Raw genomic sequence first — 288,358 nt, forward strand, 5'->3', positions numbered from 1 at the left:
CTTTTTCCTGTGTCCCACATCAATGCCACCCTCAATCTTTTGTGCTTAGTCTTTGCTTCACTTTCTGCTTGCTCCATCACTTAATGGAGGGAAATAAACCAGCACTTTTCCATTGTTTCAGACAAGTGCTCAGGAAATGGAACAAGCTTTGGATATTCTTAAGTTACTGTTTCTCATCTTTGGGAAATAAGCCTAAACTTATTCCCTTGTTCAAAGAATTCTTGGCTATATTTTTATGTACAAGTGTACTCATTAATCATTATAATGGGAATCCTAGCTAGAAATTGGTTGGACTTACCATTGAAATCATGAACTGTTGGGAATCACTGAGGGAGGAGGGATACACCCACAAGACATCCCTTATTATGGAACAAGAGTACCCTTTCAGGACAAGCCCATCCTAGTGAGAGACAGTTCACCTGCAGGGTACATCCAGGACAGGGTTTCAGGTGCTTAAGGGAAAAGAGAATCCTGATTAAGAATACAGTCTTGACTCAAATTCTGTCCAGTACACTTCACTTGACTATGATGACAAATGTCTATGACTTCAAGAAAGACAGCATTTTTCCCTGTATCTTCATTCCCTCAGTAATGTTCTCAGATTTTCTCAGTGGTTATTACTTCACCATTAGACACAATCAAAAGAGCAAAAATGGAGATGTTGACTACAGGATGGTGGATGCAAATTCTATGCAGAAGTGATTCTAGGCAGGTCTGCACAGTGTAGCAGTAAGAGGTATTGAGAGTGAGGATTTCCCTGAGAACTACTGGGACAGGACCAAATTTAAGGATTTGAAAAGAGTTGCACATTCAGGTACAACATCACACAGCAAAGAACAAGCTATTATTGTCCTTAGATAATAAATAAGAAATGTTGTTTCCTTTTGTATTTCCTGGTAAGACAAAAGTGTAAATGAGAGAGAATTGAATTCTCAGGACCCTGTGGCATGAAGTCCTCTCTGTGCAGGGCTAAGGAAGCATATTCAATGTGAGGAAGAGCATATGAGCTCAGAATAGGTTTTGTATACACCTCCCCTTGAACTTGGAACACTATATAAAGTTCTGCTGCTTGTATATGAGCAGCAATAATAATCAGCCTTCTCCTCAGGCTGAAGGCTAAAAATTATCAGAGAATCTAAGTTGCCAGACTCCAAGCCAGAGAAGCAATCAGGTATCCCAGAGGGACAATTAATGACTCTATAAATCAGGAGTTTGAGGATACTCCTGGGAGATTTTAATACTAGGAGAAACAGCTATACTTCACAATATCATTGCTGGTTCCAGCACAGGAGATCGTGACTGCCTATCCTGCAGACCCAGATACTGATAGAGACTGAGTCAGAGCAAACTGGGATCAGAAACTTGAAAAGAGGAAAAAAAAACACACTCTGGTACATCAGTGCTGGTCCTAGGTGAGCCTGAGCTGGAGAAGATACAACATTAGCCCAGATGTCCCTGTGTCCCTTCCCTGCAGGTATCACCTGTTCCCTGAGTAAGGAAAGCGAGGACAAGCAGAACCCTGGCCATAGTGGTTATTCCCCAAGAGTGCTGCCTCCTGAGCTCCCAGCACTGAGCCTGCTCCCCAGACCTCTCTTCTGTCTTGTCAAGACTCAGAGGAGGGAGGGTCCTCCATGCAAACCTCTTCCATTTCCTGCCTTTCCTCCCCTACCCTTAGATGCCTTGGACTCTGGATACCTCCACCTCCCGGGTCAGACAGTTTAGCTGAGGGGATTAAAATTGTTTGATGTGTATTTTCTGAATCAGGGCAGATGGAACCTGTGAGAGTGCCCAGGAATTAAAGCCCCTTTGGGATGTCCCTAATCTTCCAATAGGGGAGATTATGTGAATGTCACATGAAGATTCCCAGCACTTCTGTGTCCTGTGTGGGATGTCCTTGAGGACATGGTACCAGGATGGCTGGATAGATCAGGAAGATCTATCTCAGGAAGAAATAAGGCTGGGAGCACCACACATCCTCCTCAACCTGCTCAACTTCTCCTGGCCCTCTCATTAGGATGTGTGTTCAGACATTGCTAAGTCCTCTGCCTCTGAAAAAAAATTGGGGGATGTATTTTGATGCTGAGACGTGATGTTATTGATAGGAATTCTGGAAAATAATTTGTTGTAGTACAACATATTTAGGACTGGCACACTAGTACTTTAGAGACAATCACAGGAAAGCATCTCATTACTGTTCATGGTAAGCCACAGCAACTGCTCTGGAGATTCCAGACCCTCACTGCCCCCTGGTGGAATCATATGGAAAATCCCCAGCCTTGGGAAGAGGAGGGGAATGGATGGAGCTGGGTAATCCACTGTGTTTCCCCTCCTCAGTCCTACCCCCATCTCCTCATCTCTAGCTCAGGACAGGCCTCTGGTCCTTTCTATCCCCTCCAGGTGCCTCTTCCACTTCATTTTGTGTTGTTTTATTGGCATATTATAGTTGTACATATGATAGGATTTTTTTTGCTACATATTTGTATATGCACACAATATAACCATAAAATTTGGCCACTATCACTCCCCAACACTTTCTTCCTCCCTCTCATCCTCCCACCTCTGACCCATTTCTTCTACTGATCTCCCTTTGCTTTTCATTAGATCCGCGTGCCCCCTCACCCCACTTTTCTTATTTCCTCTCTAGTTTCCAGATATCAGAGAAAAAAATAAACCTTGACCTTTTAAGTCTGGCTTATATCACTTTACATGATGTTTTTTACTTCCATCCATTTTCCTGCAAATATCATTAAAAATGTTTAAGAATAAATTCTATCGTGTGTATGTATATATATATATATACATATACATACACACATACACACACCATATTTTCTTTATTCATTCATCTGTTTATGGACACATAGGCTGGTTCCCTACTTGAGCTATTATGAATTGTGCTGCTTTAAACATGGGTATACAAGTATCACTATAGTGTAATGATTTTCATTCTTTAAGATAAACACTGAGGGCTGAGATTGTGGCTGTGGTAGAGCACTGTGGTGAGGCACTGGGTTTGATCCTCACACCACATAAAAATAAATAAATAAAATAAAAAATATTGTGTCCATTTCCAAGGCAAAATATATTTTAAAAAATAAATACTGAGGAGTGGCATACCTGGGTCATATGGTGTTTCCATGCCTAATATTTTGAGAAACTTCCAAACTGTTTTCTATACTGGTTGTACTACTTTATAATCCCACCAACAGTGTAAAAATGTTCTTTTTATCCACATCCTATCCAGCATTTATTATTATTTGTATTCTTGATGACTGCCATTTTGATTGATGTGAAGTAAAATTTCAGTGTAGCTCTGATTTGTGTTTCCCTAATTGCTAATGGTGTGAACATTTTTTCCAGGTATTTGTTGGCCATTTGTATTTCTTCTTTTGAGAAGTATCTGTTTAATTATTTTGCCCATTTATTAATTGGGTTACTTGTTTTTTGGTGTGAAGTTTTTTGAGGTCTTTATATATTATAGATCGAAATCCTCTGTCAGAAGACTAGCTATCAAAGGTTTTATCCAGGGGCTGGGGATGTGGCTCAAGTGGTAGCGTGCTCACCTGGCATGCATGTGGCCTGGGTTCAATCCTCAGCACCACGTACAAAGATATTGTGTTTGCCGATAACTGAAAAATAAATATTAAAATATTCTCTCTCTCTCTCTCTCTCTCTCTCTCTCTCTCTCTCTCTCTCTCTCTCTCTCTCTCTCTCCTTTTAAAAAAAAAAAGATTTTATCCATTTTGTAGGCTCTCTCTTCACATTCATAATTGTTTCCTTTGCTGTGCAGAAGCTTTTTAATTTGATGCCATCCTGTTTATTAACTTTTGGCATTATTTCCTGAGCTTTAGGGGTGCTATTGAGAATGTCATTGTCTGTGCCTAAAAGCTAGAGTGTTGACCCTACATTTTCCTCTAGGAGTTTGGTCTTTGATCCATTTTAACTTTAGTGCAGGGTGAGAGATAAGTTTCATTCTCTTACATATGGATTACCAGCATCATTTATTTAAAAGTCTATTTTTTCTTCAGTGTATTTTTTTGTGTGTTTGTTTTTTTTTTATTGGTTGTTCACAACATTACAAAGCTCTTGACATATCATATTTCATACATTAGATTGAAGTGGGTTATGAACCCCCAATTTTACCCCAAATGCAGAATGCAGAATCACGTCGGTTACACATCCACAATTTTACATAATGCCCTATTAGTAATTGTTGTATTCTGCTACCTTTCTAACCCCTACTATCCCCCCTCCCCTCCCCTCCCATCTTCTCTCTCTACCCCATCTACTGTAATTCATTTCTCTCCTTGTTTATTTTCCCATTCCCCTCACAACCTCTTATAAGTAATTTTGTATAGCAATGAGGGTCTCCCTTCATTTCCATGCAATTTCCCTTTTCTCTCCCTTTCCCTCCCATCTCATGTCTCTGTTTAATGTTACTCTTTTCTTCCTACTCTTCCTCCCTGCTCTGTTCATAGTTGCTCTCATTATATCAAAGAAGACATTTGGTATTTGTTTTTTAGGGATTGGCTAGCTTCACTAAGCATAATCTGCTCTAGTGCCATCCATTTCCCTGCAAATTCTATGATTTTGTCATTTTTTATTGCTGCATAGTACTCCATTGTGTATAGATGCCACATTTTTTTATCCATTCATCTATTGAAGGACATCTGGGTTGGTTCCACAGTCTAGCTATTGTGAATTGTGCTGCTATGAACATCGATGTGGCAGTATCCCTGTAGCATGCTCTTTTAAGGTCTTCAGGGAATAGTCCGAGAAGGGCAATAGCAGGGTCAAATGGTGGTTCCATTCCCAGCTTTCCCAGGAATCTCCAAACTGCTTTCCAAATTGGCCGCACCAATTTGCAGTCCCACCAAAAGGGTACAAGTGTACCCTTTTCTCCACATCCTCGCCAGCACTTGTTGTTGTTTGACTTCATAGTGGCTGCCAATCTTACTGGAGTGAGATGGTATCTTAGGGTGGTTTTGATTTGCATTTCTCTGATTGCTAGAGATGGTGAGCATTTTTCCATGAACTTGTTGATTGATTGTATGTCCTCCTCTGAGAAGTGTCTGTTCAGGTCCTTGGCCCATTTGTTGATGGGGTTATTTGTTATCTTATTGTCTAATTTTTTGAGTTCTTTGTATACTCTGGATATTAGGGCTCTATCTGAAGTGTGAGGAGTAAAAATTTGTTCCCAGGATGTAGGCTCCCTATTTACCTCTCTTATTGTTTCTCTAGCTGAGAAAAAACTTTTTAGTTTGAGTAAGTCCCATTTGTTGATTCTTGTTATTAACTCTTGTGCTATGGGTGTCCTATTAAGGAATTTGGAGCCCGACCCCACAATATGTAGATCAGAGCCAACTTTTTCTTCTATCAGACGCAGAGTCTCTGATTTGATATCAAGCTCCTTGATCCATTTTGAGTTAACTTTTGTGCATGGCGAGAGAAAGGGATTCAGTTTCATTTTGTTGCATATGGATTTCCGGTTTTCCCAACACCATTTGTTGAAGATGCTATCCTTCCTCCATTGCATGCTTTTAGCCCCTTTATCAAATATAAGATAGTTGTAACTTTGTGGATTAGTCTCTGTGTCCTCTATTCTATACCATTGGTCCACCCGCCTGTTTTGGTACCAGTACCATGCTGTTTTTGTCACTATTGCTCTGTAATATAGTTTGAAATCTGGTATCGCTATACCACCTGATTCACACTTCCTGCTTAGAATTCCTTTTGCTATTCTGGGTCTTTTATTTTTCCATATGAATTTCATGATAGCTTTATCTATTTCTACAAGAAATGCCGTTGGGATTTTGATTGGCATTGCATTAAACCTATAGAGAACTTTTGGTAATATCGCCATTTTGATGATGTTAGTTCTGCCTATCCATGAACAGGGTATATTTTTCCATCTTCTAAGATCTTCTTCTACTTCTCTCTTTAGGGTTCTGTAGTTTTCATTGTATAAATCTTTCACCTCTTTTGTTAGGTTGATTCCCAAGTATTTTATTTTTTGAGGGGATATTGTGAATGGAGTGTTTTTCCTCATTTCCGTTTCAGAAGTTTTGTCGCTGATATACAGAAATGCCTTTGATTTATGTGTGTTGATTTTATATCCTGCCACTTTGCTGAATTCATTTATTAGTTCTAGTAGTTTCTTTGTAGACCCTTTTGGGTCTGTTAGGTATAGAATCATGTCATCTGCAAATAGTGATAATTTAAGTTCTTCTTTTCGTATTTTTATGCCTTTAATTTCTTTCGTCTGTCTAATTGCTCTGGCCAGTGTTTCGAGAACTATATTGAATAGAAGTGGTGATAGACGGCGTCCCTGTCTTGTTCCGGATTTTAGAGGGAATGCCTTCAACTTTTGTCCATTTAGAATGATGCTAGCCTGAGGCTTAGCATAGATAGCTTTTACAATGTCAAGGTAAGTTCCTGTTATCCCTAGTTTTTCTAATGTTTTGAACATAAAGGGATGCTGTACTTTGTCGAATGCTTTCTCTGCATCTATCGAGATGATCATATGGTTCTTATCTTTAAGTCTATTGATGTGGTGAATAACATTTATTGATTTCCATATGTTGAACCATCCTTGCATCCCAGCAATGAATCCTACTTGATCATGGTGCACAATTTTTTGATGTGTTTTTGTATTCGATTCGCCAGAATTTTATTGAGGATTTTTGCATCTAGGTTCATTAGAGATATTGGTCTGTAGTTTTCTTTCTTTGAGGTGTCTTTGTCTGGTTTCGGAATAAGGGTGATGTTGGCCTCATAGAATGAATTTGGAAGAGCTCCCTCTTTTTCTATTTCCTGAAATAACTTGAAAAGTATTGGTATTAATTCTTCCTTAAAGGTTTTGTAAAACTCTGCTGTATACCCATCAGGTCCTGGGCTTTTCTTGGTTGGTAGTCTTTTGATTGCTTCTTCAATTTCATCCATTGATATTGGTCTGTTCAAATTGTGTGTATCCTCCTGACTCAGTCTGGGCAAATCATATGACTTAAGAAATTTGTCGATGTCTTCACTATCTTCTATTTTATTAGAATATAGGTTTTCAAAATAATTTCTAATTGTCTTCTGTATTTCTGTAGCATCTGTTGTGATATTGCCTTTTTCATCCCATATGTTAGTAATTTGAGTTCTCTCTCTTCTTCTCTTCGTTAGCATGGCTAAAGGTCTGTCCATCTTATTTATTTTTTTGAAGAACCAACTTTTAGTTTTGTTAATTTTTTCAATAGTTTCCTTTGTTTCAATTTCATTGATTTCCCCTCTGATTTTAATTATTTCTTGCCTTCTGCTACATTTGCTGTTGTTTTGCTCTTGTTTTCTAGGGCTTTGAGATGAAGTGTGAGCTCATTTATTTGTTGTTTTTTTCTTTTTTTGAGGAATGACCACCAGGCGATGAATTTTCCTCTTAAAACTGCTTTCATTGTGTCCCATAGATTCCGATATGTTGTGTCTGTATTTTCATTTATCTCTAAGAATTTTTTGATTTCCTCCTTTATGTCTTCTGTAATCCATTGATCATTCAGTAACATATTGTTAAGTTTGCATGTGATGCAGGATTTTTCCTTCCTTCTTTTATCATTGATTTCCAGTTTCATTCCATTATGATCAGATAAAATGCATGGTATTATCTCCACCCCTTTATATTTACTGAGGGTTGCCCTATGGCATAATATATGGTCTATTTTTGAGAAGGATCCATGTGCTGCTGAGAAAAAAGTATATCCATTTGATGATGGTTGATATATTCTATATATGTCAGTTAAGTCTAGGTTATTGATTGTGATATTGAGTTCTATAGTTTCTTTATTCAACTTTTGTTTGGAGGATCTGTCCAACGGTGAGAGAGGTGTGTTGAAGTCACCCATAATTATTGTGTTGTGGTCTATTTGATTCTTGAACTTGAGGAGAATTTGGTTTATGAATGTCGCAGCACCATTATTCGGTGCATAAATATTGATAATTTTTATGTCTTGTTGGTGAATGGTTCCTTTTAACAGTATATAATGTCCTTCTTTATCCCTTTTGATTAACTTAGTCTTGAAGTCGATTTTATTCGATATGAGGATGGCCACCCCTGCTTGTTTACGAGGACCGTGTGCGTGGTATATTTTTTCCCATCCTTTCACCTTCAGCCTGTGTATGTCTTTTCCAATCAGATGTGTCTCCTGGAGGCAGCATATTGTTGGATTTGTTTTTTTAATCCATGATACCAGACTATGTCGCTTTATTGGAGAGTTTAAGCCATTAACATTCAGAGTTACTATTGATATATGGTTTGTACTTCCATCCATGTTTGATTGTTTATCCTTTTTTAAAAAAATTTAGTTTGTTTCTCCATGATTATCTTTCCCCTCGCCCTCTGTCTTTACTGAGGCACTTCCCACTGATGGTTTTGGTTATTGTTTTTCATTTCTTCCTCGTGTAGTGTTTTGCTCAAAATGCTTTGCAATGCTGGTTTTCTGGCTGCAAATTCTTTTAACTTTTGTTTATCAAGAAAGATTTTTATTTTGTTGTCATACCTGAAGCTTAATTTTGCTGGATACAGAATTCTTGGTTGGCATCCATTGTCTTTCAGTGTTTGAAATCCATTTTTCCATGACCTTCTTGCTTTCAGTGTGTGTGATGAAAAATCCGTTGTCAACCTTATTGGTTTACCCCTGAATGTAATCTGTCTCCTTTCTCTTGTAGCTTTTAATATTTTCTCTTTGTTCTGTATATTGGATATCTTCATAACAATGTGTCTTGGCATTGGTCTACTGTGATTTTGTGTGCTCGGTGTCCTGTATGCATCTTCAATTTGTATATCTGTTTCCTTTTTTATTTCTGGAAAGTTTTCTGTAATTATTTCATTCAGCAGGTTACTCATTCCCTTCTTTTGAATCTCTGTACCTTCTTCTATCCCGATGACTCGTAAGTTTGGTTTTTTTATGTTATCCCATAACTCTTGGATGTTTTTCTCGTGATTTTTTACCAGCCTTTCAGAGTTGGCTAGACTCTTTTCAAGATGATATATTTTGTCTTCATTATCTGACGTTCTGGCTTCTACTTGCTCCACTCTGTTAGTGATACTCTCAATTGAGTTTTTAATTTGTTTTATCGTTTCCTTCATTTCTAGAATTATTGTTTGATTATTTTTTATAATCTCTATCACCTGATAAAGATGCTTAACTTCTTCTTTTATCTGTTTATGTAATTCATTCTCAATGTGTTCTATCACTGCTTGAATTTGCTGTCTTGTATCCTCTTTAAGGTTCCATTCCATCTGTCTAAGGTGTTCCTTGGTTCTTATATGACCATTTTTCTGTTGACTCTAGGTCCTCCTGAATATTTAGGCTGTCCTGCATTGTTTGTACTCCTTTTCTTCCTTGCTTTTTGAAGCTGCTCATGTTACTTTTTGTTCTGTTTGACTGCTGAGTTACTGTTTACTCCTATAAATTTATTAGATGCTTGGGGGGAAAGGTATTAGAAGGGAAGGGAAGAAGTCACTAAAGAGAATGAGAGTAAGCAGGTAGAATTCAAGGAAGGGGGGATAAGAAAAATGAAAAGACAAAAGAAGAAAAAAATAGGAAATAAAAAAAGAAAAAAAATTAAAAATAATAATAATAATAAAAATTAAAATTAGAAGAAAACAAATTTAAAAAATTGTAAAAAAAATTAAAAAAACAACAAGAAAGAAAAATGAAAATGAAAGAAAAACCAAAATCAAAAAAAAAAAAAAGAGAAAAGAAAAAAAGGAAAAAAAAAACTAATAAATGCAGTCTTAGAGTTTGATTAGCTTCTCTTCCAGTAGGTGGCACTGTGCCCACCAGGTCAAGTTTCTCCTGTCAATACGCGGGAACCAATCACTGTGCAGTAGCTCCTCCCAGACTGGGCGAGTCTCCAATCCTGAGTGTCTAGGGCCTCCTCTTGGGTCTAGTCACTTCCCACTTTTCCTCTAGCCAGGCCCCTCTCACGGGTGCCGCTCACCACAATACTGGCTACACGCCAGGTCTGCTGCTCCCGGGAGCCCTGTTTTCATGAATGACTGGGCACACTCTCCCTGTTTGCCATTCCCTCAGACCCTAAGTTTGTAGAGCTTGGGGCTGAGAATCCTCAGCAAATTTTACTTGCCCTCCGGTAGTAGCCACTCCCCCGGTAGCTGGTGCAAGAGACCTCAGCAGTCAGCCCTGATGGGAACGGTAGTTCCGCACCGCGGGTCCCGAGCCACCTCTGATTTCCTGGGTCTGGCTATCGTGCTCACGGGAGAGCTGGGAGGGGCCCTTACGGGAGAGCTGGGAGGGGCCCTTAAGGTTTCCCCGATGTGTGGAGAGGGAAGGCTAGGGAATTACACACCTGTAGCCGCAGGTTTCAATGAAGTTATCTCCTCCGCCGCAGTCTGGTGACGTCAGCTCTCTGCCATGGTGGTATCTCTTGCAAATGGCGACAGTTCGTTTCCCTTTGCCGGGCGACCAATACAACGGGTGGGTCCTTTCTGTCTCTCCCAAGCCCCGTTTCAAACCTGTGGCCACTACCTATGAAGGCTCGGTAGGCATTTACCTCCGTAGGATGAGAAGGGCTGACCAGTTGTTTCAGCCGGATGGATTAGTGCTGTGTCACAGGTGTTTGTCTGTGGGAAGCAGGCGAACGGGAGCTTGAATTCAGCCGATCCGGGCTCAGTGTGTGTTCTGAGAGGCCCAGACTGTTCGCCCCAGATCCACGTCAGCTCAGCATTGCCTAGTGATCCTGCTGTCTCCAGCTCAGCGTTTCGGCCCTTCAGTGTATTTTTTTGCCACCTTTGTCAAGGATCAGATGACTAAAGATATGTCGGTTTGTCTCTGAGTCTTATATTCTGTACCATTCATCTATGTGTATGTTTTTATGGCAGTACCATGCAGTTTTTGTTACTATAGCTCTGTAGTATAATTTCAAGTCAGGTATTGTGATGCCCCCAGCATTGCTTTTTTTTTTTTTTTTGATTATTTAAAGCATTACATAGCTCATGATATATCATCTTTCATACATTTGACTCAAATTGTGTTTTGAACTCCCATTTTCACCCCAAATACAGATTGCAGAATCACGTCTGTTACATATTCACATTTTTACATAATGCCATATTAGTGATTGTTGTATTCTGCTACCTTTCCTATCCCCTACTATCCCCCCTCCCCTCCCCTCCCCTCCCATCTTCCCTCTCTACCTCCCCTGCTGTTGTTCAATTCTCTCCCTTTTTTCCCTCCCCCTTGCCCCTCATAACCTCTTATAATTTTATGTATCATTGAAGGTCTCCTACTATTTCCATATGCTTTCCCTTCTCTCTCCGTTTCTCTCCCCCCATTCGTCTTTGTTTACTGTAGTCTTTTCCTCATGCTCTTCCTTCCTGTTCTGTTCTTAGTTGTTCTCTTTATATCAAAGCAGACATTTGGCATTTGTTTTTTAGGGCTTGGCTAGCTTCGCTTAGCATAATCTGCTCTAATGCCATCCATTTCCCTGCAAATTCTATGATTTTGTCATTTCTTAGTGCTGCATAATACTCCATTGTGTATAGATGCCACATTTTTTTATCCATTCATCTATTGAGGGGCATCTAGATTGGTTCTACAGTCTAGCTATTGTGAATTGTGTCGCTATAATCATTGATGCAGCCGTATCCCTATAGAGCGCTTTTTTTTTTAAATAAACTTTATTATGTATATATGAAGTTTACAACATCATGTTTTGGGGTACATATAAATAATAAAATGGTAAGTAGAGTGAAGCAGATTAACGTGTAGCTTCTTACTATTTTTTTTTTTTCTGTGTGTATATAAAAAGAGCAGGTAAAACCTACATACTCAGAGATTGCTAATACAACACAATTTTATTAACTTTAGTTCTTTTTTTTTTAATTATTTTATTGTTGGTTGTTCAAAACATTACATAGTTCTTAATATACCATATTTCACAGATTGATTCAAGTGGGTTATGAACTCCCATTTTTACCCCGTATACAGATTGCTGTGTCACATCAGTTACATTTCCATTGATTTACAAATTGCCTTTCTGGTGACTGATGTATTCTGCTGTCTATCCCATTCTCCACTGTCCCCCCTCCCCTCCCCTGCCCTCCCCTCCCATCCCCTTCTCTCTCTCCATCCCCTCTACTATAAATCGTTTCTTCCACTTATATAATTTTTCTCCTATTCCTCCTTTCCTCTTATATGTAGTTGTGTATAACCCTGAGGCTCACCTTCCAATTCCATGCAATTTCCCTTACCTCTCACTTTCCCTCCTGCCTATCATCCCTGTTTAATGTTAATCTTCTTCTCCAGCTCTTCGTCTCTACCCTGTCCTTGGTTACTCCCCTTATATCAAAGAAGACATTTGACATTTGTTTTTTAAGGATTGGCTAGCTTCACTTAGCATAATCTGTAGAGGGCTTTTTTAAGGTCCTCAGGGAATAGTCCGAGAAGTGCGATAGCTGGGTCAAATGGTGGATCCATTCCCAGCTTTCCCAGGAATCTCCATACTGCTTTCCAAATTGGCCTCACCATTTTGCAGCCCCACCAGCAGTGTACAAGTGTACCCTTTTCCCCATATCCCCGCCAACACTTATTGTTGTTTGACTTCATAATGGCTGCCAATCTTACTGGAGTGAGATGGTATCTTAGGGTGGTTTTGATTTGCATTTCTCTGATTGCTAGAGATGGTGAGCATTTTTTCATGTACTTGTTGATTGATTGTATGTCCTCCTCTGAGAAGTGTCTGTTCAGGTCCTTGGCCCATTTGTTAATTGGGTTATTTGTTATCTTATTGTTTAATTTTTTGAGTTCTTTGTACATTCTGGATATTAGGGCTCTATCGGAGGTGTGGGGGGTAAAAATTTGTTCCCAGGATGTAGGCTCTCTATTTACCTCTTTTATTGTTTCTCTTGCTGAGAAAAAACTTTTTAGTTTAAGTAAGTCCCATTTGTTTATTCTTGTTGTTAACTCTTGGGCTATGGGTGTCCTATTAAGGAATTTGGAGCCCGACCCCACAATATGTAGATCAGAGCCAACTTTTTCTTCTATCAGACGCCGTGTCTCTGATTTGATATCTAGCTCCCTGATCCATTTTGAGTTAATTTTTGTGGATGGCGAGAGAAAGGGATTCAATTTCATTTTGTTGCATATGGATTTCCAATTTTCCCAGCACCATTTGTTGAAGATGCTATCCTTCCTCCATTGCATGCTTTTAGCCCCTTTATCAAATATAAGATAGTTGTAACTTTGTGGATTAATCTCTCTGTCTTCTATTCTGTACCATTGGTCCACCTGCCTGTTTTGGTACCAGTACCATGCTGTTTTTGTTACTATTGCTTTGTAGTACAGTTTGACCTCCGGTATCACTATACCTCCAGATTCACACTTCCTGCTTAGAATTGCTTTTGCTATTCTGGGTCTTTTGTTTTTCCATATGAATTTCATGATTGCTTTGTCTATTTCTACAAGAAATGCCACTGGGATTTTGATTGGCATCGCATTAAACCTGTAGAGAACTTTGGGTAATATCGCCATTTTGATGACGTTAGTTCTGCCTATCCATGAACAGGGTACATTTTTCCATCTTCTGAGATCTTCTTCTATCTCTCTCTTTAGGGTTCTGTAGTTTTCATTGTATAAATCTTTCACCTCTTTTGTTAGGTTGATTCCCAAGTATCTTATTTTCTTTGAGGATATTGTGAATGGAGTGGTTTTCCTTATTTCCATTTCAGAGGTTTTGTTGCTGATATACAGGAATGCCTTTGATTTATGTGTGTTGATTTTATAACCTGCCACTTTGCTGAATTCATTTATTAACTCTAGCAGCTTCTTTGTAGACTCTTTTGGGTCTGTTAAGTATATTATCATGTCATCCGCAAATAGCGATAGTTTAATTTCTTCTTTTCCTATTTTTATGCCTTTAATTTCTTTTGTCTGTCTAATTGCTCTGGCTAGTACTTCGAGAACTAAATTGAATAGAAGTGGTGATAGAGGGCATCCCTGTCTTGTTCCAGATTTTAGAGGAAATGCCTTCAGTTTTTCTCCATTTAGGATGATGCTAGCCTGAGGTTTAGCATATATAGCTTTTACAATGTTGAGGTAAGTTCCTGTTATCCCTAGTTTTTCTAGTGTTTTGAACATAAAGGGATGCTGTACTTTGTCAAATGCTTTTTCTGCATCCATCGAGATGATCATGTGGTTCTTGTCTTTAAGTCTATTGATGTGGTGAATAGCATTTATTGATTTCCGTATATTGAACCATCCTTGCATCCCAGCAATGAATCCTACTTGATCATGGTGCACAAGTTTTCTGATATGCTTTTGTATTCGATTCGCCAGAATTTTATTGAGGATTTTTGCATCTAGGTTCATCAGAGATATTGGTCTGTAGTTTTCTTTCTTTGAGGTGTCTTTGTCTGGTTTCGGAATAAGGGTGATGTTGGCCTCATAGAATGAATTTGGAAGAGCTCCCTCTTTTTCTATTTCCTGAAATAACTTGAAAAGTATTGGTATTAATTCTTTAAAGGTTTTGTAAAACTCTGCTGTATACCCATCCGGTCCTGGGCTTTTCTTGGTTGGTAGTCTTTTGATTGCTTCTTCAATTTTATCCATTGATATTGGTCTGTTCAAATTGTGTGTATCCTCCTGACTCAGTCTGGGCAAATCATATGACTTAAGAAATTTGTCGATGTCTTCACTATCTTCTATTTTATTGGAATATAGGTTTTCAAAATAATTTCTAATTGTCTTCTGTATTTCTGTAGCATCTGTTGTGATATTGCCTTTTTCATCCCGTATGTTAGTAATTTGAGTTCTTTCTCTTCTTCTTTTCGTTAGCATGGCTAAGCATTTTGAACAAAACACTACAAGAAGAGGAATTGAAAAATAGCGCCCAAAACTAACAGCAGGAGGTATCTCAGTAAAGGGGGAGGAAAATAACCAAAAAGCAAAACTAGCCAAACTAAAATAAATAAATAAAGAAGCATGACTGGAAGTACAAATCATATCTCAATTGTAACCTTAAATGTTAATGGCCTAAACTCACCAATCAAGAGACATAGGCTAGTAACCTGGATCAAAAAAACAAATCCAACAATATGCTGCCTTCAGGAGACTCATATGATAGGAAAAGACATACACAGGCTGAAGGTAAAAGGTTGGGAAAAATCTTACCACTCACATGGCCCTCGGAAGCAAGCAGGAGTGGCCATACTCATATCGAATAAAATCAACTTCAAACCTAAGTTAATCAAGAAGGATAAAGAAGGTCACTATATACTGTTAAAAGGAACCATCCACCAACAAGACATAACAATCATCAATTTGTATGCACCAAACAATGGAGCTGCAACGTTCATAAAACAAACTCTTCTCAAGTTCAAGGGTCAAATAGACCACAACACAATAATTATGGGTGACTTCAACACACCGCTCTTGCCATTAGACAGATCCTCTAGACAAAAGCTGAATAAAGAAACTATAGAACTCAACAGCACAATCAATAACCTAGACTTAACCGACATATATAGAATATATCAACCATCATCAAGTGGATACACGTTCTTCTCAGCAGCACATGGATCCTACTCAAAGATAGACCATATATTATGCCATAAGGCAACTCTTAGTAAATATAAAGGCGTGGAGATAATACCATGCACCATAGCTGATCATAATGGAATGAAATTGGAAATTAATGATAAAAGAAGGAAGGAAAAACCCTACATCACATGGAAAATGAACAATATGTTATTGAATGATCAATGGGTTATAGAAGACATAAAGGAGGAGATGAAAAAATTCCTAAAATCAAATGATAACACAGACACAACATACCGGAATCTATGGGACACAGTGAAAGCAGTTTTAAGAGGGAAATTCATTTCCTGGAGTTCTTACCTCAAAAAAAGGAAAAACCAACAAATAAATGAACTCACGCAACACCTCAAAAACCTAGAAAAGGAAGAGCAAAACAACAGCAAATGTAGTAGAAGACAAGAAATAATTAAAATTAGAGCAGAAATAAACGAAATTGAAACAAAAGAAACCATTGAAAAAATTGATAAAACTAAAAGTTGGTTCTTTGAAAAAATAAATAAGATGGACCAGCATTGCTTTTTTAGTTTAGAATTGCTATGCCTATTCTGGCTCTTTTCTTCTTCCAAATGAATTTTAGGACTATTTTTTCTACTTCTCTGAAGAATGTCATTGGTATTTTGATGGGGATTGCATTGAATCTGTATATTGCTTCTGGTAATTTATTGTTCTTCTTTTGTCTTTTGACTTCCTCCAAGATGGAATGTGTCTTCTGCCTCACCAGGTGCCCAGATCCACCCTTTCAGGATTCCCTGCTTACCTCAGGGTGGCCTGTCCCAGGGTGAGTATTCCTGCAGCACATCTGGACTCAGGGTTTAGGAATTGTAACAGCTAAAATATTCAAATCTGATAGTAAAACTAATGAGAAAAAAGTGGATCTAGGAGAAAATGATAAACTTCTCAAAATTGTTCAAAGAAAGAACTTGTGTGTCAGAAAGTATGCTCAATGAGGATTAGGAATGGTTTAAGGGTAGAAAGGAGGTGAATTTCCATGTTTGAGTATGTAGAAGGAACTGGGGTCAGGATTGTTCTAAGGAACCCTCCCAGGGTTCTCTTTGTTATTCAGGACACAGGACCCTTTTTCCTATAAGCTCTGTGTGCATATGGAGACCACCTCAACTCACAGATTTGCATTTTCCTCAGGTTAGATCTTCTTATTCTAGAGGGAGATGCTTGATCTACTAGGTTTTTCTAGAAAGAGCTGGATTTGGGATACATAGTGATTAGGCTTTTGACAGAATACAAATAAAATGAACATTCATCTAGGCATTCTATAGGGCACGAACATTATGAGCAATTACTTTAATGTCACTATTCACACCACACGAGAAACATGTTAAGAGCATAAAGAGAGGTGATGGCCAGGTCAAAGATGGAATGAACTAAAAGACAGCCTCTGGGTTGGGGTAAAAGGAATGTGTATTTGTGGGGCATAAGATGGTTTGGGAATTAAGGCTATGGTTTTTTTACGTGTTTCAAACATTATGAGCTATACTGTTAGAGGAGTTAGTTTAAATTGCAATGCCTGGTATTATAGATGTTAACAAAATGGTAGTGTGTTAATGACCTGCTCAGAAACACTTAACTTGACATGTGGAACCAGCATCCTGTATCATTGTCTCCTGGGATCACTGTGAATAGCTTCCGGGGAACATTCAGGGTGCCCAAGCACTGCCTGAAAGAAGCAACTTCTGATTTTCAGACCCCTTTCATTGTACCATGTCATATTGGCACCACAAACACATTCAGGTGCCCATGCTGAAGAAGCCACAATTTCATTTAAAATTGTGAATTTTTTTTTTGCTCATGCAATAATCTATGACATAGAAATAATACTTGACTTCCAGCAAAAGGCCAGAAAATGACCCTTGAAGAAAACATGATTATTAACTAGCAAAGCTAAACAAATAAATTTAAAATGTACACAAATAAATTCCCAGAGAATTATTGAGGCAGAACCCAATATGATATTTATTCTATAATAGCAATTACCAAAAAGATGAAATGTCCACATGGGATGCAGTGGGAAATGAGTGGGCCCTAACCTTGAAAAAACTCTATGAACACATGAATGATTATTGCTCAAGTATGTTGAGCTCCTATGGCATTGAACAGTAAAACCCTGGTGGATATTTTGACACCTAGTACTTCAAATTGTCTCTATCATTAGTGATGTTTCTCTCATCTTTAAAAAAATACATATATATATATATATATATATATATATTTATAGAGAAAGGTCGATGAACATATATTTCTATAGTTAGTCAAGAAAAGTTGGGCCTACTGTTCTGTAGCACTTTAAGGTAAATATGCATAAGGCTAATATACTTTAAATGATTTTAAATATTTATATTTTGCACTATACACCATATGTTCATTTTGACATGTTTCTCCATTTCAATCCCTAGTACTTCCCCTTTACCTCACCATTTTCCTCCCCTTACCCTCCCTCTTTACTCTACTCTCTTGACTTTTCTTCTATTTATTTTCTTAATTGGTACATTATAGTTATGTATAAAAGTGGAGTTCCTTGTGATATATTCATACATACACACAGTACACTTTGGTCCATTCCATTCTGCAGTTGTGTCTCTTTCCTTCTCCTTATTCCCATTTTCTATTCCACTGTTCTCTTTGTTATTTTAAGAGATGCCCTTCTTATTTCTTATTTTTCTCTAGCTTCTGCTTATGAGCAAAAACATTTGACCCTTGGCTTTCCTAGTCTGGCTTATTTCACTTATCATGATATTCTCAAGTTCCATTCACCAGCAATTGACATATTATCATTGTTCTTTATGGCTGAGTAAAACTCCATGCTGTATATATACCACATTTTTGTATCCACTCATCTTTAATGAGCATCTAGACTGGTTCCATAACTTTGCAATTATAAATTGTGCTACTAAAAACATTGGTATACATGTATGACTACCATATGCTAATTTTAGTTCTTTTGACAAATATCAAGGTATGGGACAGCTGTGTCATATGGTGATTCCATTCATTGTCTTTTGCGAAATCTCCATACTGCTTTCCAAAGTGGTTATACTAATTTGCTGTCCCACCAATAATGTATAAGTGTACCTTTCCCCCCACATCCTAACTAACATTTATTATTATTTGTATCCTTGATGATTGCCATTCTAACTGAAGTGAGATAAAATCTCAGTGTATTTTTGATTTATACTTCCTTGACTCCAAAGGACGTCAAACATTTTTTCATATATTTGTTGGTCATTTCTACTACTTCTTTTGAGAGAAATCTGTTTAATTCATTTGCCTATTTATTAATTGCATTATTTGGGGGTTTGGGTGATAAGTTTATTAATTCTTTATATATTCTGGATATCAATCCCCTGTTAAAAGAATAGCTGGCAAAGATTTTATACTATTTTGTAGGTATTCTCTTCACACTTTCAATTGTATTTTTTGTTTTGTTTTGTTTTGTTTTTTGCTATGGAATAAAAAAAGATGACACAGAGACAAGTCCACATAGATAAAGTCATCTAATCCTCAAAGTTGCCAAAAACACACTTTTGAAAAAAGGTAGTCTTTTTAACAAATGATCCTGGAGAAACTGGATATCCATAATGTAAAAGAATGAAACTACAACCCTATCTCTCACCCTGCACAAAAGTAAACTCAAAGTGGATCAAACACCCAGGAATTAGACCAGAAACATTGCAACTGCTAGAAGAAAACATAGGTCAACACTCTACATGTTGGCACAGGCACAGACTTCCTTAATAAAACTTCTAAAAATCAAGAAATAAAACCAAGAATTAATAAGTGGGGTGGCCTTAAATGTACTTTGTTTTTTAAAAATACTAGAAGAAAGGACTTTGAATGTTTTCATCACAAGGAAATGATAAATATTCAAAATATGAATATTTTTCTCTTGATTTGAACATTACACAATATATACAGGTTTGAAATCTCACAGAATTTTGGTATCTAATAAATATGTGTCAACATAAAATGAAGCATTGATGCATTGTAGAAAATATAATCTACGTGTATATACATACACCCACATTTATTTGAATGTACCTTGTATAATTGTTTGAAAAACCACATAAGGTGGCTCCTGCAGTTTGAGACTGTACAGGTGTTGAGAGACAATGCATATGTAGAATAGTTACTAAAGTAAATTGCACTTAATTTTACCTTATTAGCATAGTAAAACACATCCTGAAATAATTAAGATGCTAATGAGGCATGCCTTGCATGAAAAGTATGATAAAGAGTGCAGATACATCTGAAACCCAAACCCTACATGTAAAGACATCAAGATACCACGACCCTGCCAAACTAGATCATTTGAAAGTTACACACCTTTGTCTTCTGTGTGAATCAGCCTGGAATTTCTGTCTCTCACATGCTATCTCCCTTGTTCTTCAGCATAACAGTCAAGAATCATGTTCTTGTTCCAGGTTGCCTTTCTCTGATTCTTCTAATGAAGAGTACAAGAATCCATCCTGCCAGTGTCAACCTGAAAAAGGATTTACATGTTAAAATAATTCTCTGGATATTAAAAATAATTTGCTTTTTTTTTTTCATTTTTTACTTTGACTACTGGAAAGTATAGAGCTACAAAGGTGAGACATATCATTTTCTCTAACACCCCAGCTGATTCAACTTGGCTGTGGCACAGATGCAGACCAGCAGCTGTGAGGCTGAATAAGCCAATGGGGAAACTCAATTTACCATTAATCATTTCAATAAAAAAAAATAGAGATATTGAAAAGAAATCAATCAGAACTCCTGAAGAGAAAGACAGAATGAATCAAATTAAAAATTTAGTTGTAAGTATCACCACCCAAATAGATTGAATAGAAAATGTAACTTCAAGGCTTGAAGACAGAATTTTAAGTCTTGAAGACAGGGGAATATGAACTTGAATACTCAGTGTGCAATAAAGGGGGGAAAGACCATGATCAGAATATGCAAGAACTGATGAATATGGTGGCACACCCCTATAATCCCAGGAGTTTGAGAAGCTGAGACAGAAGGATTGCAAGTTCAAAGCCATTCTCAGCAACTTAGTGAGGCCCTAAACAACTTAACAAGACCCTGTAACTAAATAAAATGGAAAAAAGGCTGGGGATGTGGCTCAGTGGTTAAGAACCCCTGGGTTCTTATACAAAATTACATATAAGAGGAAGTGAGGGGAAAGGGAAAAAAAAAAAACAAGAGAGAGAAATGAATTACAGTAGATGGGGTAGAGAGAGAAGATGGGAGGGGGGGATAGTAGAGGATAGGAAGAGCAGCAGAATACAACATACACTAGTATGGCAGTGTGTAAAAACATGGATGTGTAACCGATGTGATTCTGCAATCTGTATACGGGGTAAAAATGGGAATTCATAATGTATGAAATATGATATGTCAAGAGCTTTGTAATGTTTTGAACAACTAATAATAAAAAAAAATAAATAGATCATTTTAAAAAGAACCTCTGGGTTCAATTTGCAGTACGAAAAAAAAAAAAAAAAAGAATATACAAGAACCCTGGGACAAAATCAAGAGACCAAACCTGACAGTTGCTTGGATAGAAGAGAGCATGGAGATACAGACAAAATGTATTAAAAAACTTGGCAGTGAGAAAAATTCCCCACCTTAGAAATGAGAAAAAACACCCACATACAGGATGCATATAGAACCCTGAATAGACAAGATCAGCAAAAAACTTCCCCAAGACACATTAGAATCAAAACACCTAACAGACAAATTGAGTAAAGAATATTAAAAGCTGCAAGAGAAAAATATCAGATCCCATTTAGAGGCAAACCAATAAGGCTCACATCTGACTTCTCAACTCGGATCCTAAAATAATGAAGGGCCTGAAATAAGATATTACAGACTCCAAAAGATAACAATTGCCTGCTAAGATTGCTATCCAGCAAAGCTATCTCTCAGAATAAATGAGAAACAAAACCTTTCCATTATAAGTTTTAGTTGAAATAATTCAGGACCATTAAACCAGCACTACAAAAAACACATAAAGTTATTCTCACAAAAATGACCCCAAAAGCAAACCCCAAAGCTTCCAAAGAGTTGAAGATCAATAGAAGTGCAATTAATTAATTTTTAAAAGGCAGAATTAAATATAATAAACTAACAAAAATATCAGGTAATAATAATCATTTCTCCATAACAACATAGAATGTAAATAGTCTCAACTCCCCAAAATAGATAGGCAGAATGAATTTAAAAATTGAGGTCTAATTACATGCTGTTTGCAATAGACTAATCTTTTAGGCAAAGACATTCATAGGCTGAAAGTTAAAGGATGGAAAAAAAGATTCCATTCAAATTGAGTAAAAAAAAAAATAAGCTGGAATGGCTATTTTCATATCTGACAAAGCAGATTTCAAGCAAAAAATCAATCAGAAGAGAGAAAGAAGACCACTACATAACTAGTAAAGGGACCAGTCAAACAAAAAGGTATGGAAAGAGAAATTATGTATGTCCAAATGTCAATGCACCTAAATTACATTTAAAATACTTCTTGACATTAAATCCATAGAGACCCCAATGCAATAATACTGGTTGATTTTAATACACTCTATTACCAATAGACAGGTCATCCAAACATAAAATCAATAAAGATATTTCTGACCTAAATAATATCATCAATTAAATGGACCTAACAGTCATCTACAGAATATTTAACACCAAAACAGAAGAATTCATTTTCTTCTTCATTAAAGCATTTTTTTACTTAATATGGGACAACTTTTAAATTATATCTGGTGACTCTTGAATAGTGAAAATAGATATTTCAAATGGTATTTCAAATCAAGAATGAAAACATTTTATTCTCAATATGTTTGTTTTGTTTCTCTTCACCCTGAAGCTTTTTTAATCAACTAGGACTGAAGAAAAGTCATTTGATTATTCATTTGACATGTTTTATCAATAAAGAATAATAATATATAGGTTGGGGGTTTATTTTTTGAAACAAAACATGTATTTTTTTTTAATATTTTTTAGATTTAGGTGGACATAATACCTTTATTTTATTTGTTCATTTTTATGTGGTACCAGGGATTGAACTCACTGCCTCACAAGAGCTATGCAAGCACTCTACCACTGAGCCACAACCCCAGCCCCAAAACATGTACTCTTAAATGACAAACACAGACATATTAAACAAAATTGTCTAGAGAGCAGAATAACAGCATCATGTACTGTGGCATGTGCTCACTCTGAAAATTCCATGATGGTCTCTCACCATGTGATTTGGTGATGCACATCTTGCCCTCCATTGCAACTGTCAGTCTATGAACAGAGAGGGTCAAATTTGAGAGCAGTGGTGAGGTTCTCAGGTTATAATCAGGAATCCTCTGAGATGAGAAACCTTGCTGCTGTGGAGTTATATTTAGACTGAACTTCTGGATGTTATTTCCTCAAACTAATCAGTTAACTTTAACCCAACCTATTTTCATGTTTATTTGATTTTCCATCCTTCAATTTCTCCACATATTTCTTTTTCTTTCTTTTCTTTTTTTTTAGAGAGAAAATTTTTTTAATATTTATTTTTTAGTTTTTGGTGGACACCACATCTTTATTTTTATTTTTTATGTGGTGCTGAGGATTGAACCCAGCACCTCATGCATGCCAGGTGAGCACGCTACCACTTGAGCCACATCCCCAACCCAACCACATATTTCTTAAATGTGTTTTTGTAGTTTGGCTTTATTATTCAGTTGTATTTTATCATTCTATAAAGATGGTTGCCTTAAATATTTCTTAAATTTAGGAAATGTTCATTTCTTTATGCCAATTTTGTGTACACTCTTTGAAATAATAGATATGGGGCAGAAGGTGTGAAATCTAAACAGAGCAATAGACATTCATGTAAGGGGAATCACAAGCCAAACTGTTCTGAATGTCATTGTCAAAATACAAAAACCCAGTGTTATACCTGCGCAAACCCAGACACACTTAGAGAGGAAAAAACTTGGGATTTCAAGGTAAGATGTCCACAGAATTGAGAAGGCCAGGACCCCTTCTGTTTGGGTGCTTATGAGAGAGTGAAGACAAAGGACAGTACTATCAGGCAAAGGTGTGGAGATTTCATTTTATGATAGAATGAATGAGGGCCCAAGTTTCCCTCAGGGAGCACTTCTCAAAACTGGGACCTAGGTCAGGTCCCTCTAAGGTAGATAAGAGCCAGCCTCCTGCCCCTGCAGGGTCTAGAAAGAGATGAGGGGATATGAGACTGGGTTTAGATGAGGAACATCATGAGCAGATGTTCAAAGTGGATGCAATCACTACCTGTTCTCAGTGAGGCCTTGCTCCATTCAGCCAGTTGCTCATCTCAGTAGTCAGCAGATGTAGGGATTTATTGCACCACCAGACCACCAGTCCAGTGCCCAATTGCCCTCTTCATTAGCATTAACTGCCCATCCACAGTTGGGCAGTGAATTAAAAAAAAAAAAAAAGATTATTTCTTGGTACAGCCATCAAGTGGCAGTTGCATTAGACTATCCTGAGTTCCAAGTCAGTTTGAGAGCCATAGAGACTACTGGTCACTTGGGGTGGTCAGTTGATCATCAAGATGGCTCACTGAATTGATAGTGAGAAGGTACTGGGGAAAGAGGCCCAGCAGGATGGGTTTTCTTTTTTTCTTCAGAGGGACTTTAACTAGGAAAAACTGCCATATTTTATATCAAACATTAAAAGGTAAGGGACATAACACTGGGTTGTGTGTTGACTCTTCTCTTGGCTCAGATGCCTATTCCAGGGCATCAGACTTCCTAAGGAAACCTTGACACAAGAGGATTTGAAAAAAGAGTGACAACAGCTCTTCATTAAGGGATCCAGGGCATTGTGGAGGGAGTTCATATGTAAAAGGATCTCTGGCCCCAAGAAACCAAATATATTCTTATCTCTATTATTTATAGGTGTTGTAACTCTCCACAAGGCTCTTAAAATCTCTTAAATTTCAATTTCCTGAATCAAAAATGTGGGTTGCAGACTTTGCTGTGCCCATCCCTTGAGACTGATGTGGGGATTATGGCAAATAAAAGCTTCACCATGAGCTGCAAAGTGTAGGGCTCATGTAAAGGAAGAAGAGCTTACAGCTTACATACATTTAACAATTAACACTACCATAGGTCATAGTAACTTTCCACATCTACAAATAAGGAACTGAGGCACAGAGGGATCTTTCAGTGTTTAGTGGTACATACAACTTATAAGTAGTATTTAATCCTAGAATATGAGAGCTCCTGTGCTCTCAGTCACTGTTTTCTGCCTTTCCATTTCAGTGAAGTCATTGCCCTACATCAAGTCTGTTGACTTTTAAGTATATGCAACTCTGAGAGATCTTGTAAAATCCAACTCTCAGGTGATTTTGCTGACTAATCCGTGAGAAGGGATATCAAAATCTATAACTGTGAGAAAATTCAAAATCCTATATATATATCGCATTATTGCTAACTATAGTTACTACACAATAAAACACCAGATGTGATCCCTAAAGTCCAATTGTAACATGGCACACACTGACCAAACTCCCCTTAGGCTCTGATAACAACTCTGTCTTTTTCAATTTCTATGAGATAACCTTTAAAAAAAATGAATGATATTGTGCAGAATTTTTCTTCCTGTGCCTAGCTTATTTTACTTAATATAATGTCCCTCTAGACCATCTGTGCTGTTGCAAATGACAGAATTGTTCTCAAGAAAAAGAAACATAGTCTTTAAAGTGTTGGATATGCTATGTTGCAAATTATATACATGTTCTAAAACATGATACTGGAATACAAGAATATGCACATATTTTATGTGTGAATTTTTTTAAAAATGTAGAATGGTGACAAAATTGATATGAGTTTCCTATGGTTTTTCTGCCTGAAAGACAGATTTCTCTGCCTGCAAGACAGATTTCTCTAACATTTCCAAGGTTTTGGCCTCTCCAAGAGTCATTCCTCAAGAATCAAGAAAATCTGCCCACCCAAGGCAGTGATTCTTCAAAATCGTAATTTGTCAGGGAAACAAAGTGCATCCTACAGATGCATCAAATGAAGGTACTATGGAAATCCCATCATTGAATTATTCAAGAATGCTAATTCCTCTCTCATGTTTAAGAAAAGATTTAAAATTTTTATACCATATTCTTATATTTCATATGTGAAATTTTAAATTCTTAAAGACAATCAGTATTGCTACACATTCAGAAGTAACATATTTACAACTTAAAAAGTTTCGTTCACTTGCAATGGTAAAAACTCAAGATAATATTTAGATATTTAACCAATTGTTGAACATTAGCTGAAATAGATCTCTTCCTAAAACAGTGTCTTCTGATTTAATAGAACTAATTAGGAACACTGTTAGCAAACAAATTATACAGATAGTACAAATAGTTCTCACACCCTCCCCTGCACTGGCCAGATTGCTCATTTGGTACATTTCTTGGATGAGTAAATGATATATTATGAGCAACTATAGTCCAGATTTTGCATGAAGATTCAGTGGTGCACAGTTCTGGGGATTTTGACAAATGCATGACATCATTCATAGCCATTAAAAAATAGTTAACTTGCTCTAACAAATTGTTTTGCATGTGAATCCCACTCCCCTTTTCCCATAAACCTTAGCATTCATTGAATTTCTGCTCTTTATTGTCTTTCTTTCCCATAATTTTATATAGTTAGAATCACAGAGTATCCAATTTTTCAGCCTTATTTATTTTATTTAGCAGTATGCGTTCCAGATTTCTTTTTTTAAATCTCTTTGGAACTCCATAACTCAATTATTTTTATTACTAAATAATATTCCACTAGGTAGATGTACTACAGTTTGTTGTACATTCTACTTACTATGCAGGATATCTCAATTTTTCTGTAGTTTGGGAAAGTATGAATAAAGTTGCTATAAACATTCCTGGGTTTTTTGCTATAAACATTCCTAGATTTTTCTGTGGTTGTAATTTAAATTTTTTTTATTCATGCACATTAGCTGTAAAGAATAATGGATTGCTTTGTGGTGTGTTATGCATTCAGATCACATTACTTTGGCCATTACTTTGACCATTCTCTTTCTCTCCAACCCCTACCCCATCCCATTCCTCTTCTCTAACAGTTTCCCTTCTACTTTTATAGACAAGTTTTTAAATATAACTGTATATTTACCTAGGATTATGATCACTTCCTTGAATGGTAAAATTAGAATTTTGTAAATGTTATCATTTGGATATGAGGTGCTTTCTCAAAGCTCCTGTTGAAAGATCTAAGCAATCTCAATTCTACTTAGGACCTCATTTTTCTCTGAAACTTAACCTCTGACTGACTGCAGTCCTAAAGTCAGGAAAATACCACAGAAAAGCTCTGTGGAAACAGTTCTCGGAAAAAGGAAAAGCCACAGATGGTGATTATCTAAGATAGGCCAAGATATTGAAATATCTGAAATTCCAGATGGCTCCCACCTAGGTGTGGTGACCAATATCTGAACTAGAAGCCCTGCAGTTTGGCACGTACCCCCCTTGTGACATCCTCACGATTTAAACCAATCAATTTTAAGTGCATCAACCCTTTGAACTAACCAATATTTTTTTCCAGATTCTTTCCCGCCACTTGATATGCTAATCATGTTTTAGAGTTGTTATTTGATTTTCCCATGGTGTGTGATGATTTGCTAAGAGATGCTATGATGTATATGGGGGTCCCTGCCTTCTCCAAAGAATGTATAAAACTGCTGAAAACCCTGGGCTCAGGGCCTCTCAGCGTCACCAGTTGCTGTGTGTGTGCTCAGAGGACCGAGCTAGCTCTCAATAAACACCTCTTTGCTGCTTACATCAATCTTGGTCTCTGGTGGTCTTTTGGGGGTCCCGAATTCAAGCATAACACTGTGTTAATGCAGAAATGTTGGGAGGTGAAATTATTGGATTGTGATAGTTTCAACTTAATCAGTCCATCAGTTTGAATGGACTAACTGGGTGTTAATTGTGGGCAGGTGGAGCTGTGGATGGACAAGGTGGTTCATTGGTGGGATGCCTTGCAAAGTAGTCACTGTCCCTTTTTCTCTCTCTGGTTCCTGGCCACCATGAATGAAGCAGTGTTCCTCTACCAGTTTCTACTGTTGTGATGTTCTGCCTCATCCTTGGGCCCAGAGCAATGCAGTCAGCCTGCCATGGACGAAATCTTTGAAACCATGAGCCAAAATTAACTTTTTCTCCTCTAAGTTGCTCTAATCAGATATTGTGGTCACAGTGACAAAATGATAACACAATAGGCTCATTGAACCCATCTAAGACTGGTTCTTTCTCTTTTTAAATGCCATTAATTGACTTTTCAATTTATCTAATATATAAAGAACTGTTCAGACTATCTTACTCAATGTATAAATATTGGTGATTTCTGCCATTAAAGAATTGGTCCATTTCAACCAAGCAAAAAAAAAAAAAAAAAAAAAAAAAATATATATATATATATATATATATATATAGTCAGAGAGAATAGTTAAAAGTATTCTGTCATTTCCTTTTCTTTTTTGTCGTCTTATTTGTGTGTGTGTGTGTTTGTGTGTGGTACTAGAGATTTAATCTAGGGGCACTTTACCACTGAGCTACATCCCCAGCCCCTTTTTTGATTTCTATTTTGAGACAGGGTCTCACTAAGTTGCTTAGGGCCTTGTTAAGTGGCTGAGGCTAAACTTAAACTTTTGATCTTTCTGTCTCAGGCTCCTGAGACACTGGGATTACAGGATTACACCACTGCTCCTAGCTGTATTCCATTGTTTTCCTTTAATTTTCCATGGACTTAGTAATGATAATAAGTCTTAATTTGTAGTATTGGTTCATTGTTTCTTCTTTTTTTTTTCTTGTGGTAAAGGTGGCTAATGGTTTGTCAGCACTGCCAATCATTTAAATAACTACATTTTGGGTATGTTGATCTTTGATATTGATTTTCTTTTTTTCCATTACATTGATTTTTGTTATAATTGGGTTTTTGTTTGTCTGCTTTGTAAAAATGCCTTCACTCCTGATTTCCAAAGGTGTGAGATTTGATTGTTGGTTTTAGGCCTTTTGGTTATCTATATATTGCATACAGTAAAAGAGATTTCTCTCTGAGCACTGTTTTCACTGCATCACACAATTTTTAAAAGGCACATTCTCATTTCATTTTGGTCAAAATATAAAAACATCCATGTAGGTTTAATCTTTGACTCATCTATTTTATAGGCAATATTGTTCAATCTTCAAATATTTGAGGGTTGTCCATTTGTCTTTTGGTTGTTGAATTCTGATTTAAATCCACAGTAGGAAGGGAGCATATTTTATATTTTTGCATTTTTTCAACTTTTGGGGATGTGCTTTCTGGCCCACAGTGTCATCTATCTTGATTCATGTTTTACATGACATTGAGAAGAAAGTATATTTTTCTCATGGTTGAAGTATTCATTGTACAAGTGCCAATTAGGTCTGGTTGAATGATAGTGTTTTTTAAAAAAGTTTTTCTGGATTTCCATGACAAAGTACCAGATTGTTTGGCTTGAATAACAGAAATTTATTTTTTCACCCTGGAAGCCCAAAATCAAGATATACTTGGGACCATCCTACTTCTGAAATGTCTGTGTGTGGAATTATGAGTGGTTGATTCCCTCCCTCTGCAGTTTTAGGACATCTTGTCTGTCCTCACTCCTGGGTTAAAGCATAGATAAAGTGGAGGATAGATGGGTTCAAGAATTTTGCCTCTGGGATTACTGGGTGTACGTCCTAGAGAAGAGAGACAGAAGTTTAACCTCAACTCACATCAGCCTCCATATATCACCTAAAGCCAATGATTTCAGTTAGCTACTATTTGTTAGAACCATGCCCAACTGTCCCATGAGCCCCTCCACGGCCAGGCAGGAATACTGGAAGATGGGTGGAAAGAAGCTGCTGGTCTTGCTGAAAACTTGCCCTCATGGCCCACTGGCTTCATCATGTAGAATAAAGCAGACCCAAGATGTAGCCCCTAGACAGCAGGCCAGAATGTCACTGACCCTTCAGACACACGGTTCCAATCAAACTGTGCTATTCTGTTTCTGCACTGAAGCCATGTCCATTCCTGTTCCCTTTATCAGGCCTACCGGATAGCCTTTCGGGCTAGTCCATCCAAGGTTCTGTGTAAACTCCAGCAGGTGCCATTTACTTATATGACTCTCACTCATTGTCTCCCTTATAGACTAAAGGGATTTAGAAAGGTCATAGTACTTCTAAACTTGTGCTTTCCATCTCTAATGTCAAGGAAATATATGGGGTTAGGGCAAAGATGCAATATTTCCCAATTACCTTAGGTTAGCGCAGACATAAAATCCTCACTGTGTATGTAGAGTTGGTTGTCATTTTCTACCACAGGATCTAACACAGGTCCCAATATAGGAAGGGATCCATGGGTTTTTCAAACAGATGGAGTCCATCTTGAGTATTTCCTTGTGAGTTTTAACACTAGAGAACACTATGATGGGTAGAGATTAAGAAAGCAAAAGTAAATGGCATGATACAAGAGAATGAGAGCAGGCAATGAAAGAAGAGAAGTCTGAAAGAAATCACTATCATGCTCAGAAAATCATGCAGATACTGGCTGTCTCTAAGAGGAAGGGGATGACACAGACACCTGGCTGCAGTTAGGGAATCTGAGGGCTGAGAAAGGATGTAGGAGATCAGAGACCCACTTCCTCATTGCATAGTTGCAATCCAGGCCTTGGAGAAGTATATATAGATATTCAAGAGGGTCTTGAGTGACACAGTAGCCAGCAGTATCCAGGATCTGAGTCCCCACCTCAGCTTTAATGCTCTCCTTTCCTTTCCCATCACCACCTTATCACTACCACCATTCCTGGCACGCAGAAGATTCTCTTCAGTTTTCCAGCTGTGAAGATTTGGAGACACACAGATACAAAGTGCATGTAATTCATTTTCTCTCACAACTTTTCTCTATCCTCTGCCATTTTGTTCATGAGCTCCTGGTTTTAGATCTTTTTTCCCACTTTTGGTAGTTAATGAACAAGCTGGTTTCATCTAGGCAGTTCATTCAGTCACTTTCCTATGAATGATGGGGATAGATTCTGAGAAATCTGTCCTCATGTGATTTAGTCACTGTGTGAATATCATGTAGTGTACGTAAGCAAATAAAGTTGGTTAACATCTCACAAGGTGAATGATATTAAGGGTCCACTCTTGCCTATGCAGTGCTTCATTGACCCACACATCATCTGGGGGCACATGACTACAGAGTCAATCCCTTAATGTCTATAAAATTTCACTGCTTTCCCTCTCCTTTATTACCATCGTCCTAGTTTCCCATCCCGAGGCTGTAATAATGAATTATACTGAGCAACCCTGCATAGCCAGCTAGCAGCTGGGCTGAGGACAGAAGAGCTGCAACCCATGCTACTGGAATGAAGTGGGGAAAAGTCTGGTCTTCTCTGTGTAACATAAACATATTCTTATTCTGGGTATCTCCAGACACCAGTTTTGCCTTCCTTCCAAATGTCACAAACATCTCTTTATCTGGAGTAATTGAAAGCAGCCAGAATTTAGGGGTTTCAAGGAGGAAGAGGAACATTTGAGAGTATGGAGGGAGTATATGAAGGGTGAGTCAGGTAAGTACACAATCTTCTCTACTCCTTGCCTACATTTTATTTTTGGTACATCAAGAAAACCAAGGAGAACACTGCACTGGTAGCTGGTGTGTGTGAGCATGCAAGTAGAGATAAGAGAGTGATAAAAATCCCTGTGTGGAAGTGAAGGAGGCACCAGAATATGCTCTTAGGGAATGGACACCATTGTACGACCTGATTCTATTCCTGCCAGGCTGAGGCTCATATTGCTGCTTCAACCAGGAGAGGCTGTAGCAACTGGTAGGACCAACATGCCCATGAATACAGAGGGGGCTGTTCCTTTTCTCTTTTGTGAATATGCCACACATGTTGTTCAACCTCTCACTCTACAGGAACCTACTCCTGACCAAGTCAAGAGGGACCAGTGAATCATTAGTTATGGGGAGACATTGGAAGATGATGCTGACCCTCCACCCTTCTGAGCATCCTGGGAAGAATGTGAGGTAGAGAGAAGCAAACCAGGAATCCCTCTCATGCAAGAATGACAGCCAACCAGGCTCCAGTGTGCATCCCTGGGATACTTAGCAGACCTGGCATCTAGGCAGGCATACTACATTCTCCAAGATCAGCTGGAATTTGGTCAAGTCCTGGGGGCCCTCAGCCTGTGTAGAGCTCCATTGAGGCCTAGAGTCACCTCATGGCAATATATCTTTTTTATACAGAGATTCTTTGGATGGTTTTTTGCTGTAATTTTTTGAATACATGTTTCTTTTTAATTTTTTTTTAGTTGTAGATAGACGCAATATATTTATTTTTATTTGGTGCTGAGGATTAAACCTAGTGCTTCTTATGTGCTAGGCAAGCAGTCTAGCACTGAGTCACAATCCCAGCCCTTGAATACATATTTCAAATTCAAACAAAACAAACACTTGTAGGGGATACAGTGTAATGCTCACATGGATGGGATAAAGGAGCTATATTACAAGTTTCTTACATTATTTTTTATTTTTCTCAGTTTGGAATTCAATGACATTAGTATACCTGGTTTCATGACATTTAAAAGGCATAGTCTTCTGCAACTCTTTTCATGATGAAATATTCTAAAATGATGATATATATATGTGAACTCACAGCCAATGCATTATTTCAGTTAAAATGAACATTGACAGTTTGATGGGAATGAACACGAGAAAAAGAGAAAGAGCAACAGCAAATTTTCCATATTTAATGTTGGGTTACCTGATGCATTCCAGGGAGTTCAGGGCTATGGGGCAGGGCCATTTCATTCGCAGCCCCCCTCCCATGTCACCAGGACTTCTGACCTTCAGGGGTCCCAAGTGTGTGAGACTGGATCTTACCAATCTAGTGTCAGAAACTCCCTTTTCCTTTCCTCTGCGTCAGGTTCACTGTTTAGATGAACAGCTCCTGAGGCTGCCCAAGTGGATGTCTAGGTGAATTAGCTCCTGGAGGACATTCATAGACACTATTACCTACAGATAACACCCACAGCAGAGGCTATGTACCCCTTGAATGTGAGTCCTGGGTGCTCATGGCCCAAAGTCACTATTCAGGGCCTAAGGAATCCTGTGCTCCTGAACATGCTTCAGGTATTCCTACTCCCTTATATGTCCCCAGGGAGACACACCTGTGTTTGTATTGCTGATTTCTATTCCCACTCATTAGAGGAGAGTACCTGCAATCTTGGGGATCACAGGAGCTGGGGCTTCCCTAGTAATGAGAAGCTCCAATCAGGGAAGAGGCACAAGGACAGAAGCCATATCCTACTCTTCCTTTCCATAGTTTCAATTAGATATCATTTATGTTGTTGTATGCATAATGAATAATTTTTGTAAATAAGTTCTGTTTTCAATATTGGATGGTTTTGTATTAAATGATAGTCACTTGATGCCAATTGTTCTTCCATTTTTTTTTCTCTGTCAAAAAAAAAAAAAAATAGGGAGGGTTAAAGATGGCAGGCCAAAGGGAGGCAGCATTCTGTGTCACTCCATGATCCAGATCTCACCTAGTAAGAATACTGCCATCTCTGAGAGTGTTATAAGATCCATATACAGCTGCTCTCTGCAGAAATCACCAGCGCTGTAACCCCACACATGGCTCTAGGCCTCAGGGTTCAAGCAGGACACTGAGCTTTCAAGCAGGACTCCTGGCTCCCAACACCCAAAGTACAAAGTGCTAGTCATGCAGGACTCAGAAGTGCCTTAGCTGAATCACCTATCAACACATCTATAGATCTCCAAGACTTTACTCCGCTCCCATGCAGGTTACACAGCTGCTACCTACCCACAGCACAATGCCATCGCTCAGCTCCCCCGACCCCACCAGACACCCCAGCACTAAAAGCAGACTGCCTCCCTCTTGTCTCAGTATTCTTGCCATATTAGGTGGGGGCAGCTCCCAGACCAGATCTCCAGCAGCCAGAAGAGGTCTTGGAACCTTATAAGAGCACTACAAACCTATAGGGTAAAAACAATAACACCCCAGACCCACAGAGCTGGAAAGGAAGACAAAAGAGCAACATGAAAAGACAAGTAAAAAAAGTGCCCCAAACAAATAAAGACACCACATCATTAGAATCTTTAGCAGCCACAACAGAAGAAATTTCAGAGAAGGCATTCAGGATATACATGGTTAAAATGATACAAAGCTGGTTCAACATAAGGAAATCAATAAATGTAATTCATCACATCAATAGATTCAAAGATAAGAACCATACAATCATCTCAATAGATGCAGAAAAAGCATTTGTCAAAATATAGCACCTCTTTATGTTCAAAACAGTAGAAAAACTAGGGGTAACAGAAACATATCTCAACATCGTAAAGGCTATCTATGCTAAGCCTCAGGTCAACATCATTCTAAATGGAGAAAAATTAAAGGCATTTCCTCTAAAAACTGGAATAAGACAGAGATGCCCTCTTTCACCACTTCTATTCAACATAATTCTTGAAACACTGGCCAGAGCAATTAGACAGACATAAGAAATTAAAGGGATATGTATAGGAAAAGAAGAACTTAAATTACCACAATTTGCTGACCATACAATTCTATACCTAGAAGACCCAAAAAGCTCTACCAGAAAACTTCTAGAACTAGTAAATAAATTCAGCAAAGTAGCAGGATATAAAATCAACACCCATAAATCTCAGGCATTTCTGTATCTCAGTGACAAATCCTCTGAGAGGGAAATAAGGAAAACTACCCCATTTACAATAGCCTCAAAAAAAAAAAAATACTTGGGAATCAACCTAATGAAAGAGGTGAAAGATCTATACAACGAAAACTACAGAACCCTAGAGAAAGAAATCAAAGAAGACCTTAGAAGATAGAAAGATCTACCTTGCTCTTGGATAGGCAGAATTAACATTATCAAAATGTCGATACTACCAAAAGCACTATACAGATTTAATGCAATTCTGATCAAAATCCCAATGGCATTCCTCATAGAAATAGAAAAAGTAATCATGAAATTTATCTGGCAAAATAATAGACCCAGAATAACTAAAGCAATCCTTAGCAGGAAGAGTGAAGCATGTGGCATCACTATACCAGAACTTAAACTATACTTCAGAGCAATAATAACAAAAATAGCATGGTATTGGCACCAAAACAGACTGGTAGACCAATGGTACAGAATAGAGGACACATAGACTAACCCATAATATTACAATTATCTTATATTAGACAAAGGTGCCAAGAACATGTATAGGAGAAAAGATAGCCTCTTCAACAAATGGTGCTGGGAAAACTGGAAATCCATATGCAACAAAATGAAATTAAAACCCTATTTCTCATCATGCACAAAACTCAAAGTGAATCAAGGACCTAGGAATTAAACCAGAGACCCTGTGTCTAATAGAAGAAAAAGAAGGCCCTAATCTCCATCATGTGGAATTAGGCCCCAACTTCCTTAATAAGACTCCTATAGCACAATAATTAAAAATAAGAATCAATAAATGGGATGGATTCAAATGGAAAAGTTTTTTCTCATCAAAAAAAAAAAATCTGTGAGGTGAACAGAGAGCCTACATACTGGGAGCAAATTTTTACCCCTCACACATCAGATAGAGCACTAAACTCTAGGGTATATAAAGAACTCAAGAAGCTAAATACCAGAAAAACAACCCAATCAATAAATGGGCCAAGGACCTGAACAGACACTTCTCAGAAGAGGATATACAATCAATTAACAAATATATAAAAAAAATATATTCTAGCAATCAGAGAAGTGCAAATCAAAACTACTCTAAAATATCATCTAACTCCAATCAGAAAGGAAGCTATTATGAAGACAATAATAAGTGTTGGCGAGGATGTGGGGAAATGTACACTCATGCATTGCTGGTGGGACTGCAAATTGGTACAGCCAATATGGAAAGCAGTATGGAGATTCCTGGGAAAACTGTGAATGGAACCACCATTTGATCCATCTATCCCTCTCCTAGGTCTATACCCAAAGGACTTAAAAACATCATACTACAGGGACACGGCCATATCAATGTTTATAGCAGCACAGTTCACAATAACTAAATTGTGGAACCAACGTAGATGCCCTTCAATAGAAGAATGAATAAAAAAGTGACATATGTACACAATAGAATATTACTCAGCAATAAGAGAGAGTAAAATCATGGCATTTGCAGGTAAATGGATGGAGTAGGAAAAGGTAATGCTAAGTGAAGTTAGCCAGTCCCAAAAAGAAAAATGCCATTTTTTTTTCTCTGATATAAGGTGACTGACTCATAGTGGGGTGGGGGGGAGCTTGGGAGGACTAGATGAAGTCTAGATAGGGCAGACAGGTGGGAAGGGAAGAGGGGGTAGGAGGTTAACAATGATGGTGGAATGTGATGGACATCATTATCCAAAGTACATATATGAAGACATGAATTGGTGTGAACATACTTTATATACAAGCAGAAATATGAAAAAATGTGCTCTATATGAGTAATAAGAATTGTAATGCATTTCACTATCATGTATTAAAAATATTATCAATTAAAAAAATCATAGGAAAACAAAGTTAAAACTTGATGTATTATAAAGCAGCCATCCTATTTACTACTCCTACTTCACTCTTTCACTCCTATATCCCTCATTTTGTCTTAATTAAAAACACTGGTATCAACATTTTTCATGTTAACTTTCAATTCAGCAATTTGCATATGTCCTTATTTCAACTTGTCTCTAGGGATTTTGTTGACTCAAGTCTGTTCCTGTAAAAGGGAATTTGGAAACAAATTTAGCCAAGATCTTCTATGATCAATGAGATGTTTAGAACTTTATACCTAGTGTATTGATTCCTTGATTCCCCATTGTTCCCCTCGAAGAGCTTCAATATATTGTTCCATTTCCTTAGCACAGAGGATTTCTCTCTAAATAGCTTACAAATGCAACTTCTCATTCTGTTGTCCATCATTTGCTCTTTGATTTTAGGTGACCAAAGAATTTCTCTTTTCTTTAAAATTCTAGATTTTATTAGAATATCACTTTCTAATAGACATTCCAAATCAATGCTCAGGATTCTCCTGAAGAAACTATTGCAAAGCATTTTATTTATATCCAGAAAACAACTTGAGTTATTGTTTCAATATTTTCTTTTCATCTTAGCTTTGTTTTTTTCTCTGTCAGGCACCCAATCAATTATACATGAGAACTGCTATGGTATTTAACAACTCTAGGCATTTCTCTCAATCTTTTCCCACTTCTTACTCCAGTTTTTTTTTATATATTCCCATTTCTTTCATCTCCTTTTAAGGCATATCCTTCACTTTATTTCTTCTGGTTTACTATTCTTTGCTCAAGTGATTTTTTTCAGTGTCTGTTTATTCTCTCCAGAGTTCTATCCATCCTTTTATGATAGAATTCAATCTCATCAATGAAGCCTCTTCAAGCTTTGTATCATTTTTCTTAGTAACTTTACCTCATTTTTTAACAAAGACTCATCCTCCAAAGTAAGTCTCATCAAAACTGAGAACTTTCATAGTGGCCTTAGTCTGTACTTATTTCCCTGTTCCTCTACAATATTTGTGCATGGTTTACCATCAACATTCTCTGTCACCCAATTTTATATGAAATTTGTTTTTATGAATTCTTAAGAGCAACAGAATTCAGCAAAACTTTTCATTTTAACAGAGCTTTTCTCTGTTGGGTCTGTGCAATTCTCAAAACAAAGACATCTTTCTTCCTGCCAATTCCTGGCTTTGTACTTCCCCCATCCTTCAGCGACTCTTCTATCTCATTACCTCTTTTGTAGCTGTCCTTCTCTATTGTAATCCCATACCTGGTTATTGCTTCTCCATGTCAGGTCTATCTTAGAAAGGTACAACTGTTTCCATGCTCCTAAAATCTGTAGTCATTTTCTTAAAATGGCTTTCATTTTTATGGTTTCTTTCATTTATAGTGGTTTCTTTCCTACTATGTACAATGTTATTTCCTTTCTGAATTATTTACTTCTTTACATTTATCTGTTTCATTGTAAAATAATCAACTAGTAGTTTTTACTGGCTTATTTCTCTCACCAAATATTTTTGTCCTTTGATCTTTATATTTTGAGTTATCTGATTTTGAGTTATAAGTTTTCACTTTATTTCTGGGACTATTTTTTTAATTTATTTATTTATTTATTTTTATTTCTGGGACTATTTTTGAAGTGATTTTTTTAAGCTGTGAGAGCTAATATTTGGTTAGTGTGTGTCTTTGTGTCTTAAATCCTTTATATCCATAAACATGCATATGCATGGTCATGTGAAACCAGACCTACAACTTTGTTGGCAAATGGGTTTTGTTGTTTTCAGGCATGATGTATGATGCCTTGTGTATGTCACCAGAACCCCAAAGCTTGTCCTTAAATCCTTCCCCCATGTTAAATTTTGCATATCTTGGAAATAAATTCTGAAAAAAATAATCTTCAGTTTTCATTATTGATTTTTGAATATTGTGTCCACATATAAAAAGATATCAGGGGCTGGGGATGTGGCTCAAGCGGTATCGCCCTCGTCTGGCATGCGTGTGGCCCGGGTTCGATCCTCAGCACCACATACCAACAAAGATGTTGTGTCCGCCGAGAACTAAAAAATAAATATTAAAAATTCTCCCCCCCCTCCCCCCTCTCTCAAAAAAAAATAAATAAAAATAAAAAGATATCAGCTATATGATGCTGAGAGTAACATTCATCCTTAAAAAGAATACAATGCTATCATTTGCAACAATGTTTATGAATATACAGGACAGTATGCTAAGGAAAATAAGCAGACATAGAAAAAAATGCTACATGATTTAATTTACATCTGAAATCTAAACCAGCTAAACCCCCAGAGGCAGAAAGTAGAATGGTAGTTACCATGATTGTGGGTCTTGGAAAAATGGGGAGCTGCTGGTGAAGGCAGGCAAAGTTTCAGTGATACAAGATGAGGAAGTTCTGGAAATGGAATATGCATTCTGGGAAATACCATATATACTTCCACTTATGCTTGAAACACAAAGACATTGTCCTCAGAGTCATAAATTATTAACATTATGTCACATCATGCATTTTCCCACAGTGACAAAAAATTGTTTTCAAGATATGTTGAATATCTACTTGCTAAAACTACATGCTATCATGACATAACCAGTAAATTTACATAAAAGTTAACTAGAAACATCATGGGATTTATCAAGCTATTGATGAAGTGTTGTATTGTAAATGGATAACCAAAAAGATTATTTGTAACGTGTAATCTGTGTTGTTATGGTTTGATGTATCTTTCCCTGACTTCAATATGAGGGTGATTACTGGCCTTATAGAATGAATTTGGGAGTCTTTTCTCCCTTTGTATTTCATGGTATAATTTGAGGAAGATTGATATGTATTCTTTAATGGTCTTATAGTACTCACCTGAGAATCCATTTGCCTTCACCCTCTTTGGAGACTCCCCAGGCTCTTTTCTCTAGAAAAGAGAAATAAATGTCTTTTCTTTATGAGTTATCCAGACCTGTATCTCTGATGAACAAATGCAAAATTCTTCAATAAAGTCTTGCCAAATTGCATTCAAAAACACATTAAGAAGATTCTAATTCATGATCACAGTATCCTTTCTGAAACACTCCTGACCTTGGACTGTTCTCTTTTTAGCACTGAAAAATTAATGTCCTCATACACTTTCTTAAGTATTGTTCCTCATGCATCTTTATCAATTACATTGTGCTTTATAAATAATAAAGAAAAAATATCATGGTTCATTATATGTAACTGTGCTTTTTCTGTTGCTTTTTTTCTTTTTTTTTTTTAAAGAGAGAGTGAGAGAGGAGAGAGAGAGAGAGAGAGAGAGAGAATTTTTAATATTTATTTTTTAGTTCTCGGCGGACACAACACCTTTGTTGGTATGTGGTGCTGAGGATCCAACCCGGGCCGCACGCATGCCAGTCGAACACGCTACCGCTTGAGCCACATCCCCAGCCCCTGTTGCTTTTTTTCATAGGGCTGTCCGAAATTTCTTTTTGCTTTAGGTCTCTTTTTCAGACTGTTCTGCATTGCTAGAACAAAACAGCAGAAACTGGATAACTTATAAAGAAAAGACATTTATTTATCTTTTCTAAAGCCTGGGAAGTCTCAGAAGAGGATGCAGGCAATTGATTAGCCTTCTTGCTGTATTATTCCCATGGCAGAAAGTGAGGGCAAGAGAAGCCAACAAAGGGCTGGATTTACCTTTATATGAAAGCCATTCTCAAAATTAAAAGCCCACTCCCACAAAAAGGATATTGGGAGAAAGAACTCATGACTGAATTACCTCTCAAAGATGCCACTTATCAACTCTCTTACAATGAGGATTACAATTCCAACACATGAAATTTCAAACCATAGCAGTCACTTAAAGTGTGTAGCCAGTCCTGCAATGAGGTCGCAATTTCCCAGCCTTACTGTCTTGACAACTCTAGTGAGCAGACCTGCAAGTGCACTCAGCAGAGGGGTCTCATGTATAATGCCACATAATGCCACAGCTTGGTTCTACCAGTTAATGGGCCCTGAATTGTTAGAACCTGTCTTCCCTGAGGGATTCAATGCAGAGTATTTCCTCCAAGGACAGCATGACCCCATGAACAAGGGCCACCCAGGGCAGGCCCCATTCAGCAGTGTGGAAGACTCCCTGTTCGAATGACTTAGTGGGACCCTATCTCAAAATTAAAATAAATAAATAAGCAGAGTTGAGGAAGTAGTTTGACGGTTAAACACCCTGAGTTCAATCGCTGGTTTCTTTTGTTTTAATTTTGAATCAATCTATTCATAGCCCCTCTAGAACAAACCTGGGGATGTTTACGCAATGTCAGGATAGATCCTGGAAAAACAGCAACCCTATATTTATCAGATAACAGGAAAGCAGTCCTAGACCCCATTCCTCCTACTCTCATTGAGAAAAAACAGTTTATGTGAGCTACTGCCCAGGCAGGAGTGAAGAAGCTGATTTCAAAAGACCCAAAGAGATCCCTGCCCAACTTGAGTGACGTTGAATGTAGCCTCCACTTTGCTGGTAACCCTCCTCTACTTCTTCACCAAAGAAGGAGCCTCCATACCCCTCCAGAAGTATGACTGCCTCCCGGACCCCCACACCCCACAAAAATATTTGAGAGGAAGCAAGTACCAAAATCTGACACAGGATTTGCAATCTACCCCAGAGATTCCATGCCCCCAACTGTCCCTGCTAGTCCCAATTTCCCCGTAGTGGTCAAGATGCACAGGTGCAACCTGAGACTCTACAACGCTCCACATCTTTCACCTGCTCCCAGATCCCAACTTACTAACAGGTACCTAGCCAAAAAGAAGCCCTAGCCAGGTGCAACGGCGCATGCCTGCAATCCCAGCAACTCAGGAGGAGACTGAGGTAGGATGGAAACTTCAAAGCCAGCCTCAACAACTTAGAGAGCCCTTATCTCTAAATTATTTATATGTATGTATATATGTATATGTGTGCATGTGTATTTTTTTTTTGGGGGGGGGGGCAGGGATGTAGCTCAATGGTTGAATAGTTGAGTACCCCTGGGTTCAATTCCAGGTACAGAAAAAAAATAAAACCAACAACCTTGGAAAACCAAATCGGAGGGGGAAAACAAATCTAAGGGACGACTGAGGAAAGCATTCTACAGCAAGGAAAAATGAACTGAATCTGTCTGGGTTGCTTCAGTTTAACATTACATAAATGGGTCCAGACAAATGGGGTCATGAGACCCACCCAGAGCGTGGTATTGGTCCAGAAAAAAAATGTGGGGTGGAGCTAAGCAGCTCAATCAAGGAACTGGAAGGTTCTCCTGTACCCCAAATGCCATGGAATAAAAGGAGTCCCCTGCCCCTCCAATCGCTGCAAACTCAGGCCCTGGGATGTGTCTAGGTCTAGACTTTGCTCTCCCCATCCCAGGGTCCCTTATCTGAACCCATACACCCTCCCCCTTCTACTTTCTCCTCCTCCTCAAATCCATGCCTCCACCCTACTGCCTTCACCCTTCTGCCTCAATCTCACTTCCTGTTTTCCTCCTATCTCCAATCTCCCCCTTCACCCCACTGTCCCCACCCTTGCCTCCTCCTACTTCTACCCGCTTCACTCCTGCCTCGTGTATTTCCAATCCATGCCTATCCCAGCCAAGGTAGGCGGAGCCTTGGGTGCCACTCATCCTCACTTCACCCAGCTTCCATCCCTCTCCCCTATCTTGTTCCAGCCCTAGAGAACTTTCTGGATTCCCTGTTTGACCCCGCCCTGATCTCGTGAGATTTCGCCTGAGAAGAAAAGAGAAGCCAGGATTGGTCAATCCGTCTGTCTCCGAGCTCTAGGGAACTTGCTGAGTCAGCGTCTGCTTCTTTCCAACAGCTGCACGAGGAGAGAGGCCACGTGGCGGGGCCCGCGGAGTAGAAGAAAGGGTGAGTTCAAACTCTGTTTTCTTCCCTTCCTCGTAGGGCAACCTTGGCCGCCTCCCCAGCTACCACCCCTTCCCCAAGGGCCCTGTTTTCCATCGGAAAGTGGGTTATCACAGTTTAGAATTGAGATGAAGAGCATAATAACTTCATATAACTTGAATTAGCCAAAGTACTTGCTTCGGAGAAGTAGCCAGAGGAAAGCGATTTAGACAACGTAATTCATCTTATGGAGGCGTGTGGGTTTACGGTTTGATCTCATTTGCTGCCTGGGGTAGCTGCTCTTAAGGATTGGCCCCTCTGGAGGATCCAGGAGGTACTAGGAGGTGGGGGCAGCTCAGCCAGAGGCATCAGAATTCCGGGAAGAAGCTAGCAGCTCAGGAGGGTGAGAGGAGGGCTGAAAATTGGCTGCAGGTCAATGTGCTTGAGGGGAAGGAGCAATTGTGACTAACACAGGGTCTGCCACTCAAATTGCCCTCCAGTTCAGCTGAAAAAAACTGGTGCTGAGGTTTGGGATGGCAAGTAGACTCTCTCCCAAGAGACAGGATCGAAGCCAGGTGTAGTTGTGCTGGCCTGTAGTCCCAGCAACTCCGGAGGCTGAGGAGGAAGGCAAGTTGGAGGCTATCCTGAGCAATTTAGTGACATCATGGTTCAAGATAAAAAGGAAAAAGGATTGGGAATGTAGGTCAATGGTAGGGAGTTGCTGAATTCAATCCTCAGTACCTCAAAAATATATTAGTAAAATATAGAAGAGCAGGATTGAGGCTCCAGTGCTGTTTTCTCCGCAGTAATGGCAGGAGCTGTTGCTTCCTAACTAGTTATGTTAAAATATGATCTCATTGCTTTTGGAGCATTTTGGTTATTGCTCACAGAGTTGTTTGGAAACTTGTGACTGATACAGTAGGACATCTGGAAAACGAAGTATTGGAGGACCTGAGGCCAGTCAGAGTTGTGTCAGTGTGCAGAAGACGTTTCAGGTAAGTTAGTCCCTGTACCATGTAGGTTGCCTGGAGTGGCCCTTCCCTGTACCATGTAGGTTGCCTGGAGTGGCCCTTCACCACCTTTACCTTGTCACCAAGGAGCTAGAGAGAGTCTTTATCCTGAAGCCCCTCCCCGCAGAATCAAGAGCAACCTTTTTGTTTGTTTATTTGTTTGAAATAATTTTCCTCCACAGAGCATTTCATTTGTTCTACTTTTTATAAGAAGCAGTCCTAGCTTGTTGGGGATCCTATTCTCATAACTATGGTTATGCTCAGAATTTCTGCTCAGAATAATCAAACACCAAAGACTATGTCTGTGCAGGGTGTCTAAATAGAAAGGGTACATGAGCTCAGAGATGTTTGATTTCAGTTCTTGTGGGTGTGGATCACTCCTAGAAAGTAAGAAACAGGACTGCACATCCTTGTCCTCCAGTGCCACCTGGGGAGGCCAGGGAGTCCTGGTCTCACTTATATCTGGAAAATTGAGCTAGGACCCAAAGCTCAAGGGTGACATCTGGGGATTGAGCAGCAGTGTGCCAATTGTAGGTACCAGGTTACATGATTAAAACCCCTAATGTCATTGCCTCCAGAGTGGGAGACTTTGACATTTTGTCCAAAGTTTCAGACTCTGAAAGTGCTTATGTTAGGCACAACAAACCTACAACCCTGAGAGAAGAGGAGCATGTGGAGAGGGTAAGTTCCAATCATCACCCCAGAGGAACTTGGGGCAGATTGAGACCAGTCAGCCCTGGGCTGCCAGAAAGTTCCCTTCTTAAGGTCTCACCTGTAGTAAGGAGGAGAATGAGCCGAGCAGAGCATAGGTCTCAGGCAGTGGTCATGATGCTCCAGGAATCTGTATCCTGAGACTACTAGGCTGGGTTCTTCACACCCTTCTTAATCCCTGACTCAGATGACAGGAGCCATCTTGCACATCTGCTGCACCCCTGATTGTGATGAAGGATATCACCTAAATGGAGGCTGCTACTCTCATCCATGATTTTGTCCATGGCTGTGTGTGCACATACAGCAGAGTGTCCCCTTTATAACTCACCTTCTTCAGACACACGCCCATCAGGCTTACACCTGGAGCCCAGTTGGGTCACCCTCTGGGCTACTCAGATGTACATTACATACCTTTGGGAGCATTTTTTCCTGCACATGGAAAGGAAAAATTGATCTAAGGCCTCTGCTGAGGTTACATGTCTTCAGAGAGGTACTTATGAGACTAGAAAAATTAAGTTCTACCAAATATAAGGAATTATTTTTACTCCATCATGTTCAGAACCATAGCCACTCAGATCCAGGCTAATACTCCCCAACTTCCCATAGAAGCAGAATGAAGAAAATTGACAGGAAGTATGTGTCCTGAAGAAAATGACTGTGGGGAATCTCATGTTGAAAACACAATCATTGTAATGGTTATGGAACAGTCATAATTTAGCTTCAAATTTTATTAGGGAAAGGTATTGGTCATGACATTGGCAGTATGAAGGATAATATGCTAGAAGCTGGTCCAAACTTAATAGGGCATAAAAAAGATGATTTCTCTGTATCAAAATTTCTGCACCAAGAAAATAAGCATTATTTATACTAATCTTGATAAGGTCTTTACAAAGAAACAAAACTTTAATTCTCAATATTTATTTATTTATTCTCAATATTTCAAATCATTGTACTTAATAAATTTGAAGTTTATATGTTTTGTTTTTCTATACATTTATAACTAATAGTAGCAATTCTTAATGTTTTGAAAAAATTATAATGACTATAGAAAAATCATAATTTTGTCTGAGCAAAGTGAAGATGACTGTACAGTTTCAGTGTGTGTGGTCATTTTTATGGCCTTGCTCTGGGAGTTCCTCCTCTCTCAGAATAACACTTAATGTCATCTTCTAAGGACTCAATAAACCTTTTTTAATTTTTATTCTTTTATTAGTTATTTTTAATTATACATGATAGTTTATTTTGACCTAATTATAAAAGTGTGGAACATAATTTGTTCTAATTCAGTTTTCATTACTTCCTCTTCCCCTCCCTTCTTTCACCCCTTGTCCCTTTCTCTTCTCTAGAAATATCAGTAAGTCTCCTTGAGTAAGTCAAGGAAAGGGGATCCATTGTGCCAGAGACTTTGCAGGGAACATGTCATGTGCACAGGGCCAGCCTGCCCCAGGGCTTCATTCCAGCCCTCACCATGGAATGTGGAGAATTGTTTCCAATTAAATGTGAGGCCATTGCCCTGGTATCCCAAGTACCATTGCTTCCCGCTTTTTTGAGGGGTGGGGTGTGCTGGGGATTGAACCCAGGGCCTTGTGCATGTGAGGCAAGCACTCTACCAACTGAGCTACATCCCCAGCCCATTTGCTCTCCTTGTTCAGGAGAAAATGCTACACAGCCTAGGGTACTCTGGTTTTACTCCCTTCGCCATGGGGCTGAAATTTGGTAAATTTGGATGATCCATACTAGAATCCTCTCTTAAGCTTTACAGAGATGTCCATTCTTCACAGTCCATTGAGCTATGATGAGTCAGGAGGATGAAGTACAAACATCCCAAAGAGCATACCACTCTGGGCTGAATGTCAAGCCTGGGGACCCCCTGCCCTTTCTGCATATCTTCTCTCTCATCTTTGCATCCAGGATCTCTCTCTCTCCCCCCAGACTCTCTAGTTCTAGTGTCCTGACTTGGGTCCTTGGGATAAGGGTAGGCAGAGAATAACCATTAACGCTGTCACTTCATCCAGGCTAGGCCCAACAAAGCCAGACCTTAATATACTTCATCCAGGCCTATGTTGTTGCTGATTTATCTTAAGACACAAGCTTCCAACCTCTAAGGAACCCTGCTCTGTGAGAGCCAGACCTGACTTCCTGCTCTCCTGTAGTTTCTCCTTCCCCATCGTTCACTGACCTGTACCAACTCCTCTGCAGTCTGTGTCCCTATTCCTGTTCCAGTTCCATGAGTCATTCAGACACACCACACACAAACATTACCACCACCACACTATGCCTCCAAAAGGAAGCACATCCCTTGAAATTAACTGAATGGACCCAGGATGACCTTGTCAGCAAGCAGGTCCCTATTGACAAAAAAGAAAGGGACAGTCTCTGTTTAGATGTAGATAGTATTGAGTCAGAAGTGAAACCAGATGCTATTAAGAACTGGAGGCCACCAGAAGGGCCAATAGAAACGTTTGAATTATTTGTTTTCTGAGGCAAATGTTTTATTGTATAACCTGTACCATTGTTGAAATTGCCTGGTTTGTTGTTTTGAGACCTTTGTTTTGGGTTTTTCCCCCTCAGTATTGGGGATTAAACCCAATAGTGCTTTATCATAGAGCTGCATTCCCTAATCATTTTTTATTTTGAAATGATCTTGCTATATTGCCCAAGCCAGCCTTGAATTTGTTATCCTCCTGCCTTGGCCTCCTGAGTTGCTGGGATTAAAACCATATATCACAGCATCTGGCTCCTAAATGCTTGTAACAAGCAGCCCTAGTTAGAAAACCATGGATTTTGATGGTTTTCTCTTGAGCAGTGAAGAGAACATCTGGCCCTATACAGAAAGTCTGGTAGTTTCTGGAAAGCCAAGGATATGTGCATTTGGACCATGTGTATTTCTCTCCCTGACTCCAAGATCCAAAAAACATACAGTTGTCACTTCTCAGTGGCTTTCAGACTTAAAGAAAAAAGTTGCAGTCCCAGGTTTAGTCTTTAAGTATATTACCCTCTATTCCCTCCCCAGACCACATTCCTAGATTGAGTTTTCTAAAAACAGTTTTCTGAGTCCTGAAACTCCTCTGGAAAGAAACACCTTTTTACCTCTAGGGAGTAAGGAAGATTGGTTCTACCTTCTGCCTCGGTGATTATCTTGAATAATTTTTTGAGACAGGGTCTTGCTATGTTGTCCAGGCTTATGTTGAACCCTGGATTCAGTGGATCCTCCTGCCTTAGCCTCCCAAATAGTTGGGATGTAGCCACTGCACCAAGTTTATCCTTCTTTTAATCTCTCAATTTCATCCAGGCAGAAGTATCGAAGTTTTCCCAAACAAACACTTTGACTTTTCATGGGTAATCAACTCCTTCCCATCTCCATCCTTCCCAGGCCCCTACCCTTACTCCTATTTGTAATTTTGACTTAATTTCCTTTGGGGTATCCTTGACCTTCAAAGTCTGGAAAACTAACCACAACTCTGTTGTACCTTTGTACAAACCTGAGTTTTGTACAAACTTGATTTGCATTGTTAGGGGTTATAAATTATAAATTACAATGTGATACTTGGGAATTCTTAATTGGAGGCTTTTTTTTTTCCTCCTCTTGAGCTGACATCGTTTTTCATAAAGCTTTTTAACTTGAAATTTTTATGTGGCCACAAATTCTCCCAATGATTATATTTTCAATTGGTTTTGCTTTTCCTTTTCCTTTTGTAAATGGACATGTGATTCAGTGAGTTGATTCCACAGAAGGTGAAACACCTTATTAGGATACACAGAATGGAGAACCAATATTATAATCAGATTTCATGCTTATACTTGTAAGCTTAGAGCTGAAAAGGGGAAGGTTACCCAGAATGGCCTATGATAGCTTCTGAGGACTGAGTTAATTCTTTGGTCCTCCCTGACTTGGGATACAAGGCTTCCTGCACTGCACCTGGGCCTGATGGGTCAGGAATGTCATCCAGGGTCTTCATAGTCTGGCAGGCTAACTGCATAGATAGTTTTCCTTTCCTTATGAAAAGATCAGGATTAGGCTTTGCTCTTTCCTCTTAATGCATTTTGCCTTAACTTGGAACATTTTGTTTTCTGCTTTGGTTATACCATTTTACATATGCTTAAAATAATTAAACAGATTTTTTGTTTTGTTTTGGAATTGAAAGACATGACTGGTCAGAATTTTACTTGGTGGGCTGGGGATGTGGCTCAAGCAGTAGCTCACTCGCCTGGCATGCGTGCGGCCCGGATTCGATCCTCAGCACCACATACAAACAAAGATGTTGTGTCCGCCGAAAACTAAAATAAATATTAAAATTCTCTCTGTCTCTCCCTCTCTCTCTCTCTCTTAAAAAAAAAAAGAATTTTACTTAGTAACATTTAAATAGAGTGTGACCAGTTGTTCTAGTTTTGTCGTTTATAAGTTTTGTGGTTTATTTAGGTTTTTTTCTTCATAATTTTTTAAAAGCTTAGAAATATTTCATAGGTGAGGTGCAGAAACATATGCCTATAATCCCAGTTGTCTGGAGGATGGAAAGTTTGAGATCAGCCTCAACAACTGAGACTTTTTCTCAAAAAAATAAGGGATAGAGGAAGTAACCCAGTGATAGAGGGCCCTGGATTTAATCCACAGTACCCCTATGGGTAAGGCGATTCAAAGGATGTTTTTAAGAGTGAAGGGTTTTTCCTTTTTTTTTTTTTTTTTACTGTTCCTTCTCCCTTTTCATTTTGGGATTGAAAGTTTATTCAAGAGACCTAGGTTACAATATACTAATAGTTTTTGAGACAGGATTTTGCTAAGCTGCTGAGACTGGCCTCAAATTTGCCACCATCCTGCCTTAGCCTCCAGAGTCTGGGAATAAAGTGCTTTTATAGTTTCTTAATTAAAGGTTTTATAAAGGAAAATACAATGGCACCCATTGTGCATGTTTTCCTAATCTGTCCCACCTGGCTTATTGTTGGAGTAGAGAAGGAGTTTATTCTGGGCTATGTGGTATTCCCATTCCCCATTGTCTTTGGAAAATACAGGTGAGCATTGCTAATCCAAAAATCTGAAATTCAGAATGCTCCAACATCCAAAGCTTTTGAGTGCCAGTGTGATACCATGTGTGGGAAAATCTACATGGTATAACTTTGTTCCATGCACAAAATTATTACAAATGTTACATAAATTTACCTTCAGGCTATAAGGGGCATATAAAACATAATGAATTTTGTGTTAAACATGCGTCCCTTCCCCAAATATCTTATGTGCAGATATTCCAACATCTGAAATAATCAAAAATCCCAAACACTTCTGGTCCCAAGCATTTCAATAAGGAAATCTCAATTTATAATTTTCAAATTTAATCCCAAAAGAGGGCAGAGTCAGTTTTCAGGCTCCATAATACTTACTTCCCAGGTGGGCTAGAATTAAATGGAGCTGTGAATGGGTGGATATGAGATGGGGTCAGTGGTCATCATGCCGCCTCCTCAGCATTTGACCAAATGCTTGTTCTGGTGCTAGCAGAGACACAAATGTGACTCTATGGCCACCAAGTGCAGAATGGATACTGAGAATTTCCTGGCTATTACCAGACAGTGACTTTAGCCCTGAGTTGGTCCCTCTGAAGGGTGGAGAGAATATGGAGTTGCTCATGCTTAACCTGAGAATACTTTCTCTACATATTTCCTCAGGATTCCTTTTAGAACAGAGATTCATCAGGATGAGCATGTGGGCTCCACCAAGGCTCCTGGAACTGGCTGGGCAGAGTCTGTTGAGGAATGAGGCCTTGGCAGTTGCTGCTCTGGAGGAGCTCCCCACAGAGCTCTTCCCACCTCTGTTCACGGTGGCCTATGCTGAGCGACGCAGTAAGACCCTGAAGGCGATGGTGCAGTCCTGGCCCTTTGCCTGCCTCCCTCTAGGATCCCTGATGAAGGAGTGGCAGCCTCACCAGGAGAACTTCCAAGCTGCACTCAATGGGCTTGATGTGCTGCTTGCTCAGGAAGTTCGCCCCAGGTGAGGGTAGTCCTGTAGCCTGAAAGGACCTTGGGAGTCAGCAAGACACAGCTGTATTCAGGGAGCCTGGAGAGCTAAGATGGTAGGCCAGGGGCTTTTGGTGGTGCTAGTGAGGAAGTTCAGGGAGGCCTGGAGTCTGTTTTTTGGTGTCACTCTGGAAATGGGCTTCTGGATGTAGAAGGCTGATTAATTAAAATGCATTGGGTACCCCCTCCAATGTACAATAAGCAGGGCTCAAGAAGGATCTTAGGAGAAGGGATTCCAGAAAAATCCAAAGGAGAAGCAGATTCTCAGTGGAAAAAGAGCAACTTTGTTTCTTTCCAAGGTTGTACGATTTCTGCTCTTTATTCTGAGTTGATTACCTATTTTCCTACAGGAGATGGAAACTGCAAGTGCTGGATTTACGAAAGAATGCTCATCGGGACTTCTGGACCATATGGTCTGGAAGCAGAGCTAGTGTGTACTCACTGATGGAACCAGAGGCCACCCAGCCCATGAAGAAGAAGCGAAGAGTGGACGGTTGCAGAATGAGGGGGAAGCAGCCCTTGGCTCCTGTAGAAGTGCTTATAGACCTGTGCCTCAAGGAAGGCAGCCGTGATAAATTGCTTGCTTCCCTCATTGAGAAGGTCAAGCAAAAGAAAGGTTTACTACACCTGTGCTGTAAGAAATTGAAGATTTTTTCAGTGCCCATGCAGAATATTAAGATGATCCTGAAAATGGTGCAGCTGGACTCTGTCCAGGATTTGGAAGTGAATTGTACCTGGAAATTGTCCACCTTAGGGAAGTTTGCTCCTCATCTAGGCCAGATGGGTAATCTGCGCAGGCTCCTCCTGTCCCACATCCACATGTTTTCCTACACTTCCTTGGAGGAGGAGGAGCATTGCGTTAGTCAGTTCACCTCTCAGTTCCTCAGTCTTCATCACCTCCAGGAGCTATATTTGGACTCTATCTCCTTCCTCAAAGGCCGTCTGAACCAAGTGCTCAGGTGAGGGATAGTAAGATTGCTCTGTAGACCAGAACAAGCCCTTCTTCATTTTGGTAACAGCAATGGACATCTGCTGTGTATATGCCACAAATAATGTAAGAGTGAACAGGTCACTAGAAGACACCATATTGTCTTATTTACAAGTATGGTATCACACAACTACCCCAATAAAGGTTAGAGGTTATCTTAGTCTATTTTCTGTTGCTAATAATAATACAGTAGCACAGCCTGTGCTGGGGTTGTGGCTCAGCAATAGAATGCTCACCTAGCATGTGCGAGGCCCTGGGTTCGATCCTCAATACCACATACAAATGAATAAAAATAAAGGTATTGTGACCAACTACAACTGAAAAATATTTTTAAAAGTAATACAACACCACAGACTGAGTACATTATAAAAAAGAGGTTTATTTTAGCTCAACAGTTTAGTCCAAGTTTGAAGAACCACATCCAGTGATGGCCTTCTTGCTGGCAGAGCTCCTGAATAGTGTAGGCATTATGGTGAGAGACAAGGAGTACTCATGAGACCTCACCAAGCCAGCTTTTATAGCAGACTTAATGTTCAGATAACCCATTACCTATCAGTCACATGATTTTAAAGGTCCCACCTCTTAATATCTTATAATGGGAGTTATATTTCAACATAAGTTTTGGAAAGAAAGCAATTTCAGTTATAAAGTTAATTAGATGCAATTAACAGTGACATATTGCTGCTAGAACACTATTTAATGGATTTATGTCTGGAGAGGGTAGCTTTGGGAAATGATGTCCAAGATGACTAAAAATAGCTAAGTGAGGGGGGCATTAAAGAAGGGAAAGCCCATCAAACCTTAGATTTCAGATTATAGACTGCATTCAACAGCTTTATCAGCATGAACCTCTTTCTCCAAACTTGTCTCAAATATCCTGTCTGTAAAGGATTGTTTGGATCTCCAATAAGGGAATGTGTGGGAAATAACATGTTTCTGGGCCAACCTCATTGTGTGATATCCACTATCACTATTCCCCAGCACTAATTATTCTGTCTTTCCCTAGGTCCCTGAAGAGTCCCTTGGAGACATTGTCAATCACTAACTGCCTGCTTTCAGAGTCAGATTTGACACATCTGTCCCAATGCCCCAACATCAATCAGCTGAAGGATCTGGGTTTGAGTGGGGTCAATCTGACCTGTGTAAGTTTTGAGCCCCTCCAGGTTCTATTAGAGAGAACCTCCACCACTCTCCAGGATCTGGACTTAGATGAATGTGGGATCATGGACTCCCAGTTCACTGCTATCCTGCCTGCCTTGAGCCACTGCTCCCAGCTCACAACCTTCAGCTTCTGTGGGAATCCCATCTCCATGGCTGTGTTAGAGAACCTCCTGCTCCACACCATTGGGCTGAGCAAGTTAAGTCATGTAATGTATCCTGCCCCACTGGAGAGTTATGAAGATGTTGAGGGTACCCTCCACCTGGGGAGACTTGCCTACCTGCATGCCAAGCTGAAGCAAATGCTGTGCGATTTGGGGAGGCCAGGCATGGTCTGGTTCAGTGCCAACCCCTGTCCTCACTGTGGTGACAGGACCTTCTATGACCCAGAACCCATTCTGTGTCCCTGTTACATGCCTGCTTAGATGAATGCATATATCCACGGCTTTATTTTGGGCACTTGGACACAAAAGCTCAGAAAGTAAACACATTTAGAAAAAAAGCCAGTTTTGTTTTCAGTTAAGTGGGAAAAAGGTGATGGGAGTGGAGGCAGATGTTTACTTAGAGTTTTTTGTATCTTTGGTGAGATGCATCTTATAAAGTTAGAAGTATAGATCTGAATTTCTAGAAGAGTTTGATTCAGGCTTGAAAGATACATGTGGGAGTTATCCCTGCATGGATAGCTGTAAAGAAATGGCCAGAAATAAAGAACCTCAATGCAAACCATTTGGTATACTGTGTGATATTTGAACCTGCTTTCCCTGTGGAGACCTCGAACAATCCAGCTACTGATGAAATGAGAAGGCATTAAGCATCCAAGATGCTTACCACACCTGGCTGAATGTTAAACCCCAAGGTCTGATGGCACCATTTATCATTCCTTCCATTTGGTTCTCTCTGGGGCGTATTTTTCCTACTTATTTCTGTGGCTATTTTAGTGACTGTGCCAGTACACACAAGTTGCATCCTGAGGGCCTAAAACAATGTACAGTAGTGAGTACCACTGGAATAAAGTGTTATTTACATGATCTGTCACTGCTAACTCCACTGAGATCTTGTACTGTAACTTTTCACTGTTCTCTAGAGGATCCATAAGCCTCAGTCTGACCTTTTGCTGTATACAGGGATTAAATGTACACAAGATAGGCCCTCAATACTGAAAGGGAATGTCTATCCTTCATATGAACTGGAGCTGCCCCTTGAATTTAATTAGTGGCCAGTTAAAAATGTAAATTCACTTTAATAAAATACTTATATTTAATATGTGTATCCATATTAAGAATTTATGACATTCGAGAGGCTGGAGTTGTGGCTTAGTGGTAGAGTGTTTGCCTGTCATGTGTGAGGCCCTGGGTTCAATGCTCATTACCACATGTAAATAATTTAAAAGATGCATTGACAACAAAATTTAAAAAGAATCCATGAGTCTTTATTGTTACTCCAAAACACAGAGCAGTAGGAAAAGCTCTTATTCATCGAAGAATATCACCTACAGAAAAATAGTATTAGGAAATCACCATTTTACAGTTACTGATGCAGTAATTGGTTTAAAAAAGGTCACAAGTAGATGTTAACACCTTTGAGAATGATAAAACTCAAATGATTTCAATATATCCCACACATTCTTATTACTTACCAAAGGGAAGTGGTTCCTTTGTTTCTGCAAAATTTGGCAGACTTCAATTTAACCAAAGAATCAAGTTTTTTTTTTCAAATCTTCATATATGTATTTTGTATAATGATGAGAGTCTCCTTTCACCATTCATGCTATTCCCCTTCTCCCTCCCTTTCCCTCCCACCCCTATTCCCTATCTAGAGGTAATCTTCCTCCCTTGCTCTCCCTCCCAACCCCATTTTGAGCCACCCCTATTATATCAGAGAAGACATTCGGCGTTTGTTATTTTGGGATTGGCTAACTTCACTTAGAATAATCTGCTCTAATGCCATCCATTTCCCTGCAAATGCCATGATATTTTTTATTGCTGAGTAATATTCCATTGTGTATAAATGCCACATTTTTTTTATCCATTCATCCACTGAAGGACATCTAGGTTGGCTCCACAGTTTAGCTATTGTGAATTGTGCTGCTATAAACATTGATGTGGCTGTGTCCCTGTAATATGCTGTTTTTAGGTCCTTTGGGTATAGTCCAAGAAGAGGAATAGGGGCTGGGCTGGTGGCTCAGTGGTAAAGTGCTTGCCTAGCATGCATGAGGCACTGGGTTCGATCCTCAGCACCACATAAAAGAAAGAAAATAAAAATAAAGTTAAAAAAAAAAAGAAGAGGAATAGCTGGGTCAAATGGTGGTTCCATTCCCAGTTTTCCAAGGAATCTCCATACTGCTTTCCAATTTGGCTGCACCAATTTGCAGTCCCACCAGCAGTGTATGAGTGTACCTTTTTCCCCCACATCCTCTCCAGCACTTGTTGTTGTTTGTCTTCATAATGGCTGCCACTCTTACTGGAGGGAGATGGTATCTTAGAGTACTTTTAATTTGCATTTCTCTGATTGCTAGAGATGATGAGCATTTTTTTGTATTTTTACAATAAAATATTTTTTAAAAAAATTATGATAGCAGGGCTGGAGATTTGGCTCAATTGGTAGAGTGCTTGCCTTGTATGCACAAGGCCCTGGGTTCAATCCCCAGTACCATTATATATATATATATATATATATATATATATATATATATATATATATATATAAAACATCTTTAGGTGTTCCTATCAATCAATGACAGAATGACTTTCCACTACATGATTCTCCTTGGAACTAGTGAGATGCTTTGGATCTGGGGTCTCAGTAGTGTAAAGAAGCCCATGCTAGGTCCTGAGGAGCAGTGAGGTGGAAGCAGGTGAATGGGAGACATGGCAGTTGGGAGTAGGTTGGGCCACTCCACAGGACAATCCAAAAGTAAAAGACTGTAGGGTTGGACACTATAGTCATTGGGCATTTGTTTGGCTGACTGCCCAGGGAGCAAGAGGACTGCCTGCCTCCCAGCCACTGTCCCTACCACACCACTGCATTCTGCCCCTGGACTGGCTTACCTTCTTTGTGATATAACCTCCCAGGTAAGCACTTGAGGAGGAGGCCACACACCAAGAAAAAGGGCTAGGGCTCCCTTTGCATATTGCCCAATACTGTTCATTCTTCAGAAGCCTTGCTTGACCCTCAGGTGCATGCTGCTGTCATTACTGACAATCTTGTTACACAGCAGCTGGCCCTTCTTCATTATTTTCCCATAGCAGTTACTCTTCCTTTCTTCTGTTACCCCTTCCAGCCTCCTATTCTAAATCCCATAAGAAAGAAATGGGCCCATCAGCTTGTGGAGCATACTTGGCCATGTTCTAGAGAAAACATAACCAATGGTATATCTTTTTTTAATTATTATTAGTTGTTCAAAACATTACAAAGCTCTTGACATATCATATTTCATACATTTGATTCAAGCAGATTATGAACTCCCATTTTTACCCCGTATACATATTGCAGATTCACATCGGTTACACATCCACTTTTTTACATACTGCCATACTAGTGTCTGTTGTATTCTGCTGCCCTTCCTATCCTCTACTATCCCCTCTCCCCTCCCCTCCCATCCCATCCCAATGGTATATCTTAAGAAGGGATGCTTGCTTCTTGCTTTTCCTCAGATATACCCTGTCTCAGCATCACTTGCCATAGACCCAAGTTAAAGGAAATATTTCCCAGAATGGGAAACCTATATCCAAATACAAAATGGGTATGAAGAGCAAAAGATGAAGAGCAAAGGAAAGGCATTGAATTACTCCAGCTTTGGGATCATTTACTGAAAGAGCTGGTAATATCTGAGTCCTATGATTACCATGATATCCTTTGGGGCTAATTTATGCAAAGCATGTGTCAGAGCACTCAGACATCATGGATGACCCAATATAGGCCATTGATTATTAGCTTCCTGATGCAAGTAGAGAAAGAAAAACAGATGCTGTGTGTCTTTGCTCATTCTTACTCTTATAATGAAATGCTGAAGACTGGGCCATTTATAAACAATGGAAATTTATTTCTCAAAATTTTGAAGGCTGAGAAGTCTAAGATCAAGGCATTGGTAGATTTGGTGTCTTGTAAGGGCATTCTCTCTGCTTCAAAGACAGTATCTTGTTGCTGCATCTTCTGGAGAAGATAAACACTGTCCTCACAGTGGAAGAGCAGAAGGGATGGAAGGGCCTAGGGTGTTTCCCTCAATTTCTTTTATAAAAAGCACTAATCCCATTCATAAGAGCAGCATACTTATGACTTAATCACTTCTCCTCAGATCCAACTCATTGTATTCAGATAACTCATTGTATTAGCCAGGCAGGGTGGTGCACACCTGTAATACCAGCAACTTGCAAGACCCTGTATCAAAATAAAAAGTGCTGGGGATGTAGCTCAGTAGTGAAGTGCCTCTGGGTTTGATTTTTCAGTATCAAAACAAAACCAAAAAACAAAATCTCATTGTATTGATGTTTCTTGGAATATTTTATTGCCAAAGTCAAAATTCTAAATAATGTCACCAGATTCAATCCTCAAATGAGGTCTCCAGACAAAAGTCCCTACTATAGGAAATCCTGTTTTAAAAGAACCTTTTACTTACTCTCTCTCTCTCTCTCTCTCTCTCCTCTCTCACTCTCTCTTAAAAAAAAAATTTAAAGAATCTTTTAAGGGGCTGGGGATGAGGCTCAAGCGGTAGCGCGCTCGCCTGGCATGCGTGCGGCCCGGGTTCAATCCTCAGCACCACATACAAACAAAGATATTGTGTCCGCCGAGAACTAAGAAAAAATAAATAAATATTAAAATTCTCTCTCTCTCTCTCTCTCTCTCTCTCTCTCTCTCTCTCTCTCTCCCCTTCTCTCTCACTCTCTCTCTCTAAAAAAAAAAAAAAAAGAACCTTTTAACACCATTTAACACCATCGCATTGGGTATGGATAGCAATGTATCAATTTTGAAAGAACACATATATTCAAATCATAGCACTGCATCTTCTTTTTTATTTATTTTTTAGAAGTAGTTGGACACAATATCTTTATTTTGTTTACTTATTTTTATGTGATGCTGAGGATCGAACCCAGGGCCTCGTACATGCTAGACAATTGCTCTACCACTGAGCCACAATCCCAGCCCCAGCACTGCATCTTCTTTTTTCCTTTAGATCTCCTCAAAATAACTTGACCATTTATATATTAAACAGTGCTTCATAGCTGGATTACATTCAGGAAAAAGAGGAAAAGTTTACCTTATATTTAGATAAGTAAAATTTAATGTAAGAGTCAGAACCTTAGCAGGTCAGAGAAAAAGTGATTGCTCACAGAACTTTTGTTGGAAATTTTCTTCAGTGAATTTCTCCTAATCCCAAGAAATTTGAAACTGAAACCTGGTTCCTTGAAAGTGTATTAAAGGAAAATCAAGACTCTGGGAATATTGTATATTATGGTTTGGATATGAGGTGTTCCCCAAAAGCTCACGTGTCAGACAAAGCAAGAAGGTTCAGAGGAGAAATGATTGTGTTGCGAGAGTCTTAACTTTCTCAGTGGATTGATCCCTGATGGGATTAACTGAGTGGTAACTGGAGACAGTGGGGTATGGCTGGAGGAAGTGGCTAATTGGGGATGTAGCTATGTGGTATATATTTTGTATCTCGAGAAAGGAGTCACCCTCTCTCTCTGCTTTCAGATCATCATGTGGGCTGTTTCCCTCTGCCACACCCTTTCATCCTAATGCCCTGCCTCACCTGGAGCCCTGAGGAATGGAGCCAGCCTTCTGTGGACTAAGACCTCTGAAACCATGAGTCTTCAAATAAACTGTCCTTCCTCTACAATTGTGCCAGTCAGGTCTTTCAATCGCAGCACCAAAAAAGCTGACTAAAACACTGTGCAAGAGCTGGTGTATTAGTCCATTTTCTGTTGCTAATAAATACTCCAGACTGGTACTCCAGAAAAAAGGTTTCTTTATTTGCCTTACTGTTCTGGCCCAAGGTTGAGAAGCCACATCTGGTGATGGCCTTCTTGGTAACAGATTCCCAAGGAAGCACAGGGCATCACATGGGAAGAGACAGGAAACATGCATGTGTACACTCTGGTCTCTCTGCCTCTCCTTATAAAGTCACCAGTATTAAATCATGAGGGCTCCACCTGTTGAATTTATATAATTCTAATCACCTGCCCCCAAATCCACCTCTAAATACCATAATCAGATTAAGTTTCTACCCTCTTAATACATCACAATGAGGATTAAAACACTTCAGTTAGAGAGGGAACACAACAAATTCAGACCATAGCAGCCAGGTTTCACGTGAGATATGCAAGGGAATCCTTGTCTATCTGTCATACATCTGCATTTGCCTTCTTCTCAAGGCCCTTACAACTTTGTAGCTTTATTGTATCCCAAAGATATTCAGTCTTATACCTTCTCTTGAAGAGATGGGCCTAATACTTTTATCCCTTTATTCCTGGGTAAAAATTCATAAGCTATACTTGCTTCTTTCTTACTCCTAGGTCAACTCTGTTAACTTTAACTGAGGGATAGAGAAGTATTCCCACATAGTGTTTAAAGGAGCCAAAACAGATTACGACAAAAATGAATTCTGATTTTCATATCTTTGCTATTACCTGTCAAATATGCTCACTGTATAAGGAGCTTATGCTTTGTAGCTGGTTTTCTATATAGTTGGTAATAACCCAAAGGAAGTAGAAATATAAATCAGGATGGGAAAGTATCCCAATACAATAGATAAACAAAGACTTGTTGACCATTTTATATGCGCTAGATCCTGTGGCAGATGCTGGGGGTACCTAGAATGTAAGGTAACATGAATGCCTCCTTCCTAGTACTTACAAAGATACAAGAAACTCAGGAATGGATCATATTACACCATGGAGTGTAATTGTGATTCTTCTTAGACTGCCCTCCATGCATACACATGAGGTTACCTCACACATATTTTCATTTCCTGGGACCTTCCTATGTCAACTTTTTGAAATGCAATTCATGCAGCAAGTTCTAAGGAATTAGAAGAGAACCTGAAATTATAGCTCACTCTTAGTCCATTTTTGTTGCTATAACAAAATACCTAAGACTGGGTAATTTACAAAGAACAGAAATTTCTTTGTCATGATTCTGGTGGCTAAGAAGTCTAAAATTGTGACAGTAACAGATCTGGTGTCCGGTAAAGGCTTATCTCTGCTTCCAAGATAATGCCTTGTTACTATGTTCTCACATACCAAAAATAAATGGAAAAAAGGGCTAAAACTTTGGGCAAAGAGCATTGTTCTATCCTTGAGAACAGAGCCTTCATGGCCTAATAATGTCTAAAATGCCCAACCTCTTAATACTATCACATTGGGTTTTAAGTTCCAACATAAATTTTGGAGAGACACATTCAAGATTAACTCATTTAATTCCAAGAGTTCACCTGCTTCACTGATGCAGAACAAGACTTAAGAGAAAAAGTGTATAGAAGTTTTTTCAAGTAATCTTGGCTGTTCAGATCCTATATGCCATCTGTTATGGTTTGGATATGAGGTATTCACCAAAAGCTCATGGTTGTATTATGAAAACTGTAAACTAATCAAAGGATTCATCCTTTTGATAATTTGTCAGAACTATGGTACTGGGTGTTAACTCTAAGTAGATAGGGTGTGGATAGAGGAAGTAGATCACTGGAGGAATGCCTTTGGGTTTTATATTTTGTCCCTGGAGCCCCTGCTTTTTCTCTTTGTTTCCTGGCTATCATGAGCTGAGTAGCTTTCCTCCACCACCCCCTTCTGCCATGGTGTTCTGCCTCAACCTGGGCCCAGAGCAATGAAGTCTGCCAACCAGGGACTGAACCTCTGAAATTGTAGACCCAAAAATAAACTTTTCCTCCTCTAAATTCTTCTTTTCAGGTATTTTGGTTACAGTGATGAAAGCTGATGAACACACCTTTTTGAATGATCATCATATTAAGTACTCTCTCAGATACCAAGGTACCATGTGTGATAGCACTGCTCAGTATTTTGAATGTTGAGTGTCTCACTTAGATGATGGTGATCCTGACTAGACAGAAATGATTTACAGTTTGCTGTTTAGCAACATTCAACACTAGAAAGTACTTTTGCTCATTCATTGCAACATGATCCAGTTTGATTCAGTAGGATATTGTAGTTATCTATTATTACTTTTAAAAAATATTCTAAAACATAGTGACTTAAAACAACAATAAGTCATTATTTCATAGTTTTAGATTTAACCAGGTGGTTCTAACTCAAGGGTCTCCATGAGGTTATTCTCAAATGTACTCATTCATCTTTGCTTTTATTCTCTGAAAATGAATAAAATTAAGCATTGGAAGCAGCCAGACTCCTATTGATCAAGCTAGATGTATAAGAATTCATTCTTCTTTTTTTTTTTTTTAAGAGAGAGAGAGAGAGAGAGAGAGAGAGAGAGAGAGAGTTTTTTAATATTTATTTTTCAGTTTTCAGCAGACACAACTTGTTTGTATGTGGTGCTGAGGATCGAACCTGGGCCGCACGCAAGCCAGGCCAGCGCGCTACCGCTTGAGCCACATCCCCAACCCCAAGAATTCACTCTTCTTAAGTAAATGTGATTTATTATGGTAAAAGAAATGCTTAAATCTTAAAGTAAATAATTAGGCCAGTCACACATAGCTTATATTATTGAATTTTTTCCAGCTAAATACTCTACATTCAATGCTGGTAAAGATGTGTGAAAGGCTAAACAATGCCTACCCAACATGTTCAGATGTTAAGCTGTAACCCCACAGTAGTCTCAAAATGTGATTTTATTTACAGATAGGACCTTTAAAAAGGTGATTAATGTAAAATGAGGTCCTATAGGTGAGCCCTAATCCAATATGACTGTTATCCTTTGTAAGAAGAGGAAATTAGGACACAAGAAGAAAGATCATGTAAGAACACAGCAAGGAGATGCCCATACACAAGACAAGGCCTCAGAAGAAGCCATTGCAATACCTTGACCTTAAATTCTAACCTCCAGAATTATGATAAAATCACTTTTTGTTGTTTAAGATACCCAGTCTATGGTATTATATAACAGTAGCCCTTGAAAATTAATGCATGATATTTACTGGTATCATTCATTTTGTCCCTGGAGTCCCTGCTTTTTCTCTTTGTTTCCTGGCTGTCATGAGCTGAGTAGCTTTCCTCCACCCTTCTTCTGCCGGCCTCAACCTGGGCCCAGAGCAGTGAAGTCTGCCAACCTGAGACTGAATCTCTGAAACTGTAGACCCTGCTGGGCACATTTACCCTTGAAAGCTATCTTAATTCAATAGGAAAATGTAGTTATCTATAATTACATTTAAAAAAATTATTCCAAAACATAGTGGCTTAAAACAACAATAAGTCATTATTTCATAGTTTTAGATTTAACCAGGTGGGTCTAACTCAAGGGTCTCCATGAGGTTACTCTCAAAATATTGGCTTACTCATCTGAAGAATTTTAAAAGGCTAGAAGATTCTGTCAGATCAGGCGGGGGAGGCTTTATTGAGATATCACTCCTGGGCGGACCTCGATCAGACCCACAGAGGGGACAGGGGAAGGGTCTGAGGAGAAACCTCATGGAAGCTCAACCGGACTGGACTTTTATGGGGCTTACAGCAGGAAGGGAAGGGCTTGGGACAGGAAAAGGTGTTTCTAGGGTCCCTTGCCCCCTTGAAGTTGGTCAGGGGAGTTGGCTGAACTCCAGGATTGGCCAGGGGGGTCCTGCTGATTGACAGGCGTTAGTCAGGAGATCTGGCTGATTGACAGGCGTTTCCACCCGCAACTGATTGATGTTCTTTTCCTGTGCGGGCTGCTTTGTTCTAAGTTGCCACTAAGTCGCAGCCACCGACCTAACAGATTCTTTTGCAATTTGGCTGTTGGCAAGAGGCTTCAGTTCCATATTGCTTCTGACACAAGACCTCAAGCCTCAATACATGGACCTTTTCCTAGGGCTATTCGAGTGTTCTTATGACATGGCAGTAGCTGGCAGAGCAAGCAACTCAAGAGAGCAAGACAGAATATCATGTATAACCTACTCTTGGAAATCACACACCATCATTCCACAATATCATACTAGTACCCCTGGCTCACTGTTGGAGGGCACTTTGCAAAAGTGTGAATACCAGGAGACAGGAATCATTACAGACACAAAAACTTTTGCATACATTACTTAATTTACTAGTCATAACAATTCAAGGATGTAGTTACTATTTACCTCTGTGTTCCAGAACTTGGCATGCCTAATGGATAATAGGCACTTGAGATTTTCTGAAAGAGAGATGCACTTGAGGTATTAAGAATTCAAGGTCATGAGCTGAGTAGCTTTCCTCCACCCTTCTTCTGCCTGCCTCAACCTGGGCCCAGAGCAGTGAAGTCTGCCATGATCTTTCTTCTTGTGTCCTAATTTCCTCTTCTTACAAAGGATAACAGTCATATTGGATTAGGGCTCACCTATAGGACCTCATTTTACATTAATCACCTTTTTAAAGGTCCTATCTATAAATAAAATCACATTTTGAGACTACTGTGGGGTTACAGCTTAACATCTGAACATGTTGGGTAGGCATTGTTTAGCCTTTCACACATCTTTACCAGCATTGAATGTAGAGTATTTAGCTGGCTCATGACAGCCAGGAAACAAAGAGAAAAAGCAGGGACTCCAGGGACAAAATGAATGATACCAGTAAATATCATGCATTAATTTTCAAGGGCTACTGTTATATAATACCATAGACTGGGTATCTTAAACAACAAAAAGTGATTTTATCATAATTCTGGAGGTTAGAATTTAAGGTCAAGGTATTGCAATGGCTTCTTCTGAGGCCTTGGCTTGTGTATGGACATCTCCTTGCTTTTAATAAATGAGCTCAAAGCAGTAAACTTTCCTCTTAGTACTGCCTTCATAGTATCCCAGAGATTTTGATATGTTGTATGGGTATTCTTATTACCTCTAAGAATTTTTTTTATTTCATCCTTGATTTCTTCTACTATCCATTCATCATTTAATCGTATATTATTTAGTCTCCATTTGTTAGATTAGTTTCTAGTTTTTATTTTATCACTGATTTCTAATTTTATTCCATTTTGATCTGATAGAATGCAGGGTATTATCTCTGTTTTTTTGTATTTACTAAGAGTTGCTTTGTGGCATAAGATAAGGTCTATATTAGAGAAGGAGTCATGTGCTGCCAAGAAGAAAGTATATTTGCTCATTTATGGGTGAAAAATTTTATATATACCTGTTAAGACTCAATTATTGATTGTAAATGATGGTGGAATGTGATGGACATCACTATCCAAAGTACACATATGAAGACACAAATTGGTGTGAATATACTTTGTATACAACCAGAGATATGAAAAATTTGTGATCTATATGTGTAATATGAATTGTAATGCATTCCACTGTCATATATAAATTAAAAAACTAATTAAAATAAATAAATTATTGATTGTATTATTTAGTTCTATAATTTATTTATTTAGTTTTTGTTTGGAAGATCTGTCCAGTAGTGAGAGAGGTATGTTAAAGTCACCCATAATTATTGTGTTGTGATCTATTTGATTCTTGAAATTGAGAAGGGTTTGATTGATGTACATATATGCTCCATTATTTGGGTCATAAATATTTACAATTGTTATGTCTTGCTGATATATAATTTTATTAAGTGGTATTAAATGTCCTTCTTTGTCCCTTCTGATTAACTTTGGCTTGAAGTCCATTTTATCTGAAATGAAGATGCAAATTCCTGCTTGTTTATGCAATTCATATGAGTGATATGTTTTTTTCTCATCCTTTCACCTTCGTCTGTGGATGTCTTTGCCTATGAGGTGAGTCTCTTGGAGACAACATAGTGTTGGGTCTTGTTTTTTAATCTGATTTGCCAGTCTGTGTTTTTGATAGATGAATTTAGGTCATTAACATTCAAGGTTATTATTGAAATATTTATATTCCCTTTAATTTTGATTTATTTCTGGTTTTTAATTTGACTTATTTTCTCCTTTGGTTGACTATTCTTTTTTTTTTTTTTTTTTAAAGAGAGAGTGAGAGAGGAGAGAGAGAGAATTTTTAATATTTATTTTTTTTTTAGTTCTCAGCGGACACAACATCTTTGTTGGTATGTGGTGCTGAGGATCGAACCCGGGCCGCACACATGCCAGGCGAGCGCGCTACCACTTGAGCCACATCCCCAGCCCAGGTTGACTATTCTTTTAGTGTAGTTCTTCCCTTTGCTGGTTTTCACTTTTTTGTTTGTTTGTTTTACTTCATCTTCATGGAATATTTTGTTGAGAATGTTCTGTAGTACAGGCTTTCTAGATGTGAATTATTTTAATTTTTGTTTATCATGGAATGCTCTTATTTCATCTTCAAATTGAAACTTAATTTTGCTGGATATAAAATTCTTGGTTGACATCCATTTTCTTTCAGAGCTTGAAATGTATTATTCCAGGACCTCCTATCTTTGAGGGTCTGGGTTGAGAAATCAGTTGATATCTGAATTGGTTTCCCCCTATATGTAATTTAATTTTTTTTTTCTCTCACAGCCTTTAAGATTTTATCTTTATTCTCTGTGTTAGTCATTCTCATTATACTGTGTCTTAGTGTGGGCCTGATGTAATTTTGTACATTTGGGGGTCCTGTAATCCTCTTGTATTTGATTTTCCATTTCATTCTTTAGGTTAGGAAATTTTCTGATATTATATCATTAAAAAGATTGTGCATTTCTTTGGTTTGTATCTTTTCTCTTTCATCTATTTCAATAACTCTTACATTTGGGCTTTTTATGTTATCCCATAACTCTTGGATGTTCCATCCATGGTTTATTATCATCTTATCTGCATAGTCAAATCTATTTTCCAAGATTATATATTTTGTATTCATTGCCTGAGGTTCTGTCTTCTAAGTGGTCAAAAAAAAAATAAAATAAAATACTTGAAAATCAATCTAACAGAAAAGGTGAAACACCTCTACAAAAAAAAAAAAAAAAAAAAAACAACTACAGAACATTAAAGAAAGAAGTTGAAGAAGACCTTAGAACATAAAAGGATTGCCCATGCTCCTGGATAGGCGGAATGAATATTGTCAAAATGTCCATACTGCCAAAGACATTATTCAATTTGAATGAACTTACTATTAAAATTCTGACATCATACCTCATCAAAATAGAAAAAGCAATCTTGAAATTCATTTGGAAAAATAAGAGATCAAGAATAGCCAAAGCAATCCTTAGCAAGAAAAGTAAAGCAGGAGGCATCACAATACCAGACCTTAAACTATACTACAGAGCTATAATAACAAAAATGACATGGTATTAGCACCAAAACAGACACATAGACCAATGGTACAGAATAGAAGACACAGAGATTAACCTACATAAATACATTTATCTCATACCAGACAAAGGTGCCAAAAACATTCCCAGGAGAAAAGATAACCTATTCAACAAATGGTGCTGGGGAAAAAATGAAAAATCACATGCAACAAAATGAAACTCAACTTAATGTGGATCAAAGACTTAGGCACTAGAACAGAGACTTTGTGCCTATTTAAAAAAAAAAAAAAGTTGGCCTAGGACATGACTTCCTTAACAAGACCTCTAAAGCACAAGAAGTAAAATCAAGAATCAATAAATGAGATGGATTCAAATTAATAAGCTTCTTCTCAGGGTTGGAGTTGTAGCCCTTGGCTTGCATGTGTGAGGCACTGGGTTCAATTCTCAGCACCACATATAAATAAGTAAATAAACTAAAGGTCCATCAACAACTAAAAAAATATTATTAAAAAAAAAAAAGCTTCTCCTCAGCAAAAGAAACAATCAATAGTATGAATAGAGAGCCTACAGATGAGGAGAAAATCTTTATCACATGCATTTCCAATAAAGCATTAATCTCTAGGAGATATAAAGTACTCAAAAAACTTAACACCAAAAATAAATAAATAACCCAATTAATAAATAGGCTAAGGCACTGAACAGACACTTCACAGAAGAAGAAATACAATTGATCAACAAATATATGAAAAAATGTTCAATATCTCTAGCTAATAGAGAAATATAACTCAAAATGACTCTAAGATTTCATCTCACTCCAGTCAGAATCCAACTATTAAGAACAGAAATAACAGAAAGTGTTGACAAGGATGTGGGGGGAAAAGGCACACTCACACATTGCTGGTGGGACTGCAAAATGATACAGCCAATATGGAAAGCAGTCTGGAGATTCCTTGAAAAACTGGGAATAGAACCACCTTTTGACCCAGCTATGCCACTCCTCAGTCTATACCCAAAAGACTTAAAACAGCATACTACAGGGACACAGCCACATCAATGTTTATTGCAGCACAATTCACAATAGCTAAACTGTAGAACAAACCTAGAGGCTCTTCAGTAGATGAATGGATAAAGAAACTGTGGTATATATACACAATAAAATATTATTCAGCATTAAAAGAGAATAAGTGGCTGGGGATATAGCTCAGTTGTGCTTGCCTGCTTGCCTCACATGCACAAGGCCCTGGGTTTGATCCCCAGAACCATAAAAAGAGAGAGAGACAGAGACGAGAGAGAGAGAGAGAGAGAGAGAGAGAGAGAGAGAGAGAGAGAGAGAATAAAATTATGGCATTTGCAGTTAAATGAATGGAGTTGGAGAATATCATGCTAAGTGAAATAAGCCAATTCCAAAAAAACCAAAGGCTGAATGTTTTCTCTGATATGTGGATGCTAATTCACATCAAGGGGTGGTGCGGGGGGGATCACTAGGGAAGAATGGAGTTACCTTAGATTAGTTAGAGAAGAGTGAAGAGAGGGGAGGGAGGGGATATTGGTAAAGGAAGTATAGTAAAACAGACATTATTACCTTGTGTACATATACAACTACTTGACCAATGTGATTCTACAACATGTACAATCAGAAAAATGAGAAATTATACCCTATCTATGTATAATATATCAAAGTACATAAATGCATTCATTCTACTGTCATGTATAGCTAATTAAAATAAATTTAAAATTTTAACAACAACAACAAAAAAAGACAGTCTACTTGACCACTTCACGTGGCTCTTTTGGCCATAAAACTTCCAGGGTAGCAAGGGAGGGAACCCTAATTTCCTGAGCCTGGCATGTTACCTGGGAGAATCCTCATGTTGACAGGCAGATCTCTGTAGACTTTTCTTAGGGTACAATGGTCATTCGGGATCTGGAAAGGGATTACTCTAAATTATCATCTACTTGGCCTATAATAGAGTGAGCTGAACACTGATGTTTCTAAAAGCTCCTTGAGTAATTCTAATATAACAGGATAAAAGCCATGTTAAACCTCTTAGCTTAGATATGGTGCAAAAACAATACACAGTTGTCTCTCCTGGAACCTTAAGGTATTAGTTCTACAAGCACACCCACTCCACAAGGATACCAAAATCCCAAAATGCTCAAGTTCCTTATATAAAACCTAATATTTGCATATAACCCACATAAATCATCCTATATACATTAAATCATCTCTCTATATTACTTATAATACCTAATATAATGTAAATACTATAAGTAGTCATTATGCTGGGTTTTTTATTATTATTGTTGTTGTTTGTTTGCATGCTTATTTTTGAAGTGCTAGGGATTAAATTTGGGGCCTAATGAATTCTAGACAAGCACTCTACATTCTCAACCATATACTGAAGTATTTGGGGGGAAAATGACAAGAAAAGACATAGGCATTTTTAAAATACAGACACAAAGGCATTTTTTAAATATTTTCAATCCACAGTTGGTGGAATCTGTGGATGCAGAACCTTCAGATCTAGGGGATAACTACATTAAAGCAGTTATGAGCATGGTGGGGAGGGATGGTATTTATACTAACTCTTAGAGCTGCTACAATCACCAGAGATACTTCTGTATATGGTCAGAGTGTAATAGTAAAAGCAAAAGTGACTCCATTTTTTTAAAGAGAGAGACAGAGAGAGAATTTTAATATTTATTTTTTAGTTTTCAGTGGAAACAACGTTTTTGTTTGTATGTGGTGCTGAGGATCGAACCTGGGCTGCTCGCATGCCAGGCGAGCACACTACCTCTTGAGCCACATCCCCAACCCTTTATTTTGTTTTGTGACTCCATTTTGTAAAACAACCATGCCAAGTAGAAGGGTCATGACCAGGGCAAGATGTTCTTTTTCCTTTGCTATAGAAACCTTTAAGAAGACGAAACTACCTAATGGGGCATTGTTTCTGTAATGAAGGTAATGGGGCTGTGTTTCTGTAACTGGGGGTAACTGGGCTAATTATGATTGGCGAAGCTACCTGCTACCTGACTGCTCTCTCCCGCTTCTGTAACCTGGCTTGCTTGCATTGGCTAGACCCCCAAACATCCCTTTTGTGGTTTTCAGGCTTATAAGGAGTACCCTTGCAATTGTTCAGGGCTGATCAGGGGAACAGCTTTATGTTCTGGTCAGTCACCACCAATGTGCTTAAATAAAGGCTTGATTTGATTATATGTGAGTGGCCTGGAAGTCAATTTATGAAACCCCAGGACGAAGCTCTAACTATAACAAGGGACCACTTCATTCTGCATGTGCCACTAATTAGAATTTTGGAAACTAGTTCATTACAAAATTCATCTCTGATTAAACCAAAGGTGGCTAACTGGCAACTTACAAGCCAAATAAACAGAAATGCGCTTTATTTGGCTTCACTGTATTTTAAAAGAGAAAATGTTTACTTTTTAGCACTTTAAAATTAGGAAACAACATGGAGATTCAAATGTTCATTGTTGCTTGGAAAATAGATTGGCAACACCAGCATTGCCAGAAGGTGGAAGTCAAATCAAACTAAAAAGTATCTGATACCATTTTAAATGGCCCCTGAGCACTTCCATTTGCCAAAGCTCCTTTCTCCTTTGACTAATCCACTCATTGCGAATGTGTCTGCTGTTTGGACTTAACAGGATTTTGAGTTTAAGAATCCTGTCCCAATCTTATCACTAACTTACAAGAAAGTTAGATTTAGGACAGATTTTAGCACTTTCTTACAAGAAGAGTGATGGGATTTAAACATAAATATAAAATAAAGGAAGATAAAGAATGTCCCATCAATGACCCATGACACTATCTTTGAATTGGAAATATGTTTTCTAGCTCTTTTTCACTGAAGCAATAACAATTGAGCCCACTTAGGGCCTAGATCTAGTATTTTTTTATTCACTTTAAATTTAACTGAAGCTGGGCATGGTGGCACATGCTTGTAATCTCAGCAATTTGGGAAGCCTGTGGCAGGAGAATCAGAAGTTTGAGACAAGCATCATTAACTTAGCAAGGCCCAATCAACTTAGCAAAAAAGGGAAAAGGATATAGCTGAATGGCTAAGCACCTCTGGGTTCAATTCCTGGTACGTAAAAAAATAATAATAATTTTTTTTTTTTGGCTGAGGATGTGGCTCAAGCGGTAGCGCGCTCGCCTGGCATGCGTGCGGCCCGGGTTCGATCCTCAGCACCACATACCAACAAAGATGTTGTGTCCGCCGAGTACTAAAAAATAAATATTAAAAATTCTCTCTCTCTCTCTCTCTCTCTCTCTCTCTCTCTCTCTCTCTCTCTCTCTCTCCTCTCTCACTCTCTCTTTAAAAAAAATAATAATAATTTTTTGAAAAATTTTTTAAATCGACAAATGTCAAATTGTACATATTTATGGTGTGCAACATGTTTTGGTAAATGTGTACCTTGTGGAAAGAGTAAATCAAGCTAATTAACAAGTAATTATCAAGTCCATCACCTTGCATACTTAACATCTTTGTGATAACATTTAAAAACTACTCTCTCAAATTATGGCATTTGCCAGAAAATAGATGGGGCCAGAGAATAACATGTTAAGTGAAATAAGCCAATCTCAAAACACCAAAGGCCAAATGTTTTCTCTGATGTGTGGATGCTAATTCACAATAAGGGGGTGAGCTAGGGAAGAATAGGGTTACTTTAGGTAGAGGGGAATGAAGGGAGGGGAGGAGAGGGGATGTGGAGGTAGGAAAGGTATTAGTATAAATCAAACATTATTACCCTAGGTATGATACATCAAAATGCATTCTACTGTCATGTATGACTAAATAGAACAAATAAAAAATTACTCAGTAATTTTAAGTATACTATATCATATTATTGATCCTAAATACCATGCTGTGCAATAAATCTCAAGAATTTATTCTACTTATCTAATTGAAACTTTGTATCCTTTAAACAGCACCTATTTGTTCCCTACATTTCTAGTCCCTAGTAACCACTATTCTACTCTCTGTTTCCATGAGTTCAACTTTTTGAGATTTCACATGTGAATCTAAAAGACAGTAGTTGTCTTAAAGTGTCTGGCTTATTTCACTAAATATAATGTCCTCCATATACCTATTCTGTTCCATAGGTATATGTATATGTTTTGAGCCAGAACCATGCTGTTTTTCTTTAAAAAATATCTCAATTTTATTTTTTCTATTGTTTCTTTTTTTAGTTATATATAACATGAAGATTCATTTTGACATAATTTTAAAAATAGGGAATATAACTTTCTCTAATTCAGTTCTTACCACTTCCCTCTTTCCCTCTCCTCCTCCCTCTCTCTGTTTTTTTCCTTCTACTTTACTAATCTTTTACTGATCTTTCTGCTATTTGCTTTCATTTGCTTATTTATTTTAGATAGTATATTGTAAATGTACATGATGTTGAAATTCACTGGTTTATTAATATATGTACATATGGAAGATAGGTCAGATTCATCCCTCTGTTCTTCACTTATCCCATCCCTTCTCCCTCCTCATCAGTCCTCTTCATCTAGTCCACTGATTTTTCTTCTATTTTGATGAAATCTTTTTTCCCTTTTCCTTTCTCTCCCTCTCTCTTTCTCTCCTCCCCCACTTATTTTAGACTAGCTTCTGCATATCAGAGCCTGGCTTATTTCACTGAACATGATGTTCTCCAGTTCCATCTATTTACCAACAAATGCCATAATTTTATTCTTCTTTATGATTGAGTAATACTCCACTGTACGTATGTGTGTGTGTGTGTGTGTGTGTGTGTGTGTGTGTGTATATATATATATATATATATATATATATATATATATATATATTACATTTTATTGATCCATTCATCTGTTGAAGGGCACCTTGGTCAGTTCCATAGCTTGCTATTGTGAATTGTGCTGCTATAAACATTGATGTGGCTATATCACTACAGTATTCTGATTTTAGACTTTTGGGTACATACCAAGGAGTGGGATATCTGGGTCATAAGATGATTCTATTTTTAGTTTTTTGAGAAATCTCCATCCTGCTTTCCAGAATGATTGCACTAATTTGCAATCCCACCAAAATGTCTGCGTGTACCTTGTCCCCCACATCCTTGTCAACACTTATTATTTTCTGTATTCTTGATAATTGCCATTCTGACTAGAATGCAATGATATCTCAATGTGTTTATTATTTGCATTTTCCTTATTGCTAGAGATGTTAACATTTTTTCATATATTTGTTGGCCAATTGTATTTCTTCTTTTGAGAAATTTGTGTTTAGTTCTTTTATATATATTTATTTATTTACTTATTTTTGTAGTTGTAGTTGGACACAATAACTTTATTTTATTTATTTATTTATTTTATGTGCTGAGGATCAAACCCAGGGCCTTGCACATGTGAGGGGAGTGCTCTACCGCTGAGCCACAACCCCAGCCCCTCTATTTAGTTCTTTTGCCCATTTATTAATTGGCTGCCTCCTCCTCCTCCTCCTCCTCCTCCTCCTCCTCCTCCTCCTTCTCTTATTTTGGTACCAAGTTTTTTTTTTTTTTTAAAGAGAGAGAGAGAGAGAGAGAGAGAGAGAGAGAGAGAGAATTTTTAATATTTATTTTTTAGTTCTCGGCGGACACAACATCTTTGTTGGTATGTGGTGCTGAGGATCGAACCCGGGCCGCACGCATGCCAGGCGAGCGCGCTACCGCTTGAGCCACATCCCCAGCCCTGGTACCAAGTTTTTTGAGTTTTTTTTTAATATATATATTTTGGATATTAATGCCCTATCTCCCTTTCTGTAGCCTCTCTCTTTATATCCTTAATAATTTCCTTTGCTGTGCAGAAGCTTTTTAATGAGATATCATCAGATTTATGGATTTTTTATTTTATTTCTTGTGCTTTAGGAGTTTTAGTTTTTTCATGTGCCAACATATTGGCATGTTGGGCCTACATTTTCTTCTAACAGTTGCAGAAGTTTGGTCTAATTCCTCAGTGTTTGGTCCACTTTAAGTTGACTTTTGTGTAGGGTGAGAGATAGTTTTCTTCTTCTACATATAAATTTCCAGTTTTCCACCACCCTTTGTTAAAAAAGCTATCTTTTCTCCAACAAATGTTTTGGCACTTTTTTCTAGTATCAGATAACTGCACTTAAGTGGATTTTTTTCTGTGTCTTCTATTCCATTGTCTTCATGCCTGTATCAAGCTGCTTTTGTTACTATAGCTCTGTATTCTATTTTGAAATCTGATATTATTATTTCTTTAACATCACTCTTTTTCCTAAGGATTGCTTTGGCTATTCTAGTTATCTTATATTTTCAAATAAATTTAAGAATTGTTTTTTCTAGTTCTGTGAAGAATATCATTTGTAATTTGATGGGAGTTGCATTGAATCTGTATAATGCTTTTGGTAGTATGCCATTTTAATAATATTGATTCTGCCTCTCTGAAAACATGGGAAGTCATTCTATCTTTTTTAAGATAGAAGAAAGAGAGAGAATTTTTTAACATTTATTTTTCAGTTTTCAGTGGACACAACATCTTTATTTTATTTTTATTTGGTGCTGAGGATCAAACCCAGCACCCCGCGCAAGCCAGGTGAGCGTGTTACTGCTTGAACCACATCCCCAGCCTCATTCTATCTTCTAATGTTTTCAATTTCTTTCTCCAGTGTTCTACAATCTTTCACTATAGAGGTCGTTGACATGTTTTGTTATATTAATTCCCAAGGTTTTATTTCCCTCTGAGGTTTTTGTGAATGAAATAATTTTCCTATTTTTTTTTTTAGGAAGTTTGTTATTGGAGTATAAGAAAGCAACTGATTTATGTGTGTTGATCTTGTATCCTGCTACTTTAATAAAATTGTTTATTAGCCCTAGAAATCTTCTGGTAGAATTTTTTGGGACTTCTAAATATAGGATCCTGTCATCAGCAAATAGAGATAATTTGAGCTCTTCTTTCCTATTTGTATCCCTTTAATTTCCTTCTCTTGCTTGGTTGCTTTGGCTAGAGCTTCAAGGACTATGTTGTATAGAGGTAGTGAGAGTGGATATAATTGTCTTATTCCTGTTTTTAGAGGAAATGTTTTCAGTTTTTCTCTTTTCAGCATGATGTTAGTCTTCAATTTGTCATATATAGTCTTTATAATGTTGAGCTAAATTCCTTCTAATCCTAGTTTCTCTAGTATTTTAGACATGAATGGGTGTTGAATTTGTCAGCTGCTTTTTCTGCATCTATTGCAATAATCATGTGATTCTTCTCCTGTGACCTAATTCGATCATACAGATACAGAACACATAAACAATCAATATCAAGTAATGAAATTGAAGAAGACATCAAAACCCCCTTTGCAGGGGCTGGGGATGTGGCTCAAGTGGTAGCGCACTCGCCTGGCATGCGTGCGGCCCGGGTTCGATCCTCAGCACCACATACAAACAAAGATGTTGTGTCCACTGAAAAAACCCTAAAAAAATATTTTTTTTTAAAGAGAGAGTGAGAGAGGAGAGAGAGAGAGAGAGAGAGAGAATTTTTAATATTTATTTTCTAGCTCTCGGCGGACGCAACATCCTTGTTGGTATGTGGTGCTGAGGATCGAACCCGGGCCGCATGCATGCCAGGCGAGCGCGCTACCACTTGAGCCACATCCCCAGCCCCTAAAAAAATAAATATTAAAAAAAAATTCTCTCTCTCGCTCTCATCTCTCTCTCTCTCTTAAAAAAAAAAAAAAAAAAAAAAAAAAAAAGCCCTTTGCAAAGAAAAGTCCAGGACTGAAGGGATTCTTAGCCAAGTTCTACTGAAAGGGTAAAGTTTCTAAGCTGCAAAGCCTGAATTAAAATGTAAAAGACTGGGCATCCTAAAGTTCCTCTGCTACACCCAGCTACACCCAGAACCTGAAATTCCTGAGATAGTTAAGACAATGCCCTACTGGCCATTTAGCCTAGGGCCCTGTGCAGTTTGTCACATAAGCATACAGGGCCCGAACCAATCAGTTTGAAGGTGTAACCCGCTTAGGAGTGACCAATCACCCCCGCCCGACCTGTTCCCGCCAATGAATGTGCTAATCATGTATGAAAATTGTTGTTCAATTTTCCCACGCCTCATGCTGATTTGTTCTGATGTATTCAAAGCCCCCGCCCTCCCCAAAAAGTGTACTTAAGCACTGCTTAGCCTCTGCTCTGGGCTCTGGGCTGCTCTCGCTTCTTGAGTGAGCCTAGAGCCTCAGTGGGCTGAATTGGATCCTCAATAACCCCCTTCTGAATTTGCATAAGTCAGTCTCTTGGTGGTCTCTTTCTCCGACTTTTCGCCGGACCTTTACACTACCAGACCTTTAAAGAAGAACTAATATCAATCCTTCTCAAATTATTCCATGAAATGAATAAGGAAGGATCACTGCCAAATCCATTCTATGGAACCAGTATCACCCTGATACCCAAAATAGAAAAGACATATCAAGAAAAGAAAACTTCAGGCCCATGCTGTTTTTGATTACTATAGCTTTGTAGTGTATTTTAAAATCAAGTTGCAAGGCTGAGCATGGGGGTACATGTCTGTAATCCCAGTGGCTCATGAGGCTGAGTTAGAAGGATCATGAGTTCAAAGCCAGCTTCAGCAATTTAAGCCCTAAGTACCTCAGTGAGACCCTGTGTCTAAATAAAATGTAATAAAGGGATGGGGATGTGGCTCAGTGGTTAAACATCCCTGGGTTCAATCCCTGGTACAAAATATATATACATATACATACATGTGTGTGTGTGTGTGTGTGTGTGTATATATATATAAAGTATGATGCTTTTAATGTTTTTCCTTTTTTTTTTTTTTCCAGTGCTGGTTATAAAACCCAGAGCCTTGCACATTTTAGGCAAGCACCCTACCACTGAACTACATCCTCAGTCCTCAATATAGTCCTTTTCAATCAAGATTGCTTCAGGGATTTTTGTAGTTCCATTAAGTTTTAGGATGTGTTTTTCTTTGTGTAAAAAAAAAAAAAAAGTCATTGGAATTTTAACAAGACAATTTTGGGATGTGGAATCCATATCACTCACTAAAAGAAACCATGACTCCTTGGTGACATGGCCAATTCCAGGTCTATAACAAGAAAAATATAAGATGTCCTAGGTTATAATGGGGGTTTTATTGTTTGGTTAATTGGTTGGCTTTTTTGTTTGTTTTTAATGATACTGGGACTGAACACAAGGGTGCTCAACCACTGAGTTACATTCCTACCTCCCAGCCCCCACAACATTTTTTTTTGGAGACAGGATCTCAGGAAGTTGAGGTGGATGACCTTGAACTTGCAATCTTCCTGCTTCAGTCTCCAGAGTCACTGGGATTACAGGCATAAACCACTGTACCCAGTTCATACTATGATATTATGTATCTGGAAAGTGAAGAACTCGCTTTCAACTTCTTGATCAACATGATGTGAGCTGCTTGCCTCTGCCACACACTCTGCCATTATATTCAGCCTTACCTAGAGTCCAAGGAATGAAGCCGGCCATCTATGAACTAAGACCTCTGAAACCTTGAGCCCTAAAATACAGTTTTCCCCTTAATTGTGTTGGTCAGATCCTTTAGTCACAGCAGCAAAATACCTGAGATATATATATTTCATATGTATTAATTAGGAATTGAATCCAGGGATTGTAGCTTTACCACTCAACTAAATTCCCAGTTCTTATTATTTTTTGTTTTGTGACAGGGTCTTGATAAATTGCTGAAAGTGTTACCGCTGTTGACCGGTGACAAGTCCTTGCTTCCCCAATGTTGAAGAATAACACCAGAGAGCACGCGGAGGCAAGGTCAGAGCAGAAATTAGAAGTTTATTAAAGGACAGCAGAAAAGACTTCTCCCGGAGGAAGAAGGGGACCCAAGAGGTGGAATCCGTGGAAGTGTGGTTGTCTCCCCTTTTTATAGTTTTGGTGATGGAATGTAAGGGGGGAGGGTTGGGACACAGGTGGGCCAAACAAGTAATCTGGGCAGGAAGGACTTCATTATCACTTCTTTAGGATGGGCTATCTCCAAATCTGTTGGGGGCTGTTTCCTGGGTTCCATTAACATTTCTTTGGGGTGGACTTTGGCCTAGGGCCTTTCTGGACTTCATTAACATTCCATGAGTTGTCCTGCATTTCCCAGAATCATTATCAGCATGGCCTCCATTTTAGATTTCACTGGATATATTAGACCTGATTTACTAAACTACACTGACTACCTAACTTTAAATCTGGCTTCAAAAGTCTCACTAAATTGTTAAGCCTGACCTCAAACTTGTGATCCTCCTGCCTCAGTCTTCTGAGTCATTGGGATTACAGGCATGAGCTGTCATGTCTGGCAAAGCTCAATTATATTTAAATAAATATAAAAACATATAAACCCAATAATATAAAATTTATATTACCTGGTAACTAAAAAAAAAAAAAAAATTATAAGGCAGCTGGGCATGGTTGTGGCTAAGCATCTCTGGGTTCAATCCCTGGTACCCTAGCCACGACAGCACCCCCCCAAAAATTATATATATATATATATATATATATATATATATATATATCTCAGGCAGGCAAAGAAACAGAAATATAATCTATAATAAGGAGAAAAATCAATAAATTGAAGGGTTGGGGCTGTGGCTAAGCAGTGGTACACTTGCCTGGCATGTGTTCAGCACTGTGTTCGATTCTCAGCACTGCATATAAATAAATAAAATAAAGGTTTATCAACAACTAAAAAAAAATCAATAAATTGAAACATGCCCACATGATAGGATTAATATACAAGGACATCCAAATAATTATTATAACTTTACTTCATATGTTAATAAAAAGTTGAGAATGTGAAGTAGAGACATGAAAAATGTAAAAAAAAAGTCTCAAATCAAATTTTCTACAGATGAAAACTACAATGTTTGAGTGGAAGAACACACTGGATAGGATTAACAGAGAATTAGATATTATAGAAGAAACGATTACTGAACAGCAATAGAAATACTCCAGAATTCACTGTTTGAGGATGATATCCTGAGAGCCTATTTGTCTCTGGTCTCTGCAACATCAGTTCTTAACTGGATTTCCTTGATCTCTATCATGCTGTACAGTCCTTCAAAAATCCCAAGCTCCCTGCCCCCACAATAAGCCAATTTTTAATAAATTCAAAAGTAAGATTAGCATATATTTTATAAAGGATGGGGAAAGGGGTGGCATGGACAAAATCCTTGTCTATGCTGCTCACCCTAAACAAAGCAGAAGAAACTGGGTGAGGTAGAAAGGAAATCCTGTTTACCTTAGAGGGGATTATACTGGGTACCCTGCTGTGATAACAACAATATGAATTCCTTGTCTTATTCTCTAATATTCTTAATTCCTAATGTCTACTGCTTGGACATGAATGTCCCAATTTAGGAAATTTATTTCTTTTAGATTAGTCTAAATTTATTTTTTATTGATTTTATTTTTTAAATACATGACAACGGAATGCATTACAATTCTTATTACACATATAAAGCACAATTCTTCATACTTCTGGTTGTATATAAAGTAAGTTCATACCAACTCATGTCTTCATACATGTACTTTGGATAATGATGTCCCTCACATTCCACCATCATTGCTAACCCCCTGCTCTCTAATTCTAGTCCCTAAGCTATAAAGGGAATTCCAGGTTTCTTGCAAACCTTAGATGTTCTCTGGTTTCCATGAGTATTCCATTACCAGTTACCACTGGGTCACCAAAGGGGACTATAGAAATGTAGAGAATAGCAAGAGGCTTAGCCACAGATGGAGATTTGCATCTGAAAATGGCCTAGTGATTCTGAGCGAGGTCTCCAAAGGAACCATTACAGGCTGCTGTCTATTCATCCAGTGGCAAAGCCTGAAAGAGGACTGAAACAGATGGGCTGGCAACCTGCCAGCTCTCTCAAGGTATAGGTAATTATGCAATTCATTCCATCTCCTTGTAGCTGCAGTTTTTTGGGTTTTGTTTGCTTATTTGTTTTGTCATTGTATCTAACCTAGGAACTTTAAGCAGTGCTAGGTCGAGCTTTGTCTCTGAGTACACCCACAGCTCCTGGAGTTCACATTTCTTTAGGAACACCTTTGCAAATTGTTGTGCCTATATATGCTTAGTATTTTGTGGTGAACTTTTCCCTGTACTCCTATGTTCATGTTCCCCCTACCCACTCCCCTTTTCTTTGTGGTATTGGGGATTGATTGAGTCCAGGGTTGCTCTAGCATTGTGCTACATCCTCAGACCTTTTATTTTATTTTGAGATAGGGTCTTGCTAAATGACCCAGACAGGTCTCAATTTCGGATTCTTTCAGTTTCCTGAGTGGTTAAGATTACGGGCATATGCCATTGCTGATAGGGTACAGGCAGATGTAGATGATAGGAACACAAGATTAAGGGAATAATTCTATAAAATGGGCCCACTGGGCTGACCCCTGAATGCCTTCTTTTCCAAGAAGAAATTTTCCTGCAACACTGCCTGGCTCAAGTGGACAGGATATGTCATATTCCCCAGCAAACTACCTGTTATCTGCAAAAGAAAAGCCAACCTGAAATAATGTCAATAAGAGAAACCCAAGTTACCTGAAGAAGACTTTTTGTCTTTTTCACAGACCAGATCCCATAAAATCTCTAAGAATTTATAGTGAAGAATCTGATTAGAACCAGTCAGAATGAGTCAAACTGACCTAGGTTGCCATGGCAGTGGGAACTTGATAGTCTGATGTCATCCTGCTGTCCATCAAAAGTCAAGAGGTGGACCTGGGAGGGATTCTCTGAAAACTTCTCTAGGGTCCCCAATAAAACTGGAATGCAGGAGAGGCACACTATCTCTCTCCTTTCTGAGAAGACCCACTCTCTCTCTTTCAAGGGTGTCCTCCCTTCAATAAACACATGCCTGTTACTCTGAAAAACATGTCTGAAATCTTTGTCTTGATCAGAAGACTTGAGGGGATGGGGGTGTCTTCAGGCTGCCTCAGTTTCCTTGAAAGCCCCAGCTCTGTAACTGAACCCAGTTCTATGTCTCTGGATGAACTGTGTGTGTGTGTGTGTGTGTGTATGTGTGTGTGTGTTGCTGGGGATCCAGTCCAGTGCCTCAGGCATACTAGGCAAGTGTTCTGCCACTGAGTAAGTGACACCTCAACCAGAACATTATCTTTAATAAATCATGTGGTTTTTTGGCGGGCGGGGGGACTCTTCAAAATTATTTCTTTTTTTTTCACCTCTTTTTTTGTTTTTATTTGTTCAAATTAGTTATACATGACAGTAGAATGCATTTTGAAACATTATACATAAATGAAGTATAACTTCTCATTCTTCTGGTTGTACATGATGTATTTACACCTGTAGTATAATCAGATATGCACATAGGGCAATAATGTCGGATTCATTCTACTATCTCTCCTACTTGTATACCCCTCACCTTCACTCCCCTGTCTGATCCAAAGTACCTCTATTCTTCCCCAGGTCTTCCCCAACTGTGAATTAGCATCCCCATATCAAAGAAAACATTCACCTTGAGTCTTTGGGATTGGCTTATTTCATTTTGCATTTAGCATGATATTTACTTTATTTCATTTGCTTCACCTCTTTTATATATGCTAAAACTACAAATGTGCTAAAATCTCTTATTCGTTGGTGACCCATCTCCTTTTTCTGAAGAGTGGCTTTTTAAAGTTTTCACTGAAGTCTTTGCATCTTTGACCAACTGTTTTTTTTTTTTTTTTTTTTTTTAAGAACAGGTTAATTCTGTCCTGCTAGTTCATAAACTCCAGAAGATAGGGATTATGAATGTTTTCACTGATGTAGCCCTATAATCTATTTCTGTAATATCTAATAATTTCTGGCAATATAGTTGCTAAAGGAGATATAAGGACTTGTGAAAAACATCACAAAGAAATGCAAAAATACAAAAAATTAAAACATTAAATTTTAATTCAGGTGGATTGATTTTAAGGAGAAAGATAATCTGCCTTACATAAACTAATGTAATTGATTTTATCTGAAAATCTTCCTTGGTGGCTTGTTTTTAAACAATGATGGGGCAATACCACAGCAGGTAAAAGTGACAAGGTGGCTTATTGTGGGACTTGCTGCCCTTCAGGTTTCACATTTACTGTGTGTGTGCTCTTGTGCTCAAGGAAAGTGATAAAATGCTTTACAATTTTAAACAAGTGCTATGTTCACTGTTTTTCTCTGAATCCCCATTTTCCACTAGATTTTGAACTTATTAGTCATGATTTTACCAACTAAAGCACTTAAATAAATCACTGCTTTAAATGGTGAGGAGTAGCTGTGTATTGTCTAGATATCCTTGTTGCCATCTGCCTGGCTCCCAAGTACTTTCCCCTGGTTAGTTAGGTTAACTGTTCTTGTCATTAAATCATGGATTTATTAACAACCTTTTGGGAGAAACAGTTTCCTATAGGCAGGTAAGGGTGGAGGAGGAGGGGCAAGTGCTCTGAAGGCATTAGCATTTTATTTTTTTTTTAATTTTTTTATTATTTAAAGAGAGAGTGAGAGAGGAGAGAGAGAATTTTTAATATTTATTTTTTAGTTCTCGGCGGACACAACATCTTTGTTGGTATGTGGTGCTGAGGATCGAACCTGGGCCGCACACATGCCAGGCGAGCACGCTACCGCTTGAGCCACATCCCCAGCCCGGCATTAGCATTTTAATCCCCCAGAGTCAGTCTACATTTTCCCAGACCCAAATCAGCTTCCATCTTTTGGATCCAACCCAAGTATTTATTAAAAAAAAAAAAAAAAAACTGAAAAAAGAGCATTGGGAACTGTTATATAATTCCAAGAAGCTCAGTACTGTGTGAGATTAGAGGGAGAAGTACAGGCAGATGAGCCCTCTCAGATTCTATAACAAAACACCATAGACTGGGTGGCTTTTTTTTTTTTTTTTGTACTGGGGATTGAATACAGGGATGCTTAACCACTGAGTCATATCCCAGCCCTTTTTAGTTTCTATTTTGAGATAGGGTCTCACTAAATTACTTAGGGCCTCGCTAAATTACTGAGGCTGGCCTCAACCTGCAATCCTCCTGCTTTCAGTCTCCTAAATTCCTGGGATTACACTTTTGCATCACCACTGGCTAGACTGGGTGGCTTAAGCAATAGAAATTTATTTCTCACTATTCTGATGTCTGGAAGTCCAAAATTAAGGTTTTAGATGATTTACTTTCTGGTGAGGACTGTTGGTAAAGATGGCGCCCGGAGTGCTTCTCTTCTGGGAGCTCAGGTCCTTGAAGCACTGAATGGCCTGGGAACCCTCACCTCCAATCCCTGTGAATGGTGCGAACTTTGAATGGTGCACCTCCAATCCCTGAAGTGGCGCAAACTCTCAGCCAATGAAGAAGTAACAGCCAGGGGCTGGGGATGTGGCTCAAGCGGTAGCCCCTCCCCTGGCATGCGTGCAGCCGGGTTCGATCCTCAGCACCACATACCAACAAAGATGTTGTGTCCGCCAAAAGCTAAAAAAAATAAAATAAAATAAATATTAAAAAAATTCTATCTCTATCTCTCTCTCCTCTCTCTCTCTCTCTTAAAAAAAAAAAAAAAAAAAAAGAAGTAACAGCCCACTTGCCTTGCTCCTCCTCATCCTGTGTTAAGCCCATAAATATAGGTCTCTTACTCTCCCTCCCTCCCTCCCCTCCCCCTCCCTCCCTCCCCTCCCCCTCCCTCCCTCCCCTCCCCCTCCCTCCCTCCCTCCCCTCCCCCTCCCTCCCTCCCCTCCCCCTCCCTCCCTCCCCTCCCCCTCCCTCCCTCCCTCCCCCCCCTCCCCCTCCCCCCCTCTCCCTCCCTCCCTCTCCCTCCCTCCCTCTCCCTCCCCCCCTCTCCCTCCCTCCCCCCTCCCTCCGTCTCCCCCCCCTCTCTCTCCTTCTCTCCCCCCTCCCCTCTCTTCTCTCTCTCTCTACAAGGACCTTCTTCCTGGCTTCCAAACTACCACCTTGTCATTAAACCCATAGGACGTGGCTTTTCCTGGGAACACAGAGAATGAGCTGTCTAATGTCAGTTCTTATAAGGATATTATTCCTACAGGACCAGTGCTCACTTATAACCTTATTTAATATTAGCTTGTAAAGGTTCTTTTTTTCAGATATAGCCACACTGGGTGTTAGGTCTACATCATAAGAATTTTGGAGGGACACAAACATTCAGTCTATAACAGAGGGGATATCTTAGTCTGTTGTTATAACTGAATACCACAGTTACTTTGCAAAGAAAATTGATTTCTTAAACTTCTAGAGGCTAGAAAGAACATGGTGCCGGCATCTGCTCAGCTTCTGGTGAGGGCCTTCTTGCTGAATCACGGCAGACAGAGTATCATAAGTTGATTAAGGAAGCCAGAAAGAGCTCACTTTTAAAACAAAGCCACTCCCACAATAAATCATTAATTCATTATCCCCTTAATCCATAAACCTGTGACTAGATTAATCTTTTAATGAGGGCAGAACCTGAACAACCCAATTATTTCCTATCTCTCAAATACCCTGAACATAATTTGCAGGATTAAGTTTCTGATATATGAAATTTTATGGTCACGTTCAAACCATAGCAAGAGATAAAAGAAACAAATTTTCAAAGCTATAATGACAAGCCAGGCACAGTGGCACACACCTGAAATCCCAATCGCCTGGGAGGCTGAGGCAGGAGAACAGCCTCAGTAATGGTAAGATGCTAAGCAACTTAGTGAGACCCAGTCTCTAAATAAAATACAAAATAGGACTGGGGATGTGGCTCAATGATCCAGTGCCTCTGAGTTCAATCCCCCATACCCCCTACTCCTAAAAAAAGATATAATGGCAGAAGATTTTCCAAATTTGATGACAACTAAAATAGAAAACCTATTCTGTTACTTCTTCATTCAAAGACTGTCCTGTTAGCTTCCATCTTATTCAACATAAAGCCCAGAATCTTTACCCTTGAAAAAAAAATGGGAATTGAACCCTGGGACACTTTACCACTGAGCTACACCCTCTGCTCTTTTTAGTTTTATATCTTGAGACAGGGTCCCATTAAGTTGTTGAGGGGCTCACAAAGTTGCTGAGGCTGGGCTTGAACTTGTGATCCTCCTGCTTCAACCTTTCTCAACCTCTTTGGGATTACAGGTGTGTCCACTGCAGCTGGCCAGAATATTCACCTTGACCAACAAATTCTGATCTGCAATGTTCCGGCCCTATATCACTGACCTCATCTTTCCCCCTCCCCTAGTCCTTTAGTTAGAGCCACACCTGGCTCCTTTCTTTCTTTTTTTTTTTTTTTTTTTTTAAAGAGAGAGTGAGAGAGGAGAGAGAGTGAGAGAGAATTTTTAATATTTATTTTTTAGTTCTTGGCAGACACAACATCTTTGTTGGTATGTGGTGCTGAGGATCGAACCCGGGCCGCACGCATGCCAGGTGAGCGCGCTACCGCTTGAGCCACATCCCCAGCCCCAAATCAATAAAATCTTAAGGGAGGGGCTGGTGGGGGGAGGGATGATCTTCTAACCCTGTTAATGGATTCAAAAAGGGAGTAATTACCTACTTTAGTAAAGAAGGATGAGAATTGTCGAAAACACAAAAATATAGCAGGGGAAGGGGGGTAGGGGATTCTGGGGAAGGGTAAATGGGCCATTTGAAATATGGTGGTTGTTAGCACAAAAGGACCAGGAAGGACCCAAACTTCATAGATCAGCCAAAGCCTTTATTCATACTGAAAAACCAGCCTCTACCTCAGAGCAAAGCCTGTCCTAGGAAGGGGGCATGACCCTTGATCTTGGAAAAACCCACAGAGCACTCCTAGGCACATACCCACCCTGCTGAGTTGTTTATCTACAAATAACAGGAGAGATCTGCTGTGCCAGGTGTCCTTGACTCAGTCAGGCTAGGTGGGGATCCATAGCAATCCCCTAGCAACCACCAATCAGCATGAGACAGGGAAAATACCTGGGATGCCAGATGACCCTCCCAGAAATTTATAGTGGTTGATAACATGTTGGGAATCCATATAGTTCAGCACATGCACCCCTCGTGGCTTAAACCAATCAGTTCAAACGAATCCCCCTCTTGTACTAACCAATCACCCTTACCCCACTTGTTCCCGCCAGTGAATGTACTAATTGTGTTTTAGAGTTTTTTTTACTGGGCAATGTTTTTATTTGGGGAAGAATGGAGGGTCTAGGGTCAGCGTTCAGTGATTATCTCTTCAGGGTCCCATTGAACTGTCACTGAGAAAGGATTTATTTGGGTAAGGATCAATGATTTGGCTCCCTTTCTAGGGATTGTTTTGTCACTGGAAGAGAAAGCACTGGGAAAGGATCAATGCCATTAATGTATGCTTTTCTCTTCCCAATCCATACGACTTGGGGGTTTGTCATTTTCCATATCCAACAGTGGTCAGAGTGGCCTTCATTGAAAAATAGCTTTGCCACAAGTATTTGAGGATTTAAGAGAAAAGCCAAGAGTATGTTTGGGTGAAGAACATTCCAGAAATAAGGAACTTGTGTAACAGTCCTTGAAAAGGGGTAAGAAGGGCATTTGGTATTTCACAGTTTAATACCAATTTGGGCTTCATTTGTCAATTTTGCCAATAAAGTTTGTGTTTTTTTTTTTGTTGTTTTTTATAACCAGATATTAAATTATTCACAATGCAGTAAACATTTTTTAAGGTCTCTAAGAGTTAACAAGAACAGCATGTGCAAAACTGACAGCTGTCCAGAGCAAGGACATCAGTACTATCTCTCCTTGCCACTTTGGCCCAGACCTCCCAGAGCAGGAGGTACAGAGTATGGCCGAGCCCCAGAGAATGAGGCACAGAGACTTCTGCCCCATATCAGGGCACATCCTGCTGTAGTAATGTGCTCTTTCAGAGTAGAGGACCTGGCCGCCCAGGGCCATCTGTGCCTGTAGCCCCTCCCCAGCTCCTAGCCATCAAGAAGGACTGACACTCAGGTTAGCTCAGAGGGAGGCCAAGATGGAAAGGATGGACACTGTACTAACCATCACACTGAGTCCTAGTCCATGCTGCAGGTTTGAGGGGTGTTAATGCTGTTGTTGTTCTGTTTTCTGTTTTCTGTTTTTGAGTTGAGATCTTGCCTTTTCCCCAAGTTGGTCTCTAACTCCTAGGCTCAACAGATCCTCTGGTCTCAGCTTCCCTAGTAGCTAGGAATACAAATGCACACTACCTTGCCTAGCTCAGTAATGTACTTTTAAAGTTATTTCAGGTGATGGCATTTTAGAACATCTTAATTTGCAAACTGGTTTTCTGATTAAATTTGATCACTTGTTAGCATCAGAATGGGTGGAAATTTACAAATATTTCTTGCCTGTCAAGGGACTCTTGTCCTCCCTTCCCCCAGGATCTGTATAGCAAGGGCAGTTGTAAGTCAACTGGAAGGGAAGGTCTGAGATTTAATCAATAAAGTTTTAAGGGAGGGGCAGGTGGGGGGAGGGATGATCTTCTAACCCTGTTAATAGATTCAAAAAGGGAGTGAGTTGTTACCTGCAGAAAGCTGTTGAAGCACAGTGAAGATCTTGCTTGAGCACTCAGAAATCCCACTGGATCCAGTCTTCCAAGGGTAGACCACCCAGAGGATGTAAAGTGAAACTTGCCCCTGTTGTTCCTTGGACAAGGACAGGTTGTAGATTTCAGCAGCTAGAGGGATTTATTTGTGAGTACATCCTGCCCCTGGGAAGACTTTGGTTCTTTTAACTCCTCTACCTTGGCTTCAGTTCTGTTGGGACAATTATGTGGACTACCTACCCCTGGGAACCCCTAATAGCTCAGGGCCTGGGTAAACTTGAGAGAAGGTGGTGGTTCTTTAAACAACAGAGAGGAGGGAAGGCTCCCACTACTACTGGAGACAAACTGAGAGGCAGCCATACTTTCGATTAGCAATCTGGAGGAAAGGTTTTGGCAATCACTGAACCACAGCTAAACATCCAATCAGGATAAACCGGTCCAGTCATGTGATTGGAGCCCAGTTTAGGTGTTAGGGTTGGATTATAAAAGACTTTAAAGAGGTGAAGTTTTCCTTCCCGCCAGCCCTCAGAAAGGACTTTGAAGAGCAAGCAGTGAGTTGCAGATACACAGAGATCTCTGGACAGTTTTTTCCAGGAGGTAGAAACACCGACACTCCAGCTTCAATATTCCTTGTGGCCCAGAGCAGGAAATATTGAGCCGTACTGAAACATCTGGACGTACAACCTTAGGAACTGGTAAGCTACAAAATTTGGTATCCTTCATTTTTTTCTCTAAAACTAAGATGGATTTAGGCACTGTAAATTACACAGTCTCTGTTGTAACCACTGGACTTGGGCCCGGGGAAAAGCAATAATAGAAGTACTCAGCAAATAACCATGACTGCATTTCAACAAAATAAATAAAGCCAGCATGGTGGCATGCGCCTGTATTTCCAGTGGCTCAGGAAGTTTATACAGGAGGGTCTTGAGTTCAAAGCCAGCCTTTTCAATTTAGCAAAATCCTGTCTGAAAATAAAAATAAAAAGGGAAGGAGATGTGGCTCAATGATTAAGCATCCTTGGGTTCAATCCTTATATGTTGCAAGGTAGGCAGTAATAAATGTTAAGTTGAAAAAAGCACTGGGGACGGGCTGGGAATGTGGCTCAGGCGGTAGCGCGCTCGTCTGGCATGCGTGCGGCCCAGGTTCGATCCTCAGCACCACATACAAACAAAGATGTTGTGTCTGCCAATAACTAAAAAATAAATATTAAAATTCTAAAAAAAAAAAAAAAAAAGAAAGAAAAAAGCACTGGGGGGCTGGGGATGTGGCTCAAGCGGTAGCGTGCTCACCTGGCAGGCGTGCGGCCTGGGTTCAATCCTCAGCACCGCATACAAACAAAGATGTTGTGTCTGCCGAAAACGAAATAAATATTAAAAAAAAAAAAAGAAAAAAAAGCACTAGGGGGAGAACAGGACACATGAGTTTAGGGAATTTGTGATTTTTGATAGTGATGTTAGGGAATCCTTGCTGAGGAGCCCTGGACCTGAGGCAGGCTAGAAACATAGATAAGGGTAATCTGGAGTGAAAACACCCAAGGCAGGGAGAACAACAAAAATTCTGAGAAAGTAAAGGCCTTGGCATATTTCATACTCATGTGGCTGTAGTGGAGTAAGTGAGGGGTAGAAAAGATGAGAACCAGAGTAAGCAAAGGTAGACGGTCCTGCGTTCTACTAGATATTTTCAGATGATAGGTGTTTCCTATGTGTGAAATGAAAAGTCTCTGGAGACTGACAAAGAAAAGAATCAATTCCAACTGCATGTGTGTGTGTGTATTATATATGCATGCAATATGTTATATATATGTACATCCTTTAAGATTTTTTTTCTACATATAATATACTTAGCATCTTTATTTTTAATCTAAGATGTTTTAAAAAAATCTTTTTTGTAGTTGTAGATGGAAAGAATGTCTTTGTTTATTTTTATGTGGCGCTAAGGATCAAACCCAGTGCCTCACACATGCTAGGCGAGTGCTTTGCCACTGAGCTACATACAGCCTTAGCCCAATTCAAGAAGTTTTTAATTGACCGATAATACAGATTGAGGATCTCTTATAAAATTCTTAGGACCAGAAAAAAAAAATAGATGGTTAGAACCAGAAGCATTTTGGATTTCTAATTTTTTTTTAATTTTGGAATATTTGCATATACATAATGAAACATCTTAGAGATGGGATGCAAGTATAAAAAAAACATTTGTTTCATTTATACATTTTCATTTATTCATTTGTTTCATTATAACATATAGCTAACAGACAGTTTTATATAATACTTTTGGTGTACCTGTATACTGACTTGTCACATAAGGTAAGGTGTGAAAATTTCCACTTGTGGCATCAGTTTGGTGAAAAGATTCTGATTTTGGAACATTCTGGATTTTTAGATTAACAATGTTCAACCTGTGATTTTAATGTTCATGGGGAACAAAGTAATATTTCAATACATGGTAGAACACATACTTGTAATTTTAGCAATTCAAGAAGCTGAGGCAGGAGGATTGCAAGTTTGAGGTCAACCTGCGAAACTTAGTGAGACCCTGTTTCAAAATAAACTGTAAAAACCTGGTGATGGTGCCCAGTGACAAAGTACCCCTGGGTTTGATCCCAGTACCTCTAAAAAAAAAAGAGAGAGAAAAGAGGAAAAGAGAAAAAAAGTTTTGATAACATGTTCACAATTAAGGAAGTAATCAGTAATTAGTAATTATGTCTATCATCTCTTTTTTTACCTGTCATCAACCCTTTTTATTTTTTATTTGTTCTTTTTATTTATATATGACAGAATTTTTTTTTTTTTTTTTTTTTTTTTTTTGAGACAGAGTCTTGCTAAGTTGCTGAGGATGTCCTCAAATTTGCCATTCTTCTGCTCAGCCTCCCCAGTCACTGGGATTATAGAAGTGAGCCACTGCCTGGCTCATTTCCTGTATTTTTAATAGGAGTACTGGGATGACCATGAAGAGTTATGATAAAGGTTTTGTTTATTTGTGCTAGGAATTTTCTGTCTTAACCCTTTAGGCATGCTAGACAAGTGCTTTACCACTGAGCTATATCCTCAGTCTGACAAAAGGGTTAAGTCAGAAAATTCTGTAATAATCAAGGGAGAAAACATGATGTTTTCTATAGGGAAGGTGACATGGAGATGGAAGGGAATGGTCAGACTCTAGATACTTTTAGAGCAGAGTTTGAGAGCAGAGCAGAGTTTGCTAATTGATTGGTGGTTGGGTATGAGGAAAAGCCTGGCAAAGGATGACTCCAAAAGTTTGTGGTCTGAGAAACTGGCTTAACCTCAGACCTCTGTATCCACTGCTTCTGCATCTTTGGATTCAACCAACCAACAGTTGAAAATATTTGAAAAAAATTCATCTACACTGAACATGTACAGACCTTTTTCTTATTGTTACTCTCTAATCAATGTAGTACAGCAATTGTTTACATAGCATTTGCATTGTATTGGGTTTTATATGTGATATAGAGATGATTTAAATTATACAGGAAAATGTGATAGGTTATATGAAAATGCTAGTTTTTTTATGTAAGGAATTTGAGGATTTTGGTATACCGGATGGGAGTATGTGATGGTGGTCCTGGAACCACTCTCCTCAGTATATCTAGGGATAACCACTGGGAAAAATGGAATATTACAGGAGTAGCATATGTTTGAGAGTCAATTTTGTTAAGGTTAATTATAAGCTTTATATCACATTGGATGTGATGATGCACTCTGCAATCCCAGCTACTCAGGAGTCTAAGGCAAGAGAATGGCAAGTTTGAAGTCAACCTGGGCAATTCAGTGAGACTCTTTCTCACAAAAGGCTGGGGATGTAGTTCGGTAGTAGAGTGCTTGCCTAGCATGCAGGAGGCCGTGAGTTCGAACCCAGTTACCTTCAACTCCACAAATAGTTCAAACTTGTTTTATTATATGCAAAATATTGTAGTGATATTAATAGTTACTTCAGTGTTTAAAGGAGAATTAAATAAGGTAAAATGATGTCTTTTAAAATAATGTTTTTTACATGATTGCACTTAGGTAGCAATTTATAAAAAGACAGCTCTGAAAACTAAATGCACCACTTGCTTCAATCAAAAAGCAATTACAAAATGTCGGATCACTTCTTTCTTGAGGAACAAGAACCAAAACCACTGAAGAAACAGCAGAGAGAATCCAATCAGATAGACAAAGATAATGACGCTGAGTTGATTTTTATTGGGATGGAACATGCAAATGAAGATGCTGAAATTCTCTTTGTCAGGATGATTTCAAACTCAAAACCAGTTATTTCAAACATTTTGAACAGAGTCACCCCAGGCTCATATTCAAGAAGAAAGAAAGGCCATCTCAGTCAAGATCCTGAACAAATGTTTCAATCTGCAATGCATGTGACCCCTATGGCCACAGCAATCACACCAGTTGCTCAGTCTGAACAGAGTTCAATAGATATTCCTATTACTGTTGAGTCTTCCTCTAAACCTGATTATAGAATGAGCTCACCACAAGTTGTTCCTCCCCATTCATCAGATTTGTTCCCTTCAAGGACTCAGTGTCTACAGAAAGTTGCATTTTCTGTAGGAGGCAAGGTTGAAAGTTCTTGTGATTCAAAGAGAACTTCTACTTCAGATATAGACAGCAGAAATCCAAAAAGGTCTAAACTCAGGAATAAAATCCCAAGTACACATTCATCAACTATGGCCTCTTCTGATATCTCTCCTACAAAAGACATAAGTACACCTTCAAAAAGTACTCACTTCTTATCAAGTCACATTCAGAATGGAACATCCTCTCCTTGTCCTCCTGCTAATGAAAAGGTACCTTTTGTTCTTAGAGATCCAGGCCCAGGAAATAACTCTGAAGGACTGATAAAAACAGGTTTTTCCAGCCTTGCAAGTCAAAACAAGACCTTTGATACCAAGAAAGGAAATTTAATCATGTTACTTAGTGACTTTTACTATGGACAACATCAAGGGGATGGGCAGCCAGAACAGAAAACTCACACAACCTTTCAATGCTCTAGCTGCTTGAAAGTTTTAAAAAATGTTAAGTTTATGAATCACATGAAGCATCATTTGGAACTTGAGAAGCAGAGGGGTGACAGCTGGGAAACCCACACTACCTGCCAGCACTGCCATCGACAGTTTCCCACTCCCTTCCAACTACAACATCATATTAACAGTGTACACACTTTTCAGGAGCCCTCTGCTGTCTGTAAAATTTGTGAGTTGTCATTTAAAACAGATCAGATTCTCTTAGAACACATGAAGGACAATCATAAGCCTGGGGAAATGCCCTATGTGTGCCAGATTTGCAGTTACAGATCATCAGCCTTTGCTGATGTGGAAACACATTTTAGAACATACCATGAAAACACTAAGAATTTGCTTTGTCTGTTTTGTCTCAAAGTTTTTAAAATGGCAAATCCATACATGAATCATTGTTGGAAGCACTGGAACAAGAAGAACCTCTTTTCATGTTCCAAGTGCCGGCTACAGTTTTTGACTTCGAAGGAGGAAATAGAGCACAAAACCAAGAATCATCAAACATTTAAAAAGCCAGTACCACTGGAGGGATTGCCTCCTGGAACAAAGGTTATTATTCAGACTTCAACTCACCCATGAAGAAGTACAAACATTCATTATTGTGAGCAACACTGATCCTTGAAAACTAAAAAGAGGAAGTCAGTAAACACTAGATATTCTGTACCTACAGCCAGGATTCTGGCTAAAAACATTCTACCCATTTTCAGGAATTGTGAAAGGTAGAACTGAGGCTGTACATTGTGGCTGATGCTAACCAGTAATGTGATCAACTCTCAGGTTTTACCGTGACATCTTTACCTTCTTACTGTCAAGAAGTATCTCAGAAATCTTCATGCCCTTTCCCACTCAAACCTCTCTACAAAAGTAACCACCACTCTGACCTCTACCATTATAGTTTTTTCTACTTATGAATTTTAAATAAATGGATTCATACAATAAATTCTTGCCTTTGGCTTACTTTTGAAAAGTGAAATGCATGCTTGCTATATATAATAGTAGCATGCTGTTTTTCATTTCTGGGTAGAATTCCATTAAATAAAATTGACACAGTCTTATATATCCACTTTATAGTCAATGGACTTTGTGGTTGATTCTTCAACTATTTTGAATAAAGCTGCTATGAGCTTGTGTATATTTTCTGGAAGACATGGGTAGTTATTTGTTTTCGATATAGTGCTGGAATTGCACATATTCAGCTTTTTTTAGTGTAAATATGGTCAAATACTTTAAAAAGTGAATGAAACAATTTATATTACCATCATCAATACTGATAATTCCATTGGTACAGATCCAACATTTGGTCCTTTCAGTCTTTTTAACTATTGCCCATTTCTTGAAGTTGTAGTATCACATTGTAGCTTCAATTTGCATCTTGACGAGTAATGATCTTCAAAATATATTTTTCATGTGGTTTATAACTTAGATATTCTTCAAGTCTTATTCTCTCTTACCTTTTAAAAACTGTTCTGTTTTTCAATTGGGAAGGTATAAGTAAACAGCTAGAACACTACATATATTCCATATCTTGATCTGTATGTTGGTTTCAAAGATATAATATGTATATCAGGATTTGCCCTTCCTGTATATTAAGGAAATTACTATCAAGGACATAAAGATATTCCTCCTATGTTTTCTTTTAGAAATTTATCTCTTTAGCCTTTAACATGTAGTTATGAGCAATCTCAAATGAATTATTATGATGTGATAAAACATAGGATCAAGGTTAATATTTTTCAGAAGCATATCTAAATCAACAAAAGCATTTACTCAAGACCACTTCTTCCCCACTTTGTTGCAGTGGAATATTTTGTGTAAATAAGGTGACTGCATGTATGTTTCTGGACTGTTCTATTCCATTTGTTCAGTTCTCTCTCTTTGTGCTAATGCTACCCTGTCTTAATTATTGTAACTTTGCGTAAGTCTGTGTATTTGTGTTTACTTCTTCAGCTTTAGAGTTCTAAATTGTCTTACTATTCCAGGGTCTTTGTGTACTGAAGTGTTTATCATGGACATCTTTGCCCTGTTCTCAAATTCAGATACAATACTTTCCCATTAATTATGATATTAGTTGTAGGGCTTTTTGTAGCTACCACGGACTGTAGAGAGATTGAGCTAAAAATTAATGACAGAAAGATCATTATAAAACTCCTAAAATCTGGAAATTTGACAATACAGCTAAATTGAACTAGGACTAGGTTGAAGCAAACAAGGAGCCTAATGGGCAAAAGTGACAGGTTCTAGGAACCTGTGAGTGAGTGCCTCCTTAATGTTGTGCTCTGGGATCCTTGCTTATTTTACCTTGGTCCTGGTCCTCAATATAAATAGCCCAGAGCTCCTCTAAGAAATCTCAGTGGAAAAGGGAAAATGTTGAACTCAATAATGTTGAATACAATCACAAAATTTATGAGATGGAACTAAAGCAATTCATAGACATTTATCTTTAAATACATGTATAGTTGGCCCTCTGTACATGTGGATTCTGTACCCATGGATCCAATCAACCTTGGATTGAAAATATTGGAAAAAAATTGCATCCGTATGGGGCTGGGGTTGTGGTTCAGTGGTAGGGAGCACTCGCCTAGAGCATGCGAGGCCCTGAGTTTGATCCTTAGCACCACATAAAAATAAATAAAACCAAAGGTATTGTGTACAACTAAAAGAAATATTTAAAAAATTGCATCTGTTTTTAACACAGAGACTTTCTTCTTCAGCATCATTCCCTAGACAATATAGTATTTACATAAAATGTATTATAAAAAATTTAGAGATAATATGAAGTATTCAGGAGCTTTTTTTTTAGGTTATAAGCACATATTATATCATTTTATATAAGTGACTTGAGCATCCACAGATTTTGGCATCTGCATGGAGTTCTGGAAACAATTTCCCATGAACACTGAAGAATGGTTATATTTAGAAAGAAGAAAGGTTGAGAAATGAATGATTTAAGTCTGCTGTCTGTAGAACTTTCTGTAATGATGGAAATGTTCTGCATCTGCTCTTGCCAATATGCTACATGTGGCTACTGAGCTATAGAAATGTGGCTACTATGATTGAGGCATTGAATTTAAAAATATTTATTTTTGATTAATTTAAAATTAAAAGAATCATTTTTACAACAGAACTTCAAGTAATTTATGTACTCTTCCCTCAAGGAGACCTCATGCCCTGTCCTGGGCATAGGCAGGATTTAATGGCTTAATTCACTGTAAGCTATATCAACACAGTTGGCAGGCTAGCTCCGGATGCAACTTCAAAAACATGAGGTTCAAGGTTCAGATGCTTGGTCAAGTTTCTTATGCCTGGGACAGTTAGCCAGAATTTCTAAAGTATAGTGTATGAAGGGGAAAGAAAGCAACTTTACCAAGGAGAAACCAACAAGTCCCATTGATGGCATGTATCCCTAAGATTTAGTGAGAAGGGCACATCATGTCTTTCATATTCTTCTAAAAACCCAGTGTAACCACAAGAAAAGCATCAAACCCAAACTGAGATACATTCTGAAAAGTATCTCACCTTTACTCCTTAAAGTTGTCAAGATCTTCAAAAATAAGGAAAGTTTGAGAAACTGTCTCAGACCTGGAAAAGATAAAGAAACAGGATGACTAAGTGCAATTCATTGTCCTGGATGGGAATCAGAAAGAGAAAAAGGGTATTAGTAAAAAAACAAAACAACAACAACAACAACAACAAAAAAAAAAAACTAGTGAAATTTAAAGCCCAGAGTTTAGATAATAGTCTTTATTGATCAATACTGGCATTATTGTGCAGTCAAAAGATAATTTCACATACATACATCTTAGACATTGTAAATATCTCTTCTACATCTAAGATCTCTTCATTTTTACTATGGTATACTCTATTGAACAGATAAAGGGATAGTATTTTAAAATCCTGTAGATTTTTAAAATAATTTAACACATTACTCTATAAACTCCTAGGTTAAAAAAGTGAGAATCACTAAGGAAATTAGGACTTCCTTGGAATTGAAGGAAAATTAATATATTATGATACCCAAATTGTGGGACACAGTTAAATTAGTAAAGGTAAATTTACAGCACTACATGCTAGGAAAATAAAAGAGATTTTGCAAACAAATGAGTTAAACATTTACCTAAAAAAATTATAAAGAGGAGCAACACATCCTTGTAGAGACAGGATGGAAGGAAATAATAAGAGTGGAAGAAATAAATGGAGAAGGTAACATATAAATAAAACCAAAACCTTTAAAAAAAGATTACTGAGAGGCTAGCCTCAGCAACTTAGATCCTGTCTCAAAATAAAAACTAAGAAGGGCTGAGGATGTAGCTCAGTGGTAGAGTATCCCTGGGTTCACTCCCCAATTAAACAACAACAACAAATCAAAAACAAGGCTGGGATTGTGACTCAGCGAAGGAGCGCTTGCCTAGCATGGGCAGGACCCGGGTTCGATTCTCAGCACCACATAAAAATAAAGGCATTGTGTTGTGTCCATCTACAAAAAATAAAATATTCTCTCTCTCTCAAAAAAAAAAAAAAAAAAAAAAACAAAAACATACACACACACAAAAATTACCGAAATAGATAAATTTGTAGCAGAACTGATAAAAACCTGCAAATAGATCAAAGAGTGGGCAAACTACTCCACCTCCACTTAATACTGGGGATTGAATCCCAAAGTACAGCTTCCACTGTACTACATCTCCAGCCCTATTTATTTATTTTTTTTGAAACAGGGGAGGGAGGTGTCTCATTAAATTGCCTAGGCTGGCCTTGAACTTTCCATCCTCCTGCCTCAGCCCCCTGGGTTGCTGGGATTACAAGGTGTGCACCAGCACTGTATCCAGCATCAAACTTGTTTTGGTAAAGGACCAGATAGTAAATATTTGATATAGTCTCTGACAATTAATAAATTTTTCTGTCTTATTAGGAAACAGACAATACCTGGAGGTATAGGTATGTTGTATTCCTATAAAACTTGAAATTTGGACTTTATATAATTTTCACATGCCACAAAATGATATTGTTTGTTGTTTTTCATTCAGTTAGAAAAAAATAGTAAAATCTCTTTTTAGGTCACTGTAAGCTATATTAACACAGTTGGCAGGTTAGCTCCGGATACAACTTCAAGAGCATGAGGTTCAAGATTCAGTTGCTTGGTCAAGTTTCTTATGCCTGGGACAGTTAGCCAGTGCCTTTATAGAAAGGGCACCACACCTGGAATAATGACAATGAAGGCAAACTATCTCTGAGTGCACCGTGAGCCCAACCCCAGCGCTGAGCTTTGCCTGGCTTTAGAACCTGGATGGTCCAAGATCCCAGAACTTCAGGGCTACAGCCATAACCTTGGCCTGATACTCCTCAGCCCGACCTTACGTGCCCATTAGCCACCAGGGGCACCAGAGTGCGCGCATGCGCAGAACCCGCACTTCGTGACCAATCAAATTGTAGCGCCTGGAGCCGAGCCGACCGAGCTCGCCGCACCTGGCAGCCAATCACAGGTCGCCCTGGGCGCGCGTGTGGAGACGTCTGTGGCGTTGGCGGCGGTGGTGGCCCCTGGGGCCTGAGGAGGTGGTGTGGCTGCGGGTTTTGCCCAGGCAGCATGTTCGGGGCTGTTTCTTGGCCGGCTTCACGGGGATGCCACTGATCAGCGCCGGTAAGGCTGGTGGAGTAGCGCGGCTCGAGCGTTCCCTGAGGGGAAACGGGAGGGAGAATCCACCGCTGCAGCCCCCCCCCAGGTTCGGACACCGTGTCCGGTGGCCTTGCGCCGCCCAAGAGGCCTTTTCAGTGCCGAAGTCTTCCAAAAGGCGTGAGGGGCCGGGGACCCAGTGGGCCCCACGCCGCCTCACACATTCCATTCCTTAACTTGACTAGGCGCCTCTTTCAGTCGGTCTCCCCTTACCCCGCGGAACTCCCCCACCCTGGTGCCGGGCCCAGCGAGGCCTCCTGAGGAAGGGGCCTGTACACCCTCCTCCTGCCTTGTCTTTTCTCCCCTGCCCCGCAGTGGTCTCTTATGGAGCCTAATTTTGGTGTTTAAAAATCATAAACCAGTTTGTAATTCCAGCCCCACCCCCCATTCTGTATCTCTGCAGGCCTGTCTAAACCGTTTTAAAATTCCGTTTATTGGACTCGTTGCTATATCGCAGTGCCTCTTTATTTTTCTTGTTTGTTTGTTTACTGTGGGCCTTCTGGACGGCTAATGCAGCCCACTGGATCCCAGTGAGCCATTATTAATTTGGGCAGTTTACAGATGGGGTGTTAAGGTAGACAGGAGGAATAGATTTGGGGGAAAGTAATTGAATTCTCTTTTCTGATTAGATATGAGATGGTTAATAAACATCTAAATGGCAATCTTAAGTAGGCAACAGGATATTAAATATCCTTGAAACATGGAAGTAACCCTAATCCTTCTCTCTGGTTGCCTTAAGGATGTGACCTTCTCCTTGGACGATTCAAGTTCTTAAAAAGTTTCAGTCTACGTTTGAGGTAAGAGAGAAGTCTGTATCATAAGGACCAAGGTTGTTTCTTTTCTCAATTAAATTTTCCTTTTCATTCTCTCCTGTGCTAAAACTTACTGTTTAGAGTTTCTTGAGGGAATCTGAATGTGTATGATAAATTCAGGCGATTGTTGATTTAAATATTCTGGAGCCCTCTAAATTGCTTTCTTAAAGGAGAATGTGGTGGCTGCAGCATTCTTTCACTTCATTTCTTGAAAAAGTAAGCACCATAGAGAGTTAGAGCTATGTAAGGCTGACTTATGTTGTGAGGCTAACATGGGTTGGTACACATACCCTAAGATTTCAGCTAATGCATTAAAATGGGTCATTTAGGGAAAATTTTTTATTTGTTAAAGTGGAGTTAACTTGTTCATTACTATACTTTTTAATTTTTTTTTAATTGTACTGGGGTTTGAATAGGGTTGTTCTATCCCTGAGCTACATTGCCCATTCTTTTTATTTTTATATTGAGTTAGGATTTAACTCTGGCCAGGAACTTGTGATTCTCCTACCTCAACTTCCCAACTAGCTGGGATTATAGGCATGTGCCACCAAACTCACTTATACTCTTTTTCTTAAAGACTGTATTTCATTAGGTAAATTGTATGTGACTTGACAGGGGAGGTTAGCAGAATTTTTTCCAGGTCAGTAGGCAAGATAATAGGTAAATTCTGTGCCCACAGATTTGTGAATACAACTCAGAACCATTGTATTAGCTAGTTATCTATTTTAACAAACCATCTCAAAACCTAGTTGCTTAAAATAACACATTTTTATTACATCATAATTTCTGAATGTTTGGAATCCAAAAGTGGCTTAGCTAGCAATTCTAGCTTAGGCTCTCATGAGGCTACAGTTAAACTTTTGACTAGATTGGCAGTCTCTGAAGGCTTGACTAGAATTAGATGAACTGCTTCTAATCTCTTACTTGGCAAGAGGCCTCAGTTACTCATTGGACCTGTCCATGGGGCTGCTTATGTCATACCAGTTGGCTTCCCTTAGAGTGAGTTAATTTGGGAGAGCTTGTACCTAAGATGAAGCAGTGTCTTTTTTATAACTTAATATCTGAAGAGACATATCATTTCTTCTTTTTTTTTTAACTTTTTTTTTTTAGAGAATTTTTTTAATATTTATTTTTTAGTTTTCAGCGGACACAACTTCTTTGTTTGTATGTGGTGCTGAGGATCGAACCCGGGCCGCACGCTTGCCAGGTGAGCGTGCTACCGCTTGAGCCACATCCCCAGCCCCATCATTTTTTCTTTGTGTGTTTTCTGCACAGGCCAACCTTTTACATTGTGGGAAAGGGCTGCAGAACAGTGTGAATACCAGGAGGTGGGGTTCCCCTGGGGCCATGAGAGAGGCTGGCTCTTGTACCTGTTTATCCACCATTCCAGTTGTTCTCCATATGATTTCTGGCATTTTGTTACAATGGATGAAACAAAGACTTGTGTACTTATTTATTCAGCATATTGTTCCAACAAGTCTCCTCTTTATCTTGGGTTAAGTTTTCTGTTGCTTTGGATAATTTTAATAGCAAACATACTGATTTTACTGTCACTTCTCCTTGAGAATCTGTTGTTTGATGCTATGTTCCCCTTTATTTATTTTATTTCATATTTGCTTGTCCATAAGAAAGTAAATTTTCCTTTTTAGGAAAATTTTAGGTTGCCTGTATTTTCTATTCTCCCAATCTTTTTTTGGCAGGGGGGCGGTGGTACCTCGAGGGGATTGAATTAAGGGGTGCTCGACACCAGCGACATCCCCAATGTTATTTTATATTTTAGAGACAGAGTCTCACTGAGTTGCTTAGTGACCCGATTTTGCAGAGGCTAGCTTTGAACTGTCAGCCTTCAGAGCAGCTGGGATTACAGGCGTGTCACAGAATCTGGCCCTCCAGTTCTCTCTTTAACCCACTCTTGTGTAGGTCATCAATTAATTCCACATTGCTTAATCCAGTGGTTAGTTTTAGTTGATTTATTTGATCTACCTGCAGCATTTATCAGATTCATTTCCTCCTTCCTAAAAAATTTTTTTATTTGAATTCTGGATGCTTCACATTTTTGATTCATCTCCTACCCAGTTGGTTATTAACTGCTTCTTAATCTCCTTTGCTGTTCTTTCTTTATGACCTCTAAAAGTGGAATACTTCAGGATTTGGATTTTAGACCTCTTCCCCTGGGTTATGTCATCAGACTTGTGTTTTAGATAATACTACAGATTGAAGATTCCAAAATTTGGATGTCTTCTCCATATCTCTCTGAATTCTGCTCATAGATTTGCTGGCACAACATCATCACTTATATGTCCTGTCTTTCATGTCTCATGTGCAGTCTGTCAGACAAATCTGTGACCCTTCAAGATTTTATCTAGAATCTTGACTCCTTAGTATCTTTATTTCTCCATCCTGTTACTATTATTATCTTTTGTTTGTTTTATTTCAGCAGCTTCTTGTGTTCTGCTTCCACTGTTATTCTCTAAAGTCTTTTCTCCATACACCAGCCAGAACAATCCTGTTGAAATGAAAGTCACACCATTAAAAATCTCAGCAGTCTCTCATCACACTCAGTAAAAGCCAGAGAACTTAGAATGGCCCATATGATCTGAGTTCCTATAATTGTCATTGACCACAAATGCACATTTAAAAAGCCTCATCTCTTAACTTGTCTCCCTTATCATTGGCTTGCCTGTTATCTTCTTGACCAGTTCTTAACATGTGTTAAGTATGCTCCTTCTTAGCCTTTGTGTTGTTTTCCTTTTCTAGAATACTGTTTCCCAAATACTCCTAACCATGTCCTATAAATATCAACCTGCCTTCATTTCCTACTTTTTCTCACTAGCGTATAGATAACTATCTTTTTTAAAAAATTATTATTTACTGATTAATTCTAACAGAAAATTAGCTCCCTGAAGAGAGGGTTTTTGTTTGGATCACTGATACATTTTTATACTAGCTCTTGACTGTTAATCGAATCGGCTCACCAAATTTTAGTTGAATGAATGATGTACTTCGATTCCTCTTAAACACCACCTTGATTCTTCCCTCCACCTTTTCTCTTTGGTCAAGAGACTTATCAAAACTAAATGCTTTATATCATTGTTTGTATTATTTCTGTTTCTCAGTCTTTTAGACAGGAATATGTTTTAATTCTACTGATTTAATACATTTTATAACGATGGTTCACCATAAAGCAATGAACATCAAACATTACCAAACTTATGTCAGTTTTTTTTTTCTCAGTACTAAAGATTGAACCCAGAGCTTCACACATGATAGGCAAGCCATCTACCACAGAGCTGCGTCTCCAGTCCCTGACTTTATATGCTTAACCACACACAGAATCCATTATGATCTCCTTCCATAGAGTAACAATTTCTTCCTAAATTCTTTAAGAAAAAAATAAAAAAATTCCCCATCTCTCCCTCCTTTCTCTGTTTTGATTGGGAATTCTAAAGCAGGAGTATTGCCTTAAGATCAGTTCAGTATGTCAAAAAATAATAACTTTCAACTTTTGACTTCCTAATGGTATTATGTAAGTTTTGGGGAAAAAAAATGTGGATACTCCCAAGAAGTCTTACTAGTATTTTTCTGCGTGGGGGCTTCCCAGTAGTAGAGAGCTAAAAGATACATAGAGATTCATGACAGGGCCCATCTGGCATCTGTGTGGAATGTGCTTTCATGAATTTTACAATCTCCAGAATCTCTATAACTAAGTTGAATTTATTATCTAAACTGATGTACTTTTTAAAAATGAATGAAAAATGGGATTATTAAAATATATACAAAACAGGTTAAACTGGGACTCATATAGTCAAACCAAGATATATGGTAACCCTACTCATAACTAATTTGGTCCTCCAAGTCCTTTATAATAGGTTGTTTACTCTGCGAAATATAACTATTCCAGGTGGAATACAGATTTATGAATTGACGCTACTTGATACTAGCTTAAGTATATTTGTTGGCTAGATTGGCTTGCATCATTACTATAATCTTAATTACTTATGTTATGAATGGGGTCTTTGCGGGAGCTTTGAAAATTTACTATCAGTTGTTGGGTGGTGGGGTCACACCAGTTTATTGCTAGACATGTTTTCCTTTAATCAAGGGATAATGTCCTGTAAGATTCACTAAAACATTTTTTCAATCTAAAAGACCATTATTAAGTAGTCACTTCTTTTATTACTTTCTTTTGGATGTTATAAGAAAATTACTAACAAAAATTTATTCTTCTTTAGTTCTGGAGACAAGAAGTCCAAAACCAGTTTCACTGCACCTTAGTCAAGATGGGTCAGGTGTGGTGGCTCATTCCTATAATCCCAGCAGTTTGGGAGGCCGAGGCAGGAGGGCTGTGAGCTTAGACCAGCCTCAACAACATAGTGAGACCCTGTCTCAAAAAATAAAAAAGATTGGAGATATAGTTCAGTGGTAAAATGCCCCTGGTTTCAATCTTCAATAACCTCTTCCCCCTGCCACACCACCCACTCAAAGATGGATATTGGTATGGCTGTCCTCACCTTGGACACTCTGACAGAGAAGTCATTCTTTGCCTCTTTTAGTTTGTGAACATGACGTTCTTTTGCTTGAAACCATGTTACTTCAGTCTGCCTCCATCCTCATATCGCCTTCTCCTAGTATACCTGTGAAATCTCCCTCTGCTTCTCTTATAAAGACACATGACATTTAGGGGCCACTTGTACAATCCAGATGAATTCCTTCATCTGAAGATCATTGGTCTTATCTTGAAAGACCCTTTTTGCAAATAAAGTAATATAGTTTTCTGGGATTAGAATTTGATATTTTGGGGACTATTTTCAACCTACTGTAATCTTCATTCTATTTTTTTTTGCTCAGTATAGAGTAAGCACGAGTTTATTTCTCTCTGTGAGTTTGCCTGCTCTAGACATTTTATGTGAGTGGAATCATATAGTATTATGTATTTGTGTCTTGTCATCTTTGGAAATATTCATTTATCATATTTTCAGCTTATATCCATATTATACCTGTATCCCATTTGTTTTTATGGCTGAATAATATTCATTGTATGGTTATATCACAATTTGTTTATCCACTGATGAGGGTACATTTGAATTGTTTGCACTTTGTGGCTATTATGAATAAAGCTGCTCTGAACATTCATGTACAGAGTTTTAGTGTGAACTGAATGGTTTTGTTCTTCTAGGTATACCTAGGAATAAAATTGATGACTCATGTGGTAACTATATTTTTTGAACAACTGCTAAATTGTTTTGCAAAGTAGTTAACCATTTTATATTGCTACCAACAACATATGATTCTTCCAGTTTGATGTTCTTTGCAATACTTCTTAGTTCCTCTTCTTGATTATAGCTAAACTAGTGAAGTAATATCTCATTGTGATTTTCATTTGCATTTTCATAATGATTAATAATGTTAAGAAATAGTTCATGATGTTTTAATTGGCTGTTTATTTGTCTTTGTTAACATATCTATTCATACCTTTGCCTGTTTTTTTTTAACATGGTAAAAAACGAATAGAAATTTATCCTCCTAACCATTTTTAAGTGTACAATTCATTGTATTTACATTGGTGTGTAATAGATCTTTAGGACCTTTTCATCTTGCAAGACTGAAAACTATACCCATTAACAAACAGATTTCTCTTTTTCCTGTCTTCTCCAGTCCTTGCTAACCACCATCATACTTTTTGTTTATATGAATTTGACTATTTTAATTGTCTCATATAAGTAGAATCATACAGTATTTGTGTTTTTTGACTTGCTTATTTTATTTAGCGTAATATCTTCAAGATTCATCCATGTTGTAGTATGCAACCAGATTTCCTTCCTTTTTTATGGCTGAGTAATATTCCATTGTACCTGTATAACACATTTTGTTCATTTGTTTGTTGATGGGCATTGGGCTTGCTTTTGCCTCTTGGCTATTGTGCATAGTCCTGCTATGTATATGTATGTGTTAATATCTCTTTTAGACCCTTCTTTCAGTTCTTTTGGATATTTGCCTAGAAGTTGAATTGCCAGATAATGTGGTAGTTCTTTTTTTAAATTTTTTAGAAGGTTGTATGTTTTCCATAAAGTTGTATCATTTTATCAATCAACGATCCTGCCTGAGGAACCAGATTCTCCACTTCCTTGTTATTTTCTGATTTTTAAATTTTTATTGTTAGTAGCCATCCTAATAGATATGAGGTGATAATTTGTATTTCTCTGATTAGTGATGTTTAACACTTTTTCATATATGCTTTGGGCATTTTTATATCATCTTTGGAGAAATATCATTTAATTTCTTTGCCCATTTAAATTTTGGGTTTCCTTTTTCTTTTTGGTACTGGGGATTGAATGCAGGGATACTTTACCACTGAGCTACATCCCCAGACCTTTCTTTGTTTTTATTTTCAGATGGGCGTGCTAAGTTGCTGAGTCAGGCTTTGAACTTGCTTGCTATCCTTATGCTTCAGTATCCCCAGTCTCTGGGATTACAGGTGTGTGCCACAGTGCCCAACTGGGGTTTCTTTTTAGTCTTCCATTATTAGAGGACTTTATATATGTAAATACAAGTCTCTTATCACATATGTGAGTCACAAATGTATTTTCTATAGATTGTCTTTTTACTTTCATGATGTTATCTTTTGAAACACAGAAGTTTAAAGTTTTAAAATTTGGTGAAGTCTGTCTTTTGTCAAATATATATATATATTTAAAGAGAGAGAGAGAGAGAGAGAGAGAGAGAGAGAAATTTTCAATATTTATTTTCTAGTTTTCGGCGGACACAACATCTTTGTTTGTTTGTGGTGCTGAGGATCGAACCCGGGCCGCACGCATGCCAGGCGAGTGCGCTACCGCTTGAGCCACATCTCCAGCCCCTGTCAATTATATTTTTAATGTCATTTCTAAGAACCTGTTTGATCTTATTTATTTATTTAAAAGATTATGTAGTTATAGCTCTTCCATTTAGGTCTGTGATTCTTTTTTTTTTTTTTTTTTAAATAGTGCGAAGCAGGGGTCTGGCTTCATTCTTTTGCATGTGGCTCTTTCACCAGTTTTTTGAAAAAACTATTCTGTTCCCCCAATTGAATTGTTTTGGAATTCTAATTCAAAATCAGTGATTTTTTTTTTTTTTTTTTTGTGTGTGTGTGTGTGTGTGTGTGGTGAACCCAGAGGTCCTCTACCATTGAGCACCTTCCCAGCTCTTTTTATTTTATTTTATTTTTGAAACAGAGTCTTGCTAAGTTGTCAAGGCTAGTCTTGAATTTATTACCTCATTCCTCAGCCTCTTCTCGAGTACCTGGGATTACAGGTATGCACCACCACACCTGTCTTCAGGGACTATTTAGGTTTTATGCTGAACTCTGAATTCTATAACATTTATTTAGGTTTCTGCCCTTGTGCCATTTCCATGCTGTTGATTGCAGATATTTGTTGTGTTTAAATTTATGAAGTGTGAGTCTTCCACCTTCATTGTTTTACAAGATTGTTTTGTATATTCTGGATCCCTTGCATTTCCAAATGATTTTCAGTTTCTGAGAAAAAGTGAGCTGGGATTTTCATCAATTTTGAGAGTATTGCCATCTTAATATTAAATCTTATTCATGAACACAGAATGTCTTTCCATTTATTTAGGTATTCTTTATTTCTTCAACAATGTACTCAGAAAATTTCAGTGCTTTTTTTATATAAAAATCTTGCATTTTTTTTGCTAAATTTATCCCTATTTTGTTCTTTTTGATGCTAGTTCAAATGAAATTACTTAATTTCATTCTCAGTGTTTGTTACTGGAATCTAGAAATTTATTTTTTATATTGATCTTGTGTTCTACAACCTTGATTAACCTCTTTATTAGTTTGAAAACTTGTTTTGTGGATTTAGTCTTCCTAACCAATCTTATTGTTATGTCAGGTTTTTTTTTCTTGATTGCCATTGAATGTAAAACCTCCAGTACAATGTTGAATTGAAGTTGTGAAAGTGAATACTCTTGTCTTCTTGGGAGGCTTCAGTCTTTTTGCCATTAAATATAATGCCAGGCTTCTCCTGGGAGGCTTCAGTCTTTTTGCCATTAAATATAATGCCAGCTGTAGGAATTTTTTTCCCCCAGGAAAAAAAAATTTCACCTTAGTCTGGTTGAGAAAGTTCTTTTCTGTCATAATTAAATGTTTTTCTTGTGAAAAATCATGAAAAAGTGTTAGATTTTCTGAGAGTTTTTTTTTTTTTTTCGTTTCTGCAGATAGGTGTGATTTTTTGTTCTTTATTAGTAGTTTATTTTTATTTTTCTGTTATTGTTACTGGGGATTGAACTCATGAGTGCTCCCCAATAGAGCTTTTTTTTTTTTTTTTTTTTTTTTTTTTTTTTTTTAGATTTTGAACCGTCTTGCTAAGTTGTCCCAGCTGACTTCAGACTTTTGATTGGGAGGCCTTAGCTTTCCAAGTTGCTAAGGTTAATGCCACTGTGCCTGGCATTTTATTCTTTTCCTTTTCTTTTTTTTGGGTACTGGGGGTTGAACCCAGAATGGCTTTGCCGCTAAGCTAAATCTCCAGCCCTTTTTATTTTTTATTTTATTTTCAGGCAGGGTTTTACTAAATTGCTTAGGGCCTTGCTAAGTTGTTTAGGCTGTCCTTGAACTTTTGATCCTCGTACCTCAACCTCCAGAATCACTGGAATTACAGACATATACCATTGTGCCTGGACATTTTCTTTTTATTATTATTAAAATGATATTATGTTCTATTTTTATAGTATGGACCATACTTGCATTCTTTAACTTATACTTGATTGGTGTATAATGCTTATTATATAGTTTTGGACTTTGGTAGGATTTTGTTAAGTATTTTTGCTTCTGTATTTATAAAAGGGTATATAGTCTATAGAATTTTTTTGTGGTGTGATTTCTTTTTCTCATTTAGGTATCAGAGTAGTACTGCTTCATTGAATGAAATGGAAAGCTTTTTAATTCTGGAAAAGTTTATGAGTTGATGTTAATCTTTTTTAAACATTTGATAGAGAATGGGGTTGTAGCTCAGAGATGGAGTGCCTGCCCAGCTGAGCTCAGTCCCCTGCACTGGAAACAAAATATTTGCTAGAATTCACCTTTGCTTTTTCATCTTGGGCTTTTATTTGAGATTTTTTTTTTTTTTTAATTACTAACTTGATCTCTTGTTTTAGGTATATTTTCTGTTTTTTTGGAGTCCATTATATAGGTTATATTGTATAGAATTTATCTATTTCATTTGTTGGCATAGAATTATTCAAAGTATTCTTTTATGATTATTTTAGTATGGTTGGTAATAGTATACTATTTTTAAAAATAGTATTTTTTAAAATAATTCATTGAAGTGATAGCCACAGAATAATTTTACAGTGAAAAATTTAGTGGCATTTAGAGTATTTATGATGTGGAACATCTGCTGTCTCTATTTCTAGCACAGTTCTTTCATTCCAAACTAAAATCACTCATTCATTAAGCAATTTCTTCTCATTTCCCCTCTATTCCCTGGTAGTCACCAATTTCTGTTTAGTCTTCATGGATTTATCTAGTCTGGGCATTTCCTATAAATGAGATCAGATGTAACCTTGGTGTCTAACTTTTTTCATTTCAAATGTTTTTATGGTTTATTCAGTTTAATAACATGTATTAGTATTTTGTTTCATTTATGGCCAAATAATTTTCTATAGTGTGCTATATGTCATAATTTGCTTATGCATTCATCCATTAATGGACATTTGCATTGTTTTCACCTATTGGTTCTTATGAATAGCTGCTTTACATATGAGTTTACATACACTTATCTGAATACATGTTTTCTGTTCTTTTGTATATGTAGCTTGCTTACATGGTCATATGATAATTGTATGTTTGTAACATTTTTAAAATTTTTTCTTTCTTTTCCTCTTCTTCCTTTGTTCTTTCTCGACCCGCCCCCCCCCCATTTTTTTTTTTTTTTTAATTCTTCAGCTTTCTGAAGAAATGAAACACCAACTTTTTGAGGAAACATTTTCCACATTTCCGGAGTCCTCTGATTTTTGCAAGCTTTTTCTTTTCTTTTCTTTTTTAATATTTAGTTTTTAGTTGTAATTGGACACAGTGCCTTTATTTTATATATGGTGCTGAAGATCGAACCCAGAGCCTTGCACGTGCTAGGTGAGCACTTTACTGCTGACCCACAATGCAGCCCCTTTGCAAGCCTTTTCTTTGTTTCCAGGAACTGTCCAGGATCTGAAAAACTTGATTTTGATAAAGGAGCAACTACTTGTAGATCCTTATTCTGCCATTTCTACTGACCTCATCCTATTGCTGTGCATTGAGCAAATAGACCTTGTCTTTTATTTTTTAGTTCACTTTTTTGTTGTTGTTGTTGTTGTTGTTCATCAACATTTATGTAAGTATTCTCACCTGATAATTCCAGACCCTTTCCAAATACTCAGTTTAATTAAAAAAAAAAAAACAAAACTTACCTTTGAACTAACAAGGTCACTTTTAGGTTGAATTGCCAACCTGCTCATTATCTTTTTTGTAGTTTCTTCTGACCAGGGTTCTGTTCTTAGAAGGAGAAAGTCTAATTCGCTCCACTGCTTCAGAGAAGATCCCATGAAGGACTCTAAGCATACTGTTCTGGGAGAAGGCTTCCCAAAACTATTAATTTCATGACGAGATGTGGCTATAGGCATTCTTCTAAATCCCCAGATTACAGAGCTCATATTTCTTGTCACAGTGCATGTCTGTGGTGCCCTGACTTGAAGAAAATTAACTGCCTTCCAATTTTGAACATTTCTTATTCTTTCCCTCAGTCCATCTTTCTTGGCTGAGTTTTTTTTTTTCTAACTTCTAGATAATCTTTTCTTTAATGAATGTTTGAATGCTTATTACATGCCAGATATCACTCTAGGTATTGGAGAGAGATTTGTAAACAAAAATAGGCCAAAACCAGAAACTACTGCAACAGAAAACAGATAATTCAGTGGTGAATGAAAGATAGTAAAATGCATAAATTCTCTGGTGAGAAGGTGATATTATGGGATTAGGAGAAAAATAGTTGAGTAGGATTACAGGACTGGAAGTAGAAGGAGGAAGTTAATTGTATTTTAATTTTAGATAGTGTGGTCAGGTAAGTCTTATGGAGAAGGTAAATTTGAACATGGACTTGAAGGAAATAGAATGTCTATCCATTCAAGGCATGGGGCAAGAGTGTCTGAAGGAGCAGTAAGGTAACTACTGTGATTGGATTAGAGTGGATTAAAGGCAGAAGAATGGAAGAGGTAGCAAGAATAGCAATAGTGGCATGGATCTATGAATTTTTAATTTTTCTCTCTAGTCCAGTGTATAAAAATTGTCTTATCCTTTAACAAGGAGCAACCTTGGTTTAATAGTTACACACTTCATAGTTTCCCAGGCTAGTATTGACCCTGTTTTATACAACTTTAGCTTATTTATGTAAAGTATTTATTATAAATATTTATGAAAACTTATTTTTATTATTTTTGGGGCTGTTGGGAATCAAAACTAGGGCCTTGTTAGCTCTAGCACTAGGCAGGCTACATCCCCAACCTGAAATTTTTTTTTTTTTTATTTTACTTAGTTCCCCTAGGATGAAATGTAAATATTTCATGCAGTCTTTAAGAATCCGATGACGCACCCAGTTTCCTTCATGGATTTGTGTTTGATGGGTATTATATTCTAAGGCATCAAATATGTGAAGTTATTGGGTGTTAGGGACAAGAGTGTTGTGGATGTATGTAGAGAGAATTTGAGTAGGAGTTTAGAGGAACAGTGATGGTTGAAGAGAGTGATAGGCAAGGAAAGATAGTAGGGCAGGTGCTAGAGGAGTCCTAATGGCCTAAAATCTAATCTCAGAAATTACTCAAGAAGAACTGTTAGGCCAAAATCCCACTAGAAAAGACCATTGTTTGGATGCACACAAATAACCTTGAAGGTGGATCGTTATCCTCTGACCCTTAGCTGTCTTTGGAAAGAAACTTTCCTTTATTCCTCTTATGGCCTTTAATGACTTTGTAGGTGGAGATGGGAGTTGATTTTTGAGACAGACCCTCAAGTCTAGTAGTTCTTGGCATGTCCAGCCTCCTACCCTATTATGTCAAGATTCTGGTCAATTTGAAAATAAGGGTTTATACATTCATCCATTTTGGGGTATTTGTGAAAAAGGGGCTCTAGATACCTAGAGGAGAAGAAATAATGAGTTTTCTAAGAATAGCATTGTCTGATACTGTTCTTGTAGTGCACTCAGTCATATACTTAACTAGCTTTATTCCTGATTTTTGTTCCACTTTTCATTTTTCATCTTTGGGTTGACAGTATGGACAACAGCCAAAAACCTAACTGGGATCAGCTGAGTGAAAGTCAGTATTATTGGAATCCAGTTTAATTTCTTTCTTTTTTTTTAATATTTATTTTTTAGTTTTCGGTGGACACGATATCTTTATTTTATTTTTATGTGGTACTGAGGATCAAACCCAGTGCCCCGAGCATGCCAGGCGAGCACGCTACCGCTTGAGCCACATCCCCAGCCCCAGTTTAATTTATTTTTATTTTTTTTAGAGAGAGAATTTTAACTATTTATTTTTTAGGTTTTCGGCGGACACAACATCTTTGTTTGTATGTGGTGCTGAGGACTGAAACTGGGCCGTACACATGCCAGGCAAGCACGCTACCACTTGAGCCACATCCCCAGCCCTTAATTTCTTTATAAACAACAGGAATTTATTTTTCAGTTTTGGAGGCTGAGGCATCTTAGAGCAAGTGCTCTTCCTGGCTGGTAGATAACTGACTTCTTATATAGGTGGGGATGGGGAGTAGGGGAAACAAAACTATGGTGTCACTTCTTATAAAGGCACTAATTCCATTATGGGGATCTCACCCTCAGTACCTCATCTAAACCTAATTACCTTGAAAAGGCAACATCTTCAAGAGTCATCATCTTGGAGGTTATGGTTTCAACCTAAAAATTCTGAGGGACACAATTTAATCTATAGCATAATCTAAAGTATACTCTCTAGAATTGAAAGACTCATTTAACAATTAGAAGGAGAGAAACAGTATAATTACATTGATGTTTAAGATCCATTCAGTGGTGACAAGTACATATAATTTGAAGTACAAAGAGAAGATGGTAAGGCATACCATCTCATGGTAGAAGTTTGTGAGGTCTGAAACAGGTGTACAAATATGTAGTAATCTGTGGATCCTAAACTTAGAAGTCAGGCTAGAGCATGGGTGGAGACATTAATAAGTATGGAAATAATGTGGTTACAGTGAGCAATGATCTAATCACTTATAAGATACTATGACTAATTTGATGGAGATGGGGAAGGTTTGAACAGATGTTTTTTTAATTATTATTTTTTTCAGTGAAAAAGTGAATCCAGTGAAACACTTTTTAATGAATTTTGAGGATGTAAGTGATATTACCATCAGAAATAGGCATGCTTTAAATCATTTCTTTTGGAGAGAACACAGAACTAGAATTCAGGAATCATACATTTAGGGCTCTCTGCATATCCAACATATAACATAAGTTTTTTTGGCTTTAAATTCCATCTTCAAATAATCTGATAAACATATTAGTTGTCAAATTATTAGAATATTAATTATTTTGACTTGAAGGTTTTTTTTTTGTTGTTTTGTTTGTGGATGGTAAGGCATACCATCTCATGGTAGAAGTCAGTACTAGAAACGTAGACATGACACTGAGAAAAAGACTGGATTTGGGAAGGAGTTCTCTCCCAGGACATTTAGTAATGTCTAGGGCCAGTTTTGATTGCCACACTGGGGAATTAGTACCGATATCTAGTGGGTAGAGGCCAAAAATGCTGCCAACATCCTGCTATGCACCCAGAATTCCTCTATATAAAGAACTATCTGGTCCAAAATCTTAAGTGCATAGGTTGAAAAACTCTGGGCTAAGTGGCACCATCCTGGAGTTAGGTAATTGAAAGTAGTATAGACAAACCTATTTTAGCTGATTCCAAAGAGCAATGTTCAAATCTGCCATATATATATGTGATATTATATATAGACTTAATTTTTCAGGTTGTTAATTATACTATTCATGACATACTAGATAATAAGCTTCATGCATTCACCACTGTCTGCCACAGTATCTTACCAGTGTTGGGCAAATAAAGTAAGTGGAATAAGTGAGGGGAAAAAAAATGAATAATTTTTGTTATGCTTAATTGTATTCTTTAGTTGACTTGCAAGGTGATGTATGTGTTTATAGGAATAGATAATATCTGTATGTTCCAAAGTTAGGTACTGGTATTCTCATTAAAATTAATGTATCATGTGTCTCATATTTTAGATTGGGTTATGCTGATTTGAAGAGGCCACAATGCATCTTGACATGTTTTCAGAATCAGTGAGCTATGCAGTAGTAGATCACTTGCCTAGAATATGCAAGGCCTGGCTTCAATTCCAGTACTGCAAAATAACAACAACACCGAGTCTTAAAGTCCAGTGAGCTGCGAACCATGCCTATGTTTTGCTTGCTTTAGATCAGTGTTGTTCAGACCACTTAGTTGTGATCCATTGATGAATCTTAATTGATTTTGAGTCATGATCTATAAAAGAAAAATGAAATAGAAGATATTTAAGTACATCTCATGTAATATAGAGACAATTATTATTTATATATGTCAGTATATAGTGGAACTCCATATAATTTTTTTTTAAGAGAGAGAGAGAACTTTTAAATATTTATTTTTTTTTAGTTTTTGGCGGACACAACATCTTTGTTTGTATGTGGCGTTGAGGATCTAACCCGGGCCGCACGCATGCCAGGCGAGCGCGCTATCGCTTGAGCCACATCCCCAGCCCCGACTCCATATAATTTTACTTTTATTTTTTTTTAACTTGGTTTTGATTTAAAAAAAACCTATATCTATATCTATTTGAAAAGGCTAGCTGCTTTCAGTTGTTTATTAGCCTACAGAATTTCTGAACTGAAGTTTCTCAGTAAATTCGTAGAAAATGTGGAATTATTGGAGCACAGTCTTTTTATAAGAGACTTTTTTTATATCAATTTTAAGGTCTTATAAATAGAAGATCTTAAGAGAGTTACTATTTGTTGGTTTATTTAACAAACTAAGCATTTGTGCGGGGTATTCCACAGTCAACAAAAGATCCAGTCTCTATCCTTTGTGGTTTTGCTACTGGGCAAAAAGAAGGAATCAAGATAAAGAAGTTAAGTTGGTATTATGTTAAGTGAAGGTAGGACTTGATGGTGAAAGAGAAGGGAAGTGAGCCAGGTGCTGTGGCTCACACTTGTAATCCCAGTGACTTGGGAGGCTGAGGCCAGCTTCAGTGATTTAATGAGAACCTATCTCAAAAGGCAAATAAAAAAGGACTGGGGGTGTAGCTCAGTGGTAGAATGTCCCTGAGTTCAATCCTAGTAAAAGAGGGGAGTGGAGGAGGGAAGTAATTTGAGTATGAGTTAAGAGGTTATAGTTTGAAATATTTGAAACCTCTCTGAGAATGGTGCTTGGAACAGAGAGCCCTGAAGTTGATGAGTAGCCAGCCATGCCGGTATCTTGATGAATGAACATCATATTAGAAATACAAATGTTGTAAGCAAGGTTTAGTGTGTTCATGAGGTAGTGAGGAAGTTAGTATGGTAGAGTGAAGTGGGTGAGGGAAAAGGAGTATGAAAATATATCTGGGGTTGGAAGCATGATCTTCTAGACATTGGAAGTACTTGACCTTTTTTTTTTTTTTTTAAATAGTATTCTTAAACCACTTTTTTTAATCTTTTTTTTGGGGGGGGATAGAGAGAGAAGTTTTTAATATTTATTTTTTAGTTATCGGCGGACACAACATCTTTGTTTGTGGTGCTTGAGGATCGAACCCGGGCCGCACACATGCCAGGCAAGCGCGCTACCGCCTGAGCCACATCTCCAGCCCAGTACTTGACCTTTTAACTCTTTGTGGATCAGAAAGCCCTTGGAAGGTTTTGAGCTGAGCAGTGATGAAAAAAATTTCATGTGGTTTAACAGAATCATTCTTCCTTCCATATGGAAAACAAACTGAGGTGGATTTGAAGGAACAGTGTTGTACTTAAGTTCAGTGGGGAAGTCAGAACTGGAGAGAGAAATTTAATAGATATCAGTGAATGGATTAGGCCATTAACTGAGATGAGTTTATCAAGATAATTTATTCCTGATTTGCCTGTCTGACACATGCTAAGTATTGACATTACATTATGTTATTTGTTGGCTATGTGTAGATACTCTTACTCTCTAAATTTGATACCTCTTGTCTATATAATGATTTAGGAATTAGTCTAGATGAATCAATTGATATGTATTTAATATGTTTTCCTTTAATTCTACTGTGAAACAAACTATCTTGGAATAGATGGTGCTTTTAAAAATAGCTATTATCTTAAGTCTAAGGAATAAAAATTTTTGTATTCAAGATACTGAAAAAACACTTGTGAAAGTAAAAATACATTTTATTATATTATTTATTTTTATTTTTATTAGTTATTGATGGATCTTTATGTATTTATTTGTTTAAATGTGGTACTGAGAATCAAACCCAGTGCCTCACACATGCAAGGCAGTTGCTCTACCATTGAGCCACAACCCCCGCCCCTATATTATTATATTATTTTTAATGATTTTGATTGGAAGAGGTTACTATTAGCGTGGGGCAAAGCTATGAAACTGTGATACTCTAGACTTTATCGTACATCAGTTTTAAGTTGCCATTTTTCTTCCTTGAGTGTCAGTGTTCTTGTCTGTAAAATGAGGATGGCTAATAACTACCTCAGAATTTTAGAGAAGAATTAAGTCATGCATTTTTCTGAACTTACTGTGTTTGTACTTAGGTGGCTGTTTATACAAAGGAAGCACTGGGACTTGTGGCTACCTTCAAGAATAAAAAAATAGAAAATGGAACAACCATGTGTGTTATGTGAGGAAGAACAGGATCCAGAACCACAGAACATAAAAGAAACCAAACAAATAGATGATGAAGATGCGGAGCTGATCTTTGTTGGGGTGGAACATGTAAATGAAGATGCTGAACTGATCTTTGTTGGGGTGTCTTCAAATTCAAAACCAGTTGTTTCAAATATTTTGAACAGAGTTACCCCAGGTTCATGTTCACGGAGAAAAAAGTATGGTTGCCGAAGAAAAGATACTATTCGTAGATTGCAGCCTACAAGTCATGTGACCCCTTCATCAGAAACAGTGACTATGTTGCCAGTATCTCAATCTGAATCAAGATCAACAGATAGTCCTATTATTATTGAGCCTTTGTCTAAGCCTGATGATAAAAGTAATTCACCAAAAGTTGTGCCTAGTAGCTCTTCAGAATCATGTTCTCCTGTGGTTACCCTCACAAGTTCATTGCATCATCCAGTGAAAGCAGCACTTTCAGAAGGAGGTATGAATGAAAGTACTTGTATAACAAAGCGGTGTTCCAATTCTGAAGTAATTAGCATAAATCCCAAAAATCCTAAACTCAGTGATGGAATCACAGGAGGATATTCTTTAACTTTGTCCCCTCCAGGTGTTTTTAATAATAATAATCCTCAGCAGAGTACACCCAATGATGGCCATACCTCAGTAAGCCATGTTCAGAATGTATTATCTTTTCCCACAGCTTTTCCAAAGGACAGTCTCCATTTAAAGCCTATAACTATAAATCCTGATAGGGAAAATGGGTTGGCAAAAACAGAATTTTCAGATCTAGCAAGTCAAAATAAGACCTTTGATCCCAAGAAAGGGAATTTGATTCTATTACTTAGTGACTTTTACTATGGAGAACATCAAGGAGATGGGCAGCCAGAACAGAAAACTCACACAACCTTTAAATGCCCCAGCTGTTTGAAAGTTCTAAAAAATGTTAAGTTTATGAATCATGTGAAGCATCATTTGGAACTTGAGAAGCAGAGGGGTGACAGCTGGGAAACCCACACTACCTGCCAGCATTGCCACCGGCAGTTTCCCACTCCCTTCCAACTACAACGTCACATTGAAAGTGTACACACTCCACAGGAGCCCTCTGCTGTCTGTAAAATTTGTGAATTGTCATTTAAAACAGATCAGATTCTCTTAGAACACATGAAGGACAATCATAAGCCTGGGGAAATGCCCTATGTGTGCCAGATTTGCAGTTACAGATCATCAGCCTTTGCTGATGTGGAAACACATTTTAGAACATACCATGAAAACACTAAGAATCTACTTTGTCCTTTTTGTCTCAAAATTTTCAAAACTGCAACACCATATATGTGTCATTATAGGAGGCACTGGGAAAGGAGTGTTCACCAGTGTTCTAAATGTCGGCTACAGTTTTTAACTTTCAAGGAGAAAATGGAGCACAAGACCCAATGTCATCAAATGTTTAAGAAGCCTAAGCAACTAGAAGGATTGCCTCCTGAAACAAAAATTGTTATTCAAGTGTCACTGGAACCTGGTCAACCAGAATCAGTGAATGTAGCGTCTATTATTCTGAGTACAACTGATTCTGAACCATCTCCTCCCAAATCTAAAAATAGAATTTCCAAAAAATCTCATTGATTCTATTTTGGGAAACCAAAAGCAAATATTTCAGTTTGAATAGAAGGAAAAAAAACCATGAAAACAAAAAATATAAACCATACATTATTCAGTAGCACCAAAAATAGTGAAACTAATGAATTGAGATTTAAGTTCATGCATAGGGTTTTAAAATTTTTTTCTTTCGTTCTTTTTTGTGGTGATGGGGATGAACCAGGACCTAGTACGTGCTGAGCAATTGCTCTACCACCGAGCCATGCACCACATTCCCACTCCCTGAATTTTGAGCTGTTATATAATATATTACCTGGTTTTTATGTTAACTATCTGGTTCAACATATGAAAGGTGCTTGTATATGATGTTTGAGTGGGGAAAAAAAAAAGTGGAAGCCTATTTATTTTGTCAGTATTTTATGTTACTCCTAAGCTGGAGAGATCTTTCTTCTATATACAGAATTTGTAGAGGTTTTGAAGTATTTAATTTTATTTTTAAACTTTTTCTGTTATATTACACATTTCACTGTTAACTCTAATCAGACTGGAATGACTTTGTTATGGCTTGATCCCTTTATTCATGAGCTCTTAGAAGTGCCTGTGCAGTGTGAGTGTAAAATAACCTGGTTTTGAAAGCCTTAGTGTGATGTTGAAGGAGAAGCTGTGGCATGGATGGAGGTGAAGACTTATGTATAAGTTAGGCAAAAGAAAGTATTTGACCCCTTATCCCAGTTGAGGGATAGGCACATTCTAGTCTTGGAGCCAAGGCAGAAAGAACATAGCCTGAGAATGTCTTTGCCTAATAGAAGAACATCCCAAGGAAGCAAAATCATTCTTGAAAAATGTCTGCATTTGGTGAAGGACTCCTGCATATATTAAACAGCTGCTCAGTATCTTTAGCTTCATATGAAGCCACAACAGTAATTAGAATGGGAACTGGCCCCAATTAATTTCCTGTTGAGTGATCCAAAGGAGAATTTTTCATTCTGGCTAGAGGTTAGTGAAGAATGAATTCTCCTTGTCCTAATAAGCCACAGCAATAAAGCATGTTATAATTCCCGAGGAAAAGAAGCACTGGTATCTGAAGTTTGAACTGTACTGGGCCCAGAGTTTCTGCTGAAAGGGGCCATACAAATGATGACTGTCCAGTTAATGGGCTGAGCTAAATTTAGTTCTTCCACTGATAAGCTGGAATGGGGGCTTGTCCAAGAACACTAGGTACAGTGCACCAAAATAGCCCAGGGTCATGACTGATTAAAATTAAACCCATATGGGACCTTATATTTTTCAGCACATGTGTAACTTACCATAATTGAGTATATGAAGCTTGCGGTTTTGTGTCGTGTCTTGGAATTGAGTATATTACAGTTAGTAGGGTTTTTTTTTTTTGTAGTATTTATAATTTCCTAACTGATTACACTAATGAATCTCTTTTTTATCCTTTTTAAATTTGTTCTATTTAGTTAAAATGGCCCAAATGTATTGTCTGTCCTTATCTGATAGATCCTCCTATTTAACTATACTAGGGAGGAACTTTTTCCATTTGCCCTCCCCAAAGGCTGTTTCATAGAACTGTGAAGTACTTTCTGAGCATTGGTTCCTAAACATCAGCAGCCTGAGCTGCTGTGAGTTCCCAGGGTTGTCTATCTCCCAGGGCTTGTTCTAGGGTCATCTCTTATTCATTACCCTCATCGCAGGTACCCAGCAGCCTCTGTTCATCAATCAAGGAATCTACTAGCATCCTGGCTGTAGACATAGGTCTGGAAAAGTCTTTTTCATTCTTCCCCTACTCCTTTATTCTCTCTTCAATCTAATTAAATTTTCTAACTTTCACAAAAAGCTGGGAAGAGGTAATCTTCAGGTCATAGTATTAGACTTTGGGGAAGAAGGACTAAAAATAATTAAAAGAGGTTGTTAGTAGATTTTGTTGTGTTTAATTGCTCCATGCTTGCTTATTTGATTAATTCATTCACACCTTGAACGGTTTGCTAGGTCTTTTCAGTTAGTTTGCTTGGGCCAAGGCATGTTATGAAAATTTTACCCTGGCCCTTTCTTTAGATATAAGAAAATGTGTGTGTATGTGTATGTGTATGACTGTCCCACTTGTTCTGGTGGCAATTCTTACTGTTTAAATCTGCAGACTTTTGTGTATTGTGTTTCTATGGTAAAAGTAAGAAATGTTTTAGTTGTAAATTTTAGTGATTGCTTACTGTTAGTGGCACTGTGAACTGTTGTTTGCTGTTTCACTAAAGCATGCTCCTAAGGAGTACAAATTGTCAGTTATTGCCAACTACAGGTTCCAGTGGTGTGGCCCCTGCCTACCTCCTCCCTCTTTCATTCTGTGATACAGCTCTACCATTTCCCTAATTGATATGCTGTTTTGATATAATGGCCTTGTTATTCCTTAAGCAAATCATATTTTTTCCTGATTTACAGGCTGCACATGCTATTCTCTTAGAATGCTTTCCCCTAGGCCTGCATGGCTTGCTACCTCACTGAACTGTTCAACACTTCCTTTGGTTCTTAGAACAACTAGAAATCTCCCCCACATTTTTTGTAACCTTATTCTTTCTCCTTAAAGGCACTTTACCTCCCTCCCCCCACTTCTTTCTTCCCTCTCTAATATAGTTAAATTTCCTAGATTTTCACAAAAAAATCTGGGAAGGAATCATTAAGGGCTTTGCTTCTCTTTTAGAATTGAGCTAGCTTGAGTCAATTTCTGTGCCTGCAACCAAAAGAAAGTTAATATAGTGAATTGAGTCAAAGGGAGCTTTCTTTGTTTTTCTATTGATAGCTTTATATTTTTTAAGGCAATGTCACTTTGTTTTGTTTACAAATATATTTAATATGTGTCCAGATTACTATTTTATTATTATTCTTGTATGAATTTCCTTGTCTATTTTGCTTGCTTGTTCTTGCAGATGGAATTTATTATTTTATTAATGTTGCCAAAAATTGTAAGTAAAATAGCCATTATAATAATAAAATGATTTGTGAAAGAATGTTTTTGCTATATTGTCTTTTCACCAATAACATGTTTTTAGCTTTGTTTGATTTTTATTTGGTACCTCTTGCCAGTTGTGGTGTTGTCATATTTCTTGAGTCAGCACTTCTAAATAATGTGTATGATGGAGTTAATGGGTTTCTTGATCTTGGTTTTAATGAAAAATTTTTATATTTTAAAATATACTCATTACTTTTATACTATTAAAAGTAATGAGTATATTTTAAAATCTTGTTTTCATTTTTAGACTCTTTAAAGACTTGTTTTATTGGGTAGTTTTCAACATCTATCAAGATGGTCATTTACTTTCTCAACTTCCCTTATAGAAAACATTTTTTTTAAAGCAGAAGTAGCCTACTTGGTAGAATATTATTTCTATTACTTACAGCCCTATTTCTATTTTCATTTATATTAAATTAAGTACATTTCCTCTTCCTCTCAGATTGTCACAGTTTTTTGTTTTTGTTTTTTTCCTGGTACTAGTGATTGAACGCAGGGGCTCTTAACCTCTGAGCCATATCCAGCCATTTTTATTTTGAGACAGGGTCTCACTAGGTTGCTCAGAACCTTGCTAAGTTGCTAAGGCTGGCTTTAAATTTATGATCCTTATTTGTCAGACACCCAAGATGCTGAGGTTACAGGTGTGCCACCACTATGCCCAGCTTGTAGTTTTATTAGTTTCTTATTTACTTTTTCCCAAGAAGCAACCTTCAATTTGCCTTACTATCCCAACTAGTTTTATTTTTGTTATTCTCCAGTTTTGCCCTTATTATTTATATCCTTTCTGCTTACTTTTGGATTGTTCTTTTTTTTTTTAATATTTATTTTTTAGTTTTAGGTGGATACAATATTTTATTTTTATGTGGTGCTGAGAATTGAACCCAGTGTCTCATGCATGCTAGGCGAGTGCGCTACCACTTGAGACACATCTCTAGCCCCTGGATTGTTGTTTTCTATGACATTATTTTAAAACTTTTATTTTTACTTAAATAAGGAAAGAATTTAAGACTTCTTTCTCTGTTTATAGTTTTTCCTAAATCTCAAATATTTTGATGCATATTTAAAGATTTTCATTCTTAATATATTTGGTGGGTAAGTTAATTAAAAATTTTAAAAATTTGCAGATTAAGCAGTTTTATTTTTATTTATTTTTTATTTTTTTTTGGAGAGAGAGAGAGAGAGAGAGAGAGAATTTTTAATATTTTTATTTTTTAGTTCTCGGCGGACACAACATCTTTGTTGGTATGTGGTGCTGAGGATCGAACCCGGGACGCACGCATGCCAGGCGAGCGCGCTACCGCTTGAGCCACATCCCCAGCCCCTCATTTTTATTTTAATTTTTGTGGTGCTAGGAATGACCTAAGGCCTGTGCTTGCTGAATAAGCAGTCTACCACAGAGCTACATAAGTGGTTTAATTTTTATTTTTACCAATAATTCAATTTTTCTTGGAGTGTTGGGTATGTGTGTGTTTATGTGTACACACTGGCATGCATACTTATTACCATTGTTTTCAAATTACATAGATTATTAAATATTTTTTATTTCTTTGGTAAAATTAGTTTTATTATAGAAACTTTTCCCCCCAAGTGATATTGCTAAATTTTATTGTTATATTGTGTACATATATGAATATATAACAACAAATCCCATTAATATGTACAACTATAATGCACCAATTTTAAAAATGTGGAAAAAGAAAAACGAATGCCTTTTTCCCAAAATGAATGCGTACAAGAGGTAAAAATATGAAAATATTCATTTGAGACTAAATCCAAGTTATAGAACTTAAAAACCAAGCCAAAGATCAAAGTAAGTTAAATATATACTCACCATAAACAGTATTACTCAGTTATCAAAAGTAATGGCAGTAGGAGTTGTGGCAACACAAAATTTTTACTAATGCAGAATGAGAAAGCAACGTTATAAATTTATGTGTATATTTTATAATTAAATTTATGTGTATATTTTAGAATTTATGTGTGTATATTTTAGAATGGCAAAGTGTCTGTTGTACTCCTATAATATCTCTGAAAAAGGATGATAAATACTAAATGCAATTGAGTTATTTAATCTGATAGTGATTATTTTTTGGTCTTCCAGATGTTATATAATTTAGTTCTTTTGCTTTAAAAAAAAAAAAAAAACATTTAATTAGAGTGGATTTTATTTCAGTGGGTAGCCCTGTTAGACTCTTTTCTTTCTGGTTATAGGATTGAAATGAATATTTGCCAGTGTTGATAAGATTGCTACCAAGACACAGAGACTCTTAGGGTAAGTATTAGCAAAGTATGACCTTTAGAATATAGATTTTTAAAGCATTGTTAGAGACACTGGGTGGAAAATGAGAGCGCCAGAGAAACCATATGCACCCTGCAAAGCCTAAAATAATTACTACTTGCTGTTTTACAGGGAGAAGTTTGTTGACCTCTGCTCTCGATTATGAGTTAAAATTTATCCTTTATTCCTGCAAGCAGGCTAGTAAATAAGAAGGGCTTTTGGTATCAGTGTGATAGGGCTATAATTTTTTGATTGTATATCAATTATATATAGTGATAAGTAGTCCAAAGCAGTGGAAAGAGACTGATGTCCAGAAAATGACAAAATGTCTTAGGGACATGTGAGAGAGAGTAAGTGTAGCAGGAACACAGTTGCACATGCCTATGTGGTCACATATATCAAAGCCTTGATACTTTTTATTTCCTTTCTTCCTTCCTTTTTTCCTTCCTTTTTTTGAGACAAGGTCTGGCTTTGTTGCCTGCGCTGATGTTGAACTCCTGTGTTCCAGTAATCCTCTTGCTTCTGTCTCCCAAGTTGGTGAGATAAAGTGTGTGCCACCTCTCCCAGTTCTATTTTTCCATATTTTTTTGATGAGTAATATTGTGTGCTACTTGAAAACATCAGGAAAGGAAACATACTGTCTGTTCAGGTTTGCTTTCAAGATGGCTATTGACAGGTGATTTTAGTTTCTTCCTGGATGTTAGTAGAAGGTCTTTATTCCTCCATGAGGGCCTCTCTACTGGGTTTACCTGAGTGTTCTTAAAATATTGTTAGTTGGCTTCTAGAGTAAGTGATTTAAAAGAGGGAGCAAAGAGGCTACAAAGTTTTTTTATGACCTAGCTTCAGCAACAACTCTGTCACTTCTAGAGTATTCTATTCATTAAAACTGAATCACTAGAGCTGGGGTTGTGGCTCACCTAGCATGTGTGAGGCACTTTGATTGATCCTCAGCACCACATAAAAGTAAAATAAAGGTTATTGTGCCCACCTACAACTTAAAAAAAAATATTTAAAAAAAGTGAAGCACTAAGTCAGGTAAGGCAGGTAATTAAGTTCTGCTTTTGAAGGGAAAAGTATTAAAAGAATTTGTGTACATAATTTAGAGCCATCAAGGGTAAATCCTCTGGTCCTAGATTACATATCTCCTATGTGCAAAATATACTCACTTTCTAAGACCTCTAAAAGTTTTATCCACTACAGCATTAACTTGAAGTCCAGAATCTCATTATCAAGATCAGGTGTGGATGTGAATCTGGCTTTCTGGGTAGTATTCCTTTTGTGCAGTACCTCAAGTACAATTTGAGGTTCTGTGAACTGAAGAGACAAAAAGAGAGTCACATAAGAGTTACCAGTGTCTGGGGCTGGGGTTGTGGCTCAGCGATAGAGCGCTTGCCTAGCATGTGCAAGGTTCTAGGTTTGATCCTCAGCACCACATGAAAGTAAATAAATAAGATATAGGTATTGTGTCCAACTACAACTAAAAATATATTAAAAAAAGAGTTACCAGTCTGTAGCAATTCTGGAATCTTGACAAGGCACATGTTAGAAGGTCATTAAAAAACATTCAGTGCCTGAAAATTCTCTTAACTCTTGGCTTAGACCTCTCAATTCTTTGTTCTACAAGTGCTAGTTTTTTTAATGAATGGTTGCACATGTTATAGCTGAATAGTTTTCGCAGCCTGTTTCCTGCTCGTAAAAGGAGGTTAAGGTTCAAAGACCTCTTTCATTTTTGTATTGTCTGATTTTTTCAGTCTAAATTGGTGACATTTCACCAAATATATTCTCTCTCAACAGTACCATCCTTTTTTTTTTTTTTATAGATGGATGGATGAAAGTTTGAGCCCAAGATAGTTATTTTTTAAAAAATGAAGATTTTAGATTAGATTAAATGATTGTTAATATTTCTCAAATATTTTGTGGTAAAAGATAGGTACTCCTTGGGTGATATAAGACAAACTGGAAAGCAAAAGAAAATGAAACAAAAAGCAAAACATTTATGCAGTACTTGATGGTTTTAAATATTCATTTCTTTCCTTTTTTCTTAAAATATTTTTATATTGTTGCTTAATAAACAATCACCAGTGTTAGCATTTATTATTTAAATATGTATTCATTTTGAAGCCCACCTGAAGGGCCAGAAACTACTCTTTGGACAGGGTTTTACTTAGTAATGGAAATAGCAAAAGAGGGCAAACCAAAGGGTGCCAGAATGTTTCAGGCTTCAGCTTCAGGCCCTCTTAATATCCCATTATCCAAACATGGTCAAGCACAAAGTAAAGTGGGATGGTGAATGTATTCCTATAGGAGGAACTACAAAGTTATATGGATACAGGTAGTTATGTTTGGAGCCGATAATTCAATCTAGAGAACCAGTTATTATGCTATGCCATACTCAGGATATATAGTCATGTCTTAATAGGAAAATAGGCAATTAAAATACATGGATAGGGCTGAGGATGTAGATCTATTGTAGAGCTTTTCCTAGCATGTGTGAGCCACTGTGTTCAAACCTCAGAACTAAAAACAAAACAACAAAACCCCTCAAACAACCCTACTGTGATAGCTGCTAAGTTAGTTGAGTATATCATGATGTGTGCATAATATTTTCCCTCTAGGTCTGAGTCAGAGGTTGCTTGATGTTTTTAGTCTCAGGATGTGGCTATACCTAGGAAAAGTATCAATTCACCAGATCAATAGCTATGTACTGTATAACTGTCCTATGTTGGACTCCTCAGAAAATAGTGTCTGAGTTGGAGATTTCCCTGAAGGAGTTTTATTGGGAATGCTCTATAAGGAAAGGAAGGAAGAAGATTACAAAGAGGGAGAAAGTGATTGACAATGGCATCAGGGTGGCAATCTCAGCTGGCCCCATGTGGAGCTGGGGTGGAAGGGTTCTTCAGACTTATTGCAAGTTGTGGCAAGGTGTCTGTTGTACTCTTGCAGTAAGCATATCTTTCATGGAAAGGGTCTACTTTGGGGCAGTTCATTTCATTTCATTCTGGGGGAATTCCTGGAGAAAGAGAGAAAGAGAGACAGTCTGCTATGAGCCACCAGCAGCTAACACTCCTGGAAGGTAGAAGGAGGAAAGGCTTGGTCTTGAAGGAGAGAAGTAGATATCACACTAATACATTTGTACCTGGTACCTGGAGGAGAAAACAGCTCCGTGATCTTTTCCATCTGAGTATGAGGAGAGCTTCGGATAGGCAGGGTAAATCAGAGAATGTAGGGATTCCTGTTGAAGTCCTGTGTATGTTGATTTATGGACATTCCTCCAAGAGGAGTTTGTACCAGACTGGTAGATCATTTTGTTCCCATGGAATGGGAGGAACTGGCATAAGTGGAGCCCTTTCTGCCCTTGAAGTTTTTTTGCATCAGAGGTGTCTAGGTTGTTCAGCGGCTTCCACTTCTGCTAGCTTATTCATTGCTGATCCCCAGGGTCAGGACTCCTGAGCCTCTTACTTTGGTAAAAAACACCACTTCTTGGAGCCCCAAGTATGTAAAGTGAGTTATAAGTGGACAGAGAAGACAGCAATACATCTCAGGAGACCTTGAAGCCAGTGGTAGAAGGAACATTATAATATCTAGAAGAGATAGGGCAGAGTATCAGAATTGTCAGAGGAGACAGACTGTAATTAAAGTAGGGGAATATAGGAAATTTCTACTATGGCATGAAAAGTCCTGTTACAGTTAGGGAACATTATTGTTAGGAAAATATAAGAAGCATGTATTTACTGAAACCTGAATAATCAAGGAAACATTTAAAAACACAGAAATGTAGATAGAGTTTTGATAAAGATGAAAAGAGACTTGGCAACTATATCCAGGTGTCCTTATAAGAGAATGAAAATTTCAAAACCAAAAAGTAACATATGTATTTTAAGGGAAGTTAATTAAGAAACAGTAAATGTTGAGTTGAAATGGATTTGAATCTGTAGGTTGAAAAGGACCTGTTATCCAACTGGGTCCATTAAAAGGCTTTGCTGGAATTAGGGGGTCCTGGAGAGACAGAAATTCTCACTCCTTTAGGTCTATTGCTATAATTATGTCAGTCTGGTGCTATAAGAAGTCATATGTTTTAAAAATGAATTTTTAATTAATATGTAGTAATTGCATATGCTTATAGGATAAGTGTGACATTTCAATACCTGTATACAGTGTGTAATGATCAGGTTAAGGTGATTGGCATATCTATCACCCCAGACACTTCTTTGTGTTAGAAGCATTCAAAATCCTCTCTATTGGCCAGGCATGGTGGTATACATCTATATTTCCAGTGGCTCAGGAGACTGAGGCAGAGGATTGCAAGTTCAAAGCCAGCCTCAACAATTTAGCAAGGTCCTGAGCAACTTAGACCCTGTCTCAAAAATTAAAAAGGGCTGGAGATGGGACTCAGTGGTTAGGGGCTTCTGGATTAAATCTCTGGTACAAATAAATAAATAAATAAATAAAAATCCTCTAGCTCTTTAAAAATATTCAGTTAATTTTTGTCAACTGTAGCCATCCGGTTGGGTATAAATGTTGGAAGTTATCCCTCATGTACAACTGCATTTTGCACTGGTTAACCCTACTCTTCCCATCCTGCTCTCTCCCTCTCCATTTCCAGCCTCTGGTCACTTTTAAGCTCCCGCATGTAACTGAGAACATAGTGTTTTTCTTTTTGTGCCTGACTTACTACACTTATTAACCTGATTTTCTCCAGTTCCATCCATGTTGCTGGGAATGACAGAAATTCTTTTTTATGGCGGTTTAATATTTCATTTGTATCTATGCCACATTTTCTTTATCCATTCATCTGTAGATGAATGGTTCATTCCTTATGTTGGCTATTGTGAATACTGGTATAATAAACATGTGAATGCAGGTAATTTTTTGACCTATGTACTTTATTTCCATTGAATATATACTCAGTAGAGGAATTGCTGGGTCATAATAGCAGTTCTATTTCTAATTATCTTGAAGAATTTCTATTATTTTTCAAAAGTATACCAACTCTCAGTGTATTAGAGTTCCTTTTTTCCACATTCTTTTCAATATTGACTCTTTTTTGTCTTTTTGATAATAGCTACTCTAACTGGTGTGAGGTGTTTTAAGCTTAGGGACTTTTTTTCTTCCATTCTGCATGACTCCTGAAAGGTATTACACATTTACTTTTATTTAACCTTATTTTCTCCCTAGACATTTCTGCCCTTTGAAACTAACTGCTGGGGTGTACTATTTGAAAATTGAGGTGGCTCTTGGACTAAGTATATTATACATTAATGGGTAATGACAGAGCAACCTAGGTAGGAACTGAGAAGAACCCAAGATGGGGAAATAAGGAGAGTGTGTTGAGGACTCTCAACAGCTGGACTATGTTGTGATGGGAAGAGTTCACCCTGAGATAAGAGTTAGGCTTATTCTGATGCCACCTCCCATCACACAGAGGAAGAGGGTGACTGAAACAGCATCTCTGTGATCAGGATCCAGTGAGATGGAGAATCTCAGCAATGCCCCAGAGGTGGCCTAGGAAGCAGTTGTGTTGGTATGGGAACAGGAGGCCTACCCAGCATGGAGTGTGTGGCTAAAGGAGAGGAGGTGCTTGTACTCAGCCTCTGAGTTTGGTTCTCATCTGAGGAAGAGCAGGTGAAGAAAGGGCACCAGGTGATTGTGGAAAGTTATGCCATTGATTTCACTTTTTGAACCTTGTCAATTATGTTACTCACTATGGGAAGAGAAGACTACAAATGAGCTTTTTTTTTTTTTTTTTTTCCTTTTTTCTCTGCTTTCTACTATCCAGAGACAACTGAGTTTCAGATAACTATCTCCCAGAGGAGCATGGCCTAGGTTGACCAGTTGCAGGGACATTAGAAAGGTATATTCTCAGAGTTGGAGCTTTGTAAAATGTGAAACACTTGACCTGTGTCTTCTTGTTTAGCTCCTAACGTCCATTGGACATGAACCAGTATGAACTCAGGGTGAAAGGCAGAGGAATATACATGGTGGGACCACATGGGCAAAACTGTCCCTTTCTTTTCCTTTCTAGGTACCACATCTTACAGGCATGTGATTAGTCTGTGAATTACCTCTGCATTAACTCCAGGACAGGCCCTGAGTTGCATAAAGGAATTAGTCCCTTTCTCGGTCACCATGATGGTGTATAATGTGAGGGGGATCATGTAGAGGAGAATCTAATATGGAGAATGGGGCAAGATGAGGCATGAAGGTCAAGGTAAGTTTTTTATTGGTGTTTGCTTTCATTTTTCTTTTGCTTTTCTTTTTAAAATTTTTTAATTCTAATTTGTTATATATGACAACAGAATGCATTATAATTCATATTACATATATAAAGCACAGTTTTTCATATCTCTGATTATATACAGAATATATTCGTACCATTTGTGACTTCATACATGTACTTAGGGTAATGAAGTCCATCTCATTCCTCCCTTATTTCTACCCCATACCCCACTTCCTTCACCTTCCTCCCCTTTGTCCTATTTAGAGTTTGTCTAATCTTCCCATGCTCCCTCTCCCAACCCTACTATGAATCAACTTCCTTATAATAGAGAAAATATTTTGCATTTGGATTTTTGGGATTGGCTAACTTGGCATTATATTCTCCAACTCCATCCATTTACCTGCAAATGCCATGATTTTATTCTGTTTTAATGCTGAGTAATATCCCATTGTGTATATATACCATTTCTTTATTCATTCATCTATAAAAGGGCATCTAGGTTGGTTCTACAATTTAGGTACTATGAATTGTGCTGCAATAAACATTGATGTAGCTGTGTCCCTGTAGTATACTGTTTTTAAGTACTTTGGGTATGCACTGAGGAGTGGGATAGCTGGGTCAAAAGGTGGTTCCATTCCCAGTATTTCAAGGAATTTCCATACTGCTTTCCACATTGGCTGCAATAGTTTGCAGTCCACCAGCAATGTGCGAGTGTGCCTTTCCCCCCCACATCCTCACCAACACTTACTGTTCTCTGTGTTCTTTTTTTTTTCTTTTAAAGAGAGAGTGGGGGGGGGGAGAGAGAGAGAGAAAGAATTTTTTAATATTTATTTTTTAGTTTTTGGTGGACACAACATCTTTGTTTGTATGTGGTGCTGAGGATCGAACCCGGGCCGCACGCATGCCAGGTGAGCGTGCTATCGCTTGAGCCACATCCCCAGCCCTTCTCTGTGTTCTTAATAGCTGACATTCTGAGAGGAGTGAGAGTTGTTTTGATGTGCATTTCTCTAATTGCTAGAGATGTTGAACATTTTTCATATATTTGTTGATTCATTGTATATTCTTTTTTGCAAAGTGTCTGTTCAGGTCCTTGGCCCATTTATTGATTGAGTTATTTGTTTTTTTGGTGTTTAGCTCTTTGAGTTCTTTATATATTCTAGAGATTAGTGCTCTGATGTGTGAAGGGTAAAGATTTGCTCCCAAGATGTATACTCTCTGTTCATCTCACTGATTGTTTCTTTTGCTGAGAAGAAGCTTATTAGTTTGAATCTATCCCATTTATTAATTCTTGATTTTAATTATTGTGCTATTAAGAGTCTTATTAAGGAAGTAGGGGCCTGATCTGATATGATGGAGATTTGTGCCTACTTTTCTTCTATGAATTCCTAGGTACTTGAGCCACTTTGAGTTGAGTTTTGTGCATGGTGAGAGATAGGGGTTTAATTTCATTTTGTTGCATATGGATTTCCAGTTTTCCTAGCACCATTTGATGAAAAGGCTATCTTTTCTCTAATGTATGTTTTTGGCTTTTTGGCGCCTTTGTATAATTATAAGATAACTGTAATTAAGTGGGTTAGTCTCTGTATCCTCTATTCTGTATCATTGGTCTAGCAGTCTATTTTGGTGCTAATACCATGATGTTTTTGTTACTGTTGCTCTGTAGTATAGTTTAAGGTCTGGTATAGTGATGCTACCCACTTCACTGTTCTTGCTAAGGATTGCTTTAGCAATTCTGATTGCAAACTATTGGTAGTTTTCCTAGTTTCCCTTTCAGAAGATTTGTCACTGATATGCAGGATTTATGGGTGTTGATTTTATACTCTGCTACTTTGCTGAATTCATTTACTAGTTCTAGAAGTTTTCTGGTGGAATATTTTGGGTCTTCTAGGTATAGAATCATATCGTTGGCAAATAGTACTAATTTGTGTTCTTCTATCCTATCTGTATCCCTTTAATTTCTTTGGTCTGTCTAATTGGTCTGGCCAGTGTTTCAAAAACTATGTTAAATGGAATTGGTGAAAGAGGGCATCCCTGTCTTGTTCCAGTTTTTAAAAGGAATACTTTCAACTTTTCACCAGTTAAAATGATATTGTCCTGGAGCTTAGCATAGCTTTTATGATATTGAGATAGTTCCTGTTACCCCTAGTTTTTCTAGTGTTTGAACATGAAGGGGTGCTGTATTTTTTCAAATACTTTTTTGTGCATCTATTGAGATGATTGTATGGTTTTTTAAGTCTGTTGATGTGATGAATTACATTTATTGATTTCCATATGTTGAACCAACCTTGCATCCCTGAGATGAACCCCACTTGATCATGTGCATTATCTTTTTGATATGGTTTTGTATTTGATTTGTCAGAATTTTATTGAGAATTTTTGCATTTTGTTCATTAGAGATATTGGTCTGAAGTTTTCTTTCTTTGATGTGTCTTTGCCTGGTTTTGGAATCAGGTGATATTGGCCTCATAGAATAAGTTTGGAAGTGCTGCCTCTTTTTCTATTTCCTGAAAGAAATTAAAGAGTATTGGTATTAGTCCTTCTTTAACGTTCTTGTGGAACTCGGCTGTGTATCCTTTTGGTCCTGGGCTTTTCTTGATTGGTAGGCTTCTGATGGCATATTCTATTTTGTCGATTGAAACTGGTCTGTTTAAATTGTGTATATTATCCTGATTCAATTTGGGCAAATCATATCACTCTAGAAATTTGTCAGTGCCTTCGATATTTACTGTTTTATTAGAGTACAAATTTTCAAAACAATTTCTAATTATTTTTTGTATTTCTGTAGTATCTGTTGTGATCTTTCCTTTTTCATCATGTATGTTAATAATTTGAGTTTTCTGTGTTCTTCTCTTCATTAATATGGCTAAGGATTTGTCAATTTTATTTATTTTTTCAAAGAACCAACTTTCTGTTTTGTCAGTTTTTTCAATTGTTTCTTTTGTTTCAATTTTATTGATTCCAGCTCTGATTTTAATTATTTCCTGTCTTCTACTGCTCTTGGTGTTGATTTATTCTTCTTTTTCTAGGGCTTTGAGATGTAAGGTTAAGTCATTTATTTGTTGACTTTTTATGCTTTTAAGGAATGAACTCTATGCTATAAACTTTGCTCTTAGTACTGCCTTCATAGTATCCTAGAGATTTTGAACATTGTATCTGTGTTCTCATTTGCCTCTAAACTTTTTTTTTAATCTCTTCCTTGATGTCTTTTACAACCCATTGTTCATTCAGTAGCATATTTTTTAGTTTCCAGATGTTGGAACAGCTTTTATTTTTCATTTTATTATTGATTTCTAATTTTGTTCTATCAGAAATTTCTGATTATGCAGGGTAAAAGATCTCATAGAATGCAGGGTAATAGCTCTACTTTTTTATATTTGCTAAAAGATGCTTTGTGGCATAATATATAATCTATTTTAGAAAAGGATCCATATGCTGCTTTGAAGAATGTGTATTCCTTCATTGAAGGATGAAATATTTTATATATGTCAGTTATGTCTAAGTTATTGATTGTATTATTGAGTTCTATAGTGTCTTCGTTTAGATTTTGTTTGGAAGATATATTCAATGGTGAAAGAGGTGTGTTAAAGTCACCCAGAATTATTATGTTGTGATCTATCTGAGAAGAATTTTTTTATGAACCTAGATGCTCCATTGTTTGGGGCATATATATTTATGGTTGTTATGTCTTGTTATTGTATGGTTCCCTTGAGCAGTATGTAATGTCCATCTTTATCCCTTTTGATTAACTTTGGCTTGAAGCCTACTTTATTAGATATGAGGATGGGAACCCCTCCTTGCTTCTGCAGTCCATGTGAGTGGTATGATTTTTCTCAATCTTTCATCTTCAGTATGTGAATGTCTTTTCCTGAGATGAGTCTCTTGGAGCCAGCATATTGTTGGTTTTTTTCTTAATCCAGTCTGCTAGTCTATGACTTTTGATTGGTGAGTTTAGGCCACTATCATTCAGGGTTATTATTGAGACATGATTTGTATTCCCAGCCATTTTTTGTTTATTTTTGTTATTTATCTTGACTTGGTTTCTCCTTTGATTAGCTTTTTCTTTACTGTAATACCTCTCTTTGCTGATTCTCATTGTTGTTTTTCAATTCCCGTTCATGGAATATTTTGCCAAGGATGTTCTGTAGTGCAGGCTTTCGAGTTGTAAATTCTTTTAACTTTTGTTTATCATGGAAAGTTTTTATTTCATCATCAAATCTAAAGGTTAGTTTTGCTGGATATAAGATTATTGGTTGGCATCCATTTTCTTTCAGAGCTTGGTATATGTTGCTCCAGAATCTTCTAGCTTTCTTCCAGGTCTGGGTTGAAAAATCTGCACATAATCTAATTGGTTTCCCCCTATATGTAATCTGACTTCTTTCTCTCATGACTTTTAATATTCTCTCCTTATTTTGTATATTAGGCATTTTCATTATAATGTGCCTTGGTGTGGCTCTGTTGTGATTTTGTACATTTGGCATCCTGTAAGCCTTTTGACTTTGGTTTTCCAATTCTTCACATTTCGAAAATTTTCTGATATTATTTAATTGAATAGATTGTTCATTCCTTTGGTTTAGAACTCTATGCCTTCCTGTTGTATTCCAATAATCCTTAAGTTTGGTCTTTTTATGCTATCCCATATTTCTTGAATGTTCTGCTCATGGTTTCTTATCATTTTCATTGTGTGGTCTACTTTCTTTTCAAGATTATATATTTTGTCTTCATTTTCTGAGGTCCTGTCTTCCAAGTGACCTAATCTGTTTGTGATGCTTTCAATTGAACTTTTAATTTGGTTTATTATTTCTTTCATTTTAAGGATTTCTTTTTTTTTTTTTTTAAGAACCTCTATCTCCCTATTGAAGTAATCTTTTGCTTCCTGTGTGTGTGTGTGTGTGTGTGTGTGTGTGTGTGTGTGTATATATATATATTGCTTCCTGTATTCGTTTATGTAGCTCCTTGTCAAAATGATCTTTTGCTGCCTGTATCTGCTCTCTTACATCATCCTTTAGTTTGCAGAATATTTCAATTACTAACATCCCGAACTCCTTCTCTGTCATTTTTTCTGTTGTACTGGCAATGGAGTCTAATAAGTGGAATCTTGATTTGTTTGGGGTACTTTCTTTTCTTGTCTTTTTATATTGCTTGAGTGTCTTCCCTTCTAGCACTGTGGATCTTAGGCATTTACTGTTTTTACCCTATAGGCTTATATTGTCCCAGTAGGAATCCAATACCTCTTTTTTGAGGTGAAGGACAATGTTAACAGATCCCAATATAAATAATATACTCCCTAAAAACAAATGTTTGCTATTAAGACAGTTTGGTCACAATGTACAGAAATGGTGAATGCAATTATTATCTACAATATACTCAGTAGATTTGTAAAAGTGTTTACAGTTTGTGATGGTGGACAAAGAACTGGGATGACAAGTAGGATGATATGCTGAGGAGGTAGGAGGTGAGTATATAGAGTGATTTTATCTTAGGAAGTGTGAAATAGAAATCTAAAGAAGGAAGATTTAGTAGCAAGAGAAGAGAGGAAGTAATTTTGGGTAGACAAGTAAGTAGGAAGACAGAGTACATAAAACAAACACACATATATATTAAGAAAAATAAAGGTTAAAAACTAGAAACTGGTGGGGAAAGGGAAAACAAACAAAAAAACAAAAAGAATATACAACACAACTGTAGTATACTTTTCAGATGTCCCAGTCCTCAAAGACCTAATTCATGCAAAATGTTTGGTTTCACATATGTTGGGAATGTGAAGGAAGGAGAATATAGAGAGAAAGAAAAAAAAAATATATTGAAGGAAGAAAAAGGGATTGTTTTGGTTGGAGATCAGTATCTTTCCTGCTTCCCTTCTCATCCAATAGGTGAGGTCATCTGTTGTTAGCTGGTATCTGCCCTCAGGATGGTGAAGGTAATTAGGGTGTCAGGCTAGCGGCTGCTGGGGAGAGGGGTAGTTAGAAACTGGGTACCTGGTCAGCCAGAGTTCTGACCTGGGAGTTGCCCTCACTGAAGATGGTTGATGAATGTGACCCAAGATGGAGATGCCTGCTTTCAGCGATGGGGTGTCAGGTTGGGTACCTGGGCAATGGCAGGATGATGATTTCAGAGATGAGCTCTGTGGCGTGCGGTGTATGGCTATTGGCTGACTTCAGAGCTTGTATAAAGTTCTCGGGTGGAGACATGCTGCTGTGCATAGGGGACTATATCTGCTACTGCAAGGTCCCAGATGGCAGCGACTGGGGGAGTCCCACATTGGTAGATGGGGGTCCACATGGCAGTGGCAGCCGGAGTTCCTGTATGTGGGACTGCTAGGTGTCTTGTGTGGGAGTGGCGTCCATGATTTCTGCTTGGATGGGTGGCTGAGAGTTCTCTACATGGGTGCTGATGCCGCTGGTCCTGCACAGATACCTGTTGGACCTGCATGGGTATTCAGTAGTCCTGCATGGGCGAGTAGTTGGGATACCTATTCTAACACTAAGGCCTGGAGCCCTGGTGACCGTGATTCCTGTTCGGGAGCAGGAATATCACTTTCAGAGAAGCAGTATTCTTACTACTTGACTCCCTGGTCACAGAATGACACAGAATGCTGCCTCCCTGTGGCCATCATCTTGGATCCCCTTCTTTTGTTTCTTAAAGTGGATCTTCTCCCATTATCATCTGTCCCACTATCAGACTCAGCTGTCATCTCTGAGAGTGTCCCTGTATGGGCTGGTAGATTCTATACTCAAAAATCTTTAATTCTAAGTGTGATTTCTTTTTGGTTACTATGTACAAATGACTTCCCTCATATTTTACATCATTCTTAAGAATTTCATGATGATAAAGCATATACATTGATTTTTTTTTTTTTAAATGGGAGGACACCTTTTAGAAACGCAGAATTTCAGGCCCCACTCCAGACTCTGATTCAGAATCTACATTTTACAAGATCCCCAGAAGATCCATGTGCACATAAAATTTGGAGAAACGCTCTTCTAACAGACTTGATACACTGGTGTGGGTTTGGTTATGAATTATTTCTCATACCTCAATTTATTCTGCTCTCTACAAACATGTTTAGCAAACTACTTCCTAGTCTTCATTTTGTGAATTAACTACCAGGCCTAATGTACTCACATTTTCCATTGAAATTTCCATGTATCTCCTTCAAAACTGACAAAATCTACAAAAGTGTCCAGAAGTGTTTTATTGATAACAAGATGATCTTCATATGATCACATCTTTATAGCTTAGTACCAGTGAACAACCATAGTTAGCTGAAAGCTAGAATTTTGTATTCCTACTTATAATCTTAACCAATATGTTAAGATTATATATTTATATAGTTTTGAATATATATTTATATAGTTTTGAATCAGCAATACCTTCTGTTAATTTTAAGTGACGATAGCAGTTTATAAAAGGCTGAAATATGGACACAAATATGGTTATAATTGTGGAGAATTGAGGGCCAAACTGAAAAAAATGCACACAAAATCAGAAATATAATTGTGTTGATTTTTTTGGTATATTAGTTTCCTAGAGCTTTGCTATATGTTCCCCAAAGTCTCATGTTTTGAAGGTTTTGTACCCCACTGGTGGCACAGTTGGGAAGTAATGGAAACTTTAGAAGGTGGGATTAGTTGGAAGAGGTGGGTCACTGGAGGCATACCTTTTAAGGGCATATCTTGTCCTTGAACCTTCTTTTTCTTTATGCTTCTTGGTTATCATGAGGCGAGCTTCTTTGCTCTACTATGAGCTTTGCAAAATCATATTCTGCCACACCAATGACATCCTGAAACAATGGAGCCAAGTGACCATAGACTAAAATCTCTGAAATGGTAAACCAAAATAAATTTTTTGTCTTCTAAGTTGAATTTCCCAGGTATTTTCTCACAGTGAAGAAAAGCTTAAATACAAAATTGGTACCAAGAGTGGAATTGTTACTGTGACTATATCTGACATTGTGGTTCAAAAATCTTTGGAATTGGTTTATTGGAAGAGTTTGGAAAAAATTGGAGTATCAGGATAGAGAAAGCTTAGAATGTTGTTAACAGAGCACAATTGTCAATTCTGGTGGGAGCTTAGAATACCATAATGCTATTAGGAATGCTAAGAGTAAAAGCTATGTTCCTGAAGTTTCAGGGGGGAAATGAGGACTCTAGGGAATTAGACTAGAAGCCATTTATGTTACATTCTTGTCTACATTTTGTCTATGCCACGAGACTTTGTGAGGATGAATTTAACGGTGATGGACTAATAAATCTGGTGGAGGAAGTATCAAGGCAGTTCAGCATTCAGGCAGTGGCATGGGTATTGCTGTCAGCTCTTACCTAGATTTACAATGAGAACTGTAAACAGAAAGAAGAGATTGGAAAAATTTGCAGTCTGGCCAGAAGAGAAGCCCGTATAAAGTTGGGGCCATCGGAGGTGTGGTTGCTGAAAAGATTAGCCCCTTAAAATGCCTTATATTTCTCTTAAGTGATAATAGCAGTTTATGAAAGGTAGAAATATGAACTCAAATATGATCATAATTGTGAAAAAAGAAGCCAAGGACTTTGTATCAGGACAGTAGGAAAGATGCTTTGAAGATGCCTCAGGAATTGGCCAGACTTCACCCATCACAGGCTCGAGGGTGTGAAACTATGAATTTATTTGAAAGACTTATAGGGAAGAGTGCTGGGTTACCCTGTTTACCCAGGGCAGCCTAGGAAGTTGCTTCCCCAGGATTTGTTTCATCATGTTCCTTCATTCAAGCACTTGGAGGTTGGTGCAGCTTTGGGTCCCAGTGGGCCTGGATATTGCTCCCTCTGGCAGCAGACCTTGGTGTCACACATGGTACTGGTTTTACAGGCAGGAAAAAAGCAAGAGTTATAGAGTCACTGAGGCTTCTAACTAGGTTTAAAAGGAAGGCGTTGGAGGCCAGGCAATGTGTGAAAGGTTCAAGATCCCATCAGACCCTGAGGGAGATACTTGAAGTAGTGAAAGTGAAGCTGAAACTGAAAGTAAAGCTGAAGCTGCAATGGTGACCCTGGGAAGTTAGAGAAGCCAGGACAGTGGCTTATCTCATCTTTTGAGGAAGCTACTGGCAGTGAGCAGAGCCAGTTCAAAAGAGTGGCCATGTGGGCTGCAACAAGCAGAGCTGTGTGGTTAGGGCTGTCTATGCCCTTTGGAGCTCACATCACACTACTGGAAATCAGATAGAACCTACAGGATTTATGTTTGCACTGCTGGGTCTTGCTTTGGTCTGATTCTTCCTTGTTATTTTCCCCATTCTTCTTCTTTAGAATAGGAATATTTTTCTTGTTCTACTGAAGGTTGGAAGTTTATATTCATTTTTTAATTTTTACAAGGGCTCACAGCTAAGAGTTTGCCTTAGAGTCTCAGAGGAGACTTTTGAATTAGACTTTTGCAAACTGCCAGATCTGTTAAAAGTACTATGGGGACTGAATACAGTTTGGATTGTGAGATGGACATAAGCCTTTGAGAGCCAGAGGTGGCATGTTATAGTTTAGATGTGGGATGTCCTTCTAAGGCTCATGTGTTTAATGCTTGGTCCCCAGCTAGTGGCACAATTGGGAGGTTATGGAAACTTTTGAAGATGAAGCCTAGTTGGAAGAGGTGGGTCACTTGGGGCATACCCTCCTCCTCCTCTTCTGCTATGTTTTCTCTGAAACCTATCAGGAAATCCTTTCTTGCCTCCTCTTCCTGACCTCTGGTTGTGGACAATTTTTTGTGCTAATTGGCCTGCAGCTGCAGAAGTCCAATCTCTTAAATGTCTCCATTTTCATGTGACATTCCTTTTGTGTCTGTCTTCTCATGGCTGTCATGTTAATTAGCTTTGTGTTGCTCTGACCAAAATACCTGCAAGAACAACTTTAAAGGAGGAAAAGGTAATTTAGGGCTGTTTTAGAGATACTGGGGCTCCATTGCTCTGGGCCTGAGGTGATGCAGAACATCATATTGAAAGGGCATGGTGGCTGGTCATCGCATGGCATCTTGGAGGTAGGGTGGGGGAGTGCCACAGTCTGGCTGGGCACAATTCAGGAGCCACTTGTCAAAAGAAACTAACTTTATTTTTAGAACTAAAAACACCAAACAAAACCGCTCCTCAGGAAAAACCCCTCAGAGCCCAACTGCCACCACCGGCTTCCCACAAGCCTCTCACCCCCACACAACCCTCACCACCTCCCATAATCCTCCTGTTCTTGAGGCCGATTGGCTGGGTCGTGTGGGCGGAGCCAAAGAAGTCCCCCAATGAGCAGCTCCGTGGAGGAGCCAATCAGCTAGATGTTGCTGGGGCCGCTGTGAGCCAGTCATCAGCTGGCAGTCTGAAGGGCAGGGAAACAGCCCAATGAACATCACCGCAGAGGAGCCAATCAGCTAGATGTTGCTGGAGCCGCTGTGAGCCAATCATCAGCTGGCAGTCTGAAGGGCAGGGAAACAGCCCAATGAACATCACCGCAGAGGAGCCAATCAGCTAGATGTTGCTGGGGCTGCTGTGAGCCAATCATCAGCCGGCAGCTGGAAGTTTGCTGGCAGCTGGAAGTTTGCTGGGGCCCCTTTGGCTGTGGCTCTCAACATCTCCCCCTCTCTGTTTAAACAACAAGCATGTGGCTTGGGGACCGTGCCTGCCTTAGGTTGTCCAATACTACATATGGTCCTTACCCGTCTTTGGATGAGCTGACCTCAGGGCGTCAGCCTCCTGTCTTAGGTTGGTACCATTGTAATTGGATCTTACCCGTCATTGACTACCGGTCCAGTATACAGCCACACCTGTGGAGAGGTCTTTGTCATGAAAAGCAGAAGGGAGGAAGATACACCAAGCCAATTGATGGCTCTTGTTGGAAAAATTGTACCACCGATGACATCATCAGCAAAAATACCCCAACACTACCACAAGTTGCTGCACCAACAGATAGTTCACAATGCATAGTCTAGGCAAGTCTAGGCAAGTTCTGCAAGTTCTGCACATAGTTTAGGCAAGTTCTGCAAGCAGTTCAGTGATGGCTATTGCAGAAGCTGTAGATTAGTTTTATCTTTGTCTTCACTGGCACTGGGATGAAGATAGGAATTCTGGCAATAATGGCTAAAGAAAAAATTATGTAACATTCCAGAAGCACTAAAAGAAAACAATTTTCTTAACAATTTACATTGTCTTCACTGGCACTGGGATGAAGATAGGAATTCTGGCAATAATGGCTACAGAAAAAATTATGTAACATTCCAGAAGGCACTAAAAGAAAACAATTTTCTTAACAATTTACATTATCTTGAAGAGAATTATTAAATATAATGAAAAGGAAAGGTGAAAGTAAACAAACAGATCTGTTAACCTTCTTTTTTGTTTACATATTAAAACAATTCTTAATAGTTATTTACCCAATTTAAATTAAACCATTTAAATCACGTGAATTAAAAAAAAATATTTGGATCCATTTTTTCATGAGCGCTCATCATATATGATATATGGACATACATACATTCAAACATATAACACAAAACACACGTGTGCACACATAATATAATACATACAACACATAATAGTAAAGGCCTTATAACTTTTTACAGGTGAAATCTCCATTGCAATGTTTAAAACTCTATAGTCAAAAAAAAAAAAATAGAACTGATCAGCAAAACATTAACCTAGGTCTGTATGAGCTCAAAAAACAAAATAGAACTTCATGATATGGGAAAGGGCAATAATAAAATAGATATTGAAAAAAGCATCCTGGTTCTGTCGCAGATGTAAGGATAGCCAAATTGGAGTTTTGGATATCAGCTGTTATGGATTTGAGCCAAATCATCTTCTTTTTGGTCTGTAGAAATCGCTTTAGTGAATCTCTCTGGAATCCAAATTGGCTGCTGTTCTCCCTGTGGAAATACACAAACAGGCCCCCGACTCCAGACAATCACTGGGTCAGGACTTTAGTTAATCTCTCCAGAATCCAAATCGGCTGCTGTTCTTCCTGTGGAAATACACAAACAGACCCCCGACTCCAGACAATTACTGGGTCAGGACCTTTCCATTGTCCTGTTAGAATATCTTTCCAAAGTACCTTGGGCTTATGTACATTTTTTGGACACATATGCCTTTCTGCAGCACTAAGTCCTGATGAATCCAAATTTAAAAAGTTTAGAGTAAAAAGGGTTATTTTAAGTTTATCTTTGGGGAATATATACCCCTTCCCAATTCCGACTTTTTGCTTTAATAAGTACATTTTAATAGTTTGATGAGCTCTTTCAACTATGCCTTGTCCCTGTGGATTGTATGGGATTCCTGTTATATGAGTAATGCCAAATGATGAGCAAAATTGTTTAAAAGAGGTAGAAGTATAACCAGGGGCATTATCTGTTTTTAACTGTTTTGGAATGCCCACAGTGGCAAAATTTTGTAAGCAATGAGCTATAACATCTTTAGTTTTTTCTCCGGCATGAAGGGAGCCCCTCAAAAATCCAGAAGAAGTATCAACTGTAACATGCAAATATTTTAATTTTCCAAATTCTGGCAAGTGTGTGACGTCCATCTGCCAAATATGGTTAGGTATCAATCCTCTAGGATTGACTCCAAGATTAACTTGTGGTAAAAAGGTCACACAATTTTGACATTGTTTTATTATTTGTCTAGCTTGTTCCTTAGTTATTTTAAAATGCTTTTGTAAAGTATTAGCATTGACATGGAACCTTTTATGAAAATTTATAGCTTCTTCTAGTGTAGAGAAAATATGTATATCATGTGTAGTTTTATCTGCTAAATCATTGCCCAAACTAAGGGCTCCAGGCAATCCTGTATGTGCCCTGATATGTCCTATAAAGAATGGATCTTTTCTGTCCCAGATTAAACTTTGTATAGTGGAAAACAAAGAGAAAACAGTAGAAGAAGGGGAAATCCTACCAGCATCTTCAAGGGATACTATAGCATTAACTATATACTGACTATCAGAAAATAAATTAAATACAGAATATTTAAACATCACAAAAGCTTGTAATACTGCATTAAGCTCTACCTTTTGAGCTGATTGTTTGGGTACTAAAAATGTAAAAGTTTGATCAGGTGTAACTATTGCTGCTGTACCATTATTTGACCCATCAGTGAATATATTTGGAGCATTCATGATAGGTGTTTTTCTTGTCATTTTTGGAAAAATTACAGGATGCAATGACCAAAAAGACAATAAAGGATTAGATGGTAAGTGGTTATCAAATGAAACATTAGATTTGCACATGATTATTGCCCAAGTATTTAATTCATTAGCTAATTCATCAATTTGATTCATAGTATATGGAGTAATAATTTTATTGGGAGAAATTCCAAATACTCCCTTTGCTGTTTTTATTCCTTTGAGTATTAATTGTCCTACAGCCTCAGGATACCTAGTAAGAATAGTGTTAGGAGAATAAGATAAATGTATCCATAATAATGGACCTTCTTGCCAAAATACTCCTGTAGGAATATTTTTTGTTGATAGTACAATAAATAATAAAGGCAAACTTATATCAATTCTATCCAAATGCATATTTTCCATATATGTTTCAATGATTTTTAATGCCTTTCTTGCTTCAGGTGTTAACATTCGGGGTGAATTTGGATCTGATGGACCTTTTAGGATATCAAATAAAGGTCCCAATTCTCCTGTTGGAATACCTAGATAAGGCCTTATCCAATTTATGTCTCCTAATAACTTTTGAAAGTCATTAAGTGATTTGAGTTCATCTACTCATATTTGAATTTTTGGCGGACGGACCGTGGTTGAGGATAATAGAACTCCTAAATAATTAATTGGAAAATTTAATTGTATTTATCTATTGCTATCTCTAGATTATAATTTTTTAATAAATTTGTAAGTGTGGCATAACATTCTAGCAATGTGTTTTTAGCTTTGTGTGCTAATAATACATCATCCATATAGTGAAATATTTGTAGTTCAGGATTTTGATTTCTAAGTGGCTGGATTACTTTGTTAACATAAATTTGACACATAGTTGGGCTGTTAGCCATCCCTTGAGGAGGGAGTACTTTCCATTCATATCTCTGATCAGGACCTTCATGATTTAGTGCAGGGATAGTAAATGCAAAAACGTGGACTATCCTCAGGATGAATTGGAATTGAAAGAAAAACAGTCTTTAATATCTATAACTAAAACATACCAAGTTTTTGGCAAAGCAGACAATTGAGGAATCCCCGATTGAGCAGGTCCCATAATGACCATTTCATTATTAATGGCTCTTAAGTCTTGCAATAATCTCCATTTACCAGATTTCTTTTTGATGACAAAAATGGGAGTATTATGGGGAGATACAGAAGGTTGTATATGTCCTTCCGCTAATTGTTGTTTGATCAGATCATGGGCTACTTGTATCTTTTCTTTAGTCAAGGGCCACTGAGGAACCCATACTGGTCTTTCTGATTTCCATGTAATTTTTATTGTCTCCGTGGCCCTTTGTGAAAATCCAACCCATGTCTGTCTGTTCCTTGATCTATTTGTATTGGTGCTGCTATACCTTGTTCTTGTTTTTCTAATCTTTTTCCTTTCCTAAAACCTTGTCTAGCCATAATAGTGGGTGCATTTTGATTGATGTTATTTGTTAATGTCAAACCTAATTGATCTAAGACATCTCGTCCCCATAAATTTACGGGAAGATGATCCAATACATATGGCTGTATAGTTCCTTCACATCCTTCAGGATCCTTCCAATCTAATACCATTGCGCTTCTATTGGGATTAGTCACCACTCCTAGGCCTCGAATCGTTTGAGTGGCTTGTTGTAATGGCCAATGTTTTGGCCATTCTTGACGAGAGATGATGCTAAGGTCTGCACCTGTATCCAGTAGCCCATTAAATTCATGTCCTTGAATATTTAGTTTTAGCATGGGTTGAGAATCTAAATTTAAAGAAAGCATAGCCCAATCTACACCTGTGGAGCCTAATCCCTTGGAACCTCTTTCTACAGCATGACTGGAAAATTTATCATGTAGGCTCGGTATTATTAGTAACTGTGCTATTCTATCTCCTGGTGAAATTATTGATATACCCTTTGGAGAACTGGCTATAATTTTTATTTCACCTTCATAATCGGGATCAATTACCCCAGGACTTATCAAAAGTCCTTTTAGAGTAGAAGAGCTGCGTCCCAATAATAATCCTACTGTTCCTTTGGGAAGAGGTCCTTTTACCCCTGTGGGAATGATTTGAACTCCCATCTCTGGAGTTAGTACTGATCTGGCGGAGGCGCAGATGTCCAACCCTGCACTCCCTCTGGTTTGTCTGATGAGGGATCTGATGGACAATGTGTCCTGGTCACTACCCTGATGGGGTTGCTGGGTTCCTCCAGTGCTCCGTATATTTGTGATTTGGGGCCCCGGAGCATTGGGGCCCCCTGTCCATTTTTTGGCAATGGAGCCCGATGCCTTTGTCCACGATATTGTGGATAAACACCTTGTCCTTGTTCGTTTTTTGATAATGGAGTACCCTCTATGGTGGTTTGAGAACGGCATTCATTAGCCCAATGTAATGATGTACCCTCTATGGTGGTTTGAGAACGGCATTCATTAGCCCAATGTCTCCCTCTACGGCATTGTGGGCAAATACCGGGTATTCTACTCCTTTGTTACCTAGTTTTGTTAAACCCTCCTCCTATGGGGCAATTCCTTTTAAAATGTCCTGTTTGTTGACAATTGTAGCATGTTCTTGGCCTGGTATATAAAGCCTGTTTTACTGCAGCTGCCACAATTTGCCCTTGTTCATTAATGTCTCTGGCATCTAAAGCCTGTTTTACTGCAGCTGCCATGACTTCCTCTTGTTCATTAATGTCTCTACATAATTTAATATATGTGTTTAAATCTTCCTGTTTCCATGGTCTAATGATATCTCTGCACCAACGATTCGCTTGGTCATAAGCCAGTTGTTTTATTAATGGCATTGCTTGTTCTGTATTCCCCAAAATTCTGGTAGCTGTTTGAATAAGCCTATCTACAAATTCAGCGTAAGGTTCATTAGCTCCTTGTATTACCTTAGATAATTGACCTTGTAAACCTCCATGTCCTTGTAAAGTCTTCCATGCCCTAATCGCCTCTGCAGCAATTTGTGAGTATACTCCAGGATCATATGCAATTTGTTGCTGCTGATCCTCATAAGGCCCCTTTCCTAACAACATATCTAGATTTCTCTGAGGATAACCAGCTGCTGCATTTCGCTTAGCCGTCTCCTTGCAAAATTCCTCATTGGCAACCTTCCATAACAGGTGTTGACCTCCATTTAGCACAGCTTTACACATATTAGCCCAATCTGCTGGCGTCATGTTCAAGTTGTTAATGGATTCGACCAAGCTTACAGTGAAGGGTGCTTGAGGACCATATGTTGTTACAGCCTCTTTTAGCTCCTTTACTGTTTTGAAATTTAAACCCTGGTAAATTCGCTGCCCTCCTACCTCAAATACAGGGCATACTTGAGATCCTGTCTCATGATCCCAACTATCAACTGTGGGGGTTGGGAGCCTCCTAGCATATGGAGGTGGTGCTGTTGATTGGACACTTATGCCCTCTGGTGATAGAATGCTGTTAGTAGCAGTCTCCTGTAGAGGTGGTGCTGTTGGTTGGACACTTACGCTCTCTGATAGAAAGGTGTTATTAGCAGTCTCCTGTTGTAACTTTTCCCCTGATGGCTTTTTCTGCTCTAAACTTCCTTCCTCTGTCTCACTAGCTTGAAAGACCTCTTTTACTTGAATCTTTTCCTCTTTCTGACTAACTTGAGAGACCTTCTCTTTTACTTGAATCAATATGTCTTCTCCTTCCTCTACCTTTGTCTGAATTGAAGGCTTTGGACTAAGCAAACCAGATACGAGTGTCCACAATTGCAATGTGCCAACTGGCAGGGTCCCTGGGTTGTTCTTTTCTATTCTTTTTAAATCTTCACCATGATGGTTCCATTGTAATATATCTAACAACTCCTCCTTAAAAAGCCATGGGCTACATTGTTGTAGTGTATCAACGTATGCCCTGACTGTTCTTGATTTTACTGAGATGCCTCCTTCCTCTAACAGTTTACTTAACAGTCTTTCGGTTTGTTTTTTACTAATTGCTGATCCCGTATTTCTGCTATAATACAACCCAACAAGATGACGCCAAACAAAACCGAGACAGAATGAAATAAAAATGGAACCATACAAAATCATTATATCAACCTTTCTATCCTCCTGAAATGTCCGTCCGTCCTTTCTCCCTATCTGTTCCTCAGACACAAATAGTTTTTCCTCAGATGTGAGTGGTTTTTCTTCCGTCTCACTCATCTCCAGGGACAGGCAAGTTAAAACAAAAATGAAGCAAAACAAAAGAGGAATCTTAGAATGGCTAACCATCCTCTCGCCCTGCCCTCAGGGGCGAGCAGTTTACTTACCCTCAGTCGCTCCCCGTGCAAGCCACCAAATGCCGCAGTCTGGCTGGGCACAATTCAGGAGCCACTTGTCAAAAGAAACTAACTTTGTTTTTAGAACTACAAACGCCAAACAAAACAGCTCCTCAGGAAAAAACCCTCAGAGCCCAACTGCCACCACCGGCTTCCCACAAGCCTCTCACCCCCACACAACCCTCACCACCTCCCACAATCCTCCTGTTCTTGAGGCCGATTGGCTGGGTCGTGTGGGCGGAGCCAAAGAAGTCCCCCAATGAGCAGCTCCGTGGAGGAGCCAATCAGCTAGATGTTGCTGGGGCCGCTGTGAGCCAATCATCAGCTGGCAGTCCGAAGGGCAGGGAAACAGCCCAATGAACATCACCGCAGAGGAGCCAATCAGCTAGATTTTGCTGGGGCCGCTGTGAGCCAATCATCAGCTGGCAGTCTGAAGGGCAGGGAAACAGCCCAATGAACATCACCGCAGAGGAGCCAATCAGCTAGATGTTGCTGGGGCTGCTGTGAGCCAATCATCAGCCGGCAGCTGGAAGTTTGCTGGCAGCTGGAAGTTTGCTGGGGCCCCTTTGGCTGTGGCTCTCAAAAGGGGAGAATGTGTGTGCCTGAGCAGATAAGGAGCCAGAGAAAAGCAGGTCCCCATGGGCACATCCCCAGTGATCTACTTCCTCTAGCCATGCCCTACCTGCCAATAGTTACCACTCAGTAGTCCATTCAAATTATGAATGGATTCATCCATTCAACAAAGGAATTAATCCACTGATGGGATTACAGTTCCCATGATCTATTTATTTCCTAAAATCTCTCTCTCTGAACCTTGCTGCACTGGGTACCATGCTTTCATGAGCTCTGGGGGAGGGGCAGACATTTCAGATTCAAACTATAGCATCTACCTTCTTACAAGGACACAGGGCATATGGGATCAGGAAGTCAGCCTACCCCAGTATGGCCTCACCTCTACTAATTACATTTGCAATGTCACTGTTTTTAAGTACGGTCACATTCTGAGGTACTGAAGATTAAACTTCAATATACATACCTTCTTTCAGGGACACTTTTAAACACAAGGCATTAGAGAAGATTCATTCCCAAATATTCTATAATTTTTAAAATGCTATGTTATATGTTTACATTACTTTAAAATAAGACCTAAGAAAATAAGCTCTAGTATTATTAAAAAAAAAATAAAAGGAATGTTTCTTCCCTTGCTTTATGTGACAGCAATCATTGGAGATGCCTTTTTTATTTTTGTTTTTTTCTGAATGAAATGTGTTTGACATCAGTTCTTAAATATGACCCAACTGTTACTATTCTTTTTGGAACATAAAATAATTGAATTCTGCTTTTTGTCTACCATTTGTTCCCAGGTCATACACAGATGACCTCCACTTCAGGATTCAAAGTAGAGCCAATTCAGATCCTTCCCTTCACCTTTCTCTCTATGGATCATAGACATGTGGCTGCCTGTGAACACAGTGTCTTGGTCATGTGATCCCCATATCACAAGATTATGTTTGTAGTCAAGCTTAGTCAGATGCATATTTATATCATTGATTCTTCATCTTTGTCTCTCACTGTGCTCGGTGCCTCTGTGATATAGCATGTAATAATATTCAACCTTGTTCTTAGGCTGGGCCTTCAAGAGGTTCTTGGCAGCTTTGCAGCAACGAGGTAGCCTGGGAACTGGGCAGGCATTCAGAAATGTTTGTTGTTTGTATTATCAATTATTGTCCTGGTGGCTTGACCAAACTTTCATTGAATCATTGATGACCATTTCAGTTCTAGAATCACAGGTGAAAATGACTGCTCTTCCTGAGGACATGGATATTGAGGGATTCTGAGTCACCAAAGCCAGAGAACTGAATCCTAAAACCAAACCAAACCACGTTATGAATAAGATTAGCAGAAGGGTTGTTTCCAAGGCTGATAACTAAAATCTTCATGAACCTGGGCAGAAAGTGAGGAGGGAGAGTAGTAGAGAGATTGAGGCCATGGTATGGACTTTCCAGAAATTTCCAGGCATAGCTGCTGGATTCTGGGCTGGTCCTTTTATGTCTTCCTTATCTCTCTGGGTAAAGGGTGTATGGTTATTTGGTACTATATGAATATGAGATGTTTAACACCACCAGCACCATCATATAATAAATAGGTCCTTAACCCAAGGAACAGCTCCATCATTAGGGGGGCTGGGGTGTTAGGATCTTTGAGTTTGCCCCATGGGAAGAAGTACCTTCTGTAACTTCTAACTCAGACCAATGAGAAAGGCATTAAATATGAACCATGGGAGTCGGTTTCAGGTGTTAAATGTCTTCTCTTAATTGCCTGGGTTTCAGTTTCAGTGTTACCATTTCTTGAGTCCTGGAGACTTTGATAAATTTATTTATTGTATTTTTCAATTCTATAATTTACTTTTTTTATATCTCAATATTGTATATATTATGAGAATATGGCTCCTATTTAATCTTCTTTTTATCAAGGGACCCTTCTATTAGGTGTATCATAGGACATGGGGTTCAGCTTCCCGTTGGTTCCGGCAGAATGGTGTCCTGACTCACTGCTTTGGTGCTACTGACATCTTGGGGAAAGCTGTATATAGTGTTTCACATGATTTGTTTGCTTAGGTATAAGATGCGCTTTCTGATGGATCCAACTGACAGTAAGGAGAGGGCATTCTAGAGCTGAATGGAACTACTTTGTTTCTGTATGACAGTAGCTCAGCTCCTCCCTGAACTTAATTGGACTGCCTTGACATCAGGGTGGGGAGGAGGGACAACTACCAACTATCTTGCTTCTCAGTCCCTATCTAGTACTGTTAATACCAAGTGGGAACCAAGGCCCTACAGTCACCAGTGAGTTTAGGAGATAATAAAGAGGTCCAAGGATCTCCCCTGAGCCATGTCCCCCACCCCTTTTTATATTTTATTTAGAGATAGGGTCTCACTGAGTTGCTTAGGGCCTTGCTAAGTTGCTGAGGCTGGCTTTAAACTCATGATCCTCCAGCCTCTGCTTCTGAAGCCACTGGTATTACAGGTGTTCACCATCATACCTGGCTATTAAATGCATTTTTGACTTAAAAAGTATTTTCTACTTATGATGGGCTTACTGGGACATAAACCCATCATAAGGTGAGGAGTATCTGTACTCTGAAGTTAAGCTTTTAGTCATTTTTACACTAAGGTGGGTTGTATTTCATCATATAAGGGCTCAGTATTGATGCCTCCTCAGGGTAAATTATTTTAATTTAACTATTTCTGCCTTGTATCATTCAACCCCCATTGTTAAGGGTGGGGATTGAAGTTAAACGCCCCCTGGCTCCTGCCAAAAACCTGGAAAAGGGGGACTAGGAATACTGGTTTCTTTCCTCTGGCACATATTGTTTATGCTTGCTTAGTCTTGTTGATACTGGGTGGGGATAGAGTCTCAGCTTGTCACTGAACCCAGTGTCACTATCCCAGCTGGGCAATTTGAACTATGCCTGCTTCCACCTGGCAGGGAATGAAAGATCACAGCTGAAACCCTTAGAGAGGAGTGGAATTTGGTGGATTATCAGTGTTTGACTGGTGTTGGGTGGGTGTTTTCTAAGAGAACTCAGTTTCCCTAAGGTTTAAGAGCTCAAGGAATGATCCACAAAGCCTGGGCCAAATGTAGGGAACGTTGAGGCAGCTGGGCAGAGAGAACCTGAGTCTCGTGTGTCACACATGTTGAACCTCTCCTCTTCTGTCTTCTCTCAGTCTCTAGCTGTTATTACAGTTTCTGCAGCCTGGTGTTCTGTTTGCATTGAAATGGTTTTATTTTCATCAACCCCATAAAGGTTGACCCAGTTAAGAGAATCAGAACTTGTAGGAGCACAAATGACAGCAGAAGCCAAAGCCTGAGCACATGTTGGTCATGGGCAAAAACAAAGAAGAGATGGGTCAGATGGGGAAGTGGAAAGTGACCAAAAGAAAAAAGTTGTTTTCTTCCAGAAAGACAACCAGCTCTTTAGCCTCGGATTATAAAAGCATCTCACAGCTTAATATGGATCCCCAGGCAGTTTCTTTGGCATGAGTTTTCTTTGTTTGCTTTTAGTTTGTGTGAGACTTTAGAAACCTTGAAGAACATTGGAATCATTGTTGGAAAATTGGGAGGGCATTCTTTGTGACCCAGAAACTTCTACTATATATAGGTAGTGTATATGAAAATTAATTTAAAATTTGAAAAATCATACTCTAGGATCCTGAACAGTCAGGATAAGGGTTTTGTCCAATCTCTGGTACTATGAGGAGCACTATTGGACCAGATTACACAGTGATAATTAGCCTCTTCCCCATGTTGGAACCCAGAGATGAGCAAAAGTCCTGTATTGGCCAGTGCATCCTTCAGTCCAGAGGAACAGCTTGGGATCCTGGAGCTCTGGTGCTTACTTGAGTTTGCAGTTCAGGAGATAATGAGGAGGGCTGTTTCACTTCTGCTGGCACCAGCTTGTCATGAAGTAACCAACCATGAGTTCACTGCTCAGGGTGCAAGTGAGTCTGCCAGATGTTCTGGGAGATAGAAAGAGGAAAGGCAGCTGAGTCAGGATCAGATGGTGATAACACTGGTTGATGGTTACCTTGATGGAGTCCTGCTTCCCTGAATGTTGAAGTAAAATACCACAGAAGCTCACTGAGGCAAACATGGAGTAGAAAGTAAGCTTTATTTAAAGGATAGTAAGTAGAACCCAAAAGGTGGAGTCTGTGGGATGAGAAAGTCACATCACTTTTATACATCTAGGTTCTCTTTGTTCTTTTCCATTCTTCTTCTTTGTTAATTTCCCCTCATTTTGTATATGTGATTGGGAGTGGCGGCAGGGGGTGGGGGAATGAGAAACAGGTGGGCTGGAGGGGCCAGAGTGGAGTGATGGGGAGGAAAGGGGGCCTAGAGCAAATTAATTAGCAGTTCCCTCTCTGCTCAGGAGTTGTTTTATTAAAATTATTAACATTATCATTTCAGTCTCCCATAGCTCAGTCTTCAACCTTCCAGACCCCAAACTGATTTCTTTAATCTGGCCTAATTTATCTGTCTACGGTGACTGCCTATTTTAAATCTGGCTTCAGTGGGAGAAGGAACCTGCAGACAAAGACACCAGAGGTAAGTGAGTATGAACCAGAATGAAATTTCTTATGATTCTGAACCAGAAAAGACAGAATCAGGCAGCAGGCTACTCCATTTTTTGAGGCTTTTTCTTATCTGTATAGTGAGAAAGGAAGAGGAGAAGGGTCCATCCAGGCTATGGTGGACACAGTGGGGCTGGGCTGCTCCTGAGTTCCCTTTTTATTTCCTACCCTCTGACTCTTGGTGCTGGAGCTCAGCTCACACTAGACTGAGATTAAGATTTGCTTTATTCCTTGAAGGAACCCTGAGAAAAATCACCTTCTAAGACCAGAAAATGGTCCCAGCTCAGGCCAGAAGGAACAGAGCTAATTAGTTCCCATCAGTGAGCAAAGGGCCTAGCCTCCAGGCCCGAACTTCTTTGAATTTTTCTTACTGAGCATCTTGTGCAGGTACCACCAGGCAGTCCTACGGGTCCCCTCTTGGAAGAATGGTACACAGCTCCCATGGTCGAGAGACCTCAGAGTCCAGCTGTTTTCTGCCACTGACCAAGTCACTGTCTCTATTAGTGCATGAATGATCCAATTCTCACATTCTGGGATTCTATGATGTTGTGTATGTTAATTATGTAGCTTCTTAGTGCCACAAAGAATCCTGGTCTATGGGCAGTACAAACATGTCAGAACCTTCATAGTACATTCTAAAAAAAACTAATGACCCACATATACCATTAGGTCCACAGTCACAAGGAGACAATTCAGTAGGTTAAAAGGGTGTAAAGGGGGTGTTTGTAAGAATTTTCAGGAATTTGCTTGTTAGTCTGTTCCAAAGAAATTAATTCAGGAAGCATTTCAAAATACTTTTAGAATTTTGATATTGATTAGATGATTTGTAAAAGAATAATGGTATTGTAGACATCTTTGTTTTATGAAGTCTACTTTATATTCCTAAGCTTATAGATTTCCACATACTTGTATCATGTACTTTTTGTCAGGATGGTGCCTTCATTGACTTATAATTTGTTTATATTATAACTATAATATTTGTTACCTGTGAGCCTGAGGTACAGGATACCAGGCAGCATTAGGCAGCTGACCCCAGGGCTGAGAATCCCAAGAGTCCTCAGGAACATAGCCAGACTGTCCTCTGGTATCTATTCCCAAATATACTATTATGTAATGTAGTAACCACTGAAGTTTAATATCCTTTTGGATGTAACATTTAATAATTAATAAATATAAACCAAATCCCATAGTTTAAAAATTTTTAAATATTGTATAGATGAATACCAATACCATTTAGCAGTTGAAATTGGGGAAAATTTGTACTTTTTAATTTAGTGCTTGATAAATTCTCAAATTAAATAAATCCCAAACACATAGAATTCCAGGATTCACTTAGATACCCTGAGACCTCGGATCACTAGTCACTATACAAGGGACATATGTCATCTGTGTGTCTGAAATTATCCTCACCTGTAGAAATCTTCTAAATGACCCCACATTATAAGGCAGTGTCAGAGGTCACATACTCCAGGGCAAGTATACTGTATCATAGACTTTATCATAGTCATGTGGAAAGCATTTTGAAGCCCTGATGCTTTTTTTTTTAAATTTTTTTTTATTGGTTGTTCACAACATTACAAAGCTCTTGACATATCATATTTCATACTTAGATTGAAGTGGGTTATGAACCCCCAATTTTACCCCAAATGCAGATTGCAGAATCACGTCGGTTACACATCCACAATTTTACATAATGCCCTATTAGTAATTATTGTATTCTGCTACCTTTCCTATCCCCTACTATCCCCCCTCCCCTCCCATCCCATCTTCTCTCTCTACCCTATCTACTGTAATTCATTTCTCTCCTTGTTTATTTTCCCATCCCCCTCACAACCTCTTATATGTAATTTTGTATAGCAATGAGGGTCTCCCTTCATTTCCATGCAATTTCCCTTTTCTCTCCCTTTCCCTCCCATCTCATGTCTCTGTTTAACGTTAATCTTTTCTTCCTGCTCTTCCTCCCTGCTCTGTTCATAGATGCTCTCATTATATCAAAGAAGACATTTGGTATTTGTTTTTTAGGGATTGGATAGCTTCACTAAGCATAATCTGCTCTAGTGCCATCCATTTCCCTGCAAATTCTATGATTTTGTCATTTTTAATTGCTGCATAGTACTCCATTGTGTATAGATGCCACATTTTTTTTTATCCATTCATCTATTGAAGGGCATCTGGGTTGGTTCCACAGTCTAGCTATTGTGAATTGTGCTGCTATGAACATCGATGTGGCAGTATCCCTGTAGCATGCCCTTTTAAGGTCTTCAGGGAATAGTCCGAGAAGGGCAATAGCTGGGTCAAATGGTGGTTCCATTCCCAGCTTTCCCAGGAATCTCCAAACTGCTTTCCAAATTGGCCGCACCAATTTGCAGTCCCACCAGCAGTGTACAAGTGTACCCTTTTCTCCACATCCTCGCCAGCACTTGTTGTTGTTTGACTTCATAGTGGCTGCCAATCTTACTGGAGTGAGATGGTATCTTAGGGTGGTTTTGATTTGCATTTCTCTGACTGCTAGAGATGGTGAGCATTTTTTCATGTACTTGTTGATTGATTGTATGTTCTCCTCTGAGAAGTGTCTGTTCAGGTCCTTGGCCCATTTGTTGATTGGGTTATTTGTTATCTTATTGTCTAATTTTTTGAGTTCTTTGTATACTCTGGATATTAGGGCTCTATCTGAAGTGTGAGGAGTAAAAATTTGGTCCCAGGATGTAGGCTCCCTATTTACTTCTCTTATTGTTTCTCTTGCTGAGAAAAAACTTTTTAGTTTAAGTAAGTCCCATTTGTTGATTCTTGTTATTAACTCTTATGCTATGGGTGTCCTATTAAGGAATTTGGAGCCCGACCCCACAATATGTAGATCTGCGCCAACTTTTTCTTCTATCAGGCGCAGAGTCTCTGATTTGATATCAAGCTCCTTGATCCATTTTGAGTTAACTTTTGTGCATGGCGAGAGAAAGGGATTCAGTTTCATTTTGTTGCATATGGATTTCCAGTTTTCCCAACACCATTTGTTGAAGATGCTATCCTTCCTCCATTGCATGCTTTTAGCCTCTTTATCAAATGTAAGATAGTTGTAACTTTGTGGATTAGTCTCTGTGTCCTCTATTCTATACCATTGGTCCACCCGCCTGTTTTGGTACCAGTACCATGCTGTTTTTGTCACTATTGCTCTGTAATATAGTTTGAAATCTGGTATCGCTATACCACCTGATTCACACTTCCTGTTTAGAATTGCTTTTGCTATTCTGGGTCTTTTATTTTTCCATATGAATTTCATGATTGCTTTATCTATTTCTACAAGAAATGCCGTTGGGATTTTGATTGGCATTGCATTAAACCTATAGAGAACTTTTGGTAATATCGCCATTTTGATGATGTTAGTTCTGCCTGTCCATGAACAGGGTACATTTTTCCATCTTCTAAGATCTTCTTCTACTTCTCTCTTTAGGGTTCTGTAGTTTTCATTGTATAGGTCTTTCACCTCTTTTGTTAGGTTGATTCCCAAGTATTTTATTTTTTTTTGAGGATATTGTGAATGGAGTGTTTTTCCTCATTTCCGTTTCAGAAGTTTTGTCGCTGATATACAGAAATGCCTTTGATTTATGCGTGTTGATTTTATATCCTGCCACTTTGCTGAATTCATTTATTAGTTCTAGTAGTTTCTTTGTAGACTCTTTTGGGTCTTCTAGGTATAGAATCATGTCATCTGCAAATAGTGATAATTTAAGTTCTTCTTTTCCAATTTTTATGCTTTTAATTTCTTTCGTCTGTCTAATTGCTCTGGCCAGTGTTTTGAGAACTATATTGAATAGAAGTGGTGATAGAGGGCATCCCTGTCTTGTTGCGGATTTTAGAGGGAATGCCTTTAACTTTTGTCCATTCAGAATGATGCTAGCCTGAGGCTTAGCATAGATAGCTTTTACAATGTCAAGGTAAGTTCCTGTTATCCCTAGTTTTTCTAATGTTTTGAACATAAAGGGATGCTGTACTTTGTCGAATGCTTTCTCTGCGTCTATCGAGATGATCATATGGTTCTTATCTTTAAGTCTATTGATGTGGTGAATAACATTTATTGATTTCCATATGTTGAACCATCCTTGCATCCCAGGAATGAATCCTACTTGATCATGGTGCACAATTTTTTTGATGTGTATTTGTATTCGATTCGCCAGAATTTTATTGAGGATTTTTGCATCTAGGTTCATTAGAGATATTGGTCTGTAGTTTTCTTTCTTTGAGGTGTCTTTGTCTGGTTTCGGAATCAGGGTGATGTTGGCCTCATAGAATGAATTTGGAAGAGCTCCCTCTTTTTCTATTTCCTGAAATAACTTGAAAAGTATTGGTATTAATTCTTCTTTAAAGGTTTTGTAAAACTCTGCTGTATACCCATCCGGTCCTGGGCTTTTCTTGGTTGGTAGTCTTTTGATTGCTTCTTCAATTTCATCCATTGATATTGGTCTGTTCAAATTGTGTGTATCCTCCTGACTCAGTCTGGGCAAATCATATGACTTAAGAAATTTGTCGATGTCTTCACTATCTTCTATTTTATTGGAATATAGGTTTTCAAAATAATTTCTAATTGTCTTCTGTATTTCTGTAGCATCTGTTGTGATATTGCCTTTTTCATCCCGTATGTTAGTAATTTGAGTTCTTTCTCTTCTTCTCTTTGTTAGCATGGCTAAAGGTCTGTTGATCTTATTTATTTTTTCGAGGAACCAACTTTTAGTTTTGTTAATTTTTTCAATAGTTTCTTTTGTTTCAATTTCATTGATTTCCGCTCTGATTTTAATTATTTCTTGCCTTCTGCTACATTTGCTGTTGTTTTGCTCTTCCTTTTCTAGGGCTTTGAGATGAAGTGTGAGCTCATTTATTTGTTGGTTTTTTCTTTTTTTGAGGAATGACCACCAGGCGATGAATTTTTCTCTTAAAACTGCTTTCATTGTGTCCCATAGATTCCGATATGTTGTGTCTGTATTTTCATTTATCTCTAAGAATTTTTTGATTTCCTCCTTTATGTCTTCTGTAACCCATTGATCATTCAGTAACATATTGTTCATTTTCCATGTGATGTAGGATTTTTTCTTCCTTCTTTTATCATTGATTTCCAGTTTCATTCCATTATGATCAGATAAAATGCATGGTATTATCGCCACCCCTTTATATTTACTAAGGTTTGCCCTATGGCATAATATATGGTCTATTTTTGAGAAGGATCCATGTGCTGCTGAGAAAAAAGTATATCCATTTGATGATGTTTGATATATTCTATATATGTCAGTTATGTCTAGGTTATTGATTGTGATATTGAATTCTATAGTTTCTTTATTCAACTTTTGTTTGGATGATCTGTCCAATGGTGAGAGAGGTGTGTTGAAGTCACCCATAATTATTGTGTTGTGGTGTATTTGATTCTTGAACTTGAGGAGAATTTGTTTTATGAATGTCGCAGCACCATTATTTGGTGCATAAATATTGATAATTGTTATGTCTTGTTGGTGAATGGTTCCTTTTAACAGTATATAATGACCTTCTTTATCCCTTTTGATTAACTTAGTCTTGAAGTCGATTTTATTCGATATGAGGATGGCCACCCCTGCTTGCTTACGAGGACCGTGTGCGTGGTATATTTTTTCCCATCCTTTCACCTTCAGCCTGTGTATGTCTTTTCCAATCAGTTGTGTCTCCTGGAGGCAGCATATTGTTGGATTTGTTTTTTTAATCCATGATACCAGCCTATGTCGCTTTATTGGAGAGTTTAAGCCATTAACATTCAGAGTTACTATTGATATATGGTTTGTACTTCCAGCCATGTTTGATTATTTATCCTTTTTTAAAAAAATTTAGTTTGTTTCTCCATGATTATCTTTCCCCTCGCCCTCTATCTTTACTGAGGCACTTTCTACTGATGGTTTTGGTTATTGTTTTTTATTTCTTCCTCGTGTAGTGTTTTGCTCAAAATGCTTTGCAATGCTGGTTTTCTGGCTGCAAATTCTTTTAACTTTTGTTTATGATGAACGATTTTTATTTCGTTGTCATACCTGAAGCTTAATTTTGCTGGATACAGAATTCTTGGTTGGCATCCATTGTCTTTCAGTGTTTGAAATACATTGTTCCATGACCTTCTTGCTTTCAGTGTCTGTGATGAAAAATCCGTTGTTAACCTTATTGGTTGACCCCTGAATGTAATCTGTCTCCTTTCTCTTGTAGCATTTAATATTTTCTCTTTGTTCTGTATATTGGATATCTTCATAACAATGTGTCTTAGCATTGGTCTACTGTGATTTTGTGTGTTCGGTGTCCTGTATGCATCTTCAATTTGTATATCTGTTTCCTTTTTTATTTCTGGAAAGTTTTCTGTAATTATTTCATCCAGGAGGTTACTCATTCCCTTGGTTTGAATCTCTGTACCTTCTTGTATCCCGATGACTCGTAAGTTTGTTTTTTTTATGTTATCCCATAACTGTTGGATGTTTTTCTCGTGATTTTTTACCAGCCTTTCTGAGTTGGCTAGACTCTTTTCAAGATGATATATTTTGTCTTCATTATCTGACGTTCTGGCTTCTACTTGCTCCACTCTGTTGGTGATCCTCTCAATTGAGTTTTTAATTTGGTTTATCGTTTCCTTCATTTCTAGAATTATTGTTTGATTATTTTTTATAATCTCTATCTGTGATAACGATGCTTAACTTCTTCTTTTATCTGTTTATGTAATTCATTCTCAATGTGTTCTTTTGCTGCTTGAATTTGCTGTCTCGTATCCTCTTTAAGGTTCCATTCCATCTGTCTAAGGTGTTCCTTGAATTCTTTATGTGACCATTTTTCTGATCACTCTAGGTCCTCCTGAATATTTAGGCTGTCCTGCATTGTTTGTACTCCTTTTCTTCCTTGTTTTTTGAAGCTGCTCATGTTACTTCTTGTTCTGTTTGACTGCTGAGTTACTGTTTACTCCTATAAATTAATTTGATGCTTGGGAGGAAATGTATTAGAAGGGAAGGGAAGAAGTCACTTAAGAGAATGAGAGTAGGCAGGTAGAATTCAAGGAAAGGGGGATAAGAAAAATGAAAAGACTAAAAAAGAAAAAAAATAGGAACTAAAAAAAGAGAAAAATTTAAAAAAAAATAATAATAATAATTAAAGAAATTAAAATTAAAATTAGAAGAAAAAAATTAAAAAAAATATTTTGTAAAAAAAAATTAATAAAACAACAAGAAAAATGAAAATGAAAGAAAAACCCAAATCAAAAAAAAGAGAAAAGAGGGTTGGGGATGTGGCTCAAGCGGTAGCGCGCTCGCCCGGCATGCGTGCGGCCCGGGTTCGATCCTCAGCACCACATACAAACAAAGATGTTGTGTCCGCTGAGAACTAAAAAATAAATATTAAAAAAAAATTCTCTCTCCCTCTCTCTTTTAAAAAAAAAAAAAAAAAAAAAAAAAAGAGAAAAGAAAAAAAGAAAGAAAAAAAAAACCTAATAAATGCAGTCTTAGAGTTTGATTAACTTCTCTTCCAGTAGGTGGCGCTGTGCCCACCAGATGAAGTTTCTCCTGTCAATACGTGGGAACCAATCACTGTGCAGCAGCTCCTCCCAGTCTGGGCGTGTCTCCAATCCTGAGTGCCTAGGGCCTCCTCTTGTGTCTAGTCACTTCCCACTTTTCCTCTAGCCAGGCCCCTCTCACGGGTGCCGCTCACCACAATACTGGCTACACGCCAGGTCTGCTGCTCTCGGGAGCCCTGTTTTCATGAACGACTGGGCACACTCTTCCAGTTTGCCATTCCCTCAGACCCTAAGTTTGTAGAGCTTGGGGCTGAGAATCCTCAGCGAATTTTACTTGCCCTCCAATAGCCACGCCCCCGGTAGCTGGTGTGCAAGTGACCTCAGCTGTCAGCACTTGTGGGAGTGGTAGTTCCGCGCCGTGGGTCCCGCGCCACCTCTGATTCCCTCGGGCTGCCTATCGCGCTCACGGGAGAGCTGGGAGGGGCCCTTAAGGTTTCCCCGATGTGTGGAGAGGGAAGGCTAGGGATTTACACACCTGTACCCACAGGTTTCAATGAAGTTATCTCCTCCGCCGCAGTCTGATGACGTCATTTCTCTGCCATGGTGGTGTCTCTTGCAAATGGCGACAGTTTGTTTCCCTTTGCCGGGCGACCAATGCAACGGGTGGGTCCTTACTGTCTCTCCCAAGCCCCGTTTCAAACCTGTGGCCACGACCTGTGAAGGCTAGGTGGGCATTTACCTCCGTAGGATGAGAAGTGCTGACCAGGTGTTTCTGCCATATGGATTAGTGCTGAGTCACAGCTGTTTGTCTGCAGGAAGCAGGCGAACGGGAGCTTGAATTCATCCGATCCGGGCTCAGAGTGTGTTCTGAGAGGCCCGGACTGTTCGCCCCAGATCCATGTCAGGTCAGCATTGCCTAGTGATCCTGCGCAAACAGATTTAGGTTGTTTTCGACTCCCTATGCCCGCACAGCTGAAGAGGTCAGAGACTTGATCTCTCCGCGCCCGCCGCCATGTTGGAATCCTGAAGCCCTGATGCTTTTAAGTCATTTCATAGATTGTTAGAGTTGGGACACACCTTTGGGGTCAACTAGTCAAACTCTCTTAGTGCTGGGTCACTCCTCAGTACTAGTCCAAAAGTTGATAACAAGTAGTGAGAGCCTTTGAGAATATTTGATGCCAGTATAATTATAAACCCTAGAAGTCCTGAAATCTTATGAGCTCCATAACCTGTGGACAGTGCCAGATTATCCTAGAGTATCAATCTTTTTGCAACTCTCATATAGAGCTGAGTTATAGAGATTCAGCACTCCATTGGGACAGGTATCCATTATGCCTTATCCCACTGTTGGGTTGGCTGCTATGAAAATACACAGCCTCTTCACATAATGCATACAAACACATGGAATAGATAAGGAAGACTAGAAGGTGCAATACATGATTTATAGTGGTTATTTTTTAAAGGTAATAATTTCAGTACTTTACATTCAAGAATAATTTATTATTTTTACAACAAGGGATCAGTGATGAAATACATTTTTATCTTGTGGCTGATATTAAATCCATTTCCGTAATAAAATGTGTATATCATCCAGAGGAAAATTCTATATAATGAATTACAAATGCAGAATCAGCATGTGTATCTATGGAGGTTGAAATAGGCTTGGTACATGTTAAAAAAAGTAGTGGCAAAAAATGACAAAATCATGGCATTTGCAGGGAAATAGATGGCACTAGAGCAGATTATGCTAAGTGAAGCTAGCCAATCCCTAAAAAAACAAATGCCAAATGTCTTTTTTGATATAAGGAGAGCAACTAAGAACAGAGTAGGGGGGAAAAGCATGAGAAGAAGATTAACATTGAACAGGGACGAGAGGTGGGAGGGAAAGGGAGAGAGAAGGGAAATTGCATGGAAATGGAAGGAAACCCTCATTGTTATACAAAATTACATATAAGAGGAAGTGAGGTGAAAGGGAAAAAAAAAACAAGGGAGAGAAATGAATTACAGTAGATGGGGTAGAGAGAGAAGATGGGAGGGGGATAGTAGAGGATTGGAAAGGCAGCAGAATACAACAGACACTAGTATGGCAGTATGTAAAAACGTGGATGTATAACGGATGTGATTCTGCAATCTGTATACGGGGTAAAAATGGGAGTTCATAACCCACTTGAATCAAATATATGAAATATGATATGTCAAGAGCTATGTAATGTTTTGAACAACTTATAATAATAAAAAATAACCTAGATATGTCCTTCAGTAGATGAATGGATAAAGAAAATGTGATATATATACACAATGGAATATTACTGAGCAATAAAAGAGAATAAAATCATGGCATTTGCCATGGATGGAGTTGGAGAATATAATGCTAAGTGAAGTTAGCCAATCCCCCAAAACCAAATGCCAAATGTTTTCTCTGATATAAGGAGACTGATTCATAGTGGAGTTGGGAAGGGGAGCATGGGAAGATTAGACAAACTCTAGATAGGGTAAAGGGGAGGGAGGTGAGGGGAAGGGGCAAGGGGTTAAAAAAGATGGTGGAATGAGATGGACATCATTACCCTAAACACTTGTATAAAAACAGGAATGGTGTGAACATACTTTGTATACAACCTGAAATATGAAAAATTGTGCTCTATATGTGTAATATGAATTATAATACATTCTTCTGTCATATTTAACAAATTAGAATAAAAAATAAAAATAAATAAATAAAAATTTTTAAAAAGTAGTGGCAATTCTCCATATAAATGGTCTGAAGAAGTGATGGGACTCTGTGATTTAATCATAAGATTTTAGTTTATATCCAGTTAGAGATGAATTATTTCATGTTGCTTTAGGCAATTACCTGAAAAGCCAAAGACTGTGTTTGTCATTTCCCTCCTGCTATTCTCTTTGTCTTTCTTTTTCCATTAAGGAGAATGGTCCAGCAGTAGCTCAGTCCATACTTATTGATCACCTACATCATTTAGTGTAGTCCTTTGTCCATATCAAGCAAAGTTCCTGGAGTAGTTAATGAGCAGCACCACAGATGAGCTTACAATTATTCTGTGTTCTAATTTTCCCAGATGAAGAGGAACTTCTTAAGGAAGAGGCAAAGACCTGGCCCAGTAAGGTAAAATCACTTTTCTTTGTCTAAAATAGAAACGTTGCTTTTGTGAATTCTTTTCCCAGTTGATATCAAATATGAAAAATAAAATGGATCATGTACATTATAGGTTTTAGAGTGTTTACTTAGTAGAAGGAGATAGAGTCTTACCAATTGAATTCCTTATTCAAAAAGGCATAGAAAATTGGCAGTGTCAGGTTGTACACTGTATATTAGGGGGACTATCTTCTGAAGTAAAATTTCCTCTTTAGAATAAGAGTTTTAAAATTTTTCACTCAGAAGTTGACTCGACAGATATATCATCCATGAAGAGCTTTATGTTTTCTATAGGTGCCTGTTAGGGTTTGAATCTGGAATATCCCCTGAAAGCTCATGTGTTGAAAACATGATCCCCAATGCCTGAATGTCCAGGGGTGGGGCTTTTGGGAAGTGATTGGATCATAAGGGATATAACCTCATCAGTGGATTAATCCATTTGATAAAGTTCCTCTACCTTAAAAATTCTAGTTCTGCCTTACCTCTGGGTGCAACCAGTATGATTCATCTGAAGGTACTATAGAAATTCAGTAAATAGTTTACGTCAGGAATAATAATTGTAGGTTATTCAGTAAAAGAAAACTATGAAGAGGTTTAGCAGTTTTTTTTTTAATGTGAAATTTTTAATTTACCTAGTCAATTGATAGTGCTACAACCACAGAATTTTAGAAAGTGCATTAAAAATCAAGTGTGTTTCATTTAATGGTAGACGACATTTCCAACTAGTATCTAAAATTACCTGATTTCTGAACATTAGTGCTTTAGATCTTTTCTCTGAAACTATGATGCCAGATTATTACCATTAAGTTAGTAAATTTTTTAATCTAGAAGAGGCTTCAATTGATATAAAAATTGGATCAATAATACACCTCGTTCCCATGTTCCCTCCTTACACCATGGTCACAAGGTTACCTCCTTTACTACCATCTTTCATTTATTAGGTACACTTGCTAAATTTTTTTCTGGTACTGGGGATTAAACTGAGGGCTTCATACGTGCTAGACAAGAGCTCTACCATTGAGCTGTATCTTCAGTCCTTTTTATTTTTTTTTATTTTGAGAGAGCATCTTGTAAAGTTACCCAGGCTGACCTTGAACTTGTACCCTTTTGCCACAGCCTGCCAATTCACTGGGATTACAAGCTTGCACCGCCATGCCTGGCCTTTTGCTGTAATTAGTGAACACAAATTGATATATTATTTTTATCTTAAATCCATAGTTTACATTAAGTTTCCCTCCTGTGTGTATATATTTCTGATTTCAAAATATTCATATTGTCATGTTCACTAAAAATTTCTCTTTATTAATTAATTGCTTTCTCTTTGCCTAAAAGTCGTACCTACAGTTTTGTCTTTTCCAGAATGTCATCTAATTGGAATCATAGATCATGTAGCTTTTTCACATTAACTTGTTTCACTAATTAGTATTTATTTAAGGTTTCTTTGTGTCTTTGTCATCACATGAGAACTCACTTTTTTAAATAGGCCAATATTCTACTGTCAAATGAACTAAAAGATGCCTATCCTTTCATCTCTTGAGGGGTATCATGTTTGCTTCCAGTTTGGGTGACTAGGTAAGGCTGCTGTGCCTATTCTTGAAAAAAATTTTGTGTGGATATAATTTTTCATCTCAGTTGGATAAATGCTTAGGAGCATAGATATTGCATGATATGGTTAACAGATATTTTGATTAATAAGAATTTGGAAGGTTTCACCGATGAAACCATATGGCCTTGGAATGTTATTAATATTGATTCAGTTTATTTAATAAATATAGGCTAATTCAGATTATTTCCTCTGTGAGCTTTGAAATATTAAGTCCTTTAAGGAATTACACATTTCATCTGTTTATCAAACTGTGGAATAAAGTAGTTTGTATTATGTCTTTTCTTAAACTTTAATTAAAGGCTAGGTGACATATAACCTAATTATGGGCATGGATTGGCCATGTAAGAACTGGAACAATAATTTCAAGGATTAGTAGTATAGAGGAAAATAATCATATCCTTTTTTATGCTTTCAATATCCATGGGGTCAGTAATTCTGGCCTCTCTTTCATTTATTTGAGTAATTTAAATTTGTTCTCTCTTTTTTAGCTTGGAAAGCCTGGGTAAAGTTTCTCAATTGTATTGATCCTCTCAAAGAATCAGATTTTAGTTTCATTGCTTTTCTAATAATTTTTTTTTAATTTCATAGACTTTTAAAAATTGTATTTCATTTTTACTGATTTATTTTAATTGGCGCATTATACTTACACATAAAAGTGGAAATCATTGTGATATATTCATACATGTACATGCCATAGTTTGGTTAATTTTATCAGTATTACTTCCCTTTCCTGTCCCCCCTCATTCCCTTTTCACTACTCCATTGTTCTTTCTCTTATTTTTATGAGATCCCAATTTATTTTAATTCCTTTTTTCTCTCTAGCTTCCACGTACAAGAGAAAACATGCAACTCTTAACTTTTTGAGTATGGCTTATTTCACTCAGCAAGATGTTCTCCAGTTCTATTCATTTACCAGAAAATGACATGATTTTATTTTTCCTTATGACCACAATAAAACTCCATTGTGTATATTACCACATTTTTAAAAATTTTTTTTATTGATTATTTAAAGCATTACATAGCTCATGATATATCATCTTTCATACATTTGACTCAAATTGTGTTTTGAACTCCCATTTTCACCCCAAATACAGATTGCAGAATCACATCTGTTACATATTCACATTTTTACATAATGCCATATTAGTGACTGTTGTATTCTGCTACCTTTCCTATCCCCTACTATCCCCCCTCCCCTCCCCTCCCCTCCCATCTTCCCTCTCTACCTCCCCTGCTGTTGTTCAATTCTCTCCCTTTTTTTCCCTCCCCCTTGCCCCTCATAACCTCTTATAATTTTATGTATCATTGAAGGTCTCCTACCATTTCCATATACTTTCCCTTCTCTCTCCGTTTCTCTCCCCCCATTCGTCTTTGTTTACTGTAGTCTTTTCCTCATGCTCTTCCTTCCTGTTCTGTTCTTAGTTGTTCTCTTTATATCAAAGCAGACATTTGGCATTTGTTTTTTAGGGCTTGGCTAGCTTCGCTTAGCATAATCTGCTCTAATGCCATCCATTTCCCTGCAAATTCTATGATTTTGTCATTTCTTAGTGCTGCATAATACTCCATTGTGTATACATGCCACATTTTTTTATCCATTCATCTATTGAGGGGCATCTAGATTGGTTCCACAGTCTAGCTATTGTGAATTGTGCCGCTATAATCATTGATGCAGCCGTATCCCTATAGAGCGCTTTTTTAAGGTCCTCAGGGAATAGTCCGAGAAGTGCGATAGCTGGGTCAAATGGTGGATCCATTTCCAGCTTTCCCAGGAATCTCCATACTGCTTTCCAAATTGGCCTCACCATTTTGCAGCCCCACCAGCAGTGTACAAGTGTACCCTTTTCCCCACATCCCCGCCAACACTTGTTGTTGTTTGACTTCATAATGGCTGCCAATCTTACTGGAGTGAGATGGTATCTTAGGGTGGTTTTGATTTGCATTTCTCTGACTGCTAGAGATGGTGAGCATTTTTTCATGTACTTGTTGATTGATTGTATGTCCTCCTCTGAGAAGTGTCTGTTCAGGTCCTTGGCCCATTTGTTAATTGGGTTATTTGTTATCTTATTGTTTAATTTTTTGAGTTCTTTGTACATTCTGGATATTAGGGCTCTATCGGAGGTGTGGGGGGTAAAAATTTGTTCCCAGGATGTAGGCTCTCTATTTACCTCTTTTATTGTTTCTCTTGCTGAGAAAAAACTTTTTAGTTTAAGACCCAAAAGAGTCTACAAAGAAGCTGCTAGAGTTAATGAATGAATTCAGCAAAGTGGCAGGTTATAAAATCAACACGCATAAATCAAAGGCATTCCTGTATATCAGCAACAAAACCTCTGAAATGGAAATAAGGAAAACCACTCCATTCACAATATCCTCAAAGAAAATAAGATAATTGGGAATCAACCTAACAAAAGAGGTGAAAGATTTATACAATGAAAACTACAGAACCCTAAAGAGAGAGATAGAAGAAGATCTCAGAAGATGGAAAAATGTACCCTGTTCATGGATAGGCAGAACTAACATCATCAAAATGGCGATATTACCCAAAGTTCTCTACAGGTTTAATGCGATGCCAATCAAAATCCCAACGGCATTTCTTGTAGAAATAGACAAAGCAATCATGAAATTCATATGGAAAAACAAAAGACCCAGAATAGCAAAAGCAATTCTAAGCAGGAAGTGTGAATCTGGAGGTATAGCCATAGCAGAGGTCAAACTGTACTACAAAGCAATAGTAACAAAAACAGCATGGTACTGGTACCAAAACAGGCGGGTGGACCAGTGGTACAGAATAGAAGACACAGAGACTAATCCACAAAGTTACAGCTATCTTATATTTGATAAAGGGGCTAAAAGCATGCAATGGAGGAAAGATAGCATCTTCAACAAATGGTGCTGGGAAAATTGGAAATCCATATGCAACAAAATGAAATTGAATCCCTTTCTCTCGCCATCCACAAAAATTAACTCAAAATGGATCAGGGAGCTTGATGTCAAATCAGAGACACTGCGTCTGATAGAAGAAAAAGTTGGCTACGATCTACATATTGTGGGGTCGGGCTCCAAATTCCTTAATAGAACACCCATAGCCCAAGAGTTAACAACAAGAGTAAACAAATGGGACTTACTTAAACCACATTTTCTTTATCCAATTATCTATTGGGGGACAACTAGGATGATTTTATATCTTGGCTGTTATGAATTGTGCTTATATAAACATTGACATGCATGTATAATTATAATGTGATGATTTTGTAACTATAGCTCTATAGTATAATTTGACATCTGGTCTTGTAATGCTTCCTGCATCTTTCTTTTTTTTTTTTTTTTTTTTTTTTGTTTTCAGTACCAGGGATTGAACTCAGGGTCACTCGACCACTGAACCACATCCCCAGCCCTATTTTGTATTTTCATTTAAAGACAGGGTCTCACTGAGCTGCTTAGCACCTTGCTTTTGTTGAAACTAGCTTTGAACTAACGATCCTCTTGCCTCAGCCTCCTGAGCCACTGGGATTACAAGCATGCACCACGCACCCGGTTCCTGTATCATTTATTTTTTAAGTTGTAGGCGAATACAATGCATTTATTTATTTATTTATTTATGTATGTATGTATGTTTATGTTGTGCTGAGAATCAAACCCAGTACCTCACTGAGCCATGCTAATGAGTGCTTCACCACTGAGCCACAACCCCTACCCTCATGTTTCATATGGCTCAGTATTATTTTTGGTATTCTGGGTCTTTTCTTCCACAGGAATTTTAGGGCTGTTTTTTGTTTGTTTGTTTGTTTAGTTCTGTGAAGAATGTCATTGGAATTTTTTTTAATATCTTTATTTTATTTATTTTTATGTGGTGTTGAGGATCAACCCAGTTCTTTACACATACTAGACTGAGCCATAACCCCAGCCTCTGTCATTGGAATGTTGATGGGGATTGCATTAAATCTGTATATTGATTTTGGTAATATGGCCATTTTGACAATATTAAGTCTACCTATTCAAGAACATGGGAAGTCTTTCCATCTTTTAAGGTTATCTTCAATTTCTTTTTTCAGTTTTCTATAATTTTCACTGTAGTGGTCTTTCACCTGAATTCCTTCGTTAGATTTATTCTTAAGGTGTTTTTTTAAGCTGCTGTAACTGGATGTTTTCCTTATTTGTTTCTCAGCAAATTCATTATTGGAATATAGGAAAGCTTTTTATTTTCCTTTGTTGATCATGTATCCTGCTAGTTTGCTGAGTTTATCAGCTCTAGAAGATTTTGATAGAGAATTTTGGGTCTTCTAAGTATAGAATCATGTCAGCAAACAGATTATTTGATTTCTTCTTTTACTATTTTTATCCTTTTAATTTCTTTCTCTTGACTGATTTCTCTGGCTAGACTTTCAATGACTATATTGAATAGGAGTAGTGATAGTGGACAATCTTCTCTTATTCCTGATTTTAGAGAAATTCTTTTTTTCTTTTTTCTCCATTGAGTATGATATTAGCTGTGGGTTTGTCACATATAGCCTTTATGACAGGGTAAGCTTCTATCCCTGTTTTTTTCTAGGGTTTTTAACATGAATGGCTGTTGAATGTTGTCAAAGTTTTTTTTTTTTTTTCCTGCAACTATTAAGATGATCATGTGGTTTTTGTCATGGATTCTGTTTGCGTGATGAATTACATTTATTGATTTATGTATGTTGAACCAACTATGATCACTAGGATGAATACAACTTGATCACGATGTAAGTCTTCTTAATGGGTTTTTGAATGCATATTGCTAATATTTCATTAAGGATTTTTGTATCCAGGTTAATCAGAGATATTGATCTATAGGTTTTCTTCCTTGATGTACCTTTAAAATGCTTTAATACCAGGGTGATACTGGTTTCATAGACTGAGTTTGGGAATCTTCCCTTCTTTTCTATTTCATGGAGTAATTTCAGGAGGATTGGTGTTAGTTCTTCATTAAAGGTCTGGTATAACTCAGCTAAGAATTCATCTAGTCCTTGGCTTTTCTTTGTTGAGAGGCTTTTTATCACTGCTTCAATCTTGTTGATTGATATTGGTTTTATTAGGTTCTCTATATCCTCTTGGTTCAATTTGGGTAGGTTATATGAGTCTAGAAATTTGTCAGTGTGTTCTACATTTTCTGATTTATAGAAATGTAAGTTTTCAAAATATGCCCTAATTATACTCTGAATTTCAGAAATGTCTGTGGTGATATACCCTTTCTCATCTCTAATTTTGTTGATTTTTGTTCTGGTTATTTTTTATTTTTATTTTTTAATTTTTTGTAATGGGGATCTAACCAGGGGCACTTTAACACTGAGCCACATCCCCAAACCTTTTTAAATTTTTATTTTCAGACTGGTCTCACAAAGTTGCTAGAGTGGCTTTGAATTCAACAATCCTCCTGTCTCAGCCTTCTGAGTTGCTAGGATTACAGGTATGCACAACTTTGCCCGGTGGGTAGTTTGGCTAGGAATTTATCAATCATGTTTATCTTTTCAAAAAACCAACTCTTCTTTGTATCGACCCTTCTATTTTTTTTCTCGATTTCATTAATTTCTATTCTACTCACAATTATTTCCCATCTTCTACTAGTTTTGGAATTAGTTTGTTCTTGCTTTTCTAGGGCTTGAGATGTAGCATAAGATGGTATATTTATGATCTTTTGTGATCTTTCTGTTTTTCTTTTTTTTTTATGTGAATACTTAATGCCATAAACTTTCCTCTTAGTACCACTTCTATAATGTTCCAGAGATTTTGGTATGTAGTATTGCTGTTCTTGTTTAGTTCTAGGGATTTTTTTCTCCATTCATTTTCTTCTATGATCCAGCCCTCCTAAATTTAAAAGAGTATAGTTTGCTTTCCATGTGTTTATGTGGTTTCTGGAAGTATTCTTGTTGTTGATTTTAATTTTAATCCATTATGATACGATAAGATGCATAGGATAGTATCAGTTTTACTGTATTTGCTAAGACTTGCTTCATGTCCTAAAACGTGGTCTATTTTTGAAAGTGTTCCATTAATTGCTGAGAAGAGAGTGTACAGTTGTTGTTGGGCGATATATTATGCAGATGTTTGTTAGGTCCATTTGATTTATGGTATCATTTAGATCAAAATTGTCTTTATTGATTTTATGTCTGGGTGATCTTTCTCTCATTGAAAAGGTATGTTGAAATCACCCAATATTTTTATATTGAGACTGAAAGTCAAGAAGTGTTTTATATAATAAGGTGTACTAACATTTGGGGCATAAATATTGATCATTGTATCTTTTATTGTTTTTTTAACATCATATAGTGAACTTCCTTGTCTCTTCTGATTAATTTTTGCTTATATGACAAATCTTCTTTGTCATACATGAGAATAGCTATTCCTGCTAGTTTTCAGACTCAATTTTCATAGAATATCTCTTTGTATCCTTTTACTTTCACTCCATAGACATCTTTGTCTTGAAGATGCATCTCTTGCAAACAGCCTGTGATTGGGTTTTCTTCTTTAATCCATTCTAATATATATTGATTTAAAAAAATAAATGACAGCAGAATGCATTATAATTCTTATTACACATATTACACATATACAGCACAATTTTTCCTATCTCTGGTTGTATATAAAGTATGTTGACACCACCAATTCATGTCTTTATACATGTACTTTGGAGCCAGTCTATATTTTTTAAGTGGAGGTTGAGACCACTTATATTCAAAGTTATTATGGACAGATGTTTATTATTTCCAGTTATTTCGATTTGTTTCATAGATTTAATTTGTTTTAATTTTCATTTACTTAATTGGGAGCTTCAAGTTTTAATTTTTCTTACTTCTAGATGTTAACCCTTTGTTGTTAAAAATATTGTTTAGGGGCTGGGGCTGTGCCTCAGTGTTAAGAGCACCTGCATAGCATATGGAGGTATTAGGTTTGATCCTCAGCACCACATAAAAATAAATAAACCAGATGAAGGTATAAAAAAAAAATATTGTTTTAGGATAAAGACCTTATCCCTTCCCTCAGCCCAGGCTGAGCACTGCATTCCATAAGACCCCAGCGTGCACAGTAGTGTGTTCTGCCAGTGCCACAAACCAAATATATAAAAACACTTCTGTCTTTTTTCAATGAATCCAAATAATTTCTACTTCAAGTTTCCATTTCTAAAGAAAAATAATCCAGTCAAACATTGGGATTTCTCTGGCCTCTCTGGTATGAAAGTTACATTGTACAGTTTACCATCTCTTCCCCCTGCTTTCCATCTACACCTCTGGGGCTACTATGGAGATCATTCACTTGGACAGGAAGTTTTCCACACTGCTGAATGGAGCCTTCCCTGGATGGCCCTTGTTCATGGGTTCATGCTGTCCTTGGAGGAAATATCCTACGTTTTATCCCTCAGGTAAGACAGGTTCTAACGATTTAGGGCCCATTAACAGGTAGAACCAGCCTATGGCATTATGTAGTATTATACATGAGACCCCTCTGCTGAGTGCACTTGCAGGTCTGCTCACTAGAGTTGTTAAGACAGTAAGGCTGAGAAATTGTGACCTCACCACAGGACTGGATACACTTTGAGTGGCTGTAATGGTTTGAATGTGCCCTCCAAGTTACCTGTGTTGGAATTGTAATCCTCATTGTAAGAGAGTTAATAAGTGGTATCTTTGAGAGGTAATTCAGTCATGAGGTCTGTCTCCTTTTTTGTGGGAGTGGGTTTTTAATTTTGAGAATTTTTTTTTTTTTTTTTTTTTTTTTTTTTTAATAAAGGCAAATTCCGCCCTTTGTTGGTTTCTCTTGCCCTCTCACTTTTTGCCATGGGATAATACAGCAAGAAGTCTAATCAATTGTCGGCACCTCTAGAAAAGAAAAATAAATGCCTTTTCTTTATGAGTTATCCAGTTTTTGCTATTTTGTTACAGAAACACAGAACAGACTGAAACAGAGACCTAAGGCAAAATGAAAATTTGAATAGCCCTATGAAAAAAAGCACAGAAAAAGGACAGTTACATATAATGAATCATGATCTTTTTTTTATTATTATTTATACAGCACAATGTAATTGATAAAGATGCACGAGGAACAATACAGATTTCACCTTACAAATAAATTTTTTTGGTGTCATCCATTTATATAGTACAACACTTCATCAATAGCTTGATAAATCCTATGGTGTTTCTAGCTAACTTTTGCATAAATTTACTGGTTTTATCATGATAGCATGTAGTTTTAGCAAGTAGATATTCAACTAATATACTTGAAAACAGTTTCTGTCACTGTGGGCAAATGTATGATGTGACATAATGTTAATAATTTATTACTCTGAGGACAATGTTTTTGTGTTTCAAGTATAAGTGGAACTATGTAGGGTATTTCCCAGAATGCAGATTCCATTTCCAGAACTTCCTCATCTTGTATCACTGAAACCTTTCCTGCCTTCACCAGCAGCTCCCCATTTTTCCAAGACCCACAACCATGGTAACTACCATTCTACTTTCTGCCTCTGGGGGTTTAGCTGGTTTAGATTTCAGATGAAAATGAGATCATGTAGCATTTCTTTCTATGTCCCCTTATTTCCTTTGGCATACTGTCCTATATGTTCATAAACCTTGTTGCAAATGATCTTTTTAATGTTTTTAGTTGTAGGTGGACATAGTAACTTTATTTTATTTGTTTATTTTTTTTAATGCAGTACTGAGGATCCAAAACAGTGCCTCACACATGCTAGGCAAGTGCTATACCACTGAGCCACAACCCCAGCCCTGGCTGACATTTTTTTATATGTGGGCTCAATATATAAAAATCTGTAATGAAAACTGAAGATTACTTTTTCAGAATTTATTTCCAAAATATGTAAAATTAACATGAGTAACAATTTAAGAACAAGCTTTGGGGATCCTGTGACATACACAAGGCATCATACATCATGCCTGAAAAGAGCAAAACCCATTTGCCAACAGAGTTGTAGGCCTGGTTTCACATGAACATGTACATGCATATTTGTGGATATAAGGGTTTAAGAGACACAAACACACTAACTAAATATTAGCTCTCACAGCTTAAAAAAAATCACTTCAAAAATAGTCCCAGAAATAAAGTAAAAATAACTCAAAATCAGATAACTCAAAAGATAAGGATCAAAGGACAAAAATATTTGGTGAGAGAAATAAGCCAGTAGAAACTACTAGTTGATTATTTTACAATGGAACAGATCAATATAAAGAAGAAAAATAGGTCTGGGGCTGTGGCTCAGTGGTAGTGCACTTGCCTGGCATGTGCAAGGCACTGGGTTTGATATTAAAAAAAAAAGTAGTAGTAATATAAATAATTCAAGAAGAAAATAACTGTACATAGTAGGAAAGAAACTACTACAGGGTTCTGAAAATGGAAGCCGTTTGAAGGAAATAACTGGATTTTGGGAACATGGAAGCAGTTGTACCTTTCTAAGACAAGCCTGCTATGGAGGAGCAATAAACAGGTGCAGGATCACAATAAAGAAGGACAGCTACAAAGGAGGTGGTGAGACAGAAGAGTCACTGAAGATTGGGGGAAGTACAAAGCCAGGAATTGGCAGGAAGCGAGATGTCTTTGTTTTGAGCATTGATTGCACAGACCTGATAGAAAAGAAAAGTTTTGCTGAATCCTGTTGCTCTTAAAAATTCATAAAAACAAATTTCATATAAAGTTGGGTGACAGAAAAATATTGATGCCAATTCTATGTACAGGTATCTTAGGAGAAGAGGGTTTACATGAGTAAGGTCACTATGAAAGTTCTCAGTCTTAATGAGACTAGGTATAAAGTCCTCAATATCCCAGTGATCATGGAAGATCTTGGCTAAATTTGTTTCCAAGGTCCCTTTTACAGGAACAAACTTCTGTCAACAAAATTCCTAGAGAAAAATTGAAATAAGGAGATGTGAAAAGTGATGAATTGAAAGTTAACATGAAAAATGTTGATACCACTGTTTTTAATTAAGACAAAATGAGGGATATAGGAGTGAAAGAGTGAGAGTAATGGTAGTAAATAAGGTGACAGCTTTATAATAAATACATCAAATTTTACCTTTGTTTTCCTATGATTTTTTTTAGACAGAAAGTGACTATCATTTAATACTAAAATATCCAACATTGAAAACAAACTTATTTACACAAATTAACCATTATGCATAAAAAAACATAAACTCTATCTAATTGAAACTATGGAGAGGAAGAGTAGGATGTAGCTTCTCTCCTTGTGCCTCTTCTCTGATTGGAGCTTCTCATTCTAGGGAAGCCCCAGCTCCTCTGATCCCCAAGATTGCAGATCACTCTCCTCTAATGAGTCGGAATAGAAAGCTGCAACACAAACAGGTGTGGCTCATTGGGGAGATACAAGGGAGTAGGCACAGGCTGTGAAGTGTGTTCAGATCACAGGGTTCCTTGGGCCCTGAATGGTGACTTTGGACCATGACCACCCAGGTCCTATGTACCCACATCCAAAGTGTACATAGCTTGTCTTCTACCTTCTGCTGTGGGTGTTATCTGTAGGTACAAGCTGTTGTGAATATCCTCTAGGAACCAATTCACCTAGATATTCACTTGGGCACCTTCAGGAGCCAGTCATCTAAACAGTGAACCTGATGCAAAGGAAAGAAAGGGGAGTTTCTGACACTGACTTTGTAAGATCCAGTCCCACACACTTGGGACCCCTGAGGCACAGAAGTTCTGGTGATATCGGGGAATGGTTCTGGGAATGAAACGGCCCTGCCCCTGTATCCTTGAACTCCCTAGAATCCATCATGTAAACCAACATATTAAATATAGACAATTTGTTGGTTGCTCTTTTGATATTCCTGGTGTACATTTCCATTAAATTTGTCTCTGTTCATTTTAATTGAAATAATCCATTGACTGTGAGTCCATATGGATTTCATCATTTTAAAATAGATTGTATTTTTTACAGTGTCATGAAATCAGGTATGTATATGTTATCCAAAATCAGAAAACAAATGTAAGAAACTTGCAATCTAACTCCTTTATCCCATGTATGTGCATTCCCTAGTAGTGTTGGTTTTGTTTGAATTGGAAATGTGTATTAAAAAAAAAATCACAGAAAAAAAAAAAACTCTTCCTGAGAATCTCCGTTTAAAAGAGAAATATTGTCATTAGGTGACCCCAATCCCCAACAGGGATCTACATGGTTTGAGGGTTCCCAGGACTTGACCAAATCCAGCTGATCTTGAAGATTCTAGTGTTAGCCCACCACTCCCCAATTTGCTTTCCTGCTGACACTTAGTAAGACTATCTTCTTGTACAAGAGGCATCCTGGCTCCCTCTCTCCACCTTACGTTCTTCCCAGGATGCCTGAAAAGGATGGAAGTCATGGTCACCTTGCAATGTCTCCCCACAACTAGTTATTCACTATCCATTATCCCTGTTGACTTGAGCAAGAGTAGGTATTTCCTGAAGAATGAGAGTTTGAATAATACCCTCTGTATTCATGGGCATGTTGGACCTACCACCTGCTATAGCCTCTCTTAGTTGAAGCAGCAATATGAGCCTCAGCCTGGCAGGAATAGAAGCAGGTCATACAATGGTGTCCATTCCCTCAGAGCATATCCTGGTACCTCCTTCACTTGCACACAGGGGATTTTTACCACTCTCCTTCTCCACTTGCATGCTTACACACACATCAGCCACCAGTGCAGTGTTCTCCTTGGTTTTCTCGATGTACCAAACAGAAAATGTAGGCAAGAAGCAGAGAAGATGTGTGCTTATCTGATTCACCCTCCATAAACTCCCTCCATACTCTCATTGTTTCTTTTCATCTTCAAAACCCCAAAGTCCTGGCTGTTTCAGTTACTCCAGAAAAAGAGATGTTTGTGACATTTGGAAGGAAGACAAAACTGGTGTCTGGAGCTACCCAGGATAAGAACATGTTTGTGTTACACAGAGAAGACCAGACTCTTTCCCATTTCATTCCAGGAGCATGGGTTCCAGCTCTTCTGTCTCCAGCCCAGCTGCTGGTTCGCTATACAGGGTTGCTCAGTATAATTCATTATTGTAGCCTGTGGGTGGGAATAAAGGAGGACAATGGTAATAAAGGAGAGGGAAAGCAGTGAAATTTTATAGACATTAAGGGGTTGACTGTAGTCATGTGCCCCCAGATGATGTGTGGGTCAATGAAGCACTGCATAGGCAACAGTGAACCCTCACAGGGTGAAGTGATTACACGAGGACAGATTTCTCAGAACCTATCCATAGGAAAGTGACTGAATGAACTGCCTAGGTGAAACCAGCTTGCTCATTAACTACCAAAAGTGGGAAAAAAGAAGATCTAAAAACAGGAGCTCATGAATAAAATGGCAGAGGACAGAGAAGAGTTGTGAGAGAAAGTGAATTACATGCACTTTGTATCTGTGTGTCTCTAAATCTTCTGGAAAACTGAAAGAGAATCTTCTGAGTGCATAGGAATGGTGGAATTGATAAGGTGGCCATGGGAAAGGAAAGGAGAGAGTTAAAGCTGAAGTAGGGACTCAGATCCTGGCTACTGCTGGATACTCTGTCACCCAATCTCAGGACTCTCATCTCTCTACTCCTCTCCAAGCTCTGGATTGTAACTCTGTGACTATGATAGAGTACTATCTTGGGCTGGGGCTAGCTCCTTGTGCTTGCCTCGCACATGTGAGGCATAGGGTTCGATCCTCAGCACCACATAAAAATAAATAAAGATATTGTGTCCATCTACAACTAAAATATTAGGGGGGGAAAAGTATTATCCCATTTTATACCCCTTCTGCTTTGTGCAAACTCAGTCTGATGCCTTCACCATACCAAATGTTGGTGCCTTGATCTTAGATACTCCAGCCTGATGATCTGTGAAAAATAAATTCCTATTTCTTATTGAGGGTATGATCATTCAAATCCCAGACCTTTGATATGTACTTTGGCAAAGGCAGGAAAAACAATCTTCTGAGACTGGTTTCCTTTATCAAAGAATAAAAGATAGTTACAAATAAAGGACATTGAAATCCTGTAGACACAAACCCTCTTATTGCCATGTTATTAAAACATGAACAAATAAGATTCCCATCTATGTTTTTTTTTTTTTTTTTAATTTATTTATTCTGATTTCATTCTTCTAAGCAGCAGGAGTAACCTAAAGTGTCTTCCTTCTCATTTATGGAATGATCAATGCTGTCTACCAGGAAATCTTTGGAAACACAAAGCACATCCATTCCTCCCTATAGCAGTTGAGGTCATGCCAGCCCACACATACTCCCTGCTTTTATCTTTGGTTCTGAAAAACTTACTGGGCTTTGTGGAATCAGCAGCTATGAATAAGGCATTGCAGTCAATTGTAAGCCTTCAAGTGGAACTGAAGGACTCACATTTCACCTTCTCATTTCCTCTGGTGCATTATCAAATGTATCAACCTGAATTTCCAGATTTGTTGCAGACACATTGGAGTATATGAGTTTAATGAACAGACCCCAGGACAGGCTCAGAACAGCTGTCTACAAGAGGAAGAGAAAATTCCTGTAGGAGTTCTGTGTTTGGGATTGGGGTCTCTGATAAACTTCGTGATTGTGGCATACTTGGTGGCTAGGAAGTTTCTGTGCAAAGGCACAGAATGCCTGGCTGCTGGGAAACTTCCATGGACAAGACACGGGCTGCCTGGCCACAGTAGTAATGTTCTTCAGGAGGAAGCTCTGTGTTAAGAGTTTTATCAGTTTTGACCTTGATCTCAGGCACATAACTCCTGGGAACAAAGGAACTTGCTTGCTAGATAATTACAATGTTTCACCAAGCTCTGATGCTCCTGGATTTGCCTGCTTGACAGTAACTTTAGACAATGCGCAAAGCTCCTAATGTTGCATATTGTAGCTGTGAAATGTAACTGCAGAATAAACAACCTTACTGATACTCCAAACAATAATGTAGTTATGGTACTAAAGACCTAATATAACCTATTGTTATAAATAAAATTGGCCGCTTGGATAAGCAGCTACTTTCCTGCCTCTGCACCTTGTCTCTGTGTCTCCCCTGATTATTATTCCTTGCATGTTCTGTCCTGCATTATGAGCATACATCTATTGAGCTCTTGAAATATGGATAGTAGAATGAGGTTCTAAAGGTTTCATTTTATTTATATTAATTTAAACACAAATACCATGTAGTGGTTTATATCTTGGATGGCAAGGACTTGGAGTCCATATATGAGGAAGACATAACCTCCTTTGCCATGGTGTTCCCTTACAGATTTGTTGGCAAGCCTGAATTTATCACTTGTAAAACCCCCAGAACACATGCACAAAGGTCAGGCAAACTGTGAAGCCCTGGGGAAACTATAGGATGAAGTGAACATCCAGGCCTGCACATCTTATCTAGAAGCAGTAAGAGGGATGGGAAGAAAAATGGCAACAAGATGCTGTCTTCAGGAGCCTACCCTCATCCTGCTGGATCAGAGCTTGGGCAGGACAATGTCTAAGTTTGGGGCACAAAAGGTAGAACAAGTTGAGGATGGAATCTTCCCACATCTGAGTGAGATTTCCAGTGTGGGGAGTTTTTGTTAGATACTCATGAGAACTAAGATGCACAGCTAAGATCTGAGCTCACAGATGGGCAGGAATTAAGACGACAGAGGCTCTTTCCTTTTAGTGACCAAGTACCAGGATATCTCTACATAGGAATGGAAGGACATAGATAGTATTTGGGGCTGACCATGCTAAGGCATGTCAGAGATACTCTCAAAGTAGATGTCCTCTTTACCAAACAAGAGAATGCCAAGGCTGACCCAGCCTATACGATCAGCCCCCATCACTATGCTGAGCTCACCATGTACTGGAATCATGCTCTGCCCAAAGGACCTGCCACCAGAATGTGCAGCAGCTGCTTAACTGAGCAAAGTAAGATGCCCTCCAGTTTAAAAATGTTTCTGGGCTAGATTACATTTGTTGTCTGTCTACATAATTTCTGATTTTCAGGAAACTCCCAGAAGCAATGAAAAGTGGAAACTGGTTGCTGTTTATCCCTATGGAACCTCTGTCTCAGAAACAGCCCTGATTCCAGCCTCCCCAACTTGGGCCACAAAAGTGGCCACTTGACTGCTTTACTCTGTCTCTAATCAATTTACATTGGTTTAACTGCCAAGGTCAGAGTCATCACTATGTTACACAGGGAGATACAGAAGGCATGGAATTCCTATATCCAGGCTTTTAGGAGACAGGTGTCACTCATGAGGGCCACATCTTGTCATTCCATTCAGAAAGGGCCTACATATCCTTAGCTTGCTGACCTCATGATGTTGATCAGCAACCTTGAAATCTACCTCCTACCCCATGGTTTAATCTTCCTCCTGGAGCCCTAACTATTGTTCCTCTTCAGGTCCATCCCAAGCTTTGCCACGCCCTCTCTCGTTGGGCTTACTGGACAGCATTCCATGAATTCCTGGAGTTCCAGTGTTAGTAACAGAATTTTATTTCAAATTGCACAAAAAGAGATCACCTACAGAACCATTGGGCAACTCAGACTTGGAGATAAAAAGATTTTTAGGACAATGTTGTCTTAAGCACACGGTTTCTGGGGTAAACAAGTGACCTGCTGTTTATGAGAAAAATACCCAAACCCATGGTGTGATAAAGTTTATTAAAGTGAAATATTGCCACAGAGGGCTGGGGATGTGGCTCAAGCGGTAGCGCGCTCGCCGGACATGTATGCGTCCCGGGGTCGATCCTCAGCACCACATACAAACAAAGATGTTGTGTCTGCTGAAAACTAAAAAGTAAATATTAAAAAGAAAATTCTCAATAAAGCTGCAGTAAACTTGGGAGAGGAGGTATCTTTAAAAAAAAAAGAAATATTGCCACAGAAAGTATGCTGCAGAAGTAAATTCACTTAATAGTTTGGGTCACATTATTATTTTTGACTTAAAAGAATACCTCAACTTGTTTCCTTACAAAGAACTTCAGAAGCAACCAAGAACTGTTTAAATCTTTATGTTCACTGGGCATATTATGGAGTCTCCTGTCCCCAGGCTGCATTTATCCCTTCCCACTTTTCAATTGGAAAAAACCCAACCTCTTCTTGGTCTCTTAGAAAGGAAGCCACATGTCCACACTGATGCTCAGTCCCTCAAGCAAATACCTTGTTTCTCTATACATGTTACAGTGTTTCTGGCCAGTACACAGAAACTGTGACCAGGATAATTGATTGTGAGGTAGACTTTTCACATACACATTGCATTGCCTACTTTTAGCAATGTTATCTGAAGTTCAATATTAGGACTCCACTGCGAAACCTGCAGCAAATTTTCCTCATGGGCTCCTCCTGCCTCATATTCCTATTTTTAGTGGGTGAACTACATGGTTATACCAGGGGCTTACAGCAAATGAACTGCACTGCCCATTATTCCATTCCTAAGATGGATTATGGGAATGAATTGTAAGGCTTTTTCTAGGAAAAGTTTGTGAATAAGTATGAAGCATGAAGTACCATGGCCAATTAAATGCCATGAGGTGAGAGTGACAGATGAAATTTATCATAAATAATCATTACTAGTTCATTAACAGAGATTATGAAAGTTTTGTCAGTTTAGGGCCTTGTGATTGCTCTCTTGGGTGTTGGGGTTATTTCATTAAAATACATGTGACTTTCATAGATCTCTACACATATACAGTTTATAATTTAAAAATCTCTATATACATTCATGTTGCAACAATGATGCAATATTCTTAAAAATTGAGAATATTGGAACTAGCATTGGGGGAATGTCTACTGAAAGGCACAAAAACTCAGTCACAGGGACACTCAGAATCACACCATATGGATGTACATAGAGTTGACTCCCACCCCCATGCACACATCCTCACACCACCTAAAGGGAACACAGACATTTTCCAGGGACTATAATGACTGCATTTTTGTATCTGAACTATGAATTCCTACCACCCCTACCCCAAATCTCCATTCACAACAGGAAGCTGGAATCAGTATGGCTCTGCCCACTAGTACCATCTTTCTCATCACCTAGATGATTTACCAGCAGGTAAGTGATTCCCTACTACATATGTTTTTTGGTTCATCTTGTATTCACCTGTAATTACAGAGAAGGAATCCCTGTGAGGATCAGGCCATGCTGTTTCCTGTGTGCAAAGGCCTTCTATTCAATTGTTGATGTTAGAAAACCACAAGGGAAACGGTGGTTAATCCAAGGGAACAAAAGTCAAAACAGAGTAGACCTCCTTCTGTCAAAAGGCACTAATTTTTCACAGGGGAAGGATGTGTCAGGTCTGTGGTGGCTGACAATTACAAAAGCCTTTTCCAAGGAGGAAAATATGCCTGCTGATGAAAAAGCTTGCTACTCCCCTGTTTGAAAAGATGTTATCTTTTTTTCAATGCTATTTTGAATCAGGTGGCAGTTGGTAACAAATATCCTCTATACTACACGTTTATATTTTCATATATTAATTTAATTGATGTAGAAAAAAAAACAAGAAGGCAGCACTTCTATCTCAGATGAAGTCAAGTGACCTTACCAGGACATTCTGTGGATTCTCCCTGTCATTGCTGTTACTTGCAAGTGACTACAATAAGTCCTCAGAAGAAACTAGGAGGACACAGAGTAACTGTTAGTATATTGATAGTGCTTCTTTTTTTAATATTTTTTTATTTGTTGGGGCTGGGGATGTGGCTCAAGCGGTAGCGCGCTCACCTTGCATGCGTGCGGCCCGGGTTCGATCCTCAGCACCACATACAAAGATGTTGTGTCCGCCGAGAACTAAAAAATAAATATTAAAAATTCTCTCTCTCTCTCTCACTCTCTCTCCTCTCTCACTCTCTCTTTAAAAAAAAATATTTTTTTATTTGTTGATGGACCTTTATTTTATTTATTCATATGTGGTGCTGAGAATTGAACCCAGTGTCTCACACATGCTAGGTAAGTGTGCTACCACTGAGCCCCAATGCTGCTGCTTTTGAACTGTTCAGAAGCACTTACTTGATGTAGAATATATTGTTAACTGATCATTTTTATAATTTATGAAGAAAGATTTGAAATTATTGAAATCCCACTATTTATAAATACTACCAATTATATTTTTCCTCCTGTTGTCTTTTTCTGTACAATACATGTATATCCATTGTGTTAGTAGCTGACCATACTCACACTAGCCAACTGACAGTGGAACAGTTCATAGTATGTGGTGAGTGCTAGCACTTTAACCCAGCTGAGCAAGAGTCATGGACACAATGCAAGAGTCAGAGACACTGGGCTAACAGCTAAGATGTACTTTGAGTTCTTATTTGTCAGTGTCCCTTATGTGTGTGTTGTGAAGTGAGCATATTAAATATAATAGATATATCCCTGATTCTTATCTGTTACAAGCAAGGGACTGAGGAGGGACTCCAGCAGATGTTGCCCTTAACTGTCCTACTAGTTCCCTCTCAACTCTCAGAATCTGGGAGGTATGTGGGCCTCAGAACCATGTGGGCTATGTGGGCTTCACACTTAGCACTATAGCAATGTCTGCTGTTAAATGTACCCATCTCCACCCAGTGATATGTGAACACTGAAGCCACTTTATGATGATGGACTGTGTTTGGAATATCTGAAAGCTGTAACTCCCCCCAGGGGTATACACATGTGCTAGGGCTCCCTGGCCTTTATGGCTGAGTGATAAATAAAAGTTTGGTAGCCCAGAGTATTAGCACTGGCTCCAGTGACTGGCTTTAATTTTTCCTCTTTCTCTTACAATGTCAGGAACCTGGGTCATTCATCACTGAATCATCTCTATTTAAGGATGTAAACCTAAACCTCAGATTCTGCTATGGTGACTACTGAATGAGTATATCGATTCATGTAATGTGTGCAGTGGTATGGTCTTTGTTTTTTGTGTTTTTTTGTTGTTAATTTTTTTCTATGCATGTGGAAACATATTGTCTGGGGAAATACACACACACACACACACACACACACACACACACACAAATTGAGAATCACTACACAAGGATTTACTCATAGATATCTCCCAATCCTCCTGCACACAAACCCACACAACCAAAATGATATAGATCCTTGTGCAGTCTGTAGATGATTATCATAATTCTTCTCTGGGTTGAGTTTCCATCACAAACCCTAATCCTCTTTCCAGAATATTCTGGCATCAGGATGGCTTGAGAAAACAGGCAAGAAAGTCTTGCCTTTCTCAGCACTTAGATATTTGTGTAGTAATGCAATAAGTTGAGAATATGTAGTTTTTATTTGCTCCTGAGTCCATCTGCATTTAGGAATGTAGAACACTTTTAAGGATCACGTCATGCCACTTCCTGTTTACACAGAGCTTTTATTCACCATGGTGATGTGAGAAAGCTGGATATGAAACAGTGATCTAGGAAATGGCCACAAAATAAAGCCCAGATGGCACTTGCACAAAAGACATGATCTTTGCATTGAAGAATTCTCAAGTTTCTTCTGATTGGCATGTACAAAATTTCTTATTAGCCGGAAAAGCATTTACTGAGGGAAATTCTCACTACCATGCAGTCTATAATGGAAGCCATCTTACATAAATGCCATCTGGAGTCAGGTAATAGTTGCTAATATACTGGTCATTGACATTCCTTAGCAAAGAAAATTGTTTAGGTCATCTGTATTGTACTTAATCAGACTTTTGTGTCTGAAGTTGACTGAAAAAAAAAATTGTCTATAAGGAAACCTTACCTTGCTAATAGTTTGTGACTCCTCCTTTACCTTGGAACTTGCTAGATCCTCCACCAGGACCTCCACAGGAGCTAGAAGAACACAGAATGGACTGAGTACATTGGAGTGTGTTAAGGATGACTCAAGGACCTTTCTTGGTATGGAGTGATGGTTGATTAACAACAGAGACTGAGTTTCTGCTGGAATGTGATCCTTACTGAGTGAAGGGAGGAAATAGAGTGGAATGGGAATGAACAGAGCCTTGGCTTTGTAGTGTACTATGACTAATCAATCCAAAATAGTTCACTTACAAATAGGTTCATGCTGAAATGCACTATATAATTAAATGTTGATGTCTTGTCATTCTTCCTATCTATTCTGAAAGCCATGTAACTCCTTACTTATCTCTAAATTTTGTGAAAATATTTGGCCTCTGTGCATCTACATCTGCTGGACTGCATTGATCTTATATTTGATATGACTTAAAAGTTTTTTTCTGGTTAAATATACACAATTTAATCTTTTTTTTTAAATTGTCAATGAAACTTTACTTATCTATTTATTTATTTATATATGATGCTGAGAATCAAACCCAGTGCATTTTAATCGCTTGAAAGTATGAATATATTTTCAGTGGCATTGAGTCCTGAAAACTTTCTACATAATCAACAGTAGAACAAAGATATCTACTTTCCTTATTGCTATTAATCACTGGAATGAAAATTCTAGTTGGAGCAATTAGAAAAGAACCATATTAAAAAACATTCAATTCTGATGGGAGACAATGAGGTTATTTCTATTCACAAAGGACATGATACCTTGCATCAAAATTTCCAGAGACTCCATTAGACATCTCAGAACAAGTGACTAAATTTGACAAAGTTGCAGTGCAGAAGATCAAGGCAAAATCACTTTGTCAATATATATCAGCAAAAAATGACTTTAAGATAGGAACTTTATTTATGATAACATCTAAAAAATAACATATGTAGGAGTAAATTTAATTAGGAAAAGAAAACTATGTATATTTACTGAAATTATTACTGAAAAAAAAGACAACCTTAGTAAATGTTAGTGAATGTATGTTTGGGAATGGAAATATGTAATACAATTACAATGTCAATATCACAGAAAATTATTCTACAGAGATAGAAAATGTTTCTTAATATTTCAACACACTCTTTATGTAAAGAGAAGTCTAGAAATTAACATGGAATCCAGGGTGGGCATGGTGGCATGTGCTTGTAATACCAGAAACTCAGGAGGCTGAGGCAGGAGGATTTCAAGTTCAAAGCCAGCCTCAGCAGAAAGTGAGGCACTAAGCAACTCAGTGAGACCCTGTCTCTAAATAAAACCCAAAAAGAGCTGGGGATGTGGCTCAGTGGTTGAGTGCTCCTCAGTTCAATCCTGAGTACCAAAAAAAAAAAAAAAAAAAAAAAAAAAAAAAAAGAAAAAGAAAGAAAGAAGTTAACATGGAATCTAAAGGGACTATTAATAGCCAAAGAAATTAACATGGAATCCAAAGGGACTATTAATAGCCATAGTAATCTTGAAAAAAAATTTGGAGGACACAAAATTTCTAATTTCAACATTTACTGTAAAGCTACATTAATTCAAATAGTTGGTACTAACATAAGGATAGACACAGAAAGCAATGAGATAAATTTGAGAGTTGAGTACTAAATGGCCACATCTACAGATAGCTACTTTTTTTTTTATTTTATTGTTGGTTGTTCAAAACATTACATAGTTCTTAATATACCATATTTCACAGATTGATTCAAGTGGGTTATGAACTCCCATTTTTACCCCGTATACAGATTGCTGTGTCACATCAGTTACATTTCCATTGATTTACAAATTGCCTTTCTAGTGACTGTTGTATTCTGCTGTCTATCCCATCCTCCACTATCCCCCCTCCCCTCCCCTCCCCTTCTCTCTCTCCACCCCCTCTACTATAAATCGTTTCTTCCACTTATATAATTTTTCTCCTACCCCTCCTTTCCTCTTATATGTAATTGTGTATAACCCTGAGGCTCACCTTCCAATTCCATGCAATTTCCCTTCTCTCTCCCTTTCCCTCCCGCCTATCATCCCTGTTTAATGTTAATCTTCTTCTCAAGCTCTACCTTGTCCTTGGTTACTGCCCTTATATCAAAGAAGACATTTGGCATTTGTTTTTTAAGGATTGGCTAGCTTCGCTTAGCATAATCTGCTCTAATGCCATCCATTTCCCTCCAAATTCTATGATTTTGTCATTTCTTATTGCAGAGTAATACTCCATTGTGTATAAATGCCACATTTTTTAATCCATTCATCTATTGAAGGGCTTCTAGGTTGGTTCCACAATCTTGCTATCGTGAATTGTGCTGCTATGAACATCGATGTAGCAGTGTCCCTGTAGCATGCTCTTGTTAGGTCTTTAGGGAATAGACCGAGAAGGGGAATAGCTGGGTCAAATGGTGGTTCCATTCCCAGCTTTCCAAGAAATCTCCATACTGCTTTCCAAATTGGCTGCACCATTTTGCAGTCCCACCAACAATGAACAAGTGTACCCATTTCCCCGAATCCTCGCCAGCACTTGTTGTTGTTGGACTTCTTAATGGCTGCCAATCTTACTGGAGTGAGATGGTATCTTAGGGTGGTTTTGATTTGCATTTCTCTGACTGCTAGTGATGGTGATCATTTTTTCATGTACTTATTGATTGATTGTATGTCCTCCTCTGAGAAGTGTCTGTTCAGGACCTTGGCCCATTTGTTGATTGGGTTATTTGTTATCTTATTATCTAATTTTTTGAGTTCTTTGTATACTCTGGATATTAGGGCTCTATCTGAAGTGTGAGGAGTAAAGATTTGTTCCCAAGATGTAGGCTCCCTGTTTATCTCTCTTATTGTTTCTTTTGTTGAGAGAAAACTTTTTAGTTTGAGTAAGTCCCATTTGTTGATTCTAGTTGTTAACTCTTGCGCTATGGGTGTCCTATTGAGGAATTTGGAGCCCGACCCCACAGTATGTAGATCATAGCCAACTTTTTCTTCTATCAGACACTGTGTCTCTGATTTAATATCGAGCTCCTTGATCCATTTTGAGTTAACTTTTGTGCATGGCGAGAGAAAGGGATTCAGTTTCATTTTGATGCAAATGGATTTCCAGTTTTCCCAGCACCATTTGTTGAAGATGCTATCCTTCCTCCATTGCATGCTTTTAGCCCCTTTATCAAATATAAGATAGTTGTAGTTTTGTGGATTGGTTACTGTGTCTTCTATTCTGTACCATGGGTCCACTCGCCTGTTTTGGTACCAGTACCATGCTGTTTTTGTTACTATTGCTCTGTAGTATAGTTTGAAGTCTGGTATCGCTATACCGCCTGATTCACACTTCCTGCTTAGCATTGTTTTTGCTATTCTGGGTCTTTTATTATTCCATATGAATTTCCTGATTGTTTTATCTATTTCTAAAAGAAATGCTGTTGGGATTTTGATTGGGATAGCATTGAACTTATAGAGAACTTTTGGTAATATTGCCATTTTGATGATGTTAGTTCTGCCTATCCATGAACAGGGTATATTTTTCCATCTTCTAAGGTCTTCTTCTATATCTCTCTTTAGGGTTCTGTAGTTTTCATTGTATAGGTCTTTCACCTCTTTTGTTAGGTTGATTCCCAAGTATTTTATTTTTTTGGGGGGATATTGTCAGACAACTAATTTTTAACAAGCCATTGAAATAGGGAAAGAACACTCTCTTCAACAAATAATAAAACAACTGGATTTCCACATGCAAAAAAATAAAGTTAGATCTTTACTTTATACTGTGTATGAAACTTAACTGCAAGTGGATCAAAAGCCTGAGTAGCGAAACTAAAACAGAAGATTCTGAAAAAAGGATTAATAGGGGTAATTCGTTGAGACCTTGAATTGTTTGATAGGACACTAGATGCTTGAGCAGAAAAAGAATGGGATAAATTGGATTTCATTAAAATTAAAAACATTTTGGTCATTAGTAACAGAAAAGAAAGTGAAAAATTACCCATAGTACAGCTCCAGTAAGGGGTAAAAACAGGGCTAAATACACTTCCCAAGCCCATACACTAGCAAAAGAGTGCACTAAAAAATACAAGATTTTATCATAACATTATGTGGAACCCTTCACTCCTTCTTCCTCTTACCATCACATTAACAGGGATTCAATATAACAATGTGAATCATAACTAACAGACAGAAATATACAAACTCTGCTTAGAAAAGAGTGCTTGAGGAAAACCTAAAACTTTGGGAGAAGTAAAGAAACAAAGCAACTAGAGAAAATGAATCCTTAGTCACCTACAGCAACAGCAAAACAAACTTCCAGGCTTCTGGACAGATTTATTTAAAATCTCACACTTAAAGCTGAATCACCTCCATTCTGTAACCTGTTACTTCATATATGGATTTCAACCCCAAATTTTAAGGCATGGTAAAGACAAGGAAAAAAAAAAAAGTAGGTTGAGAGTAAGCAAGTGTCAGAACCAGACTCACAAATAACACTGGTTTGGGAATTTTCAAATAGAAAATTGAAAATAATGATGTTAAGTTCTCTCTAGAAGATTACCAATGTAAGCTGTGAGAGGGAAGTTCTAAAAAAAATCAAAAAGAGGAGGTAGAAATCAAATACACTGTTATGTAAATGAGGAATGACTCAAAGGGACTCATCTGTACCCTAAACATAGATGAGGAAATAATAAGTGAGCTTAAAATATGTCAATGGAAAATTTTCAAATGACAAAGGAAAATAAAGTACAGAATATCCAAGAATAGTGGGGCAATCACAAAATATATACACAGTACACAAAATGTATGTATATTGGGAATAAGAGGAAAAAATAGTAGAAGGGGCAGGAGGAAAAAGGCAAATAAGAAATATTTCAGGTAATCACAGTTAAGGATTTTCCTACAACAGGGACAGACAACAACAACAATAACAAAAAACAGTTACAGGAAGTTGGGGAGTTAAGTAGGATAAATGCTAAAAACAATCCAAAAAATCTTCACATAGGTATGTCATATTCAACTGCTGAAAACCAGAAAAGAGAAAATTTGAAATAAGAAAATTTGCTTTCATGGGGCTGAAGTTGTGGCAGTAGTAGAGTGCTTGCCTAACATGGAAGAGACACTGGGTTCGATCCTCAGCACCACATAAATGTAAAATAAAGATATTGTGTCCATCTAAAACTTAAAAATAAATATTAAAAGACGAAAATATGCTTTCATGTATAGAAGAAGCGATAAGAGTTATATCACTTATCATAAATGATGCAAGCAAGAAGAGAGTATGGATTAAAGTTTTTACAATATTAAAAGAAAAATACCTCTACACACCTAGAATTTGGTGTCCCATGAAATTGTGTTTCAGAAGGGAAGGAAAAGTGAAGACTTTCTTAGGCCAAAATTAAAGAAATCTGCCACTGGTAGACCTGCTTTATAAGAAAGTCTTTGGAGAGAAGGAAAATGTCATATTCAGTTAAGAACTACATTGGAAAAGGAATATCATCAGAGAAGGAATAAAAGCTTTTGAAAATACACTGTCTTTACTTTTCATCAAGTAAGAATACTTGATGTAAAGATATCAGTGTGTTCAAACAAATAACAACAATAAATTGGGCAATTATAGAGCATGGGAAGATGAAATGAATGACAGCATTGTTGCAAAGGATAGGAAGGAGGAAATTTTAGTTCCCCATTAGTCCTTGAACCATGTGTGTCAATGAAAGACTCAAAGGTGGTCAGTTTACCAAAACAAAACAAAAAACAAACAAATAAACAAGAAACAGAATTGTAATTGTTATTTTAAAATAAGAAACTGAAGTAGTATGCTCAAATAAATCAGAGAAGGCAATAAAAGAGGAATGGAATTTTTAAAGAAAGCAGTAAAGGATATATTGTACGTAAATACCAATTATAAGCATGTAGATATTCATTCAACTATATTGAAAATTACCTTAAATGGGAATGATCTATCTACACTAATTAAAAGACAGGGCTGGAAGAATGCATAAAAATAATACTCAACGTGGTGTTGTCTCTAAAAATCTCACTCATATTATAATAGATTGAAATTAAAATGTGGAAGGAGATCCAGCGTGCTGATGCAGATTACACAAAGAGTAGAGGTAACTAAATTGATTCTAGTCTAAGTAGTCCTGAAGACAAGATGATGATTAGGGAAAACGTGAAGCATTTTATAATGATACAGGGACAGATTCTCAAAGAACCCATCAGGACCCTTTGTGTGTACATGCCTAACAGCAAAGCATCAATTTTTTTGAGACAAAAATGGATGAACCTCAATGAGAACTAAATTAAAAGACTATTACAGTGGAAGTGTTCAACACCCCTTTATGTATATTTGACAAATCTAGCTGGAATAATATAAGTAAGGAATTGTAGAGTTGTGGTGTTGGTCAAATTATGTTCCCCAACCCCCAATATATGTTAACACAGAGATCTAACTCCAGTATATCAGAATGCAAATTTGAAAACTTATTTGAAATTGGAATCATGGTAGATGTCATGAGTGAGGGTGAGTTCATATTGAAGTAGGGTGGACCCCTTATCCAATCTGACTAGTGCTTCTACAAATGAGACAGATCTAAAATGGGATAATGCCATGTACTAAGAGGCAGAGAGTGAAATGCTGAAGTTATAAGCCAAGATTGCCAACACAGCAGCATCACATAGGAAAAGGCAAGGAAAAATCCTTCCAATTCATATCAGAGGTGGGATAGCCTGCTTTGATTTTGGACTTTTAGCCTCCAGAACTGTGAAAAAATAAATTTCTGTTATTCAAGTCAAACAATCTGGTATTTTGTCATGGAAGCCCAGAAAAACTTTTAAAAAAAGCACTGTCATTCAACCAGACCTAATTGGCACTTGTACAATGAATACTTCAACAATGAGAAAATAATTTTTTTTTTCTCATTCTCAGATGGAACACATATTGTAAGGGTCCGGCGAAAAGTCGGAGGAAGAGACCACCATCTGAGCCGTTTCTTTCTTCGTGGGGAAGGCTTCCACCCATCCTGAAAAAGTATCTACAAAGACTAGGAGATACTTAAGTCCATACCTTGCTGGCTTAATTTCAGTAAAGTCCACTTCCCAGAATTGTCCAGGTCTGCTCCCTCGTAAACGCTTTCCTACAGGAAGCTTGGATGGGTATGCATTAACTAATTGGCAGACTTGACAAGCTCTAGTCACATGCTCAGCTATTTCTTTCCTCTGCGAGTCAGTCAACAATAAGTCCTTTCTTTTGTCTTTCAAGAGTGCCTGTAACTTCTTTGAGCCTAAATGGGTGAGCTGGTGAACATCTTTGATGTAAAGTTGGGCTTTTTGAAATTGTAAACTTGGCTCTACGGGATCCCAGAGTTCTGTGTCTGTGTCCTCAGACGATAAGTTGCCTGAACGTTCTTGTGCAGCCAAGTCTCCTGGTTGTTTTTCCCCCGGCGTGGAAACAGTTAACAGGGTCGCTCCTTTTAGGGCTGCCAACTTAGCTTCTTCATCCGCCCCGTCTGTTTTCAACTGCCACCGGGGTCGTTCCCCTTCTGGTGCCCCTGACAGTGCACTATAGCTAGTTCTTTAGGGCCTTTTACTGCTGAGAGAAGGTGGAGGATCTCATCTTTGTTCTTTATTTCCTTCCCGGTGGAGGTTAATAGCCCCCTTTGCTGGTAAATAGCCCCGTGCACATGAGCAGTGGCAAATGCATAGCGGCTATCAGTGTATATGGTGGCTCTTTTGCCTGATGCTAGCTTCAATGCTTTCTTAAGGGCAATTAGTTCTGCTTTTTGAGCTGATGTTCCTTCTGGGAGGCCAGAGGACCAGATAACATTAGTTTTGCTAACTACTGCTGCTCCAGCCCGCTGCTTACCATCTTGGAGGAAACTGCTCCCATCAGTAAACCATAGGACCTCAGGGTGGGGCAGTGGCTGATAATTAAGTCTCGTCTTACACTGCTCTCCTCTGCCAGTATGTGTTGACAATCATGAGCGACAGGTCCTGATGATTCTTCCGGCAGCAGTGTAGCCGGGTTAAGTGGAGCAGGGGGTCCCAGCATTATTCTGTCTTTGTCAAGCAAGAGGCTCTGGTAATGGGTTATTCTGGAATTTGATAGCCACCTGTCTGGAGGCTGACGGATGATGCTCTCCAGGGCATGGGGAGCTATGATGGTCAGCTTCTGCCCCAATGTTAATTTATCAGCATCCTTTATTAGAAGGGCTGCTGCTGCTATAGCTCTTAAGCAATGGGGCCACCCGCTAGCCACTGGGTCCAATTTTTTTGATAAGTATGCTACTGGCCTTTTCCTAGGTCCCAAAGTCTGAGTGAGCACTCCCCGTGCTATTCCTTTCTTTTCCTCGATGTAGAGAGTGAAAGGTTTTTCTACATCTGGGAGTGCTAGGGCCGGGGCAGATAGCAGCGTCTTTTTGATATTATCAAAAGCCTGTTGGTGTTCAGGGGTCCATTGGAATTGGGCATCCCCCTTTATCAGCAGGTATAAAGGGGCAGCCAAAGACACAAACTCAGGAATCCATAACCTGCAAAAGCTGGCACTCCCAAGAAACTCTCTGAGTTGTCTCCTATTAGATGGGGGCGGTATCTGCACAACAGTTCGTTTTCTGGGCTCAGTAAGCCATCATCTGCCACCCCTAAGAGAATAACCCAGGAAGATTACTTCTTGTTGACAAATTTTGGCCTTTTTGGCAGAAGCTCTATATCCGAGCTGAGCAAGCTCGGATAATAGTACTTGGGACCCAGACTCACAGTTCTCCTTGGTGTTGGCTGCCAGTAGCAGATCATCCACATATTGGAGTAGGGTGACTTCAGGGTGTGTAGTTCTGAAGTCGTTGAGGTCCCTGTGGAGAGCTTCATCAAAGAGAGTGGGAGAGTTTTTGAACCCCTGTGGGAGTCTAGTCCAGGTTAGTTGGCCAGATGTTCCTGTTTCTGGGTCTACCAACTCGAAAGCAAACAACAATTGACTGTCCTTATGTAGGGGTAAGCAGAAGAAAACATCTTTTAAGTCCAGCACAGTGTACCATTTTCGCTCCGGATTCAGAGTGCTAAGCAAATTATATGGATTAGGTACCATGGGGTGAATGTCCTGCACTCTGTTGTTGATCTCTCTTAGATCTTGAAAAGGACGGTAGTCCCCAGTTCCTGGCTTTCTTACTGGCAACAGAGGGGTATTCCAGGCCGATTGACAGGGCCTTAGGACCCCAAGAGCCAGGTATTTCCGAATATGGGGCCTTATCCCCTACCTAGCTTCTTTGCTTAGAGGATATTGTTTAACACTGATTGGAGAGGCAGAGGCTTTTGATTCTACTACTATTGGAGGTTGTTTTATGGCCAGGCCTAACCCAGCAGTTTCTGCCCAGGCATCAGGATAATCTTTTATCCATCTCTGGGGTAGTTTACCTGTTTGATCAGTCCCAGGGGCCGTGAAGAGTTGATGTTCATCTTCCACTGACATAGTCAAAGCCGTGACTATGGGGGTCTTTACTGAAGGGCTTAGAAACTCCACTTGGGGACCATCAGGGTTAAAGGTTATTTTAGCCTGGAGCTTGGTGAGTAGGTCCCTGCCCATTAATGGGGCCGGGCATTCTGGGATTACTAGAAAAGAGTGGTGGACTTTTCCCCTTCCTAGGTCCATTGTCCTCTTTGTTGTCCAAGCCCAATATTTACTGCCATTAGCTCCTTGAACTAAGGATCTTCTATTAGATAGAGGGCCCAGTGGAGTCTTAAGGGCTGAATATATGGTCCTGTATCAACTTCAAAGTTCACTGGGGTCCCCTCCACTTCAAATGTTACCCTGAGCTCGGGGAGGGGATCCGAGCCCCGACTTTCCTAGTCATCTTCTAGAGTCAGCATAGAAGGCCAGCGTGGCTGCTTGTTTTGTGGGCAGTCTTTGGCCCAGTGTCCCTTTTCCTTACAGTAGGCACATTGATCTGAGGCCAGGGGCAGCCTTTGGCGTGGGCCCAAGTATCCCTTCCTGTCTCCCTGCTTTCTAACTTCTGGCCTATCTGTGGCTGTGACCAGGACCTTAGCCAATGCTTTAGTCTGTCTTATGCTTCTCTCATCTTCCTTGTGTTCCCTTTCCTTCTCCCTCCTCTGTTCCTTCTCTTCCTCAGTTTCTCTCTTATAATATACCTTCTCAGCCTCTCTGACTAAATTTCTTAAGGTCATATCTTGTAGTCCATCTAAACGTTATAACTTTCTCTTAATATCTAGGGCAGCCTGCCCAATAAAAGCCATTGCAACAGATGCCTTTTGGTCCTCTGCCTGAGGATCAAAGGGAGTATATCTCCTATATGCTTCCATAATTCTCTCCAGAAACATGGAGGGAGATTCATTGGGTCCCTGGATAATCTCTCTTACCTTGGCCAAATTAGTTGGCCGCCTAGCGGCCACTTAGAGACCCACTATAAGAACCTGGCAATAAGTGGATAGATGCTCCCTACCTTCAAAGGTGTTAGGGTCCCAGTTGGGTCGGTTTAAGGGGAAGCCAGCTTTGATGATGTTAGGAAGTTGGGTTGGTCGCCCATCTGGTCCAAGAATGTTCTTTCTGGCTTCCAAGAGGATTCTCTCTCGTTCCTCTGTTGTGAAGAGAGTCCCCAGAATTTGCTGGCAGTCATCCCAAGTGGGCTGGTGTGAGAACATCAGCGACTCGACTAAACCTGTAAGTCGGGTGGGGTCCTCAGAAAAAGGGGGATTGTTATTTTTCCAGTTGTATAGATTTGAGGAGGAGAAAGGCCAGTATTGGTAAGCCTGCATCTCCCCCCCCCCCCCCCCGTGCCCATCATCTATTGTGGGCCCATAGGGACCAAAAGGAAGCATCACCGGGGCTTCCAAGTTCTCCATTATCCGCCGCCTGCAGGTTCCTTTAGCTGGCCCAGTTTCCTCCGGTGGGGGAGGGACTGCTGCTGCTGCTGCTGTTGCCGCTGCCACAGGGAAGTCCCTGGGAGGGCTTGAATCTGACCCAATTACCTCTAGCGGCGGGGTGGCCGAGTCAGCGGCAGGAGGGTCACCTAGGACGAATTGGGGGTTTGGGAGCATGGGTAAAGGATAAGGAGGGGGGGTGGAGTCCAGTAAAGTTAAATCCTGTGACTCAGGGAGAACGGAGGGACTAAGGGGAGGAGTGGAAGGTTTGGGAGAAGTGGAAGGTTTGAGTGATAGGATTGTGGGGGAAGGGATTGGAATAGGAGTTGGGACAAGGAAATTTCCATGTGGGAGGAAATTCACAAAGGTCCTGCCAGGTTAAAATATATGGCTGTTGATCTGGATGGCCACGCGGCCCCGGCTGAAAGACAATATCGCTGACTTTGCGGATTAGAGGGAGGTGGAACGACCCTCCTGGGGGCCACTCAACTCCGAGAGTGGGCCATTCTGAGGTGCAGAGTGTCTGCCAGGTCCGGCGTTTCACTGAAAAAGAAAGATTCTGGGCCCTTGAACGGACGTCAGTCCAATGTTCAAGAGTCACGGACAGAGGCGTGGAATGGCTTTGTCCCATAATGAAAGTTACTCGAACAAAGACAGGGACAATACAAACGTGACACAAACACGGACACACAGTAAACGTTTAACACAAGTTAAGAAGCAAAGATTAAAGAGAGACAGTTAACTTGAGAAAAAGAATAGCAAAACCAAATGGGTTGGCAGCAAAGTACCAAACAAGGGCACTTTTGTCCCTCTTCGAATCCCTCAAGGCGTCCCTTGAGGGTGTGGCCTGTGGCTTCAGGATACGTCTGTCCACAACTGCCAAGGAGAACTCACGCTCTCCACTGGCAACCACCCTGCCAACCCAAACCAAACCAACAAACCAAACCAAACCAAAAACCAAACCAAACCAAAAACCAAACCAAAGAAGAGGCGCCTTATTTACCCTTAAAGGAGTCCAATGGGGTCTCCCTGTCGGGCGATGCGCAGTTCCCGGCCAATGCACCAAATGTAAGGGTCCGGCGAAAAGTTGGAGGAAGAGACCACCAAGAGACTGACTCATGCAATTGCAGAAGGGGATTTATTGAGGATCCAATTCAGCGCGCTGAGGCTCCAGGCTCACTCAAGAAGTGAGAGCAGCCCAGAGCCCCGGGGAGGGGTCGAGCAGTGCTTAAGTACACTTTTTGGGGAGGGCGGGGGCTTTGCATACATCAGAACAAATCAGCATGAGGCATGGGAAAATTGAACAACAACTCTAATACATGATTAGCACATTCATTGGCGGGAACAGGTCGGGCGGGGGTGATTGGTCACTCCTAAGCAGGGTACACATTCAAACTGATTGGTTCGGGCCCTGTATGCTTACGTGACAAACTGCACAGGGCCCTAGGCTAAATGGCCAGTAGGGCGTTGTCTTAACTGTCTCAGGAATTTCAGGTTCTGGGTGTAGCAGAGGAACTTAACAATACCTGGTCTTTTACATTTTAACTCAGGCTTTGCAGCTTAGAAACTTTACCCTTTCAATATCAAGATCACCCATGGTGTGGTCCTTTAAATCAGGCGTTGTCCTTGCACCAGACAACAGGAGCTAGCAGAAAAGTTGCATGGCAGTGCAGTACCAGATGACTTCAAAGTAACCCCCCCAAAATACTATTGACGCAATGGAGCACCACTTCCCTCTCCAGGTCTATGTCTTGAATAGTCACATGGAAACCCAGCTCTGGAGCCAGTGGCAGAATCATACAGTACTTTGATTATGTGGCACCAGATGAGTCTTGCATTTTTGCAACTTAGAATGTTGGGGTTGGGTGTATAATTCTTCATCACTCCTATCTGCCTTGTTATTGTCTACTGCTTTTACACACTGGCAGTTCTTCTGGGAAACCTCTGAAGCCAAAGAGGGAGACCAGAGGCCCTCCTTGCCTACTTTCTTGGAGGACTTGGGGGGTAGTTTGGAATGGCATGAAGCTGTGGACTCTTTCTCTGCAGCAGTGGAAAGCCTCAAGTTATAAGAGCTCATGATGGTGTGTGTTTGTGGCAGGAGATCACATATGAAGTCTGGGAATTCTGTTAGGCTCTGTCTTTGGAGATCTGGCTGTGAAGTTTTCTCTGTAGAATCCCAGTCCTGGGTACAAAGAAAGAAAAGCCTCTGTGGACCTAAATGAGGGTCCTAAATGAGGACTGGGTATCCCTGGTGACACTGAAGCCCCTTCTTCAGTGGTCCTGTTTGTGCATGCCTAACTGCAAGGAAAGAATTGGTCATAGGCACAAAACTTGCAAACAAGGGTGCAAGTTAACAGAAATCCATGCATAATCTCAGTTCCTGCTAAGCTGGCCTTCTTGGGGTTCAGGATCTTCCTTGTAAGGCTACCTGGGGTCAGCAAGTGATGCACTTGGAAAGGTATTTGCTCTGGTTTGCCTTTCCTGATTTAAAATCTCATGTTCCTTTCTCTTAATTCTGTCTAAAGGAGAGAAGAGGTGGCCATGTGTTCCAAGTCTGTGCTAGCAATATATTTTTTAAATATATTTTTAGCTGTAGATGGACACAGTACTTTGTTTTATGTATTTATTTTTATGTGGTGCTAAGAATTGAACCCAGTGCTTCACACATGCTAAGCAAGGGCTCTACCACTGAGCTACAACCTCAGCCCTAGCAATATTTTTTGTAGAAAAGCAAATAAATGGCCATAGCCCTCAGTATCAATCCCCTGACAGATGCTGCTATGCAGGCCTGGTTTCAGAGCTGGGCAAGAAGACCCATCTGAACTCAGTTACTTTGAACAGTTTGAGGGAGAATAAATCCAAACTCAGACTTGTGTATGGGAAGAGTGATTAATCTCTTCTTGACATTCTGGGAATCTGTTCTCACCCTCATCCCACAACAAAGAAAGGGGAAATCCTGGGATGTCAGTCTTGAACTACCCTGTGTACCACAAATGGAAAGATGTGGACAACTCTGGGCTGGTGTCATTTCCTAGGAATGGTAACAGGCTCTTTGTGCCCTTACTCAAAAAATATACTCAGATAAGTTTTATGAAATGAGCTGAGCCCTGCTATCCAATGATACAGAAGGATCTAGAGTTTAGTGCAGTTCAGAGCATGGTGTGGAGAAGCAAAGAAAGGGTGAAGGTAGCAGATTTGCATGCAGGCCCCTCCTTCCTGAGAGGCAGAGTATGAGGATATGAGTGGTCTGGGGGAGCCAGGCCAGTGCTGGGTCTCATGAGGCAATGTCTTGAGTAACTCCACTATGGCATGGGCTCTGCTGCTCCATATCCTCTTCCTCTCAGGGAACAGGTTATGGCATAAGAAAACTGACAAGGGGATATGATGCTTTGTCTTCTTCAGCTCCAATTCACTTGAACCCATCCACAAGCATATATGTCTGAGTGTGCTTATTTATCTTTAGTAATGGTTTATAGAGCTTTGTTTAGGTTCCAGAAGACTTAGAGCAGTTATCAACACTTATAAGCTCACCAGAAACTTTCCCAGTGATATAGGAATTAAATAACCATGCCTTAAATCTCACATGCTCACTCTGGCACTACCATCCCACTTTGTGTCTTTTGTACGTGGAGATTCAAAATGCATGAACTACCTCAAGTGCTTTCTCAAATAATGAAACTATAGTTTATTAATTTTTAAAAAATGAGGACATGGTTTTGTTCAACTATTGAAATGCTTGAGGTCTTCATATTTCAAAATATCTGCCTCTTCAATGCCATCAGGGATTTGGCACTCAGGGCAATTGACTTTCCCTGTAGGGATTCCTCAATGTAGCCAAGGCTACATTCTTTTTTTTTTTTTTTTTTTTTAAAGAGAGAGTGAGAGAATTTTTAAATATTTATTTATATTTTTTAGTTTTCAGTGGACACAACATCTTTGTTTGTATGTGGTGCTGAGGATCGAACCCGGGCTGCACGCATGCCAGGTGAGTGCGCTACCGCTTGAGCCACACCCCCAGCCCAAAGGCTACATTCTTGTCTTATTCTTTGACCCTCCTAAGGAGTCCATCTTCAGATATGTCTTTCCTTCTTTTCCACCTGCTGCCTGGACCTACACTGGATGTTCTTGGAGGGGAAGAAGAAGAATATAAGCTTTGACCTCAGTCTCATCAGAGCAGTGTGAGAGTGACAGTGTTCTCCTTTGACTCCATCTTTGTCTTTCCTGATTGCTTTATTAATGCATTCTGGATGACTTTGTTCCTACTATTTAAAAAAAACAACAACAGAAACAAAAGCACAGGTAAATTCTTTCATAACATTTTTCCCTAATGGAAATCATCCCTAATTCCATTTTACTCTGAGTCTCTAGTCTTGGTAGTTAAGAGAAGTTAAGTACAGGTTCATTTCACCTTCTATTTTTTTTTCTTGGTACCAGGGATTGAACTCAGGGGTACTTTATCACTGAGCCACATCCCCAGCCCTATTTTGTATTTTATTTAGAGACAGGGTCTCACTGAGTTGCTTAGCACCTTACTTTTGCTGAGGCTGGCTTTGAACTCGTGATCCTTCTGTCTCAGCCTCTCAAGTTGCTGGGATTACAGGCATGTGCCACCATGCCCAGCTCACTTTCATTTTTAAAACTTGTTATTGTGTATTATATCACACTTAAAGAGGATTTCATGAAAATAAATGCATAAACTTCAACGAATAGTAAAAATTGGCAAACATTATCTTTATACTTCCACATTTACTCATTTTAAGTGGGCATGTATAATACAAGAGCATTCCTCATGTGGTCATCTGTCATCACTATGCTGTGTGTCAGATAAAGACTACCTACCAGAATCCATATCAGTGGATAAATATTCCCCATATTTTTTGTTCCTCAGTTAAGTAGTGTCTCCAGCAGTTGGTATGAGAGAACACTTCTCCTGATAAGAAGAGGGTTGAAGATAATTTGGGATATTGAGTCTTTGGGCATAAAGAGAATACAGAAAACCTCTTACTCATTATCAAGACAAAAGTAGCAGAGATAGGAAAGTACAGACAATAATCTGGGCCCCCATGGTGTTACATCTTCAGAATTATAAGGTGTTCCTTTTACCAGTGTATTTGTCAAGTAATGTCTCAAATGCCTTAAGAGAAGGGATTGATTGGGTATGGTCACTAGAGAGAAGTCGTTACAGGAAACAGCATTTGTGAGGTACACAGAGGTCTCCTTATGATATATGAGGTCTGACTCTGCCTGGATTCCCCTTCCACAGCTGTGTTTTATCTTCTGCAGAGAATAAATAAGAGTGGGGGCAGCTGGTGGGTCATGCCATGGACAGGGAAAAAATGGAGACCATTGCTTCTCTAGTTACTCTATTCATTCTGATTTCAGCTCACCTCAGGCCCTTCATTGCTATTTATAGTCCACTGAGAATCACTCAGGAATTTCAGAATGATTCTTAGTGCACACTGGGCATTGGATTTTCTAAGATCCAAGTCTGCTAAAAATTGTCAATCTGAGATCTGGCTTTAAAGCTCTGTCACTCTTCATTCTGTTTCTGATGTCTTTGGTTGTGAGAACTTTTTGACCTTTTGAATACAATTTTGGTTTGACTTTAGGAAGGAATACACATGTATTCACACCCTCTTATCCAGCATAATAAATCAGTTACACCAAGTACAACTTTCCTGAATCCTCATAGCCATGAACAAATAGGTTGACTGTGATGGCATGACCAGAATCCAGGACCCGCAGGGGAAGAGTGAGGAAGTGTCATGGGACTAAGTTCTTGTTGGGAACACTGGGACTACCTATGACAGAAAAGGTGACTTTGTGAAAAAATCCCCAAGGAACAAATTTTTGTAGCTGAGATTTTAGTACCCATTGGGGAGTTACAGAAGCCTGAGTGGGCTGTAGAAGGTTTTCATCCTGGAAAAATGAAGGCAAAGAGAGCACCAAGCAGGAAATGAGGAAAGGAGCATTTGGCTTTCAGGTACTGGCAATCTAAAGTGATATGAAATAATCCATCCCTAACTGGCTAAACATTTTTAAAAAAATGTTTAATGATTAAATGACAGAATCCTATCTCTTCTTCAAACTATTTGGAAGGCCAAGAGTTTCACCAGTACTCTCTTGATATCTATCAAGCCAATTTTAATTTCTTAAGATCTACATATTCTGATCTGCATTTATCATAGATTATATAGCATTTTCTTTGATAATGTACATGTTTTATTAGGGAAATGGATTTTAGATCATACACAAGATATAATTATATTTATTCAGTAATCCTTTGTTATAAAAGGAATAAATTATTGAAGAGTGGAAAATGTTGATGTTACCAATTTTTTTAAGTAACCACCCAGAATCATATATATTACCTTCCAGTCTTTTTTGTATTTGCCATGTGTTTGTATGCCTTTTGTGAGAAAGCTATTTTCACACTAGTTAACTAACAATCAAAAAAGAAATAATGGGAATCTGGTCCCATGGAGCACTGAAGATCTTTAACCCAGTTCTACATGAGAGTTGCAAAAATGTGATACTCCAGGTTAACCTGTCACTGTCCATAGGTATGAAGCTCATAGATCTTCAGCACTTTGAGGGTTCATAGTTGCAATGGTATCTAGTATCCCTAAAGCATCACCCCATTTCTTATCAGCTTTGGGACTGGGGCTGACAAGTGATCCAGCACTAGTGGAATTTGATTGGTTGTGCCAAATGGTATGTCTCAACTCTGAGAATCTGTGATCTCACTAAAATCATTGATAAGAAAATCTGTGATCTAACTAAAACCATTGATAATCACTCTGAATGAGAATATATATATATATATATATATATATATATATATATATATATATATATACACACACTAATTAAAATATGGAGACTAGAAGAGTGAATATATTAATATCCATGTGTTACATGTCCTGAGAAACTCAATTTAAATAGAATGAATTAAAGATATGAATACAAATGCAGCATGACAATATATATTTAAAATAAGCTTGAGTAACTAAATTAATCTCAGACTAAGCAGACAAGGAGATTATTAGGGATAAAGAGAGGTGTTATGAAATGACCTGTGATGGGTTCTCCCAGAAGCCATAAGAATCCCTTTGTATACATCTAATAATGGAACATCAAATTATTGAAATAAGGCTTATAATGTTTTCTCTGGTAGGTGGAAGCTAGAGAAAAAAAAAGGAAAAGAAAGGTGGCGTGGGCCTCATGATAGTCGAAGGGAGATCTGTAGAATAAAGGAAAGGGGGGGGGCTAGAGTTGTGGCTCAGCGGTATAGTGCTTGCCTAGCACATGTGAGGCCCTGGGTTCGATCCTCAGCACCACATAAAAATAAAAAATAAAATAAATGTATTTTTATAAAAAGGAAGGGGGAACCAGGAGTGAGGGATAGGGAGGAAGGGAGGTAAACAGAAACTACTGGGGAATGATTTGACTAAATTATGTTGTCATATTGTATGCATGTATGAATAGGTAACAAATTCCACCGTTATGTACAACTATAAGGCAACATTTTTAAAATCTGGAAAAAAATCCTTGACATAAAACATTGGAATGCAATGAGAAATAAATAATTTATCCCAATATGATTTTTCACCAATATGATCTTTCACTAGAAAGATTTCAACACCCATTTGACAGATTCAGCAGGAATAACATAAATAAGGATATAGTTGAGCAGACCAGTTCTGTTATGGGTCAATTGTGTCCCTTAGAAGGTATGATAAAATATACTACTCAGCTCAGTACTTCAAAATGGGACCTTATCTGGAAATAAAGTCATTCTTGTGGTAATAAATGAAGGTAGTCATATGGTGGACCTCATACTGGAGTTGGGGTCCACCATATGACTATTTTTCTAATGACAGAAAACAGTTCCACAATGGGAGAATGCAACATGCTGAAGGAGGCAGAATGAAGTGTTAAAGTCCCAAATCATGAAAGCCAGGGATTGATAGCAAAGCAGCTTAAAATACAAGGCAAGAAAAAATTCTCCCTACGGATTTCAGAGGGAGCATGGTTCTGCTTACACTTTGATTTTGTTCTGTTATTTCAAGTCAACCAATCTGGTACTTTGTCATGGGAGCCCTGGAATTCATTAAAAGCATATCAATCAATCAAGTCTGACTGACATTTGTGTAATCCTTCATTTAACAATGAGACAATACACTTTCTTCTCAAGATCCCATGAAACATTCCTCAAAGCAGACCAGGGTTTTGGCTATAAAATACATTGACATACTGAAGAGAAAAGAAATAATATAAAATGTGCTACCAGACCCACTAAGGAACTAAATTAGAATTCAACAATAGAGAATTGAAGAAGCCCCAAATATTTAGAAATTTAATAACACACACCTGGGTCAAAGAAGAAGACTCTATGGGCCTTTATAAATATTTTGAGCAAAATGAAATTAAAATATTTATTGTGGAATGTACATAATTCAAAAGCATGGGCAGGGGATATAGCTCAGTTGGTAGAGTGCTTGCCTCCCATGAACAGACCCTGGGTTCGATCCCCAGTACCACACACACTCACACACACACAAAATTCAGTGAAAACAATGGTCAGAAAGAAGTCGATAGCATTGCATGCAATATTAGAGAAAATAAGAAGACCTAAAATCAAATAATCAAAGCTTCTTCCTAAAGAAACTGGAGAAAAAGTACATGATAATGTTAAGCAGATAGAAGGAAACAAAAATACCAATTATTGAAGAAATCCATATAATAAAAATAGGAAAATCATTTCAGAAAATCAACAAACTGAAAATTGAGTGTTTTTTTAAAATATATTTTTAGTTGTAGATGGACCTTTGTTTTATTTATTTTTATTTGATGCTGAGGATCAAACCAGTGCCTCACACATGCTAGGCAGATGCTTTACCACTGAACTACAGCCCCAGCCCTGAAAATTGAGTTTTTTTTTTTTTTCTAAGACAGGGAGAGAGAGAGAGAGAGAATTTTAATATCTTTTTTTTTTTTTTTAGTTTTCGGAGGACACAACATCTTTGTTTGTATGTGGTGCTGAGGATCGAACCCGGCCGCACGCATGCCTGGCGAGCGCGCTACCACTTGAGCCACATCCCCAGCCTGAAAATTGAGTTTTTGAAGTGTCAAAATTAATAAACTTCTAGCCAGGCTAACCACAAAAAAAAAAAAAAAAAGAGAGAGAGAAGACATGGCTGGAGACATAGCTCAGTTGATAAAGTGCTTGCCTAGCATGCACAAGGCCCTGGGTTCAACCCCCAGCACCACTTAAAAAATTTAAAAAAAAAGGCATAATGGACGACCAATATAAATCAAGAATAAATTAATATTACGGAGACCATAGAGATTAGAAAGATAATAAGGGAAAACTTTGGACAACTCCCTGCTCACAAATTTGATAGCTTGGAAGAAAGGGATCAATTGTGAAATGGTGGAAACTACAAAAACCTATCTCCTCAATTTCTCTGTTAGCCTAAAGCTCTTGTAAACAGATCCTATTATATTTTTAAAATCTGATAGTGTAGTTTCTATAAGCACAAATCCTACAAAGATAGAGGTAGAAGAAGGGAAGCAGACCTCAGGTCAGCAAGCTTTCCTTTTATTCTGCAGTGAAATCAATCAATCGGGAATGGGAGGGCTCATTTTCTGGGTATAGAAATGGTCTGTGGGTTACAGAAGGAGTCTGAGTTTTGTAGTTTACAGTGAGGGTGAATTAAACATTGGAAACTGGGACGTGCTGTTTGGACAGTCAGGGACCTAGTTGTGCAAGTTAAAATTTTAACTCAGGAATTCAGAAAGGCAGTTGTAAAGTTTGAAACTCACTGGGAAAAGTTTAGAACTCATTGTTCACTGCTTATCTTCCTTCCTCTGTGACCCATAGTTACCTAGATCTTTACTATTTGCTTTTCTCCTCTTAGGACTCATCTGCAATGGGGAAGGGTAAAAGTCCAGGGCCCAGGATTTCAGTATTTGCCTCCTCCCTTCAGGACCCATTGTGATTGGGAAGGGGTAAGATGCTTGCTTCTGGTGGAGATGCTGGGGATGAACCTAGGAAGGGATGAAAGTTTGCTTTTCCCTCAGGGCCCACTGTTACTGGGAGGTTTAATGTTTGACTAATTTCCTCTTCCTCCTCAGGAGCCACACTGTTCCCCACCCCCAGCTGTCTTGTAGGGATCTTATTTTCTATAACCCTTCAGTTTCAGGAAGAATTCTATTTCAGTCAGCCAAATGTCTATAAACATTAGCTTCAAAAGTTGTTTGCTATTACATGTGAACCAAATGTTAAATTGAAAACAGTTTATTCATATTTCTTCTTCTGTAAAGTGCCTATACAGTTATTTAGCCCATTTATTGTGAAATTATTAGTTGAGTTATTTGTTTTTATGGTGTTAAATTTTGAGTTCTTTAATCTTTGATCCTGGAGATTAATGCTCTATCTGATGAGCAGGTGGCAAAGATCTTCTCCCATTTTGTAGGCTGTCTCTGGAATTACAAGCATTGCTGCCTTGCCTGGCTGTTTAAGATATTTTTACATTTCAATTAAGGCTTATTCTTTGTCTCATGTGTTATTTAAATGTGTTTTGCTGAGTGTGTAAATATTCTGAAATTTTCTGCTTATCCTACGATTTCCATTTCTAATTTAGTTTCATAGTGGTCTGAGATCATATAATTGACACTTGAACAACACAGATTTGAACTACGCTGGCCCTTTTATGTGTAGTATTGTTTTTAAAGATTTGTGACAATTTTAACAAAATTTCACACACGAACTGTATGAACTAAAATATTTTTTTAAAAATTAAGAAAATGTCATCTGGGGCTGCAGCTCAGCAACAGGGCACTTACCTAGCATGTGTGAGGAACTGGGTTTGATCCTCAGCACCACATAAAATTTTATTTTTTTAATTAAGAAAATGTTATATTATCATGAATGCACAAAATATATGTAGAAATGGTCTATTTTATAACTTCCTACCATAAAATACATACACAAAATTATTATAAAAATCTAAAAGTCCGTGTTTCAATGCATAAATTATTGCAGATTTTATATTGTTTTTGTTGTTGTTTGTTTATTTGTTTTTTGTGGTGCTGGAGATTGAACCCAGGGCCTTGGAACTTCGAGGCAAACACTCTACCAATTGACCTATATTCCTAGCCCCAGATTTTATGCTGTTTTGCAAAAAAGTGGGGGTACAATCATTATGTGAAGTTTTTATTTAAAGAAAAAAAAAAGTGTGTTGGCCAGCACAGTAGTACAGGCCTGTACTTCATGAGTTCAAAGCTAGTCTCAGCAATTTAGTGAGACCCTAAGCAACTCCGTGAGACCTGTCTTCACATAAGATACAAAATAAGGCTAGAGGGCTGGGGATGTGGCTCAAGCGGTAGCGCGCTTGCCTGGCATGCGTGTGGCCTGGGTTCAATCCTTAGCACCACATACAAACAAAGATGTTGTGTCTGCCAATAACTAAAAAATAAAATATTAAAATTCTCTCTATCTATCTATCTCTCTCACTCTCTCTTAAAAAAAAAAATAAGGCTAGAAATGTGGCTCAGTGGTTGAGTGCCCCTGAGTTCAATCTCCAGTTCCAAAACAAACGAACGAAAAACATTGTGTCAATATTACTTAAAAATCACTCATTACTAACCTGTCTTTGGTGAAAATTAGAATAAATGAAATAATTGTTACTATATGTTAAAATTGAATAATACAAACTGATACACATCATTTCTTCATGACAGTTTGGCAAACATTTTTCTGGTCTGAAAAAAAAAGTTAGCACATTAGTTGTTGATTTATGCATAATAGTTGAAAAATCACACTTGAGAAAATTTACCACAGTGTTGTGAAGTATGGACTTTAAAAAGTTTTTCTTTTGTGTCTGAAGATTCTGCACCAGTATCTTTGGTTTCATTATCTGTGGCACTGTCCTCAGCACCATTCATATAAGATGTGTTTACTATTAGTACTGTACCACTAGAAACAAACGATATAAGTTGGCTTTGGGAAATGTACTGTTGTGTGCATGTGCTGCAAATTCTAGGCTCCAGGTGATATGCTGGTGACAAGTTCTGCTTAATTAACAACTTTTAACTTAATTAATTAATTTTAATTAATTTTAATTAATTAATTAATTAATTTAATTAATTAATTTTAACTTAATTAACAACTTAATTAACAACTTTTTAAAAAAAATTTTATTTTTTTTAGTCATACTTGACAGTAGAATGCATTTTGATATATAATACATACATGGAATGTACATACATCAATCATATTGTCTATTCTATTCTGCTGCCCTTCCTATCCTCCCTACTCCTCCTCTCCTCTCCCATCCTTTCTCTCTATCCAATCTAATGTGACACATTTTTTTTTCTCATCACAACATCATATATGTATTCTATATAACAATGAGGTTCTCCTTCCATCTTCTGTGCAACTCCCCTTCTCCTTCTTTTTCCCTCCCACCTCTCTTCCCTATTTAGTGGTAGTCATCTTCTCTTGCTCTTCCTCCCTATCCCATTTTGAGTCACCCCCCTTATATCAGAGAAGACATTCGGCATTTGTTTTTTAGGGATTGGCTAACTTCACTTAGCATAATCTGCTCTAATGCCATCCATTTGCCTGCAAATGCCATGATTTTATTATTTTTTAGTGCTGAGTAATATTCCATTGTGTATAAATGCCACATTTTTTAATCCATTCATCTATTGAAGGGCATCTAGGTTGGTTCTATATTCTAGTTTATTGTGAATTGTGCTGCTATAAACATTGATGTGGCTGTGTCCCTGTAGTATGCTCTTCTTAGGTCTTTTTTTTTTTTTTAAGGATATACAATTGGACATTAGCCTTACTTTTTTTTTTAAAAGAGAGAGAGAGAGAGAAAATTTTAATATTTATTTTTTAGTTTTCAGTGGACACAACATCTTTGTATGTGGTGCTGAGGATCGAACCCGGGCCGCACGCATGCCAGGCAAGCACGCTACCGCTTGAGCCACATCCCCAGCCTCTTCTTAGGTCTTTTGGGTATTGTCAGAGAAGGGGAATAGCTGGGCCAAATGGTGGTTTTATTCCCAGCTTTTCAAGGAATCTCCATACTGTTTTCCAAATTGGCTGTACCAATTTGCAGTCCCACCAGCAATATATGAGTGTACCTTTTCCCGCCCCCCCCCCCATCCTCGCCAGCACTTACTGTTGTTTGACTTCATGATGGCTGCCATTCTTATTGGAATGAGATGGTATCTTAGAGTAGTTTTAATTTGCTTTTCTCTGATTGCTAGAGATGGTGAGCATTTTTTCATGTATTTGTTGATTGATTGTATATCCTCTTCTGAGAAGTTTCTGTTCAAGTCCTTGGCCCATTTGTTGATTGGGTTTGCTTTGACTTTAAAAAATAAATAAATAAATAAATAAAGTAAAAAAAGTTGTTAATTAATGTTTCCAGGGCTTCACCATGCTGCCCTTCCTCCTTGGCCCACCTGTTTCCCACTATTGGCCCTCCCACTGAGCATTCCTGGGCCTACTGAGCATTCCTGGGCCTAGTCACATACTCAGGAAGGAGAAAGATAAGGGAGGGCTAATTCCTGAGACAGGTTACCTTAGCAACAGGTTAGAGCAGGGGCAGGTTCTTGATAAGAGTGGAGGAAGGGCTCTGAAGGAATTAACATTTCAGTTCCTCAGGGGACAGTCTCCAGTTTCCCAGTACTCCCTCAAAATTGGCTTGACTATATCTGATCTGACTCGATTTACCTTTCTATACTGACTGCCTGTCTAGTTCTGGCTTCACAGGATCACAGTGTGCAAAAGACAAATGCACATCCATGAGACTTGGGCAAAGGACAAAATAGTCTGCATAGATAATGAATAATCAGGTAGGGAAGATGGGGGCTAATTCAAAGAAACGGAAATAAAATGCTAAGGCCTCCAGAGCACTTCCCCCACTCTCAACCATTACCAAGGTTGCCTATACCTCCAGTGAGGAGCTCTTCCCAACAGGAGTTGCTGCTAATGAGTACCTACTGGGCAGATATTTTCCAGCTTTTGCCCAAGTGGGCAATATGAGCAGGGGATTAGGGTTGAAAGGAAAGGAAACCTAAGGTCTATAAAGGAGCTGTCTTGCCCTCCACTCCCATGGATAACAGCTCTGGGTTCCCTTCTCTCTGGGGGTACTATCTCTGTTCTCTACCTTAAACAAAATTTGCTTTCCATGCTTGGCTCAGTGTTTCTCAGTTGTTTGATCTTTTAACACTAGAGGAATGGAGAACCCAATTCTGATTTCCAAGACCAGTATCATCCACATGCTGCTGATGAATACATTGCTGTTCCATTTACCTTTTAAGCAGTGAGAGGAACACAATTACATCATGCAATGATTATGTGATTAAAGGTTATAAACCAATTTTTTTTTTGCACTGAAAAAACAGGGTGCAACAATTAAGCAGAGCAAAATTTACTCAGTGAAATATAGTAAAAATCACAATTTATACACAAACAGCTGAGATAAGAAAATATAAAAATGCAGTATTAAATCACCACTGTATAAAATTAACTAAGTACTGTATTCATGTAGTAATTTCATAGCTACCTCCTGTTCCTATTTCAGTAAAATCGAGTATTGACAAGTGTCTCCTTATAATAAACAGGAAAATTACCCCAAACAGACCCAGGTTAGTAAGCCATAGGAGAAGAGAAGTTATTAATTGGACCAGTGGGCCTTGGGACTAAGTGAAAGTCCCCACACAGAGATAAGTAGCTGTTTCTGATTCTATAACCAGGCTTCCCACCATGAGAGCTTCCCGCCCTGTCCTAACCACTATTCCTGCTTGATCAACCCCAAATTTTAAACCCACCTATTAGCAGCTAGTACTGCTCTTATAACTGATCTCTTGCACTGCCTTATTAAAACCCCTGTAACCCCAATGCTCAGGGCCCAGAATTTCCAGTGTGAGCTCATCTGGGTCCCTGGCATCAATAAACACACATGTTGCTTGATTTCTCACCAGACTATTTCACACAATAATAATGCCCTTGTAATATTAATTGAAGTGAAAGCAAGGAACAAGAGATGGGTAAGCAAGAAATGAAAGATGAGACCAGGCAGAGATATACACAAGAGTTTATTGGTCAGAGCTGACAAATAAAGGCCATCTCTCAATAGGAGAGAGAGGCAAAACAGGCTTGAGTTCTGGGACTTTTATGGAGAAGGCTTAGGATTCAGACTCAGGCAGGTCCTAAGGTGGGACTGTGAGGGTCCGGCGAAAAGTCAGAGGAAGAGACCACCAAGAGACTGACTCATGCAATTACAGAAGGGGATTTATTGAGGATCCAATTCAGCGCGCTGAGGCTCCAGGCTCACTCAAGAAGCGAGAGCAGCCCAGAGCCCAGAGCAGAGGCTAAGCAGTGCTTAAGTACACTTTTGGGGGAGGGCGGTCGGGGGGGTGGGGGCTTTGTATACATCAGAACAAATCAGCATGAGGCATGGGAAAATTGAACAACAACTCTCATACATGATTAGCACATTCATTGGCGGGAACAGGTCGGGCGGGGGTGATTGGTCACTCCTAAGCGGGGTACACATTCAAACTGATTGGTTTGGGCTCTGTATGCTTACGTGACAAACTGCACAGGGCCCTAGGCTAAATGGCCAGTAGGGCATTGTCTTAACTATCTCAGGAATTTCAGGTTCTGGGTGTAGCAGAGGAACTTAACAATACCTGGTCTTTCACTTTTTAATTCAGGCTTTGCAGCTTAGAAACTTTACAATGCCCAGTCTTTTACATTTTAATTCAGGCTTTGCAGCTTAGAAACTTTACCCTTTCAGGACGGTAAGGGTTGGGTTGGTAAGAGGGAATGGTGAGTTTTTCTCAGAAAGGCCCTTGGGTGGGAAAGTGAAACTTCTTCCTTAAAATGGTGGCTGTCACTAAAATGGCCATCCAGATGCTAAGCAAGGACCTTATATTCCCCCCTTTTTTTTTGTTTTTTTTTGGGGGCTCCTTAGGGAACAGGGACATAGGTCAGTCTTCTGTAACTCCTTCCTGCTGGGAAGGGGCAGGAACAAACAGATCATTAGGGGCTAGGGATGTCTTTGGAATGACAGAGGTTGAGTGATTGTGGAATGCTGTCCCTGGTGCCCCAAGTTTTGGTGAGGGATTGGTATTCCTGTAACAAAAGCTGGTTCATAGTTTGATTAGAGATTTTTTTCTGGTTCTGGTCTTGAGCCAACCTAATGATGCAGGAGGCAAACATTAATAGAAGGCCTATGACAAGGGGTCAGGAAAGGAAGTGCCTGTAGTGGCACCCCCTTTCTCCACAGAAAATCTTAACTGGGTTTCTCCAGAAATCTTCACCGTGGTTGATTTTAGGACTGTCAACCAAAGAGTCTTTACAAAAGAGTTCAATGTAGATAAACTTCCTATTTTCATGTTGCCCTATTTTACTTGGCCGCTAGCCTGGAAGAAATCAGCACTCCAGGTGCTGGACACTGCCTTACTGGTTTTTTACAAACATTTATCCAGTATAGTAGTTTGTAGAAATGTATAAACAAGGCCTCTGGCCTTGAACTGGAGCTTCAAGAGGTGTCTACATTTCTAAGATAAGAGAAGTTACCAATTGGGCTCCATGATAACAGCTGGCGGAGGAAAGAAAGGGGAGAAGAAGCTCTCCCCTTCTCAGGTGTTGTCCTTGAAAGATCACTTGCCCAAAATAATGAAAGAAAACGCTTCTTTTTATGTGAACTTCTGCACACTGTGAACTTCTGAGACCCTCCCCTTACATGCTGGGTATGAAACTCTGAAACTACCTGAACTCAGGGTTCAAGGGATTGATTGATTACAGCAAAAGCTGTGCCCTCTGAGCATGACTGCAACCAAATAAAACTGTTTCCTGCTACCTTTGGTGTTTTGCCTTGTCTGTCCCTACAACATGCCCACTGGAGAAGAGGGTTACTTAGATGCTGTAGAAGAGAGCTGTTATTTCTGATGTTCAAGGTCCTATTGGAGTTGTTTTATCTTGTTCTTTACTATACCAGATTGATTGTCATAAAAGTAGCATTCCTCCTGTAGGTACAGACAAAGTTCACCTTTTTGGGCCCTAAAAAGAGCAAGACTCATTTGATTCTGCAGAACCACAGCAGCTAAAGAATCAAGCTGAGATTTGTATGGTTAGTATGGTTTGAGCAAGTTTCTGTAAGTCTCCTAGAAATTGGAATGGTAATTTCTGGTAATAGTACCCCTGGGAGTGAGTGTAGAATAAGGGAGGAGGGCAAAAATGAAAAAGGGAAGAATAGTATTCATGGTTCTGCAGTGTCCTTGTGGTCCTCAGAGACTGAAGGAAGATTAGTGTTCCAGCCTTGCGGAAATACAGCTTAAGAGGGCCTGTGGGTGTCAGTGTATAAAAGGGCGAAGAAAACCATTTTAAATGGGAGTTATGAACCCAATATGGGTTGTCCTCAAGGCAGGCCACCAAGGGAATGGTAAGAATGACCCAACAGGGTCATTTTGTGGAGAGTTGGGGGGGACTGTTGGAGGGAGGTCAAATATCCCAGTTAACCAGGAGACAGAATGGGAGTAGGGGAAAAGGCAAAACTAGGCTTTTCCAGAACATCATTACTGAATTGCCAAAGAAGGTTCCTAATGTATGGAAGAATGGGCCAGAAAAGATAAGGAGCAAGGGGTAGTGGAGAATCAGAGGGTGGTTAGCTGAACAGGGAGATAGGCCATTTATATAGAAACTCAAAAGGGGAGATGTTGAGTGGCTTTTTTGGGAGGGCTCATAACCTAAGAATAGCCAAGAGAAGTAGTTTAATCCCATCTAAATGTAATTCAAGGGACAGTTTAGTGAGAATGTTCAAAGGACAGTTTACTGAGAATGTTCAAGGTCCAATTGATACATTCCACCTTGCCAGAGGACTAGGGATGGTAGAGGATATGAAAATGCTAGGAGACGTTGAGTGCCTTAGCTACAGACTGTGAAATATGGGAAGTAAATTCATGAACATTATCACTGGAGTGAGAAGGGGAGGCTGATTTGGGGAAGAATGTGTTCAACAAAGATGTTGACCTCTAATAGGGGCACATTTATTGGTGGTGGGAAAAGCCTCAACCCATCCTGAGAAAGTGTCAACAAGTACCAAGAGAAATTTGTACCACTTGACCAGGGGCATATGGATGAAATCCAGTTGCCAGTCAAAGTAAGGGAGATGTTCTCTTGCCTGGTGTAAAGGGAAGGCAGGTGGGCGGAGATTGGAGGTGACATTGTTTTTTTTTTTTGACAGATTTTACAGGAGGCAGAGAGGGTAGAGAGAAATTGTAGGTCCTCTGGAGAAAGTTTAAGGTGAGAAGTGAGAAACTATTTTAAAGATGTGGTGTTAGGTAGAAGAGGTTGTGAAGGAAGGTAAGCATCTGTTGAGTATCAGGTGGGGAAGAGTCAATCGGGGGACAATCAAGGCATAGGACCACAAGTGGAGTAGGCTGTCAGAGGGTGGTAGCCCTCACCTCAAGAGTCTGCCTTGTTGTTGCCAAATGTCACAAAGGAGGTGTCTGTCTGATGGGATTTATAATGTGTGATTCCAATGGCAATGAGAAGCTTTGATGACTGTAGGAGATCAGCGATAAAGGGGTATTAGTAATTGATGTTCCCTTGGTGGTAAGGAATCCACACTCCTTCCAAATAGCAGAATGGGAGAGAAGTATGTGGGAAGCTTCAGTGTAGATGTTTAGGGAGGCTCCCTTTGCCAAAGTGAAGGCTCTGATGAGGGCAACAAGGTCAGCCCGCTACTTGGATGTGTTAATGGGGAGGGCAGCCGCTTCCACAACAGAGGTTAGAGAGACTATAATATACCCTTCTCAATGAACTCCCTCATTGAGGAAGGAGGAGCCTTCTGTGAACCTGGAGCAAGGGGCCTTCCTGTATGTGGGAGGATATGGAAGAAACTCCTCCAGAGTTTTAATGCAGGAATGGGTAAGAAGAGAAGAAGTGGAAGAGTCCTGAGGAGCAGGGAGGAGAATAGCAGGGTTTAAAGGTGAGCACATGTGGAAAATAAGACTGGGATCTTCCACCAGGGAATCCTGTTGAAATAAAAGGTGACAAGAGCACTCACATAAGTTATGAAATTTAGAAGGTTGAATTGGTTGATGGGCCTTTAGATCAGGAGCCAAATGGAGTAGGTCTAAGTAAGGAGGTAGCTGACACATGAGTCAGATGGAATTTTGGAGTTCCCTGTGGTGAGTTAGAGTCTGGGACTGAGAGAAGGGAGTCACCCACTACTTCCCTAGTCCTAGGCTTTGGCAGTAGAGAGACTTGGTTGCCTGGCCAGGGCTTCCATGAGCTCTGCTGAAGGGTTGAGAACCAGGACCTGAAAGTGAACTCATCAAGGGGAAGGGATGAGTGAGAATCTTGGTGCTGGGACAAGATCTAAGTACTAGAGAGGAGACTTGTTACTGCCATCTCTAGGGAGTAGACTTTTGAAGAGTAGGGGAGGGAAAGTGCAAAGACACTTACCCAAAAGAGGTCAGAATATGGAAGAAAGAAGGTGTGTGATAATTGTCTTGGGCCCTCAGGCCAGGATCCCAAAGCAGCTCAAATCCCTGGAGGGGAGAGCAATGCTGATGGGAGAACATGATTGAGTCACTGACATCAGTGAAAGAAAAGTGGCTCAGGACTAATCACACACTCACCTGGAATAAGAAAGTGGATTTATTGTCAACCTGACAAGGCTGCTCTGCAAAAGAGAGGGACAGCAGCAGAAAGGAGGGAGAGCAGGTATTTTGATTGGGTTAGAAAATGGAGAGGGTTTTTGAAACAGATGTGAATGGGCTTGTGGTGTGAGGCAATAGAAGGACTTGAAACATCCCAGACAGTAGGATCAACCTTAGAAGGAGGTAATGAGAAGGCACCGGCAGGCAGAATAGGAGATGGTTCTAAGGTGAGGGTGAGGATCAGGGGAGCAGCATGTGGGTCTGGATGGAAGCATATATGAGGAGAGAAGAAAAGTGTAGCCCCAAACTTTGTGAGTATGTCCTTTCCCATAAGTGTAACAGGGGGCACTGTGGAGTGACCAAAAAGGAATGGGTAAAAATTAGTGAGCCAAAAATGCACACAAGGGTGGGTGTCTGTAAGAGTTGGTAGTAGGCCCTCAGAACTCCTTAAGGACTGACTATGTAGCCCTGGTGTCTAGGAGGAAGGAGACAGGCCTACCTGAAATACACAGAGTTACCCTGGGTTTCAATGGAGTAATGGTAGTGGTAGGGTGATGGGAACCTGGGCCTTATCTGTCCTCTGCAGCTAGTCCTAAGAGTTGGAAAGGGGAACCAGAAGGGCTGGATGACCAGGGGCTGCTATGGAATCAGGGACAGTCAATGGCCCAGTGTCCCTGATGGCATTTAGGACAAGGGCCTAGAAACTTGCAAGGCTTGGGACATGTATGAGCTCAGTGACCCATCTGACCGCATTTAAGGTAGGGTCTGGGTGGTCCCAAGGGACTCTTCCATGGGCCAATGAAACCAGGGACAGATGTGGCTGGACGTGGCTTGAGCAAGCATTTGATATTTCTGCTTTCGAGCCTTCTTGTCTCTCCTGTTATACACCTTAAAGGCTACTCCCAGAACCTCATCTTTGGGAGTTAGGGGCCCCCTTTTGAGGCACCTTAGTGCCTTAGTATTGGAGAAACTCTGGGAGAAAAAGCAGGTCATTGGTAGTTGTCTCATATCTGGAGTTTCAGGGTCCAGATTAATATATTGTAATAAAGCATTGGTTAGGCCATCTAAAAATGCTGAAGGGTTTTTATTCTTATTTTGGATGATTCCCTGGAGCTTTTCATAATTGATAGCCTTACGGGTTGCCTTTTTAAGTCCTTCCATGAGGCAAGTAATGAATTGGTTTCTACTAGTTACTCCTCCAGGTGAATTATAATCCCAGCTGGGGTCCCAATCAGGGATTTTTGAGAAAAACCACCACGAGTGACTGGGAGTTGTTCTTGGTGAGACCTCTTGGCCTTGGATTAATCTCTATGTTTTTTTCCCCTATGTAGTCCCAGCAGGATCCCAAGTGCATCTAAAGGCCCTGCCTCCAATGCTTACCCAGCAATAGTGAGGATCATCTGAGTATAACCTCCCTCTCAACTGGGTGAGACTAGAGACTGGGGGACACCCCACCTTTAGACTTACCTCCTATGTCTCACCATGGGTGGGTCCAGTGCCAATCAGATGGTCAGAGGAGGTCTCATGTTCCTCAACAGCATAATTTCTAGCTTGCTCCCAAACTCATCTGCACTCCTTAGGCAGGAGGGTTTTAGACAAGATCATATGGATATCATGAAAGGTCAAATCATATGATTGGTTCAGGATATTGAAACTCTTTGATATGTGTGGTTTGGCTTGAATTACAGGACCCAAGCTGCTTTTCTATCTGTAAAAGATCTGACAAAGAGAAAGGCACATGAACCCGGATTACACCATCTACCCCAGCCACCTTGCCTAGAGGATACAGAGATGCAGGTTGGGCCTGGCAGCCCATGAGTGTGTAGCAGAAGGAGAGAAGGGTGGAGGGCCAAAGGGACAGTTGTTGTGGTGGCTTCATCAGAAAGAGAATTGTGGTATGGCAGGGGCTCATCCACTGGGTAGAAGGAGGAGGAGTCCTTGGTAGGATTTTCTGTCCCTTTGGAGGCAGGCATAGAGGAGGTGAGAGTTAAGAAGACTTGTGGGGGAGAACAAGATTTGTAGAGAGAGGGCTTAGAATGTAGAGAGAAGGCCTGAACATATTTATATCTCTTTCCATTTTCCTGAACATTCACAATAGTTGAAAAGATCCCTGATAATACTTGGATATAGAGTACCCTTAAGCAGCCATTTAGAGTCCAAAGGATATTGAGGCAAGATCTGATTGCACAAATGGATAAGGTTTTGGGGTTTTAGGTCCAGGAGGCAGCCTAGAGGACTATGGGAGGAAATGGATGAGGAGCTGCCCATGGTGAGATGTAGGAGGTGAGTCTAGAGGTGGTCCATCCCCCAGTCTCTAGTATCACCCAGTTGAGAGGAAGGTTATGCTCAGGGGATCGTCATTGCTGAGTAAGCATTGGGGGCAGGGCCTGTAGATGTACTTGGAATCCTACTGGGACTACATAGGGGCAGAAGCCATATAGATTAACCCAGGGCCAAGAGGTCTCACCAGGAACAACTCCCAATCACCCTCAGTGGTTTTTCTCAAAACTAAGGACCCAACCTATAGACCTGGTTGACAGTAGTGATCATCTGTAGCTGTGAAAGCTTTGACTGGGGGTGCCTCCAACCACACGGTAACCCTGGGAGTGCTGGGTGATTAAAGGTCATTTCCAGGGAGCTGTAGGTCAACCAGAGATAGTCTTACCTGAAATGTTTGGTGGTGGGTGCAGAGAGGGCATTCGGCAAAATGGAGGGCCTGGTCCCACACTGGAATTTGGATGGGGGATGCTCAGTGACCCTCAAAGAGGGGCTTGGGCACACCAGGGAATTCAATCATGGGTTTTGGCACCAAAGAAAGGAAAGTAAGGAACCGGGAAACCAGTGAGTGAGAAATGAAAGACAAAGACCAAGCAGGGATACACATTAGAGTTTATTTGTCAGAGTTGACAAAGGCACATCTCTCCATAGATAGAGAGAAAAAACAGGCTTGGGGTTTGGGACTTTTATGGGGCAGGCTCAGGGATTAGAACTGGGCAGCTCCTAATGCAGGTGGTTAAGTGTGGGGTTGGTATAAGGGAGTGGTGAGCCTTTCTCAGAAAGGGGAAGGGAAACTTTTTCCTTAAAATGACAGTTGTCACTTAAAATGGCCATCCAGATGCTAAGCAAGGTCCTTACAATTATACATTTTTAAATCCATTCATCTGTTGAAGGACACCTAGATTGGTTCCATAGCTTAGCTATTGTGAATTGAACTGCTATAATCATTGAAGTGGCTGTATCACTATAGTATGCTGATTTTAAGTCCTTTGGCTATATGCTGAGGAGTGGGGTAACTAGGTCAAATGGTAGTTTCATTCCAAGTTTTCTGAGGAATCTCAATACTGTTTTTCAGAATGGTTGCACCAATGCGCAGTCCCATCAGAAATGTATAAGTGTACCTTTCCCCCACATCTTTGATAACCTTTATTGTTAATTATATTCTTTTTTTAATTTAATTTACTTTTTTAGTTGTAGATGGACACAACACAATGCCTTTATTTTTATGTGGTGCTGAGGATCGAACCCAGATCTCGCCCGTGCTAGGCGAGCGCTCTATCACTGAGCCACAATCCCAGCCCATTAATTGTATTCTTGATAATTGCCATTATGATTGGAGTGAGATGAAATCTCAGTGAAGTTTTAATTTGCATATCTCTAATTGCTAGAAATGTTGAACATTTTTTTATATATTTGTTGACTGATCATATTTCTCATTCTGTGAAGTGAATGTTCAGTTTCTTTGCCCATTATTGATTGTGGTATTTATTTTATTTATTTTTGTGTTAAGTTTTTTTTTTTTGAGTTCTTTGTATATCCTGGAGATTATATCTTATCTGAGATGCAGGTTGTAAAGATTTTGTCCCATTCAATACACTCTCTCTTCATATATTTGATTATTTCCTTTCCTGTGAAGAAGCTCTTCAGTTTAATACTATCCTATTTATCGATTGTTTTTTTAAATATATTTATTTTTTGGTTGTAGTCAGACACAATACTTTTATTTTATTTATTTTTTTATGTGGTGCTGAGGATTAAACCCAGGGCCTCGCACGGGCTAGGTGAGTGCTCTACCACTGAGCCACAACACTAACCCCCCTATTTATTGATTCTTGATTTTACTCCTTGAGATTTAGGAGTCTTGTTAGTTCTTAGATGACATGATGAATATTTAGGCCTAAATTTTTTTCTAGTAGGCCCAGGGTCTCTGGCATAATGAGTCCTTGATCCACTTTGAGTTGAGTTTTGTGCAGGGTGAGAGATAGGAGTTTAATTTCATTTTGCTAAATAATGATTTCCAGTTTTCCCAGCATCATTTGTTGTAAATAACCTCACAATTTTGCAACAGCCAGTTGTACCTTGCTGGATTTACATTTTTTAAAATTAGATAAAGTGTATTTTAAGGCCCAGAGTTAACTTTTAACTTCTCTGTTAACATTTTTTTTTTAAAGAGAGAAAGAGAGAGAGAGAGAGAGAGAGAGAGAGAGAGAGAGAGAGAGAGAATTTTTTTAATATTTATTTTTTAGTTTTCTGCGGACACAACATCTTTGTTTGTATGTGGTGTTGAGGATGGAACCCGGGCCGCACACATGCCAGGTGAACGCGCTACCTCTTGAGCCACATCCCCAGCCCTCTCTGTTAATTTTTTACATATGCTTGGAATGAATGTGTGTTTTGCTGTTTTTTCTTTCTTTCTTTCTTTTAATACACCCTTAACGGTTTCATTTATTTATGTAAATATTTAACATTATTGTAAAATCATTTATACATATTCATACAAAAAAAAATTCAGGATAAAACCTTGGGTCCATGGTAATTTGAAAAAAAAACTTCTATAACAGTGGTCTACTATATGCTTTGAATATAACCTTTGCTGCTCTGCCCCTGCATCTTATTTTTTAAATGGACATATTTTTTTTCTCTTCCTACTTCTCCCTAATCTTTCCCTTTCTTTAATCTCAGGGGAAATAGGATTATGTTTCTTCCCCATCCTAGGCAGAGTTATTTGAGTACATACCCACCATGTGAAGGAAGTATTCCAGATTTTGGGAATGGTACCAGAAGATCTTAGAAATAACTATTTTCCAAATTAACAAGTGAACTGCAACTCCAGATGAAAGAACATATGTAATGTAGCCTTTGAAATACCTCTATAAAAGGACTCTGTTTCTGCTGATAGGCAAGAATCAAAGCTTTCAGGACAGGAGTTCCCTGTGTTTCTCCTTTACTAACAAAGCAATAAGCCTTCTTTTTCCTTTTTCTCAAAACAATGTCTTCCTTATTGGATTGGCATCTGGGACAAGGACCAAGCTTTCAGCTACCTGATCATTCACTACTGAAGATAAGGCAAAAGTCCTAGCAATTATTTCTGGTGGTTAGTGTATCTCCCCAATGCAGGGAACAGTTGAGAAGAATCCAAGCTTCTCCATCAGCTCCCCTCAATCTTCTCTGTGTGGAGGTAATTTGATGGAAGGCAATTTTATAACACTCACCCCTGGAAACACTTCAAGAAGTATAGCAAAGATGTTTGGTGTTGCTGAAAGCTCAGTCCTTGTCCTTGGTACCAATCCAATAATGAGGACATGGCTTTGAGAAAAAAAAAGGTTTATTGTTTTGCTAGCAAAGAAGAAACACGGGGGACTCCTGTCCCAGAGGCTGTGATTTCTGCCCAACAGCAGGAACAGAGGGCTTTTATAAAGGTGATTCAGAGACAATTAAATTAGGGAGGAGAGGTCAGGGAGGAAAAGATGAGAAGGTGGGAGAAGATCAGGGAGAAGAAGGTTGGGAAAAAGAAAAAAAATGTATGTTTCAAAACCACAGGGATATAGTCAAAGCATCAAATGAATCCCTGTTACAATGATAACACTGAACCTTCTTTTTACTAGGAATTTGGCAAGATGGCAATTTCCAAACCAACTTTCTCCAATTCCTACTGACAAATCTAAGAAGAAGAACAGCTGCATTTACCACGTCCTTCTATTCTCACACCAAAGGCCCAAGGACAGAGTTCCTAATCTGATCCTATCTAGTCCCTCCAGGCTCACTCAACACTTAAGCTTTTCTCCTACCCCACAACTAGACACTCTCTGCAGCAACAGACTCTAGATGTTCCTGAGGATGCTTACCAGTAAAATACTGGCATTACTGCATCAGCATCGCACTCACAAGCTGTATTCCAAGATCACAGCTGGGAGAAGCCCCAAAATGACAAAATTATGAGGACCCAACAAAAACTCAGCTATTCCGGACTAAATCAATATTTTAATGAAACACACCAACTTCTAACACAGCCCATCCCAGACAGAATCATTGCTAGAGATATAGAGCAAAAAAGCCTATGAACAATTGCCAAGGGAAGCAGGCTATTACCAATTCTGAGTAAAAGTGCATACAGACATTACAAATTTGGTAGACCTTGTTAGAAATCACAGTTGATGATGACAATTATTCTATATCCTTGGGAACTACCCCAAAAGCAGCACCAAGAAAGGATGTGATGGAGAGAGAAATGAATTACAGTAGATGGGGTAGAGAGAGAAGATGGGAGGGGAGGGGAGGGGAGTGGGGATAGGAAAGGCAGCAAAATACAACAGACACTAGTATGGCAGTATGTATAAACGTGGATGTGTAACCAATGTGAATCTGCAATCTGTATACAGGGTAAAAATGGGAGTTCATAACCCACTTGAATCAAATTTATGAAATATGATATGTCAAGAGCATATCATAATGTTTTGAACAGCCAATTAAAAAAAAGAAAGGGTGTGATGAATGCAGAGAGATCTGTAGCTGGATGTAAAGCCCTTAAATTACTAAAGGACTCTGACAAGAGTTCCCTTCCCTATAATTATGTAGGACCTAAAACACTGACTATCCACCCATACACTAAGGCAGCTCCTGAGAGACCTTACAGCTTGTGGTCATTAGCCCACCCTCTTGGTAGGCCCACTGGGGGAGAGGGAGTCACATCCACAGCAGAGTCTCCTTGAAGCAGACACTCACAGGGCAGCCCATCCCATTGTCACTGGGGTGGGCCAAACATAGTGTGGAGGGATCCTGGGCATCAGTCACCCACCCCATAGGCATAACTCTGGCCTAACATACACAATACTAAACACAGTGTGCTCCAGTATTTTGTGACATGGTGTCCCCTCACTCTGAGGGCCCAGGCTCTTCCTCTGCATATTTAAGGCTTCCAGAAATTGTTCCACAGCCTCCTGGTGAGCCCCAAGTTTAATGTAGCTGATGCCCAGGTTGTAGTGAGACCAGATATAGCCAGGCTACAGCTCAAGGGCCTCATAGTATGCAGCCATTGCTTCTTCACTCTGGTTTTCATTGGCCAGGGTGGCCCCAACTTATTTCACAGCAAGTAGTCATTGGGACAAACACTGAGGGCAGCAGCAAAATGGTCCATGGCCTTGTCATACTTCCCACTCAGGTTGAAGAGGATTCCTAAGCCACATTGCACATTAGATCAATGGAAAAATGGCCGGAAACAGCTCTTCCACTTCAAAAAACAAGGAATCAGACAACAGAGATCCAAAAATAGGCTTGCTGGGGCCCAGTCCTGCTCCACCAGTCCCTTCTTCACCAGGTGCCATTAGATGGGCATAGGCTGCTGTGTAGCACAATCAGTCTCTCAGTGTTTTCCAGGCCTATGGCTGTGGGGACTCAATGGTGAAGCTCATAGCCAGTGCCATCAGTGTTGTCTGGTTATCTGGCGTTAGCTCCTGACACCTCCACAATGCACTGATGGCTAAAAGTTCTTGCTCTTTCTCTGCTGAGTAGTACCCAGATAATGCTGAGCTTTCATATGATTAGAATCCTCTGCTCTTTAGCCTCAAAAAGCAGCACAGAATTTGGCAAGTCCCTCTCCTGAAGCCACCATAGCCTTTCTTCAAAAGGCTAAGGGTGATCATGCAGGGGATTATCTTCCTCAAATTGGTACCCCTTATCATACAAAGCAGATGTAAGATCATCATAGTCAGAAAGCCAGGAGTGAGCCTCAGCATCCTGTTTTTCCATCTCCTCAACTCTGCCTACAACTTGTCCCAAAAATCAACATCAGATTCTATAGCTGACTTGCCTTGTTCAAACTCCATGTCAAGTGCAGATGTGTTTACTGGTCTTGTGAACTGGTCAACCCATGCATCTAATGCCTCAGAATTAGCCAATTTGTGGTCATCCTCTTTGGCCACAAAGTCACTGGCTGTGTGCTGCATATTCTCCTCAGGATGATAGTCATCATTCCATATTATCAGTGGTGGCTATTCCCTTAGGCTCTCCCAGCGCAGCTTCACCTCAGACTGCTCTAGATATTCCTCAGTCCAGCATGCAGGGGACACAGACAAGGGGTCTGTAACTTCTGTGATGAATCCTTGGGACCAGTCAATCTCATTAGAATCCTGAGTTACATTCATAATATCTCCAGCTGCAAGAAACTCCTGGGCCCAATTCTCAGATAAGGCCAAGTCTGCCACATCAGGGGCTCTCTAGGGAGCCTGGTAGAAGTTTGACTGGATCTCTTCCAGGAAGGTCATCCATCTTGAAGGTCTAAAGGGCACGAGAAACAAGTGGTGCATTCTATTTCTGCAGGAATCTCATCTTCAGAGCCTACCCTCAAAGGCTCAGAGACCATCTCAGAGGATGGGGTTCCAGGAGGCTTGAAGTCAGACCTTCATCCCTTTTGCCAAAGGGCCTCATCCTGGGTGAAATAGCTGGCTAGCTTCATGAGCAGGTTGGCATGATTGCCTTTAGCCTCCACCAGCTCCCACACTGCCAAGGTGACTGACAACTCTCTGATGGACAAAGGATGATTGGAACTGAGGTCCCAAAGCCAGACCCTCTCACAACACAGTATATTTTCTGGAGGAGGTGAGCAGACATCCGTTCCACACAGGCCAGATGGCCCACCACCAACCACTCTCCACCCCTGTGCCTTGCTATGGCCCCCATCTCTGCCAGGAGTCTGAAGGGAGCCAGTACACTCCTGGCACTCCCCTCAAAATGTTGCTGAAAGCTCTGTTCTTGCCCCCAAAGCCAATCAGAAAATGAGGACACAATTTTGAGAAAAAGGGAAAAGAAGGCTTATTGCTTTGCTAGCAAAGCAGAAACACAGGGGACTCCTGTCCCAGAGGTTATGATTCTACTAATCAGCAGAAACAGGGGGCTTTTTAAGAAGTGATTCAAATGCTACATTCCACATGATCTGTGTCTGGAGTTGTAATTCACTTGTTAATTTGGGATATAGTCATTTTGAAAGGGTAAAGTTTCTAAGCTGGAAAGCCTGAATTAAAATGTAAAAGACCGGGCATTGTAAAGTTTCTAAGCTGCAAAGCTTGAATTAAAATGTAAAAGACTAGGTATTGTTAAGTTCCTCTGCTACACCCAGAACCTGAAATTCCTGAGATAGTTAAAACAACGCCCTACTGGCCATTTAGCCTAGGGCCCTGTGCAGTTTGTCACGTAAGCATACAGGGCCCGAACCAATCAGTTTGAATGTGTACCCCACTTAGAAGTGACCAATCACCCCTGCCCAAGCTGTTCCCGCCAATGAATGTGCTAATCATGTCTCAGAGTTGTTGTTCAATTTTCCCGCGCCTCATAATGATTTGTTCTGATGTATGCAAAGCCCCCCGCCCTCTCCAAAAAGTGTACTTAAGCTCTGCTTGACCTCTGCTCTGGGCTCTGGGCTGCTCTCTCTTCTTGAGTGAGCACAGAACCCTAGCATGCTGGAACGGATCCCTAATAAATCCCCCTTGCCATTGCATGAAGCTAGTCTCGTGTGGTCTCTTTCTCTGACACTTCGCCAGACCCTTACATTTGGTGCGTTGTCCGGGAACTGCGCATCGCCGGACAGGGAGACCCAACGAACTGCTTCGGGGGTAAGTAAGGTGCCTTCCTCTGTCTTTCTTTCTCTCTCCCCTCCTTCTTCTCCTTTTCTCCCCCTTGTTCTTCTTTCGTGATCGCTCAGCTGCGATCGCTCAGGTTCCGTCTCTGGCGGCTCAATGGTGGACGTAAGTCCCCAGAGGGCGTAAGCCCTCAGAGCCTCGGGTGGGGTTGGCAGTGTATGTGTGTGTGCCTGTCAGTGGAGAGCGTAAGCTCCCCCTGGCGGTGGCAGGCAGACATGTCTAGGAGCCATAGGCCACCCCTCCAAAGGACGCTTTGGAGGGTTCGGGGGGACAGGAGTGCTCCCCATCAGGTAGAGGGGCGGATGAACCCTTGTCGGTGTATTTTGCTGCCAACCCGTCTGGTTTTGCCGGCAACTCTTTCTGTTAAATTCATTGTCTGTCTGTAATTTTTGCCTCTGAACTTCTGTTAAACATCTTACAGTGTGTCTGTGATTGCGTCTCGTTGTGTCTCGTTTGTATTGTCTTATCTCTGTCTCTGTTCAAGTAACTCCCAGTATGGGACAAAGCCATTCAACACCTCTGTCCCTAACCCTTGATCATTGGACGGATGTCCACTCAAGGGCCCAGAATCTCTCTTTTTCAGTGAAACGCAGGACCTGGCGGACATGCTGCGCCTCAGAATGACCCACCCTCGGAGTTGAGTGGCCTCCAGAAGGATCTTTCCACCTCCCTTTAATCCGTAAAGTCAGAGATTCTGTCTTTCAGCCAGGGCCGTGTGGCCATCCAGATCAACAGCCATATATTTTAACCTGGCAGGACCTCTGCGAGTTTCCTCCTATATGGATCAAGCCTTTCCTTGTTTCCACACCTGTTCCAATCTCTTCCCCTTTGATCCTATCCCTCAAATCTTCTGCTCCTCCCCCTCATCCCTTCGTTCTCCCTGAGTCACAGGATTTAACTTTACTGGACTCCACCCCCCCTCCTTATCCTTTACCCATGCTCCCAAACCCCCAATTCGCCCCAGGTGACCCTCCTGCCGCTGACTCGATCACCCCGCAGTTAGAGGTGATGGGGTCAGATCCAAGCCCACCCGGGGACTTTCCTGTGCCAGCTCCAGCGGCGGCAGCAGTAGCAGCAGCAGCCCCTCCCCCACCGGAGGAGACTGGGCCAGCTAAAGGAACCTGCAGACGGCAGATAATGGAAAACTTGGAAGCCCCAGTGACGCTTCCTCTTCGTCCCTATGGGCCCACAATAGATGATGGGCACGGGGGAGAGATGCAGGCTTACCAATATTGGCCTTTCTCTTCCTCAGATCTTTACAACTGGAAAAATAACAATCCCCCTTTTTCTGAGGACCCCACCCGGCTTACACGTCTAGTTGAGTCGCTGATGTTCTCACACCAGCCCACTTGGGATGACTGCCAGCAGCTTTGGGGGACTCTCTTCACAACAGAGGAACGAGAGAGAATCCTCTTGGAAGCCAGAAAGACTATTCTTGGACCAGACGGGAGACCAACCCAACTTCCTAACATCATCGAAGCTGGCTTCCCCTTAAACCAACCCAACTGGGACCCTAACACCTTTGAAGGTAGGGAGCATCTGTCCACCTATCGCCGGGCTCTTGTAGCGGGTCTCCGAGCGGCTGCTAGGCGGCCAACTAATTTGGCCAAGGTAAGAGAGATTATCCAGGGACCCAATGAATCTCCCTCCATGTTTCTGGAGAGGATTATGGAAGCATATAGGAGATATACTCCCTTTGATCCTTAGGCAGAGGACCAAAAGGCATCTGTTGCAATGGCTTTTATTGGGCAGGCTGCCCTAGATATTAAGAAAAAGTTACAACGTTTAGATGGATTACAAGATATGACCTTAAGAGATTTGGTCAAAGAGGCTGAGAAAGTATATTATAAGAGAGAAACTGAGGAAGTAAAGGAACAGAGGAGGGAGAAGGAAAGGGAACACAGGGAAGAGGAGAGAAACATAAGGCAGACTAAAGCATTGGCTAAGGTCCTGGTCACAGCCACAGATAGGCCAGAAGTTGGAAGGCAGGGAGACAAAAAGGGGTACCTGGGCCCACGCCAAAGGCTGCCCCTGGCCTCAGATCAATGTGCCTACTGTAAAGAAAAGGGACACTGGGCTAAAGAGTGCCCCAAAAAGAAACAGATGTGCCGGCCTGCCATGCTGACTCTAGAAGATGACTAGGAAAGTCGGGGCTCGGATCCCCTCCCCGAGCTCAGGGTAACTTTTGAAGTGGAGGGGACCCCAGTGAACTTTGAAGTTGATACAGGAGCAGTATATTCAGCCCTTAAGACTCCACTGGGCCCTCTATCTAATAGAAGATCCTTAGTTCAAGGGGCTAATGGCAGTAAATATCGGGCTTGGACAACAAAGAGGACTATGGACCTAGGAAGGGGAAAAGTCCACCACTCTTTTCTAGTAATCCCAGAATGCCTGGCCCCATTAATGGGCAGGGACCTACTCACCAAGCTCCAGGCTAAAATAACCTTTAACCCTGATGGTCCCCAAGTGGAGTTTCTAAACCCTTCAGTAAAGACCCCCATAGTCACGGCTCTGACTATGTCAGTAGAAGATGAACATCAACTCTTCACGGCCCCTGGGACTGATCAAACAGCTAGACTACCCCAGAGATGGATAAAAGATTATCCTGATGCCTGGGCAGAAACTGCTGGGTTAGGTCTGGCTATAAAACAACCTCCAATAGTAGTAGAATTAAAAGCCTCTGCCTCTCCAATCAGTGTTAAACAATATCCTCTAAGCAAAGAAGCTAGGGATGGGATAAGGCCCCATATTCAGAAATACCTGGCTCTTGGGGTCCTAAGGCCCTGTCAATCAGCCTGGAATACCCCCCTGTTACCAGTAAGAAAGCCAGGAACTGGGGACTACCATCCTGTTCAAGACCTGAGAGAGATCAACAACAGAGTACAGGACATTCACCCCACGGTGCCTAACCCATACAATTTGCTTAGCACTCTGAATCTGGACCGGATATGGTACACTGTGCTGGACTTAAAAGATGCTTTCTTCTGTTTGCCCCTACATAAGGACAGTCAGTTGTTGTTTGCTTTCGAATGGATAGACCCAGAAATAGGAACATCTGGCCAACTAACCTGGACTCGACTCCCACAGGGGTTCAAAAACTCCCCCACTCTCTTTGATGAAGCTCTCCACAGGGACCTCAACAACTTCAGAACTGCACACCCTGAAGTCACCTTACTCCAATATGTGGATGATCTGCTGCTGGCAGCCAACACCAAGGAGAACTGTGAGTCTGGGACCCAAGCACTATTATCCGAGCTTGCTCAGCTCGGATATAGGGCTTCTGCCAAAAAGGCCAAAATTTGTCAACAAGAAGTAATCTTCCTGGGTTATTCTCTTAGGGGCGGCAAACGATGGCTTACTGAGCCTAGAAAACGAACTGTTGTGCAGATACCGCCCCCATCTAATAAGAGACAGCTCAGAGAGTTTCTTGGGACTGCCGGCTTTTGCAGGTTATGGATTCCTGGGTTTGCATCTTTGGCTGCCCCTTTATACCCATTGATAAAGGGGGATGTCCAATTCCAATGGACCCCTGAACACCAACAGGCTTTTGATAATATCAAAAAGGCGCTGCTATCTGCCCCGGCCCTAGCACTCCCAGATGTAGAAAAACCTTTCACTCTCTACATCGAGGAAAAGAAAGGAATAGCGCGAGGAGTGCTCACTCAGACTTTGGGACCTTGGAAAAGGCCAGTAGCATACTTATCAAAGAAACTGGACCCAGTGGCTAGCGGGTGGTCCCATTGCTTAAGGGCTATAGCAGCGGCAGCCCTTCTAATAAAGGATGCTGATAAATTAACGTTGGGACCGAAGCTGACTATGATAGCCCCCCATGCTCTGGAGAGCATCATCCGTCAGCCTCCAGACAGGTGGCTGTCAAACTCCAGAATAACCCATTACCAGAGCCTCTTACTTGACAAGGACAGAATAACGCTGGGACCCCCTGCTCCACTCAACCCGGCTACACTACTGCCAGAAGAATCATCAGGACCTGTCGCTCATGATTGTCAACACATACTGGCAGAGGAGAGCAGTGTAAGACGAGACTTAGAGGATCAGCCACTGCCCCACCCTGAGGTCCTATGGTTTATGGATAGGAGCAACTTCCTCCAAGATGGTAAGCGGCGGGCTGGAGCAGCAGTAGTTAGCAAAACTAATGTTATCTGGTCCTCTGGCCTTCCAGAAGGAACATCAGCTCAAAAAGCAGAGCTAATTGCCCTTACAAAAGCACTGGAGCTAGCATCAGGCAAAAGAGCTACCGTATACACTGATAGCTGCTATGCATTTGCCACTGCTCATGTGCACAGGGCTATTTACCAGCAAAGGGGGCTACTAACCTCCGCCGGGAAGGAAATAAAGAACAAAGATGAGATCCTCCACCTTCTCTCGGCAGTAAAAAGCCCTAAAGAACTGGCTATAGTGCACTTGTCGGGAACTAGAAGGAAATTCTCCTTCAAAGATTAGCCTGACAGCCCCCTGGGAGACATCCTGCCCGGAAGGCATCCTGCAGCTCCCTATCTCCCTGGAACATCCTGTGGTTATCAGGATCATCAGACATCTTGCAGCTGGCAGTTTTACCACCCACATCCAGCAATTATGGAGACCTTCCCCATCCCCAGCATATGAATACCCACCCAGCAATTGCTGATTAGAGAGCTTCCCCATCCCTAGCATATAAATACCCCTGTGTGAACAATAAAAGTTTGCAGCTTGATCAGAACTTTTGTCTTGCTGTCACCTTTCTTGTCTCTTGTCCCTTCATTCCTCCCCATCTAGGTTCGCTGCCCTTGTTGATGTGTCCTGCCGGACGGGACATTTGGCGCCCAACGTGGGGCTCGAGCCTTTGAGAAGGAACGCGTCCTCCGGGAAGACTTGGCCAAGCGCGAGCGCGAGATCGCCTCGGCAGACACGACCGAGAGACAGATCCGGGAGGAGAGCGAGGACGACGCAAGGTGAGTGACACACCATGGGACAAGCAGTTTCATCACATGAGTTGTTTTTGTCAGGCCTCAAGGAGGCCCTGAAGACACGGGGGGCGCGTGTTAAGAAAAAGGACTTAAAATTATTCTTTTCATACGTAGGAGAATTGTGTCCATGGTTTCCCCTTGAAGGGACCATTGATGGTAAAAGATGGCTTAGAGTAGGAGACTGTTTAAAAGATTATTATGAATCCTTTGGCCCAGAAAAGGTGCCTGTTCCCACCTTTTCTTACTGGAACTTAATTAATGAAATTCTTAAAAGTTCACCCTTTGACAATGGTACCTTAAAACTTGTCAGGATTGGGGAAGAGGCTATGCATGCCCTTCAGTTAGTATAGATATAGACCCTTCCCAGTCTCCCCAGGACCCTGGGAACCTTCCTGGTCCCCCTCAAAATCCCGCCCTAATGAATAAGGCTCCAACGGTTACCAACTGCCTTTATCCAGTTTTAAATCCTGGAGACACATTGACCCCTGGGGAGGAGGCTACCATTCAAAAGACCTGCCACCCCTCAGGACCCTGCCACACCCTATAGGACTCACACATCCTCCACCTCCCTCCTATATCCCCCCTGCCTTTTGTGCTCCGGCCCTTCAGGGGCCAACTGCCCCCTCAGATATTTTTTTCCCACTTCCCCTGCCTAACCAGGCCCGACCCTGCTTAGTCAGTTTTCCCAGTTCCTTCCAGACCTCAGCCAGGACTTAAGTTGATATGCAAATAGAAGAAGCCTGGAGTCTGCTCAGTAGGAGATAGAGTAAAAGTGTCTTTTTACCTGAACTCAAACTAAACCAAACCAAAAAGTAAATTGTATGGTATTTGCTAATTACTGGCCGGTCATCTTTTTTAGGACTCTTGCTTTTTCTTAGATTCTGTATTTTTTTTGTGTGAGCTCAATATTTTGATCCTATAGACAAGTTAATGTTTTCTGATCAGTTCTATTTTTGATCAACTGTGGAGTTTTTAAACATTGCAATGGAGATTTCACCTGAAAAAACAGCTACAAGGCCTTGTGTATGTGTGCACACTTGTGTTATGTGTTGTATGTAGGTATGTCTGTATGTGTGTATGTCCATATATCATGCAGTCATATGACAATTGGCAGATATATGAGGAGCGCTCATAAAAAATTAAAAAAAAAAATGGATCCAAATATCTTTGATTCACGTGATTCAAATGGTTCAATTTAAATTGGGTAAACAGATAAAAGTAAAGATGTCTTTAAAATTAAGCTTATAAGTTTTTCTAGGTGTTCAAAAAAAACCTAATAAAATGTCTATGAAATAATTGCTTAAATTCAGAAATTTACAAGTATTGTTTCAAAATGTGAACAAAAAAGAAGGTTAACAGATGGAAAAGAAAAACTAAAGGGTTCTAGATATGGATTTAATAGAGGGAAAACGTGTTTCTGGATAAGAAAGTCTATGTGATTAAGTTAATAAAAGGGTTTAAGTAAGTGATAAAAAAGGTCTGTGTAAATTGGTTATATGTGTAAATTTTTTAGCAAGTAATCTTAAAGAAATTAAAAATTATACAACTATGGTTAAACAACAACTGTTATTTTTCAATATTGTAATGTTATTTGTGTAAAAGCTAAACTTGGTTAATATAAAAACAGCAATGTAATTATGGTGCTATTAATGTGTTCATATCTTCCAGGTATACAAGTTTGTAAGGTAGAAGCTTCATAAGAGCATTATATCAAGCTGGTGTTCTAAAATTGTATGGTAATTTTAGGCTTAAAAGAAAAACATGTTGGAGATTTATTTGTATCATTTGTGTTCTATAACTGGACTTATTTTTAATAAGTTATGTAAAGTTCTGTTACTTTTTACACTGAGATACAATTTAAATGTATTTTTAAGTTAATGAGAGCCTAATCTATGTAAAGGTTTTATTGCAAAGCACAAAAGTACATTGCTACTTTTCTACAAAAAGTTAAAAGCTTTCAGCTTTTCTTTAATTCATGTTTTAGATGTGATATTATATTGTGTTGGCTAATATTCATGTGAACTTGAGCTACAATTTATGTAGGCTTTGTAAAATGATGTCTAAAAAGCAAAGATCAGCTTCAGAACTATAGTATTTAAGATTTATGAAGAGCCCTGCCTTACTTGAGATAAGGCTCTATGTCCCATCTCACTGCATGTGAAAGTGACTATGGAAGAAGTGGGGCAGATTTCAGTACATTTAAAGTTGTGTCCAAAAGTTGGATTTTGTCACGATTGCCAGGATCTCAAACGGGGGATTATAATGTATAACTCTGCCAGAATTCAAGGTAGCTATTACATAAACTAAATATGTTTTTACCCTAGTTAGTTTTGTTTTGTAGTTTGCTTTTAGATGGTCTAAAGATTGCCTGTTAATGTTTTGCAGAGGTACTGATTTAAGAACTCACAACCTCGGTTAACTTAAGACAAGAAGTTATCACCTACAGGATAGAGAGACAGATATTAAAGCTCAGTGCTCTTAATATAAGGCTGTTAACTTATTTGCTAGATGTTTAAGATTAAGTTTTAAAATTAAAAATTTGGCTCTTGCCCTCTGAGTCAGTCTGAATCAGGGAATAGGGGACTTATTCAAAGGGCTCTGCAACTCTAGGCCACATAACCTCCTGATCAGGGAGATTAATGAGACCAGTGGAGGACAGAAAGCCAATCAGTGCATTTGCTGTGAAGAGGAGGGTCATCAGAAAAGGGAGACATCCCTGATGCTTCCGAGGGAAGCCACATGGTCAAGCAAGGCCTGGAAGACATCTTTCCAAGATTTGGACTGCCTAAGGTAATGGGGTCCGATAACGGACCGGCGTTTGTGGCCCAGGTAAGTCAGGGTTTGGCCAGGACCCTGGGGATTAATTGGAAGTTACATTGTGCCTATAGACCCCAGAGTTCAGGACAGGTAGAAAGGATGAATAGAACCATCAAAGAGACCTTAACGAAATTAAGCTTGGAGACTGGCATAAAAGATTGGACTATGCTCCTACCTTATGCACTGTTTCGTGCAAGAAATACCCCCTCTGTCTCTTTGTGTAACCTCACCCCCTATGAAATTCTCTATGGTGCCCCTCCTCCAATCAGGAACCTGACCCCAACCCTGAGACTTAACGATTCCTTTCACACCCCCTTGCTTAACAGACTTAAAGCCCTTGAACACACCCAGTGATACCTGTGGAAACAGTTGGCCACTGCTTATCAGCCCGGAGACAAGGGAACCCCACACCGATATCAAGTGGGAGACTTCGTCTACATGAGACAACATCAGGTGTCATCCTTGGAACCCTGCTGGAAAGGACCATACCAGGTGCTGCTTATAACACCTACAGCAGTGAAAGTAGATGGAATTGCTCCCTGGATCCATGGCTCCCATCTCAAGCCTGCGCCCTGTCCAGACTCCGGCTGGAAACTGGAACAGACTGGTAATCCTCTCAAATTGCGTGTCCGTCGTGTGGGTAGGGCTATGGATTCTTCCTCTGACCACCTGCATCCCTAATCCCCATCAGCCTGTTCAACAACATTGGCAAATAATAAGTCCCACTGGAGAAGTAGTGTGGTCTGTTTCACATATAGCTCCTTTATGGACTTGGTGGCCATCTCTCCATCCGGACATTTGTCAACTGGCCATAGGCCTCTCTGACTGGGACCTCCCTGACATAGAGGACCCCACACAGATCCCGTTCAACCCCAAACCAGGGCAACATTCCCCACACCATATCTATTATGGATGTCATCGCTCCTATCATAGGTGTAGACTAGCCAGTCTTGATTATTATGTGTGCCCGGCTGATTTCCGAAGCCGCAAACAGGCCCGAACCTGTGGAGGGCCCGATGACTTCTATTGCAAATCTTGGGGTTGTGAACAAACGGGAGCTGCATGGTGGAAACCAAACTCCCCAGACAGCATGATTCAGGTAGGGCGAAATGACACCTGGATACACCCTAGGAACTGTTTAACTAGCCAAGTGTCAAACACTCGCTGTGGAAAAAATAGTCTATGTAACCCCCTCAATATAACTTTCACCTCCAAAGCAAGGGGCTACCTCAAGACAACATGGCTTACGGGAAATACCTGGGGAATGCGATTCTATGTCTATGGCCCCACTTATGACTTTGGTCTCTGGTTCACCATCTGACTTAAGCAGGAAGAAAATCCCACAGCAATAGGGCCCAATCCCCCCAAGCCAGGAATTAAGCCTCCCAAACCCCCTTTGCTTAGAACTACCAGAACCCCTCTACTATCCCATTCCCCCCCCCCTTCTGTCTTTGCGTACTTCCCCAGTCCGGAGTATAGCTGACTCCTCCCCCTGGGAATTAATTAGAGGAACCTTCGTGGTACTGAACTCCACACAGCCAGACCTCACCCAATCCTGCTGGCTATGCCTCTCTGCCGCGCCCAGTTATTATGAAGGGATAGCAGTTAATGGGACTTATGCCATGAAGACGCAGAGTTCCACCTGTAGTTGGGGCAGAAATCCAAAGTTAACTCTCCCAGAAGTAACCGGGGCAGGTTTATGTCTGGGGTCCCCACCCCAAAGTAAACAACACATATGCACCCAGATAGGAGAAATCAATGTCACGCAGGGCTTTCTAATCCCTGAGAAAGGAACATGGTGGGCGTGTGACTCAGGATTAACTCCTTGCATTTCAGTTCAGGTGTTTGACAGCTCTGCAAACTATTGTGTAATGGTACAAATACTCCGCAGGGTGCTTTTTCATGATGCAGAATCATTTGAAGGTTTAGTAGGGGGACAAATAACCCGTTTCCGCCGGGAACCAGTGTCCCTCACTCTAGCCATACTATTGGGGATAGGAGCTGCTGCAGGAGTAGGCACAGGAGCAGCTGCTATGATGGGGGTCACAACAAATGGCCCAGTTAGAAACAGCAATAGATCAGGACTTGAAGGCATTAGAGACCTCCATCACAGCTTTTCAGGAATCCTTAACCTCTCTCTCTGAAGTTGTTTTACAGAACAGGCAGGGATTAGACCTCCTCTTCATGAGGGAGGGGGGCCTCTGTGCTGCACTGAGAGAAGAATGTTGTTTTTATGCTGACCATACTGGAGTTGTAAAAGAATCCATGAGTAAACTAAGAAAACGCCTTGAAGAGCACCAGAGAGAAAGGGAAACTCAACAAGGGTGGTTTGAGTCTTGGTTCGCCCAGTCCCCCTGGTTAACTACCCTTCCATCAGCCCTAGCTGGACCCTTGATCATTCTTATGCTATTACTAACTGTGGGACCCTGTGTACTTAACCATATAGTTTCTTTCCTCCAGGCTGAGATTGGACAGGTGAAACTCATGGTTATCAGACAGCAGTACGCTTCACTGGCAGAACCGGAAAATGAGACCCCTCAATAATTATGATCTATTACTTTTAAGATTAAAAGTAGTCAGAAAAAGGAGTGGGGAATGAAAGGGTAAAGTTTCTAAGCTGGAAAGCCTGAATTAAAATGTAAAAGACTGGGCATTGTAAAGTTTCTAAGCTGCAAAGCTTGAATTAAAATGTAAAAGACTAGGTATTGTTAAGTTCCTCTGCTACACCCAGAACCTGAAATTCCTGAGATAGTTAAAACAGTGCCCTACTGGCCATTTAGCCTAGGGCCCTGTGCAGTTTGTCACAGGGCCCGAACCAATCAGTTTGAATGTGTACCCCACTTAGAAGTGATCAATCACCCCTGCCCAAGCTGTTCCCGCCAATGAATGTGCTAATCATGTCTCAGAGTTGTTGTTCAATTTTCCCGCGCCTCATAATGATTTGTTCTGATGTATGCAAAGCCCCCCCCCCCTGCCCTCTCCAAAAAGTGTATTTAAGCTCTGCTTGACCTCTGCTCTGGGCTCTGGGCTGCTCTCTCTTCTTGAGTGAGCACAGAACCCCAGCATGCTGGAACAGATCCCTAATAAATCCCCCTTGCCATTGCATGAAGCTAGTCTCTTTCTCCGATGCTTCGCCGGACCCTTACAATTTCTGAGATCTTCTGGTGCCATCTCTAAAGTCTGGATTACTTTGTTCCTATGGTGGGTATGTACTCAGAGACCATTAACTTTACCAAGGATGAGGAAGAAAGGTAATCCTGTTTCATCTCAGATTGGGGAGAAGAAGAGACTAGAGAGGAAAAGAAAGGAAGAGAGAAAACATGTCCATTTTAAAAATAAATTGCAGTGGCAGTGAAGCAAGGCCTATATTCAAATCATAAACTGGACCACTGTTATAAAAAGCCACTGCCCTCAGTTTAGTCTTCTCCAACAGCTTAAACCACTGGGGGTTGTAAGCACAATTGTGCACAAATAACAGAGACAGGAGATGGGAAGCAAACCTCATATCAGCAAGCTTTCCTTTATTCTGCAGTGAAGTCAATCAGTGAGGCATGGGAGGGCTCATTTTCTGGGTATAGAAATGGCCTGTAGGTTACAGAAGGAGTCTGAATTTTATAGTTTACAATGAGGTTGAAATAATCATTGGAAACAATGGATGTGCTGTTTGAACAGTAAGGAACCTAGTTGTGCATGTTAAAATTTTAACTCAGGAAGGCAATAATAAAAAGTTTGAAATTTATTGTCACTGGAAAAAGCCCACACTACTCTTTGTTTACTGCTTATTTCCTTCCTCTGGGACCCATTGCTACCTAGAGCTATTTGCTTTTCTCCTTCCAAGATTCATCTGCAATGGGAAAAGGTAAAAGTCCAGGGCCCAGTGTTTCATATTCACCTTCTCCCTTCAGGATCCATTGTGGTTGGGAAGGGGTAAATTTTTGCTTTTGGTGGGGATGTCGGGGATGAACCCAGGAAGGGATGGAAGTTTGCTTTTTACCTTGGGGGCCATTTTTACTGAGAAAGAATGTGCTGAGAGAGGTTTAATGTTTGGTTAATGTACTCTTCCTCCCCCAGAGCCAGGCTGTCTCTATATTTTTTCTTGGGGACTATCTTATAGTAATATATTTTCCATAATCCTTTAGCGATCTTGAAACAAGAACAAAGGTCAGGCAGTTAGTGTTGATAGAAGGCCAGGTTGGGTTATTTAGGGTTAGGGTTAGAGTTGGGGTTGGGTCAGTAAGATAAAAGCTGATTCAAAAGGAATGGAATGTTAATACCTTCAGGACTTATTTCCCCTCCCCTCAGGTGGCCAAAAAGTCACTTGCCTGGGTTGGGGTGGGGATTGTTCATCCCAGCAGGGACTTACCATTATTGAATATCCCCTGGCTGATTCCCTTCTTGTTTTTCTGGACAATGTAAATTAGGAAGAGGTACCCCTGAATTGTCCACTTCCCACCATTTTGCTAGATGGAGGGAGAGGGCATAAAAAATAAGAAACCTGGAAACTATAAAAGGGACAGGACACTCTCTTCCCATGGATACCCAGGTCTGGGACCTGTTCTCTGGAGAAGTCTCTGTTCTATCCTCTAAATAAAACTTGCTTTCTACACTTGCCTCTCTGTTTCTTTGGTGTTCAATCTTAACATCAGTGGAAATGAAACTGAGCCCTAATTGAGTTAAATCATTGGTAATAGTCTCAGGGGAAGGACAGGCCAACAGCTGTTCCCCTACAAAGGGGCCTGGACATTAGAGGAATACAGGGGACACCTCATCAACCAGACTAAATTGGACATTGGCTGCACAGGGGACGGTGGGAATGCCACATGGCTGAAAACCCTGCCCTTTGCATCCCTTTAGTCTGGTGAGCACTGTAACTGAAAACTTGGTCCCTTTCCCCAGTGCCAATCAATGACAATTTAATAATGAGGACACAGTTTTGAGAAAAAAGAAAAAGGTTTATTTCTTTGGTAGCAAAGAAGAAGCACAGGGGACTGGCAGGGTGGGGGTGGGGGGTTAAAGAAACTCTTCAAGGGTTACATTCCAGGTGTGCTCGATAGGGGGTCCCAGGGTGCCCTCTTGGCAAGTTAGGATTCAGTTGTTAATTTGGGAAATATGCACTTCCCAGATCCTCAGCAGGCATTTCCTTCTCATAGTGGGTGTGTTCAAGGGCAGTTAACTAGGGGAAGAAAAGATAACACTATCTCCCTAATCTTGTTAGGGAGGGAACAGAGGAAAAAAAAAAACAGCTGGAGTTGTGGCTCAGTGGTAGAGTGCTCACCTAGCATGCTGGTGACACTGAGTTCAATCCTCAGCACCACATAAATATAAACTAAAGATTTTGTGTCCACTTAAAAGTAAAATATATGTACCCTTAGAGCAATGAGGGCATATTCAGAAGGTGAAGGGACCACTGTTATAGCACTACAAATCACCCGAGCCCCTCCCCAACTTGGCTCAACCTAGTGAAGCCAGAATTAAACATGCAGTCAGAATAGATAGGTAAATCAAGTCAGGTCAGATCCAATCAGGCCAATTTTGAGTGAATCCTGGGAAATTGGAAACTGTCCCCTGAGGAACTAAAATGTTAATTCCTTCAGAGCCCTTCCTCCACCCTTATCAAGAACCTGCCCCTGCTCTAACCTGTTGCTAAGGTATCCAGTCCCAGGAATTGGCCCTCCCTACAGGGAGCTATAAAGTTGTTAATGAATGTTTCCTGTGCTGCACCATCCTAACCTTCCCCCTTCAGCCCACCTGTTTCCCACCTTTTGGCCCTCCCACCAAGATTTCCTGGGCCTAGTGAGCATTCCTGGGCCTAGTGAGCATTCCTGGGCCTAGTCATATACTCAGGAAGGAGAAAGATAAGGGGAAGAGAGCAGGAAAACAAAGGAAGCTAGGACATATAAAAAAGGCATAATACCTCACTTCTGGGAATACCAGGATACCAGCTATGGTCCCCTTCTCCCTACTGGGAAAAGTCTATGCTATCCCTTTTAAAATAAACCCTGCTTTATATGCTTGCCTCAGTGTGCTTCTCTAATGTTCAAACTTCCAATTGGTGGGAGCAGAATTTATCACCAGTAACTGGTGATATCACTAGCCCACTCCTCGCAGGATCCTAACCACCCCTTCACTGCCCCTATCTCCAGGACCCCAGAGGCCATGCCAGTGGTAAGAGAAGCCCCAGGACACATCCTAGTGTGCCCTGGGGCCCAGCATTCTGTGTGGGGCCCTACCACCCCTGGGGGCAAGTGGTAGGGCATCTGTTTTCCTGTTTTAGATGTAGTATTTCACAAACTAGTTAATTCTTGTTAAATGATGGTACTATTTAGTTATGTTCCCCCAAGGTTTGGTCATTGTCCTTGATGCCAAACAAATATCAAGGACAGGGTTTTGAGAAAAAGGAAAAAGAAGTGAAAAACCAGCCTCTACCTCAGAGCAAAGCCTGTCCAAGGAAGGGACATGACCTTTGTCCTTGGAGAGACCCACAGAGCACTCCTTGGCACATTCCCACCCTGCTAAGTTGTTTATAAATAACAGGAGAGGGAGAGATCTGCTGGGCCAGGTGTCCCTGACTCAGGTTAGGTGGGGATCCATAGCAACCCCCTAGCAGCCACCAATCAGCATGAGACAGGGAAATACCTGGGATGCCAGATGACCCTCCCAGTAGTTTATGGTGTTGAGAAACCATGTAGTTCAGCACGTACACCCCTCTTGGCTTAAGCCAATCAGTTCAAATGAATACCCCTTTTGTACTGACCAATCACTCTTTTTTTTTTTTTTTTTTTTTTTTTTTTTTTAAAGAGAGAGTGAGAGAGGAGAGAGAGAGAGAGAGAGAATTTTTAATATTTATTTTTTACTTCTCGGCAGACACAACATCTTTGTTTGTATGTGGTGCTGAGGATCGAACCCGGGTCGCACGCATGCCAGGCGAGCGCGCTACCGCTTGAGCCACATCCCCAGCCCAGTGACCAATCACTCTTACCCAACTTGTTCCTGCCAGTGAATGTGCTAATCATGTTTTAGAGTTGTTATTTGATTTTCCCATGGTGTGTGATGATTTGCTAAGAGATGCTATGATGTATGTGGGGGTCCCTTCCTTCTCCAAAGAATGTATAAAACTGCTGCAAACCCTGGGCTCGGGGCCTCTCAGCGTCACCAGTTGCTGTGTGTGCACGCAGAGGACCAAGCTAGCTTGCAATAAACACCTCTTTGCTGTTTACATTGATCTTGGTCGCTGGTGGTCTTTTGAGGGTCCCGAATTTGAGCATAACAGAAGGAGCACAAAAAGGACTCTCACCTAACTGGCTCCTGACCCCCCAACCCTAATGAGTCAGCTGATCCCAATACAATAAGCCCCAGGAAATTCCCTATTCACATTCTGGTGCCACCTTAACAGATCAGCTGACCCCAATACAATGAACCCCAGGAACTACCCTCTTGTCCCACTCTAAATGAAACCTATAAAACTCAGACCCTTGCTTTAATATACCACCATTTTCCTCCTGGAAAATGAGCTACATCAGGTTTTTGACAGATTGACTCTGTCACCGAATAAAGAAGAGTTTGCTGGTCTGAGGTCGGCTTCCTGCCTTCTGCCTCTCTATCATTTGTGCATCATTTGTGCTAACAATACCTGGAATAAAACCTTTGAAAAGGCTCTTTAAAAGCCCTCTACTTGCTCAGAAAGCTCCATCCTTGTCCCTGATGCCAATGCAATAATGAGCACATAGTTTTGAGAAAAAGAAACATGAAAGTTTATTGCTTTGCTAGCCAAGGAGAAACACAGGGGATTCCTGTCCCAAAGGCTATGATTGTGCCCGTCAACAGGAACAGGGGCTTTTAAAAAGCTGATTCAAAGGCTATATTCCATGTGTTCTCTGTTGGAGTTATAATTGTTAGGATAGCTGGCTCAAATATCCATGAGAGACACATTTTTGAGTTCAAGCAAAGGTTTATTGACAGAGAATGTCTGCTTGGCTGCCTTTCTGCAAGGTACAGTAGCCTATTGGAAAAATCTCCTTAACTACTTGGTCATGTACAAAGGAGTACTTAAAAAATAACTCATCTGGTGCTGCGATTGTTACTTGACATCTTTTTTGTAGTTTTAGTAGTTAGGGACTCTTTGGGGGTGGGCCTTGTTATGCTCGAATTCGGGACCCCCAGAGACCACCAGAGAGCTGGGGGACTGATCTCTAGCTTGGCTTTGGGAGAGACAGTTGCTGGCCAGCTTTTGTGTGCACAATACGAGCTTGCTTTAATTTGATTTAAAATTGGAGTCAGTTGTATTTACATCGTGGTTCAACAGCTTCTCGCTTTTGCTGAACCACCATTTCTGTGTTTTGTGAGAATACAGAAGTCTGATGATTTTTCATGGACCTTTTCATAAATCCTGTTTGTTTTTATTGTTCAAATAAGACACTGAATACTTATGACTGCAAAGGTGAAAGTCATTCTCTCTGGATTCTGAAGCCTCTACTAAGGTTTTTTTTTTTTTTTTTTTTTTTTTTTTTTTTTTTTTTTAATTGGGGATTGAACTCAGGGGCACTGGACCACTGAGCCACATCCCATTTAGAGACAGGGTCTCCAGGGTCTCACTGAACTGAGTTGCTTAGTGCCTCACTTTTGCTGAGGCTGGCTTTGAACTCATGATCCTCCTGAATCAGCCTCCCAAGCTCCTGGGATTACAGGCATGTGCCACTGTGCCTAGTTTTTTTTTTTTTTTTTTTTTTTTTTTTGTTTTTTGTTTTTTTTTAATAGGATCTTGCTAAGTTGTTGAGGGTCTTGCTAAGTTGCTGAGCCTGGCCTCATAAATGTGATCCTCTTATTTCAGCCTCCCAAATCACTGAGATCATAGGCCTGCACCACACCATTATGCCCAGCATAACTTCACTGTCTTTTACCCTCTAACCTTATCTCAATTTCAATTGCAACTAGCTACAATTCTTAATTGTCACTCAAGTACATGTATATACATTCAATCAGTACAGTGTTAGCATAATTGCAGCCATCTTCCTTTTCCCCACCCCCATTTTATGAATACTGTTCTTATTCCCAAGAAGTAGAAACTAGCCAGAGATAAAATCTACTGGCCTGGAGTCGTGCTGGTCTCTCACTGTTCTTTCATTGACAGATAGGAGACAACTTAATGGCCCCTGAAATGGGGACATACTGATTTCCCTGTTTTCTCCTTGAGAAGATAAAAGGATATGCCAGTTTTTCTGTTCCCCATCTAAGAGATAGGAAAACTGCCTGTCTCTGTTCCCAAGAAACAAACTTGCCTTCCACAAGATCAGGGGATGCTTACTATGTCAGTCAAGACTGAACCTGTCCCTAGTGCACAGCCATGATTCTAGCCTATAAAAGGTAACATTCAAGGGGGAGTTGCTGCTGCTGACTTTTTATAACATAAATATAATGATGGTACCTTTCTTTTGAAGTTGCTGAGGAGATTAAAATACCTTGAAAAATCCCCAAAACACTAGTTAGGGTTTGAAGTTTGTAAGTTAGAATTTTCACATATAACATAAGAAAGTTATATAATTTTTAAAATTTGTTCTTTTTAGATATATAAGACAGCAGAGTGTATTTTAATATATTATAACATATGGAGGTTCACTGCAATGTGCTTATGTATGTACATAGGAAAGTTAAGTCAGATTCATTCCACTATCTTTTCTATTGCTGTTCTACTTCCCTTCCTTTCATTTCTCTTTGTTTAATCTACTGAACTTCTATTCTTCTCTCCCCTCAACCTTGTTGTGTGTTAGAATCTACATTTCAGAGAGAACATTTGGCCTTTGATTTTTTTTTTTTTTTTTTTTGGATTGGCTTATTTCACTTTTTCATGATCACCTCCAATTCCATCCATTTACCAGAAAAAGGCCATAATTTTATTCTTCTTTATGGCTGAGTAATATTTCATGGTATATGTATTCCAGTGTATATCCACTCATCTGTTGAAGAGCACCTAGGTTGGTTCCATAGCTTAGTTATTTTGAATTGAGCTGCTGTAAACACAGATGTGACTGTGTCACTATAATATGCTAATTTTACATCCTTTGGGTATATGCCAAGGAGTGAGATAACTGGGCTAAATAGAGGTTCTATTTCAAGTTCTGAAGAATTGCCATATTGTTGTCCAGAGTGGGTGCACCATTTTGCAGTCTCACCAGCAATGTGTGAGTGTACTTTTTCTCCCTGCATCCTTGACAACATTTATTGTTACTTGTATTCTTGATAATGGCCATCCTGACTTGAATGAGATGAATCTCAATATAGTTTTAATTTGCATTTCTCTAATTGCTAGAGATATTGAACATTTTTTTCATATATTTGTTGACTGATCATATTTCTTCTGTGAAGTGCCTGTTCAGTTCCTTTGCCCATTTATTGATTGGGTTTTATATATATATATATATATATATATATATATATATATATATATATATATATAATATATAATATTTATATTTATATATATTTGGTGTTCAGTGTTTTGAATTCTTTTTGTATATCCTGGAGATTAATGCTATATCTGAGGTGCTATTGTAGGGACAGATGAGGCTGGTTTATTATGTATATTGGAGAACTTTTCTTCTAATCAGTGGTGAAGGTGATCCCCCTCTCACTGTCTTGACAAGGTCACAGTGAAAATAAGTATTGGCAAAGCTGCTCTCCTACTGTCTTGACAAGGTCACAGTGAGGATGAATGTTGGCAAAGCCTCACTGAAACCATGAGACCCTTTTTTATGTAATTGGGACTTTTCATTTTCATGCTCATGTTCCTGACAGGAGGCATGAGTATGTTAAATGCCAAACCAAATGAAATTTCAGATGTCTAGAACATAAGAGGTAGTTCATGCCTTGAAGGCTGTTCTACTACCCCTCAGCATATCAAGGAGAAAGTAGAAAGCTGCTCTTCTATCTCAGCACACTGAGGACAAACCTGATAATGGACAACAATCATTCTCCAAAAGGTCACAAAAATTTTAGGCACCACATTGATTATATCAACTAGAACCCAAGCCCATATTTCCTGTCTTTTAGAAAACCTAATCATTATGCTTATTGTACAATGTCAGGGGCTATAAGGAAATTCTCCTTCAAAGAGTAGCATGACATTTACAAGAAACAGCCCCCTGGGAGACATCCTGCCTGGGAGACATCCTGCAGCTACCTATCTCCCTGGAACATCCTGCAGTTATCAGGATCATCAGACATCTGTCTTGCAGCTGGCAGTTTTACCACCCACATCCAGCAATTGCTGATTAGAGAGCTTCCCCATCCCCAGCACATAAATACCCCTGTGTGAATAATAAAAGTTTGCAGCTTGATCAGAACTCCTGTCTTGCTGTCATCCCTCGTGTCTCTTGTCCCTTCATTCCTCCCCACCTAGGTTCGCCGCCCACGTTGATGTGTCCTGCCTGCCGGTCAGGACAGTACAAAACCCCCCACATGTAGTTTCATTCTTGATTAAGGAAAGTTATGTTATACACTTAGGAAAGTTAAGACATATAAGGATACATTCTTCTCATTTCTATAAACCTTCTTTTACTTCACATAGTGATTTATGATGAGCATACTTAATATTGGCGGAAAGTGGACTGATGTTTAGAAGTTACTTTTTATTGAGAAAGATTATAAAGATATAAGAACTAGTGCACCTTGACTGAGAAACAAAGAGAGAATGCAGCTCAACCAGTTTTATGAGAATAAATTTAGGAATTAATTAAAGTAGCTTTATAAGACATATTTTTAGAATAATGTTAAAAATATTATTCTATTTAGATTCTTGGGTTTAGAATTCTTAAATTTTTAGTTGTATGGGTTTCTGATATGTTTTAAGAATTGTTTATAAACTTTAGGATATTTTAAGTGTAAGGTTTAAGGGGAGTTTTTTAGATGGGAATTTTAGATTAGAAATAAAGTGCAAGTGTACTTTAAAACTTAACTGTTAATGATAGGTTAGGAGACTTAAAGTCTGGTTACGTAGTTTGGCATTAGTTAATAAGAAAATAGCATATCTTGGAGAAAATAGTACATCTTGGGAAAATCTGAAAAAATGCAAATTAGTGATGCATTTTATTAATGATTGATAACTAAAGGTCACATCCTGGAAAAATGTAAATTGATGTTACATTTTTCTATACCCCTAATTATGGTTAAGGAAACATTATGTCTTGGCAAAGTTTTGAAATTTTATAATCAGTGACATATTCTGAGTCTATAATGATGAGAAAAATTGCAATAAAAGATGACCCAGAGAAAGCTGCATTAGAGCTCTCTCTCTGGAGATTGCTCCAAAGGAACGACTCCTGTCTCATCTTTTTGTCGACGCCACTCATCCTTCAGGACTCCCTGGACCCCACTAGGGCAGGACCCCAGCAGATCAGGTCTATTTGGGAGTACTGTATGACTCTTGTATATGTATTTCTATCTCATTTCTGAAATGGGGAAACTTTCCTGTGACAATTGCATTGAAAATATTCTTAATGTCTTTTTTTTTTTTTTAAAGAGAGAGTGAGAGAGGGAGAGAGAGAGAGAAAGAATTTTTTTTTAATATTTATTTTTTAGTTATCAGCGGACACAACATCTTTGTATGTGGTGCTGAGGATCAAACCCGGGCCGCACGCATGCCAGGCAGGCACGCTACCGCTTGAGCCACATCCCAGCCCCTATTCTTAATGTCTTTAGATTGTGTCTCCATGTTCTCATCTATCCCAATGATTCTCAGTTTTGATCTCTTGGTGTTGTCCAGAATATTTGTATATTCTGTAGCCCATCTAGAGTCACTGGGGCTTTTCCACAAAGTACTCAGTAGTACACCATCCTCTCTCCCTGTCCAGGTGCATCTTAAGCACCCCAAGGTTTCCCTTTCTGGAGGAACTAATTTTATATCTGCCTTCTACTAAGGCACTTCTCTTACTGACTCTGTGTCCATTAAAAGCAATCCTCATCTTTAATGCATGGGTTTCCCCAAGTAAATTTTTTAAAAAGTCTTTATCTGTGGGCCACATCATACCCTTTGTCTTCACTGCCCTTCCACTTGCTGGTGCCTGGGCTAGTGTTTTTCTATGTAATTTATTATTTCTTACATTCAAGGTTCTGACTTTGTGCATCTCTAATTTTTTTTAACAGTTGAGAAATAAGTTCCAGTGAGTTCCCTTAGTTATCCACCTTGCTGAGAAGCTGTCTTCCTGCTTTGTAAGTCCAATGTGAAGGGATTTCTTTGAGGTGCTTTTTTCCTCTAATCCACAATCTTCTCTCCCTCCTGAACATCATTTTTAAGGAAGATTCCAAAGTAAGCTTTTTTTTTTTTGGGGGGGGGGTACTAGGGGTTGAACCCAGGGTGTTTTACCACAGGAATACATCACCAGTCCTTTTTTAAAAAAATTGATTTGTTAGTCAGGATATCACTAAATTACTGAAGCTGTCCTCAAATTTGTATCCTGTCTCACCACCCAGGAGTTGCTAGGATTAGAGGCATGCATCACCATTCCTCACTCAACGTAAAATTTTAATAATGATCATGCTCATTTGTCCGTTGAATTAGTTGTGTCTGACTAATACATGGTACTTGAAATTCATCCTAAATCCCATTTCAGGCATAGGTCATTATCTTTTTTCTTTTCTTTTCTTTCTCTCTTTCTTTTTTTTAAATATTAAGGCATCTTTTATTTCCATCCTAGTATAACTTTTAAATAAGAGCCAGCATTTATTCAAATGCTTTCTAATGTATTTGGCAGGTTTGTTTTTATATTCTCCTATTACACATATCATTGAAAGTTCTCATGATCAAACACCTGACACAAATCAAGAGAAAAGTATAAATAGATACCAATTTATTAAAGGGAAACAATTCACCATTGAAATATAAAAAGGAACTACAAAGAGTTTCATAAAAAGTTTAAATACTGGTATTTAAATTTCTCTGAAGCAATTTATGCTTCAGTAATTAAGTAAAAGAAGAGATGAAGACTTTAAGATGGGAAACCTATAATTAATAACTACAGAATAACTGTATATGTAAAATTCTGCTGTATTGGGAAGACACTTGAAAAGGGCTCATAGCCCCTACAAGAAGATCATACAAATTAACACTGATTATTATTTCCCATATTTATCCATTTATAAAGCTTAATAGGCTTCATAAAGTATACTAAACAGTAACATTTTCACCTTTTATTAAGGCAAGTTTGTGAAAAAATGTAATACAACCAGATCTTTTAATGAACTTTCCACTGACAACATTTTTTAATGTAAGAAACATACAAAAAACCCTTCATTTTATAAAAAAGTCACCTCAATACCAGAAAATAGTTATTGAAAGATGTTGAACCTAGTTTACTTTTTAAAGGATGTCCTTTCCTTGTCTCAAATTCCAAGTGTTATTCATCATCCTTAGAGCCAGTTTTGCTTAAATGCTTCATGAAATCAACCCAGTTCCAGCCTGGAGGAAGTTCCCCTTTGTGATCTGTTTTGTCTGCCAGTTTATGTTTCTGGGCTTTAGACAGTTGTTATTTTTTGTCTTTTTTCTTATTTGATGGAGCTATATTAGGAGTTTCAACAGAGATGATATTGCTTATAGATGTTGTAGAATTAATAGGATGATGATTCTCCATGAACTGCTCTTTATTGTCTTTGGCATATTCAAACAATGTATAGGTCATAGCAGTTCCAAGATTCACTTCCACAGCTTCCTGTAACTTGACTAATATGCTCTGCTTTACAGCTGATGATATGGTGTTGTTAAAAAAAAGCGTTCATAGATATAATTAGAGGTGTTTGGGGATATGTTTCTGTCCAGGAAATCTAAGAGACTGACTCATGCAATTGCAGAAGGGGATTTATTGAGGATCCAATTCAGCGTGCTGAGGCTCCAGGCTCACTCAAGAAGGGGGAGCAGCCCAGAGCCCGAGCAGAGGTTAAGCAGTGCTTAAGTACACTTTTTGGGGAGGGCGGAGGCTTTGCATACATCAGGACAAATCATCATGAGGCGCGGGAAAATCAAACAACAATTTTTAAACTTGATTAGTACATTCATTGGCGGGAACAGGTCGGGCGGGGGTGATTGGTCACTCCTAAGCGGGGTACACATTCAAACTGATTGGTTCGGGCCCTGTATGCTTGCGTGACAAGCTGCACAGGGCCCTAGGCTAAATGGCCAGTAGGGCGTTGTCTTAACTGCCTCAGGAATTTCAGGCTCTGGGTGTAGCAGAGGAACTTAACAATACCTGGTCCTTCACTTTTTAACTCAGGCCTTGCAGCTTAGAAACTTTACAATGCCCGGTCTTTACATTTTAACTCAGGCTTTGCAGCTTAGAAACTTTACCCTTTCATTAAGAAGGCTTTGGTATCACCATTTCACCCAATATTGAAATGAAACTGGACTTAATTCCCGGAAACTTTCATCTCCTTCATAAATAGAATATAATGTTTCTAGTTCCATCTCCTGGTCCTCATTGGCACTCATCGAGCCACTACCTCCCAAGTGGACATGTTTGTGACAACTAAGAAAAAGCAAGGGCCTCATTTTTCTGAATTTTACATGAAATTTCCCTGTTTTTCTTCCAGCATCAGCCTTACACTATTTAAATGAGTATTGCTTTAAGATGTGTCTAAATATCTGAAACTAAATTCATTTGTAAAATATTCTCTGCTATTTCTGAATTTATCTTTTCCAATATAAGTGTAGGGGAAGAAAGTCAAGATTCCCTTTAGTTCTGATGATATTTATTAAAATATACTTGGTATGGCTGATATATTAAATTAGAATATTTTTCAGTCTTCTTAATATGAAGTCATCCTGACCAACAATATAGTGCATTTCTATGTGTGTTTGGTCTTCATTTTATACTTTGAAGAGTTTTTATTTCTTCATAAAATTATTCCTTCTTTGTCAGGTTCTTATCCACTGGCTGTATAGTTAATGAATGGTGCTGTATGTGTAGAAGAAGGGGATGGAGCCAAGACTCCATCAAAGGCTTTTCTCCCAGTAAATCAGAAAATGCTGAGGCCTCAGTAGACAGTGGTTACCTGGTGTATGTCTCCTTGGTGATCGAGTGAACAGTGTGCTCAAGAAGAATCTCTAGAGCAGTGCTAGAGCCCTGTGTGAGCTCTGAGGCTGCAGTGGATTGTATACGCAGATTCTGCATTGCATTCTCTCTTCTAATGCTGAAGTTTATGGATTACCTCATTCTGTATATTCTGTTGCTCCTGAGAGGAACTGCATTCTTTAATAAAGATTTTTCTCCAGGGTGGAGGAAACAGCCCATCTATGTGAATACAGCAAATATTTAGTCTGAAATTCCTCCTATTGAATGATACCTTAGACCCGCTGTTCATATGGATAAGGAACAGTATAGCACATGAGGGGATGTCAGCATCACCAGTCATTGGGAAAATACAAATCAGAACCACAGCATGATACAATATCACTCTCCACTAGATGGTTCCCATCAGGATGATATTAAGTGGTAGTGAGAATGCAGAGAGATTGTAACCTGTATGTATTGCTTATGGAAATACTAACTGGTGCCACCACTATGGAAAGCAGTCTGGAATTTTTTCCAAAAGAGCTACCACATGGTTCAGAAATTCCTCTCCTGGTCATCTACCCAAGAGAGATGAAAACATGTGTCCACAGAGAAACTCCTACACAAATGTTAATAGCAGCATCATGCATGATTTCCAAAAAGTTTAAGCCATCTATGTTCAACCGTTATCTGGGAATAATTGTTAAACAATTATTGATATCACAGAATAAATTTTTATATTGATATGTGTAAAATACATAGACTAATAATTGTCTTTATGTGATTCATCTCTTAATTAATAACATTAAATTACAGTTAAAATTACAACTAAGTAATACTGGTTTTGACACTAATTTTTTTAATGTGAGAGTGACAAAAATCTAAATTTAGACAATGGTGATGATTGAACAACTATATAATTATATTATCGACATTGCATTTTACATATTAGAGAGGTGGGCTTTATAATATATAAATTATATCTCAATATAACTTTTAAAAATATTTTAAAATTGTTGATGAACATTTATTCTATTTATTTATATGTGGTGCTGAGAACTGAACTCAGTGCCTCAACATGCTAGGCAAGCGCTTTACCACTAAGCCATAATACCCCTCCATGTAACTCTTTTATAAACAATATGAAAGGGGTTCACTGTCACTATCCTTTTAAAGTGTGTCTATGCTCTGGGACTCAGACTCTTAGATATGGACATTATTGGGTCTGCCATGGTTACTGTCTTTGATTGTCACAGGCAGTCATGGGAAGATCAGTCTCATAAGAAGCCAAGGGGAGGTTTTTGTCTCAGTGTCCTGTGTATCTAGAGCACTGTGTAAGCATTCATGCTGACATCCCACGATGAATGGTAATAATGACCCTCGTCCTTAGGGAGCAGGTCTGTGATTGTCAGGCTGTGTTCCCAATGTGCTGAGAACCCCTAATCATCCCAATTTTGGGAACAGCACCACGAATCTCTTGGTACCAGCTTGTATCACAGATACCAACACTGTTGCTGTTTCCAGTGACACTCTCCTACAGACTCTGATACTGAGGCTTCCTGGCTCAGCCCAGACTGCCCAGGGGGATGCTCAAAGAAGATGCACAGAAATGAGTCTGGTTATTGCCTGTAAGATATTTCCCAAATGAAAGGAAAAAAATCAACCCCAGAGGACCCCCATAATATCTTCTGCTTTTCAAAGTCAGTCACCTGAGCAGAGAGTGAGAAGGAAGAAGAGAGGAGCGTAGGCCATTTTAGAGGTTCCTGCAGAACTCTGATTCCTGAGGACCCGCAGGTGTATCAGAGCGCTGCCAATGTCTCCTGTACTTATTTCCCCACTAAAGGAGACTGGGGCCTTCCATTAAAATTATGCTCCTCCCTCTGGAAGGCCTCCCACACTCAGAGCTCTGAGTCCTTTCTGCTTGGGGCTGGGCAGAACCTGTCGTGAGCCTCCCTGGGCTGAGATTCAACAGTTGGTTTGTTCTGAAGAACTCTGCTGTTTCAGGCCATCTGGAGGGAGGAGGTGTCTGGTTTCCAGCTGGGCAGGCCCACAATACCCTCTGCTGCCTTAGGGACAGATCTTTTCAGATGTTAGATGCACCCCAGTGGACCCTGGAGAGAGACACTCTTCCCTGCTTTTCTGCAACCATACCTTCCTCAAAGAAAGGGACCATTTCACCACCCTTGAACTTCCTTCACAAGATGCAGACTCTTATCCTTGGCTAAATGCTGATTTTAGTGATGTGCCCCCACACCAATCATTTTATAATTCTGGTCTTTCTTTCCATTGTGGACTTGTTCTGGAGTCAACACACCAAAGACAAAGGAAAGTGATTGACCAGCCAAAAGCTTTTAGCTGGGAAGGACTAGAATCTGGATTTCCCTTATCCTTTGCCCCATTTTTACCATGACAGGTGGATATTCCTTCCCTTAGCCCTCCTCCATCCCCTTTCCTCATAAAGGATGGGAAACATGAAGTTATTCAAAGATGGATCCTCACTATAAGTGAGTGAGCTTGGTTTGTCTTGTAGTGGTTTAGCTCTAAAGTATACTAGGGATATCCAGACCTTCTTGAATAAAGGTTAGTATCCTCAGCCTAAAATAGTACTAAAGTGCTGATTATGTCTAAATGTTGGTGTCACTTTGTCAAATAGAACTGGAATGCACGGATAAGCAGAATCTGAAAAGAAAACAAAAGGAAGAATTCCAGGCACAGTGCACTCTTCTATATGTGCACCTGGGTTAAAACAGATAGAGAGGGAGAAATAATGGATATTTTACATCTTCCTCTAGACCTGGTCTAGACTAAGATTTGTGAGCAAATCTGGTTCACAGCAAAGATTCCAATTCAGTTTTGTTGTTGTTCTTAATGAGTTGAAATTAACATAAAACTAACCATTTTTAAGGTATGTAAATCAGGGTGATTCATGATGTTGGGCAATTACTTATCTCTTCCTAGTCCTAAGACTCTTGCATCAACTAGAGTGGAAAGCACACACTCACTGAGTTAGCCAGTTTATTTTTATTTTTTTGTGGTTGTTGTTATTGTTGCTGTCTTGACAAAATACTTGAGAGAAACCAACATATAAAAAGAAAATATTTATTTTGGCTCACAGTTTCATCTATGATCACTTGGTTCCATCCTTTATGAGCCAATGGCAAGACAGGACATTATGGCAGGGAGCAATGCTGCTTATCTTTTGGTGGCCAGGAAGGAGAGAGAGAGAGAGAGAGAGAGAGAGAGAGAGAGAGAGAGAGAGAGAGAGAGAGAGAAAAGAACTTTTATAAAATAAAACCCATCTCCCCAAATCCATTAATCCATAAATCCATAAATGGTTTAATTTATTGATTAAGTCAGAGTCTCATGATTCACTCATCTCCCAGTGGTCCCACATCTGAACACTGCTGGGATGGAGACTGAACCTTCAACATATGAGCTTTTGGGGGACATTTAAAATATAAAACACTATACCCATTAAGAAATATTTCTTCACTCCCCCTCTCTTCAGCCCTTGGTAATCATCATTCTAATTTGTGTCTCTGTATTTACCTATCCTTGATAGTTCATTTAGCCTAATTTCCTCCTGGTTCATCTATATAGGAGTGTTTTATTGCTAAACTGTATTCCACTATATGCACATATCACATTTTATTTATCAACTGATAAGCATTTGGGTTCTTGATTCTTTTTTGGCTATTGTACTATTATTACTACAAATATGAGCATACAATTTAAAAATGTATTTTTGGCTCTGAGGATTGAATATAGGGTACTTTATATTGAGCTATCCTTAATTCTTTTTATTTTTTATTTTGAGATAGGTATTAGGTAATAGCTAGCAATGAGCAGTGAAATGAAGGCAAGTTTACAAGTGTTCTTTAAATTACTTTAGGGTCTTCTTTATACTTCCAAAGTAGATGAGAAAGCAAAGGATGATAGTAAATTTGTATAACATAAACAGAAGCAAAGGAGCTAATGTGAAAATACATCAAAAGAAAAGGATTAATGAGACTAACTCTTGACAGGGTGCACTGATGTCCATGTGAAATTAGGAATTATAACCATACGTGTCTCTATCTGTCTGGGAAGAAAGATTCCTTTAGTAGTGCAGGCACACTAAGGTAACTTCTGACCAGCTAGTGACCCCAGTGTTACATTAACATGGAATTGACTTGTAGATGAAGCCTCCCTGCCCACCAATAGCATGGCCACCATGAGAGTTCCTGAGAGGACCAACTAGAGTCAAAAACTCCTGATTGGCAAAGAGTACAGAAGGTGGTCCCCAGTTCTCCTGATAAATATGAAAGAGTAATAAATTTGGAGATAGCGTTGTCTCCTTTGTTGTTCTCTGCTCAGAGATGGCCCACTCTCTTGAGGGTGCTCTCTGTTTAAGTCTCATTTTGCTTTCACCTCACTTTCACTTTTAATAACGTTCTCTTGCATGACTTTTGGTGTCTGACTTTAAATTTTCTTTCATCAGAACACAAGAACCGAGGCTGGAGCTTCAGCTCCTTGCTTTTCTGGGACACAGAGTTTTGCTAAATTGTTGAGGGTTGCCTCAAATTTTGATCCTCTCACCTTAACCTCCTAATCCCCAAGATTATAGGCATGCATCACCATCACCAGCTGTGTATACAATTTTTTATTTGAGGGCATGTTTCCAATTCTTGAGAATTGTATCTAGAGTGGTAATGTTTATTCACATTGTAATTCTATGTTAATTTTTTGAAGAAGTGTCATTTATTTTCTAATTTGGGTAAAGCATTTTACATTGACAACTGCCAAGTTTGGAGGTTCCAATTTCTTTACATCTTTGCTAAAACTTGGTATGTTTCTTTTAAAAAAAAAAAATTATAGCCAAACTAATGGGAATGACATGGTACATAATTATGGTTTGAACTGCATTTCCCTTATTACTGATTATTTTGAGAACTTTTTCATGTCTTTCTTTGTCATTTGTACATCTTATTTAAGAAAATTCTGTTCAAATACTTTGCTAATTTTTGTTGTGTGGCTTCCCTTTGGTTGCTCAGTTGTAAGAGTTACTTGAATGTTCTAGATATTAGAGCCTTCTTAGATAGGTAATTTGCATATACTTCTCCCATTCCTATATTGACTTTTCATTTTTTTGGCCAAATTTTTTCCTTTGTTATGCTTTTTTCTTTTGGTCATATCCAACAATCCATTTATATACCTCTGTATTAAAATTTGTCCCTATAATTTAATTCTAAGGGTTAATTAATAGTTTTCAGTGTTGTATTTAGGTCTTTAATCTGTTTTGAGTTAATCTTTAAAAATGGTGTTGAAGTGGCACTCCCTTTCTCTACAGAAAAGCCCTCTTCACCAAGGCTGATTTTAGGACTGTCAGCAAAAGAGTCTCTGTGAAAGAGTCCAATGTAGATAAACTTCCTATTTTCCTGTCGCCCTGTTTACTTGGCCATTGGCTGAGAAGATACCAGCACTCCAGATGCTGGACACCCCCTTACTAGTTTTCACAAACATCAAGTATAGTACTTTGAAGAAATGTGCAAACAAGGCCTTTGGCCTTGAGCTGGGCTTCACAGAGATGTCTACATTTTTAAAGTAAGTTACAATTGGGCTCCATGGTAACAGCTGGCAGGGGGAGGAAAGAAAGGGGAGAAGAAGCTCTCCTCTTCTCAGGTGTTGTCCTTGAAGAGTTAACTTGCCCAGAACAGTGAAAGAAAAAGCTGCTTTTATGTGAACTTCTGCAGACTGTGAACTTCTGATCCCCTCCCCTTACATGCTGGGTATAAAAACTCTGAAACTCCCTGAACTCAGGGTTCAGGGGATTGATTGATTATATCAAAGGCTGTACCCTCTGAACTTGGCTGCAGCCAAATAAAACTGTTTCCTGCTATCTTCGGTGCCTTGCCTGTTCCTACAATAGTGTGAGGCAGGGGTCTAAATTTATTCTTTTTTTGTGTGGATATATAATTGTTTCAACCATATTTCATAAAGGGCCAATAAAATAATTTTTAAATTATCATACATATATGGCGACATTATTCAAAATCAGTTGACTACAGATGTGTGGACTTAATGACAGGTCTATCCTTATGCTTGTATCACACCCTTGATTAGTATAGTTTTGTAGTATAATTTGGAATTGTGAAGTACAAATTGTCAGACTTTTTTTCTTTTGTAAGATGATTTTGAAAAATTGTTTTTTGTGTTTTGTTTTTTGTTTTTTCAATCTCATACCATTTTTGTGGTCAATTTTTAAATTGGTGCACAAAAATGGAAGAATTAGAAGAACAACAAAACAGAGTTTGATGGGGATTATATTAAATCTCTTTGCTGCTTTTAGAGTATTTCCATGCTTAACCACACTAAGCTAATATTACATGAATAGAGGCTGTCTTTCCATTTATTTAGGTCATATTCACAAATACTTTGCAGTTTTCACAATATGGGTTACTAATTTCTTACTCAATCTGGGTTCTTTGAAGAAGCCAGGAAAAATACCTCTCAGATCAGCTTCTTGCCCTAGCAAAGGATGAAGGTCCTTTAAGAGTAAAGGGAGGACTGGAGATATAGCTCAGTTGTTACAGTGCTTGCCTCTCATGCACAAGGCCCTGTGTGGAAAAAAAAGAGTAAAGGGAGAAAGGGGAGGGTTTTAGTTAAGGAGTAGGAATACTATTAATATATAATAATATAATTTTTTAATTATCATACATATATGACTTCTTAGGGAAGGAGTTAGGTCTAGCCTAGAGCTGAGATTTCCAAAACAAATGACTTCAATATTCATTCTGAAATTTACAATATATTTCTTCTTTTATATTTTATTTAGAGACAGAATCTTGCTGAATTGCTTAGGGCCTTGCTAAGTTGCCGAGGCTGGCTTTGAAATCATGATCCTCCTGCCTCAGCCTCCCATGGTGTTGGGATTACAGGTATGTGCCTCTGTGCCTGGTTCCAATAAGTATTATTGTACTGCAATCTAGTTCTCCCTTTTTATATAATAATGTTTGCTTTATATGTTTTGGTTATTCAGTGTTGAGTATGTATACACTTAAAATTTTTATCTTGCTGTATTGATACCTTTATCATAATACAGTAGAGATTTTATTTGCTTTTACAGTTTTTTTTTACTTAAATATATTTTATCTAATGTAAGTAGAGCTATTCCTATGCTCATTTGGTTCTTGAGAAGTGGTGGCTCCAATTTTCATAATGACAGCTTCTTTCTGATACTCCAAGGAGATATTTGAATGATGCTCTGACCAGATCACAAGGCCATTAAGACCCCTGCTTAAGACACAGGTTGTGGTGATAGATGACACAAGGTCTAAGGCCAAAGGCCATAGGATACCTAATATTAGAAAGTTACACCCTGTGATCTCCAGGAGCCACTAAACTTGACCTCCAACACTGGTCAACAGTGTGAGTGAGGTGGGTGAGGGAGAGAGGTCATGAGGAAGGAGTCTCAAACTACTATCTTGTGGATACTACTGGGAAATACTGCTTCAAAAACCACTGGATAGATGTTCATTAGTCTGCCACACTTTTCCTAGAACTGAGGAAGAAGTTCACTGAAAACTTAGAAAGAGTCAGAATTAGTAGCAATATTTTAATAGAAGGAGGACCAGGCTCAGTTGGAAATGTGGATGACAGTTGTAGAAGAGTCTTTCATCAATGAGGACCCTGTTTCCTACACCCCAAATCAGAATCTACTCGTCTCAGAATCAATTCTGCTGAAATACTTGTTATGGAGCAAATAAAATCCTCATACTAAATTGTCCATCCACAGAAAACATATTTTAGCATTACTAGAGTTGAAGATACATAGTTTTACCACCTTACTCTGCATCAGGCTTGATAATCTAAGTGATGCTGTTTGACATATTCAATTTAGTGACTTGAACCCATATAGCCTAAATTCTTGTAGGGTTTGTCCAAGTGTGTGATGGGTACTGTTCTCCAGGCTCATTTCCACTCCCTTCTGAAGGCCAGGAAAGCATTTGTTTTGGGGAGCATTCTGAACAGGGAGAAAGAAAGTTAAACAGGTCAGAGTGAGTGCTGGTTCTCTTCCCTGTCGTTTATATTAGATCCATGGAAAATTGCTTCCCTGAGAAATGTTTCTGCTCAGGTCTAGAAGAGTAATATCTCTAAGCTTTACACAGACAAATGTGTATAAGTGGTGACAACTTCCATAAGATGTTTAATAAAAGTTTCTTCCCTGATGGTCTATGAGCTAAACACATCCACCAAACTTCCTTGAGCAGTATATGCAATGACGACAGACTACAGATCCCTAGTCAGTCAGCTCCAGCCATGAGGACAGTCACCTGCTGGGGGCTCAAATGGATTCTAAATACTATGGAAGATTAAGGACATTGCAGCCGATCTATAACCAAAGATCCCAACATACCTAAGAGTCTAGGGTTTCTATGAGACTTAACATAATCCCATTACCACATGGCCAGTAAAAATTGCCCCAAACTGAGGCAGATGTCTCCCTTTCCCAGAACAATTCAGCAGGCCCATGCTCCCTGAAATCCCTACTCAGGAGAGAAAAATGTCCTCATTGTCATCACTTGGTAATTTAAAAAACCACAAAATATGGAGGTGTTGACAGCAAACAAGGCTTATTGGTGATCTTTATAAGAATAGACTCAGCAAGGTTTCATAGCTCTTCTACCTGTTTATGAACCTAGTGAAAAGGAGATATGTGTGGAAGTTTTACTCTGGAAGAAATAACCTCAACATACTCTATCAAAGAATAAATGAGTAAGAGGCCATGTGAAGAAGAGTTATGTGGAGGAGAACTCTCTAGCTACTCAAAATAGATGCATGGTCAAGACTGGATTCATTGCTCATAGCACTTGAAGAACTTGGGGAAAGTGGAGATTCCTGGGAGAGGCATAGACAATTGATCAGGTTATTGTCAGGTCAGGTAAGTCTGAGGGAGACATAGGAGTCACCCCAAAACTCTGTTGCTTCTACTATTTGAAACTGGTACAAAGGCCTGCATTTTACTGTGGGATAAAAAGAGGAGTAGTGAAAGTGCCCCTATGAGCCATTTCCCTTAATCCCATTCAGTCAGTTACTTGTGCAGAGAGAAGAGTGAGGAAGGGAGACCAAGCCAGTGCAGGGTGTCCCTGTAGTTGACTTCCTAAGCCCCAAAGTGGGGACATCTCTGAATTCCTCTGATCCTTGTACAATACTCATGTGGTGGAACCTCTTTATTTAAATATATACCCATCATTGAGTTTCTGAGATTCACTGAAGTCCTGGAATGAGCAACAGATCCCATTGATGTGCAGAAGGGAGACTGTTACTGTAGGGCCTGACTCAGTAGGGGATGGATCCTGAGGCTGGGGGTTCCAGTACTTAGTGGAGGTCATGGACACAGTATCATGTCATAGTTGAGGAGACTTGGTTTATTTGCTCAGTATCCCTGGAGCCATAGAGACTTACTTCTTCAGCCTCAGGATGGAAGGACAATTCCCAGAAACAGGTTGGAACTAGAAGGTGCAGAGGAAGGTGACCTTATTCTTCGGATTGGTCTGGTGGACTCAGAGATAGACCAGAAGCTTCCAGAACACATATGTCTCTGAGTCAGACCTAGAACCTGGGTTTGGCATTAAGGGATAGCCAACCTCCCATTATCTCAACCATCATTTCCCTGGAGGGAACCTGAGCCATAAGAACTGATTTGTGCCATGGTGGGTAGGATCTGAGTGAGAAAATATTAGCCAAAGATCAAATTATTATTTTTAACTGAGAAAAATAGTGAGAGATTTTCATATCTACAAGTCCTGTGCAACAGGTACCAGCTGAATGACTGACAACAGATTCACTGAAGTCCTAGTAGTTATGCCCTGAGCTAGATGTGAGCACATTGACCAGCAGTAGTTACCACATCAGACCAGGTGCACACAGGGGATATTTTAGTTTGACTTTCCTGTGACCTAGAGTACTGCGTGTTATAGCCACCATCCCATATACTGCAGTAAAACTCAGCCTCATCCTCAGGCTATGGCCCGGAGATGTGCAGAAAACCTGCATTGGATGAAGTATCTTTGGATCCAGAAAAGCAGTCAGACCCTAGAGCCATGGTGTTTTTCTAATTCTGAGCAGTAGTGCAGGAGATATCCAGGAGGGCTCCCTGGCTTCGGCTGGTACCAGTATATGTAGAATCCACTAGCACTAAAGCCACTGCTCATGGCACAGGTAAATCTGGCAGATGCTCCAGGGGATGCAGAGAACAAGGATAGCTGTGTCAACATAGGCTGGGAGAGTGAACCGGAAAACATAGAGACACATGGATGATGGGGACAGGGATCAGAGTTAAACTGGTTGGTTATCTGAGCCAGTTACTGACACATTCTTGGGGTATGTCCCATTTCTCTGACAAATGCTCCTACCTCCGAGGAGAGAAACACAAGGGGAGGGAGTCCAGGCCATGGTGTATACAGCTCACTAAGGCCCAAGAGCAGGTTTGGCTGGTCACTTTTATTTTGTCTTCACTCTCCTAAAATAGGAAGGACTGGTCATGAAAATTTTATTCTCTATTGGTGATCTCTGCTCCACTCTGAGCACCAGCTACAGTCTGAGCTTGATTCCTTAAGCAGTGGCGGTAGAGGGTGTAGACTCAGATTTTGATGCAGAAGAGACACTAGGAAGGAAGAAGCTGCTGGTATCTTTCATAGACCTGGGAGCAGAAGACTCTGGCCCAGAGAGACACAGATGTTGAGTCCCAATTAGCAAACACAGGCCAGTTTCCCAGCCTAGCAGTTAGAGGGATGACTAAATAATGGGTACCTACTTTGGAGACTCTGGGAAGACCCACAGCACCCGCTGCTATTCACTGTTCAAACATCAGTCTCAGTGGAAAACACATTGGCTGGATAACCTGGCACTGTCAGTTTGTAGATTTCCATGGGCAAAACCCCACTGATTGATCACTCAGTAGCTGATGTTAGTAAGTAGCTTTGGCTACAGAGAAATTCCTAGACTCCTAGAGGCTCAAATGTATAGAATAAGATCTTTGTACCATATGAAGAGACTGCAGGGAGGTGAGAATGCACAGAGCTCTGGAACCCAGAACTGAATAGCTCCTTCTGTAGGGGCCAGGAAGTAGGTAACTGTGATCTGGGTCTGCATGAAGAGTGAGTTCCAGAATCAGGATAAAGAGAGAATGCTGCATTCTTTTTTGTTGTTGTTTTTATTGTTGTTGTTCTACTTAGTTGTACATGACAGCAGAATGCATTTCAATTTAGCATACACAAATGGGGCGCACCATTTCAATTCTCTGGTTGTACACGGTGTAGAGAAGCACTATTTGTGCAATCATACATGCACATAGGGTAATGAAGTCCACCTCATTCAACCATCTTTCCTACCCTAATGACTCCTCTTCACTTTCCCATTTGCCCAACTCAAAGTTCCTCCATTCTTCCTAGGATGCTGCATTCTTATTGAAGGAGCAATGTTCTCAGATGTATCAGTTTGTAAAATTATTAAGAGATATCAAACAGTGTGGGGTGCTGGACAATGGCAGACCACTCACAGTTCTGATATCCTAGTTCTAGAATGATTATGTTGCCAGTTCACCCTGTGCCTGTCCAGCTAGCTGCTTTCTTGACACAGAGGACTATGGGTGGATAAGTGAGCACAGCTCAAGCATGGGATCCTAAAAGATAAGTGTAATATCTACTCTCAAGGCACTCCCCCAAATAGCAAAGCGTCATTTCAAGGAGCAGATGAATGGATATCCCATTGACAGTGGCTGTGCCATTTCAACATGACTGAGACATGATCCTTTGAAAAAGGGTTTTGTTTGCTTGTGCATAAGAGCAATGAGATTTTTTGAAAAAAAATCTCATCTCACCAAAATAGCACAAAGACTAGAAACTTAACTGTCATTTAAACCACTAATCAAGCAAGTAAAGAAAAAAAATCTGTCATTTTAGAATCATAATTTAAGTGCATAAATATCTTCATTGTTTATATATATTTCAATTCAAAGTAAGGATTGGATTCAGTTTGAACAAGGAGCTGTTGTATCAATTGTATCAGTTGTTGTTGTATCAGTTTGAGAGCTGTTTATCAGTATGAGACCAACCTCACTTCATTCAACCAAAGTTTCCTCATTAATTAATTCTTCTATACAACTGTTTGCAATTAAAAAGTGATATGCACTTCTCTCTTTTGCATTGAATGTTTAAATCTTAAATTTGAGTAGTACACTTCAACTTTTGGGAACATATGGGTGTTTATAATAAAAGATTCAGAAACTGCGGAGCTTGGCTTTTGTGCTGGCCCCTGCAGCCCTGTATTCCTGGGAGAAAATGGAGCCAGAAACTTAAATGGAGGGGCAACCCTAACCCCTCTAGCCAACTTCCTGTCCCTTAGAACTTCCTTTCTCGCTGGACTTAGTGCGTTCAAGTGCCCAGTGGTCTGGGCTGCAAGTGGGATGGTCATAGAGGCCCAAGCACTCTGGGTGAAGGAAACTGGGGTACCTTGAAGGACCCTCCACACCCCCTCCACCCAAGCAAAAAGCCCCAAGTGTTGAGCAGTTGTCACCAGCGATTGAAGGTAGACACCTGTGGTCACAGACGTGAGGCACATTTTATGTACTGATCCAGGCCAATGTGCAATACCAACATGTCTGTGTCTACTGATGGTGCTATAAGCACCTCACGGATTCCAGCTTCGGAACAAGAGACCCTGGTTAGACCAAAGCCATTGCTTTTGAAGTTGTTAAAGTCTGTTGGTGCATAAAAAGACACTTACACTGTGAAAGAGGTTATATTTTATCTTGGCCAGTATATTATGACTAAACTATTATATGATGAGAAGCAACAACACATTGTATATTGTTCAAATGAATCTTCTAGGAGATTTGTTTGGAGTGCCAAGCTTCTCTGTGAAGGAACACAGGAGAATATATACAATGATCTACAAAAATTTGGTGGTAGCCAATCAGCAGGAACCATCAGATTCCAGCACATTAGTGAGAACAGGTGTCACCTTGAAGGTGGGAGTGATCAGAAGGACCTTGTTCAATAACTACAGGAAGGGAAGCCTTCATTTTCCTGTTTGGTTTCTAGACCATCTACCTCATCTAGAAGGAGAGCAATTAGTGAGACAGAAGAAAATTCAGATGAATTATCTGGTGAATGATGAAAGTGCCACAAATCTGATAGTATTTTCCTTTCCTTTGATGAAAGCCTGCTCTGTGTGTAATAAGGGAAATATGTTGTGAAAGAAGCAGTAGCAGTGAATCAATAGAGAATCCATCAAATCCGGATATTGAAGATGGTGTGAGTGAAAATTCCAGTAATTGGTTGAATCAGGACTCAGTTTCAGATCAATTTAGTGTAGAATTTGAAGCTGAATCTCTTGATTCAGAGGAAATAGCCTTAGTGAAGAAGGATAAGAACTCTCAGATGAAGATAATGAGGTATATCAAGTTATTGTGTATCAGGCAGGGGAAAGTGATATGGATTCATTTGAAGAAGATCCTGAAATTTCCTTAGCTGACTATTGGAAGTGTACTTCGTGCAATGAAATGAATACTCCCCTTCCACCACATTGCAATAGATGTTGGAACCTTCGTGAGAACTGGCTTGGATGTGCCTGATGGTAAAGAAAAAAAAAAAAAAAAACTACAGCAAATGATTCCAAAGAATCATGATTTGAAGAAAATGATAAGATCACACAAGCCTCCCAGTCACAAGAAAGTGAGGACTATTCTCAGCCATCAACTTCAAATAGCATTATTTATAGCAGTCAAGAAGATGTCAAAGAGTTTGAGAAGGAAGAAACATAAGACAAAGAAGAAAACGTGGAATCTAGTTTCCCCCTTAATGTCATTGAACCTTGTGTGATTTGCCAAGGTCAACCTAAAAATGGTTGCATTGTTCATGGTAAAACAGGACATCTTATGTCATGCTTTGCATGTGCAAAGAAGCTGAAGAAAAGGAATAAGCCCTGTCCAGTGTGCAGACAACCAATTCAAATGATTATGTTAACTTATTTCAACTAGCTGCCTTGTCATAAAAGTAGAATTTTATATTTCTAGTTATAACCCTAAATATTTTGACCCCATGGATTTTATTTTTATTTACATTTATAAGGGCAAGAAACTCAAACTGGCTTCCTCTAGATTTCTTTGTAATGTTAATTTATCTACCTTGGGAGGAAAAGTAGTTAGTATGTATTCCCTTTTAATAAAGTTTCCCCTTCTGTTTAAATTTTATATTTGGGTTTTATCCAATTTACATTGGATGTATAGCTCATTCTTTACCCTCACCCATCATTTTAAATAATTTCAACTCTCTTAAGTGAGAAGTACCTAATTTTCTTTTTTTTTTAAATAAGGTATTTAAGTATAACTTACTTAGTAATTTTCATGTAAGGAGAAAAATATGTATAAGAAACATAATATTTAAATTTTAGATACTCTGTGATGGATGTGGTGAGTCACACCTGTAATCCCAGTAACTGAGGCTGAGGCAGAAGGATTGCAAGTTCAAGGCCAGCCTCACCAACTTAGCAAGATCCTGTTTCGAAATTAAAAATAAAAAGGGCTGGGGATATAGCTCAGTGGTTAAGTGCCCCTGGGTACAGTCCGTGGTACCAAAAAATAATTTTAGATACTCTGAAAGTTTCTGATCTTTTTCATAAGTTCTTTCATAAGTTGATAGTTATACTTGGTGCTATGTAAATAAAAATGAACTTATTCTGCAGCCTCTGTTATTTGTAGTAAGATGTAGGTAGTAATGAGGTCAGTAAAATGTGGAATTTTGAGAAAACTGTGTTGTTTACTATAAGCTGAAAAGTAATTCTAAGACACTTTGAAATACCTTTTTTGGACTAGGTTATGTGGTTCTTAATAGTTTCCTAAGTTTCAGAATTTGGTTTAAGGCTTGTTTTAGAAACAGTGAATTCAGAAGTTTGGTAAACAACTGTTTATTAAAACTAGCTAGAAAGGTTGTAACTTCTCTTTGAATTATCCAGAAATTGTGCATCTCCTTGGGTCCTGGTACTAGAGCTCAATTCATACTATATTAACTGAGAAGATGAGGGCTTGTTTTATTTCTTTATGGATTCCTGGGAGGAAACATCTTCTGAGATGAGACAAAAGTTCTTGCTTCAAGACTCAGGCCTAAAATAATGCAGTTAGTGAGTCCTTATCAGTGAGCACAGGGCCCAGCCCAAGGCTAGGGCTCCTTTGAGTAGTGGTCTCAACTCAGCAGCTATGTGGGGACTACAGGACTCTCCCACAGTGCCCCTTCCTGGTCAGTGCCCTTTCCTGGTCAAAAGACATGGAGACAAAAGAGCCCAGCTTTTTTTTTTTTTTATGGCTCAACAGGTCTCTCTATATTTTTTATATGAATAGTCTGATTTCAAGTCATTGAGATTCTGATACACTGTAAGATTGCTATAGATTCTCACTCCTGGGAGTCCCCGTCTATGGTTGGTACAAACAGATATATACTGACAATCTTGCTGAGCATGGTGGTGCCAAGCTTTGATTCCAGTGCCTCAGGAGGCTAGGGCAGGAAACCAGCAAGTTTGAGGCCAGCTTTAGCAACTAGAGAGAAATAAAATATCAAAATATCAAAATAAAACAAAGAAGCAAAAGCTCTGGAAATGTAGCTCAGTGATAGAGTGAGCCTGGTTTCAATACCCAGTACCAACAAATAATTAAATAAATAAATACTTAAAAAACCTAAAAATTTAGCACACCTGAAGACAATGCTATAGAGTCATATCTCTTCTTTGATATATGATTTACAACATATCTGCATTGCTAGCATTATATCTGTTTTTAATTAACCTGTGTATTCTTATTCTCATATAAATTGTGTTTGGTCTTCCACACTTAAGCTAATTAGTTGTTTAATATTTGATGAAGTGAAGGAAGCATAATAGAATCAAATGTTTGTAGTTGCTGGGATCCTTGTGTAAAAATGAAGTCCAGACTGGTACATATGTGCTTTAACAATCATTTATTGCCTCTGTTAATCTCTTCACCTAGTGTAGAAGTATCTCTTCTATGGATCCCAAGTTGATAAACTCTTCCTTCTTCCTTCACATTTTTTTTCCACTAGAGATGTGGGATTGTGGGTTGATGGACTGAAATTTAGAATTGTTTTGGTTACACAGTATATTTTGAACTCTTTCTTTAACATTCTATTGATGAATAAGTAGCTCTTAGTTAATTTAAATGTTCATTCATTCACCCTGCTCTACAGTGGATTTGCTTATGGTAGTCCTCTGTGCTCAGAGTTTGCCACACCATCCACCTAATATTGTGGCTTTTTTTTTTTTCTCAGTAGCTGAAGGCCCATCATATCTACTTTTCTCTGTATGAATCCATGGGATTCAGTCCATCCTACTTGTCACCTTCTCCATTTCTAAAGTTCATGGTCTTCTCCTGTTTTATAGACCCAAAGTTCAAGTTTATAATTTAATATCTTCTCTTGAATCAAGTCAGAATGCCAAATTCAAAATATCTTAGCTGTAACAATCATGAACTTTGCCTCAGATCTACTTTTCATTATGGGATTCCAATGCAGGTGGATATTCATTATACAAACAGATTGAACATGTGCTTTGAGCCAGGTTGCATTCTGGACTCTGTACATACATAAGTGAAAATACAGGGGGAAACCCCCTGTCCTAAGGAGCTCAGTTCCTTATGCGAAAACTCTCAATGAACAGAGACACACAGAAATATCCATTGGTGATACCACCCTGACCATACTCACCCTGGATATCTGAATCCCACTCCTGACTGCTGAGAGCTATTCCCTACCTACTTCCTGTGCCTGAACCTGGTGCCTGTTGCGACCTGCATGGCCAAACCCAAGAAAATGGTGAGAGGTGATGGGGGATTAAAGAAAGCACACATACAGATATAGAGAGAACGCTGGGATTAGGTGGAACACTGCACTCTGATGGAGAAACAGTGACACAGAGCTGGCCTGCAGGCTTATTATATAGGGTCCCATAATCAGGAAGCTAGACTACAGAGGCATTGTTCTTGGTGCATTATAAAGTCGCAGGGCTAGAAACATTCTTGTAGCTGTTTCACTGTTGCAATGCTTGAGGCTTTCTGTGGTACCCAGGAAACCCATTGTTCAGTTGTTACTAATTAGGCAGGCTTGAAAGTTACAGCACCAGCAAAACATTATTGTTATTTTGCCATACTAAGAATCCTTTACCTGCTGGGAGCTGGCATCTGAGATGAAGGCCAAGATTGACTTAGGCTCTGTGCAAAGTACAGCTTGACACAGCTTCTGTGCTTTGTGCAGAACCTGACATAGCTTCTTTGCTTTACACAGAACCTGACACAGCTTCCATGCTTTGCACAGAGCCTTTTATGGTCAGGGTATCACCACAGCAAATTGGGCTATTTTGACCCATACTTTTTGTGCAGGAAGTTCCCAGCACTTGCTGGTGCACTATAGCCATGAGACAATCAAGGGCACCCATCACAATTTACCTGGGCCATGTAGAATCCTTTGGTGAATCTTTTTTTTTTTTTTTTTTGTTCTTGTTGTTCAATAAATATAAAATCATTGATTTTATTAATATTAAAGCATAATAGGAAGTATAATAAAGTTATCACATACAATGTTAACATCTAAATACAATGGAAACTATTACAAAATATCATTAAAAATATCACAAAGGCAAAAGCTAGGTAAGATTTGGTTCAACATGAGGAGTGTTCTTATCTGTTCAGCAGCTCCTTCCAGTCTGGAGCACAGGAAGATATGCTACCCACATATCTGCTGTGCCATTCAGCCTGTTTCTTCCCTTTGATTTTAACTGGGTTAAGATGGGAAAGCCCAGCTCACAAAAACTAGTTGTTGTGAATGGCAGTAATAGCAGGATATTCTTTCTACTTAGCAAAGTAAAGTCTTTCTTTATCTTAATCCAAAATGCTGACAAACTTAGGGTCTCATAATCTTTCTTCAATGTATATAAAGAATTAAGCTTTAATAATTCATTCTCTTCTTCAGGTACTAAGTTTAACTCAACTATTGATTCAGGTTTTTTTTTTTTTTTTTTTTTTTTTTCTTGGTGATGCACTATAGATTGAACTCAGGGGCATTGGACCACTGAGCCACATCCTCAGCCCTATTTTATATTTTATTTAGAGACAGGGTCTCAAGGAGTTGCTTAGTGCCTCACTTTGCTGAGGCTGGCTTTGAACTTTGGTTCCTCCTGCCTTAGCCTCCAGAACTGCTGGGATTACAGGCATGTACCACTGCACCTGGCTGATTCAGGGTTTTGAAAAGCAAGTGGATCTTTTAGCCAACTATTTTCCCTTAATGTTTCTCTTTTGGAAAGAAATGGTTAAAAGTTTAAGATAGAGAAGTGAGATGCAACAATACTTCTAATTTCATTTCCTTCAAATTGTTTTCATTAATAATATTTTCTTCAATATGTTATAAAAACCTTGGGAACAGGTAGTAGCTAGGAAAATTACTTTTAAGTCTTGCTTGCTGTAACAATGTCTTTCAGAATGCTTGGATACATTCAACATGTAGGAAAATATCATTGTTTTCTCCTTGTAGTTTTAAACTCAGTTCATTAAAAATGCCCAAAATACCAGTTGAATATGACAATTTCATTACCCAAATATCTTCTTCAAAAATATTTGCTAAATGAGATTTTTTTTTCAGTGAGAAAACTACGAATCTCATTCCCAAGTTCGTAAACCCTGGCTGGCTAGTATTTTTCTTGAGACAACCAATGAACTTTTGTATGATACATTAAATGGGTGTTATTAGTTCTAATCTTTGAACAAAATGTTTCAAGAAGTTGTCTATTCAATGAGCTTTCTTTAATAAGATTTACAAACGTATTGCTTTTCTAATACTTCCATGAGATTCTGTGGAATTTCTCTGGATGCTAAAGCTTCATGATGTATAAAAGAACGATTCCACACAGCACCATTATTAGTAACTTCCAGCAACTTTTAAATTACTCTGCTGTGGTTTCCAGTTATGCTTGCTGTTCTATTACTTGTAATTCCTTTATAGTTAATTTATCTTGACCAACAATGCACTTTTCCAATTCTCTAAAAATATCTAATTCACTTAAATGAAAGGTTAAATTTAAAAAAAGCACACACACACACACACACACACACACACACAATTCCATAAAAATCATCCTGCCTTGCATACTTGACATAAACTAACAGTGCTGTGCAGCTTCAAATTATTGCTTTCATCCAGCTGGATTGCAAAATCTATCTATATTAGATCACAACGGAGTAAGAAGTGTTAAGTCTAAATGTTCTGCAATAGTACAAATTCAAGAGACATTGTGTTGTCATTAGGTATAGTTTTTACTTTATCAGTTGACTTATCATCAAATATTGTACTCACCATAGCCAAACACTCTGGAAGTATAATTTTTTCAGCAGCTGTGTGAACCATTTTCTCTTTTGCTGCACGATATGCAACAAAATATGATGAGGCTAAGGCTTTCTCACTAACAGTAGTAGGACAATTAAGAAATTGTGTTGATAACTTTATGTCTTTTTTCTTTGAAAGTATTCAAGAGGTTTATCAATAAGTTCAGTATGGTGAGTTTCCAAGTGTATTTTTAATTTTGAAGGTTTTTAAGTTGGGCTAGGGTTGTGGCTCAGTGGTAGAGCGCTTGCCTACGACGGCAAGGCCCTGGGTTATATCCTCAGTACCACATAAAAATAAATAAATTATTTAAAGATATTGTATCCAACTACAACTAAAAAATAAATATTAAAAAAAGGTTGTAAACTTTCATTTGTAAGAATATTATTACAAATAACACACTGTGGCCTGTCAGTTTAAACAGCTTTTTACATTTGATAAAACCATATTTTAATTAATCTTCACGAACATGCCTTGTACTTATTTTTTTTTGAAATATGCCTCTAATGAAGTTGAATTTGGAAGATTGTAGTCAATATTTTTTGCTCAATGTCGTCAATGTTCACATTTCGAGATCCAGAACATATTTCTTTATATTTCATTCCATTATTTATCTTTCTTTTAATAAAGAAAGGATCCATTTTAACAGTAATTTATTCTAGTTTGATTAAAATGTTATAATTGCTAGTAACTCAAAAACAAAACAAAACAAAGCGAAAAAAAAAGGAAAAAAAATACATAGCCTAGATAGCACTCTTCCAAAAAATGTACTCAAAATTTGAAAATGAATCTCATATTTCACATCTAGTTGCAAGTCATGGTAATATAAAGGCAGACTGCACATTAACCTTGCCATTATGGACACCAAGTGACACCCATATAAAGGATTGAAAGCCATTCCTTGGTGAATATATACTCTAGTCATCATATCACTTCTATCAAATACCTTTCTCATATATTGAAATGGACTTCAGTATTCCTAGAGATGTTCATAATTTAGGCAAAGGGTTACACAAAGCATCCTGGTACTTTATATTTTATTTTCTTTTAAAAACATTGTTACAGAATTGATTTCTGACTTATTAACAAGTAACACACATACTTTGAAAAACATTGATAAAAATATATTTTGTGACTTTTATGTTAGTGGTTTGAATATCTGCTTGATAACAAAAGAAACTACCTGATCTGCTAGATGTTGTTGACTTGTACAGGAGCTTCTTGAAGTGGTAGGAATGTGTCTTATATTTTCATTCCTGATACTTTTGATAGGAAGAGTTTTTGAGAATGCCAGTTACCATTAGATCTAGTGAGGATCCAATGAGGTTTTCCATGGCTATCTCAACTATCAGGTTGGAGTTATGATAACGTTTCATGGATCTTGCCTGGAATGCATTCTTGACCTCCAGCCACCAGACCCAGCTTGGCTCAGCACTGCTGGTTTCATGTTTTGCCTAAGCAGTGTCAGCTTAGTGGGTCTCCTATTCACTCTGCTATGCCACTTTCCTCTAGTGACCATTTTTTTTTCTAGCACATATTTATTTAATTTTTAAAAATTTATTCTTATATGTTATACACGACAGCAGAATGCATTTCAATTCATATTATACCACATATACAGCACAATTTTTCTTTCTTTTTTTTTTTTTTTGAGTTCCTTTCCTTCCCCACCCTGCTTTATTGTTCTCTGGTTCTTTTAGACAGAAAAATTCTTTGGCATATGTTTTTACATTTTTTCCCTTCCAAATTGCCCTACATTAGAATAAGATTTTCCTAGATCTGTCTTTTTTTCTTTAATTTTTTTAGTATTCTAATTTGTTATATATGACAGCAGAATGCATTATAATTGATATTACACACATAGAGCACAATTTTTTTATATCCCTGGTTGTATACAAACTATATTAACACCATTTGTATCTTCATACATGGATTTAGGGTAATGATGTCCATCTCATTCCACCATCTTTTCTACTCCCATGCCCCTCCCTGCCCTTTGCCCTATCTAGAGTTCATCTAATCCTCCCATGCTCCCTGTCCCAACCCCACTATGAATCAGCTTCCTTATATAAGAGAAAATATTTGACATTTGGTTTTTTGGAATTGGCTTACTTCACTTAGCACTATATTCTTCAACTCCATCAATTTACCTGCAAATGCCATGATTTATTCTCTTTTATTTCTGAGTAATATTCTATTGTACGTATATATCACATTTTTTTAATCCATCATCTACTGAGGGGCATCTAGGTTGGTTCCACAGGTTAGCTATTGTGAATTGTGCTCCTATAAACATTGATGTGGCTGTGTCCCTGGAGTATGCTGTTTTTAAGTCCTTTGGGTATAGACTGAGGAATGGGATAGCTGAGTCAAATGGTGGTTACATTCTCAGTTTTCCAAGGAATCTCCATATTGCTTTCCATATTAGTTGCAACAATTTGCAGTCTCACCAGCAACGTATGAGTGTACCTTTTTCCCCACATCCTCGCCAACACTTATTGTTGTTTGTATTCTTAATAGCTGCCATTCTGACTAGAGTGAGATGATATCTTAGAGTAGTTTTGATTTGCATTTCTCTGATTTCTACAGATGTTGGACATTTTTTCATATACTTGTTGATTGATTGTATATCATCTTCTGAGAAATGTCTGTTCAGTTCCCTGGCCAATTTATTGATTAGGTTATTTGTTTTTTTGGTTAGCTTTTTGAGTTCTTTATATACCCTAGAGATTAGTGTTCTATCTGATGTGTGAGGGGTAAAAATTTGCTCCCAAGATGTAGGCTTTCTATTCACCTCAATGATTGTTTCTTTTGCTGAGAAGAAACTTTTTAGTTTGAATCCATCCCATTTTGGGATTCTTGATTTTAATTCTTGCACTATAGGACTCTTATTAAGGAAGTTGGGGCCTAATCTGACATGATGGAGATTTGGTCCTATATTTTCTTCTATTAGGTGCAGAGTCTCTGATTTAATTCCTAAGTCCTTGATTCACTTTGAGTTTTGTGCATGTTGCGTATGGATTTTCAGTTTTCCCAGCACCATTTGTTGAAGAGGCTATCTTTTCTCCAGTATATGTTTTTGGTGTCTTCATCTATATAAGATAACTGTAATTATGAGGGTTAGTCTCTGTGTCCTCTATTCTGTAGCATTGGTCTACCAGTCTATTTTGGTGACAGTACCTTGCTGTTTTGTTAATATTGCTTTGTAGTATGGTTTAAGGCTGGTGTAGTGGTGCCACCTGCTTCACTCTTCTTGCTAAGGATTGCTTTAGGTATTCTGAGTCTCTTATTTTTCCCGATGAATTTCTTGCCTGCTTTTTCTATTTCTGTGAGGAATGTCATTGGAATTTTGATTGGAAGTGCATTAAATCTGTGCAGTCATGACCATTTTTAACTCACCTATTTCATTTGTGTCACAGTGTGATATTTCAATTTCTTGTGTCTGTGAACAGCATAGTATTCCTTCACAAGGCCTCAGGAGCAGAGTGAGTTCAGTCATGTCCATTCCCTGTGTGAAACTATTGTTTATTCTCTGAGTCCTCTATGCACATGGGTGAGATCTAAATGGATCTTTAGTGCACATATCATCCTGTGCGTTAGTGTTAATGAGTTGGGTCTCCAGGGGAATATTCAGAGTAATGCTTTGTGTCAGCAGATCATGGATGTTGAATTTGAATGAAGGTAACAGAAGAACTCAAGATTGCATGACCTAGGGATCCTGGGTCAGGTCATGGAAAATTCAGTTTTAAAAGCCCGACATTGTGTCTAAGAGTTTTCTTCCCTTACTGGGCTCCTTAGTGCCCATGAAGACCCAGGTCTCAGGCAGTCTTTAAGATGCTACATCCTGTAGTCACATCTATCTCAATTTTTGCTTCTTAGTCTACCTCAGGTGAGGTAGAGCTCTTTGATTACTGTCGCTAACTCCAGGTGGCACTTGTGCCATTCCCTCTCCACTTCACTCAGGGCCAACAATTGTCTCAAGAAATTAAACTGTGACTGAAGAATATGGGAATAATTCCAAGGACATTTTCCCTAAGCTTTTGTCATCTAAAATCCCAGGCTTCAGCCAAGCAAAGGAACACAAAAGGAACTCAGACCATATTGGCACCGGACCCCTCCCACCACACTAATGGGTCACCTAACCCCAATACAATAAGTCCCTCTTCACATTACTACCCCACCCTAATGAATCAGCAAATCAGCGGGACTCCAATATAATGAGCCCCAGGAATTGCCTTCCTGTTCCACCCTAAACAATCCTTATAAAACCCAGACCCTTCCTTGAGCCCTCTGCCATTTTCTGCCCCCCAAAATGAGCCATATCAGGGTTCCACCAATTGACTCAGCTGCTAAATACTGAATAAATAAAAGCCTGCTGATCTGAGGTGTGCTTCCTTCCCATCTCTCACCTTCAATATGTGTGCATCGTTTGTCCTAACAGTGACCACTGTGGGGATCATTTGTATGTGTGTGTGCGCGTGCATGCACATGTGTCTTTAGATTGTACATTTAAGTGTGTGTTATGGTTTGCATGTGAGGTGTCCCACAAAATCTCATATGTGACAATGCAAGAATGTTTATAGCTGAAATGATCAGATCATGACATCTGTAAACTAATCAATGGAACAATATGCTTGAATGGATGAACTGTGTGGTAACCAGGTAGATTGTGGTTGGAGGATGTGGGTCACTGGATATATGCCTTTGGGGTTTATATTTTGTTCCTGGCACATGGCTCTTTCTGTCTCTACTTCCTAGCTGTCATGAACTGAGCAGCTGTTCTCTGCCATACTCTTCTGCCATGATGTTCTGCCTTACCTCAGGCTTAGAGCAATGCAGTCAGCCAACAATAGGATGAACCTCTGAAACCATGATCTAAAATAAATTTTGCCTCTAAGCAAACTAAAATAGTGTGTATTTATATGTGTACCTGTTTTATATTTAAGTGTGTATGTGTGTGCCTGCATATGTGTAAATGTGCATCTGAGTGTGTTTATTCATACATGTATTTTTTTGTGTATATAAGTATGTGTATGCATGTATGCATTGGTGTGTCTGTGTATATATACATGCGGTTTCCTTCTCTGAGGACGTGTAATTTCAATCTGCCTGTTGGCCGATATTCAATATTTGAAAACAGTCAGTACATATATTTGGTCCTGTCGTCAGTTTCTCACATTCTGAGGGCTAGACCTTGTTGCCAATCAGTGTATCATAATTGGAGACATAAATTGACACACTCTTGGCATAATTGATGTCAATTAACATACTCTTTATTTACAATTTGCTGTGTTTTATCTACAATGCTTTCCATGAACTATGTAAATATAAACTCTGAATAACATCTTTTAGTGTTTTGTAGATGTAATAGATTTTCTTATCATCACAATCGAAAAGATTTTGGTCATCATTTTCCATATACATTTTTATGTCCCCTCTCCATAGGCTACCTTCTATAACTTTCATAATGTGTGTGTTGGTTCCCTTGATTGTGTCACACAAGTCACTCAGGATTGGCATTTTTTTCAATCTATTTTTATTCTTGGACAAGAAATATAATACAGTCTGTCTTTATTTGAGGGTTTTTTTTCTTTTATTCTCTTTGGTGAGACATTCTTCCTGTAACTTTTATTAAAATAATTCACAAACTTTTCTTTATTTCTTTTACAATATCTGAAATAACTGGCAATGAAAGTATTTTTCTAGTAATCCCAAGGTCTATGCTTCTTTAGGGATAATTTTTATGAGTCATATTTGCATTGTTTTTTTATTTTTTAATTTTTTTATTTTTCCCTATGTACGAACAGTATTTTCCTGATTCTTTACTGACTCATAATCTCCTTTTGAAAAATGGAAATTTTAATGTGATAAATCTTGAAAGCCGATTCCTTCCATTAATGTTTGTTGTTTTTATTTTTGTCACTGTTGCTATTGTTGTAATTATTATTGTGTGCTTTTTTTGTAATTTTTTTAGTTGTCCATGGACCTTTATTTTATTTATATGGGGTGCTTTGTATTGAACCCAGTGCTTCACACATGTTAGGTAAGTGCTCTACCACTGAGCCCCACCCCAGTGCCATAGATATTATTGTTGATGATTTATTGTTTTGTGTTTTTTCTGGACTATTTCTTTACCATTGAATTTTCTACATTTTTAGTGGCTGACATCTATGTTCAAATATACTAGCAGCTATCTAAATATTAGATGGACATTTCCTTAAAAGCCTGGAAGGAATAAATCACTCAGTCTTTGCCAAAGGCTCTCTGTGTGTATTGGGGCACAACTTCAACACTCCATCAGTTTGTAGATCTGCCTTGGCCTTCACTTCACTCTTGCACAGACATTAATTTCAGGTAGATGGGGGACTTCTTGCTTCCTGCCTGAGCACACATATAGCGCTGAGCATGCAAGTAGTATTCCAGATGTGCAACAGTATGTCAGAGGTCATTAACAGCACCTATGAACTTCCATACTTTAGTTTTTCTTTTCATATATTTTGAAAAGACACTTATTTACTTCATTTTTATGTTGGCTCTATCATTTGCAAAGTTAATGGATCCCTGTGATGATTTTGACCAATGTAGTGAGGACAGAGCTGTTGAAATCAAACAAGCTTTGAGCCAACTAAGTCAGACTATAGCTAATAATGACTATTTTCCAAGAGCTGCCAGTCTTGTTTAAGGAGTAGGCATACATTCTCCATTATTGTTCTTATTATTTTCAGCTAGTTTATTCCATCTCCAGGTTTGTTACTATATTTTTTCATGCATAAGCCAGTGCAATAAGTTATTCCTGTCCCTTTCCTAATTCACAAAATTATTCCTACCACACAATTTTTAGCATGGCACAATTCCCTCAAGCATACATTTATAGGCCTTTTCATGAATTTCCTACAATTTTATTATTTTTAAACAACACACCATTCCATTAATTATATGAAGCATCCCCAGTTGAAAAACACTTATCTCTAAGACTGAAGCTGACTGGCACTATATCATAAGTCAGATGTCATTAGGACTTCAAGATGAAATGATTTTAATATGTATTCTGAAATTTTTTTATTATTATTATTTTTATTGGTTGTTCACAACATTACAAAGCTCTTGACATATCATATTTCATACATTAGATTGAAGTGGGTTATGAACCCCCAATTTTACCCCAAATGCAGATTGCAGAATCACGTCGGTTACACATCCACAATCTGTATTCTGAAATTTATAACAGCCTTTTTTCTTAATATCTTCCCAGTCATACCCCAACTTTAAATATATGGCCTTCAGGTGTAAATCTAAAGCAATAAAAGCATACTGAATATTCTCTCACACAAAATAGCTGAATAAAAATCATGTGAAACATCACATTTTGTACTCAAGATGTGAACAATAATTCTAATAATGCTGGATATTGGGTATTAAACCTCAAATTATTTTTCAAATGCTTGTAATAATGGCTCGAACATATCATTTCTCTATAATTGTTGAGATTTTAAACTTGAATGAAGCACATGGAGTATGTTGACAATGATAGGGTAGATAATTTGTTTCTCTTTACATGGAGCTTTTCTGGTTTCAGCACAGAAAATCCTACCTAACAATCAACATTATAGTCATGAGGAGCTTAGTACAGGTTAGATATATTTTTAAATTTTGTGTCAACGAGATAATAAAATTATTTTTGTTAAAATAAATTATAATTAACTAATAATATGAAGTTGTATTAGGGTATATAATCACTGATTATATATCTTCAACAAAGTTTTTTTTTTGTTGTTGTTGTTTTTTCCTGAAAGGTGAAAGGCTGGTTTAAAAATTCTTCAGTTACAAAGCAGACTTGTACCTGCCAATTTGAAACTGACAGACAGACACTAGATGTGCTTGACAGATTAAACATTACACACAGAAACAGTAGTTATTAAGCTCCTCAGTAATTTCTTGTGTGTGTGTGTTTTGTTAGTTTTGATGAATCAACAGTTTGCACAATGCATGTGCTGTATTCTTTAGGTCAAAAACAAACAAAAACTGTATAAATTTGGCAGATGACCATTTTTCTAGCTAAGAGCAAGAGAAACCACAATTTCTGATAAAACAGAGGATTGGGATCACTCTCTAAAATGCAAAATTGATGATTCACAATCACAAATAGCCCAAACTCTTGCAGAGTAGAAGAAAGAAGCATGAAGCAGGGAAATAAATTAGTCAGTGCTAGTTAATTTAATAAAATTTTAAAAAAACCCAAGCCAAAGTTGCTACAATTGTCCAAATATTATTATTATCAACGTATTCAATATATGATTTAGATTTCCCCATTCTGACACATATATTTACTAGCAAGTATATTAGATTAAGGTCAAATTTAATCTGGATATACTTCTGTTATTAAAGTCTGAAGGAAGAATGATCATACTTAGTACTGAAAGGCAAAGAATAAGATGGGCCACAATGGTGATGATGTGCCTATTGTTCAAGGGATTTAACCAGAGATAGTTCAAATAAAAGGACTATTTGATGTCATGACTACTTGTTGACTTCCTCTCCATATGCGTTCCCTGTGCCATTCTATGCCTAGGATGAAATAGAATCAATGCCATACAAATGACCACAATATTTGGCATCATTGATATGATCTTCAAAGCACATTACTATCATTTTGAAAAAGACCGTTCCTGTAAGCAATAAATTGGATCCTGTCTGATGTTATCTACTTGTTTGAGCTCTAACTATTCAGTAACTTCCTGTAATTCACTTTTGAACAAGATAATACACTGCAATAGCTGGAAGTGATAGTCAGCATTACTCTTGAAGTCTTCAATAGGTCTGGAAACTCAGTATCCTTGGCAACATAAGTATATTTTCAAATAATTTTTTCATCTCTTCATCCAGCTTATGAAACTAAACTTCACAAATTCTTTTACTGTGATCTACAGTTGTTGCTAGCATAGTGAGGGTACTAGGAAATCTGGATATCAACCATCAAGATATTACATTTCATTGAACATTTGTTTCAAAAAAGATTTTATCCTTAATTGCCTCTGTAAACTCATGCTCTTCCTCCTCCTCATCATCATAGAGGCAGCACCTAGTGACTGCATCTGGTGACTCATAGATTATCCTGCAACCAGCAACTGGGAAAGGGAAGCCATATCTGTACCTCACACCATGCTGCACCATAGCACTTCATCATAATTATGCTTCTTGATTAGAGCTTTGGGATAGCTAGATAGAAAATAATTGGAAAACTCATGCCTTCTACTATCAGTTACATATAATATATTATCTTTTTCTAAAATAACTTCAAGTTTTAGAGTCAGGTATAATGGATCTAGAACTGTACATAGGAAAGCAATGATGGTTGCCCAGGAAAACCCATTAGGGGCTCCTTTCTATGAATTTCAGAGTCACCTTTCTTGTGGAATTCAAAACTCAGATAGTAGATGTCATTATAGTGGAAAAATCTAAGTAAAAAAATAATCTGAAGACAGCTCACTGGAAATTTGAGCAGAAAGGTAATGGATATGGACTGACCAGCCTGAAAGGAATGAGCTATTTGGAGATCAGACTGATTTCTGGGGTCAGCCTAGATGCAGCCCCTTCTTGTCTCTCTTGCAGGATAGAGAAGCTGTCCTTTGTGCTACCCATGGATAGAGGAATGACATATTGCACTAAGTTCAAGTGGATGCTGACAGTTTTAGTCAAAGAAGCCACATCTGAGGCATGGAGAGGTAATGAGAAAAAGGGCTGCATCTTGGTGTCATGGGTCTGTGGCTCTGGATAGAATAGAGAAGCCAGAAACTGAAGTGTCCAGGACAGTCTAAACCTAGAAGGAAGGAACTGTGTTTGGGTGTATATGTATGTGTGTGTGTTTGTGTTTGGGTATCTGGGATTGAACTCATAGCACACAACCACTGAGCCATATCCCCAGACCTATTTTGTATTTTATTTAGAGACAGGGTCTCACTGAGTTGCTTAGTGCCTTGCTTTTCCTGAGGCGGGCTTTGAACTCATCATCCTCCTCAGCCTCCAGAGCTGCTGGGATTATAAGTGAGAGCCATCATGCCTGGCCATGTGTATGTGTTTGATAGATAAAAACGGAGACAGATAATGAGTGAAAATGGCTCTGTTCCATCAGTAAATCATTTCTACCCACTGAGGAAGAGTATGAGTCCCAGTGGCCCCTGCCCTTCTGATGCTGCTGCACACTCTGAGATCTGGCTCTCATTGCAAAGCAGACTCAGTGATGATTCTGGGTAAGACCCTCCAGGCTTCTGGAACCTGCAGCTAAGGATAACCCAGTGTTTTGTAGCCTGCTTCCATTGGAGCAGGGTTTATTGGAAGTGTAGAGGAGAGCTTTATACCCTGACAGCCATGTGCTACAAATTCTACTTGGAGAACACATCCTGTGAAGTGAGGGATGGCTGCCCTCATCCTAAGTGCAGTTGTGGGATATAGGCAGAAGACTCAGAGGTTCAGGGGCCTCAGGCAGGGCTTAGAAGCTCAGGACAGAGGTCAACAAACAACCCTTATATTCCTACCCCCCAATTCCACAACCATAACCTACAGTGGCCTTGAAGTCCCATGTGTCTTGGGGATTAGGAGAGATCCTTTAAAAAAATGAACCTCAGAGACCTCAGCAAAAATGATTGTGGTGGCTGGGATTCTGTCCCAGGTGGTCTTAATTCTGGGACTGAAGGAAAATAATGGCCTAGATGAATGGCCACCTTCCTCTGTTGATTAGTTCCAGACTCACCTTGTGTAGGGCCTTATTGCACACAGAAAAAGAAAAAAAATAGGAAAAGTAAGAAAAAAGGGATAAATAAAAAGAAAAAAATCAACATCTTCTACATGTATGTAGTTACTCAATAATTCGATGGAGATATTACTTTTAGGAAATTATTTAATTATATTGTCATATTAAAGAGACTGATAACAATAGAGGGAACAGAAATTCAAGGATGTAATAAGCATAAGAATAAGATTGTGAAGGTTTCAATGGTAGCCTGAGTTCTGGTGACTCTCCTCTATAGACAAGGACCTTGGAGAATGGAAACTGAAATAGAAACATTTTATGTGTCTCTAAAACCTAATGGGGAGATTGGTAAGGACCTGACACTGCCAGAGAGAGGCCTGATGGAAGAAAAAGTAGAAAAGAAATAGGCAGGGAGGGTCTGAGGGATGGCATCCGTGAAAATCCATAAAGTTGTGTCAACTGGACATGTGGGCTGGTTCAGAGAGCAGAGAATGTATGACCAGAATGTATAGGTCACTATATCAGGTTTGGATGTGACACCAGTAAGACAAGGTCATAGTTTATGTAAGATGCTGATGAGACTGCTTTGTGTATGCACATGTGTATACTCATCTGTATTTCTGATTGCTGACTGTATAGGATCCTTGTTTCTTTACTGCAGAAACTATGGGAATATTCCCTTAGGCTCTATTTCCTCATTCATCTGTGCCTCCCTGAGATGTCTGATTGTGTCCAATTGTATTATCTGTGTTTCTGTCTCCTCTTCATGAACATATCCTGTTGTACAAGAGTCTACACTGCATTCACCTCCACGGAAGCTTGACCCTGAAAAAGCAAAGTACAAATATCTGGGGACCCATTGCTTTTTGTATTATTTCCTCATTGTTTGAAACAATGTGAGAAATGCTTTCACTTCCATGAGGTGTAGCATAGTAATAATCAGCCTTGTCCTCTGGCTGCAGGTCAGAGATGAGCAAAATCCCTGCATTGGCTGAGGCATCTTTGGATCCAGAGAAGCGGTTAGGGACCTCAGATCCTTTATCCTTAACTGAGTCTGAGTAGTAACTGAGAAGATAGTGGGGAGGGTTCTCAGGTTTCTGCTGATACCAGCTTATCAAAGAGTTATCAACCCTGAAGCCACTGCTCAGGGAGCAGGTGAGTCTGGCAGATGCTCCAGGAGAGGGAGAGCTGCTGAGTCAGCACAGGCTGGGAGAGAGAACCTGTAAAAAAAAAAAAAAAAAAAAAATATATATATATATATACACACACACACACACACACACACACACACATACATACACACACACACACACACACACATACACACATACACACACACTGGGGCAGAGACCACCTTGAAGTTGTTGGGAGCCTGAAGTAGAGGGATGAAGCTCTAACAGAGAAGCTGATTGAACACTGTGAAGCATGTCCCTACCTGAGCAGTGAAATAGCAGAAGCAGGAGAAGAAGTGTCCAGGCCATGATGGACACAGACCCCTAAACCTCAAAGTGGAGCTGGGGAGCTCCAGTTCTCCTTTTCTTTTTTGTCCTCTGGAGAGGAAGGGCTGTTCATACAAATATGTTTCCATCATGACTTCCCCAGCTCTCCTTGAGGCTTGGTGCTAGAGCTCAGCTCACACTCAGGAGGATGCCCCTTGGGGAACCCTGGGAGGAAGCACCTGCTGAAAAAATGCCAAAGCCCTTACTTAGAGGCTCTGCTAGAATTTACATCTGTGAGCACAGCATGCTTCACTGAGACCAGGGCTCCTTTGGGTAAATAGTCCTCACTGAGCAGCTGTGTAGGGACCAGAGGGCAGTTCCACAGTGTCTCCTGCAGGTCCCAAGACACATAAAGCTCCCTTTGGCCCAGAGACTTGAGAGCTCAGTTGGTTTCTTCAGTTCACCAGGTCACTGCCCTTATGCACACAAATATGGATTAAGTCCTATATAATTTTCTACCAATTCATTGAGTGTAAATGCTGTATTTTGTCACTTTAAGAAGTTGTGCCTGTCTTTAGGAGGAGTAAGTATATAATTAAGTGACAACAGAAAGTGTTAGCAACTCAGAAGATGTAAAAATGATACCCTTTTGTAGATATATAATTTAGAATAAGCACACATACTTGTTGCTTCACCTATTCTGAATCAATAGTTGGATTCCAACTAGTATAATATAACCTGAAATGTCCTTTGATTTATATTTTAGCTAATAAAATAGTTTTAATAATTAACAAACTGAAAGAAGTATAAGGGAATGAAAAGATTATAGCTCCTGGGCTCTTCCCATGCCATACTGTACAGAATGAATTCCAGTCCAGCGCATACCCTTTCTGCCAATTATTTTATTCCTTTAAGCAGTTCATTCAGCGCAGACACAGCTCTTCTATTAACAGCAAGATCAAAATTCCTTCATTCTTTATGCACAAGTTCTCCCACCAGAATCATCTGTGAGATTCTGGGTTGAGTTCTTGAATGTTGTAGTTTTGGGGGAGTCAAATGTTGGATTTTGGCCTTTGGATATGACATTTTGTTAATGAATACCTCACTGGCTCTATATTAATATAAATATAATTAATATAAATCTAACTAATATAATTATCTAGATACCTCTAGTTAATAAAATTGTTGCTAGATATTTATAAAAATCACCCTGCTCTGCAGTGCATTTGCTCATGAAGTTCATCTTTTGTGTTCAGAATTTTTACCACCGTCCACCTGCTCCTGTGGTTTCTTTACTCAGAACCTGAGAATGATCATGTGCTTCTGTACTGTCTTCACAAAAAACAATACATCCTACATCCTCACTCAAGTCCATGGTTCTCACCTTTTCCTTAGACCTAACGTCAAATTTCTCATTTGACATGCCCTCTTGAATCAATTTAGAACCTCAAATTTAAATGTCTAGAGATCAACCTCAATCATGATCTCTGCCTTAGTCCTACATTTCTCTCTGGCTGTCCTTTTCTGGTTAACTCACAAGGTCAATCTGGACACTAATGTGGTTTTTCCATTTTGTCAGGCTGTGGTCTGGGCTCTGTGTATACAGAAGTGTGAAAACAAAACAAAATTTCTGTTCTGAACAAACGTTGTTCCTAGTGGAGATGATATAGTGAGCAGCATGTCACAGTGAGTGATTCTCAAGTGGCTGACATCACCCTGACCATGCTCACCCCGAGCATCTAGAGCCCACTTCTGACTGCTGAGGGCCCTTTACCTCCTAGAGGACATTAGCACTGAACATTTCCACTGTCCATAACCTGTCATCATTGTGTACCTCCCAGTGTCCTGATCACCTGAGTCTATGTAGAGTTCCTTGGTAATTTTTCTCCACCTCTTTTCTTCTTTCTCTTCTCTTCTTATATATACATAGTATTCAGTGGGACATTTTACATACATGTTATGATAAAAGCATTTTTCTGCCTAAATAAAGTCCTGTAGATTCTTTTCTATATCAAGATAAAATAAATATATATTTTCATATTCAAAATCTCTTTGAGCTTCTTCCCAGCCATCCTATCTCAACTCCTCCTCCTATATCCTGAAGACAACCACAAGTAGATTCTATTTGCAAAGAGGATTCTTATTTCTGGGCTGTAGGGTCTCTTTGTTTCCGAGTCCTTCTGCTCCTTCTGCCCTACTTCACTATCTTCACTTATGTCTAGGCTCCAGATCATCTATTAGAAAAGTCCTTACCACCATGAATTGGATAAACATTTGCTTTCATGGTATAGCATATAAAGAAATTTCAAAACCCCAAATTTTAACCACTTTTGCCAATATTTCCATAAGTAAAATTTCAACAGAGAAATTTATAGCAGAGGATAAGGATACAATTCCACCCATTATTTTCATATTTGATTGGCTATAAAAATTAAATCTTGATGTAATTATTGCATATTTTATCATCATTTTCTTTATTTAATATTCTAACTTTGAATGAGAAGAGTATCACTTTGATTATAATCATTTATCCAGAATCAACAATTAATACAGATTCTAATGCATTTAAATACAACATTGACTTTAATCATGAACAACTCTTGAGAAGTGTCTCACCAGAGATCCTGAAGGACTGTTTCATAAGGTGGTTTAACTTGAAAATTTTGTTAAGAAGTTATTTCTTCTTCAGGTAAGTGGTTTAAACATCACATTCAACCTCCCAGATAATAATGTTCATGATCTAAAATTGACTTTCCAGCTCAAAACTCTACATTTTTGCCATTATCCTGATAAAATTTTATTGCCTTATGGATTTCTATAAGTCCTGATTTTTTTTGGGTAAAACTAAGAGATAATGAAAACATTAAATTTAACATATGACTCTATGTCTGGGCACAAATTAACATATAAATATTCTCTAATACCTGGCGTCTTATACGGACAAAGAAGGCCAGATGTTAGAAAATTCTACCCTAAAAGCAACACTAAGGGGCCTCTCCTTGCCATCTTTCCCATCTTCACTCCATCCTGGTGGAACTTCTCAGGCCTGGGACCATGACAGCAATTCAGAGCAAGAGTCATGTCCTGTCATGTGTAGCCAAATGTTCTTTAATGAGAGAGAGAGAGAGAGAGAGAGAGAGAGAGAGAGAGAGAGAGAGAGAGAGGTGTGTACATGAAGAGTTAACATTGTGGAAGGAAAAGTCTGGCTTTTATCCTGGCCCCTGGTGGGTAACCTCCTCATCTTAGGAATTTTCTCAGGGACCACAGCTGACTTTATACTCAGCAGCTAATTCATGTTCTGTCCCCAGATAGGTTAAGAAAAGAGAATGAGCATATTAGAAAGACCAAGTAGATGACTACACATTTGGAGCTTTGAGTGCATTCTGTCGGAAGAATCTCCTCATCTTCATGGAGTTGAGGGGGCTGGATATTGAGTTTACTTCAGCAGAATTATGTTGATGTGTTTAAGGCATAATCACCCATCAACTACTCTGAATTCTCATTTGCTTAGTGATCGTCTGTGCTGGGTAATCTTTTAAAAAAATACTATCAGCAGAGTGAGGCATCTTCAGCAAAATGATGCTTCAAGTTTATAAACTCCCTGAAGTGTCCCTCTTGGTCTCTTTATCTGACTTGATATGATTTGCATTATTTATAAAAATATTGTAATCTTCTAAAAAATAGAGCTTTCATTTTGTTCTATAACTAATTGTTATGAATTTTCAGACCTGAGATGTTCATGCAAAGTCAGTATTAACCTGTGAGATCTTCCCTTGATCCAGGTAGTTAGCAAAATAAACCCATCACAGAGTGATTTTTACCTGAACTGTATGAATAGCAAAGGGGCAACTCCCAAAGCTGCCTCAGCTACAGAGCACTCTCAGAATCTCCTTCCTGAGGGTCGCATCAGTTCTTTCTGTTTTTACCTCTGTCTCTGTCTAACAAGAACACATACCCTGAGAGATATGTTCACATGTAAGTGGTGGAAGGTGGTAAAGTGCGTGAAGCCCAGGTGGACCCTCTGTGCACATGCTACCCCATTTGTCAGGGTTAAGATCTGGAATTTCAAGGGAACTATTCTATCCAATCACTGTGTGGAATATTCACAATTGTTGAATGTGGATGAAAGTAACAAGAAGATGGTGACAAAAGGACCTTATGATGTACACATCTGTAAACAGACTTACAATCTCTAAAATAAAATTACACCAGTAGACTCATGACTGGGAACAAATACACATCTGAATACAAACTCGATATTTCAAACACTGCTGAGATCATATTTGTATAAGGGGATATTTAATATGAAATAAATTTATAAAATATCTTGGAAGGTAGAAATTATTAATCAAGGTCAGGACGCTTCTTCTGCCCTGTGAGTCAGGACACTGGGAAGTGAAATATAACAGGGCCCAGCACCCTGGTGGTTTTTGTCTTACTTCCTCTCTGCCTGTGTCACTGTGCCATAGTCTGCCCCACAGTAGTAGACATTCTCATCCTCTTCCTGGATGTTCTGGATGGTCAGGTACCGATCCAGGCCAGAGCCTGAGCCTGAGAAGCGATCAGGAATCCCATCCCCCTTGGATCCCACGATGCCACTAGTGCCCACTCGCATCACAAACCGGGGGCTCTTCCCTGGGCTTTGCTGGTACCAGGCCACCGAGTAACTATTGAAGCCACTGCTTAGGGTGCAGGTGAGTTTGGCTGTTTGTCCCAGGGAGGCAGAAGCAGAGGGTGGCTGAGTCAGCACAAGTTGGGAGAAAGACCCTGTAAACACAGATACATCACAGTGGAAGTCAGAGCCAGGCTGCATGTGTTTGGGGATTTGAGCCCATGAGGATAGACTCAGGATAGGGGTCTGCCATGGTCACAGAGGTCTGTCCCTACCTGGGCATTGAGTGAGCATCATAAGAAGGAGAAGCTTCCTGACCATGTTGAACCCTGTTTCCTGAGTTCCCAAGCTGTTGTGGGCTGTGCTCAGCCTTTCTTATCTCTCTCCACTGAACTTAAGGTGGAGCAGCTCATGCAAATGTGCCTCCACCCACTGCCTCTCACTGTCTGTACTTCTGGCTTGGAATGATGCAGGACAGAGTCTGGAGTATGAAGATACTTTTATTTGCCTGATGGGCAGAACCCGGGAGGAAGCAGGTGCTCTGGCTACCAGAAGAACACAGTTGCTTGAGCTCACATTAGTGACAGAAGGTTCACCTCCTCTGTTCACCCCTCTTCAGATATGAGTTCTTCTGGGGACATCTCCATATGTGAGCATATTTTATGGGCCCCCAGAAAGTGTTCCATGATGTCCCCTGAAGATTACATATAAAAGTTTATTCTCCTTTAGTTTCTGACTCTCCAATTTTACCTTTTCATTTGAATCCTAGAAATATTTATGGCGATTTTTGTGTGTCAAGCACTGTGTCCAGATCAATATTACTATTGAATGCAGACTCTTTATGCTTTAGGGGCCTATTGTTTCCAAGGAAAACTCAACAGGACTCAATAAGCAAATATAAAAGTGCCATGAAACAGAAGAGTGGAGCTGGACATTTTTACTGCTTGGGGATATAGAGGAAAACCTACTCAGAGGGATGTAATTAATCTTTTGTTCATATTCTATAATCATGTCCATTTTTCCAGGGTGGAAGTTGGCTGAGCTTCGTAAGACTCTTGCCCAAAGCCACATCATCACCCCAAGTTCCAGAGTTTAGATGACTCTGATCAAATGGATTATATTTACCCATAAATCTGGGCCATTTGGCTAAGGGGAAAATTGGTGGACCTCTATAATTATGAATGATTATAAATTAGAATGAAACAACACAAATTACTTATCTTACATTTGCAAAGGTCAGTGAATCTCATGGTGACATGAATCTCAGTGGACTAACCTCAGCATGTTGGCAAGGCTGTGCAGTATTTTCTGTAGATATCAGGGGAGAAACAATCTTCTTGCTTTTTTCTCCTAGGGGTCACCTACATTCCTTGGCTGATGGCCACCTCCTCCATTTCAAAATCAGAGACAATGAACGGAGACTTCTCACATACACCACTTTGACTTGTTCTTCTAATTTTCTTTTCTTCTTTTAAGGACGCTCATGATCCCATTGTCTTCAGGTAGATTATAGGATTATATTCTAATCTTAATGTGAGCTAAGTAGTAACATTAATTCTGTGTATAACTTATTATTACTTTATCGTACATCCTAACATATTCATAGACTCCAGGGATTAGGCTGTGAACATCTTTTTGGTCCATAATCTGCCAACCACATTGCACTTGGCAAGGGAACTTTAACCATTTATGCACACTTATTGAAAACATAATAAGACACCACCAAAAAGGCATGAGCAATTGAAGTTTGGAGTTTGTTGTGCATTTTCATTATACATGTATGATTCTTTATAGCTCATTGGGTAATTTATAATGATATATAGTTTATAGTATGATTTTATTATAATGTATATCAGAAAGCCTCTAATAATGTCCTGTAAACATAAACCATAAATTTTGTTATTCTGCTTTTGTGAATTTTTAGCACCAAATATAACACAGAGTGTAGGTTCCTTTTTTTTTTTTTTTTTGGCTGCTCACTTCCCTGTGGTTTAATAGCATTGACTGAATCTTAAAGATACTCCTTGGGATTAATGGTCCTAATTGAACAGTTGTGTGGACAGTTCTACAGCGCCCTCTGGTGTTTCCAGAGCACATACCTCCTTTTAGTCAGGGGATCTGAGAGTCCAACTTGTTTTTGCAGCTCTGCAGGTCACTGAGTCTATTGGATGGTTTGAGTTGTAGACTGCAACACACTCTCTGAAATTACTGTCATTTAATTTACATAGTCTTGCATATACATACATAGATGTCAATTAAAAATGTTAGTGCTCTTAAGGAAGATTCTATAAAACTTGTACCTTCATTACAATTTATAAATACACATGCCTTTTAAGTGTTCACCTAATGTGAATTAATAAGTCCAACAATTCTCATATAAATTTATTCATGTTTGGATCTTTGGTATTTATCCAATTTAGTTATTTCAATATTTGATAAAGTAAAGGAAGTACTATGTATAAAATGAATGGGATATATGGTTTGCCGCTGCCATGGCATGTTGTATAAGAATCCAGTCCAGACTGGAACATATCTTCTCTAGAAATCTCTTATTTCCTTCCTTTCTCCACTAGAACAAGTATAGAATGCCTGTTCTGTGGACACTGAGCTCACAAGAACACAGTTGCTTGATCTCACATTAGTGACAAACTCATGTTTGTCACTAATTAGTCTCAATCATTTTTCATGACTTTTCCCACTGAAATCCCTTGTGGGATTGTGGATTTAGGGGTTAAATATTAGAGTTTTTTGGTTCAAATGGTAGATTTTCAGCTATGAATGTAACATCTTGTTGATGAATAGCTCATTATCTCTTATTTAATTGAAATGTTTTAGATGTTCATATAACTCACTCTGCTCTGCAGTACATTTGCTTATGGGGACTCTGCTGCCATCCACCTCCTCCTGTAGTTTCTTTGCAGAGCACCTGGAACCACAGCACATTCTTCCATCTGGCTCCACATTCACCCATTTGATCCAGCCAACCCTCAGGGATCAAGTCCATGTTCTTTTCCTATTCTCTACAACCTAAAGTAATGTTTCTTATTTAACATGTCCCCTCCCTCCCTCTTCACTTTTCCTCCCTCTTTCCCTCCATCCCTTCCTTCCTTTCTTCCCTCGTCACTTCCAACCTTCCTTCTTTTCTTCCTTTCTTCATTTCTCCCTTCCTTTCTTTTTCTGAGATCTGGAGGATAGAACTTAGGGTCTCCCATGCTAGACAAGTGCTCTGTCACTGAGCTGTATCATGAGCCATGTAATATTTCCACTTGAATCAACACAGAACCCCAATCCAACATGTACAATCCAGAGCAATCAAGGTTATTGCCTCAGATCTGTCTCTTCCTTAGATATCTACTCAGGTGAACTTGCATACTCATTCTACAAACACATGTTGAATATGTACTCTCTGCCATACTGGCTTCTGGGCTCTGTATATATAGCAGTGACAAAACTGAAAAAAAAAATCCTGTTTTCAAAGAGTTTAATTTCTGGAGGGGTAACAGAGTGAAGAGAGCCACAGAAAAATGTTCTCACATGACTGAATCCAAATTAAACATGCTCACCTTTGGCAGCTAGAGCTCACTCCTGACTGCTGAAAGCCCCTCCCTTCCTTCAGGAGATGGACAATGAACATCCTCCCACTTTGTCCATGGCTTTCCCTCAGCCTCCCCCACTCCCTGTCTCTGAAAGCAGGTGCCCAACACTGCTCTCTTGCAGTCTCTCCTTGTTTCTTGTCACAAGTTGTCTGTCTTGAGGATGTATAAAAAGACAATTAAGTGACAATATAAAGCGTTAGCAACTTATTAAAGATGATATCCATTTATTGATAAATAATTTAGAAGAAGTACACATACTTGATTCTTTTTTTTTTTTTTAAAGAGAGAGTGAGAGAGGAAAGAGAGAGAGAATTTTTAATATTTCTTTTTTAGTTCTCGGCGGACACAACATCTTTGTTGGTATGTGGTGCTGAGGATCGAACCCGGGCCGCACGCATGCCAGGCAAGCGCGCTACCGCTTGAGCCACAACCCCAGCCCACTTGATTCTTCACCTATTCAGAATCAATAGTTGGATTCCCACTACTAAAATGTAAAATGATGTGTACTTTGAAGTATATTTTAATATAGTTTAATTATAATATAATAAAATCATATTAAATATAATTATACTATATTATATTATAATGTATCATATCATATAATATGTAATCATAATTATAATGTATTTATATTATATAATCATAATTATATATTATTATATAATACATCATAATTATATAATTATATAATATAACTATAATATACAATATATTATAATTATAATAATATAATATAATTATATAACTATAATTATATAATTATATAATATATAGTATAATTATAATATAATATAATTAAACTATATTAAATAGTTTAATTTTAATCAATCAATTTTGTTTTATTTATTTATTTTTATTGATTTTTTATATATGACAACAGAATGCATTAAAATTCATATTAGACATATGGAGCACACATTTTTCATGTCTCTGGTTGTATACAAAGTATATTCACACCAATTCATGTCTTCATACATGTACTTTGGATAATGATGTTCATCACATTCCACTATCATTTCTAACCTTCCCCTTCCACCCCCTGCCCAATCTAGAGTTTGTCTATTCCTTCCATGGTCCCCTTACCTGGCCCACTATAATCAGTCTCCTTATATCAGAGAAAACATTCAGCATTTGTTTTTTGGGGATTGGCTAACTTCACTTAGCATTATCTTCTCTAGCTCCATCCATTTACCTGCAAATGCCATGATTTTATTCTCTTTTATTGCTGAGTAATATTCCATTGTGTGTACATGCCACATTTTTTTTATCCATTCATCTATTGAAGGGCATCTAGGTTGGTTCCACAGTTTAGCTATTGTGAATTGTGCTGCTATAAACATTGATGTGGCTGTGTCCCTGTAGTATGCTGTTTTTAAGTCCTTTGAGTATAGACCAAGGAGAGAGATAGCTGGGTCAAATGGTGGTTCCATTTCCAATTTTCCAAGAAATCTCCATACTGCTTTCCATATTGGATGCACCAATTTGCAGTCCCACCAGCAGTGTATGAGTGTACCTTCTTTCCTCCATTCTCTCCAACACTTATTGTTGTTTGTCTTCATAATAGCTGCCATTCCGACATGAGTAGTTTTGATTTGCATCTCTCTAATTGCTAGAAATGACAAACATTTTTTCATATATTTATTGACTGATGGTATATCCTTTTCTGAGAAGTATCTTTTCAGTTCTTTGGCCCATTTATTTTATTTTTTTGGTGTTTAGCTCTTTGAGTTCTTTATATACCCTAGAGATTAGTGCTCTATCTGATGTGTGAGGGGTAAAAATTTGCTCCCAAGATGTAGGTCACTATTCACCTCACAGATTGTTTTTTTTTCTTTTTTCTTCTTTTCTTTTTTTTTTATTTTTTATTTGTAGTTGGACACAATACTTTATTTAATATATTTATTTTTTATGTGGTGCTGAGGATCAAACCCAGGGCCTCACACATGCTAGGCGAGCACTCCACTGCTGAGCCACAACACTAGCCCCCACAGATTGTTTGTTTTGCTGATACAAAACTTTTTAGTTTGAATTCATCCCATTTATTGATTCTTTTTTTTTCCAGAAGACAAAGCAGATTTATTATATCTCTCTGATTCCAAAAGTCTAGGAGAAGTTCTAAGCAAAGCAGCTTATCTGGTTCCCGTGGCCCAAGGGCAGGCCAGGGCGCTGAGAAGGGGTAATCAAGCAGGGGCCAACCCTTTGTTTCTCAGAATCCCTTGCCCAATTCCTCAAGCATCAGTTCTGAGGGAGGCCCGGGAAGGCAGAAGGATTTCTTCTGCCCCTTGGGCTTTTGCTAGGAATGGGGAATTTTTGCTTTGGGGAAGGAAGCCCTGAATCCACAGCCTTCATTTCAGTAACAACCATTTAATTTGTTCCTTGGCAGACTGGAGAACCTGGGTCACACTCTGTTCATTTAGGCTGGGCTGTCATCTGCCCTAAAATTTACTTTCTGGATCACTTGCTGAGGGTCACTCTCCAGAATCACACCACCATCCACAATCTCATCCAGCACCAAGAAGGCTCCATCCATGTTCTCCAGCAACCAGCGCTTCTCCACATTCTCGTTCTCATGGGATGAACCCACCACATACAGGAAGAGGTCAATGCTGCTCTTGTAGATGACAGTCATGCCCCCTGAAAAATGTGA

The 288,358-nt window shown here is 39.0% G+C and overlaps 3 protein-coding genes and 4 pseudogenes across 24 annotated transcripts in view; 4 read left to right on the forward strand and 3 right to left on the reverse strand.

Annotated features, from left to right (window-relative positions):
- Window positions 1–49,432: 49,432 nt before the first annotated feature.
- LOC308644250 (melanoma antigen preferentially expressed in tumors-like) lies at window positions 49,433–52,322 on the forward strand (the record flags this gene model as incomplete). Its single annotated transcript, XM_081285133.1, has 3 exons — window positions 49,433–49,725; window positions 50,102–50,710; window positions 51,746–52,322. The coding sequence occupies 3 exons, from the start codon at window positions 49,433–49,435 to the stop codon at window positions 52,320–52,322; spliced, it is 1,479 nt and encodes a 492-aa protein (XP_081141259.1).
- Window positions 52,323–90,346: 38,024 nt separating this feature from the next.
- Window positions 90,347–91,273, forward strand: LOC308645239 (zinc finger protein 280A-like; the record flags this gene model as incomplete). The annotated part of the gene is made up of 1 exon (XM_081287306.1): window positions 90,347–91,273. The coding sequence occupies one exon, from the start codon at window positions 90,347–90,349 to the stop codon at window positions 91,271–91,273; it is 927 nt and encodes a 308-aa protein (XP_081143432.1).
- Window positions 91,274–96,145: 4,872 nt separating this feature from the next.
- Window positions 96,146–218,704, forward strand: LOC308643165 (zinc finger protein 280B-like). 18 transcript variants are annotated; one of them, XR_014020717.1, is made up of 6 exons: window positions 97,101–97,159; window positions 114,001–114,560; window positions 120,888–120,948; window positions 126,977–127,162; window positions 160,252–160,298; window positions 175,036–175,899. XR_014020717.1 is itself a non-coding variant. In XM_081283007.1 (5 exons), the coding sequence occupies exons 2-5, from the start codon at window positions 114,065–114,067 to the stop codon at window positions 169,858–169,860; spliced, it is 684 nt and encodes a 227-aa protein (XP_081139133.1). In that variant the 5' UTR covers window positions 97,101–97,159; window positions 114,001–114,064; the 3' UTR covers window positions 169,861–172,525. The 18 variants fall into 18 exon arrangements, 10 of the variants coding, with proteins under 10 accessions (XP_081139132.1, XP_081139133.1, XP_081139134.1 ...); XR_014020718.1 differs by lacking the exons at window positions 120,888–120,948; window positions 126,977–127,162 and adding exons at window positions 169,198–169,312; window positions 170,257–170,385 and having other exon boundaries at window positions 160,252–160,293; XR_014020719.1 differs by lacking the exon at window positions 175,036–175,899 and adding an exon at window positions 165,275–169,287.
- Window positions 218,705–218,754: 50 nt separating this feature from the next.
- LOC308645240 (peroxisomal targeting signal 1 receptor-like) lies at window positions 218,755–221,134 on the reverse strand (annotated as a pseudogene). The gene is made up of 2 exons: window positions 221,030–221,134; window positions 218,755–220,732 (listed from the first exon to the last, which is right to left on the reverse strand). The product of its transcript is annotated as a peroxisomal targeting signal 1 receptor-like (transcript).
- A 22,740-nt stretch (window positions 221,135–243,874) lies between these two features.
- On the reverse strand, window positions 243,875–245,340 carry LOC308644385 (RWD domain-containing protein 4-like; annotated as a pseudogene). The gene is made up of 2 exons: window positions 245,202–245,340; window positions 243,875–244,679 (listed from the first exon to the last, which is right to left on the reverse strand). The product of its transcript is annotated as an RWD domain-containing protein 4-like (transcript).
- A 13,183-nt stretch (window positions 245,341–258,523) lies between these two features.
- LOC308645209 (E3 ubiquitin-protein ligase Mdm2-like) lies at window positions 258,524–259,922 on the forward strand (annotated as a pseudogene). Its single transcript has one exon. The product of its transcript is annotated as an E3 ubiquitin-protein ligase Mdm2-like (transcript).
- Window positions 259,923–287,992: 28,070 nt separating this feature from the next.
- The window catches only part of LOC308645241 (coatomer subunit zeta-2-like), a 6,201-nt pseudogene continuing 5,835 nt past the window's right edge, over window positions 287,993–288,358 (reverse strand). The window contains exon 2 of the transcript in view: window positions 287,993–288,358. This exon is cut by the window's right edge and continues 335 nt beyond it. The product of the transcript in view is annotated as a coatomer subunit zeta-2-like (transcript).

Source organism: Spermophilus citellus (genome assembly GCF_964194105.1).
Source record: "Spermophilus citellus genome assembly, chromosome: 3".
NCBI classification, from domain to species: Eukaryota; Metazoa; Chordata; class Mammalia; order Rodentia; family Sciuridae; genus Spermophilus; species Spermophilus citellus.

Bases quoted from the DNA above. Each gene is read 5' to 3' on its own strand.
- LOC308643165 (XM_081283006.1), top strand. From the start codon at position 114,065: ATGGAACAACCATGTGTGTTATGTGAGGAAGAACAGGATCCAGAACCA.